This window comes from Bufo gargarizans, chromosome 1 (assembly GCF_014858855.1).
Source record: "Bufo gargarizans isolate SCDJY-AF-19 chromosome 1, ASM1485885v1, whole genome shotgun sequence".
NCBI lineage: Eukaryota > Metazoa > Chordata > Amphibia > Anura > Bufonidae > Bufo > Bufo gargarizans.
Genome location: NC_058080.1, coordinates 409,272,713 through 409,561,070, shown reverse-complemented (window position 1 = coordinate 409,561,070; position 288,358 = coordinate 409,272,713). Strand labels below are relative to the sequence as shown.

The following is a 288,358-nucleotide window of genomic DNA, read 5'->3' as shown; positions in this document are numbered from 1 at the left end:
CACTGATAATAACCCTCTGGCACATCTAAATACAGCTAAATTGGGGGCTTTGGAGCAAAGATGGGCCTCTCGCCTCGCCAACTATGATTTCTCTGTAAAATATCGTGCTGGACGTACTAATGACAATGCTGATGCTTTATCCAGACTTCCCACAGAGACAGCTCCTGATGATGTGCGAGATGCCTGGGAAGATGTAGAAATGCCGGCCTTCTACCATAAATTTGCTCAACAGGATCAGGCTAGGGCTACCAGTAACAGCGCTGCAGTTCCTTCACCCTCCAGTAGGCCGGAACTCAAAGAAGAAAGGTGGGTGAAACTACAGTCTGAAAGTAGAGTGCTGGGTGAATTGTTGGACTTCATTACCAGTGGCAGAACCCCTGAGAGGATTCGGCGTAAGAGTACAGATCCTGAGCTCATCAAACTGTGGAGACAGCGCCATCAACTCTTCATACAAAAGGGCCTGCTGCTACGGAGAAGCCTAGACCCAGTGTCCAACGAAAGAGTGCATCAAATTCTCATACCCCGACGAGATGCAGGTATGGTGTTGGAGATGTACCACAATCAATCCGGTCACTTTGGGGTCCAAAAGACTGAGGCAAATATCCGCCAGCGGTTTTACTGGGTGGGCATGAGAGAAGACATGGAGAAGTGGTGTCGGGAGTGTGTAGCCTGTGCCTTGAAACGAGGTGAACACCATGATCAGAGGGCACCACTGAGACCCATTGTAAGTACTCGTCCTCTTGAACTTGTCGCCATCGACCATGTGAAACTGGAGCCTAGTCGCTCAGGGTATGTGTACGCTATGACTATTATTGACCATTTCACTAAGTTTGTTGTAGCGGTGCCTGTGAGAGACCAGACGGCCAAGACTACAGCCGAACTGTTCTGGAAACACTTCCTCTTGCCCTACGGTTGTCCAGAGAAGATCCTCACCGATCAAGGTCCTGCTTTTGAGTCCCATCTGTTCCATGAACTGTGCCGCCTGCACAACTGTAAGAAGATCCGGACGACGGCCTACCATCCGCAAGGTAATGGATTATGTGAAAAAATGAATCAGACCTTGATAGAGATGCTGAGGACCGTGCCTCCTGAAACCAGGGGAGATTGGCCTAATCTGTTGCCACAGCTCATGTTCACATACAATCATACCATACACTGTTCCACCGGGTATACCCCCTTTTATTTGATGTTTGGGCGCCAAGGATTATTGCCTGCTGACCACTCCTTGGATGTACTCGTACCTGATTGCATCAACCCATTCCCTAATACCGACTGGGTTGCTGAACACCAAAGGCGATTGAATACGGCCCAAGCTATTGTTCAGGAACGTATGGACTATGCTAGAGACCGGCAGCAGAGAGACTATGACCAAGCAGCCCATGCAGAACCCTTGACAATAGGGGCTGTGGTATGGTTAAAAAATAACCGCCGTACCAGTAAACTGGACAGTAAATGGGAGCAAAGTCCTTATGTTGTCACTGCAATCCCAAATGTTGGAACTCACACTTATGAGATCACCCGGGAGGGCAGGGGATCCCAAATTGTACACCGAAACCGGTTAAAGCTCTGCCTGACACCAGGACCCAGTGCCGAGAGTTCTATATCTGAACCCCCTGTGTCAGAGTCATCGATACAGCCCGAGGATCCTATGCAGGCTGTCCGAAATCTAAGGTATGACGCCGATCCCATGCATTGGCTTCTGACACCATGGTTGAACTTGTTGGTGCCCGCTCCGGCACCTACTGTACCTTTACTTCCAGAAGAGCCGGTTCAAGATGCCCCGGATCCAGTTCCCCCTCCAGTGGATCCTGTTGTTCCTGTTGTTCCTGTTGTTCCCGTTGTTCCTGACCAAGGTCTCACGGATGGAGATCCTCCTGTTGCTACTCCCTCTTCTACCTCGGTGCTAAGGGAAGAGGAAACCCCTGTGTTGAGAAGGTCCACCCGGATGACCAGGGGACGTCCGCCAGTCCATTTAAGAGACTTTGACTATGCTGGTGGTGTCTCCTCCCGAACAGTTACTATCGGAAATAGCCTGCTTGATGTTTGTGCGCAAGAATGGACTCCTCCACGTGAGCCCTTGCCTGTTCTACACCCACGGGGAAACCCTGTGTAGTTCCTTATTATACCTCAGTCAAGAAAAATAGACTAACCTGGTTCACCTTAAGTCCGCTGTGCCAGGTCAGCGGCCGTGCCTAAGAAGAAAGAAGACGCCCCTTTTTCTTGCGTCATTTATTGCAAATGTTATATTTTTATGTGAAATAGTTGTTTATTATATTTATAATGTAATGTTTAAATTATGCATCAGCTTATGTTGGTTCAGGCATGTGTGTGAGTACGAGGCCTTACTCACGTTAAAGTCTGGGGGTGTGCAGCATACGGGTAGGCTACCCGACACTGCTAGATTTGAGTGTGTAGTTCCCTTTAAGCCAGTCAGGCCGGTTACCGGCAATCCTTATCACAGCCAGCAGAGGGAGCCCCCAGTTCAGTATAAATAGGCTAGGGCCTAGCTCAGGAAGTGAGAAGTTTCCAGACTCAGTGCAGAGAGGATTCCCTCCTGAGTCCATGCATAGAAGTCAGAAGGGCATAGCTAATCAGCCTGAAGACACAGAATACCACAGAGGCCGATCAGATAAAGCAAGAGGTACTCAAGATAACAGAGGAGGTACTAGATAAGGACAGCTTCAAGGGTACGCCGGATAAAGGGCATTAGACCTTGGAGAGAAAGTCACATGTAGCAGGACCAGTCAGGAATAGTGAGTAAGCCGCCTGTACTGCATCTCCTGTAATCAACACTCTGTATAATGCCTTGCTAAGACCGGCCATTCTGTACTTTCAAGAACCAGCTGTATTCACTGATATTCAGTAAATGTTCCAGTTTTTGTTGGCTACCCTATGCTTGCTTCATTCTTTTATAACATCATACACGGCGTGTCACCGTTTAATTGACACTGGCGTCACGAACTCATCAACTACCTGCCTGTTCCAGCATTCGCCCCGATTTGAAGACGACAGTGGATCCCAGGTTAGTGGTCAATCTGCACTACAAAGCCCAGCATACACTACTGACCCCCTGGGACACTGCATGGGCTCAGGAATACTTCCAGAAACCATTGCCAGTGAACACAATCCACCGTGCCATCCGCCGTTGCCAGCTGAAACTCTACAGTGCAAAGAAGCCATTTCTAAGCAAGATCCACAAGCTCAGGCGTTTTCACTGGGCCAGGGATCATTTAAAATGGAGTGTGGCAAAATGGAAGACTGTTCTGTGGTCAGACGAGTCATGATTCAAAGTTCTCTTTGGAAATCTGGGACGCCATGTCATCCGGACCAAAGAGGACAAGGACAACCCAAGTTGTTATCAACGCTCAGTTCAGAAGCCTGCATCTCTGATGGTATGGGGTTGCATGAGTGCGTGTGGCATGGGCAGCTTGCATGTCTGGAAAGGCACCATCAATGCAGAAAAATATATTCAGGTTCTAGAACAACATATGCTCCCATCCAGACATCATCTCTTTCAGGGAAGACCCTGCATTTTTCAACAAGATAATGCCAGACCACATTCTGCATCAATCACAACATCATGGCTGCGTAGGAGAAGGATCCGGGTACTGAAATGGCCAGTCTGCAGTCCAGATCTTTCACCTATAGAGAACATTTGGCGCATCATAAAGAGGAAGGTGCAACAAAGAAGGCCCAAAACAATTGAACAGTTAGAGGCCTGTATTAGACAAGAATGGGAGAGCATTCCTATTTCTAAACTTGAGAAACTGGTCTCCTCGGTCCCCAGACGTCTGTTGAGTGTTGTAAGAAGAAGGGGAGATGCCACACAGTAGTGAAAATGGCCTTGTCCCAACTTTTTGGGGATTTGTTGACACCATGAAATTCTGATTCAACATATTTTGGTACATTTTCTCAGTTTAAACTTTTGTTCCGTGATTTATGTTCTATTCTGAATAAAATATTAGAATTTGGCACCTCCACATCATTGCATTCAGTTTTTATTCACGATTTGTATAGTGTCCCAACTTTTTTGGAATCCGGTTTGTATATGCGAGGGCCTGCAGGTGAGATGACCCTGTAAAAGATTTTAGTTGCGGGCCTGCTGGTGAGCTGCCCCTGTAAAAATGTATATGTGAGGGCCTGCAGATGAGCTGACCCTATAAAACATTTTATGCGAGAGCCTGGAGGTGAGCTGGCTTTGTAAAATATATGCGAGGGCCTGCAGGTGAGCTGACCCTCTAAAAAATTATATACGAGGGCCTGCAGGTGAGCTGACCCTGTAAAAGATTTTTGATGAGGGCCTGCTGGTGAGCTGACCCTGTAACACATTATATGCAAGGGCCTGTAGGTGAGCTGACCCTGTAAAAGATTTCAGGTGTGGGTCTGCTCGTGAGCTGACCCTGTAATAGATTTTAGGTGCAGGCCTTCTGCTGAGCTGACCCTCTAAAAAATTATATGTGAGGGCCTGCAGGTGAGCTGACCCTGTAAAAGATTTTAGGTGAGGGCCGCTGGTGAACTGACCCTCTAAAAAATTATATGCAAGGGCCTGCAGGTGAGCTGACCCTGTAAAAGATTGTAGGTGAGGGCCTGCTGGTGAGCTGACCCTCTAAAAAATTATATGCGAGGGCCTGCAGGTGAGCTGACCCTGTAAAAGATTGTAGGTGAGGGCCTGCTGGTGAGCTGACCCTCTAAAAAATTATATGCGAGGGCCTGCAGGTGAGCTGACCCTGTAAAAGATTGTAGGTGAGGGCCTGCTGGTGAGCTGACCCTCTAAAAAATGATATGCGAGGGCCTGCAGGTGAACTCACCCTCTAAGAAATTATATGTGAGGGCCTGTAGGTGAGCTGACCCTGTAAAACATTATAAGCAAGGGCAAATATGCGAGGGCATTATATGCGACGAATAAGCATGTTGGTATTATGGAAGAGGAGGAGGATGAGAAATGGAAGATTCAACCATATACCCTTGTTTGTGGTGGAAGGGGTGCATAGGAATACAGTGTATTTAGTACATTATAACCAACACATTTAAAGTGCCTTTATGTTCATCAGCTTTCCTCTGGTGGAGTCGAGAAGTCATGGTCAATCCAGGCCTTGTTCATTTTTATAAGAGTCAACCTGTCAGCATTTTCCGTTCACAGGCGGATACGCATATCTGTTATAATGCCACCAGCAGCACTAAATACCTGCTCAGACAAAACGCTGGCGGCAGGGCAGGCCAGCACCTCCAAGGTGTAGAGCTCCAGTTCATGCCACATGTCCAGCTTGGACACCCAGTAGTTGTAAGACACTGAGGGATCATTGAGGATGCTGACACGGTCTGCTATGTACTCCTTCACCATCTTCCAAATTTTTTCTCTCCTTGTGACATTAGGCCGCGCATCAGGGTGAGGGTGCTGGCGGGGTGTCATGAAACTGTCCCAGGCTTTGGAGAGTGTTGCCCTGCCTCTGTTGGCACTGCTGTGTGTTCCCCTTGTCTCCCCTCCTCAGTTGCCCAAAGAACTACGGACTCTGCTGCCAGCGTTGTCAGATGGAAATTTTTTAGGCAATTTTTCAACAAGGACCTTCTGGTATTGCACCGTTTTCGTCCTCTCCACCAGAGGAATGAGAGTTCTCTTTGTAGTGGCGGTCGAGAAGGGTGAACAACCAGTAATTCGTATTGTCTAAAATGCGTATAACGTGCGGGTCGCTGGAAAGGCAGCCTAACATGAAGTCAGCCATGTGTGCCAGAGTACCAACAGGCAATACTTCGCTGTCGTCATCAGGACAATGACTCTCAATCTCCTCATCCTCTTCCTCCTCTTCTGCCCACCAATGCATAACAGATGGAATTAAACATCCATGGGTACTACCCTCTGCAACCGTCTCCTGCTCCTCCTCCTTCTTTTCACTGGCCAATTAACGCTGAGAAGACGAACTGAGGGAGGTCTGGCTATCACCCTGTGTAATAGCGTTATCGCCGCTCACCATCTGTGTTGATTACTCAAAGTTGCGTAAAACCTCACAGATGTCAATGCCCACTTGTCGCTTGTAAAAAGCGGAAGCTGACTGGAAAGGCGACGACCATGTTGCAGCTGGTATTCCACTACTGCCCTCTTCTGCTTACAATGCCTGGCCAACATGTGGAACGACGAGTTCCAGCATGTGCTCAGGTCGTACAACAGCCAGTGAGCTGCCAATTTCCAGCTCTGCTGCAGCGTTGACAGACCGGCTGAAGCTGTCGATGACTTGCGGAAATGTGCACATACGCGGCGCATCTTCACCAGTAGCTCAGGAAAATTGGGGTAGGTTTTGAGAAACCGCTGAGCCACTAAGATGTGGGCTAGGCATAGGATGTGTGTGAGCATGCCAAGCTCCAAAGCCGTCACCAAGTTACGGCCTGTAGCTGGCCAGCTAAGACCTGCCCTAGGTTACTAACATAGCTTATATGTTTATACAGCTAGACCTGCCAATAACCTTAATACAGTTCCTATGTTTGTGTGTTAAAGACAAAAGAAGAGGTATTTACAGTGACTTTGTTTGGATGCCATGTAACAGTTATATTGTGTGTGCACAGAAGCAGAAAAGATAATATGCCTTTAAGATTCACTATATAATGTAAGGTAAGCTCAATGACACAGCAGAAACAACTGAAAGCATAGAGTTAAACTGTTGGTCAAAACAGGAGTTTTGACCAATTATAGCCAGCCTCACACACAGCTTGTTGGGAAATTCCTATAGCAGGAGCTGCTGGAATCATTATTCACCCCAGAGAGAAGCAGAGCAGACATTCACTCCACTAAGTACTGTGTTTTATGGAAGCTGAGAGGCCAAAATAGGTATTTAAAACAATTATATACGTTCCTATTGTTAATATAGTGATTCGAACTGTATACTGAGCTGGTTATATGTATGTTTACTTACAGTTCCACCATACAAATTGCAAATTGCATACAAACGAACTATTGAGCCATACAATCATACAATCCAAACAAATTGCATACAAATGCGAACTGCTCATACCAGATCATAAGCAATTGTATAGAGTAAACTGCAAACCAAGTAGAGCAAGTGAACTATTTGTTAACCTCAGATATACCTCTCAGAGTGCTTAAATTTCTTAAAGTGAGAGTACAGATGCTCAAAAGAGAAATATATCCACCATTTTAGGTTGAATGACAAGATTGAACAGTTGAACCACCATCTTATGTATGCTGCCATTTTATGATACTTTATTCAACATGTGTTTTGTACATGGACTATCTGCTGCGGAGGTCGCAATGTTATATATGAAGAAAAGTTGAAGTTAATAAAGAAGTTATTTCAAGCATTTGGTGTGCTGTTTAAATCTACTGCTTCCATAGAATGGTGCTAGAGGAATTGCAGAGTAATAGACAATATGGTTAGACTAAAAAGTCAGAGATATCAAAATTCTTCTAATGCCACAGAGCAAAAGGCACTTCATAGTACTGCGCCTGCCACACGACCATTATCAGACACAACTATGCCTGGTTCTAGGTTGAGTGGCGAGAGCCACAGCTCTGCGGGGGGGGGGGGGGGGTGCTGTTTGTCCCCTAAGCATATCAGCTTCAGCTCGGCCTGTTGCCACTTCCTCACTGCAGTGCTACACTGCTTACCGACTGATGGCTGATTGGTGCTGCACGCTGATAATTCGGAAATGGAGGAGGAGGCGGAGCAGGAGAAGTGGGGGTTGGAGCCACTAACATAGGTGCTGGCGGAAACCCTAATCGACGTAGGGCCAACAATCCTTGGCACACCTTGAAGACTAGTGGCGGCTAAGGACTGCGTAACGGGGGATGGCCACTGACATCAGTGCTATGACCTGTGGGTGGGTGGCTGGGTATTTGCGCCTGCGTTCAAATGCCTGGGGTAAGGACATTTTTACACTGTGCTGGTATATGGAAGTGGATGTGTTCGCTGATAGTAATGGATGAACATTGTCTGGGATGATTCGCGAATGCTCGTTTGCGATGAAATGTTCGCGAACCAAACGTTCGCGGTGGGCCCCATTCACTTTATTGGCAGGCAAACCTGAAAAACCTTCAGGTCATATTTGCAGCCAGCAAGCACTTAATAGAAGTCCCACAACATGGACAGTGATATATCAGAGGGGGATCATTGGCAAAAATTCCCACAAAAGATATGTATTTTAATCAAGGGCTATGTTTATGCGTCTTAAAGGGAAATTCTCAAAAATGTGCCCTGCTGGAGCCTAGAAAAGTTTTATTTCCTATCTGTTTGATGTATACAAATGTGCAGCACTCAAAGTTTTTGTATCCTGCAGAGTCCATTAAAAAAATGCATACGTTAACGTAATTTTTTTTTATACCATGGAACTGTATGGTGAACGGACGCAACTGTACGGCATCATTCTGAGGCATCTGTTAACGCATATATTTTTGGTATGCATCAAATGGATGGCAAAAATTGGATGTGAACCCAGCCCTAGTGTCAGAATAAGCACCAGTACACAGCGGAGCAGCGTGGCGGAGAGGGGAGGCCGGCATGTACTGACAGAGCTCTACCTGGTCCTGGTGTTTATTGATGAGACTGTGTTTCCCAAGGATCATTTTCTACTGGGAAATACAGGGCACAGTATAATACACTAGAATTTATATAATATTAAGATATTCGCCCTACCCCCGAATAATAATACAATTAGGTGGTCATTTATTATATAGAAATACGTTTATGTTATGCGTATTTCTGACGCAGATTGTGGCGCAAGGGTCCTTAGCACCACAATCTGCATATTTTTCCCGCTCATGCCAGGTCTAAAAAAGGATGGCGTGGGCAGGGAAAGGGATACAGTTATGGCCTTCCAGTTATACATTGACCGGATAACACCGCCATACCGTGACTGGATAAAAGGGTATAAGAGGGCACAGTACAGGGAATGACTAGGGGCACTGCAAAGGGTGTGGTAAGAGGGAACAATGCAGGGTATAAGGGGGCACAGTACGGGGTGAGGGGCACAGTCACACTACCCTGTGACGTTAGAAGGTCCTTATGGTGAATGCGGTTCATACGCCACCATAATGAGAGGCAGAGGAGTGAGACAAGGCTGTGATTATGTGGCTAGAGATAAAAAATGTAACTGTAGGCCAGTACAGTTCCCAAAAATTAGGCCATAGGTGTTCATATGACAGCAAAGAACTTTGGGTTCTGTGGATGGAGGTACATTAGGTGGTCACAGGATAAAAATGTAACTGTCGGCCAGTACAGGCCCCAAAAATTAGCCAATAGGCATTCACCTGACAGCACAGAACATTGGATTATGTGGCTAGAGGTACATTACGCAGTCACAGGATAAAAATGTTACTGACGGCCAGTACAGGCCCCAAAAATTAGGCATTCACCTGACATAAAAGGCCTTTTATGCCGCTGTATATACATAAGGCAAGGTGTTGAATTTATCCGAGATCCATGCCTCCTTCATTTTTAAGAAATGTGAGGCAGTCCACACTGTCGTGAGCTAGACGAGCGCGCTTATCGGTCACGATCCCCCCTGCTGCGCTGAACGTCCTTTCAGACAGGACACTCGACGAGGGGCAAGCCAAGAGTTCCATGGCAAATTCTGCCAGCTCTGGCCACACGTCAAACCTGCACACCCAGTAGTCAAGGGGTTCCTCACTTCTCAGAGCGTCCACATCGGCAGTTAACCCGATGTAGTTGGACACCTGTCAGTCTAGGCGTTCCCTGAGGCTGGATCTGGAGGGCGGCTGTCGATGGGTTGGATGAAAGAATGATCTCATATCCGAAGTGACTAACACATCTTCAAACCACCCTCTTTTTGCAGGCGCAGTAGATTTGGTACCCGCACCTGTTTTGCCGTGGGTGGAAATTCCTCTGCCAGTGCCCGCAAAAGCAGAATGCGGCATCTCTCGCAGCGAGGCCTGGAAATGCTGCATTCTGACAGCCCTCTGTGATGCTGGAAACATATCCACCATTTTGTGATTGTACCAGGGGTCTAAGTACGTTGCCACACAGTACAGGTCCTTGACCTTTATGCCTTTTATACGGGGGTCCCTCTTCAAACACTGGGGCATGAAGGCCCCCATTTGCACTCATCGCCCAGGAGAATGTCGTCCTCGTTCTCCTCCCCCCAGCCACAGACAACACCAGGGATCCCGAAAAGTTTAAAGCCTACTCTTCTTGCTCCTCCTGCCCCCAGCCTCCATCCTACTCTGATTCCTCTTCAGACTCCTGCTGACTTGTCTCAGATGGAGTAGCCACCCCTGGGAATTCATTCAGCATTGCGACTTCCTCATCTTCCAGCTCCTGCTCCTCGACGGCTCGATCAATGACACAACACAATGCACACTCCAGAAAGAAGGCTTAAGGTGTGATGTCACTGATGGCGCCCTGGTTGCGACTGACCAGTTTGGTGATCTCATCAAATGACCGCAGAAGTCTGCCTGCCTGCCTGTCGCTCATGAGCAGCCACTGGCGCAGTGAAAAGAATCCAAGCTCCCCAGAACCTGTCCTGCCGCAGAGTTCGTACAGGTAGTCATTAACTGGACGTTTCTGCTGGAGCAGCTTATCAAGCATATACAAGGTGGAGTTCCAGTGCGTCGGGCAGTCACAAGTCAGATGTCTGACGGGCAAGTGGTGTCATGGCTGAACGTCAGCAAGGCGAGCCATGGCAGTGTAAGATCTTCTAAAATGGCCATAGATTTTCCTGGCCTGCCGCAAGATGTCCTGGACCCGGGGTTTTTGGCAACGAATCGCTGCATGACTAAGTTCAGTACTTGTGCCATGCACAGCACGTGTGTCATTTTGCTCTGTTTTGCGCGCTCAGCAGATTGGCACCGTTGTCGCACACCACTTTACCAACTGTTAAATTGAGCGGGTTTAGCCACTGATTGGCCTGTGACCGCAGAGCTGAAAGGAGTGCAGGACCTGTTTGGCTCTTGGCTTCCAGGCTCAACAGCCGCAGCACAGCATGGCAATGTCTCACCTTGCACGTCAAATAGGTTCTGGGGTGCTTGGGGGGTGCAGCGGAATAGACGGTAGCAGTGGAAAAGGAGGAGTCAGCCGAGGAGGAGATGGAGGATGGAGAAGGAGGAGAAGAAGAGGCAGGCCTGCATGCAATCCGTGGCGGTTACACCAAATCCACATGGGTGCCACGGGTTACATGCTTGATGGCCATCAGAAGGTTCACCCAGTGGCCAGTAAAATTGATGTACCTTCCCTGCCTGTGTTTGCTAGACCACGTGTCTGTAGTCAGATGTATCTTGGTCCCAACACTGTGTGCCAGAGATATATTCACTTGCCGCTGAACGTGGCCATATAGTTCAGGGATGCCCTTTTGGGAGAAATATTTCCTTCCGGGGACCTTGCATTGCGGTGTGCTAATGGCCACAAATTTTCTAAAGGCCTCCGAGTCCACCAATTTATATGGCAGTAGTTGGCGGACTAGCAGTTCCGACAAACTAGCGCTCAGCCGTTCAGCAAGAGGATTATCCGGCATCATCATTTTTTTACTCTCGAACATTTGGGCCACAGAAGCTTGCCCTGTGCCAGATGAACGCGACGACGACATGATGGAAGGTGGTCTGGGGGACAAATGGGAGGAGAGAGGAGAAGGAGAAGAGGCAGGACGTGGAACGCCGGGAGTGTGCCTTTGTGGGTTCTAACAGCGTTGCTCCCACTGGGCTCGGTGATGGGAGGCCAGGTACCTTCTTAACCACCTCCCGACCGCCTAACGCGCCGATGCGTCCGGGAGGTGGTTGATTTGTTCCTCCTGGACGCATCGGCGTGTCATCTCGCGATACCTGAGATTTCCTGTGAACGCGCGCACGCAGGCGTGCGCACTCACAGGAACAGAAGGTAAGCGAGTGGATCTCCAGCCTGCCAGCGGCGATCGCTAGCTGGCAGGCTGGAGATGTGATTTTTTTTAACCCCTAAAGGTATATTAGACGCTGTTTTGATAACAGCGTCTAATATACCTACTACCTGGTCCTCTGGTGGTCCCTTTTGTTAGGATCGACCACCAGAGGACACAGGTAGGTCAGTAAAGTCGCACCAAACACTACACTACACCCCCCGTCACTTATTAACCCCTTATAAACCCCTGATCACCCCATATAAACTCCCTGATCACCCCCCCTGTCATTGATCACCCCCCTGTCATTGATCACCCCCCTGTCAGGCTCCGTTCAGACGTCCGTATGATTTTTACGGATCCACAGATACATGGATCGGATCCGCAAAACACATACGGACGTCTGAATGAAGCCTTACAGGGGGGTGATCAATGACAGGCGGGTGATCACCCATATAGATTCTCTGATCACCCCCTGTCATTGATCACCCCCCTGTCATTGATCACCCCCCTGCAAGGCTCTATTCAGACGTCCGTATGATTTTTACGGATCCATGGATACATGGATCGGATCCGCAAAACACATGCGGACGTCTGAATGGAGCCTTACAGGGGGGTGATCAATGACAGGCGGGTGATCACCCATATAGATTCCCTGATCACCCCCTGTCATTGATCACCCCCCTGTCATTGATCACCCCCCTGCAAGGCTCCATTCAGACGTCCGTATGATTTTTACGGATCCATGGATACATGGATCGGATCCGCAAAACACATGCGGACGTCTGAATGGAGCCTTACAGGGGGGTGATCAATGACAGGCGGGTGATCACCCATATAGATTCCCTGATCACCCCCTGTCATTGATCACCCCCCTGTCATTGATCACCCCCCTGCAAGGCTCCATTCAGACGTCCGTATGATTTTTACGGATCCATGGATACATGGATCGGATCCGCAAAACACATGCGGACGTCTGAATGGAGCCTTACAGGGGGCTGATCAATAACAGGCGGGTGATCACCCATATAGATTCCCTGATCACCCCCTGTCATTGATCACCCCCCTGTCATTGATCACCCCCCTGCAAGGCTCCATTCAGACGTCCGTATGATTTTTACGGATCCATGGATACATGGATCGGATCCGCAAAACACATGCGGACGTCTGAATGGAGCCTTACAGGGGGGTGATCATCCCATATACACTCCCTGATCACCCCCTGTCATTGATCACCCCCCTGTAAGGCTCCATTCAGACGTCCGCATGTGTTTTGCGGATCCGATCCATGTATCCATGGATCCGTAAAAATCATACGGAAGTCTGAATGGAGCCTTGCAGAGGGGTGATCAATGACAGGGGGGTGATCACCCATATACACTCCCTGATCACCCCCTGTCATTGATCACCCCCCTGTAAGGCTCCATTCAGACGTCCGCATGTGTTTTGCGGATCCGATCCATGTATCCATGGATCCGTAAAAATCATACGGACGTCTGAATGGAGCCTTACAGGGGGGTGATCAATGACAGGAGGGTGATCACCCATATACACTCCCTGATCACCCCCTGTCATTGATCACCCCCCTGTAAGGCTCCATTCAGACGTCCGCATGTGTTTTGCGGATCCGATCCATGTATCCATGGATCCGTAAAAATCATACGGACGTCTGAATGGAGCCTTACAGGGGGGTGATCAATGACAGGAGGGTGATCACCCATATACACTCCCTGATCACCCCCTGTCATTGATCACCCCCCTGTAAGGCTCCATTCAGACGTCCGCATGTGTTTTGCGGATCCGATCCATGTATCCATGGATCCGTAAAAATCATACGGACGTCTGAATGGAGCCTTACCAGGGGGGTGATCAATGACAGGGGGTGATCACCCATATACACTCCCTGATCACCCCCTGTCATTGATCACCCCCCTGTAAGGCTCCATTCAGACGTCCGCATGTGTTTTGCGGATCCGATCCATGTATCCATGGATCCGTAAAAATCATACGGACGTCTGAATGGAGCCTTACCAGGGGGGTGATCAATGACAGGGGGTGATCACCCATATACACTCCCTGATCACCCCCTGTCATTGATCACCCCCCTGTAAGGCTCCATTCAGACGTCCGCATGTGTTTTGCGGATCCGATCCATGTATCCATGGATCCGTAAAAATCATACGGACGTCTGAATGGAGCCTTACCAGGGGGGTGATCAATGACAGGGGGTGATCACCCATATACACTCCCTGATCACCCCCTGTCATTGATCACCCCCCTGTAAGGCTCCATTCAGACGTCCGCATGTGTTTTGCGGATCCGATCCATGTATCCATAAAAATCATACGGACGTCTGAATGGAGCCTTACCAGGGGGGTGATAAATGACAGGGGGTGATCAGGGAGTGTATATGGGTGATCACCCCCCTGTCATTGATCACCCCTCCTGTAAGGCTCCATTCAGACATTTTTTTGGCCCAAGTAAGCGGAAATTTTTTGTTTGTTTTTTTTTTTTTTTTTCTTACTAAGTCTCATATTCCACTAACTTGTGTCAAAAAATAAAATTTCACATGAACTCACCATACCCCTCACGGAATCCAAATGCGTAAACATTTTTAGACATTTATATTCCAGACTTCTTCTCACGCTTTAGGGCCCCTAAAAAGCCAGGGCAGTATAAATACCCCACATGTGACCCCATTTCGGAAAGAAGACACCCCAAGGTATTCGCTGAGGGGCATATTGAGTCCATGAAAGATTGAAATTTTTGTCCTAAGTTAGCGGAAAGTGAGACTTTGTGAGAAAAAAACAAAAAAAAATCAATTTCCGCTAACTTATGCAAAAAAATAAAAATTCTATGAACTCGCCAGGCCCCTCATTGAATACCTCGGGGTGTCTTCTTTCCAAAGTGGGGTCACATGTGGGGTATTTATACTGCCCTGGCTTTTTAGGGGCCCTAAAGCGTGAGAAGAAGTCTGGGATCCAAATGTCTAAAAATGCCCTCCTAAAAGGAATTTGGGCACCTTTGCGCATCTAGGCTGCAAAAAAGTGTCACACATCTGGTATCGCCATACTCAGGAGAAGTTGGGGAATGTGTTTTGGGGTGTCATTTTACATATACCCATACTGGGTGAGAGAAATATCTTGGTCAAATGCCAACTTTGTATAAAAAAATGGGAAAAGTTGTCTTTTGCCAAGATATTTATCTCACCCAGCATGGGTATATGTAAAATGACACCCCAAAACACATTCCCCAACTTCTCCTGAGTACGGCGATACCACATGTGTGACACTTTTTTGCAGCCTAGGTGGGCAAAGGGGCACACATTCCAAACTGCACCTTTCGGATTTCGCAGGCCATTTTTTACACATTTTGATTGCAAAGTACTTCTCACACATTTGGGCCCCTAAATTGCCAGGGCAGTATAACTACGCCACAAGTGACCCCATTTTGGAAAGAAGACACCCCAAGGTATTCCGTGAGGGGCACGGCGAGTTCCTAGAATTTTTTTTTTTTTGTCACAAGTTAGCGGAAAATGATGATTTTTCTTTTTTTTCCTTTTTTCCTTACAAAGTCTCATATTCCACTAACTTGCGACAAAAAATAAAAAATTCTAGGAACTCGCCATGCCCCTCACGGAATACCTTGGGGTGTCTTCTTTCCAAAATGGGGTCACTTGTGGTGTAGTTATACTGCCCTGGCAATTTAGGGGCCCAAATGTGTGAGAAGAACTTTGCAATCAAAATGTGTAAAAAATGGCCTGCGAAATCCGAAAGGTGCAGTTTGGAATGTGTGCCCCTTTGCCCACCTAGGCTGCAAAAAAGTGTCACACATGTGGTATCGCCGTACTCAGGAGAAGTTGGGGAATGTGTTTTGGGGTGTCATTTTACATATACCCATGCTGGGTGAGAAAAATATCTTGGTCAAATGCCAACTTTGTATAAAAAAATGGGAAAAGTTGTCTTTTGCCAAGATATTTCTCTCACCCAGCATGGGTATATGTAAAATGACACCCCAAAACACATTCCCCAACTTCTCCTGAGTACGGCGATACCACATGTGTGACACTTTTTTGCAGCCTAGGTGGGCAAAGGGGCACACATTCCAAACTGCACCTTTCGGATTTCGCAGGCCATTTTTTACACATTTTGATTGCAAAGTACTTCTCACACATTTGGGCCCCTAAATTGCCAGGGCAGTATAACTACGCCACAAGTGACCCCATTTTGGAAAGAAGACACCCCAAGGTATTCCGTGAGGGGCATGGCGAGTTCCTAGAATTTTTTATTTTTTGTCGCAAGTTAGTGGAATATGAGACTTTGTAAGGAAAAAAGAGAAGAAAAAAAAAAAATCATCATTTTCCGCTAACTTGTGACAAAAATAAATAAATTCTAGGAACTCGCAGTGCCCCTCACGGAATACCTTGGGGTGTCTTCTTTCCAAAATGGGGTCACTTGTGGCATAGTTATACTGCCCTGGCAATTTAGGGGCCCAAATGTGTGAGAAGTACCTTGCAATCAAAATGTGTAAAAAATGACCGGCGAAACCCGAAAGGTGCACTTTGGAATATGTGCCCCTTTGCCCACCTTGGCAGCAAAAAAGTGTGACACATCTGGTATCGCCGTACTCAGGAGAAATTGGGGAATGTGTTTTGGTGTGTCATTTTACATATACCCATGCTGGGTGAGAAAAATATCTTGGTCAAATGCCAACTTTGTATAAAAAAATGGGAAAAGTTGTCTTTTGCCAAGATATTTCTCTCACCCAGCATGGGTATATGTAAAATGACACCCCAAAACACATTCCCCAACTTCTCCTGAGTACGGCGATACCAGATGTGTGACACTTTTTTGTCGCAAGTTAGTGGAATATGAGACTTTGTAAGAAAAAAAATAAAAAATAAAATCATCATCATTTTCCGCTAACTTGTGACAAAAAATAAAAAGTTCTATGAACTCACTATGCCCATCAGCGAATACCTTAGGGTGTCTACTTTCCGAAATGGGGTCATTTGTGGGGTTTTTCTACTTTTTGGGCATTGTAGAACCTCAGGAAACATGACAGGTGCTCAGAAAATCAGAGCTGTTTCAAAAAGCGGAAATTCACATTTTTGTACCATAGTTTGTAAACTTTTACCCAAACCATTTTTTTTTTTGCCCAAACATTTTTTTTTTTATCAAAGACATGTAGAACAATAAATTTGGCAAAAAATTTATATATGGATGTCGGTTTTTTTTGCAAAATTTTACAGCTGAAAGTGAAAAATGTCATTTTTTTGCAAAACAATCGTTACATTTTGATTAATAACAAAAAAAGTAAAAATGTCAGCAGCAATAAAATACCACCAAATGAAAGCTCCATTAGTGAGAAGAAAAGGAGGTAAAATTCATTTGGGTGGTAAGTTGCATGACCGAGCGATAAACGGTGAAAGGAGTGTAGTGCCGAAGTGTAAAAAGTGCTCTGGTCATGAAGGGTGTTTCAGCTAGCGGGGCTGAAGTGGTTAAGGGCGGTCGTCCCTAGGTGAGTGTTGGGTTTACTGCGACTTATTCGTTGACAGTACAGGCTGCAGATGGCAACACTATTGTCAGCAGCTGACACGATAAAAAAAGCCCACATTGTGGAGCCATGTGCCGGCGTCCTGGGAACGCAAGATGTGACCGTGCATTGTGGATGGCTCGCTCCAGATACATTTGCAGTCTGCTTTTTGCCTCCTGTGCACTGCGAGTTCTGCCTGCTTCTCCTCCTTCTCCTCCCTATCTGCTGCTCCGTCTCTCCCTCTGAACTCCCCTCCTCTTCCTCTCTTGTGGGCACCCACGTGACATCCATCGACACATCATCATTGTCACCTTCACCACCACTGACATTAGAGATCTCAGAGTAGGCAGTAACAGCGGGGACCACCCTCCTTGGGCTGATCTGGGTCGTCAGACCGCTGGGTGGTGGCCGTTGCTACCTCCTCTTCCTGATACGATGCCAAGAATGGCTGCGCATCGGTAAGGTCTGGGAAAGGATGGGAAAATAATTCCTCTGACTCGAGTGGAGGGGCGATGGTGGTGGTGGTGGTATCTTTGCGGGTGCACACAGCAGAGAGTGAGGAGGGTGCAGATACAGAGGATGAGGAGGGTGCAGAAGCGGAAGGCTGAGTGAGCCACTCAACCAACTCTGGTGCATCATTTGACATAATCGCACGCACCTTCTCCAACTTGCCACTTAGGCTCCGGCCTGGTGCACCTGCCCGACCTCTACCACCCCTGTGGAACAGCCTGCCTCTTCATCTGCCTGCCATTTTCAAAATTACCCTGTGCCAAAGTCCTTAGAGAAGAGAAGTATTTGTGGAAGCTGATATATGGCAGGCTTCAATCAGTTGTTAGTTGAAGCAGGTATATCAAAACCCGCAATCTGTATTTTGTGGACGCAGGTATATGGAAAACCTCTATCACTATTTTGTGGAAGCTGATATATGGAAGGCCTCAATAAGTTCTTAGTTGAAGCTGGTATATAACCCTCAAGCAGTAATTTTGTGGATGCAAGTATATGGAAAACCTCAATCACTATTTTGTGGAAGCTGATAGATCGCAGCCCTCAATCAGTATTTTCTGGAAGCATACAAATGCATTATAATATACTTTCTATGTTATAAAGTATATTATAAGTATATCACACCTATCAATACCACAACGTTACCAGCAATGATGGCCAGTTTGCAATGTTCGCCCACGAACACATGCGGGCTGCCATCTTCTCTCAAAAGTCCGGCAATGCACAGGTCCTTACCTGTGCCTGTGCGCGAGCCGGTCTGAAATCAAATACGGTCACCGGGAGCAGTCAGTTCTGAGAACAGCCCGATGAAGGCCCCTGGTGGCTGTTCTCGGAACTGCCTGCTCCCGGTGACAGCATTTGATTTCAGACCGGCTCGTGCACAGGCACAGGTAAGGGCTTACCTGTGCATCACCGGACTTGTGAGAAAAGATGGCAGCCCGCATGTGTTCGCGGGCGAACAATGCGAAGTGGCCATCACTGGTTACCAGTCCTTAAAAGGACTTTTGTGGCCCTATTAGCTAGCGTTTGGTTTCCCTAAGTTCCTAAAAGCCTGTCCCTGCTCCAAAATGCAACCTTTCCCTACCCTGGCAAAACACATAATGTAAAATGGCTGCCAGATCGGGTTCTGTTATAGGGATGGGGATGTATCCATGTGCTAAAATGTCTCAATTGGCTGTCCTGTCCCACCTGATGGATGTGTCATGGGTCAAAGTTCGACGCAATGCAAAAGAATATGGCGCGCTTGCGGACATGGCCATATGTTCGCATGTTCTGCAGATCGCGAACGCGCAAAGTTGGTGGACTTGGTGTAAGACAGGGTGGTGCTTAACCGACTGGAAGCATTTTCTGCTGCAATCCAACTGACCACCTGGTCGCACTGGTCTGACTTCAAGAGTGGTGTCCTGCACTGCCCTGCAAACTGGGACATAAAGCTAGGTATCGTGGATGTTTGTTTTTCTTGTGTTCTGTTCTGACAGCAGGCACAGTTTCACCGCGCCCAGGGCCTCGGACTCTGCGTGCACCATTAGCATCACGGCCATTGCCCCGTCCCTTACTGCTCACCTTCTTCATATTAAATGTTATATATGCTTGAAAGTCTGTTACACGTACAGTAGCGTAGGATTTGGAAGTGTATAAGCAAACAAATTTAAAAAGGTATTTGGGATGTGGAAACGTCACACAGGAGATATCCCGCAGATAATGTCAATGCTGTCACCAGCGGCTAATAAAAAATTACAGGGAATGTCACAGGCATTTAGGATGAGGAAACGTTATACAGGAGAGATACCACCGGTAATGTCACTTTCCGCAGCTTCTACGAAAAAAGTACACTGTATGTCACAGATACATTTTTTTAGCACACAAGTTACACTGCAGATGTGGCACTGGTTATGTCACTGTCAGAAGCGGACGCCGTCTAGAGAAGAAGTACACTGTGACAGATACATTTTTTCAGCGCACACTTTATTAGTGTTGAGCGTGAATATTCGAATTATGAAATTTTATCTCGAATATCGCTAATTCGAGAATTCGATAATATTTTGAATATAGTGCTATATTTGATTTATTGGCCCACAAGCAAGAAGCATGGAGGAATTATGTTTTTTCTGATGGGAAAAAAATTACTAATATTCTAAAAAACAAAAATGGCACTATATTAGCTATATAATTATATCACTCTATATTCGTTTTATTCAAATATTCGCTATATTGCTATATATTCGTTTTTTAGAATATTACGAATATAAAAAATGAATATATAGTGATATAGCGCCGGACACTGATCTATCCCTACTTTTAGCTTGTGGACGAATATGTAGAAGATACTATCTTCTACATATTCGCCCACAAGCTAAAACTCTTATAGGGCGAAAAATGTTTTCATGGGAAATATATATTTTTTAATAGTCAGGAATTAGATGAGTTAAAAATATAAATGTTACTCACCTCATAGTTCCCCCCTCCGCTGCCATACTGATATTCTTCTGCTCCATAATGCTCTGCAGTCATGGTCCTGGCTTGAAACACGGGAAAAGGCTGGAAATGCAGGTTTATCTAATCAGCATAGCATCATTGATGTGTACTATAAAAAAAAAAAAAATATATATATTGTAGTAGCCCAGAGGGAAGAATCGTGGATGGTCAGTACGTCTCACTGAGAATGTATGCCTCAGTGATATAATTCCCGGAAGTAAGTATACCAGTAACATTAGGTTGCTGGGAGGTTTTCATTAAAGTGGATTTTGGGTCCGGGTTTTAGGAGTGACCAGAGAGCTTGGGTGGGACAGGTCACTCCCGTACTCCATCCAGGGTTTTCCTACTGTGTGGTTAAAAAGGATGTGGGAATCCCAGCTGGGGAGATCACAAGTCTGCACAGGCTAACTGAAAGCTGACAAGCTGAGAGGGAGGATTTGGTCTCTGAAAGACACCAGAGAGTGGTGAGATCGTATTGTTGTTTCTGATTTGGACTGAACACAAAGTGTGGGACTTTATGTTATGTATTATTTGCGGGCTGAAGAAAGCCTAAAGCTAAAGTTTGGACATGTTTACTGCTGTTTTCTGAAATAAACACTGCCTGTGGTGAAGAGTGAACTGACACGCGTGTATGTGTGCATAGTGACGGAATTAAAACCCCCACAATTGGTGTCGGATGCGGGCACAACGCTCCTAGAAATCGCAGCCACCAGCAGTTGTAGGAAGTACATGTCCTGGGTAAAAACTGCAGCGAAATTACAGTCTGAACATCCAACCATGGAGGATTTAGTAAAGCAATTGGTGCAGGCTAACTTGCTACAGCAACAGGCTACTGCTCAACAGCAGAGAGCCCATATGGAGGCTATGCAAGCCCAGCAGGAGACAAATCAGCTACTGATACGACAGATGTCTGTATTGACTGAGGCCGTCAAATCTCAGGAGGGGGTGAGCCTTCCCAGTCAAAATGGCAGTGTTAAAGCCCGAAAGAATGTGAGGGAAACTTTGCAAAAAATGACACCTGAGGACGACGTTGAGGCGTACCTGTCCGTGTTTGAAAGGGTGGCAGAACGGGAAAGTCTCCCACCCGAGCAGTGGGCAGAAGTGTTGGCGCCATATTTAACAGGAGAACCTCAGAAAGAATATTATGATTTAACCTTGCAAGATGCGAAAGAATACAGCAAGCTAAAAGCAGAAATTCTTGCTCGGCAGGGGGTGACTGATGCAGTCCGAGCGCAGCGTGTTCACAGCTGGGAGTTTTGCCAAGATAGGCCTCCCAGGTCCCAAATGTTCGATCTGTTCCACCTGGTACAAAAATGGTTACAACCAGAATCATCCTCCCCAGCTCAAATGGTGGAAAAAGTGGTGATGGACCGGTTCCTTCATACGCTGCCAAAACCCATACAATGTTGGGTTGCCCAGGGAAACCCCCAGACTGCGGACGAATTGGTGGGCCTCGTAGAAAGGTATGTCAGCGTGGAGGACTCCCTGGAAAATAAGGGGGGATTGAGTCGGCCATATCGCTGCACCAAGAACGGGACTGGGTTCCCCAAGAAAGGACTACAATCCAGACCCAACTGGAAAACCCAGCTTAAGGAAAAGTTGGAGACTGGAACCCGAGTCCAGACCGGCCCCATTATCTGTTGGAGATGTCAGGCTCCTGGACATATAGCAGCGCACTGCCCTTTGTCTGCCGAGCCCATGGAGTGCGGTGTCGGCCAACCTTATTCTCTTTTTGCACATCCTGTGTGCAGTGCAGTTACCCAAGCCCAGGAAGGACCCCAGGTGTGCCAAGTGACCGTGAACAGTGTTATGGTGACTGCCCTCTTGGACTCCGGCAGTTTGGTCACTTTGATGACATCCATGGTGCCTCATGTATTAAATCCTGAAAGGCATGTGGGAGTGTTGTGCATCCATGGAGACACACGGGAGTATCCTGTCGCTCAGGTGTCCATAAACACTATGTGTGGTACGGTACTGCATGAGGTGGGAGTTGTGAAGGACTTACTGCACCCGATGATACTGGGAAGAGACTTCCCGCTGTTCTGGGACCTGTGGGCTAACGCTAAGGTCCCGACGAAACTGTCAAGTACTGAGCGTTCTAGTTGTGATGTGGTGGGAGAGGTGTTGGAGTATCCTGGGACTATATCAGGGTCTCCATTAGCGGTGATGTTAGGTGAGGAGGATGAGGAATTAACCCCTGAGACCGATGTCCTGGATCTTGAAGTGTCTCGGGACAATTTTGGAGAGGCACAGCTCAGAGATCTTACCTTGAAAGGAGCCCGGGAGAATGTATCAGTTCTGAATGGGGTTGCCCAAAGTCCAGGGGCTGATAATCAGTTTCCCCACTTCGCCATAAACAATGATATGTTGTATAGAGTGACCAAAAGGGGGGATGAAGTAGTGGAACAACTGCTAGTACCCAGTCCTTATCGACAAGTGGTATTAAGGATGGCCCACTCGCATGTTTTAGGGGGGCACTTGGGGGCAGCTAAAACCCAAGAACGCATTCTGCAGCGATTTTATTGGCCTGGGTGTTATAAGGAAATAGCTGACTATTGCCAGTCGTGTCCCACTTGCCAGGTATCAGCCCCTGCCCCTCATTTCAAAAGTCCTTTGGTCCCTCTGCCAATCATTGAAGTTCCGTTTGAACGGATTGCAATGGACCTCGTAGGACCCCTAGTAAAGTCAGCTAGAGGTCATCAGTATATTTTGGTCGTAGTAGATTATGCCACCAGATACCCGGAAGCAGTCCCTTTAAGAAATACCTCATCAAAAAACATTGCAAAAGAGTTGTTCCAGATGTTTGCCAGAACTGGTATACCAAAAGAGATATTAACTGATCAGGGAACACCGTTCATGTCTAAAGTCATGAAAGAGTTATGTCGGATGTTAAAAATTAAACAACTGCGAACATCAGTATATCATCCGCAGACAGACGGTCTAGTAGAACGTTTCAATAAAACACTTAAGAGTATGTTAAAAAAGGTGGTAGAGAAGGATGGTCGTGATTGGGACTGTCTGCTACCATACTTACTGTTCTCTATTAGAGAGGTTCCTCAAACCTCCACTGGGTTTTCACCTTTTGAATTGTTATATGCTCGGCACCCTCGGGGGTTACTAGATGTGGCAAAGGAAACCTGGGAAAATGAGACTACCCCATATAAAAGTGTAGTGGAACACATTTCACAAATGCAAGAGAGGATATCTAAGGTCATGCCCATAGTAAAAGAACATCTAGTGAGGGCTCAAGGTAACCAAGCTCGAGTGTATAACAGGGCAGCCAAGGTTAGGCAGTTCAGTCCAGGGGACCGAGTGTTAGTTTTGGTACCCACGGTGGAAAGCAAATTCCTAGCTAAGTGGCAGGGGCCTTATGAGGTGGTTGAGAAAGTTGGGGAAGTTAACTACAAAGTTCATCAGCCTGGGAAAAGAAAACCCATCCAGTTGTATCATGTGAACTTGTTAAAACCGTGGAAAGATCGAAACTCCCTGGAAATGACCTGTTTGGTGGTGGAGGCTAAAAGTAACAGTCAGGATGTCACAATTGCGGAGACCCTCTCCAAATCCCAAAAACAGCAATGTAAGGAACTGCTACAACAGAATAGAGATTTGTTCTCAGATTTGCCAGGTCTCACTAATTGTATTGAGCATGAGATTCGAACAAAACCACATGTTCGAGTAAACATAAAACCCTATAGAATCCCTGAGGCTCGTAAGGAAGTAATATCACAAGAGATCAAAAGGATGTTAGAGCTAGGAGTGATTGAGGAGTCCCGGAGTGGGTGGTCCAGTCCAATAGTTTTGGTACCAAAACCGACTGGGGAATGGCGGTTCTGTAATGATTACAGAAAACTCAATGAGGCTTCGGAGTTCGACGCCTACCCTATGCCAAGAGTAGACGAACTCATTGAGAGGTTAGGTCCAGCGCGGTATATTACTACGTTAGACCTAACAAAAGGGTATTGGCAGATCCCTCTATCAAAGGATGCTAAAGAAAAGACTGCCTTTTCCACACCTGAAGGGTGTTACCAATATGTAAGGATGCCATTCGGTTTACAAGGTGCCCCAGCTACGTTCCAAAGGGCTATGGACAGGATCTTAGGCCCTCACAAAAAGTATGCAGCTGCATACCTGGACGATATCGTCATCTTTAGCCCAGATTGGGAGAGTCACCTGGGTAAAGTTCAAGCCATACTAGATTCCCTAAGAACAGCCGGATTTACCATAAACCCCAAAAAATGTGCCATGGGCATGGAAGAGGCCAGATATCTCGGGTATGTAGTAGGGAGAGGTCTGATTAAACCCCAGATTAACAAGGTGGAAGCAATTCAAACCTGGCCACGTCCACTTACAAAAAAACAGATAAAAGCTTTCTTGGGAATAGTGGGCTATTACAGACGATTTGTACCGAATTTTGCTACAATAGCTGCCCCGCTAACGGAGCTTACAAAAGGGACAAAGTCAGTCATGGCTAGATGGACCCCGGAAGCAGAACAGGCATTTAACGAGCTTAAGCTACGGTTATGCCAGCAGCCAGTATTAGTAGCCCCAGATTTTAGTAAGGAGTTCATAGTGCAGACAGATGCCTCAGAGGTAGGTCTAGGCGCTGTGATGTCCCAAGAGGTTAGGGGGGAAGAACACCCGGTGTTATATCTGAGCCGAAAACTTACCCCCTGCGAAAAAAATTATTCTATTGTGGAAAAAGAATGTTTGGCGATAAAGTGGGCACTGGACTCCCTTAGATATTATCTACTGGGTAGGAGGTTCAGATTAGTTTCAGATCATGCACCACTAAAGTGGATGTCTGAGAAAAAGGGGAGTAATGCCAGAGTAACGAGATGGTTTCTGACGTTACAGGATTTCAATTTTTATATAGAACACAGGCCCGGGAAGTTGCATGGGAATGCCGATGCTTTATCAAGGGTACATTGTTTGATGGTAACAGGTGCCCAGCCCCTCGGCTTTAGGCAGAGGGGGAGGGTATGTAGTAGCCCAGAGGGAAGAATCGTGGATGGTCAGTACGTCTCACTGAGAATGTATGCCTCAGTGATATAATTCCCGGAAGTAAGTATACCAGTAACATTAGGTTGCTGGGAGGTTTTCATTAAAGTGGATTTTGGGTCCGGGTTTTAGGAGTGACCAGAGAGCTTGGGTGGGACAGGTCACTCCCGTACTCCATCCAGGGTTTTCCTACTGTGTGGTTAAAAAGGATATGGGAATCCCAGCTGGGGAGATCACAAGTCTGCACAGGCTAACTGAAAGCTGACAAGCTGAGAGGGAGGATTTGGTCTCTGAAAGACACCAGAGAGTGGTGAGATCGTATTGTTGTTTCTGATTTGGACTGAACACAAAGTGTGGGACTTTATGTTATGTATTATTTGCGGGCTGAAGAAAGCCTAAAGCTAAAGTTTGGACATGTTTACTGCTGTTTTCTGAAATAAACACTGCCTGTGGTGAAGAGTGAACTGACACGCGTGTATGTGTGCATAGTGACGGAATTAAAACCCCCACAATATATTCTTCATTATGAATATATAACTACATTCATTGAATATAGTGCCATATATTCGTAATGACAAATTTTTTTTTTTCTTTTTTTACACAGTACAAATCACAATAATGTGTAAAAATTTTAAGAAAAAAATTAATTCTATTTCAAGTCAACCAAAATGAAGCACAGCTGCAATCGTTATGTGGGTACATTTTACCGGCAGTTTTATGTAACTAGTACTACAGAAAACATGGTGCCTTCAGATCAGACTCTAAACTGCGCTCGGCTGAATGGCAGTGTAGGTGCTCCACTTTGCCTGTCAGCCCCTTCCTGGTGAAGTCTGCCCCGGGCTGTGTGACACTACCCCTCCTGGGTGTAGACAAGGCTCGCATCTGAAGGCTTATTCTGCACCATGACCTGCGATCCATGATCCGGGCTGCACACTGGGGTACCCACCAGCAGCCGGGGACTACGGCCGAATCTTCACCGATAGGAAGGTGAACTAATCCCGGTGGCTGAGCACAGGACAGATGGATCCTGGCGTTGGCCGTAGCAAAGAGTGTGTGCGGTGCTGATTGTGTATGGGTGGGGAGAGCAGCGGTACCCATTCCTCCTCACAGACAAAAGGAGTATGAGAAAGCCGCTGCAAAACACTGGCACTCCTACTGCCCTCTGGTTTGGAGGAATCAGCACATGGTGAGGTTGTCTGCCCTACCGTAGAGTTACGCCACAGACTCGATATGCCCGATATGGAAACTGATAGCTGACCGATGCAGGCGGCATGTCTAGTTGATTTAGTACTCATTTTTAGTGTGGTTTCAAGTAAAAATAATGTATAAAAAAATTGACAATGTAAAATATTGTTTTTTTTTGGCATGTTAACGCATTTCTGCTGCACACTTACAACATGCTGATGTTAGAGGTGTCTTAGTTTATTTTTGTTGTTGCCCTGGTCTGGTGGGAGCCCATTCCTGGGAACAGATTCCTGCTGCACAGTGCACACTTATAACCTGCTGCTGCTTGCCTGTTTTGCTTAGTTATGCTGAGCTATGTGTAGGCCTTATACTCCACCGTTACCATCTACCTGCTGCTGATGCTGCTGCTGTCTGTCCTGACTCCTGACCCTGATAAATTATGTGTGAGCTTTATACTTAACCGTTACAAATACCTGCTGCTGTATGTCATGACATTGCTGAGTTATGTGTGGGCCTTATATGACAGTGTTATCATGTACCTACTGCTGTCTATCCTGATCCAGATGAGTTTGACCCTGGACTAAAGGGGCCTTACAACTAAGTTATCAGTTAAAATTACACCATAACATAACAGTATAAAAATACAAAAGCACGCGTTATAACCATTCAAAAACTATTTATTAACATCATTTAAAAAAAAGGCCTCTAGGGCAACTTTTTAAGTTGAGAAATTAGCTCCCCCATTTCCTTCATCCCCTGAAGGTGCTGCTTATTCATGTTGTTAACCTTCTGGTTGACCCTCATGATCAGCTTGTCGATTTCTTTCATGTCTTTCCTTTGGTCACACTGCATCTTGGCCAGCCGTTTAATGCATTTCTTTATAACTGTTTATAAAAAAATAATTCATGCAATTCATGTTACAAGACAATTAGTGCTTTATGTGGAGTATGTGTTTAAACACTGCTGATTTACATCTAAATTCAGTAGTTATAGATCTTTATGTTAATTATAGTGTGGTTTACTTAGTGATAGTTCGGATAGAGTATAATGTTATTTGGTTAGTTAATAGTTTGTAGGTATTTTACAGAGTTAGGCCTCATGCACATGACCGTTGTTTTGGTCCACATCCAAGCTGCAGTTTTAGCGGCTTGGATGCGGACCCATTCACTTCAATGGGGCCGCAAAAGTTTCTCCGTCCCGTGGCCCCGCAAAAAAAATATAACCTGTCCTATTCTTGTCTGTGTTGTGGACAAGAATAGGCAGTTATATTAATGGCTGTCCGTGCCGTTCCGCTAATTGTGGAACACACACAGACCCTATCCGTATTTTGCAGATCCGCATTTTCGGGGACCGCAAAACACACAACGGTCGTGTGCATGCGGCCAAAGGGTGCAGTTTTGTTGTTTTCTAGTAATGTCGTTTCTGTTGACCCCTCATTGTTGGCACTTTTAAACAATTCACGACCGGCCCATAATAGTACGCCGCAGCGGGACATGACTTGACGCACAGGGACATACTATTATGGACCAACAAACACCCGGCCCCCAGTCATAATCGCTTGGGAACCAGGGTGCAAAGGCTGCTCAGCTAAACAGGCAGACATGTTAACTAAGGGCTGCTATTGTTAGGATTCCTTACATATGTGCATTGCAGCTGAGTCTGGAGATGCAGGGTGGTGGGGGTATCGTGTGATGTTTGTGAATATGTTATGTATACCAAATTATATTCATATGTGCACATATTTACCCTCCTGGTGGGGTGCGTAGACCTCCTCCTCCTCTTCTGGAGGTGGGGGAAGGCAATCCTGTGGCTGGGAGGGTCCTGGCTGTTCCGATGGTACCTCCATCATTTGGCCAACATCAGGTGGTGGAGGGGCAGCTACATTCTCTGATGTTCCGGGCTGCTCAGCCTCGATCTCCAATATTTTAGCAACATCAGCCTCGACCTCCAATATTTTAGCAACATCAGGTGGGGGGGGGGGCGCTCCATCATCGGAGGGTTCGGCCTGCTCTCCATCTCCATCAGCCTGCTCCACTGATTCTTCTGCATCTGTGGTGGAGACCTCCACCACATTCAGAAGAGATTTTTTTGTTCTACTGTGTTTGATCAATGGAACCGGAACCCTGTAATCACAAAATGCTAAGTATTTAGACAAAGGTAAAGATCCAGAAATTGCTATATGGAGGGATCTGCATGGAATTATGATAATCCACATGGTGTAATTGCCTCATTTTGGGGTTATATAACATGCCAAAACCAGTGTTATAGATGGGTAAAACTAGCCTAAGTTACAAGGTAGGATGAGGTAACATGGGATTTGTTAGGAAGGTGCCCTATAGGGTATTGTGGCTGGGTTATTGACGTTTAGGGAAAACAAGCAACAGTTTGTAAATTAGATAAGGGGTTATTGGATGGTGTTATGTTGGGTATATCATTTTTTGTGTCTGCCAGCATTATACTGTCTGCCAAGCAGCATTTTGAAGATCTGCTGCCAGCCTGCCCTCCCTCCCTGTTGATTTAGTTGTCACAGTCACTTTATTATTAGAAGGAGTGGTAACTGGTAAAGTCGCTTGCCGATAGGTGGCGAGTGGACTAGATTTTTATATGCTATTTAGGCAGAGTTTATCGTTGGTATATTCAGTGATTAAAGGGAGTCTGTCATGTAAAATCATCATTTTACACCACTAACATCAAAATCTCCCTTACCTTCCCCCACTACAATCTTAACTTTCATATTGCATTTCATTAGTGGTTGTAGCGGATTGCGTTTGGCTACAATGGATGTTTCAACTGTACTGTTGATTTGATTTACAATGTTATGTTTAATTCCCTATGGTTCATTACTTGTAAAACAAAAAGTAATCAGTAACTTGCTAAGCATTCGTCTGGTTGTGCGGTAGAAACACAATGTCTACAATGGATGTCTCAAATGGACTGTTGATTGGATTACTTCTCAGGCTGAGAGGAGGGGATGTGTGGGCTGTAACCAGTCTGTGATTGAAGAATGTATAATTTTCTGTGGGTGTCTCCCTTGCATGGGAGAGTGGCATAAAAGTAGGGTATGTGGCATTAAAAAGGGTCCTGCTCCTGATACTGTGTGTCGCCCAGTTATTGGGAAGAGGGATGGGATATTTGTGGATGGTTTTATTTACTACTGATGCTGTGCTTCCTGTGCTAACTACTTGATCCCAAAGTAACCCTTTGAATACCGGCGGACAAAACCTATGTCACACTATAGCTCTGCTACAGTGGTTTATGAGGTTAATTTGCTTGGGGGGGGGGGTGTATATATGTGTATATATACATATATAGATATATATATTTATAGCAGTATTTCAAGAGAGCGTGAACAGCACAGCAGTATTTTGTGATAACAGGTGCCAGCGGCTGATGAAGCAATCCAGACTTCCAATTACAATAATCCCAGAAAATCCATGGCACCTCCTCCAGTAAAACGTATAGTTTTATTCACCAATAGCAACGTTTCGGTTCGCACACTGGAACCTTTCTTAAGCTGTGATACAAAAAGGGAGTGCACACAGCATATATATAGCATATTCAGTGTCAATTAATCAATAACATAATTAAGTGAAAATTGTGATAATTTATAAAAGTGTATATCAAATAGCAATTGTACATGATTCTAGACCCATATAGAACAAAAAACAGTGACATGAATGAATGCATCTTATAAAAATACATATACATAAGAGACTGTAAGTCATATTTCATACTAATTAAACCACTAATTAAAATCCAAGTGATATAATAAAAAACATGATTAAAACAAGTAATTGAACATTTGCAACCTGATTCAGATCCAAGCGGCACATGGAGAGCTGGCGTGGTGTAGAGACAGTTGCGCTTGCGCGGCGCTACTTCCGCAATCATTATGGTGTACGCAGTCTTCTATAAGCGAGTGAGTCACATGATCCACAGGTCAGATGACCGGAAGATCAGGTTACCGGAATGTTAAAATCACATGGGGCATCTTTGTATACGTTACTGCAGCAACCATCACATGAGTCGGGTCCTGCACTTTCAGACAAACAATCTGCAGGATATATATTTCCTTTTTTTTTAGAAAAAGATAAAAATAGCCTCTCTCACCATAATATAATAAACTCTCTCCACATATGTAGCTCAAAGATCACAAATAAATACATCCCATGATAAGCAAACATGAATATTAAATAGCAGAGCAAGTGGCAGATTAATAATACTGCATATGTGGGGTCATCAACATCTGATGACATCTGTTAATGCCACCAGTTGCATCCAAAGGCAACACCAGCCACGCTGCATTTGTCCCCAAAACTAGCCGTGCCAGCCAACCCCCACCACAGAAAAGTAAGTCTGTATCGACAGAGAGGATCGGCCCCTCGGACCTCTCCAAATGATATTTAAAGTGAATCCAGGGTAGCCACATTCTTCACTGTCAAAAGAAAGGGATCAATCAGAAATATACAGGGCTCCCATTTCTAGGGCACCAGCATACTCCATCTATATCCCACTAACTAGCCCTAGTTGTCATCCACCACTCACCTATGCCTTTGGAAAAGTACAAAATGTACCAAACTAATTTTAAGAACTACCAATGAGGAGAAGGAACAAATAGAGAGAGGTGGCCCCATGTCCATATTGCATCTATTATCCATAATTCTCGATCTACATTTATTATCCATAGTTGTCCAGCGTCCTCATGTGTAGCAGGGATCTGAACCAATTTCTCTTATTGTTCAAATGTTCAAAAAATACATTATCTGCAAGTAAAAGAAGGGAGACCATTAAAAACAAATAAATAGCACCCCACATATAACTACCAGTTTGACATAGCAGGATTAAAGTCACACACAATGGAGACACCATCTAAGTACAAATCCAAGGTCTGAATTCAACATTCAATCCCATCGATTTTAAGGTATTCAGTTTCATAATCCAAAAGATTTCCCTTTTTTATAACATTAAGCCCCTGTTCCCACCTCTTCGTGACAGTGGGACATGGTCAATGAGCATCCATTTTATATCTCTCTCACTGTGACCCATTTCTGTACAGTGTTTCGACAATGGTAAATCCATCCGCTTTTTGCGGATGGTATAGTGGTGCTGGTTGAAGCGTGTTTTGAAGTCCAATGTTGTTTCTCCTACATATAGTAGTAAACAGGGACACCACAATACATATATCACAAACGTTGAATCACATGTTAGATAGAAATTAATTCTATATATGACATCAGTTTTAGGGTGTGTAAATGTTCCCCCTTTGTGGATCTGTTTGCAATTGATGCAATTCAAACATGGGAAACATCCCTTTTTAGGTGTTTTTAAAAAGGTTTGTCCCACTTTTTTAATAGGGCCCACATCCGCATGGACCAATCTATCCTTCAAGTTCCTAGGTCACCTATAAGGCATTAGAGGTACACTCGTAAAAGCATCAACCTCACCTAGGCCATATTTTAAAATTGGCCAGTGTTTATTGATGATATATCAGACTTGATAACTGTCCTCTGGGTAGGTGGTCACCAAAGGAATTCTATTGGTTCTATGGTTATCATTTCTGTTGGTTGTCAGCAACTGTTCTCTACTTACTCCTTCTGTCCTTTTAATCTGTATGTCAAGATTCCTTCCTGGATGGGGGGGCGGAGCTTGCGCCGGATGAAGATGGTCGCATAGCTCTCGGCTCTGTGAAGAGAATCGTCCCTAACGTCAGCTAACACAAGCTATCAGTGGCGAAAATGGTAAAGATCGGGAATGCCAGGCATGGAGACACCCCTGCTTCCTCCAGAAATCAAATTGCAAGCGGGGACATGGAGAAATTCCTGAAAAAAGCTGCCTCAACGGTGGCCGCAAAGGAACCTAAGATGGCGCCGTCACCACAGGCAAAGGCCCCGAAGGGCTCATCAGCACAAGCGGAGGAAGATAGCGACACAGAGGATCCGCAACCCAGAACAGAACTTCCGATTACAAGGAAATACCTTGATAATGCTCTGAACAGAGTAATGGAGCCGATCCTCGCAGAACTGTCAGCATGCAGACATGAGGTGAGACAGATAGGGGACCGGGTAGAGAGCCTGGAGCTGCATGAGACAGAGATTTTGAATCACCAGACTGCGGTGTCGGATTCCCTCCGTCGGTGCGCAGTATACCTGAATGACCTCCATAACTCACTAGAAGACCAGGAAAATAGGGGGCGCCGAAACAATCTGAGATTCAGAGGAGTGCCCGAATCAGTCCCCACTGGCGACATCGCAGCTACCATACTTGAAATTTGCGGGTTATTGCTGGGCCCCAACTTCCCACAAGAAGTAACCATAGAATGAGCGCACAGAGCCCTGAGGCCCAAGCCAGCTGAACCGCCCAGGGACATAATTTGTAAGTTCCTCAACTTTCAAGTTAAAGCAGCCATATTGGATGCCGCACGCAACCATCCTGACTTCTTGTTTGAAGAATCCAAGATTGACATATATCAGGACTTAGCCCCTTCAACTTTGAGGAAACGCAGGTCCCTCAAGCCCTTAACGGATTGGCTTCGGTCCAAAAAATTCTTGTATAGGTGGTTCTACCCATTTGGCCTATCCTTCACCTATGAGGGCAAAAGAGTCAACATCGCCTCATTTACAGATCTTGCAGTTGCCTATGATCATCTGAAAGTACCTCCTATGCCGATCGAGAATTGTGAACTTTTTCAAGATCTATGCACCCTGCCGGATATTCCCAAAGTGACCCCCTTTGAAGTGCCACGTACCCCGAAGTCCTCTCGCTCCAAGAAAAGAAATCTTCAGTTCACTTCAAGAAGCCTTTCTCAAGAACAATAGACGGTTCTATGTGTCTGTCTTCTTATAGTTTTAGGCTATGATAACAGTTGAATGACATGTTATAATGTTAACTTAGATCACGAGATCCCTTTGCTAACACGTTCCCACATATATAGCCTGCTTTACTATTTGTAGAGCTTTTTCCATTTTCGCCCTAGCATAATCTTGTCCTAGGCGTTATACGTTCTCCTTATCGGTCTACTGACCAAATAACCCCCCTCCTGATTAGGATCATAGAGTATCCTATGCTGTATGTTTTATCATTTACTGTTTGTTTAACCAGTTATGTTATGTCCCCCTTTTTTCCTTCTCCTTCTTTTAATCCAAGGTGTCTGCTTACTTCACTGATATGGAGTGAATGCCTCTCTCATTCAGCCTCTTTGACACACAGGACAGCTGACTTTCACAAACTTGACATTATCTCTCAGTTAAGGCTTCATTAGCCGCAAGGTAAATTAACACACACCACATCAAATGGCTGACTTGTCAGTGGCTTCTATAATGTCAAAGGTTTTCACTCCCCCTCAAAACGGAGCCAAATCTTTGCCATTCTAAGAAAAGCTGGGGCCGGAGTATTATTCCTACAAGAGACACACTTCCGCTTCAATCACTACCCTGACATGCGGTTCTCTCACTACTCCAATTGGTATCACTGTGGGAGCAGCTCATCTGCCTCTTGTGGAGTTAGTATAGGGCTACAGAGGAAAATCCCTTTTAAATTTATTAGTCAAACTCTAGACCCAGAGGGTAGATTTATTTTGCTCAAAGGCACTATAGGGCCACAAATATATACTTTTATTAACATATACGCCCCAAACTCTAACCATTCCCGTTGGTTTTCTGACATCTTCCCTGTAATAGAATCTTTTAAAGAGGGTATAGTGATTGCGGGGGGTGATCTAAACGTGGCACTTTTTCCGCGGTTAGACATCTCCTCACACAAATCAGTTCACTCTAAGAAATCTCTCAAAAATATCAGAAATGTCTTCTGGGATTTGCACCTAATAGATGTGTGGCGATCTCATAATCCTAATACCATAGATTTCACTTTCTATTCCCCAACCCACGGCACCTACCACAGATTGGATTATCTGTTCATATCCAAAGAGCACATTCACCTGTGCAGGGAGGCCTCTATTGGCTCAATTCATGTGTCAGACCATTCCCCAATATATGTTAAGGTTTTGGCCCCTAATGAAACACCTACGTGTTTTAACTGGCGATTAAATGAATCCCTCTTGGGTTACAAAGACTCAGTTGAGCAAATCTCTAAACACCTAACTGAATATTTCTCCCTAAATGAAAGCTCCGAAATATCAGTCAATACCATGTGGGACGCTCACAAACCTGTAATTAGGGGACATTTCATAAACATAGGCACGTATCACAAAAGAATGAGGGAAAAAGAAATAGACGACACACTAGAAAATATCCAGAGACTTGAATCTCAGCACAAAAATAATTCCTCTAGCACCAAACTTCAGGAGTTGTCGGAATATAGGGCCAAACTTAAAACCCTTCTAGCATCTAGAGCAGCCAAATATTATATGAGCGCCCAACACAATTTTTTTGCGCACGGCGACAGGGCTACCAGGTTTGTGATGAACAGGGTTAAAGGGAGGAGGTCAGCAAATTACGTCCACCAGCTCTCCTCAGAGGATGGGACCCCAATATTCTCAGTCAACCAGATTGCAGCCCAATTCCGCTCCTTTTACAGGGATCTTTACAACCTCCCCACAACAATGAACCCCGAAGTTCGAGAATCAACCACGTCATCATTTCTAGCAGCCGCCAAACTACCTAACATCTCCATAAACCAAAAATCGGGTTTGGAAGCCCCCTTTTCCCTAAAAGAGCTCAAAGAAGCAATACATCAAATGCCGACTGGGAAAAGTCCAGGCCCTGATGGACTTCCGTTGACGTATTATAAAACATTTCAGGAGCTCCTTCTCCCCCATCTCCTTAAAGTCTGTAATCAGTCCCTGAAAGGTATCCCTCTTTCAAGGGATATGACGGCAGCCCAAATCACCCTAATCCCTAAAGAAGGGAAAGACGCCAAATTATGCTCCAGCTATAGGCCCATCTCCCTCCTAAATGTGGATCTCAAGCTCTTGGCCAAAATGCTAGCTAACAGATTAGCTTTACTGCTTCCTCAACTTGTCCACGGGGACCAGGTGGGCTTTGTTCGAAACAGAGAAGGCAAAGACAATACCGCCAGAGTGATCAATACTCTCTGTCATGCTAAACAGGTATCCTCTCCTCTGCTTTTACTCAGCACGGATGCTGAGAAAGCATTCGATAGGGTGAACTGGTCATATCTAAAGCAAGTTTTGCCGAGCTTTGGTTTGCCTGATCCTTTCATCAAAGCAACATTCTCGATGTACGAACATGCAACTGCCTCAGTCCTAGTTAACGGAAGTCTGTCCGCTCCCTTTGCTATTGGGAATGGGACCCGTCAGGGTTGCCTACTTTCACCCCTCTTATTTATTTTGGCTCTTGAACCGCTGCTAGCAACTATAAGACTGGACAGGGAGGTCGTGGGTCTATGTGTTGGGGGTAAGGAACAAAAAGTTGCTGCTTTTGCAGACGATGTACTAATGATGATGATTAACCCGAAAATATCCCTTCCGCAAATCCAATTTCACCTTAACGCATACAGTGCCATATCCGATTTCAAATTTATGCCAGCAAAACACTAGCCCTTTGCTCTGGGATTCCACAGACAACTAAAAGTCAATTGATGTCCGACTCCCCATTCAATTGGTCTTCCCCTAACATCACGTTTTTGGGGGTCAAGATTAGTCCAGATATAAATGACCTTTTTTCTCTCAATTATACTCCCTTGAAAAAGTCGCTCATTGAATCAATTGATAATCTGGCCCGTACAAACCCTACGCTTTCTTGGTTTGGTCGCAAAAACCTTCTTTCCTCCTTAATACTCCCCAGGCTGACCTACTTACAGCAAGCCCTCCCCATCCCTGTCCCTAAACACTATTATGAAGAAATTACGAAAAAGTTCAGGGCATTCATTTGGAGTGGAAAGAAGGCGAGACTCTCGTTCGCCCTCCTTACCAAGCCTAGACATGCAGGGGGAATAGGCCTTCCAAACCCTGAGCTGTATGGGAAAGCTATTCTTCTCTCGCGCGCAATAGCTTGGTTGAGTCCTTCCCCTGCTTCCGCTGTGGTCCAGATGGAATTGGGCATTTTAAATAGTCCACCTAGAGCACTTATCTTGGGACATAAGACGGTCTTTCCTGGCCGCATGTCTCATTATCCAATTCTTAGGGCCACTCTGGAGGCATGGAAATGGTTATCATCCACGCACTGTTCGATCCCATTCCCTTCGCCCTTACTGTCCATAACAGATGTCATTAATACAGCTCCCCTTCCCTTAAGAGGCTCAACTTTTTTAGAGTTGATCTCCTCCTCAATCCCAATAATATCCCTAGCCCTACATGCTGGAGTATGGATGGATTTGAAGGACACCCAGGGCCGTCTTTACCAAGGGGCAAAAGGGGCAGCTGCCCTGGGCCCAGTTGCTCCTGGGGGGCCCAAGGCAGCTGCCTCTTGAGCCCTGCTAGCTACTGCCGGCTGTCGGCTACACAGGCATCATGATCGTACTGTGTTAATGATCTTAATTCTAGGACCTTAATGAGTTTTGCTCTAGGACCTTAATGACATCATTACCATGTGACCAGTAACCTACTAATTACTGGTCACATGGCTATGAGGTCATCACAGGTCCTACAGAAGTTAACTGTGGAGCTTTTTTGTGTAAAGATTACATCAGAAAAAGGTGACAGGGGCTGTTATGTTAATATACTGTAAACCACTGTATAGTGGGGTGCTGTATACTGTGGGGGGCTGTATACTGTGTGGTGGGCTGTATATTGTGTGGTGGGCTGTATATTGTGTGGTGGGCTATATATTGTGTAATGGGCTGTATATTGTGTGGTGGGCTGTATACTGTGGGGGGGGGGGGTGGCCTGTATACTGTGTGGGGGCCTGTATACTGTGTGGTGGGCTGTATAGTGTGGGGGCCTGTATAGTGGGGGGGGCTGTATAGTGGGGGGAGTGCTATACTGCTGTACTGTATAGTGTGGGGGGCTGTATCGTGTATAGTTTGGGGTGCTGTATACAGTGAGGTGTTGTATACCGTGAGGTGCTGTATACTGTGGGCTGCTATACTGCTCTACTAGATACTGTGGGGTACTGTATAGTGTGGGGTGCTAAACTGCATACTGTGTGGTGCTGTATACTATAGGGTGCTATACTGCATACTGTGGGGTGCTGGGGTGCACTGTAACACTAGGGTGAGCTGAGCCCTGGTCTCCTTCCTGCAGAGCGGTGCCCACTTCCAGCCCAGAGCACCGATCCTGAGCCGCTGGAGTCTTCAGAACTGGAAGTATTTACAGTCATTCACTGGACTCTACCAGATATGTGGATTTTTTGTGTGTGTGTTGTGGTGGAGAGCGTGATTGCCTGCTAAGGTGTGGGAAGGCGGGATCCAGGGGGCCCAAGTAAATTTTTGCCCAGGGTCCAATCAATATTAAAGACGGCCCTGAGGACACCAACGCTCTGCTAAACCCTCATCCAAGAGATTTTCTCTCTGTGGCTTATCTCAGAGCCCATCTTAAGCAACACATCACAGTAGGCGACCTTTTCCGCCCTCTAGTCTGGCTGGAGGCTTTGATTTCCTCACAAGCACTACCCAGAAAGCTCATCTCACAGATATACAGTAAGCTGCGCCTACCTCCCATGATAGCTAAGCCATCCTTTATTAGGCAATGGGAATCGGACTTAAACATCACAATTCCTTATGCGTCCCTGCCTAAATTACTAGAATCCCCACATAAAGTTTCCCGATGTGTTAGAATTCAGGAAAACGGATACAAAATTCTTACTAGGTGGTACAATACACCGGATAAGACAGCAAAATACACTGGGTCCACGTCGGATACCTGCTGGAGGTGTCAGGGGGAGAAGGGATCTTTCCTACACATTTGGTGGGCATGCCCGCCTATATATAAATGGTGGTGCTAGGTATTCTCAACTGCCAATAAGGTCTGTGGTTCCTCGATCCAACCTTCCCCTCAAATTGCACTTCTCTCCTTCTCCCAGGGAAAGGAGACCCTCAAACAGCCATTTGTATTCTCACAAATGATACTGGCGGCTCGTCTCCAACTCCCTAAGTACTGGCTTCAATCGACAACTCCCCCTATAGATCAGTGGATCCAAAAGATTGACCAGATTCACAGATTTGAGGAACTTTCTTCTTGGGAAACTCGCACGCACATAATATTCCTCAAAAAATGGAACAAATGGTCCAATTACAGAGCCCTTAAATCTCAGAGCACTACTGATGTCTAGATTTTTTGGTGGGCACAAGCAGCTTTTTTCAACATCCTCTCAATACACTCCATGTTCTGATTATCAGACCTCAACATAAGAGTAGACAAAAATATCCTGGTTTCTGATATTACTATCTTTCTGAATGCCTGACATCGCACTTATTATAAACTGCCTCTCATTTGTAGCTGGATTGTCTTAAGCCTCCAATGTAGGTCATGTACACTAACCCATGTGCTGTGTTATATTGACTTATTTGCTATAATGTCACTCTGTATTTATTTAATTATACTTTGATGTAGCCTGCGAGCATATACCTTGGTACTCCCTGTTACCTTCTGTTATACTTGAAAATTTTCAATAAAAATATAATAAAAAAAATAAATAAAAAAGATTCCTTCCTGGATAGCCACGCTTTTTGAAGGCGTCAGTCATGTTATTTAAGGTTTGTTTCAAATAGGTCGGATTACTGACTATTCTTTTGGCCCTTAAGAATTGACTCATCGGCAAAGACTTTACCATAGATCTTGCATGTGTACTTGTATAATGTAATAGTGTATTCCTATCCGTGGGCTTAATATGTATCATGCTTTCCACATCGCAGTCATGGACAGTGATCAGGGTATCAAAAAACACAATTTTTCATGAGATTGAGTAATAGTGAACTTGATATCCCGATCCACAGAGTTCAAATCCGAAAAAAATTCTGCCAACTTCACCTCCGGGCCCGTCCAAATGAAGAAGATGTCGTCTATGTATCTCCACCACCCCAGCACGGAGCTGAAGTGGTGAGACACATTGACGTACACCTCCTCCAAAAACGCCATGGAGTTGGCATAAGTGGGCGCCCATTGCCGTGCCCTTCATTTGCATGAAAAAATAATCTCCAAAGAGAAAGTAGTTATTCATTAATACAGCATGGAGTAATCCTAAAAGGAATTCCTGACATTCCGATGTAAATTCAGAGTTTTTTGATGCATTCCTAGTCGCTTCAAGACCCAATTCATGTTTAATACTGGTACAGAGACTGACTATATCCAAGGACACCAGCACAGCTCCACTTGGTATTATCACCTCTCTGATTTTCCAACAAAAGGTATCCCTGATATATGATTTAGCAGAGATTGCATATATCCGTAACACCTTGTCTAGAAAGATAGATATGTTGCTAAACAGGGAATCCCTGGCCGAGACAATTGGTCTACCAAGGGGATTAAATAGATCTTTGTGCATTTTCGGCAGCAGATACAATTAGAGTTGAGCGGACACCTGGATGTTCGGGTTCGACGGGTTCAGCTGAACTTCACAAAAAAGTTCGAGTTCGGGACCCGAACTTGACCCTGAACCCGAACCCCATTGAAGTCAATGGGGACCCAAACTTTTGAGCACTAAAATAGCCGTGAAAATGTCATAGAAAGGGCTAGAGGGCTGCAAATGGCATCAAAAGCATGAAAAGTGGATAGGGAAATGACTTTAAATAACATAAAATACATAAAAATAAATAATAATAATCTTGATCTAGGAGGACGAGGTCCATATGGAGTAGGAGGTTGAGGAGGCAGTGGATGTGGCGGTGTAGGTGGAAGCGGCGGTGGAGGAGGAAGAGGTAGCCTACACTGCTTTTTGATTTTAAATTTATTTATATTTTTTAAAATTAGGGTACACCCCAAAACATTGGGAAATATAACCTGCGATAACCCCCTGCAGTCGTGCTAAACACACGTTCAGACAATACACCGGCTGCAGGGCAGGCCAGCACCTCCAAGGCATAAAGGGCAAGCTCAGGCCATGTGCCCAATTTGGAGACGCAGAAGTTGAAGGGGGCAGACCCATCATTGAGTACGTGTAGGCGTGTGCACACATACTGCTCCACCATGTCGCACGTCCCCGTGATGTCCACAATCCAATTCTTCTCTGATGTTCTTTTATGCGCAGGGAATCAGGGTTCCAGGCCGAAGAGGGAGCCTGAGAAAGGGATACCACATCCAAGAGAGGTCAATGGATGATATTAAATGTAATCGAACGGAAATGTGGGACAAAGTATTGAAGCATAAGCTTCCAAGTTAAGGAGGGGGCACGCGGAAATTACCCACTCCCGACTAGGGGAGGTAGTGACGATAAACGAAAATACAGGACTCTTAAGATGCCCTGTTATTGGAATGATTATTAAAAAATTATAGGGAATGTCACTGGGGTATTTTGGATTTGGAAACATTAGCCAGGAGAGGCCCTGCTGCCGCTATAGATAACTTCTGCCTAATCGCACGTCCTCGTGACGTCCAAGATCCATTTGGATATCTTCTCTATCAACTTTCGATGTTCTTTTCTGATCCTACCATGTTGAATACGGTTATCGGCGAATCAGGGTTCCACGCCGGAGAGGGAGCGTGAGAAAGGGGGACCTCACCCAAGGGAGGTCAATGGCTGCAATGGGATGAAGCGGAAATGTGGGACAAGTTATTAACTAGAAGGATCGAATGAAAAAAACAATTAAAGATGAATTTTAGAAATTTAAGTCCCTGTCACCTATGCAGAGCAGGGGTTTTTCATCACCACAAATGGGTTAATGTCACCCACCAATGGAACAGATTATTTTTAAAAATTTCGGTCCCTGTCACCTATGCAGAGCAGGGGTTTATTCACGGCAAAAATTGTAAAATGTCAACCCAAGAATGTAACAGAAACATTAGTGAAATGTATTAACCTGTCAACTAGGTAGAGCAGGGGTATATCACAGCCAAAAATTGGTGAATTTCACTCGAAAATGTAACAGACAAATTAGTGATTTTTTTTTACCTGTCTACTAGGTAGAGCAGTGGTATATCACACCCAAAAATTTGTGAATTTCACCCAAAAATGTAACAGACAAATTAGTGAATATTTTTAACCTGTCTACTAGGTATAGCAGTGGTATATCACACCCAAAAATTGGTGAATTTCGCCCAAAAATGTAACAGACAAATTAGTGAATATTTTTAACCTGTCTACTAGGTAGAGCAGTGGTATATCACCCCCAAAAATTGGTGAATTTCACCTGAAAATTTAACAGACAAATTAGTGAAATTACATAAAGTAAAATAAAATAGGTACAAATGAAAAAAACCTTGATTTATGAGGTGGAGGTCCATATGGAGTAGGAGTTTGAGGAGGTGGTGGACGTAGCGGTGTAGGTGGAAGCAGCGGTGGAGGAGGACGAGGTAGCCAACACTGTTTTTTGGTTTTAATTTTATATACAGGTCCTTCTAAAAAAATTAGCATATTGTGATAAAGTTCATTATTTTCTGTAATGTACTGATAAACATTAGACTTTCATATATTTTAGATTCATTACACACCAACTGAAGTAGTTCAAGCCTTTTATTGTTTTAATATTGATGATTTTGGCATACAGCTCATGAAAACCCAAATTTCCTATCTCAAAAAATTTGCATATTTCATCCGACCAATAAAAGAAAAGTGTTTTTAATACAAAAAAAGTCAACCTTCAAATAATGATGTTCAGTTATGCACTCAATACTTGGTCGGGAATCCTTTTGCAGAAATGACTGCTTCAATGTGGCGTGGCATGGAGGCAATCAGCCTGTGGCACTGCTGAGGTGTTATGGAGGCCCAGGATGCTTCGATAGCGGCCTTAAGCTCATCCAGAGTGTTGGGTCTTGCGTCTCTCAACTTTCTCTTCCCAATATCCCACAGATTCTCTATGGGGTTCAGGTCAGGAGAGTTGGCAGGCCAATTGAGCACAGTTATACCATGGTCAGTAAACCATTTACCAGTGGTTTTGGCACTGTGAGCAGGTGCCAGGTCGTGCTGAAAAATGAAATCTTCATCTCCATAAAGCTTTTCAGCAGATGGAAGCATGAAGTGCTCCAAAATCTCCTGATAGCTAGCTGCATTGACCCTGCCCTTGATAAAACACAGTGGACCAACACCAGCAGCTGACATGGCACCCCAGACCATCACTGACTGTGGGTACTTGACACTGGACTTCAGGCATTTTGGCATTTCCCTCTCCCCAGTCTTCCTCCAGACTCTGGCACCTTGATTTCCGAATGACATGCAAAATTTGCTTTCATCCGAAAAAAGTACTTTGGACCACTGAGCAACAGTCCAGTGCTGCTTCTCTGTAGCCCAGGTCAGGCGCTTCTGCCGCTGTTTCTGGTTCAAAAGTGGCTTGACTTGGGGAATGCGGCACCTGTAGCCCATTTCCTGCACACGCCTGTACACGGTGGCTCTGGATGTTTCTACTCCAGACTCAGTCCACTGCTTCCGCAGGTCCCCCAAGGTCTGGAATCGGTCCTTCTCCACAATCTTCCTCAGGGTCCGGTCACCTCTTCTCGTTGTGCAGCGTTTTCTGCCACACTTTTTCCTTCCCACAGACTTCCCACTGAGGTGCCTTGATACAGCACTCTGGGAACAGCCTATTCGTTCAGAAATTTCTTTCTGTGTCTTACCCTCTTGCTTGAGGGTGTCAATGATGGCCTTCTGGACAGCAGTCAGGTCGGCAGTCTTACCCATGATTGCGGTTTTGAGTAATGAACCAGGCTGGGAGTTTTTAAAAGCCTCAGGAATCTTTTGCAGGTGTTTAGAGTTAATTAGTTGATTCAGATGATTAGGTTAATAGCTCGTTTAGAGAACCTTTTCATGATATGCTAATTTTTTTAGATAGGAATTTTGGGTTTTCATGAGCTGTATGCCAAAATCATCAATATTAAAACAATAAAAGGCTTGAACTACTTCAAGTGGTGTGTAATGAATCTAAAATATATGAAAGTCTAATGTTTATCAGTACATTACAGAAAATAATGAACTTTATCACAATATGCTAATTTTTTTAGAAGGACCTGTATATTTTTTTTTTGGTACACTCCAAAAGAGTGTGAATTATCCAAAATACAAGAATAAGCAATTGGGCTGTAGTATAACAATGGCTGGTTAAGGCCGGTATACATGTCAATTTTGCATAAGGTACGGACAAGTCCCGTGGGATCCATGCCTGGTTCATTTTAATGAATGTAAGCTTGTCCACATTGGCTGTGGACAGGCGGCTGCGCTTGTCTGTGATGACGCCCCCTACCGTGCTAAATACACGTTCAGATAATACACTGGCTGCAGGGCAGGCCAGCACCTCCAAGACGTAAAGGGCAAGCTCAGGCCATGTGCCCAATTTGGAAACCGAGAAGTTGAAGGGGGCAGATCAGTCATTCAGTACGTGTAGGCGTGTGCACACATACTCCTCCACCATGTTGCTGAAATGCTGCCTCCTGCTAAGACGTTCCATATCAGCTGGTGGTGCTGGTTGTTGTGGCGTGCTGACAAAGCTTTTCCACATTTCAGCCATGCTAACCCTGCCTTCTGAGGTGCTGGTGGTGGCCCAGCTGCGTTGGCGACCTCTTCCTCCTTCTCTGCCTTCGCCTTGTGCTTCCACTGTGCCCCCGCTGTCAGGTTGGCATGCCACTAGCAGTGCATCTACCAGCGTGTGCTTGTACTCGCACATCTTACGATCACGCTCCAGTGGGGGAATTAAGGACAGTACATTGTTCTTGTAATGGGGGTCCAGCAGCCTAGCCACCCAGTAATCAGCACAAGTTAGAATGTGGGCAACTCGGTGGTCGTTGCGGAGACACTGCAGCATGTAATCGCTCATGTGTGCCAGGCTGCCCAGAGGCAACGAAAAGCTGTCCTCTGTGGGAGGTGTATCGTCTGTGTCCCCTGTATCTTCCCAGCCATGCACCAGTGATGGCCATGAGCTGGTCTGTGTGCCACCCTTCTGTGAACATGGTTCCTCCTCCTCCATCTTCTCCTCCTCATCCTCCACCTTGTCATCTTCCAGAACTGTGCCCTGGATGGACAATTGTGTACCTGGTGTTTGTGGGTGCAGGAACCCACCCTCGGAGCCACTTGTGAATGACTGGCCTGAAACCCTATGAAATGATCCCTCTTCCTCCACCTCCTCCTGTGCCATTGCTGTTCCGCAAAGCGACTCACCCGTGCGTGCTGCAGCTGAAACTCAACTATCGCCTGCTGCTGCTCGCAGAGTCTGGCCAGCATGTGCAAGGTGGAGTTTCATCTTGTGGGCATGTTGCATATGAGGCGGTGAGCGGGAAGGCCGAAGTTATGCTGCAGCGCTGACAGGCGAGCAGAAGCAGGGTGAGAACGCAGAAAGCGCGCACAGACGGCCCACACTTTATGCAGCAGCTCTGACATATCGGGGTAATTTTTAATGAATCTCTGCACCACCAAATTCAGCACATGCGACAGGCAAGGGATGTGCGTCAAACCGGCTAGTCCCAGAGCTTCTACGAGATTTCGCCCATTATCGCACACCACCAGACCGGGCTTGAGGCTCACTGGCACCAACCACTCCTCAGTCTGTTGTTCAAGGCCGGTCCACAGCTCCTGTGCGGTGTGGGGTTTGTCCCCCAAACAGATAAGTTTTAAAACTGCCTGCTGTCGTTTACCCCTGGCTGTGCTGAAGTTGGTGAAGGTGTTACGCTGACCGGATGAGGAGCCAGTAGAGGATGAGGAAGCGGAGTAGAAGGAGGAAGCAACAGTAGGCAAACTGAAGAGCCCTGCAATTCTCGGTAGTCGTGGAAGGACATGCGTCAAACTGCTATCCGCCTCAGACCCAGCCGCCACTGCATTTACCCAGTGTGCTGTTATGGAGATATAACGTTCCTGACCGTGCTTACTAGTCCACGTATCGGTAGTGAGGTGCACCTTGCCATAGATGGCGTTGCGCAGTGCACACCTTATTTTGTCCCCACTTGGTTGTGCAGGGAAGGGATGGCACGCCTGGAAAAGTAGTGGCGGTTGGGCACGACGTACTGTGGGACAGCCACCGCCATAAGGCTTTTAAAACTCTGTCTCCACCAGACGGAATAACAGCATTTCAAAGGCCAGTAATTTTGAAATGCTGGCATTCAGGGACAGGGATCACGGGTGGGTAGGGGGGTACTTCCTCTTCCGCTCCAGTGTTTGGGAGATGGAGAGCTGAACGCTTCCGTGGGACATTGTGGAGATGCTTGGTGACCAGATGATGGTGTTGCTGGCAGATCCTCTGTTTGCGGTTTGGCAGGTGGCACTGTCACTCCAGAGGTGGATGAAGAGGCCGAGACTGCAGCAGAAGAGGAAGCAGGAGGAGCCAGATACCTTTCTTGGTTTTTGAGGTGTCTGCTCCACTGCAGCTCATGCTTTGCACTTAGATGCCTGGTCATGCAGGTTGTGCTAAGGTTTACAACGTTTATGCCTCGCTTCAGGCTCTGATTGCACAGCATGCAAACCACTTGTGTCTTGTCTTCAGCACATTGTCTGAGGATCTGCCATGCCAGGGAACTCCTTGGAGCTGGCTTTGGTGTGCTCGGTCCCTTGCTCTGCTTTTACACCCGGCTCCCTCTTCTGCTGTGCTGGTGGCTCTGTGCGACTGTAAGATTGTGGATAAGTGTCATGGTCTTACCTTCTTGCTGTTCTCCTTCGTTTGACATGTGCTGGCGGCCATCTTGGTTTCTGGGTTTCTTGTAGCCTCCCACCCTGCAGCTTCTCCTTCCCACTGGGAGGAGCTGGCTGCCTAGCTCATATATATAGGAGGTCTGTGGCTTCAGTTCCTTGCTTGGTCCTCCTGTGTTCACATGCTTCTAAGACTGCTGCTGCTTCTGGTTCCTGATCCTGGCTTCGTCTGACTACCCTGCTGGTTCCTGATCCAGGCTTCGTCTGACTACCCTGCTGGTTCCTGATCCAGGCTTCAGTCTGACTACCCTTCTGGTTCCTGACCTCTGGCTTCGCAAGACCCTGCTTCGGTTTAGCCATCCGTTTGGACTTTTGCCTTACAGCTTGATTTTCAATAAAGCCTTCTATTTCCACTTATCTCTTGTTGTACGTCTGGTTCATGGTTCCATGACATTAGGACCAAGCCATGAATTCTGACGGTACAGGGCCATCCTCGCTACCTACGCTGGTTGCCAGACTTGATCAGCAGGATCACCTGTTGGGTCGGTTCGCTGTGGCGTTGCAAACCCTGCTTGAACGCACGGCTCATTTAGCTTCCGTTGCCGATGGGTCGGTTGTCGCTCCTGGGCCCGCTCCTACTGCCGCTCCGGTTGTTGCGCCAGAGTCTACCCCGACACCTGTTGCTGCGCCTGCGGTGTTTCGGGGTATGACCGGTTCTGCCCCCCTTCCACAGCGCTTTGGGGGAGAGCCAACTCAGTGCCGAGGTTTCCTTAACCAGGTGGGCATTTATTTCGAGTTGCTGCCACATGCCTTTCCTACTGAGAGATCAAAGGTGGGCTTCTTGATCTCGCTGCTCTCGGACAAGGCCTTGGCCTGGGCCAGCCCTTTATGGGAGAACAACAATCCGGTGGTTGCCGAGTTTTCCGGTTTTGTTGCTTCTCTTCGGAAGGTATTCGATGTGCCGGCTCGTGCTGCCTCTGCTGCGAAGCTCCTTATGTCCATCAGACAGGGTTCACGATCCGTAGCTGAATACGCCATTGAGTTTCGTACCCTGGCAGCAGAGGTGGGCTGGAATAATGAGGCTCTGGTCGCTGCTTTCTCTCATGGTCTCTCGGATGCCTTGAAGGATGAGGTTGCAGCTAAGGACCTACCAGTGGAGCTCGAGTCTCTTATTTCCTTTCCTGATTTTGATTGACACCAGACTCAGGGAGAGACCTTCCTTTAAGGAGAGCCTGCGGAGGTCTCCTAACAGATTGGCGCCTACGTTTGCTGTCCCACCCGTGCCTCCCTCTCCTCCCACGCCTCCTGGGGATGACTTGTCTGGGGGTGAACCCATGCAGCTGGGGTTTGCTCGCCTGTCCGAGGGGGAGAGGGTACTCCGGAGACGCGAGGGCCGATGCATTGTACTGTGGTCTCGGTGGGCATTTTCGGTTGGCATGCCCGAACCGTCCGGGAAACGCTCGCACCTGAGATCCTGTCGGGGGCAGATCTTGGGTGGAGTCTCCTCGTCCCCGGTTTCCCGTGTTGACAAACCACTGATTACTGTTGTCCTCTCCTGGGTCGGGGGCTCGGTGACGACCCAGGCGTTGGTGGACTCTGGTGCTGGTGGTTTGTTCATTGATAGTGTGTTCGCTGCCGCCAATTCCATTCCTCTGCAGCCTCGAGGTTCCCCACTGGCTCTTGAGGCGATAGACGGCAGACCCCTTCTGCCGCCACACGTGACTCATGAGACCCTTCCAGTGGGGATGGCCATTGGTGCCGTTCACAGAGAGTCGGTCTGTCTCCAGGTTATTTCGTCTCCACACTACTCGGTGGTCTTGGGGTACCCCTGGCTCCAGAAGCATAATCCGACTTTCGATTGGAGATCGGCCGAGATCCTCTCGTGGTCACCGCAGTGTGGGGCTAGTTGCATCCATGGGTCCTGTCAAGTTGCTGTGTACTTCCTCGGACTCTCTGTTGCCTCCTGAATACGAGGAGTACCGGGATGTATTCGATAAGGTGCGTGCGGTTGCCCTACCTCCGCACCGCCCATACGATTGTGCCATAGAGTTACAATCTGGTGCCGTTCCTCCTCGTGGCAAAGTCTATCCACTGTCGGTAGCGGAGAATGAGGCCATGGAGGAGTACGTGAGGGAGGCGCTTTCACAGCGGACACATTCGCAAATCCTCGTCCCCGGCAGGGGCTGGATTTTTCTTTGTGAAAAAGAAGGGCGGTGAGTTGAGGCCTTGCATCGATTACAGGGGTCTCAATCGCATCACGATCAAGAACGCTTACCCGATACCCTTGATTTCCGAGCTGTTCGATCGCCTCAAAGGGGCCACGGTCTTTACCAAACTCGACCTGAGGGCGGCATATAACCTGGTAAGGATCAAGGCGGGCGATGAGTGGAAGACCGCGTTTAACACCAGGACCGGTCATTATGAATCCTTGGTTATGCCCTTTGGGTTGTGCAATGCGCCCGCAGTCTTCCAGGAATTCATCAACGATGTTTTCCGTGACCTGTTGCAGCAGTGTGTGGTGGTCTATTTGGATGACATCTTGGTATATTCTGAATCCATGGAGGCCCACATTCTGGATGTCAGACGAGTGTTGCAACGGTTACGAGAGAACAAGCTGTTCGGTAAGCTTGAGAAATGCGAATTTCACCGATCCCAGGTAACCTTCTTAGGTTACATCATTTCCGCTGAGGGGTTCTCCATGGATCCTGAGAAGGTTTCGGCTGTCTTACAGTGGCCCCAGCCCAGTGGTCTTCGTGCCCTGCAGCGCTTTTTGGGCTTCGCCAATTATTATCGGAAGTTCATCAGGGACTTTTCCATGCTAGCCAAGCCTCTCACGGATCTGACCAGGAAGGGCAGTAATCCCCAGGTCTGGCCGCTCGAGGCCATCCGAGCTTTTGAGGCTCTAAAGTCCGCCTTTGTGTCGGCTCCGATTCTGTCGCATCCCAACCCTGGGTTGCCTTTTGTCCTCGAGGTGGACACGTCTGAGACGGGAGTAGGCGCCCTTCTGTCTCAGCGTAGAACACCAGAGGGTCCTCTGCTTCCTTGTGGGTTTTACTCCCGGAAACTGTCTTCCGCGGAGAGCAACTATCAGATTGGTGACAGGGAGTTATTGGCCATCGTGCAGGCCCTTAAAGAATGGAGGCACTTGCTCGAGGGCTCGGTGGTTCCGGTTCTCATCCTGACGGACCACAAGAATCTGACCTACCTCTCTGAGGCCAAGAGATTGACACCACGTCAGGCCAGATGGGCTCTGTTCTTGTCACGTTTTAATTACTTGGTCTCCTACCTACCCGGTTCCAAGAACATCAGAGCGGATGCCTTATCACGGCAGTACTCCGAGCTGTCCGGGGAGGAGTCGATTCCGACTTCGGTCATACCTCCGAATCAGATCCTGGCCGCCATTCGCACCAGCCTGACCTCTCCCCTGGGTGAGCAGATTTTGGCGGCTCAATCTGGTGCTCCCTCTGGGAGACCCAACGGCAGATGTTTTGTGCCTGAGGAGTTGCGCACTCGGTTGTTGCGAACCTATCATAACTCCAAGGCCGCGGGGCATCCTGGAAAGAATCAGCTGTCCTGGGCTGTTTCACGTCTGTTCTGGTGGCCTTCTCTACGTTCCGACATCGCCGCATATGTAGCGGCATGCTCCGTTTGTGCCCAGAGTAAGTCCCCTCGGCACCGTCCGTTGGGTCCTTTTGCAACCCATAGCCACCGGGGAGCGTCCATGGTCACACCTGGGGATGGATTTCATTGTGGACCTCCCTGCATCCCGAGGCCATACGGTCATTCTCATGATTGTGGATCGGTTTTCCAAGATGTGCCACTGTGTTCCTCTCAAGAAGTTACCCTCTGCACAAGAGTTGGCCACGATTTTTGCCAGGGAGGTCTTCCGGTTGCACGGTTTGCCCAAGGAGATTGTGTCGGATCGGGGGAGTCAGTTTGTGTCCAGGTTCTGGCGCTCCTTTTGCTCCCAGTTGAGGATTCATCTCTCTTTCTCCTCGGCCTACCACCCTCATTCCAATGGGGCCGCAGAACGATCCAATCAGGCCTTGGAGCAATTCCTTTGTTGCTATGTCTCCGATCACCAAGACAATTGGGTTGACCTCCTGCCTTGGGCTGAGTTTGCCAGGAACACGGCGGTGAACTCTTCCTCTGGGACGTCTCCCTTCATGGCCAATTATGGGTTCCAACCTGCCGTGTTACCGGAGGTATTCTCTCCCCAGGATATTCCGGCTGTGGAGGATCACCTTTCCGTCCTACGTGCTTCTTGGGTACAGATCCAGAGGTCCCTTGAGGTCTCTGCGCAGCGCCAGAGACTCCAGGCTGATCGCAGACGAGCGCCCGCTCCTTCCTACCAGGTCGGAGACCGCGTATGGTTGTCCACCCGCAACCTCAACCTTCGAGTGCCCACTCCCAAGCTGGCGCCTCGCTTTGTTGGTCCCTTCCGAGTGCTTCGCAGGGTAAACCCGGTAGCCTATGCCCTTGCGCTTCCTCCTGGCATGCGGATCTCCAACGTGTTTCATGTCTCCCTGTTGAAGCCACTGGTGTGTAATCGTTTCACTTCCTCGGTTCCTCGGCCTCGTCCGGTCCAAGTGGGCAATCGTGAGGAGTATGAGGTGAGCAATATCCTGGACTCACGCCTGGTCCGCGGTCGGGTGCAGTTTTTGGTCCATTGGCGTGGTTATGGTCCAGAGGAGCGTTCCTGGGTTCCCTCCGCAGATGTCCATGCTCCTGCCTTGCTCCGAGCCTTCCACGCACGCTTCCCTCAGAAACCGTTCTTTACTCCGCGGAGGAAGGGGCCCTTGAGGGGGAGGTACTGTCATGGTCTTACCTTCTTGCTGCTCTCCTTCGTTTGACATGTGCTGGCGGCCATCTTGGTTTCTGGGTTTCTTGTAGCCTTCCACCCTGCGGCTCCTCCTTCCCACTGGGAGGAGCTGGATGCCTAGCTCATATATATAGGAGGTCTGTGGCTTCAGTTCCTTGCTTGGTCCTCCTGTGTTCACATGCTTCTAAGACTGCTGCTGCTTCTGGTTCCTGATCCTGGCTTCGTCTGACTACCCTGCTGGTTCCTGATCCAGGCTTCGTCTGACTACCCTGCTGGTTCCTGATCCAGGCTTCGTCTGACTACCCTTCTGGTTCCTGACCTCTGGCTTCGCAAGATCCTGCTTCGGTTTAGCCATCCGTTTGGACTTTTGCCTTACAGCTTGATTTTCAATAAAGCCTTCTATTTCCACTTATCTCTTGTTGTACGTCTGGTTCATGGTTCCATGACACCTGTCTTCCACAAAGTCCAGTCTCAGTAGCCAAAAGTCTGGTCAACAGATTCCTCACCCTGATCCTCCTCCCTCCCACCACGGAGAGTCTGGCCAAACAAGTGACCCCACACTCGGAAATTCTGAGGAGCTCTTTTCATCGCCATTACTTGATTTGGCCCTTTCGCCAAGCACGTGTGAGATTGTGAATAAGCTTTGCCTGTATAAGGTTTATGTTTAAAGTGTACTTAAACTGTCATTTGGCATTCCGGGCACTAGAGGCCACTGTTTTGCAGCTACAACCAGCACACTCTGGGATTTGAATATGTAAAGTAGGTGATGACTCATGCTGCTGCTAATGAGTGAACCAGGAAGTGTTGATCTGACATGGTGGAAGGGTTGTGCTGTGAGGGACTGAATCCAATTCCATCCTGGCTTGCAGATGTCCGGCAGTGAATGGACACTCAAAAGAAGGAGAGTAGCTGTCGTCTCCTTACTGAATCCAGCTCTTTGAAAGAGAGGCTGTCCCAGGAAGACCAGTTTCAGTGGGTGGACAGAAAGCCTCATCATCAAGCAAGGCCGCACGGTTGCTGAGAGCTTGGTGGCCATCCCAGGTAAGCGGCATCCTAGGGCCCAGAACGGACGAAGGTCAGTACACCCGTTTACTCCATGCTTTACACTAGTGGTGCCTGAAAAACAGTGACTAAGCCTAGGCCTGAAACTAGATAGCTAGTTAGGGTTGTGTTATTGCCAGGTTGTGCGGGACTGTTCTGCGGCGCAGTATTGACGTTACAGGCACAGCTGTGTCTGCCATCGGCTAGGTCAGTCCTCTGTAGCGGCACAGCACGACTTGCAGGCTCTGCTGTGTCCGCCATCGGCTAGGCCTGTCCAGTGGGCAGGGACATTGACTGTGGGTCCGTGATATAGCGTTTTCTATGCGGATTTGTATTGCTTTGGTTATGCCTGTGTTATTACTTTTTGCCTAAGTATAGTTTCTGTTCTTGCATATTAAGCTGGTGTTAGTGTCGCTTTCCTTGTCTGTGACTTCGCTGTATCCTGGGGAGCCCACCCCGGTACATGGCTTACAACTTGGCGTAGTCAGCAGTGACCGTTATGGACGGGAACGCGGCGGGAGATCGTCCCCCGGCGCCAGTGGTGCCAGATCAGGACCCAGCCCAGGGTGCATAGGCGCAAGTCCAGCTTGCCCTCAACAATATGGCTACCCCAGTAGGATACATCCCTGTAGGGGCGCTGCTGCATCATCTGCCAAAGTATGACGGTAACAACATGACATTGCAGGACTGGACTGAAAGGGTGCGAAGTGCGGTTAAAATGTGTAACCTGACCCCCGAACTGCGGGCTGAGGTTGCGTTGGGAGTCCTAGAGGGTGACGTCAGGCGGACAGTGATGGTAAGGCCTGACTCAGAGAGAGATAACCTAGAGAAGATACTCTCCCTGCTAGAGAGAGCCCAAGGGGGCGGGCCAAAGTGGTACAGTTACAGAGCCACTTCTTTAACCAACCCTAGCGAGAGGGTGAGACCCTGATGCAATATTCCAATGCTCTACAGGAGACACTGAATGAGATACAACGACGAGACCCTGAGGCTATGGGCGCCTTCTGGGAGGTGGACCGGCTCCTACGAGATCAGTTTAAAGTGGGGCTCTCCTATAAATTCTTACAAGATAAATTACAAGAGATGACCCGAACAATGGCCGATATAACATTCTACAGTGTCTACTTAGCCGCCGTAGAGAGAGAATGAGAGCCCATACCTGCAGCAGCAAGAGTGGTGAATAGCACGCATGTTACAAGGGACCGGCCGGAGTCTGAAGAATCGGAGTCCTTGAAGGATGTGGTCCAGCTTCGTCTGGAAGTGTCCCAGATGAAGGCAGAACCATCCCGGCGTCCGTAAATGGTCCCCGCACCTCGTGCCACTCCACCCAGAACAACCCCGGTGAGGGAGCCGGTCAGAAGAGGGCCCCTCTGTTGGGCTTGCCAAAAGTACGGCCATATGGCCAGAGAGTGCCCAGAACAGGTAGCATCTGAGCCGACGTTAAACTTCCGGCCGCTGCAATAGCTGGGCCTCCTGCGGCGGTGCACCAAAAGTTAAGCCCTCTGCGTGAAGAACGTGATTTGTATGCCAGCAAGCAGCCCCGTATTAAAAGCCGAGTTGGAAGGCCGAAAGGTCTGCTGCCTAGTTGATACAGGGTCAGAGTGTACCCTAATGCCTCTGGAGTTCTTCAAGAGGCACTTCGGGCATATGATGGAGCCCGAGGACGGGAGCGTCATCAGGCTGACGGCTGACGATAATAGAGAGATGGATGTCCGAGGGATAGTCTGGATGCGGGTCCGACTGTTTGGGCAAGACATCGGCAAGAAAGGGGTCGTGCTGGTGGACCATTCGTCCCGGAAAGGAATGGACGTGACCCTGGGCATGAATATACTGAGAGACCTAGACCATCAACTCTATGCCAAGGAAGGGCCGAAGTACTGGCCACGGGCTACCGCACACCGGCCTACCCAGAAGGTCTTACAACAGATGGTGAGGAGCTGTAGCCTGCAAATGAGAAACCTGTCCGGTCGGGCCATTGGAGATGTGTGGGTGCTCCGGAGGACCCCGCTGAAGATCCCACCTCGACAAGAGCGAATATTGATGCTGCCAGTGGGGGCTGGATGACAATTGAATGGACTGGAGGTCCTAATTGAACCCACTTATCAGAAGAAATGCAGATTCGCCCACTGGTAGCCTGGGCCCTCGCCATTGTGAAGGACGGATGTGTGCCAATACGCTGCTGTAATGTTGAGTACTGCGAGTTAACTGTCCCAGCAAACACCCTGCTGGCCAAAGTTTATGTGTCCGAAGGGTGTATCGCTCGATAAAGGGGCTTCACGCTGCAGCCGATAGGAGATCAGCCTGGACCTATGCTGTGGAGATCCATTCAAGGGAAACCCCGACAGTGGAGTGGAAGGGTCGAGTGATCATGGCCCATATGGGAGTGGACTGCAGAACCCTGACCCCGGGGGGACAAAAGCTGCTGGAAAACACCCTCTGGGAATTTCAGGAGGCCTTCTCAAAATGTGATGAGGACTTTGGGTGTGCTACTGCCATCAAACATGAAATCCCAACCGGCAATGCTGCGCCGATCAGGGAACGCTACCGGCAGATCCCACCTAAGATGTATCAGGAGGTGAAAGATATGGTGGCCAGTATGTTGGAGAACCGGGTGATCCAGGAGAGTCAAAATCCGTGGGCTGCTCCGGTAGTCTTGGTGCGGAAGAAAGACGGGAGTCTCCGGTTCTGCGTGGATTATCGGAAACTGAATGCTCAGACCGTCCGGGATGCCTACCCCCTTCCACGGATTGAGGAGTCATTATCAGCCCTAAGCCAAGCACAGTTATTCTTAACTTTTGACCTGGCGAGTGGGTACTGGCAGGTGCTGGTGGCCAAGAAGGACAAAGCCAAGACGGCATTCATTCTACCTGTGGGACTCTACGAGTTCAACCGGATGCCCTTCGGCCTCTCCAATGCTCCGGGGACATTCCAGCGATTGATGTAACACTGTCTAGGGGACCTCAACTTCGAATCAGTATTGATATACCTGGATGACATAGTAGTGTTCGGGGCTTCCTTTGAAGATCACCTCCAGAAGCTGCGACAAGTCTTGGGACGGCTACGAGACCATGAGCTCAAGATCAAGCCAAAAAAATGCCAGCTGTTCCGACAGCAGATAGAGTACTTAGGACATGTGGTCACTCAAGAGGGGGTAAAACCGACCCCCAGCAAGGTGGAGGCCGTTCAGAAGTGGCCCCAGCCAAGTACGCTACGGGAGGTACGGGCGTTCGTGGGACTGGCCGGCTACTACAGGAAGTTTATACCCAAATTCGCTTATCTGGTGGGCCTGTTAAACGAGTTGCTAAGAGGCACGGCTTGGGGCCCGAAGAAATGCCCCATCAACTGGGGGGACCGGCAACAAGAGGCCTTTGAAGCGGTGAAAGAGGCACTGACCAATGCCCCGATCCTGGCTTACGTGCGGTTTGAAACCCCATTCCTGCTGTATACTGATGGAAGCCTACATGGTCTGGGGGCCATATTGTCCCAAGTCCAGGATGGATGGGAGAGAGTCGTCGCCTATGAGAGCCGGTCCTTAAGAGAGTCAGAACGCAACCCTGATAACTATAGCTCCTTTAAACTGGAGCTGCGAGCACTGGTGTGGGCCATGACCGAAAGGTTTGCATAATACCTGACTGGTGCAGAAGTGACCGTGATGACGGACAACAACCCGTTGGCACACCTGGAGAATGCCAAGCTCGGTGCACTCAAGCAAAGATGGTTGGCCCGCCTTTCTAAGTACCAATACCGCATCAAGTTCCTGTCCGGTAGGGAGAATGGCAACGCCGATGCACTCTCTCGAGTTCCAGTAGGACACTCGACTCAGAGAGCCGATGAGGAGTTAGAGGATACTGAAACTCCTGACCTTGGTCGCTTACCTCTGTTCCCGGATGTGGCACATTCAAGTGGGGTGGCGTCTGGAATGATGCTGGTGCTCGGGAAAACGTTGACTGATTGGGAGAGAGTCCAGGATAGCTGCTGGGATTTGTGGAAAGTGAAAGAATGGGTTTGGAGCAAGATCTGGCCTCGGCCAGAAGACCGAGCCCTCCTGACCCCAGAGGGTCAGAAGTTGTTGAGGCAGTGGGATAAGCTGACAATTACCAGGGCCTCCTTGCCAGATCATATACTTACAGTTAGAGCTGCAGTACCGGCAACAGATTGTCATTCCCATGTCGTTTGGACAAAAGGCCGCCAGGGAAGCTCATGAAAACGGAGCTCATTTTGGGAACGACAAAACGTTCAAGTGGCTCTAACGGCTGGTATACTGTCCAGATCTGGCCGACATGGTGGCCGTGGCATGTCTTAAGTGTCGATCCTGTGGGTTAAGTAAGAGTACTGAGCAGCGGGCTCCTGTGCAGACCATCCGCACCTCAGCGCCCCTAGAATATCTGATGATCGATTATGTACAGATTGGATATTCTACCTCGGGACACTCGTACTGTCTAGTCATGACAGATCACTTTACTAAGTATGCGGTGGAGCCCCCACCGAGAAGTACCACCGCTTGGGTGCAGGAGCACCGCCGCCGGCTGAGAGCGGTCCACAAGGTTGTGGGGGAGCGTCTGGGACAGGTGGTACACCTTAACCCAAGACCAGTGCAGAAAGATGGGTATGTCCCTGGTGATCGGGTGATGGTCAAAGCCAAACGGCCATCAGGGAAGTTGGATGGACGGTGGGAGGGAATTGCATATTTAACAGACGTGATGACTCATGCTGCTTGGGAGTGAACCAGGAAGTGTTGATCTGACATGGTGGAAGGATTGTGCTGTGAGGGACTGAATCCGATTCCATCCTGGCTTGCAGATGTCCTGCAGTGAATGGACACTCAAAGGAAGGAGAGTAGCTGTTGTCTCCTTACTGAATCCAGCTCTTTGAAAGAGAGGTTGTCCCAGGAAGACCAGTTTCAGAGTGTGGACAGAAAGCCTCATCAACAAACAAGGCCGCATGGTTGCTGAGAGCTTGGTGGCCATCCCGGGAAAGCGACATCCTAGGGCCCAGAATGGACGAAGGTCAGTACACCTGTTTACTCCATGCTTTACACTAGTGGCGCCTGAAAAACAGAGACTAAGCCTAGGCCTGAAACTAGATAGCTAGTTAGGGTTGTGTTATTGCCAGGTTGTTTGGGACTGTTCTGCTGCGCAGTATTGACATTGCAGGCTCTGCTATGTCCGCCATCGGCTAGGTCAGTCCTCTGTAGCGGCACAAAACGACTTACAGGCTCTGCTGTGTCCGCCATCGGGTATTCCTGTCCAGTGGGCAGGGACATTGACTGTGAGTCCGGGATATAGCGTTTTCTATGCGTATTTGTATTGTTTTGGTTATGCCTGTGTTTGCCTAAGTAAAGTTTCTGTTCTTGCATATTAAGCTGGTGTCAGTGTCGCTTTCCTTGTCTGTGACTTCGCTGTATCCTGGGGAGTCCACCCCGGTACACGGCTTACACGACCACCGCCTCTTCCTCCGAACTACACAGGTCACTCGCATGACTTTGATTCCATGTGGGTAGAGTTGAGTGGACACCTGGATGTTCGGGTTCGAGAAGTTCGGCCGAACTTCCCGGAAATGTTCGGGTTCGGGATCCGAACCCGATCCAAACTTCGTCCCGAACCCGAACCCCATTGAAGTCAATGGGGACCCGAACTTTTCGGCACTAAAAAGGCTGTAAAACAGCCCAGGAAAGAGCTAGAAGGCTGCAAAAGGCAGCAACATGTAGGTAAATCCCCTGCAAACAAATGTGGATAGGGAAATGAATAAAAATAAAAATAAAATAAATATAAATTAACCAATATCAATTGGAGAGAGGTCCCATAGCAGAGAATCAGGCTTCACGCCAGCCACCACTGCAACAGTCCATTGTCAAATATTTAGGCCCAGTACCCAGGCAGAGGAGAGAGGTCCCGTAACAGAGAATCTGGCTTCATGTCAGCAGAGAATCAGTCTGCATGTCATAGCAGAGAATCAGGCTTCACGTCACCCAACATTGGAACAGTCCATTGGCATATATTTAGGCCCAGTACCCAGGCAGAGGAGAGAGGTCCTGTAACAGAGAATCTGGCTTCATGTCAGCAGAGAATCAGTCTGCATGTCATAGCAGAGAATCAGGCTTCACGTCACCCAACATTGGAACAGTCCATTGGCATATATTTAGGCCCAGGCACCCAGGCAGAGGAGAGAGGTCCCGTAACAGAGAATCTGGCTTCATGTCAGCAGAGAATCAGTCTGCATGTCATAGCAGAGAATCAGGCTTCACGTCAGCCACCACTGCAACAGTCCATTGTCATATATTTAGGCCCAGCACCCAGGCAGAGGAGAGAGGTCCCGTAACAGAGAATCTGGCTTCATGTCAGCAGAGAATCAGTCTGCATGTCATAGCAGAGAATCAGGCTTCACGTCAACCACCACTGCAACAGTCCATTAACATATATTTAGGCCCAGCACCCAGGCAGAGGAGAGAGGTCCCGTAACAGAGAATCTGGCTTCATGTCAGCAGAGAATCAGTCTGCATGTCATAGCAGAGAATCAGGCTTCACGTCAGCCACCACTGCAACAGTCCATTGTCATATATTTAGGCCCAGCACCCAGGCAGAGGAGAGAGGTCCCGTAACAGAGAATCTGGCTTCATGTCAGCAGAGAATCAGTCTGCATGTCATAGCAGAGAATCAGGCTTCACGTCAACCACCACTGCAACACTCCATTGACATATATTTAGGCCCAGCACCCAGGCAGAGGAGAGAGGTCCCGTAACAGAGAATCTGGCTTCATGTCAGCAGAGAATCAGTCTGCATGTCATAGCAGAGAATCAGGCTTCACGTCAGCCACCACTGCAACAGTCCATTGTCATATATTTAGGCCCAGCACCCAGGCAGAGGAGAGAGGTCCCGTAACAGAGAATCTGGCTTCATGTCAGCAGAGAATCAGTCTGCATGTCATAGCAGAGAATCAGGCTTCACGTCAACCACCACTGCAACACTCCATTGACATATATTTAGGCCCAGCACCCAGGCAGAGGAGAGAGGTCCCGTAACAGAGAATCTGGCTTCATGTCAGCAGAGAATCAGTCTGCATGTCATAGCAGAGAATCAGGCTTCACGTCAGCCACCACTGCAACAGTCCATTGTCATATATTTAGGCCCAGCACCCAGGCAGAGGAGAGAGGTCCCGTAACAGAGAATCTGTCTTCATGTCAGCAGAGAATTAGTCTGCATGTCATAGCAGAGAATCAGGCTTTACGTCACCCTGGAGTGCCCTGGAGTACAATAATATATGGTTAAGGGGAAGTAGTTAATGTCTAATCTGCACAAGGGATGGACAGGTCCTGTGGGATCCATGCCTGGTTCATTTTTATGAACGTCAGCTTGTCCACATTGGCTGTAGACAGGCGGCTGCGTTTGTCTGTAATGACGCCCCCTGCCGTGCTGAATACACGTTCAGACAAAACGCTGGCCGCCGGGCAGGCCAGCACCTCCAAGGCATAAAAGGCTAGCTCTGGCCACGTGGACAATTTAGAGACCCAAAAGTTGAATGGGGCCGAACCATCAGTCAGTACGTGGAGGGGTGTGCACACGTACTGTTCCACCATGTTAGTGAAATGTTGCCTCCTGCTAACACGTTGCGTATCAGGTGGTGGTGCAGTTAGCTGTGGCCTGTTGACAAAACTTTTCCACATCTCTGCCATGCTAACCCTGCCCTCAGAGGAGCTGGCCGTGACACAGCTGCCTTGGCGACCTCTTGCTCCTCCTCTGCCTTGGCCTTGGGCTTCCACTTGTTCCCCTGTGACATTTGGGAATGCTCTCAGTAGCGCGTCTACCAACGTGCGCTTGTACTCACGCATCTTCCTATCACGCTCCAGTGTAGGAAGTAAGGTGGGCACATTGTCTTTGTACCGTGGATCCAGCAGGGTGGCAACCCAGTAGTCCGCACACGTTAAAATGTGGGCAACTCTGCTGTCGTTGCGCAGGTACTGCAGCATGTAGTCGCTCATGTGTGTCAGGCTGCCCAGGGGTAAGGACAAGCTGTCCTCTGTGGGAGGCGTATCGTCATTGTCCTGCCTTTCCCCCAGCCACGCACCAGTGATGGGCCCGAGCTGCGTTGGGTGCCACCCCGCTGTGACCATGCTTCATCCTCATCCTCCTCCACCTCCTCCTCATCCTCGTCCTCCTCGTCCTCCAGTAGTGGGCCTTGGCTGGCCACATTTGTACCTGGCCTCTGCTGTTGCAAAAATCCTCCCTCTGAGTCACTTCGAAGAGACTGGCCTGAAAGTGCTAAAAATGACCCCTCTTCCTCCTCCTGGGCCACCTCCTCTTCCATCATCGCCCTAAGTGTTTTCTCAAGGAGACATAGAAGTGGTATTGTAACGCTGATAACGGCGTCATCGCCACTGGCCATGTTGGTGGAGTACTCGAAACAGCGAAACAGGGCACACAGGTCTCGCATGGAGGCCCAGTCTTTGGTGGTGAAGTGGTGCTGTTCCGCAGTGCGACTCACCCATGCGTGCTGCAGCTGAAACTCCACTATGGCCTGCTGCTGCTCGCACAGTCTGTCCAGCATGTGCAAGGTGGAGTTCCACCTGGTGGGCACGTCGCATATGAGGCGGTGAGCAGGAAGGGCGAAGTTACGCTGTAGCGCAGACAGGCGAGCAGCGGCAGGATGTGAACGCCGGAAGCGCAAACAGACGGCCCGCACTTTATGCAGCAGCTCTGACATGTCGGGGTAGTTGTGAATGAACTTCTGCACCGCCAAATTCAGCACATGCGCCAAGCAAGGGATGTGCGTCGAACCGGCTAGTCCCAGAGCTGCAACGAGATTTCGCCCATTATCGCACACCACCAGGCCGGGCTTGAGGCTCACCGGCAGCAACCACTCGTCGGTCTGTTGTTCTATACCCCGCCACAACTCCTGTGCGGTGTGGGGCCTGTCCCCCAAACATATGAGTTTCAGAATGGCCTGCTGACGTTTACCCCGAGCTGTGCTGAAGTTGGTGGTGAAGGTGTGTGGCTGACTGGATGAGCAGGTGGAAGAAGAGGAGGAGATAGCTGAGTAGGAGGAGGTGGCAACAGGAGGCAAAGTATGTTGCCCTGAGATCCTTGGCGGCGGAAGGACGTGCGCCAAACAGCTCTCCGCCTGGGCCCAGCTGCCACTACATTTACCCAGTGTGCAGTTAGGGAGATATATAGGGATGAGCGAACTCGAACTGTATAGTTCGGGTTCGTACCGAATTTTGGGGTGTCCGTGACACGGACCCGAACCCGGACATTTTCGTAAAAGTCCGGGTTCGGGTTCGGTGTTCGTCGCTTTCTTCGCGCTTTTGTGACGCTTTCTTGGCGCTTTTTGAAAGGCTGCAAAGCAGCCAATCAACAAGCGTCATACTACTTGCCCCAAGAGGCCATCACAGCCATGCCTACTATTGGCATGGCTGTGATTGGCCAGAGCACCATGTGACCCAGCCTCTATTTAAGCTGGAGTCACATAGCGCCGCCCGTCACTCTGCTCTGATTAGCGTAGGGAGAGGTTGCGGCTGCGACAGTAGGGCGAGATTAGGCAGATTAACTCCTCCACAGGACTTGATTAACTGATCGATCTGCAGCTGTGGATCATTGAGCTGCTGATCCTCAATTGCTCACTGTTTTTAGGCTGCCCAGACCGTTTGTCAGTCACATTTTTCTGGGGTGATCGGCGGCCATTTTGTGTCTTGTGGTGCGCCAGCACAAGCTGCGACCAAGTGCATTTAACCCTCAATGGTGTGGTTGTTTTTTGGCTAAAGCCTACATCAGGGTGAAGCTGTCACACCAAGTGCATTTAACCAGCAATAGTCTGTTCATTTTTTGGCCATATACAAAATCAGGGGCAAGCTGCGCCTGTCACCAAGTGCATTTAACCCTCAATGGTGCGTTTGTTTTTTGGCTAAAGCCTACATCAGGGTGAAGCTGTCACACCAAGTGCATTTAACCAGCAATAGTCTGTTTATTTTTTGGCCATATACTACATCAGGGGCAAGCTGCGCCCGTCACCAAGTGCATTTAACCCTCAGTAGTGTGGTTGTCAAGCTGTGACACCAAGTGCATTTAACCAGCAATAGTCTGTTCATTTTTTGGCCATATACTACATCAGGGGCAAGCTGCGCCCATCACCAAGTGCATTTAACCAGCAATAGTGTGGTTATTTTTTGGCCATATCCCAGTCTAATTCTGTCACTAAATCCATACCGGTCACCCAGCGCCTAAATACTAGGCCTCAAATTTATATCCCGCTAAATCTCTCGTTACCGCTGTCCTGTTGTGGCTGGGAAAGTTATTTAGTGTCCGTCAAAGCACATTTTTTGTTCTGGGTTGAAATACAATTCCCAATTTAGCAATTTAAAAATTTAGTGGTTTCTGCTGTATCAGAGCTATTTGAAATCTATCCCTAAAAGGGTATATAATATTCAAGGTGCACATAGGGTCATTCAGAATAACTTCACACACCCGCTACTGTGCATTTCCAAGTCTAATTCTGTCACTAAACCCATACCTGTCACCCAGCGCCTAAATACTAGGCCTCAAATTTATATCCAGCTAAATCTGTCCTTAGTGCTGTAGCTGGGCGAGTTATTTAGTGTCCGTTCAAGCACATTTCTTGTTCTGGGTTGAAATACAATTCCCAATTTAGCAATTTCATAATTTAGTGGTTTCTGCTATATCAGAGCTATTTGAAATCTATCCCTAAAAGGGTATATAATATTCAAGGTGCACATTGGGTCATTCAGAATAACTTCACACACACCCGCTACTGTGTATTTCCAAGTCTAATTCTGTCACTAAACCCATACCTGTCACCCAGCGCCTAAATACTAGGCCTCAAATTTATATCCCTGCTAAATCTCTCGTTACGCTGTCTGTAGCTGGGCGAAGTTATTTAGTGTCCGTCAAGCACATTTTTGTTCTGGGTTGAAATACAATTCCCAATTTAGCAATTTCATAATTTAGTGGTTTCTGCTATATCAGAGCTATTTGAAATCTATCCCTAAAAGGGTATATAATATTCAAGGTGCACATTGGGTCATTCAGAATAACTTCACACACACCCGCTACTGTGTATTTCCAAGTCTAATTCTGTCACTAAACCCATACCTGTCACCCAGCGCCTAAATACTAGGCCTCAAATTTATATCCCTGCTAAATCTCTCGTTACCGCTGTCCTGTAGCTGGGCGAAGTTATTTAGTGTCCGTTCAAAGCACATTTTTTGTTCTGGGTTGAAATACAATTCCCAATTTAGCAATTTCATAATTTAGTGGTTTCTGCTATATCAGAGCTATTTGAAATCTATCCCTAAAAGGGTATATAATATTCAAGGTGCACATTGGGTCATTCAGAATAACTTCACACACACCGCTTCTGTGCATTTCCAAGTCTAATTCTGTCACTAAATCCATACCGGTCACCCAGCGCCTAAATACTAGGCCTCAAATTTATATCCCGCTGAATTTGAATACAATACATTGGGCCAAATAATATATTTGTTGTTGTGGTGAACCATAACAATGAGAAAAACATCTAGTAAGGGACGCGGACGTGGACATGGTCGTGGTGGTGTTAGTGGACCCTCTGGTGCTGGGAGAGGACGTGGCCGTTCTGCCACATCCACACGTCCTAGTGTACCAACTACCTCAGGTCCCAGTAGCCGCCAGAATTTACAGCGATATATGGTGGGGCCCAATGCCGTTCTAAGGATGGTAAGGCCTGAGCAGGTACAGGCATTAGTCAATTGGGTGGCCGACAGTGGATCCAGCACGTTCACATTATCTCCCACCCAGTCTTCTGCAGAAAGCGCACAGATGGCGCCTGAAAACCAACCCCATCAGTCTGTCACATCACCCCCATGCATACCAGGGAAACTGTCTCAGCCTCAAGTTATGCAGCAGTCTCTTATGCTGTTTGAAGACTCCGCTGGCAGGGTTTCCCAAGGGCATCCACCTAGCCCTTCCCCAGCGGTGAAAGACATAGAATGCACTGACGCACAACCACTTATGTTTCCTGATGATGAGGACATGGGAATACCACCTCAGCATGTCTCTGATGATGACGAAACACAGGTGCCAACTGCTGCGTCTTTCTGCAGTGTGCAGACTGAACAGGAGGTCAGGGATCAAGACTGGGTGGAAGACGATGCAGGGGACGATGAGGTCCTAGACCCCACATGGAATGAAGGTCGTGCCACTGACTTTCACAGTTCGGAGGAAGAGGCAGTGGTGAGACCGAGCCAACAGCGTAGCAAAAGAGGGAGCAGTGGGCAAAAGCAGAACACCCGCCGCCAAGAGACTCCGCCTGCTACTGACCGCCGCCATCTGGGACCGAGCACCCCAAAGGCAGCTTCAAGGAGTTCCCTGGCATGGCACTTCTTCAAACAATGTGCTGACGACAAGACCCGAGTGGTTTGCACGCTGTGCCATCAGAGCCTGAAGCGAGGCATTAACGTTCTGAACCTGAGCACAACCTGCATGACCAGGCACCTGCATGCAAAGCATGAACTGCAGTGGAGTAAACACCTTAAAACCAAGGAAGTCACTCAGGCTCCCCCTGCTACCTCTTCTGCTGCTGCCGCCTCGGCCTATTCTGCTGCTGCCGCCTCGGCCTCTTCCTCCGCCTCTGGAGGAACGTTGGCACCTGCCGCCCAGCAAACAGGGGATGTACCACCAACACCACCACCACCACCTCCGTCACCAAGCGTCTCAACCATGTCACACGCCAGCGTTCAGCTCTCCATCTCACAAACATTTGATAGAAAGCGTAAATTCCCACCTAGCCACCCTCGATCCCTGGCCCTGAATGCCAGCATTTCTAAACTACTGGCCTATGAAATGCTGTCATTTAGGCTGGTGGACACAGACAGCTTCAAACAGCTCATGTCGCTTGCTGTCCCACAGTATGTTGTTCCCAGCCGGCACTACTTCTCCAAGAGAGCCGTGCCTTCCCTGCACAACCAAGTATCCGATAAAATCAAGTGTGCACTGCGCAACGCCATCTGTAGCAAGGTCCACCTAACCACAGATACGTGGACCAGTAAGCACGGCCAGGGACGCTATATCTCCCTAACTGCACACTGGGTAAATGTAGTGGCAGCTGGGCCCCAGGCGGAGAGCTGTTTGGCGCACGTCCTTCCGCCGCCAAGGATCGCAGGGCAACATTCTTTGCCTCCTGTTGCCACCTCCTCCTTCTCGGCTTCCTCCTCCTCTTCTTCCACCTGCTCATCCAGTCAGCCACACACCTTCACCACCAACTTCAGCACAGCCCGGGGTAAACGTCAGCAGGCCATTCTGAAACTCATATGTTTGGGGGACAGGCCCCACACCGCACAGGAGTTGTGGCGGGGTATAGAACAACAGACCGACGAGTGGTTGCTGCCGGTGAGCCTCAAGCCCGGCCTGGTGGTGTGTGATAATGGGCGAAATCTCGTTGCAGCTCTGGGACTAGCCAATTTGACGCACATCCCTTGCTTGGCGCATGTGCTGAATTTGGTGGTGCAGAAGTTCATTCACAACTACCCCGACATGTCAGAGCTGCTGCATAAAGTGCGGGCCGTCTGTTCGCGCTTCCGGCGTTCACATCCTGCTGCTGCTCGCCTGTCTGCGCTACAGCGTAACTTCGGCCTTCCCGCTCACCGCCTCATATGCGACGTGCCCACCAGGTGGAACTCCACCTTGCACATGCTGGACAGACTGTGCGAGCAGCAGCAGGCCATAGTGGAGTTTCAGCTGCAGCACGCACGGGTCAGTCGCACTACAGAACAGCACCACTTCACCACCAATGACTGGGCCTCCATGCGAGACCTGTGTGCCCTGTTGCGCTGTTTCGAGTACTCCACCAACATGGCCAGTGGCGATGACACCGTTATCAGCGTTACAATACCACTTCTATGTCTCCTTGAGAAAACACTTAGGGCGATGATGGAAGAGGAGGTGGCCCAGGAGGAGGAGGAGGAGGAGGAAGAGGGGTCATTTTTAGCACTTTCAGGCCAGTCTCTTCGAAGTGACTCAGAGGGAGGTTTTTGGCAACAGCAGAGGCCAGGTACAAATGTGGCCAGCCAGGGCCCACTACTGGAGGACGAGGAGGACGAGGATGAGGAGGAGGTGGAGGAGGATGAGGATGAAGCATGGTCACAGCGGGGTGGCACCCAACGCAGCTCGGGTCCATCACTGGTGCGTGGCTGGGGGGAAAGGCAGGACGATGACGATACGCCTCCCACAGAGGACAGCTTGTCCTTACCCCTGGGCAGCCTGGCACACATGAGCGACTACATGCTGCAGTGCCTGCGCAACGACAGCAGAGTTGCCCACATTTTAACCTGTGCGGACTACTGGGTTGCCACCCTGCTGGATCCACGCTACAAAGACAATGTGCCCACCTTACTTCCTGCACTGGAGCGTGATAGGAAGATGCGCGAGTACAAGCGCACGTTGGTAGACGCGCTACTGAGAGCATTCCCAAATGTCACAGGGGAACAAGTGGAAGCCCAAGGCCAAGGCAGAGGAGGAGCAAGAGGTCGCCAAGGCAGCTGTGTCACGGCCAGCTCCTCTGAGGGCAGGGTTAGCATGGCAGAGATGTGGAAAACTTTTGTCAACACGCCACAGCTAACTGCACCACCACCTGATACGCAACGTGTTAGCAGGAGGCAACATTTCACTAACATGGTGGAACAGTACGTGTGCACACCCCTCCACGTACTGACTGATGGTTCGGCCCCATTCAACTTCTGGGTCTCTAAATTGTCCACGTGGCCAGAGCTAGCCTTTTATGCCTTGGAGGTGCTGGCCTGCCCGGCAGCCAGCGTTTTGTCTGAACGTGTATTCAGCACGGCAGGGGGCGTCATTACAGACAAACGCAGCCGCCTGTCTACAGCCAATGTGGACAAGCTGACGTTCATAAAAATGAACCAGGCATGGATCCCACAGGACCTGTCCGTCCCTTGTCCAGATTAGACATTAACTACCTCCCCATAACCATATATTATTGGACTCCAGGGCACTTCCTCATTCAATCCTATTTTTATTTTCATTTTACCATTATATTGCGAGGCTACCCAAAGTTGAATGAACCTCTCCTCTGCCTGTGTGCTAGGCCTAAATATATGCCAATGGACTGTTGCAGTGGTGGGCTGACGTGAAGCCTGATTCTCTGCTATGACATGCAGACTAATTCTCTGCTGACATGAAGCCAGATTCTCTGTTACGGGACCTCTCTCCTCTGCCTGGGTGCTGGGCCTAAATATATGACAATGGACTGTTGCAGTGGTGGCTGACGTGAAGCCTCATTCTCTGCTATGACATGCAGACTAATTCTCTGCTGACATGAAGCCAGATTGTCTGTTACGGGACCTCTCTCCTCTGCCTGTGTGCTGGGCCTAAATATATGCCAATGGACTGTTGCAGTGGTGGCTGACGTGAAGCCTGATTCTCTGCTATGACATGCAGACTGATTCTCTGCTGACATGAAGCCAGATCTCTGTTACGGGACCTCTCTCCTCTGCCTGTGTGTGTGCTGGGCCTAAATATATGCCAATGGACTGTTGCAGTGGTGGCTGACGTGAAGCCTCATTCTCTGCTATGACATGCAGACTGATTCTCTGCTGACATGAAGCCAGATTCTCTGTTACGGGACCTCTCTCCTCTGCCTGTGGTGCTGGGCCTAAATATATGCCAATGGACTGTTGCAGTGGTGGCTGACGTGAAGCCTCATTCTCTGCTATGACATGCAGACTGATTCTCTGCTGACATGAAGCCAGATTCTCTGTTACGGGACCTCTCTCCTCTGCCTGTGTGTGCTGGGCCTAAATATATGCCAATGGACTGTTGCAGTGGTGGCTGACGTGAAGCCTCATTCTCTGCTATGACATGCAGACTAATTCTCTGCTGACATGAAGCCAGATTCTCTGTTACGGGACCTCTCTCCTCTGCCTGTGGTGCTGGGCCTAAATATATGCCAATGGACTGTTGCAGTGGTGGGTGACGTGAAGCCTCATTCTCTGCTATGACATGCAGACTGATTCTCTGCTGACATGAAGCCAGATTGCTCTGTTACGGGACCTCCCTCCTCTGCCTGGGTGCTGGGCCTAAATATATGCCAATGGACTGTTGCAGTGGTGGCTGACGTGAAGCCTCATTCTCTGCTATGACATGCAGACTAATTCTCTGCTGACATGAAGCCAGATTCTCTGTTACGGGACCTCTCTCCTCTGCCTGTGGTGCTGGGCCTAAATATATGCCAATGGACTGTTGCAGTGGTGGCTGACGTGAAGCCTCATTCTCTGCTATGACATGCAGACTAATTCTCTGCTGACATGAAGACAGATTCTCTGTTACGGGACCTCTCCTCCTCTGCCTGGGTGCTGGGCCTAAATATATGCCAATGGACTGTTGCAGTGGTGGCTGACGTGAAGCCTCATTCTCTGCTATGACATGCAGACTGATTCTCTGCTGACATGAAGCCAGATTGTCTGTTACGGGACCTCTCTCCTCTGCCTGTGTGCTAGGCCTAAATATATGCCAATGGACTGTTGCAGTGGTGGCTGACGTGAAGCCTCATTCTCTGCTATGACATGCAGACTGATTCTCTGCTGACATGAAGCCAGATTCGTCTGTTACGGGACCTCTCTGCCTCTGCCTGTGTGCTAGGCCTAAATATATGCCAATGGACTGTTGCAGTGGTGGCTGACGTGAAGCCTCATTCTCTGCTATGACATGCAGACTGATTCTCTGCTGACATGAAGCCAGATTGTCTGTTACGGGACCTCTCTGCTCTGCCTGTGTGCTAGGCCTAAATATATGCCAATGGACTGTTGCAGTGGTGGGTGACGTGAAGCCTCATTCTCTGCTATGACATGCAGACTGATTCTCTGCTGACATGAAGCCAGATTGTCTGTTACGGGACCTCTCTCCTCTGCCTGTGTGCTAGGCCTAAATATATGCCAATGGACTGTTGCAGTGGTGGCTGACGTGAAGCCTCATTCTCTGCTATGACATGCAGACTGATTCTCTGCTGACATGAAGACAGATTCTCTGTTACGGGACCTCTCTCCTCTGCCTGGTGTGCTGGGCCTAAATATATGCCAATGGACTGTTGCAGTGGTGGCTGACGTGAAGCCTCATTCTCTGCTATGACATGCAGACTGATTCTCTGCTGACATGAAGCCAGATTCTCTGTTACGGGACCTCTCTCCTCTGCCTGTGTGTGTGCTGGGCCTAAATATATGCCAATGGACTGTTGCAGTGGTGGCTGACGTGAAGCCTCATTCTCTGCTATGACATGCAGACTGATTCTCTGCTGACATGAAGCCAGATTCTCTGTTACGGGACCTCTCTCCTCTGCCTGTGTGTGTGCTGGGCCTAAATATATGCCAATGGACTGTTGCAGTGGTGGCTGACGTGAAGCCTCATTCTCTGCTATGACATGCAGACTAATTCTCTGCTGACATGAAGACAGATTCTCTGTTACGGGACCTCCCTCCTCTGCCTGGGTGCTGGGCCTAAATATATGCCAATGGACTGTTGCAGTGGTGGCTGACGTGAAGCCTCATTCTCTGCTATGACATGCAGACTAATTCTCTGCTGACATGAAGACAGATTCTCTGTTACGGGACCTCTCTCCTCTGCCTGGGTGCCGGGGCCTAAATATCTGAGAATGGACTGTTCCAGTGGTGGGTGACGGGAAGCCAGATTCTCTGCTATGGAACCTCTCTCCAATTGATTTTGGTTAATTTTTATTTATTTAATTTTTATTTTAATTCATTTCCCTATCCACATTTGTTTGCAGGGGATTTACCTACATGTTGCTGCCTTTTGCAGCCCTCTAGCTCTTTCCTGGGCTGTTTTACAGCCTTTTTAGTGCCGAAAAGTTCGGGTCCCCATTGACTTCAATGGGGTTCGGGTTCGGGACGAAGTTCGGATCGGGTTCGGATCCCGAACCCGAACATTTCCGGGATGTTCGGCCGAACTTCTCGAACCCGAACATCCAGGTGTTCGCTCAACTCTAGAGATATAGCTTCCCTGGCCGTGCTTACTGGTCCACGTATCTGTGGTTTGGTGGACCTTGCTACAGATGGCGTTGCGCAGTGCACACTTGATTTTATCGGATACTTGGTTGTGCAGGGAAGGCACGGCTCTCTTGGAATTAAATTTGACATTTCTGTTCCTTGTGAGTAGGAGTAACGCGCACACCAATTGACCCTTGTGTAGTGCCCACCCCTACCTAGTGGGACACTACAAGTAGTGCCGGCTAGGAACAACATACTGTGGAACAGCAAGCGACATGAGCTGTTTGAAGCTGTCTGTGTCGACCAGCCTAAATGACAGCATTTCATAGGCCAGTAGTTTAGAAATGCTGGCATTCAGGGCCAGGGATCGAGGGTGGCTAGGTGGGAATTTACACTTTCTCTCAAATGTTTGTAAGATGGAGAGCTGAACGCTGCCGTGTGACATGGTTGAGATGCTTGGTGACGGAGGTGGTGGTGTTGGTGGTACATCCCCTGTTTGCTGGGCGGCAGGTGCCAACGTTCCTCCAGAGGCGGAGGAAGAGGCCGAGGCGGCAGCAGCAGAAGAGGCCGAGGCGGCAGCAGCAGAAGAGGTAGCAGGGGGAGCCTGAGTGACTTCCTTGTTTTTAAGGTGTTTACTCCACTGCAGTTCATGCTTTGCATGCAGGTGCCTGGTCATGCAGGTCTTGCTAAGGTTCAGAATGTTAATGCCTCGCTTCAGGCTCTGATGGCACAGCGTGCAAACCACTCGGGTCTTGTCGTCAGCACATTGTTTGAAGAAGTGCCATGCCAGGGAACTCCTTGAAGCTGCCTTTGGGGTGCTCGGTCCCAGATTGCGGCGGTCAGTAGCAGGCGGAGTCTCTTGGCGGCAGATGTTCTGCTTTTGCCCACTGCTCCCTCTTTTGCTACGCTGTTGGCTCGGTCTCACCACTGCCTCTTCCTCCGAACTGTGAAAGTCAGTGGCACGACCTTCATTCCATGTAGGGTCTAGGACCTCATCGTCCCCTGCATCGTCTTCCACCCAGTCTTGATCCCTGACCTCCTGTTCAGTCTGCACACTGCAGAAAGACGCAGCAGTTGGCACCTGTGTTTCGTCATCATCAGAGACATGCTGAGGTGGTATTCCCATGTCCTCATCATCAGGAAACATAAGTGGTTGTGCGTCAGTGCATTCTATGTCTTCCACCGCTGGGGAAGGGCTAGGTGGATGCCCTTGGGAAACCCTGCCAGCGGAGTCTTCAAACAGCATAAGAGACTGCTGCATAACTTACGGCTCAGACAGTTTTCCTGGTATGCATGGGGGTGATGTGAAAGACTGATGGGCTTGGTTTTCAGGCGCCATCTGTGCGCTTTCTGCAGAAGACTGGGTGGGAGATAATGTGAACGTGCTGGATCCACTGTCGGCCACCCAATTGACTAATGCCTGTACCTGCTCAGGCCTTACCATCCTTAGAACGGCATTGGGCCCCACCAAATATCGCTGTAAATTATGGCGGCTACTGGGACCTGAGGTAGTTGGTACACTAGGACGTGTGGCTGTGGCAGAACGGCCACGTCCACTCCCAGCACCAGAGGGTCCACTAACACCACCACGACCATGTCCGCGTCTCTTACTAGATGTTTTCCTCATTGTTACCGTTCACCACAATAAGAAAAATATTATTTGGCCCAATGTATTGAATTCAAATTTAGGCCTTTTTTTACAGACACCTAACACTATCTGGCTATCTTTTTAGGTACCGTATTACACTAATACAGGCACAGCAGTAACCACAGATTTAGCTATATATAAATTTGAGGCCTATTATTTAGGCGCTGGGTGACAGGTATACGTTTACTGACAGAATTAGACTTGGAAATGCACATTAGCGTGTGTGTGTGAAGTTATTCAGAATGACCCTATGTGCACCTTGAATCTTATATACCCTTTTAGGGATAGATTTAAAATAGCTCTGATACAGCAGAAACCACTAAATTAGGAAATTGATAAATTGGGAATTGTATTTCAACCCAGAACAAAAAATCTGCTTTGACGGACACTAAATAACTTGACCAGCCACAGCAGTACTGCAGTAACGACAGATTTAGCTGGATATAAATTTGAGGTCTAGTATTTAGGCGCTGGGTGACAGGTATAGGTTTACTGACAGAATTAGACTTGGAAATGCACAGTAGCGTGTGTGTGAAGTTATTCAGAATGACCCTATGTGCACCTTGAATCTAATATACCCTTTTAGGGATAGATTTAAAATAGCTCTGATACAGCAGAAACCACTAAATTAGGAAATTGCTAAATTGGGAATTGTATTTCAACCCAGAACAAAAACTGTGCTTTGACGGACACTAAATAACTTGACCAGCCACAGCAGTACAGCAGTAACGACAGATTTAGCTGGATATAAATTTGAGGCCTAGTATTTAGGCGCTGGGTGACAGGTATAGGTTTACTGACAGAATTAGACTTGGAAATGCACAGTAGCGTGTGTGTGTGTGAAGTTATTCAGAATGACCCTATGTGCACCTTGAATCTTATATACCCTTTTAGGGATAGCTTTAAAATAGCTCTGATACAGCAGAAACCACTAAATTAGGAAATTGCTAAATTGGGAATTGTATTTCAACCCAGAACAAAAAATGTGCTTTGACGGACACTAAATAACTTGACCAGCCACAGCAGTACTGCAGTAACGACAGATTTAGCTGGATATAAATTTGAGGCCTAGTATTTAGGCGCTGGGTGACAGGTATAGGTTTACTGACAGAATTAGACTTGGAAATGCACAGTAGCGTGTGTGTGAAGTTATTCAGAATGACCCTATGTGCACCTTGAATCTTATATACCCTTTTAGGGATAGATTTAAAATAGCTCTGATACAGCAGAAACCACTAAATTAGGAAATTGCTAAATTGGGAATTGAATTTTAACCCAGAACAAAAAATGTGCTTTGACGGACACTAAATAACTTGACCAGCCACAGCAGTACTGCAGTAACGATAGATTTAGCTGGATATAAATTTGAGGCCTAGTATTTAGGCGCTGGGTGACAGGTATAGGTAATAGGTTTACTGACAGAATTAGACTGGGATATGGCCAAAAAATAACCACACTATTGATGGTTAAATGCACTTGGTGTGACAGCTTGACCAACCACACTATTGAGGGTTAAATGCACTTGGTGACAGGCTCAGCTTGCCCCTGATGTAGTATATGGCCAAAAAATAACCAGACTATTGATGGTTAAATGCACTTGGTGTGACAGCTTGACCCTGATGTAGGATTCAGCCAAAAAACAACCACACCATTGAGGGTTAAATGCACTTGGTGACAGGCTCAGCTTGCCCCTGATGTAGTATATGGCCAAAAAATAACCACACTATTGCTGGTTAAATGCACTTGGTGTGACAGCTTCACCCTGATGTAGGATTTAGCCAAAAAACTACCACACCATTGAGGGTTAAATGCACTTGGTGGCAGCTTGTGCTGGCACACCACAAGACACAAAAGGGCTGCCGATCACCCCAGAAAAAAGTGACTGAAAAACGCTCTGGGCAGCCTAAAAACAGTGAGCAATTCAATAGCAGCAGTTCAATCATCCACAGCTGCAGATCGATCTCTGAATGAAGTCTTTTGGAGGAGTTAATCACTGCCTAATCTCGCCCTAACGTCGCAGCTGCAACCTCTCCCTATGCTGATCAGAGCAGAGTGACGGGCGGCGCTATGTGACTCCAGCTTAAAGAGAGGCTGGGTCACATGGTGCTCTGGCCAATCACAGCCATGCCAATAGTAGGCATGGCTGTGACGGCCTCTTGGGGCAAGTAGTATGACGCTTGTTGATTGGCTGCTTTGCTTTCAAAAAGCGCCAAGAAAGCGACGAACACCGAACCCGAACCCGGACTTTTACGAAAATGTCCGGGTTCGGGTCCGTGTCACGGACACCCCAAAATTCGGTACGAACCCGAACTATACAGTTCGGGTTCGCTCATCCCTACATGTGGGGTCAAGGACCTCATCGTGTGCCACATCATCTTCCATCCAATCTTCACCCCTGCCCTCCTTATCGGTCTGCACACTTTCAAAAGCCACTGCAGTTGGCACCTGTGTTTCGTCATCATCTGAGACGTGCTGCGATGGTCCTCCCATGTACTCATCTTGAAACATAAGCGGTTGGGCCTCGGTGCACTCAAACTCTTCCACTTCTGGGGCTGGGCTAGGTGGATGGCCCTGGGAAACCCTGCTAACAGAGTCATCAAAAAGCAGAAGAGACTGCTGCATGACTTGGGGCTCAGACTGCTTGGCTGATTTGCAAGGGGGTGAGGTTAAAGACTGATGGACATCGGCTGCAGGTGCCAACTCTGGTCTTTCAGCAGGAGACTGGGTGGGAGACAATGTGAAGGAACTGGAGGCACTGTCAGCAACCCAATCTACTATCGCCTGTACTTGTTCTGGCCTCACCATTTGTTGAGGCCCGACCAAATACAGCTGAAGGTTCTGTCGCCTACTCGCACCTGAGGAAGGTGTTTCACTTGTGCGTGTAGCTGGCACAAATAGACCACGTCCTCTCCCTGCAACAGGAGCTCTACCAGCAGCACCACAACCGGGGCCACGTCCCTTATTTGACGCTCTCCTCATATTTCTCAAATTTAGGATCTTGCCCAAAATGGGTGTTTTTTTTAATAACAGAATAGAACAACAGTATCTAAAGGGTGTATCTCAAAATGACATATGCAGCAAAGGATGCAAAATTAAGATTTTTGCCTAAAATGGGTGTTTTTTTAATAGCAGAATAGAACAACAGTATCTAAAGGGTGTATCTCACACGTACAGATGCAGCAAAGGCTGCAATATTAAGTACTTTGCCCAAAATGGGTGTTTTTTTAATAACAGAATATGACAGCAGTATATAATGCTTGAATTTCACACGTACAGATGCAACAAGGGCTGTAAAATTGAGTATTTTGCCCAAAAAGGGTGTTTTTTAAAGCCCAGAAAATTATAGCTGTATTTCTAGCTTAAATTGCACACTGACTAAATGCGGCAGAGGCCAAAGATGGAGGTTATTGCCAAAAATTGGTGTTTTTTTAAACCCAGATTATTATTGCAGTATTTCAAGCTTGGATTTCAATGTCGCAAAAGCACATATGCAGTGCTGGTGCACTGAGATTGCATAAAATGGCCGCCGCCGCCCACCTAACTAACTAACTATGTCACGAGGCTCAGGGCAGGGTAAAAAGATTGCGCACTGCACCCACAAAACATAATCTATGTAGATCGCTGAGTTAACAAGCACTTCTGATTAAAGATTCTTTCATATTCTCTCCCTCACAGCAGCAGCATCCTCTCCCTACACTAGTAAAAGCAGAGAGATATGTGGCGCTACGTGAATCCAGCTTATATAGAGGCTGGGTCACATTCTGCACTGGCCGATCACAGCCATGCCATTAGTAGGCATGGCTGTGATGGCTTCTAAGAGTTAAACGCTTGTTGTTTGGCTTCTCTGCAGTCAAAAATCGCCAAGAAATCACCAAACACCGAACCCAAACTTCTACTGAAATGTTCGGGTTCAGGTCCGGGATCCAAAAATCCTAAAGTTCGGTATGAACCCTAGATACATTATTGGTGTCCTTGGATACATTACAGTCAGGAACCCCCTAAGTTTCTCATCTATTAGGCCCCCTTGTAAACCTTCATCAAGTAGTATCTTAATGTGTCTCTCAATTTCCTATTTCGAGTCATAAGACAATTTTTTGTAAACGGAAGGATTGTTTAATTGTCTCATGGCCTCCTCAACAGTGGCGTAGGGATCGCCATAGCAACCATAGCAGTGGCTATGGGGCCCTACGCCACTGGGGGCCCGTCCCGGACTGCATTCATTTTTTATTTTTATTTTTTTATTTTTTACACACCCGGGCAGCCAGGTGGGCGGGGCTTGGGCGGGCCGCGGCTGTAGTGGGCGGGGCTTGGGCGGTCCGCGGCTCGGGCCTGGCTGGGGGGAAGCCAAGGAAGCAGAGGAGTAGTCAGGTCAGGACTGGAGTAGGCGGGCCCGAGGCGCACTGCTGCACGAGCAGAAGATGAGGTAGGCCAGTGAAGGGGGGATCTGTGGAGGACACTGGGGGGGGATCTGTGGAGGACACTGGGGGGGGGAATCTGTGGAGGACACTGAAAGGGGGGGGGATCTGTGGAGGACACTGAAGGGGGGATCTGTGGAGGACACTGAAGGGGGGATCTGTGGAGGACACTGAAGGGGGGATCTGTGGAGGACACTGAAGGGGGGGGGGATCTGTGGAGGACACTGAAGGGGGGGGATCTGTGGAGGACACTGAAGGGGGATCTGTGGAGGACACTGAAGAGGGGATCTGTGGACGACACTAAAGGGGGGATCTGTGGACGACACTAAAGGGGGGATCTGTGGACGACACTAAAGGGGGGATCTGTGGACGACACTAAAGGGGGGATCTGTGGACGACACTAAAGGGGGATCTGTGGACGACACTAAAAGGGGGAATCTGTGGACGATACTAAAGGGGGGGATCTGTGGACGACACTAAAGGGGGGATCTGTGGACGACACTAAAGGGGGGATCTGTGGACGACACTAAAGGGGGGATCTGTGGACGACACTAAAGGGGGATCTGTGGACGACACTAAAGGGGGGATCTGTGGACGACACTAAAGGGGGGATCTGTGGACGACACTAAAGGGGGGATCTGTGGAGAACACTAAAGGGGGGATCTGTGGACGACACTGAAGGGGGGGGGATCTGTGGACGACACTGAAGGGGGGGGAATCTGTGGACGACACTTAAGGGGGGGATCTGTGGGCGACACTTGGGGGGGATGTTGGGGTGGGAGGTCCTGGAGGGGTGTTTGGGTGGGAGCTCTGGAAGGGGTGGGAGGTCCAGTAGGTATGTGGGGGTGGGAGATCCGGGAGGGGGGGCCCATAATTTTTTTTGCTATGGGGCCCAGTCATTTCTAGCTACGCCCCTGCTCCTCAATATATTTCTCTGTGTCCATGACCACGACAGCACCACCCTTGTCAGCCGACTTGATGGTAAAGTCGTGGTCATGGGCAAGGGCAACCAATGCATCTCTTTCAACTGCAGTTAAATTGGGCTATTGCAAATTCCCCATATCTGATTTTTTTAAAACCTCAATATCCTTCATAACTGTTTCCATAAAGACATCAATAGCACAAAAAGGAATAGGAGGAGAAAAATCACTTTTACAGAATAGACTAAAATCAGATAATTGTAATTCAGTCCTTACAGTACAATTCAAGTTTTTGTTATGTATAGCAAACCAGGTTTTCAGTTTCAGTCTCCTGAACTGGTGCAAATCAATTTCCAATTGCAACCAGTACGTCTTTTGACTGGGACAGAAACTAAGACCTTTGGACAGAATATTCAATTGATCTACCTCACAGGGTTTTTTTTTTGCCTTCCTCTGGATCAACTTGCAGGTTAACAGGCCAAACTGGATGGACAAATGTCTTTTTTCGGCCTTATGTACTATGTTACTATGATCATCTGATAAAACATGAGATGAGATATTTACCACTATCTGTTGTTCACATTCTTTTTCTTTGTTTGTCTCTTGCTTTTGGTTCTTCCGTTTTCTATGTCTCCTTCGTCCGCCTCTCCTGGTTGGTTTCCTGTATCCACAGCTGGGGGAACATCTAAAAAAGTAGATGGTGAAAATGTTTCATTCCTGTCTCTAACATGTGTTTTCTTCTGGGTTCTTCTGTCCAGGTTGTTATTGTATTGTGGTAGGTTCTTTGAGACAGTCCAGTTGTACACAGCTCCGGCACTATAATCTCTCTTGTCCCTTTGCCACTTGTTAGGTTTGGTATCTTGCGTTTCTTTATGCAACTTCTCTAAATATGGGGTAAATTTGGAAAGATAAGCCTCAAAATCTCCCCCAGACAATAGTGACTTCAAAAGGGTTTCTGCTGTATCCTTTTGTTTGATGGTATCCATCTGATCTCGCTGAAGAAATTCCATATTTAACAATATGAGGTCTGATAAGAATTTATTGGCAATTAGTTCATACTTAGAATGGAATTCATTATCCTGCATATACATAGTCGGTTGACAATGAGTGCGCAATCCTCTAGGAATGCGGTGAGCTTTAGGCCTCATGCACACGACAGTATTTTTTCACGGTCCGCAAAAACGGGTCCGTAGGTCCGTGATCCGTGACCGTTTTTTCGTCCGTGGGTCTTCCTTGATTTTTGGAGGATCCACGGACATGAAAAAAAAGTCGTTTTGGTGTCCGCTTGGCCGTGCGGAGCCAAACGGATCCGTCCTGAATTACAATGCAAGTCAATGGGGACGGATCCGTTTGACGTTGACACAATATGGTGCAATTGCAAACGGATCCGTCCCCATTGACTTTCAATGTAAAGTCAGGAGTCTCAGACGGATCCGCTCATATAATGCAGACGGTGGCTCCGTTCAGTATGGATCCGTCTGCATTATATTGTTAAAATATTTCTAAGTGTGAAAATAGCCTCAGACGGATCCGTCCAGACTTTCAATGTAAAGTCAATGGGGGACGGATCCGTTTGAAGATTGAGCCATAGTGTGTCATCTTCAAACGGATCCGTCCCCATTGACTTACATTGTAAGTCTGGACGGATCCGCACGCCTCCGCGCGGCCAGGCGGACACCCGAACGCTGCAAGCAGCGTTCAGGTGTCCGCCTGCTGAGCGGAGCGGAGGCTGAACGCTGCCAGACTGATGCATTCTGAGCGGATCCGCGTCCACTCAGAATGCATTAGGGCTGGACGGAAGCGTTCGGGTCCGCTTGTTAGCCCCTTCAAACGGAGCTCACAAGTGGACTCCCGAACATTTTAACTTGAAGCGTCCCCATCACCATGGGAAATCTTCTATGTTAGAACATACTGTCGGATATGAGCTAGATCGTGAAACTCAGATCCGACAGTATATTCTAACACAGAGGCATTCCCATGGTGATGGGGACCCTTCAGGTTAGAATATACTGAAAAACTGTGTACATGACTGCCCCCTGCTGCCTGGCAGGTGCTGCCAGGCAGCAGGGGGCAGACCCCCCCCCCCTGTTTTTAACTCATTGGTGGCCAGTGCGGCCGGCCCCCCTCCCTCCCCTGTAGTTAACTCATTGGTGGCCAGTGCGGCGGCCCCCCCTCCCTCCCCTGTAGTTAACTCATTGGTGTCCAGTGGGCCCCCCTCCCTCCCCTGTAGTTAACTCATTGGTGTCCAGTGGGCCCCCCCTCCCTCCGCTGTAGATAACTCATTTGTGGCCAGTGGGCCCTCTCCCCTCCCTCCCCCTCCTAATTAAAATCGCCCCCCCTTTCATTGGTGGCAGTGGAGATTACCGATCGGAGTCCCGGTGTAATCGCTGGGGCTCCGATCGGTAACCATGGCAACCGGGACGCTACTGCAGTCCCGGTTGCCATGGTTGCTTAGCAATTTGTAGAAGCTTCATACTTACCTGCGAGCTGCGATGTCTGTGACCGGCCGGGAGCTCCTCCTACTGGTAAGTTCAGCCTCCGCTCCGCTCAGCAGGCGGACACCTGAACGCTGCTTGCAGACCTGTCACTTACCAGTAGGAGGAGCTCCCGGCCGGTCACAGACATCGCTGCTCGCAGGTAAGTATGAAGCTTCTACAAATTGCTAAGTAACCATGGCAACCGGGACTGCAGTAGCGTCCCGGTTGCCATGGTTACCGATCGGAGCCCCAGCGATTACACTGGGACTCCGATCGGTAATCTCCACTGCCACCAATGAAAGGGGGGGCGATTTTAATTAGGAGGGGGAGGGAGGGGAGAGGGCCCACTGGCCACCAATGAGTTATCTACAGCGGAGGGAGGGGGGCCCACTGGACACTAATGAGTTAACTACAGGGGAGGGAGGGGGGCCCACTGGACACCAATGAGTTAACTACAGGGGAGGGAGGGGGGGCCCACTGGACACCAATGAGTTAACTACAGGGGAGGGAGGGGGGGGGGCGGCCGCACTGGCCACCAATGAGTTAATAACAGGGGGGGTGGCAGTCATGTACACAGTTTTTCAGTATATTCTAACTGGAAGCGTCCCCATCACCATGGGAACGCCTCTGTGTTAGAATATACTGTCGGATCTGAGTTTTCACGAAGTGAAAACTCACCTCTGAAAAAGCTTTTATGCAGATGGATCTTCGGATCCGTCTGTATGAAAGTAACCTACGGCCACGGATCACGGACACGGATGCCAATCTTGTGTGCATCCGTGTTCTTTCACGGACCCATTGACTTGAATGGGTCCGTGAACCGTTGTCCGTCAAAAAAATAGGACAGGTCCTATTTTTTTGACGGACAGGAAACACGGATCACGGTCTCGGCTGCAAAACGGTGCATTTTCCGATTTTTCCACGGACCCATTGAAAGTCAATGGGTCCGCGAAAAAAAAACGGAAAATGGCACAACGGCCACGGATGCACACAACGGTCGTGTGCATGAGGCCTTATAGTACTCACTTAATGTTTATTATCCATAGTTGTCCAGCATCCTCATGTGTAGCAGGGATCCAAACCAATTTCTCCGAATCAGGTTGCAAATGTTCAACTATTGGTTTTAATCATGTTTTTTATTATATCACCTGGGTTTTAATTAGTGGTTTAATTAGTATGAAATATGACTTACAGTCTCTTATGTATATGTATTTTTATAGGATGCATTCATTCATGTCAATGCTTTTGTTCTATATGGGTCTAGAATCATGTATTATTGCTTTTTGATATACACTTTTATGAATTTTATCAAAATTTTCACTTAATTATGTTATTGATTAATTGACACTGAATATGCTATATATATGCTGTGTGCACTCCCTTTTTGTATCACAGCTTAAGAAAGGTTCCAGTGTGCGAACCGAAACGTTGCTACTGGTGAATAAAACTATATGTTTTACTGGAGGAAGTCTACATTTTCTTGCAATATATTGAGGGTAGCTCCTCTTTTAGACTGAACACGCCCATCTACCTGGGACTTCTGAGTACTTTTGTAGCTGTTTCCTACACTGCCCTGAATATGTAGGTTTAAGTAAGTCCAAAGTGAGGCAGTATATTTAGTGTTAGGGACCCATCTGCGGAAGCCACCTTGACGCCTGGTAGATGGGCCCGACATGTATCTGTGCTAAGAGCTATCATTATTCATTTATAGTCGGTATTGTACCACTTTTATCTAGAATGACCCCCATTTCTTAGCTCTATTGTTTGTATATATAATAGTGTGCAGCCATCTTGTTTTTTGTTACTGGAGGAAGTGCCGTGGATTTTCTGGGATTAATATATATATATATATATTTGTGGTCGTGGCTAAAAGTTAGACCCGGGCAGGCGTGCCTGTCTTGACACCTAACCGGCTGAGTTGTGCCTGAGCCGGGTATGAGGGCAGCCTATAAGGGGGCTGCCCTGGGGGAGAAGATTAGAAAAAGGGGGAATGGGAGGGTGGGTCGATGACCAGAGCACCTGCCGGGTAGCAGTGAGTTGGGCTGATATAGGGTCAAGCCCCTCCCACAAATGCAGGCTGAGGCTTCAGACTTCCTAACTTGTGGTCGTGGCTAAAAGTTGGACCCGGGCAGGCGTGCCCGTCTCGACACCTAACCGGCTGAGTTGTGCCTGGAGCCGGGTACGAGGGCAGCCTATAAGGGGGCAAAAAGGAAACTAATGCAGTTAATGCAAGGTCTTTATTGAATCACAATACCAGAGAACGAAAGCTTGCAAAATCTGTGGGTTTGGTATGTACCTGGCAAAGCATGACGAGTGCCAGCGTCCCATTCTACCGATGACATGTACGGGGACCTTGTGCTTAGAGGCTGCGGATGCTGCTCCGATACGGAAGGAATGGCCAGAGAAATTGTGCTAGGGTCAAAGCCTAAACCTGATGCTAGTGTACGGATGTGGAATATGAATTGTGCAGAGGTGAGAGGGGCATTGAGATGAGGTAGCAGTGGGCTGTCAGGAGGAGCTTCATGGATAGCATTCATGAGCTGCCTGAGGACTTGCACCGGGCACCAATAATTGCTAGTTTCGAAGAATTTCACCTCGACTAGAGGACCAGACTGGCTTGTCTTAGTGGACTATAACCTGAGCGTATAGTGATCCTGGCACCACACTAGTTGTTCCTTTAACAGACCGCAGCGCCCGGCTGAGCTGCAAGTGAATTCATCTGGCCTAAGGAACCAGTAGAATCCAAGGTACATGGCAGCTTTGATGACCAAGCTGGAGAAGGGCCCAAAAGGGTTGCCATCAAGGGCTGATAAAAGCCAGGCCTCTTGCTGAGGAGACAAGAGCACTCAGACCATGGTCAGGGAACTGAATACTGGGGTAGTGCCTTGGTGAACTGATCGAACAACCAAGGGCTGCTTTTGGAGCCGAAAGTGAGCATGTTGGCGAAGTAATATCGGCCGGCCCACTTAATGCCATAGTACTGCCACAACTGAGGTTGGATGGGGAGGAGCTTGAATGCATCCGCGATGTCCGCTTTTGCCAACCAAGCGCCTCTGCCATACAACAGAATGGCTCGTATGGCCTCGTCTATGGAGGAATATTTCATGGAGAACTCCTCCGAAGGAATGAGTGAATTAAGGCTAGGAATTGCAGAAACATGAGGGGCAGACAGGTCGTAGATCAACCTTTATATTAGTGTTTTTCTTAGAGACCAGGCTGATAGGGTTGATGCGCCACGAATGAAAGGGTATGGATGGAAAGGGACCTATAAGAAAACCTTTATCTACTTCGGATTGTATTAACTCTACTGCTGCTGCTGGATCCCCGGTGGCTGACAGAAGATACCTGCCCTCCCAAGAGACCTGCGGTAGTGCGACGAGCCCGGTGTGGAATCCTTCCGAGAAGACTGCCAACAGGAACGCCACAAAGTTCTCGTCGTGGTGGCCCCAGAGGAAAGCCGCCAGGAGGTCCACGTTAATGTGGGCTAGTGAGGATTGTTTAGCCGCCCTCTTGGGACAGGAGGAACGAGGTTGGGCCCTAAAACACAAGGAGCATACGTTAAGGGCTCTGCAACTGCAATAGGAGCAACCACCTGTGGTGAAATTATTACAAGCTTGGCTCCTTCCCAGGTAGATGATGGGGCGACCGAGCTTTTCGGTTGAAGGGGTGGCCTGCTGGGTCCCGGAGGTCCCCGGGAGAGCCCGGTCCTGCGTGGCGTGGGCGGTGTTTGGACACCACTCGGAGGTATGAAAAATGGACTGACACACCGGGCCGGTGGGTGCCCTGAGCCCCGTAAAGTGACGTCAGAATAGTTCTGTATCAATGCTTGCCCATCTGGTGACATACTGAAATTGAGCCAAAGCTGCTGCCGCTTTTGCCGAGAAAGATCAATGGTAATCGTAGAAGGCTGAACCCCCATACTTGTGACCCAGGTCAGTGACCAGGTACAAATAGGTGTCCAGTTCTTCCCTTCTCTCCGGTTGTGCGGTGCAGACAATGTCCCTAAAAAGGCCCTAAGGACCACAGACACATCTCCACAATTGATCACCCTGTTTTCGGGGACATCTTGGGCGGCAATGAGAACTGACGCAAGATTAACGTCTTTCCCTGCCAGGATGTCTCGTTTGAGATTTTCAAGGGGGCCACTTGGGGAATAGGCCTGGGTGTACCTGGCGTCAGATAAACGGAAGTGGAGGGGGGGGGCGGTGGGGTGGGTGCCGGGGGCGCCACGGAGGCCAGTGACTCCAGTTCTGTTACTCTAGCTTGGATGTCAGCCACCGAGTCGACCAGTGTGTTCAAGGTGGACTGTAGCTGAACCAGCGAGAGCTGGATGAATGATGTGCCCGGCTTATCCCCGGAAGGTTTAGGGCTGGTCATGAGCAGCTTAAACAGTTCTGCCTTTCTGGCGGAGGCTGGGTGCGGGATGCCCCTCTTGTCAAGTCCCGCAATTAATTTTGGAACAATCCAATTCCTTAGGGACGAAGCACCTGCTTGGCCTGAAACGAACGTTTCAGGGACAGAAAGGCTGTCATCTATATCAGAGGCTCGAGACATGCTTTACCCGAATACAGAACACCGTAACACGGACCAGCAGGAGAAAATCGACCTGCCTGGATAGATGAAGAATCTGATTAACCGAGAAACATTGACCTGTTGGGGTCGCCGAGGATGTCAGTGAGCATTTACCTGGACAGGTCTGACTGGAACCTGGAAATAGGCTAGAACCTGAAAGGAAAACAAGTGCTGTACGAGGAATGACCCCAGGCCTGTTGAGCCAGGCGTACTGGCCAGGATGGGGCGCACCCCTGGAGCCAAATAAACGATCTGAGCATATCAGATTGGATATTGACGTAAGAAGGTAACCTGAGCGTACCAGGTGGTCGGAGAGAGAGATTGAGCGTTGCCATGTGACGAGACAGAGGCTGCGTGTAGCAGCGGCCCGCGGAGGGCTGGGCGACATTACATAACGGACCTGTGAGCCAGGCGGACAAAGAGCGTGGATGAACCTGAGGACCAGACGGGAAAGTGGCCCCGTGGGCTGTGCTAGACCAGAAAGCACGACTGCCAGCTGGCGGAAAGGTGGGGGAAGTGAGAGGAGATCCAAGTACCAATTGAAGGTGAGTAGGCATGGAGGACCTGGGCGTACCAGGAACGAAACTGTGCCCTGGGCGAACCAGGGGACAACAATGAGACAATGACAAGACAAGCGACCGTGCCTGGTGAACAATCCGGGGCCCAGGAAGTGGCTGAGGACACAAGGACAAGAGTGACCTGGGCATACCAGGCAGACGATGACAGGCCTGGGCGTGACCAGGAGGAGAAAAAAGACGGAGAAAAAAGACGGAGAAAAAAGACGGCCTGAGCGTATCAGGGATTTTTTAAGGCCGCATGGCTAGACCATGTATCATCCGGCAGGAATCAGCCCGACAAGCGGAATTACAGAGGTCAGGAGGCAGTGCTGCTGCCCCCCCTGAATCCCTCCTTAGTGAAGGTGGAGCGACGCGTGCGTTCCACAGTGGAACGCACTCAGAAGGCTGTGGCATTGGTGGTTCGGTGGTGCATTACCTGCGATAGCTGGGGTGCTTACCCTTGTGAAATGCGGAAGCTGCTGCGTGAAGAAGTGGACGGGATGGCAGAGGGGAGCAGAGACGCGACTCCTCCTACCCGGAAGCGATGACCGGAGCGCCTGCCGGGTAGCGGTGAGTTGGGCTGATATAGGCTCAAGCCCCTCCCACAAATGCAGGCTAAATATATTTAATTAGGACCTAACCTGGGTGAGGTTATTTCACTAATTTATTTACAAATGCCTGACCAGGCAATAGAACCTATCTTAACCCAGGTGTAGATTAATACTTCACTTTTATTGAAATAAATATAAAATATATACTACATATGTGCGACGTGCACTCTTTAATTGAACTTGGGCAGAACCAAAAAATAATGGGTGTTAAAAGCACAGTGCACCACTACACTGATGAGAGTGTTAACTGGACAATTAGAAGGGATAACGAGATGTGCACTATCTCTCACCCTGTGTGCCTACTGATATCACTAGGAGGGCAGATCACTACCGTAGCACCGTCCGTGGTGAAAGTGCCAGCTGAGAATGGTTGTCATACCAACCATAAGGAATATGGGAGAATAGAGATATCAACCCACTATGCACATGGCGCATTAAGCGTCTCAATCTCAGACTGGAATTTGTGGCAACTGAAACCGCAACAGGGACTCAGTGCACAGCAGCGAATGCCCAAACTAGCTTGATTATTGAACTGATCCAAGCACCGTCAGCCAAACTGACCTCTAGATGCTGGTTAACAGTGGAGTGGTGCGCAGCAATTTAAAAACTAACACTGCCCCCCGACATGTTTCGCCAGTATTCTGGCTTCTTCAGGGGTGAATGGGCAGCCATGAGTGACCCCCAGCCACCTAGAGGTTTAAGTAACAGATAAACCATCCTGTCAGACGCAATGTACATCACACTACCAACCAATCAGGGCCATGGGCACTCCCCCACAACAAACTGATTGGAGTTCCTGATACCGTCGCCCACTGTACGCGTCATTAGTGACGCGCTGCGCCCAAAGTAACTGCGCAAACACTTAGACTGTGTCCGCTGATACTACAGTACTACGCATGCGGTGCGCCGCATATGTCTGTGCACGGACTCTAACTATACCGAACACCGTCGCCCGCTAGACATGTCATTGAAAACGCGCTGCACCCAAAGTGCCTGCGCGAACACTTGGAATCCATCCACTAATTCTGTGAGACTGCGCATGCGCTGCACTGTGTGTGGATGCGCACGGACTCGGACCTAAAGAGGGAGAAGAGACCTGCCCGAATAGATGATGCGCCAAGACTTAGGGGCTGAAAACTAATGTTAGTAAAAACGGACACATACCTCACAATACAGTGCTATGCAAGTGAGTGCCATACTATGAGTAACTGCGCATGTGCCTACTGATAGGCAAAAGATGAAACAAGACATAGTTACTCGTCTGCTCAGCTAATTCCTTTAGTGTGCAGACTAAGGGGCAGGAAAGACCCTACAGCGCAGGCATAAGATACAGTATCAAGCATATCACTAGCTGGAAATTGGCCAACTACAGGTAGCATTACCTGGTAGTGATACGTCGTCTGAATAGACAGAACAAAGTGATTAGTGAGGTACATGTGTATTGGTGGCTGTGGATGTACATTTTTTCCAGGACAAGTGTCAGTGTTTATATTTTGCTGATAACCTGACACTAGGTGTTCCAGCATGGCCCTTTTGATCAGATCAATGGTTGAGGTACACAAAACTTCTTGGCTCGATGTCTTGAAAATTGACAAATAGGCAAACAAAAAAACACATAAGATAACAAGAAACTACAAAACCTCCTTAGTCATCAAAGAAAGGCAGTGAAGGCAAATCCTTCATTAAGCCCTTTAGGGCTGAGACTATCTAACCGATAGATCCACCTAGTTTCTTCTTGCAATAAGATGGCATCCAAATCTCCCCTTCTAGCACCCAGGGTTTTCCTACAGATTCCCCAAAATTTGAGTACCTTATACCTTATAGTCACCACCATGATGGGCTCTAACGTGCCTGGAGATCGAAGTGTCTGCCTTAGTATTGATACTGCTAATATGCTGACAGATCCTTCTCCTGAACTCTTGGGACGTCTTTCCAACATAGATTTTAAAACAGGGACATTGAATGGCATATACAATGCGTTTGGTCTTGCAGTTGATGTATTGCCTTATCTGATATTCTCTTTTGTCCACAGGATTAACGAAAGATCGACATTTCTTGACGAGAGGGCAGAAAACACAGTCCCCACAAGGGTAAGTACCCACTATGTTAGATTTAAGCCAAGTGGTTTTAGGCGGTTCTGGGCGAAAGAAACTGTGGGCCAAAAAGTCCTTCAAGTTCCTACCTCGACGGTAAGTTACACTGGGGTTCTGCGTGATAGCTGTCCTTAGATCGTTATCCGCCCACAAAACATGCCAGTGTTTCTTCAATATAAGAATCATAAGTGCCAATACATCTAACAGTATGTGTTTTAGGGTCCTTAGATTCAGCTCTTAGCAGTTCCATCCTATTGGTGTTCTTTGCCCTAGTGTAGGCCTGATGCAGAACCTTCTTAGGGTATCCCCTAGTACGAAATCGATCGTATAGGGTGTTACACTCTTTGACGAAACTTGCCTTGTCAGAGCAGTTCCTGCGGGCCCTAATGTATTGACCCACAGGAATTCCCTTCTTGAGGGGTCTTGGATGGTAACTTCCCCACTGCAATAGGTTATTCATTGCAGTGGGCTTGCGATGGATTTCAGACTGGATGTGGCCATCAGAGTCCAGGGTGAGTTTAAGATCCAGAAAAGTGATAGTGCTATCGTGTATCTCAGAAGTGAATACCATACCTATAGTGTTTTGATTAAGTGCTAAAACAAATTGGTGAAACTTGTCAGTGGGGCCTTCCCACAATATTAGTACATCATCAATGTACCTGCCCCAAAAAAGTATATACTGTGTAAATTAAAAAAAATCCGGTAAAAAACAATAGTGTCCTCCCACCACCCTAAAAATAAATTTGCATATTTTGGTGCACACTTGCTTCCCATCGCGGTCCCAACCGATTGTAAATAAAATTGGCCGTCGAAAAGAAAGTAATTGTGTGTGAGTAAAAAAACTGAGGAGAGTCAAAAGAAACTCATTATGTGCACGGAACTGGATGCTCTTAGTGGAAAGAAAGGAAGAAACTGCCTTAATCCCTAATTCGTGTCTAATATTAGTGTACAGTGCCTCAACATCAAGGCTAGCTAGTTTGGTGTCTGAAGTAACCTGAATGTCCTGGAGCCTGATGACCACATCCTTAGTGTCCTTAATATAAGAAGGTAAGCTGGGTACAAATGGTGCTATAAACACGTCGACATATTGACTGATGTTTTCAGTCAGACTATTATTGCCAGATATTATAGGTCTTCCTGGTACTGGTCATCTCTGTTTATGCACCCTGAGGATGGCGTAGATGGTGGCAATAGTGGGATGCATCTTAACGAGGTACTTGAATTCCTCTTTTGAAATTAAATTGTCCTCTTTTGCTGTGGAGAGTATTTCTTTTAGTTCTCCCAAAAACTTTTCTGTCTGATTATGATCCAGTCTCTGATAGGTGTCCGTTTGGGTAACCAGGTCATCAACCATTTTTTGTAATCAAGTTTGTCCATTAGGACATTTCCACCCTTATCCGAGGGTTTCACTACCAATTCATCATTAAGGCTGAGTTCATCTAATGCCCGTTGTTCGTCCAACTCAAGATTAAATTGTGTGGTAGGTATTCTAGTGCTCAAGGTTTTTAGATCTCCTGTCACTAGTTGGACAAAGGTGTCAATGTTTCCATACTGGGCAAATGAAGGTGTATACTTAGACTGTGGTTTCACAGTCGACAGCGGTGCCTCAACTAAATCCTGGGCACCCTCATCGAGAGTGTCCAGTGACTAGAGAATGGCCAGAGCTTCTTTTTCTTTGGCCTGCACCCGCTGGAATTCCACACAATTCCACACAATCTAATACTGAATGATGTTTGCAGTTTAGGTATATGTTATAGGCAAATGGATATTTGCCGCATTTGTGTAAAGGGAGGCGGGGCTATACTGCTTATAAGCCGCAGCCTCCTCGTCACCTTACCGGCTTGTTTCTGCGTCACTTCCGGGCGCCGGTATGCACGTTAGTATATGGTTTCTGCCTCTCATCGGCATCTGTGTCTATATCCCAGCATTCACGTCTTCCAGCGGTAAGATGGGGGCCTTGCGGCTTAATTCCTGGGCGGGGGGGAGGGATCGGCACCGACATGCCGCACGTTGTTACCTGTACTTCTCGGCGGGCGGCAGAGCTGACTTCCATGTGTTCAGAGCCGCGATCTGCTGCCTTAGGTTGTCCCAGCATGCAATCTGCTGGTCGGCGGTGTCATTACAGCTTACATTTGCCTGTCATGTCTTGATACATTCTGGTTATGGTTGTGTAGTATTACAGTGATAAAAAAAATTTAAAATTTAAAAAAATAAAATAAAATAAAAAGGGGGGGGGAGGCGTGTTACAGAAAAAAAGAAAATAATAAATTAAAGGGGTTAAAAATGATGAGGAGTGTTTTATATGTACAGTCGTGACCAAAAGTTTTGAGAATTACATAAATATTGAAAATTGGAAAGGTTGCTGCTCAAGTTTTTATAATAGCAATTTGCATATACTCCAGAATGTTATGAAGAGTGATCAGATGAATTGCATAGTCCTTCTTTGCCATGAAAATTAACTTAATCCACAAAAAAACTTTCCACTGCATTTTATTGCTGTCATTAAAGGACCTGCTGAGATAATTTCAGTAATCGTCTTGTTAACTCAGGTGAGAATGTTGACGAGCACAAGGCTGGAGATCATTATGTCAGGCTGATTGGGTTAAAATGGCAGACTTGACCTATTAAAAGGAGGGTGATGCTTGAAATCATTGTTCTTCCATTGTTAACCATGGTGACCTGCAAAGAAACGCGTGCAGCCATCATTGCGTTGTATAAAAATGGCTTCACAGGCAAGGATATTGTGGCTACTAAGATTGCACCTCAATCAACAATTTATAGGATCATCAAGAACTTCAAGGAAAGAGGTTCAATTCTTGTTAAGAAGGCTTCAGGGCGTCCAAGAAAGTCCAGCAAGCGCCAGGATCGTCTCCTAAAGAGGATTCAACTGCGGGATCGGAGTGCCACCAGTGCAGAGCTTGCTCAGGAATGGCAGCAGGCAGGTGTGAGCGCATCTGCACGCACAGTGAGGCGAAGACTTTTGGAAGATGGCCTGGTGTCAAGAAGGGCAGCAAAGAAGCCACTTCTCTCCAAAAAAAACACCAGGGACAGATTGATCTTCTGCAGAAAATATGGTGAATGGGCTGCTGAGGACTGGGGCAAAGTCATATTCTCTGATGAAGCCTCTTTCCGATTGTTTGGGGCATCAGGAAAAAGGCTTGTCCGGAGAAGAAAAGGTAAGCGCTACCATCAGTCCTGTTGTCATGCCAACAGTAAAGCATCCTGAGACCATTCATGTGTGGGGTTGCTTCTCATCCAAGGGAGTGGGCTCACTCACAATTTTGCCCCAAAACACAGCCATGAATAAAGAATGGTACCAATACACCCTCCAACAGCAACTTCTTCCAACAATCCAACAACAGTTTGGTGAAGAACAATGCATTTTCCAGCACGATGGAGCACCGTGCCATAAGGCAAAAGTGATAACTAAGTGGCTCGGGGACCAAAACGTTGACATTTTGGGTCCATGGCCTGGAAACTCCCCAGATCTTAATCCTATTGAGAACTTGTGGTCAATACTCAAGAGGTGGGTGGACAAACAAAAACCCACTAATTCTGACAAACTCCAAGAAGTGATTATGAAAGAATGGGTTGCTATCAGTCAGGAATTGGCCCAGAAGTTGATTGAGAGCATGCCCAGTCGAATTGCAGAGGTCCTGAAAAAGAAGGGCCAACACTGCAAATACTGACTCTTTGCATAAATGTCATGCAATTGTCGATAAAAGCCTTTGAAACGTATGAAGTGCATGTAATTATATTTCACTACATCACAGAAACAACTGAAACAAAGATCTAAAAGCAGTTTAGCAGCAAGCTTTGTGAAAACTAAACGGGGCAGTACATAGGCTATATTCAGTCCCATCAGGCTATGTCTGGCTGCACAGGGACCTTGGTTGCATTGCTTTTCCTGATTCATGAATGTAAGTGACTTACTGCGGTCTCTCGTCCTCTCAGTCTGGCCGGCGGTGTGTCAGCTCCTTTAGGTAAGGGAGCACCACCGCACCGGAACGTTTCTGCCTGGCAGCATCGGCTCCCCACGCGGCAGTCTCTCAGGTTGCAGTAGTCAGCGCGACTCCGCTCTCGCAGTTGTAATGTATTGCACGTGCCGCAGTGCTCGTAGTGAGTCAGGGGTGCATGCAAGGCTGTTTTGCTTCTAGTAGGCTCTTGATTCATCTGGTCTGCTGGAGCCTCCATGCAGATGGTGATAGTGGTTCAAAGGAAAAAAAAAAAAGTGGGAGTTTGGGTTGAAAAAAAAATAAAGTGGGAATTTGGTTTATGGAAAAAAAAAAAAAAAAAAATGCAAAGCTGTTTTGCTTCTGGTAGGCTCTTGATTCATCTGGTCTGCTGGAGCCTCCAAAAAAAAAAAAGTGGGAGTTTGGGTTGTGGAAAAAAACAAAAAAAAAAAAAAAAACAAAAGGGGCAGTTTGAAGAGAAAAATATATAAAAAAAATCAAATACAAGGGGACTCTTTAAGGTTCCGCAGCGTGTGTCGCAAGTTTCACATCATCTTCTCTAGTGGGGTCATCTCAAGCAGTGCATTACTTGTCAATTATTGGGTCAATTGTCTACAGGTTTTTCTTTCATATATGCGTCCATAGGTTCGTGGCTCCTTCTATCCACCTGATGCACGGCTTCGTACCCGCCGACGCAGCTATTCTTAGTAGCCACATTTAGCATCAGGGTCAAAGTAAGCTATTGTGCATCACGGGAGTAGATTTAAGACTAGGGGGTTGGTACAGTTGCTAACATTCCGTTTTTAACATGTTCAGCTACGTTCAGTCATTTCATCAGCAAGGTAGCAGTTGCCAGGTACAGTAGCATTGTGGGTGCGTACTCACATTCCACTTACAAATTTGTTTATGGCAAGTCTGTCTGTCGGACAGGTCTCTCACATATCTATTATATCCTCGGTTAGGCTCTAGCCTGTCACGGCCACAGACTCGATAAAAGTCCTGTCACGACTACAGGCATCAATTCGATACGTCTGTCACGTCTACAGACACATTTAAGTCCTGTCACGACTACAGGTATCAATTCGATCCGTCTGTCACGTCTACAGACTCGTTAAGTCCTATCACGACCACAGGATACGGTCCTACACTGTATGCCTCGTCCACTCAAGGCTACTTAGGTCACATTCTATTCCGCTATGTACACATCTTCCCATATTCAGTCACTTCGGGGAAGGGGTGCTCCGCATGCTGGACGGCATCTCATGTGCTGGCACGGTGGTTCTTGGCACATCGGTGGTCCGTGATACTGGTGAATGGCACAAACTGTTGGGTATTCATCTTCTGCATTAATCATGTTGTGTTTTAGTAGGATGTCTCAAGCATCATTGATGGGCGATACATCATCATCCCGTGGGAGCATGGTGTCACATTCCACAAGAGACTCCACACCCTCATTAAGGTCATGGACTGCGCTCAAGTTGATGGCAGAGTTATCCAAAGAGGCATTCCATCTCCAGCTTCTGCAAGGAAGGCGGAACTGTTCCATCTTCTGTCTTCAGTTCCGGAGGTCCAAAATCCGCAGGTGGTGTCCATGGACACCATTCAGACCTTGCTTAAGCAACTGCACGTGACCACCAACTCAATGGCGTCATCAATGTTGAACCTTCAGGCCAGGCTAGAGTCGGTTGAGGCAGGCGATACAGCTGCTCGTTTGGTGTGCCAAAGTCCGGCAAGTTCTTCTAGCCTCCAGGCTAGTGTTGCTGGTGGGTCAGGTTCTTGTACCCCCTATCGCTCCGTTCCACTACGTTCCATCCAACATTCGACAGGAAATTATTGACGGCAAGGACGTGAACTTAGCGTCCTTACTCATAACAGCTCATGAGGTGCCAGACAACAAGCCCATAGTCTGTGGAGAGGTCTCGGTGGTCCTTAAATCTAAGGACGTGAGGTTGAATAGAAATGTAGAATACCAGAGTTTGTCTTAGCCTTTAGTCTGTACAGGGATGTTGTCTTATCCTGTTGGGGTCCCATCCACATGCAGACTGGTCTTTCCACAGGTTTCCATACAGGGCTATTGGCTCTTCTCTTTTTGCAGGTCTCTCCACAAGCAGACCGCGCACCATCACCAGTGCCCAGGCTTGACCAGCTAGTGATGGACTAACGGTTCATCTCGCCACTGCCAGATCCCTAATGACTAAAGCCCTGTCCTGTAACACCCTGAGGATTTATAAGAAGGCATGGAACTCGTTCTGTAATTTTAAGAGAACCCATTCTTCGGCAGGAGTGGGCAACATCTCTTACCTACTGGCCTTTGCCGCATTTTTTGGCCACTCTCACCACAAGCTGTCATTTAGCACTATTAAGTTATACCCGGCTGGGATTCAACATCATTTGCATCTACGGCATCCTAATCAACCCTCCTTGTTTTCAGCCCATCCGATTAGAATGCTACTGAAGGGTATCCAGAAGGGGTCCGCTGTGGCCCGCCCTACGCGACAGCCATTTACAGGGTCAATGTTTAAATTGCTTTCAGATAAACTATGCAAAACCCCTTCAGTAAGCACACTAGTTTATTGATCAAGACAACCATGTACTTAGCGTTCTACGGCTTCCTCAGACCAGGCGAGTTCACCTGCGCCACAACATGCAAGAGCTATCTGAGGAAGGATCAGCTGTCATGGGATGGGTCATGCTAAGTTCTTACTTTAACGTCCACAAAGACGAGAGGTTAGATACTTCCCCACTGGTAATAAGTGGTGCCCAGTTATGGCAGTGCAGGATTGGACGCGCTTTACCAAAGCAACCCCAGGGGATGCTCTTCTGCTAAAGCTTGGTTCTGCGCCTTTGAGTTGTCAGAACTTTCTCAAATTCATCCGAATATTATTAAGGAATGTTGGGGTCAGTCCCAGTTCCATCACAGGGCATTCCTTTCGCACTGGTGCGGCTTCGCCGCCTCCAAGCACAACGTCTCAGTGCATGTTATTAAGAAGTTGGGCAGATGGCAGTCGGCTTGTTATGCACGATATATACCAAATCCGCAGTGTAATATGTTTAATGCTTTCAGGAATCTGGTATTGTAATTTTGTTAATAACACTATTGCCCTGAGCTATGTTTGTTATTTTTGGCCCCTTTAGCCTACCCTCCGTACAGCAGTCTCGGCACACCCCTACTGCTTAGCATAGTAGGTAGGTGGGTAGGTAGGCGTACTTATCTTGAGCCGACCCGAATACAAGTTATAGGCAAATGGCTATTTGCCGCATTTGTGTGAGGGGAGGCGGGGCTATACTGCTTATAAGCCGCAGCCTCCTCCTCACCTTACCGGCGGCTCGTTTCTGCCCCACCCTCCCAAGTCCCCTTTTATTCTAACTACTCAATGGGGTGGGCCCCTTTAGCCTACCCTCCGTACAGCAGTCCCGGCATACCCCTACTGCTTAGCATAGTAGGTAGGTAGGCGTACTTATTTTGAGCCAACCCGAATACAAATAAACAAAAAGAACTACAGTATATATATTTATGTGTGTGTGAAACGTATGAAATCATCCGGTGACATCATACATCTGTACCGCGCTGTGTGTATAACTATATATATATATACACTCACAGCGAGGTAGAGATGTATGATGTAACTGGATGATTTTGTACGTGTCACACCAGGTATTAAGTAATCATTTATAAAGGAATGAAATACGGATGTAGTAGAGTTAACACACATTCTTTAGGAGATGTGTTATGTAAACTAAATGCAATTAAATGCTTTAAGCTATTTTTTAAAAATAGCTTTTGTTTCAACATAACGCGATGAGTTAAGAAATTTGAGTTAAGAGGTTGTGTGTTAACCCTACTACATCTGTATGGATTAGCAGCATAATTGAATATATACATTACAGAGTGTTGTAGAGAGAGATACAAAAGTCATGTAAGCATTGTACCTGGGCATAATCGTTCACTCATCTCTTTGACCCGATTGTATTGAAATCTCTTAAAATCGCACCATTTCTTCTGTAAGGATTTTTAGTACAGTTCAGAATGGAGAGACCTGATTATGGCCCGCTTCTCCTCACTTTTATGAGTCCGGTCGTAGCCCCGCACCAGCAATCGCTGCAGGATAAAGATGCAAGCATAAAATCCCAATTTTTTTTAATCCAAGTTTTCAAAAATAAGTCCTCAACAAATCCGCAAAAACTAGTTACGTCTTTGAAGGGGAAATATTAGATTTAATGTTACCGTTATAAAATCTGATTGTATTGCGATTGTATGTGTGTGGGGTCTGAGCAATCAGATATTGTCCAGCTGAGCAGAGATGTACCTGTCTTGTTAAGTGACGGTACGGTATGGGGTGTACTGCTGGTTCGCCTCCCCGTGGTGCACCCTGGGTAACACTAAATGAACCAGCAAATACTTACGGTCAGACAAAAAAAGCTCATGGACATGGACATAAAATATAATCTATATACCGTACATATTGTGTGTGTGTATGATACATAGTGTATGATAGTGTGTGGTATATATTGAGTGGCAGGAAAATGGATGTGCTATGTACATGTAAGAGATATTTATCTGTTGTACATACATACATGCTACAGACATAGTGCTGTGAAGTAACAAGAATACTTAGTGCACCAATCAGTAATATCTACTCTTACCAGATAAACTGTGTTGTTTGTATTACGAAAAATAAAAATTTGTATCCATATAGCTAATATTCGTATGTACGAATATTTTGCAAGACTCGATCTACATATAACAATTGTTCTGCCATGAATGCAAAATGTAAAAGAAAAAGTACTGTAATATAATATTACTTACGGTTAACACGATTTCTTCCTCAGTTTTCTCAAAGTAGTTTCGAACCATTTTTTAGATCGTACAGGAAAGACTTTCATTCAATCAACAGTATTGGAGCAACGTAAATTATATCATGCGCTCGCGCACGCACTCTGTCATATTACATTCACGATTTTCCAGTTAAAGAGGACCTTTCACTAGAATAAAACTTCTAAACTAACTATACAGACATGTAGAGCGGCGCCCAGGGATCCCCCTGCACTTACTGTTATACCTGGGCGCCGCTCCGTTCTCCCGGTATAGCCTCCGGTATCTTCATAGTTAGGCTCCACCCAGGGGAACCTCCTGGCGTCTCATTCTCCCATGCTGTAGCGCTGGCCAATCGCAGCGCTCAGCTCATAGCCTGAGAGAGAAAAAAGCTTTAACTCATGAACAGCGCCCTCTATTGGTTGCATAGTCCTATTCGCTGTTGTGAGATCGTGAAAACTCAGATCCGATGGTATATTCTAACCCGAGGCGTTCCCATGGTGATGGGGACGCTCCATGCGCACGGCAACGGGCACTGACTGGAGCGGGCTGAAATCCTAGGGAGCCCGGACAGATAAGAACAGTTTTTTTGGTAACCAGACACCATAAGCAGGGAGGAATCAGTACTGTTCAAATCAGATGGATGATGAAAAATTACGAATATTCTAAAAACAAATATATAGAAATATATTCAATATATTGCTATATATTCGTTTTTTTCAAATATTCGTGAATATATAATGAATAGTCTACAGAATTTTAGTCAAATATCGCGAATTTGAATATAGCCCCTGCCGCTCATCATTATCCCTCACCACTAGGGATGAGCGAACTCGAACTGTATAGTTCGGGTTCGTACCGAATTTTGGGGTGTCCGTGACACGGACCCGAACCCGGACATTTTCGTAAAAGTCCGGGTTCGGGTTCGGTGTTCGTCGCTTTCTTGGCGCTTTTTGAAAGGCTGCAAAGCAGCCAATCAACAAGCGTCATACTACTTGCCCCAAGAGGCCATCACAGCCATGCCTACTATTGGCATGGCTGTGATTGGCCAGAGCACCATGTGACCCAGCCTCTATTTAAGCTGGAGTCACATAGCGCCGCCCGTCACTCTGCTCTGATTAGCGTAGGGAGAGGTTGCGGCTGCGACAGTAGGGCGAGATTAGGCTGATTAACTCCTCCAAAAGACTTGATTAATTGATCGATCTGCAGCTGTGGATCATTGAGCTGCTGATACTCAATTGCTCACTGTTTTTAGGCTGCCCAGAGCGTTTGTCAGTCACTTTTTTCTGGGGTGATCGGCGGCCATTTTGTGTCTTGTGGTGCGCCAGCACAAGCTGCCACCAAGTGCATTTAACCCTCAATGGTGTGGTTGTTTTTTGGCTTAAGCCTACATCAGGGTGAAGCTGTCACACCAAGTGCATTTAACCAGCAATAGTCTGTTTATTTTTTGGCCATATACTACATCAGGGGCAAGCTGCGCCTGTCACCAAGTGCATTTAACCCTCAGTAGTGTGGTTGGTCAAGCTGTTACACCAAGTGCATTTAACCATCAATAGTGTGGTTATTTTTTGGCCATATCCCAGTCTAATTCTGTCAGTAAACGTTTACCTGTCACCCAGCGCCTAAATACTAGGCCTCAAGTTTGTATCCAGCTAAATCTGTCGTTACTGGTGTGGCTGGTCAAGTTATTTAGTGTCCGTCAAAGCACCTTTTTTGTTCTGGGTTGCTATACAATTCCCAATTTAGCAATTTCATAATTTAGTGGTTTCTGCTGTATCAGAGCTATTTGAAATCTATCCCTAAAAGGGTATATCATATTCAAGGTGCACATAGGGTCATTCAGAATAACTTCACACACCCGCTACTGTGCATTTACAAGTCTAATTCTGTCAGTAAACCTATACCTGTCACCCAGCACCTAAATACTAGGCCTCAAATTTATATCCTGCTAAATCTGTCGTTACTGCTGTACTGTTGTGGCTGGGCAAGTTATTTAGTGTCTGTCAAAGCACAGTTTTTGTTCTGGGTTGAAATACAATTCCCAATTTAGCAATTTCCTAATTTAGTGGTTTCTGCTGTATCAGAGCTATTTGAAATCTGTCCCTAAAAGGGTATATCAGAATCAAGGTGCTGATAGGTTCATTCTGAATAACGTCACACACACGCTACTGTGCATTTCCAAGTCTAATTCTGTCAGTAAATCTATACCTGTCACCCAGCGCCTAAATACTAGGCCTCAAATTTATATCCAGCTAAATCTGTCGTTACTGCTGTACTGTTGTGGCTGGTCAAGTTATTTAGTGTCCGTCAAAGCACATTTTTTGTTCTGGGTTGAAATACAATTCCCAATTTAGCAATTTCAAAATTTAGTGGTTTCTGCTGTATCAGAGCTATTTGAAATCTATCCCTAAAAGGGTATATAATATTCAAGGTGCACATAGGGTCATTCTGAATAACTTCACACACACGCTACTGTGCATTTCCAAGTCTAATTCTGTCAGTAAACCTATACCTGTCACCCAGCGCCTAAATACTAGGCCTCAAATTTATATCCTGCTAAATTGCTGTGGCTGGGCAAGTTATTTAGTGTCCGTCCAAGCACAGTTTTTGTTCTGGGTTGAAATACAATTCCCAATTCAGCAATTTCATAATTTAGTGGTTTCTGCTGTATCAGAGCTATTTGAAATCTATACCTAAAAGGGTATATCATATTGAAGGTGCACATAGGGTCATTCAGAATAACTTCACACACCCGCTACTGTGCATTTCCAAGTCTAATTCTGTCAGTAAACCCATACCTGTCACCCAGCGCCTAAATACTAGGCCTCAAATTTATATTCAGCTGAATTTGAATACAATACATTGGGCCAAATAATATTTTTGTTGTTGTGGTGAACGATAACAATGAGGAAAACATCTAGTAAGGGACGCGGACGTGGACATGGTCGTGGTGGTGTTAGTGGACCCTCTGGTGCTGGGAGAGGACGTGGCCGTTCTGCCACATCCACACGTCCTAGTGTACCAACTACCTCAGGTCCCATTAGCCGCCAGAATTTACAGCGATATATGGTGGGGCCCAATGCCGATCTAAGGATGGTAAGGCCTGAGCAGGTACAGGCATTAGTCAATTGGGTGGCCGACAGTGGATCCAGCACGTTCACATTATCTCCCACCCAGTCTTCTGCAGAAAGCGCACAGATGGCGCCTGAAAACCAACCCCATCAGTCTGTCACATCACCCCCATGCATACCAGGGAAACTGTCTCAGCCTCAAGTTATGCAGCAGTCTCTTATGCTGTTTGAAGACTCCGCTGGCAGGGTTTCCCAAGGGCATCCACCTAGCCCTTCCCCAGTGGTGAAAGACATAGAATGCACTGACGCACAACCACTTATGTTTTTTGATGATGAGGACATGGGAATACCACCTCAGCATGTCTCTGATGATGACGAAACACAGGTGCCAACTGCTGCGTTTTTCTGCAGTGTGCAGACTGAACAGGAGGTCAGGGATCAAGACTGGGTGGAAGACGATGCAGGGGACGATGAGGTCCTAGACCCCACATGGAATGAAGGTCGTGCCACTGACTTTCACAGTTCGGAGGAAGAGGCAGTGGTGAGACCGAGCCAACAGCGTAGCAAAAGAGGGAGCAGTGGGCAAAAGCAGAACACCCGCCGCTAAGAGACTCCGCCTGCTACTGACCGCCGCCATCTTGGACCGAGCACCCCAAAGGAGGCTTCAAGGAGTTCCCTGGCATGGCACTTCTTCAAACAATGTGCTGACAACAAGTCCCGAGTGGTTTGCACGCTGTGCCATCAGAGCCTGAAGTGAGGCATTAACGTTCTGAACCTTAGCACAACCTGCATGACCAGGCACCTGCATGCAAAGCATGAACTGCAGTGGAGTAAACACCTTAAAAACAAGGAAGTCGCTCAGGCTCCCCCTGCTACCTCTTCTGCTGCTGCCGCCTCAGCCTCTTCTGCTGCTGCCGCCTCGGCCTCTTCTGCTGCTGCCGCCTCGGCCTCTTCCTCCGCCTCTGGAGGAACGTTGGCACCTGCCGCCCAGCAAACAGGGGATGTACCACCAACACCACCACCACCTCCGTCACCAAGCGTCTCAACCATGTCACACGGCAGCGTTCAGCTCTCCATCTCACAAACATTTGAGAGAAAGCGTAAATTCCCACCTAGCCACCCTCGATCCCTGGCCCTGAATGCCAGCATTTCTAAACTACTGGCCTATGAAATGCTGTCATTTAGGCTGGTGGACACAGACAGCTTCAAACAGCTCATGTCGCTTGCTGTTCCACAGTATGTTGTTCCCAGCCGCCACTACTTCTCCAAGAGAGCCGTGCCTTCCCTGCACAACCAAGTATCCCATAAAATCAAGTGTGCACTGCGCAACGTCATCTGTAGCAAGGTCCACCTAACCACAGATACGTGGACCAGTAAGCAATGCCAGGGACGCTATATCTCCCTAACTGCACACTGGGTAAATGTAGTGGCAGCTGGGCCTCAGGAGGAGAGCTGTTTGGCGCACGTCCTTCCGCCGCCAAGGATCGCAGGGCAACATTCTTTGCCTCCTGTTGCCACCTCCTCCTTCTCGGCTTCCTCCTCCTCTTCTTCCACCTGCTCATCCAGTCAGCCACACACCTTCACCACCAACTTCAGCACAGCCCGGGGTAAACGTCAGCAGGCCATTCTGAAACTCCGCACAGGAGATGTGGCATGGTATAGAACAACAGACCGACGAGTGGTTGCTGCCAGTGAGCCTCAAGCCCGGCCTGGTGGTGTGCGATAATGGGCGAAATCTCGTTGCAGCTCTGGGACTAGCCGGTTTGACGCACATCCCTTGCCTGGCGCATGTGCTGAATTTGGTGGTGCAGAAGTTCATTCACAACTACCCCGACATGTCAGAGCTGCTGCATAAAGTGCGGGCCGTCTGTTCGCGCTTCCGGCGTTCACATCCTGCGCTGCTCGCCTGTCTGCGCTACAGCGTAACTCGCCTTCCCGCTCACCGCCTCATATGCGACGTGCCCACCAGGTGGAACTCCACCTTGCACATGCTGGAAAGACTGTGCGAGCAGCAGCAGGCCATAGTGGAGTTTCAGCTGCAGCACGCACGGGTCAGTCGCACTGCGGAACAGCACCACTTCACCACCAATGACTGGGCCTCCATGCGAGACCTGTGTGCCCTGTTGCGCTGTTTCGAGTACTCCACCAACATGGCCAGTGGCTGATGACGCCGTTATCAGCGTTACAATACCACTTCTATGTCTCCTTGAGAAAACACTTAGGGCGATGATGGAAGAGGAGGTGGCCCAGGAGGAGGAGGAGGAGGAGGAGGAAGAGGGGTCATTTTTAGCACTTTCAGGCCAGTCTCTTCGAAGTGACTCAGAGGGAGGTTTTTGCATACAGCAGAAGCCAGGTACAAATGTGGCCAGCCAGGGCCCACTACTGGAGGACGAGGAGGACGAGGATGAGGAGGAGGTGGAGGAGGATGAGGATGAAGCATGGTCACAGCGGGGTGGCACCCAACGCAGCTCGGGCCCATCACTGGTGCGTGGCTGGGGGGAAAGGCAGGACGATGACGATACGCCTCCCACAGAGGACAGCTTGTCCTTACCCCTGGGCAGTCTGGCACACATGAGCGACTACATGCTGCAGTGCCTGCGCAACGACAGCAGAGTTGCCCACATTTTAACGTGTGCGGACTACTGGGTTGCCACCCTGCTGGATCCACGGTACAAAGACAATGTGCCCACCTTACTTCCTGCACTGGAGCGTGATAGGAAGATGCGCGAGTACAAGCGCACGTTGGTAGACGCGCTACTGAGAGCATTCCCAAATGTCACAGGGGAACAAGTGGAAGCCCAAGGCCAAGGCAGAGGAGGAGCAAGAGGTCGCCAAGGCAGCTGTGTCACGGCCAGCTCCTCTGAGGGCAGGGTTAGCATGGCAGAGATGTGGAAAAGTTTTGTCAACACGCCACAGCTAACTGCACCACCACCTGATACGCAACGTGTTAGCAGGAGGCAACATTTCACTAACATGGTGGAACAGTACGTGTGCACACCCCTCCACGTACTGACTGATGGTTCGGCCCATTCAACTTCTGGGTCTCTAAATCGTCCACGTGGACAGAGCTAGCCTTTTATGCCTTGGAGGTGCTGGCCTGCCCGGCGGCCAGCGTTTTGTCTGAACGTGTATTCAGCACGGCAGGGGGCGTCATTACAGACAAACGCAGCCGCCTGTCTACAGCCAATGTGGACAAGCTGACGTTCATAAAAATGAACCAGGCATGGATCCCACAGGACCTGTCCATCCCTTGTGCAGATTAGACATTAACTACCTCCCCTTAACCATATATTATTGTACTCCAGGGCACTTCCTCATTCAATCCTATTTTTATTTTCATTTTACCATTATATTGCGGGGCAACCCAAAGTTGAATGAACCTCTCCTCTGCCTGGGTGCCGGGGCCTAAATATCTGACAATGGACTGTTCCAGTTTTGGCTGACGTGAAGCCTGATTCTCTGCTATGACATGAAGACTGATTCTCTGCTGACATGAAGCCTGAATCTCTGCTATGGGGGACCTCTCTCCTCTGTCTGGGTGCCGGGGCCTAAATATCTGACAATGGACTGTTCCTGTTTTGGGTGACGTGAAGCCTGATTCTCTGCTATTACATGAAGCCTGAATCTCTGCTATGGGACCTCTCTCCTCTGTCTCGGTGCCGGGGACTAAAAATATCTGACAGTGGCCTGTTCCAGTGTTGGGTGACATGAAGCCTGATTCTCTGCTATGACATGAAGCCTGATTCTCTGCTATGGGACCTCTCTCCAATTGATATTGGTTAATTTTTATTTATTTTATTTTTATTCATTTCCCTATCCACATTTGTTTGCAGGGGATTTAACTACATTTTGCAGCCCTCTATCCCTTTCCTGGGCATTTTTACAGCCTTTTTAGTGCCGAAAAGTTCGGGTCCCCATTGACTTCAATGGGGTTCGGGTTCGGGACGAAGTTCGGGTCGGGTTCAGATCCCGAACCCGAACATTTCCGGGAAGTTCGGCCGAACTTCTCGAACTCGAACATCCAGGTGTTCGCTCACCTCTACTCATAAATATATATACCTATCCTGACCCACTGCATCATTGGCCATCACACCAGTGTCCTGCTCACTGCACATTTATTGTGGCACACCAGCAAAAGCGGAAGAACAAAACAAACACTCACCCGTTCAGGCTCTAACTAAAACATTAACGTCCCTGACTCATCTATTAGGTACAGTTCACACCCTGTGAACCGATGCGGCTTTCCCAGCCAATGTCCCACAGCCTCCTGGCTGTATAGAGCACCATTCACACACGATCTCAAGTCCAATGTCTCTTGTGGGGGATTAAGGCTCAGTAGTCCATCTGACTATGGCCCTGCGACCCTCCCAGGCGTTGCTGCATCCCCCAATTCCAGGCTACCATCCAGCCTCGTGGCCACTCAGCTTTGCCCGGCTGAGACCACACTCACAGAGCCTCCAGGCCTCTGTCACAGTCTCTGTCCCAAGACAACACTTCCCCCAGCCTGAGTACCTCCAGCTGGTCTCACCTGTGGTGGAATAGGGGTGTGGACCGTAATATCCACCCCTTCCTTGCCTCTAACCTGTGTGAGGTCTGTCTCTGCTTCACAATATACACACACATACGCATATAGATTTATGTGTGTGTGAAATGTACAAAATCAGACAGTTATATCTGTACCTCCATGTGTGTATAAATATATACACTCACAGCAAGGTCAAGATGTATGATGTAACTGGCTGATTTGGTACAAGTCTTTGAAGGGGAAATATTAGATTTAATGTTACCGTTATAAGCTCTGATTGTATTGCAATTGTATGTGTGTGGTGTCTGAGCAATCGGATATTGGCCAGCAAAGCAGAAATGTACCTGTCTAGTGAAGTGACGGTACTGTATGGCGTGTACAGCTGGTTCGCCTTACCGTGGTGCACCCTGAGTAACACTAAATGAACCAGCAAATACTGGTGGTCAGACAAAGAAAGCTTCTCCGAAGTCCTGACCAACAGGACACAAACTCAAATCTATACACTCTGTGTGTGTGTTAGGGTGGCCACTTGCAGAGCCCCAAAAAGGAGGACAGCGTACCGGGGACAGTGGCGCACAATAGTTAAATACTACATAGTAGATGCCATACCAGCATGGTCCATCTCTTATTTATATAAAAATGAGTGTCTGTCTGTCTAGACGTTCTTTATGCGTCACCAAATGGCTGGACCGATTTTCACCAAATTTGGCACACAGGTACATCAGGTGTCCAGGAAGGTTTTAGACTGGGTCTCAGCTCTGTAGGACGTACCGTTCCTGAGATATTCCCAAAAAAATTACCTGCATTAGCCAATACAAAACAACCCAGCCATTTTTCTTCACAGCTATAAGTCAGCTTTAGACTAGGGGTATACGACGACATGCACTGCTCAGCAGACAGTATCACACAATAGACTTAGATACAAAGCAGACAGTATCACACATGATAGGATTAGATACACAGCTCAACAGACAGTATCACACAGGATAGGATTAGATACACAGCTCCATAGAAAGTATCACATAGGATAGAATTATATACACAGCTCTGCAGACAGTATTACATAGGATAGAATTAGATACATAGCTCAGCAGACAGTATCACACAGGATAGGATTAGATGCACAGCTCAGCAGACAGTATCACACAGGATAGGATTAGATACACAGCTCAGCAGACAGTATCACACAGGATAGAATTAGATACATAGCTCAGCAGACAGTATCACACAGGATAGAATTAGATACATAGCTCAGCAGACAGTATCACACAGGATAAGATTAGATACATAGTTTAGCAGATAGTATCACACAGGATAGGATTAGATACACAGCTCAGCAGACAGTGGGGCAAGGTGCTGTAGAGGTCACTGTTATGGGGGAAACTGTCAATATCTTTTAACGACACAGAAACTTTAAATGAAATAGATGAAATATACCCGTGCAAAGCTGGGTCCTTCTGCTAGTCTAATCTCTTATATATATAAAAATGAATTTCTGTCTGTCTGTCTGGATGTTCTTATGCACGACCAAACGACTGGAGCGATCTTCACCAAATTTGGCACACAGGTACATCAGGTGTCCGGGAAGGTTTTAGACCGGGTATCAGCTCTGTAGGACGTACCGTTCCTGAGATATTCCCAAAAAAATTACCTGCATTAGCCAATACAAAACAACCCAGCCATTTTTCTTCACTGCTATAAGTCAGCTTTAGACTAGGGCTACACGACGACATGCACTGCTCAGCAGACAGTATCACACAATAGACTTAGATACACAGCAGACAGTATCACACATGATAGGATTTGATACACAGCTCAACAGACAGTATTATACATGATCGGATTAGATACACAGCTCAGCAGGCAGTATCACACAGGATAGGATTAGATACAACCTTTCCTGAGATATTCCCAAAAAATGACCTACATTAGCCAATACAAACTTGCAAGTCTTTCTCTTCAAATCCCAACTGCCATAAACATAGTTTTACTCCAGGTTTCCATAACAACCCAGCCATTTTTCTTTACTGCTTAAAGGGGCGGGCACTGTGGAGGTCACTGTTTTTAAAGGGGCGGGCACAGTGAAGGTCACTGTTATTAAAGGGGCGGGACTATAAAGGTCACTGTTTTTAAAGGGGCGGGCACAGTGAAGGTCACTGTTATAAAAGGGGCGGGCACTGTGGATGTCACTGTTATAAAATGAGCGGTCACTGTGGAGGTCATTGTTATTAAAGGGGCAGGGACTATAAAGGTCCCTGTTAAAGGGGCTGTCTCTGTGAAAGTCACTGTTAAAGGGGCAGTCACTGTGAAAGTCTCTGTTAAAGGGGCGGTCACTATTAAAGTGGGACAAAAAATAAAGTGAACAAAAGTCAAAAAAATAGTTTTCCCCCCCAAAAATTAAAAGTTTCAAGTAAAAAAAAAAACAAACGTCATTTCCCCCAAATAAAGTAAAAAAAAGGTAAAAAATAGGAAAAAAAAAGTAGACATATTGGATATCGACCAGCTCTATAAACATATCACATGTCCTTACCCCTCAGATGAATACCGTAAAAAATAAAGAATAAAAATGATTTTTTTGTCACCTTACATCACTAAAAGTACACCACCAAGCGATCAAAAAGGCGTATGCCCGCCAAAATAGTACAAATCTAACCGTCACCTCATCCCGCAAAAAATGAGCCCCTACCTAAGACAATCGCCCAAAAAATAAAAAAAATATGGCTCAGAATATGGAGACACTAAAACATTGGTTTTTTTGTTTTAAAAATGCTGTTATTGTGTAAAACATCTGTAAATATAAAAAAGTATACATATTAGGTATCGTCGCGTCCGTAAGAATCTTCTCTATTAAAATATCAATGACCTAACCCCTCAGGTGAATACCGTAAAAAAAATTAAATAAAAACGGTGTAAAAAAAGCCTGTGTCACCTTGCATCACAAAAAGTGTAATACCAAGCGATCAAAAAGTCATATGCACCCCAAAATAGTGTCATTAAAACAGTCATCTCATCCCTTAAATAATGGTACCCTAACTAAGATATTCACCCAAAAACTTAAAAAAACTATGGTTCTCAGAATATGAAGACACTAAAACATGAATATTTTTGTTTCAAAAATGATATTATTGTGTAAATCTTAAATAAATAAAAAAAAAGGATACATATTAGGTTTTTGCCACATCCATAATGACTGGCTCTATAAAAATACCACATGACATAACCCCTTAGGTGAACACAGTAAACAAATTAAAATAAAAACTGTGTAAAAAAAAAAAAGAAAAAATTGTCACCTTACATAAAAAAAAGTGCAATAGCAAGCGATCAAAAAGTCATACGCATTCCAAAATAGTGCCAATCAAACCATCATCTCATCCCTCAAAAATCATACCCTACCTAAGATAATCACCCAAAAACTGAAAAAAATATGGGTCTCAGACTATGGAGACACTAAAACATGATTTTTTTTTTTTCAAAAATGTAATCATTGTGTAAAACTTACATAAATAAAAAATGAGTAGACATATTAGGTATCACCGTATCCTTAATAACCTGCTCTATAAACAATACCACATGATCTAACCTGTCAGATGAATGTTGTAAATAACAAAAAATAACGGTGCCAAAACAGCTATTTTTTGTTACCATGCCTCACAAAAAGTGGTCCAGCAAAATCTGCCTTCCAAAAACCGTATGGCTTTCCTTTCCTTCTGCGCAATGCCGTTTGCCCATACAGCAGTTTACGACCATATATGGGGTGTTTCTGTAAACTACAGAATCAGAGCCATAAATATTGAGTTTTGTTTGGCTGTTAACTCTTGCTTTGTAACTGGAAAAAATTGATTAAAATGGACAATCTGCCAAAAAAGTGAAATTCGGAAATTTCATCTTTATTTTCCGTTAGTTCTTGTGGAACACCTAAAGGGTTAACAAAGTTTGTAAAATGAATTTTGTATACCTTGAGGGGTGTAGTTTCTAAAATGGGGTCACTTTTTTGGAGTTTCTACTCTAGGGGTGCATCAGGGGGGCTTCAAATGTAACATTGCAGCTTAAAATTATCCCAGTGAAATCTGCTTTCCAAAAACCATAAGGCATTCCTTTCCTTCTGCGCAATGCTGTGTGCCCGTTCAGCAGGTTACGACCACATATGGGGTGTTTCTATAATCTACAGAATCAGGGCCATAAATATTGAGTTTTGTTTGGCTGTTAACCCTTGCTTTGTAACTGGAAAAAATGGTTTCAAATGGAAAAATCTACCAAAAAAAGTGAAATTCTGAAATTGTATCTCTATTTTCTATTAATTCTTGTGGAACACCTAAAGGGTTAACAAAGTTTGTAAAATCAGTTTTGTATACCTTGAGGTGTGTAGTTTGTAAAATGGGGTCATTGTTGGGTGGTTTCTATTATGTAAGCCTCACAAAGTGACTTCAGACCTGAACTGGCCCTGAAAAAGTGGGTTTTAGAAATTTTCGGAAAAGTTTTAAGATTTGCCTTTAAACTTCTAAGCCTTGTAACATCCCCAAAAAATAAAATAAAATTCCCCAAATGATCCAAACATGAAGTAGACATATGGGAAATGTAAAGTAATAACTATTTTTTGAGGTATTACTATCTATTACAAAAGTAGAAAAAAAAAATTGGAAATGTGCTAATTTTTCTACATTTTTGGTAAATTTGGAATTTTTTTATAAATACAAATTATATTTTTTTACTCAATTTTACCACTGTCATTAAAGGGAGTCTGTCACCACATTTCAGCATATTAGACCCATCAAATAGAGTTATATGATCCACCCAGAACTTAAAAACGGTACCTTTGTTGTAGAAAACTGACTTTTCTTTTAGCCGAAAATGAACTTATAAGATTATGTTAATGAGCCCTCTCAAATGCCCAGGGCGGTGTCTCAATCCTCGGAGCCCCAGGCAGCACCTCCTAAACGGCTCATAACCCCGCCCTCCGTGCGCCTCTGCCCGCCCGTTTACTCCCTGTCACGGCTGGCGGTGGGGAAAACCCCCAGCCGTGCGGTGCCAGGAGAAGGTAGGGTTACCACTTGGCCGGGACCACAGAGTTAGGGAGCAGGTCACCTCCTATAGCGTCCCTTACGCTGACCCTGTCTCCTGTCTGTATGAGCCGACCTTGGTGGTAGGAGGGCTCATACGCCGGAACCTAAGAGTCCCTACAAGCCCTCAAGTCGGCCCTGAACTAGGGGACAGAGTAAGACGACCTGCTCCTCCTAGACACGGAGGAGCAGGAGTCTCAACGGCCAAGCAACACAGGGGGAACATCAACAGACATATGGAAATGACAGGTAAGTGAGACTAGTCCTGCACTTACCTGCCACAGACACACAAACCTGGAACCCATGAACCAGTGCTGATGTCCACAGCAACATAAAGGACACAGCACACACCAGACATACAAGGGAAACCAGGATACCATAAGCTGCACTAACAGGATAACCCCACACACACCTAGATAACACCAAGAAACATAGAAATTCCCAACACAGGTTTTATGACCAGAAGGATGGTCCTCACCAGGCAGATGGAGGAGACAGGAGGCTGCTCCAGCCAGCATGGCTGAGAGCAACCTACTGAGCCCAGCCAGGGACTGAGGCTTTATAGGCCAAGAGGCCCCACCCAACGATCAGCACACACCCAGTGAAGTCACACACACTGGGAAGGGAGTTAACCCTTCCAGCAACACAGAAGGGAAACTCACATAAAGGGGAAAGCACACAACCTCACTCACCTGTCTCCGACGGCAACGGCATGCGTGGCAACCGTGTCCTCCAGAACAGCCAACAGGCCGAGACACTTCCACAGCATGCAAACATCGCCAGACGTTGCCGCGGACAACCGCAGGTGAAGGGAGGAGTCCAGGTGCATATAAAACATCACCTCGTGCACAACAAACAACACAAAGTGCACACAGACATACAAACGGGCATTCACACAAAACCCGTTGCCAAGGGCAACCGCACGCACACTTGTTGTCCGCGGCAACCGCACCTGAGGCAAACAACTAAGTGCCCCAGCTGCGGTTGACGAACTCCCAAACCACGGGCAACAGCATGCGGCACCCAAGGAGTCACGACCATGACCAAGGGTCGTGACACTCCCCTCCCCTGTCCGTTTCCACTGCGGCTGTGCGGTCCAAATCGTAGCGGGCGCATGCGCAATGCGATGCCCGCTCCTGGCAGGGCATCGCAATACCTACTGCGCATGCGCCGGCTACGATTTGGACCGCACAGCAGCAGTGGAAAAGGACAGGGGAGGGGAGTAAACGGGCGGGCAGAGGCGCACGGAGGGCGGGGTTATGAGCCGTTTAGGAGGTGCTGCCTGGGGCTCCGAGGATTGAGACACCGTTCTGGGCACTTGAGAGGGCTCATTAACATAATCGTATAAGTTCATTTTCGGCTAAAAGAAAAGTCAGTTTTCTACAACAAAGGTACCGTTTTTAAGTTCTGGGTGGATCATATAACCCTATTTGATCGGTCTAATATGCTGAAATGTGGTGACAGGCTCCCTTTAAGTACTATACATGACGAGAAAACGATTTCAGAATGGCCTGGATAAGTAAAAGCGTTTTAAGATTATCACCAGATAAAGTGACACATGTCAGATTTGCAAAAATGGCCTGGTCCTTAAGGTGAAAAATGGCAGGGTCCTGAAGGCGTTAATCCAATAGAAAACTTGTGGATGACATAAAAAATTCAGTTTCTGAGGCAAAACCAAGAAATGGAGAAGAACTGTGGAATGTAGTCCAATCATCCTGGGCTGGAATACCTATTCACAGGTGCCAGAAGTTGGTTGATTCCATGCAACACAGACATACAGCAGTTCTCAGAAACAGTGGTTATACAACTAAATATTAGTTAAGTGATTCAAAGGAAAGCTAAATCTTCAACCATTTTTCAGTTTATTTAGTGAAAGTTTGAGTTTGTAAAGAAGAATACAAACACAGCAATTTTTTTGAACAGTCTAATATTCACTTTTCTTAATTTTTTCTAGAGGAACAACACAAATTTGATAGATTTTTCTTCATGTTTTGGAATATAATGTGTAGTGTTCCCAATGCTTTTGTGTGTATGGAAATAAAAGCTATTAGAAGGATTTTGAGCTTTATTCACTTTTTTAAACACACTGCTATTATTTTTAACACAACTGTAGTTACATAAAATTGAATACCTCGCTTGTACATTACCCCTCCCCAATTGTTCTTGGCAGTTTTCATTGCTTTTTGGATTATGTTGGCTTAATCTAACTTCATATGGGAAAATTCCAATGTATACATTTCTTAGGGTCCATCCACACATCCGTAGAATGGGTCCGGATCAGTTCCCCAACGTTGCGGAACAAATCTGGATCCATTCATTCTCTATAGGGCCGGAAGAGATGCGGACAGCACACAGTGTGCTGTCCGCATCCGCATTTCCAGAGCGCGGCTCCTGAAAAAAATAAAACATGTTTTATTCTTGTCCACAATTGCGGACAAGAATAGCCAGTTCTATGGGGGTGCCAGCTGGTGTATTGCGGATCCGCAATACACTATAGATGTGTGAATGGACCCCTATATACTTAAATTGTTTGTTATACAATGGAGAGGACTTCTCTAACACCTGTTTAACTCATAGTATTGCGATGTATGTTATGTACTTTCTTATATTTATTTTAAATAAAAAAAGTGTTTCTGACTTTTTTATACTGATAACCTATCCTGAGAATCATCAGTATCTGATCAGTGGGGATTGAAAGGGATTTTCATAATCTTACTTTTGATACATTACAGATTAGACACATATATTATACAAGCCTCATCTCTTATGGAAATACAGTACCTCGCATTAACATATATCACACCCTGCCAGTCCGGGACACAATAGCAGCCTTCCTGACCAAAAGGCTATTTAACATCTCACCTCGCATACATTGACAGGAAACCTGTGATTTCCTATTTAACTTGTTAGCATGGAGAGAGAAACCTGTTCAATGTAAAATAACCCTTTCATGTATTGTATATAGCAGATGTCAGCATTGTTTAGCAAAGTTTCAACTGTATATTGACAAACACATATTTCCCAATGCCTGCTGAGTTCTGAGGATTGGTCCAATTGAATCTGGAAGGACACTATGTTCCCACCCCCAACAAACCCTATAAACTATGTGCTGGGAGAATAAAGATTTCAGATATTGACAACCTATGTTGAGTCAGGGCTGTCTTATCTCTCTGATCAGAAGCAAATGGGATATTCGTTGCACAGGGAAATATTCATGGGTTTGGAGGTCTGAAGCCTCATAATATAACCATCATAACCTGCCGGAGAAAAACCGCTAACAGGGATCCAACACCCAGGACGCTTGCCAATCAGCTGTTTTAAGAGACTGCAGCACACAGTTGAGCACCGTTGCCTCCTCACAGCACCTCACATTATAAACTGTCTGTGCTTGGCATCGCAGCTCAGCCCTATTCACTTAACTGGGACTGAGCTGAGCCTAGGCCATATGACCAATGTTGCCTAGTGTAAGAGAGGTCATCAGGATAAAAAAGTCGGAAGCCCCCTTTTAATAAATCTGCCCCTGTATATACACTTCATGTGTGGTTCTTGCAATCAGTTCCAAAGTGAAACCATTCTGATAATAATTCTAAGAATGCTTTGCCTGTTTTTATACCAGTCAAAACTTAGCTGACAAGTACATACAATCCTACGAGTTCATATTTTTAGCCCTGCGTAGAATAAGTGCTTTATATTAGTAGTGTTAGTGACTTTATAATCGTAATGGAGAAGGTAAGTTAAACAGGCAGTTTTAGCTATCTTTCATAGCAAAGTCGGCATTGGAATACCAGGCAAGGTGTCCCAGGTAGTGGTAGAATAAAATGCTTGCATTCCATTGTTAATTATTCTGCATTTCACTGTTTTAGCATTTAGCTATTATTTACATTTAGCAGTCATTTCCCTTTTTTTCTGACTATAAGACATACTTTCCCCCCCAAAAGTGAGGAAAAAGTGGCAGTGCGTCTTCTAGTCCGAATGCTAATTATGGAAGTGATCATCAGCATGCAGGAGGCACGGGGAGCCGTGAGGCTGTGCAGCTACTCACCCACCCTGGTCTTCCTCTGGGCCCTGCTCTGCATTGTGTCCTGACGGCGTACGGGTCATAGTGTGTTCCTACGTGCACTGTGAGCTGATGCGGTGCAATGTTAGGTCACAGTGCAGAGAGGGCCAGAAGAAAAACAGGGAGCGGTGAGTGAGTGACAGCGCCCACCGGACCAAGTGAGATGTTTATTTTTAAATTATTTTTTTTTTACCATCCAATCTGAGGCCTGTTGAAAAATATTTTTTCTTATTTTTCTCCTCCAAATCCTAGGTGCATTTTATAGTCCGAAAAAATATGGTACACTGGCCAATTCTTCTACACCAATTCTATGTTATAATAATAAAAATAAAGTACATTGAAAGCTAAATAAGCAGACTGTTATGGCAAGGGAGAATGCCAGTAGGGGAGAGAATGCCCCATATTTTTTGCAGATTAAAAGACCATTTTCCACAATTCCATTCTCTCTTGTGTTATTTTTGGTCACTTCATACCAAGAGTATGCTCCATTAGTAAAATAATTGCCATGGATAAAATAAAAATAAAACAACAATATGCATGATACCTCCTGCATAAAATGAAATCAAAACACAACACATTGAGTCAGCATAAGTAAGGTAAAAAAAAGTTGTATTTGTTTAGTGTACAACTTTCTTCATGATCACGTAAATAACATTCAGAAAATCATGGTATCCTCCAAATGTACATATATTTGCTGAGTTTTTATTGTCATAATATAACGTGTAATGTAGGTATAAAGTTCTACAAGCAGTATTCAGCTTAACAGATGGCAGGACATAGTAATGTAAACTGTATACAGATATACACTCACCTAAAGAATTATTAGGAACACCTGTTCTATTTCTCATTAATGCGATTATCTAGTCAACCAATCACATGGCAGTTGCTTCAATGCATGTAGGGTTGTGGTCCTGGTCAAGACAATCTCCTGAACTCCAAACTGAATATCAGAATGGGAAAGAAAGGTGATTTAAGCAATTTTGAGCATGGCATGGTTGTTGGTGCCAGACGGGCCGGTCTGAGTATTTCACAATCTGCTCAGTTACTGGGATTTTCACGCACAACCATTTCTAGGGTTTACAAAGAATGGTGTGAAAAGGGAAAAACATCCAGTATGCGGCAGTCCTGTGGGCGAAAATGCCTTCTTGATGCTAGAGGTCAGAGGAGAATGGGCCGACTGATTCAAGCTGATAGAAGAGCAACGTTGACTGAAATAACCACTCGTTACAACCGAGGTATGCAGCAAAGCATTTGTGAAGCCACAACACGCACAACCTTGAGGCGGATGGGCCACAACAGCAGAAGACCCCACCGGGTACCACTCATCTCCACTACAAATAGGAAAAAGAGGCTACAATTTGCACGAGCTCACCAAAATTGGACTGTTGAAGACTGGAAAAATGTTGCCTGGTCTGATGAGTCTCGATTTCTGTTGAGACATTCAAATGGTAGAGTCCGAATTTGGCGTAAACAGAATGAGAACATGTATCCATCATGCCTTGTTACCACTGTGCAGGCTGGTGGTGGTGGTGTAATGGTGTGGGGGATGTTTTCTGGGCACACTTTAGGCCCCTTAGTGCCAATTGGCCATGGTTTAAATGCCACGGGCTACCTGAGCATTGTTTCTGACCATGTCCATCCCTTCATGACCACCATGTACCCATCCTCTGATGGCTACTTCCAGCAGGATAATGCACCATGTCACAAAGCTCGAATAATTTCAAATTGGTTTCTTAAACATGACAATGAGTTCACTGTACTAAAATGGCCCCCACAGTCACCAGATCTCAACCCAATAGAGCATCTTTGGGATGTGGTGGAACGGGAGCTTCGTGCCCTGGATGTACATCCCTCAAATCTCCATCAACAAGATGCTATCCTATCAACATGGGCCAACATTTCTAAAGAATGCTATCAGCACCTTGTTGAATCAATGCCACGTATAATTAAGGCAGTTCTGAAGGCAAAAGGGGGTCCAACACTGTATTAGTATGGTGTTCCTAATAATTCTTTAGGTGAGTGTATTTAAACTTGTATAATTGCTTTGCCGGTATTCTCTCCACTGAGCATTCCTATGAATCCAGCCGGCATGTTCTCAAAACCTTTGGTGATGTGTTCATGATATTTCACCTTACCCTAAAAGAAAATAATGAATGTTACTGTATCTTATAATAGTGTACATCTATATTAAACCACCAGATTCGGTGATGTCCAACCCACCTATATGTAATACATTTTGTAGTTTTATGTGGAAATTTCAGATCCTAAAATTCACATTGATAAAACCCATATAGAATATCACGGGTAGGGATGAGCAAAGCGGGCTTTGGATCCTAGATCCATAGTCGCTTCGCTCAAAACTTCCTTTTAATGCTGTACGGAGATCCGTCTCTGTACAGCATTAAAATGTATGGGCTCATGAGACTTCCGTGAATAACTTAGGCATTTGATTATTAAACTTGAAAACCATTTTAAAACAGGTATTCAAAGTCGGCTTCAGTACCGACACCAACTTTGGAATCAAGTTTTAAAATGGTTTTCAAGTTGAAAAATCAAATCCCAAAGTTATTCACCATATTCTATCATATTAATTAAAGCTGGCCATTTCTGGTACTGCAAGCCCAGTGCTATTGAAGCTAGTATTACATGCTCGCTATTTAAAGGGAACCTGTCACCTGGATTTTGGGTATAAAGCTGAGGACAATGGCTGCTAGATGGCCGCTAGCACATCCGCAATACCTAGTCCTCATAGCTCTGTGTGCTTTTATTGTGTAAAAAAAACAATTTGATACATATGCAAATTAACCTTAGATGAGTCCTGTACGTGAGATGAGTCAGGGACAGGACTCATCTCAGGTTAATTTGCATATGTATCAAATCATTTTTTTTTTACATAATAAAAGCACACAGAGCTATGGGGAAAGGATATTGTGTATGTGCTAGCGGCGATCTAGCAACCTATGTCCTCAGCTCTATACACAAAATCCCGGTGACAGGTTCCCTTTAAAGGGAAGCTGTCACCACAAAATGCAGTGTAATCTGCAGGCAGCATGATATTGAGCAGGTGGAGCAGAGCGGAGTGATATATAGTTTTGAAGGAAAAGATTCAGTATAACTTGTAATTTATACATCTAAGGCCTCATGCACACGACCGTTTTTTTTTTAAGGTCCACAAAAACGGGGTCCGTAGGTCCGTGATCCGTGACCGTTTTTTCGTCCGTGGGTCTTCCTTGATTTTTGGAGGATCCACGGACATGAAAAATGAAAAAAAAATCTAAGTCAAGTTTGCCATTGAAATGATAAAAAAAAACAGACACGGATCACAGACACGGATCACGGACGCGGATGATAATCTTGTGTGCATCCGTGATTTTTCACGGACCCATTGACTTGAATGGGTCCGTGAACCGTTGGCCGTGAAAAAAATAGGACAGGTCTTATTTTTTTCACGGCCAGGAAACACGGATCATGGATGCGGCTGCCAAACGGTGCAGTTTCCGATTTTTCCACGGACCCATTGAAAGTCAATGGGTCCGCGAAAATAAACGGAAAACGGCACAACAGTCACGGATGCACACAACGGTCGTGTGCATGAGGCCTTAACCTCTGCATTTTCTGACTTCAGTTGCATACAGAGGAGATGTTATCAGTGATAGCATTCTCTGTGTAAGTGTGTATACAGAGATAGCTGTCAGTCGCTGATAGATGTACACAGAGGAGGTATTATCAGTGATTGATAGCATTCTCTGTGTAAGTGTGTATATATAGATAGCTGTCAGTCACTGATAGCTGTACACGGGGGAGGTATTATCAGTGATTGATAGCATTCTCTGTGTAAGTGTGTATACAAATATAGCTGTCAGTCACTGATAGTTGTACACAGGTGAGGTGTTATCAGTAATTGATAGCATTCTCTGTGTAAGTGTGTATACATAGATAGCTGTCAGTCACTGATAGTTATACACGGGGGAGGTATTATCAGTGATTGATAGCATTCTATGTGCAAGTGTGTACATATAGATAGCTGTCAGTCACTGATAGCTGTACACGGCGCATTTTCTCTAGTGCATATGCACACTTTCTACCAGAGCGCACTACTCCTTGTTTTCAATCTACATCTCTAAGCGGCAACAGTTTGAAAAAGGCCTGATGGTTGAAAAGTCATAATTTGTACAGCCGCCTTCCAATAAGGGCTTGCTTCCGTAGTGTTCCGTTCTTCTGTTCCGCATCTCCCGATTTGCGGACCCATTGAAGTGAATGGGTCCACATCCGTGATGCGGAATGCACACATAACGGCGCCCGTGTATTGCGGATCCTCAAATGCGGTCCGCAATACGGCAACGGGCCGCACACGTTCGTGTGAATGAGCTCTAAATATCACTTTGATTTGCACATGTTCTATTTCATGCTGGAGTTCTTCTTATTGCATAGCTGTACACAGAAGCATTCTTAAAGGGGTATTCCTATCACATACAATAGGGGCATAACGCTAGGATATTCCCCCATTGTCTGATAGGTGCGGGTCCCACCTCTGGGACCCGCACCTTCAATGAGAATGGAGCGGGGAGAGCTGTGGCTGGAGGACCCTAGATTTCCTGGGGTCCGTCCACCACCAAGCGCTGCTCTCATAGAAGTGCATGAGAGCGCAACACACACGCTCGGCCCCTGCTCCCATTAATTTCTATGGGGCAGACGGAAATTTTCGGCGGCCGCATAGAAATGAATGGAGGGCGGCTGCGCATGCGCAGTGCGCCTTCAGTTCAATTAACCGCTCAATTCTCAATGAAGGTGCGGGTCCCAGAGGTGGGACCCGCACATATCAGACAATTGGGAAGTATCCAACGATAAGAATGAGCCGGGCTGAGGGCGCAGCTTAGGGGGAGGCGAACATGACAGGGGGTGGTTTAAGGAGACCCCTCCCTGTGGATAGTTAGGGATTGGAGGGTTTGATTTACGTGGGGGGAGCCAGAGGGGTTAAAAGGGGGAGCGAGGCAAGATAGAGGGGCCATTTTGTGCGTACTGACCGCCATCCAGACGCATCATGGAGCAGATTATCTCCCAGCTCAGAGCAGCGGCGGCCGAGAAGGGTGAAGACTGGCTGCAAGGTCGGCTCCAGGAGCTGCTGCAGGGGGTGACAGAGGCTCCCGCTGTGTCTCTGCCTCGGGTGTCCCGGCCGCGGCTGTCCTTACCGCCGGCGCTCCTCAGTCCTGAGATGACGCCCCCTAGGGCTCAGTGCCAAAGAAGGAGTCCCTCTCGGTACCTGTGCCTCCCCGGACGCCCAGGCGTGGGAGGAATCCTGCTCAGCGGCGGAGCTCTGCTGCAGGCTGTGCCAGGCCTGCCCGGCGTGACGGTTGGCGTGTGGAGACGGGACCCGGTACGGCAGGCCCAGTCCATGGAGCAGGGACTGGGGCCTCTCAGCGTGGGAGCGGTGGAGAACATGGCAGAGCTGCTGCAGGCCATGAGGGAGGAGGCAGCAGGCTCCCGGCGGTGACTTCCAGGAGAGCCGAGGGGGAGGGGCCGGCCCTCCTTGAAGAAATTGACAGCAGCAGTGGATCCACGGCCAATGGAGGGGTGCGACGCATGGAGGAAGATGCCCCTGGAGGATCAGCACAGAGATCAGCTCATCTGGATGCAGGACCTGCGGCTGGTGGGGTCACAGCACCTACGCAGCCAGGTGAGACGCCTTGGGGACCATTAGTAGAGTTGGGGGCTAGTTTAGCAGGGGCTTAATTTTGCATGCCGGGTTATGCCTATGGGGAGGATTTTCTGTAGGAGGCTGGCGGGGGCCACGGTGGGGGTTCGGGCGCCTCATCATTTTGTTAGGTTGGGAGTTGAAGGCTGACCTGAAGGTTTGGGGTATGTTTTTGGAACAGTATAATGGGCGATCCTTGTTCATGGATGATGTTAGCTCGTTTGATTTCGAGGCAGGCGGGTGGTGTTATTTAGTGTCCCGGATTGTGAGATGTGTCCTGTGCGTTGCTTGCAGGATTACGGTGGTGAATGGGGCGGGGTGGTAACTCCTTTGTTGGTGCATGCCGACGGTTCTTTTCTGTCGAGGTTCCAGTTCACGGCAGTGTTCAGACGGTACTTGGTTCGGTTGGGATTGGGGGATGCGGGGTATGCTAGACATTCCTTTCGGATAGGTGCGGCAACAGAGGCCGCCAGATGGGGTTTAGGGGAGGAGGTCATCAGGAAGATCGGGAGATGGGAATCAGTGCGGTTTAGGTCTTATGTGCGCCTGGATCGGCTTGGGGGGTGGTGACATTGTGGTGGGGTAATTTTTGTGTTGGATTTGGATGGTTGGTTAATCGATGGTGGTTCTGTTATGTTTTTTGTTTTTCGTTATAGGTTCTGGTCCGGTGTTGGTTTGGGTGCTAGGGCACTCCTACGTTTTCTGGGGAGCACTCCGGGCGGCAGTTCGGCCGGATGGTCAGCAGCTCGGTTTAGCGCGAGAAGAGGCGGTGGTAAGGTGGATTGGCAGGCGGGGCATGATGTGGAAAGGAATGTTGTCGGAATTCCACCGGTTTGTGAAGCAGGATAGGGCTCCTGACGTGCTTGTCTTGCACGTGGGGGGCAACGATCTTTGTGCGCGTCCTTCACGGGAGTTGGTGAGGGATGTTAAATTTGATTTGCTCAGATTGTGGTCCCTCTACCCGGGCATGGTGACGGTCTGGTCGGACATGGTGCCGCGGATGGCTTGGAGGGGGGCGCGCTCGGTTGAGGGTGTGAATAAGGCGCGGGTGAAGGCGAATAGGTCCATAGGTAGGTTTATGGCTCGGAATGGGGCGTTGGCGGTCAGGCACCGGGAGCTGGAGAAGGGTGTTGGCGGTTATTGGCGCAGTGATGGTGTTCACTTAAATGCGCTGGGTATAGACATGTGGTGTTTGGCCTTACAGGAGGGCATGGAGGTTGCGGTGTGGGTGTGGAGGGACGCCAAGGCTTAAGAGGTCAAGCCTAGGCTTTGGTGGTGGTGGGAGGTCCTTGGAGTCGGTGGGTTTATCAGAGGACGAGGATGGGATGGCCCCATGGTGGGGGCTGGACTCCCATGGTTGGTTGGCGGCTGTGGCGAGATTGTTGGGGTGAGTCAACTGTGGTGCTTCCGAGCTAAGGTGCAACGGCTGGAGGTAAGGTCGGCCCACCCCGGCATGGTTTCCAAGGTTTCGGGCTTCAAGGACCTCTCCCTGGGTTAGGTTAATGTTGGGTTAATTTATATGTATGTTTGTTTAATAAAAGGCTGCTGTGGCCAATTTATTCCATCCATGTGTCGGTGTCTTATTTGAAAGGAAGAAGGTTGGAGGGGGAGTAAGAGGCAGGATGGTGCGTGGGAGGCAGCCTGAGGAGAAAGGGGGGGTCGAGTGGGAATAACCAGTACCCTGTCAAGAATGAGCCGGACTGAGGGCACAGCTTAGGGGGAGGCGAACATGACAGAGGGTGGTTTAAGCAGACCCCTCCCTGTGGATAGTTTGGGATTGGAGGGTTTGATTTATGGGGGGGAGCCAGAGGGGTTAAAAGGGGGAGCGAGGCAAGATAGAGGGGCCATTTTGTGCGTACTGACCCCTGCCCACCCACCCTGGTGTTTTGGGATGGGGGGGGCTGGGGGCCCATGGGGAGTAGTCGTCAGTACGGGATTTTGGGGTTGGTGTGTTGGTCCAAAAATGATAAGGGAATTATTTAAAAAGGGGAGGCTCTTGTCACGGCGGCTTAGGGTGGCAGTGGGAGGTCCTTGGAGTCGGTGGGTTTATCAGAGGACGAGGATGGGATGGCCCCATGGTGGGGGCTGGACTCCCATGGTTGGTTGGCGGCTGTGGCGAGATTGTTGGGGTGAGTCAACTGTGGTGCTTCCGAGCTAAGGTGCAACGGCTGGAGGTAAGGTCGGCCCACCCCGGCATGGTTTCCAAGGTTTCGGGCTTCAAGGACCTCTCCCTGGGTTAGGTTAATGTTGGGTTAATTTATATGTATGTTTGTTTAATAAAAGGCTGCTGTGGCCAATTTATTCCATCCATGTGTCGGTGTCTTATTTGAAGGGAAGAAGGTTGGAGGGGGAGTAAGAGGCAGGATGGTGCGTGGGAGGCAGCCTGAGGAGAAAGGGGGGGTCGAGTGGGAATAACCAGTACCCTGTCATGCCCCCATTGTCTGAGATGGTAAAAACCCTTTAAGTAAGAAAAAGCAGAGATAAAGATATTAAATTACAAGTTTTACTGAATCTTTTCCCATAAAGTTATATATCAATCTGATCCGTTTATCCTGTTATTTAACATGTTGTCTGCAAATTGCACTGCATTTAGTGGTTACAAATTCTCTTTAAAGGGGTTGTCCGATGAAAAATATTCTGCAGTTTTAAAACCAGCACCTGGATCTGAATATCATTATATGCAATTACAAAAGTAATTTAGTGCAGCCACTGAGTTATTCAATAAAATGTACCTGTAATAGTACCACCTGCTGTTTGCTTTTTTATTTCTCTCTCCACTTCGCTTAGGTGGACGCACATGCTTGGTTTCACCCTACAACTGCCTCTTAAACTGTGATAGGGAGAGAGTTGCAACAGAAGGTACATGCTCCCTGAGCTGCCAGCTTGATATAAATCCTGCAGAGTGACTGGAACAATGAATGGGGAGAGCTCGGGATCCATGGGAGGTACAGGGCTGGTTCTAGCTTTGTTAGAAAGAAATTATCATGTACTATATGATGTCTGGTATTTATTTTTTACATTAACCAGTACAGGACCGCCGCACGCAGGATTGCGTCTTTGCGGCGGCCCTGTTATTCCTCCTGGACACGCCGGTGCGTCATCTCGCGAGACGCGAGATTTCGTGTGAACGCACGCACACAGGCGCGCGCGTTCAGAGGAAGTGCAGGTAAACTAGCTGATCTACAGCCTGCCAGCGGCGATCGTTTACTGGCAGGCTGTAGATGCAATTTTTTTTAACCCCTAAAAGGTATATTAGACGCTGTTTTGATAACAGCGTCTAATATACCTGCTACCTGGTCCTCTGGTGGTCCCTTTTGCTTGGATCGACCACCAGAGGACACAGGCAGTTCTGTAAAGTAGCACCAAACACCACTACACTACACCCCCCCCGTCACTTATTAACCCCTTATTAACCCCCTGATCACCCCATATAGACTCCCTGATCACCCCCCTGTCATTGATCACCCCCTTGTCATTGATTACCCCCCTGGAAGGCTCCATTCAGATGTCCGTATGTGTTTTGCGGATCTGCGGTGTCCGTGTTTTGCGGATCCACGGATCCGCAAAACACATACGGACGTCTGAATGGAGCCTTACAGGGGGGTGATCAATGACAGGGGGGTGATCACCCCATATAGACTCCCTGATCACCCCCCTGTCATTGATCACCGCCCTGTCATTGATTACCCCCCTGTAAGGCTCCATTCAGACGTTCCTTATGTGTTTTGCGGATCCGATCCATGGATCCGTGGATCAGTATAACACATACGGACGTCTGAATGGAGCCTTACAGGGGGGTAATCATCCCATATAGACTCCCTGATCACCCCCCTGTAAGGCTCCATTCAGACGTCCGTATGTGTTTTACTGATCTATGGATCGGATCCGCAAAACACATACGGATGTCTGAATGGAGCCTTACAGGGGGGTGATCAGGGAGTGTATATGGGGTGATCACCCCTCTGTCATTGATCACCCTCCTGTAAGGCTCCATTCAGACATCTGTATGTGTTTTGCGGATCCGATCCATGGATCCGTGGATCCGTAAAACACATACGGACGTCTGAATGGAGCCTTACAGGGGGGTGATCAATGACAGGGGGGTGATCAGGGAGTCTATATGGGGTGATCACCCCCCTGTCATTGATCTACCCCCTGTAAGGCTCCATTCAGATGTCCGTATGTGTTTTGCAGATCCGTGGATCCGCAAAACACGGACACCGCGGATCCACAAAACACATACGGACGTCTGAATGGAGCCTTACCAGGGAGGTGATCAATGACAGGGGGGTGATCACCCCATATAGACTCCCTGATCACCCCCCTGTCATTGATCACCCCCCTGTAAGGCTCCATTCAGACGTCCGTATGTGTTTTATGGATCCGTGGATCCGCAAAACACGGACACCGCGGATCCACAAAACACATACGGACGTCTGAATGGAGCCTTACAGGGGGGTGATCAATGACAGGGTGGTGATCACCCCATATAAACTCCCTGATCACCCCCCTGTCATTGATCACCCCCTGTAAGGCTCCATTCAGACATTTTTTTGGCACAAGTTAACGGAAATTGATATATATTTTTTTTCTTACAAAGTCCCATATCCCACTAACTTGTGACAAAAAATAAAATCTCACATGAACTCACCATACCCCTCACGGAATCCAAATGCGTAAATTTTTTTAGACATTTATATTCCAGACTTCTTCTCACGCTTTAGGGCCCCTAAAATGCCAGGGCAGTATAAATACCCCACATGTGACCCCATTTCGGAAAGAAGACACCCCAAGGTATTCGCTGAGGGGCATATTGAGACCATGAAAGATTGAACTTTTTGTCCCAAGTTAGCGGAAAGGGAGACTTTGTGAGAAAAAAAAATAATAATCAATTTCCGCTAACTTGTGCCAAAAAAAAATCTTCTATGAACTCGCCATGCCCCTCATTGAATACCTTGGGGTGTCTTCTTTCCAAAATTGGGTAATATGTGGGGTATTTATACTGCCCTGGCATTTTAGGGGACCTAAAGCTTTAGAAGAAGTCTGGGATCTAAATGTCTAAAAATGCCCTCCTAAAAGGAATTTGGGCCCTTTTGCGCAACTAGGCTGCAAAACAGTGTCACACACGTGGTATCGCCATACTCAGGAGAAGTTGGGCAATGTGTTTTGGGGTGTCTTTTTACACATGCCTATGCTGGGTGAGAGAAATATCTCTCTATAATGACAACTTTGTATAAAACAATGGGAAAAGTTGACTTTTAGAGAGATATTTCACTCACCCAGCATGGGTATATGTAAAAATAGACCCCAAAACACATTGTCCTACTTCTTACGAGTACGGCGATACCACATGTGTGACACTTTTTTGCAGCCTAGGTGGGCAAAGGGGTCCACATTCCAAAGAGCGCCTTTAGGATTTCACAGGGCATTTTTTACACATTTTGATTTCAAACTACTTCTCACGCATTAGGGCCCCTAAAATGCCAGGGCAGTATAACTACCCCACAAGTGACCCCATTTTGGAAAGAAAACACCCCAAGGTATTCCGTGAGGGGCATGGCGAGTTCCTAGAATTTTTTATTTTTTGTCACAAGTTAGCGGAAAATGATGATTTTATTTATTTTTTTTCCTTACAAAGTTTCATATTCCACTAACTTGTGACAAAAAATAAAAACTTATATGAACTCACTATGCCCATCACTAAATACCTTGGGGTGTCTTCTTTTCAAAATGTGGTCACTTGTGGGGTATTTATACTGCCCTGGAATTTTAGGGGCCCTAATGCGTGAGAAGTAGTTTGAAATCAAAATGTGTAAAAAATGCCCTGTGAAATCCTAAAGGCGCTCTTTGGAATGTGGACCCCTTTGCCCACCTAGGCTGCAAAAAAGTGTCACACATGTGGTATCGCCGTACTCCGGAGAAGTTGGGCAATGTGTTTTGGGGTGTCTTTTTACATATACCAATGCTGGGTGAGAGAAATATCTCTCTAAAAGACAACTTATCCCATTTTTTTTTATACAAAGTTGTCATTTGACAGAGATATTTATCTCACCCAGCATGGGCATGTGTAAAAAGACACCCCAAAACACATTGCCCGACTTCTCCTGAGTACTGCGATACCACATGTGTGATACATTTTTGCAACCTAGGTGGGCAAAGCGGCCCACATTCCAAAGAGCACCTTTAGGATTTCACAGGGCATTTTTTACACATTTTGATTTCAAACTACTTCTCACGCATTAGGGCCCCTAAAATGCCAGGGCAGTATAACTACCCCACAAGTGACCCCATTTTGGAAAGAAGACACCCCAAGGTATTTCGTGATGGGCATAGTGAGTTCATGGAAGTTTTTATTTTTTGTCACAAGTTAGTGGAATATGAGACTTTGTAAGGAAAAAAAATAAAAATCATCAATTTACGCTAACTTGTGACAAAAAATAAAAAGTTCTATGAACTTACTATGCCCATCAGCGAATACCTTAGGGTGTCTACTTTCTGAAATGGGGTCATTTGTGGGGTTTTTCTACTGTCTGGGCATTGTAGAACCTCAGGAAACATGACAGGTGCTCAGAAAGTCAGAGCTGCTTCAAAAAGCGGAAATTCACATTTTTGTACCACAGTTTGTAAACGCTATAACTTTTACCCAAACCATTTTATTTTTTTACCCAAACATTTTTTTTTATCAAAGACATGTAGAACAATAAATTTAGAGAAAAATTTATATAGAAATGTAGTTTTTTTTTAAATTTTACAACTGAAAGTGAAAAATTTCATTTTTTTGCAAAAATTTTGGTAAATTTCGATTAATAACAAAAAAAAGTAAAATTGTCATCAGCAATGAAATACCACCAAATGAAAGCTCTATTAGTGAGAAGAAAAGGAGGTAAAATTCATTTGGGTGGTAGGTTGCATGACCGAGCAATAAACCGTGAAAGTAGTGTAGTGCAGAATTGTTAAAAGTGGTCTGGTCATTACGGGGGTTTAAGCTAGGGGAGCTGAGGTGGTTAACCATGGGATAACTCCTTAAAAGAAGTTATCCGGCTATGGTAACTGATAATGTGAATAGGTTATCAGCATCTGATCAATAGGTATCTGACACCCAGCACACCCTCAGATTAGCTGCTTACCCTAGGCAAGTGACATCATGACCATCGGTCACATCGCCTGGTCTCAGCTCAGCACCAATCAGATGCTGATGACCTATCCAGAGGTCATCAGTTACAGATAGCTGGATAAACCCTTTAAGTGACTGGCCACAAGCAGTGCCATTCTTTATTAGCATAACTTAACTCTAGATCATATTGTCATAGTTTATGTTACCATGGAATAACATTATTTTAAATTACCGTATATAACATTACCATATACCGTACGTATAACATTACCTCTAAAACCCATTGCAGGAGCTGTTTTTGTCCTTCTTGATATTTGTCTGACCAGCGCGGCACAAGGAAACCTTCCATTCTGAGTTGTTTGAAGAGAATGGTGGGTTGTATATAAGGTCCTATAAAAGACATGCAAAACAAATTGAAACTAAAAACTAAAAGTAAAATGTCATCTGCAGAGAAATTATACATTTATATAAGAATATATATCATGGTGACTGCCATATAGCGGATGGACACTGCTACGCTTGACATACTATTCGCTGTGTTCCCTTTGGGAACTGCTATGTGCTGTTAATATGACCTTAAATTATTTTAACCCCTTCGCCCATATCCATTAGGCACCTTAGTGACTAAGCAGTTATTTCATTTTTTGACCGTCGCATTCCAAGAGCTATAACTTTTTTATTTTTATGTCTATGTAGCCGCATGGGAGCTTTTTTTTTTTTTTTTCCGAACAAATTGTAGTTTTTAATGGTACATTTTGGGATATATATATATATATATATATATATATATATATACATATATATATGTAATAATCACTGATTACTTGTAACTCTTTCAGGGGAGGAATGGAAGAAAAACAGCAATACTGCCTTTGCCTTTTTACATTGTAAATTTTCAAAAATTCTTTTGCGTCATATACTGTAGGTCTTTTTTTAAGTTTTATTACTTTTGCACAATAAAACCCCTTTAACCTCTATGGCGGGCACTCACAGGAGCGCGCGTTCAAAGGATCCGGAGGCAAACGAGTGCATCTACAGCCTGCCAGCGTCTGATATACCTGCTACCTGGTCCTCTGGTGGTCCCTTTTGCTTGGATCGACCACCAGAGGAGCAGGTAGCTCTGTAATAATTAGCACCAAGCACCACACTACACTACACCCCCCCCTGTCACTTATTAACCCCTTATTAACCCCTGATCACCCCCCTGTCATTGATCACCCCCCTGTAAGGCTCCATTCAGACATCCGTATGTGTTTTGCGGATCCGTGGATCCGTGGATCCTCGGATCCGCAAAACACTGACACCGTGGATCTGCAAAACACGGACACCGGCAATGTGCTTTCCGCATTTTGCGGATCCGCACATTGCCAGAACTATATAGAAAATGCCTTTTCTTGTCCGCAACTGCGGACAAGAATAGGACATGTTCTATAGGCTCTACAAAAAATGCAGTGTTCGGCGATCAGATCTGATCTTGTGTGCACACTTGCGTTCAGTCCGCCCCACCGCAGTGACAGAATATATATTTTTTCCCGATCACTGCAAAAACACCGTAAAATCGCTGCGGCGCTATAAAGATCACTTTTGAGGGGCATGGCGAGTTCATGGAACATATTTTTTTTTTTTTGGCACAAGTTAGCGGAAATTATTATATTATATTATATATTCTGCAAAGGTGTGTGGATAGCTCACCACCCTCCTCAGTAAGGTAGGGGTGCTCTAGCCGAAAGACTGCTCACTCTAACAGTCCAAGAGAATAAGAAAAATAGAAAAAAGCGGCTGGCACTCACTATGTGGTTTCACATCAAACAACAATTTATTTTAATCAATATACCGCTATTATACCAGTAAAATACATATAATATAAAAATGGTACTTAAAAAATCCCCTAAAAAATAAATAATATCTATAATATATATATATATATATATATATTATTTATTTTTTAGGGGATTTTTTAAGTACCATTTTTATATTATATGTATTTTACTGGTATAATAGCGGTATATTGATTAAAATAAGTTGTTGTTTGATGTGAAACCACATAGTGAGTGCCAGCCGCTTTTTTCAAAGTCTCATATTCCACTAACGTGTGACAAAAAATTAAATCTCACATGAACTCACCATACCCCTCACGGAAACCAAATGCGTAAATTTTTTTAGACATTTATATTCCAGATTTCTCACGCTTTAGGGCCCCTAAAATGCCAGGGCAGTATAAATACCCCATAAGTGACCCAATTTTGGAAAGAAGACACCCCAATGTATTCCGTGAGGGGTATGGTGAGTTCCTAGAATATATATTTTTTTTGGCACAAGTTAGCGGAGAATGTTATTTTTTTTTTTTCTCTCTTACAAAATCATTTTCCGCTAACTTTTGCCCAAAAAAAATTCTAGGAACTCGCCGTGCCCCTCACGGAATACCTTGGGGTGTCTTCTTCCCAAAATGGGGTCATATGTGGGGTATTTATACTGCCCTGGCATTTTAGGTACCCTAATGTGTGAGAAGAAGTCTGGAATCCAAATGCCTAAAAATGCCCTCCTAAAAGGTACTTATTGGAATTTGGGCCCCTTTGCGCACCTAGGCTGCAAATAAGTGTCACACATGTGGTATCGGAGAAGTAGGGCAATGTGTTTTGGGGTGTATTTTTACATATACCCATACTGTGTGTGAGAAATTTCTCTGTAAATGACAACTTTTTAATTTTTTTTATACAAAGTTGTCAATTTACAGAGAAATTTCTCTCACCCAGCATGGGTATATGTAACAATACACCCCAAAACACATTGCCCTTCTTCTCCTGAGTACGGTGATACCACATGTGTGACACTTTTTTGCAGCCTAGGTGCGTAAAGGGGCCGAAAGTCCAACGAGTACCTTTAGGCTTTACAGGGTTGCTCACAATTTAGCCCCGCCCAAAATGCCAGAACAGTAAACACACCCCACAAATGACCCCATTTCGGAAAGTTGACACCACAAGGTATTCGCTGAGGGGCATATTGAGTCCATGAAAGATTGAACTTTTTGTCACAAGCTAGCGGAAAGGGAGACTTTGTGAGAAAAAAATTAAATAAATCAATTTCCGCTAACTTGTACCAAAAAAAAAAAAAAAAACTTCTATGAACTCGCCATGCCCCTCACAGAATACCTTGGGGTGTCTTCTTTCCAAAATGGGGTCACATGTGGGGTATTTGTACTGCCCTGGCATTTTCGGGGCCCTAAAGCGTGAGAAGAAGTCTGGAATCCAAATGCCTATAAATGCCCTCCTAAAAGATACTCATTGGAATTTGGGCCCTTTTTGCGCACCTAGGCTGCAAAAAAGTGTCACACATGTGGTATCGCCGTACTCAGGAGAAGTAGGGCAATGTGTTTTGGGGTGTATTTTTACATATAGCCATGCTGGGTGAGATAAATATCTCTGTAAAATGACAACTTTATATACAAAAATGGGAAAAGTCTTTTAGAGAGATATTTATCTCACCCAGCATGGGTATATGTAAAAATACACCCCAAAACACATTGCCCTACTTCTTCTGAGTACGGCAATACCACATGTGTGACACTTTTTTTGCAGCCTAGGTGCGTAAAGGGGCCCAAATTATAAAGAGCACCTTTAGGATTTCACAGGGCATTTTTTACGCATTTGGATTCCAAACTACTTCTCACGCTTTAGGTCCCCTAAAATGCCAGAGCAGTATAACTACCCCACAAGTGACCCCATTTTGGAAAGAAGACACTCCAAGGTATTCCGTGAGGGGTATGGTGAGTTAATGTAAAAAAAAATTGTCACAAGTGGAATATGAGACTTTGTAAGAAAAAAAATATATATATCATTGTCTGCTAACTTGTGACAACTTGTGACTTGTTCCATGAACTCACTATTCCCATTAGTGAATACCTTAGGGTGTCTACTTTCCGAAATGGGGTCATTTGTGGGGTGTTTCTACTGTCTGGGCATTGTAGAACCTCAGGAAACATGACAGGTGCTCAGAAAGTCAAAGTGCGTAAATTCACATTTTTGCACCATAGTTTGTAAACGCTATAACTTTTATCCAAACCAATAAATATACACTTATTGCATTTTTTTTTAATCAAAGACATATAGAACAATACATTTTGAGAAAAATTTATATAGAAATGTAGTTTTAATTGAAAAATTTTACAACAGAAAGTGAAAAATGTAATTTTTTTGCAAAAATTTCAGTCAATTTTGATTAATATCAAAAAAAGTAAAAATGTCAGCAGCAAAGAAATGCCACTAAATGAAAGCTCTATTAGTGAGAAGAAAAGGAGGTAAAATTCATTTGGGTGGTAAGTTGTATGACTGAGCAATAAACCGTGAAACTAGTGTAGTGCAGAATTGTAAAAAGTGGTCTGGTCATTAAGGGGGTTTAATCTAGGGGAGCTGAGCTGGTTAAAAATTGTTTTGCATCTCTACATCCCAAGACCAAGATCCTTTTTTTTTTCTTTATAAAGGAACTGTGTGAGGGCTTGATTTTTGTGACTTGTAATTTTCACTGGTATCATTTTGGTGTACATAAGAGTTATTGATAGCTTGTAATTGATCGCTTTTTTTGGTGGTGGATATGCTAAAAATTCTGCCTTTTCTTTTAATTTAATTTTCCTAAAGATAGCATAAATGTAGGCAGACTGTCTAGACCTGCACCAGGTTTATCACAATGGCACAGGCTGGATGATAAATCTGGTGCATGGATAGACACTTTTTTCTGACTCTATACCAACTATTGGTTGGTATACTTTGAGGTAGATTTTTACGCCAGATGCGGGCTCAATTTTGGTGCCAAAATGGCGCATATTAGGCCCTTCACCCTTTCCCATGAATCTCCGTCCCTATCCACTAAGCCCTGCCCCCTTGTCATATATTTGGAAAAAAGTGTAGAAACATAGATGCACCAATCTTTGCAGACAGATTTCTCTTACAGACATTAATAAATCTAGGCCATTGTGCCTCTTAAAGTGGTGGTAACAAATACATATTTTTTCAGTTGATTTTACTAAAGTTGAAAAGCTTGACATTCATTAGGTCTGCAGATTTATTTTGTTAAATTGAAGGAAATATGCTACATATGTAAATATGCCTTTCATTTTCAGTAACCACTACCACGGTAGAGCCATGGATAGCTTGACCCTAACCAACTTTATTAAGTGACTTAAATGTTAGCTGAATATACCGCACAAGTTTTAATTTAAAGGTGATCTCTGACATTTGGGTTTTTTCAACAAGTAGAGAGAATGAATTTCATGAATGTTAGTATGGGACTCTCTATAGGACCTTTGCTATGCAGCTGGAATGCTTTCAGGATCATTAAAGATGAATTTAGCATGCACCTGAAATTGGATGATATAACTTCCGAATGCCGAAGTTCAGTTCATTCAAGTAATTATGAAAAAAATATACACAGCAGTATCTTGGGTAATAAATAGCGCAACTCAGCTTCTGCCACACAACTGGTGAAGCCTCAAATTCAGCAGTGTAGCCTAATCCTTAAATGGGTTGTGCAAGAATTGTTTTTTCAGTCAACCCCTCCACTTGGCTGGACCTGTAAAAGTTGTGCCACTGGGCTCCCTCTCTGTAAACATCCGGTATGACAATGCCTGCAGCCCATCACTGGCCATGGCAATGTCAAAGTAAATGTTTTCAGCAAGGGAGCCTAGCAGAGCTGGAAGAGAAGGAGTGGGGAGCCAGCACCGGGGAGCAGGTAAGTAAGCTTCTCTTTATAGGTCCGGCCAAGAGGTTGCCAAAACCCTCCCCATTTTTGCACAACCCATTGAATATATTAATTAAAATTATTAATAGCCATAGAAATTTACCTGATGGAGGCACTGCATCATTGTACATGGATATCGCACCACAGACAGCAATTCTTCCAAAATCCTTCATCTGTTGTAGTACAGCATCGGAAAATTTCCCACCAACCTACAGAGCAAAGAACAAAATGTGTTTAATATATTGTATATTGTACCCTCGGACATAGGAGATGATAGCTACAGATTATATTATTACATAGAACTCACAGAACAGTACAGACATGATTCAGCAGCTAACAGTAATGGTTATTAGTGATGAGCGGCATACGCAATATTCAAATTTGCAATATTTAGCAAATTTTTGGCTGAATATTTGCTATAATTCCGCAAATTTGAGAATTTGTGATTGCAAAAATCGGCAATGTAGTATGCACGTATTGCACGCACAATTTCATTACCTATAACATATAACAAACAAACAATGACACAAAAGCCAAAAGCCGGGTATGTGCAAGCCAACAACCTATCCATGAGATAGGTACAGTCAGCATACCTTACAATGGCAGCTTTTTTGATTAAAAATAGCAATCAATACAAAACACATTATACTGCGAAGCAGCGCAGGATAAAACACAGTACAATAAACACTTACACAGAAAACAATTTGTGCATTGGTGTAGAGCACAGTGCAGGCACAGATCCTGTGCTGTACACCACACACAGCACCACACTAACATTTTAACATCACACATCAATCAATAAGCATTGGACGAGAGGTAGGGGAGGGGAGTCACAGGCCCAAAGCTTTATTGAAAGACAGACACAATGGGGGGAGAGGAGGAAATGAGAGGAGTTTTAATCCTCTTCTTCGTCGATGTCCGGCCTGTCCATGATGGAGTAGTCTCTGAGCAGGCTGAGGACCAGCATGCGGCAGTCCTGAACGGAAATCCTCTCCCAGTTCATCACTAGGCATCTCCTGACAAGCCACACAGCGTCCTTAAAACAGTACATAAGGCTCCAGCCTGGATAGCCTCAACAGAATGGGTCCCATGGAATAGTTCATAAAGCACGGCGGTGTGCTTCAGGATGCTTCTGGGAATAATTTCTACGAGTTCATTTTCCAGGGCCTCCAACAGGGTCTGTGCAAATGGGTGTAAGGGTCAGCCCTTGGAATACTGTTCTTTGCACAGATATCTACAATATGGTGCTACATAGACTGTAATGACTTATTTGAGCCACTAGAGGCCACTGTGGCTCTGAGAAAGAGAAAGCTGAACTTTTTTTGAGATACACAAGAGGTAGGAGGAGCCAGAAGTTCCCGGAGTTTGATTCCTGGCTAGAGGTGGCAGTGCCCTGAGAGCTGTGAGAGGATGGCTGCCATGTTAGGAGACAAGTAAAGGCTAGTGATGGAACATGGAGCCTGACTGATGGAGTCCTGAGAAGCTGGCTGAGCTGGAGACAGTCCAAGTTAGAGTCTGAACTGAAGTGCTGCAGCTGTGACCCAGAGAAAGAGACGGCACAGTATGTTACAGAGGAGTGGACCGTGTGTCAAAGACCAGTACAAGCCGGATCCTTCCTGCCAGAGTTGAAGAAGATCTGCATCTGCTGTAACCAGAGAGAGAAAGAGAGACAAGCAAGCGACCGGACCTGGAGCCAGACTGCATCTTATGGGATCAAGGAGAATCTGCAGAACTGTAAGTGGCACCGGTGCTTATCTGTGATAGGTTATAGAGTCAGGGACTTAGTCAGTATGCTGCAGAAGCGTCCCCTGGGTAGCAGGGCTAGATAGGAGTATATTAGCTGAGTGTAGCCTGGACTCTGATGTGTATACTGTGGAACGCATTTATTCCAACTCGTGTTGATGTTTATACTGTTAATCCGATTTTCCGGCGGTTACATCTGGTTCTTTAATAAAGCTGGTTTTTGCTTCAGTCTCCTTGTCCGCTGTACTGTACTTGAATCCTGCTTTGCGGTCGCTCCCTCCTCTGACCGCTACATGGGCACTGCCAAAAGAGGTGCAAAGGTGTTTTTTCCTGGAAAAGGCACCTGGGGAAGTACCTGGTGTTGCATAGTCCACGGGCATGCATGAAAGTTCTCAGGGACAGTCCTCCCTGAATGACCATCCATGCCAGGTCTTTGTGCCTGTTGGTTAATCTGCTAGAAGCCACGTTCTTCCAAACAGTCTCAACAGTGGCAGCAGGGAGCCCTGGAATAGACTCCATTAAGTCCTTGTCTTGGATCAGCTTGTGGATAGTCTTTGGTTACCACAATTCGGGCTTCAGTCCCTCCAGCTGGTGTTCCCTTACAAACTTGAGAAGGTCCTGGTAATACCAGGGGATATCCCAGTTGTAAGGGTAGGAGCTGTCCCACTTGTCCCAACACAGCCTCCTCCAGAGAGGCAGGAGAAAGAACCGGGACACGGACCGGCCCGCCAAGCCATCGTCTTTCGCTGTCAAAGTCCTGCGGATGCTGTCGCACACACAGGCCGCCAGTAGCAGAGTCGGGATGTCTGGAACTCCTTTCCCACCCTTGCGGGGCTCTTTGTACATGACTGTCCATTTTGCTCTGTCCATTTTGGAGCGCCAGATAAAGCGGAAGACAGTCCTCGTAATGGCCTGCCGCACGGTAATTTGAGAAGGCCAGGCTTGCGCCATGTACTGAAGAACCGGCAGGATCTCGTTCCGCAGCACAAGAAGATGCCCTTCAATGGTGAGTTGCCTGAGGCCCCACAGTCCGATATTTTGATTGACCTTCGCCAAATGATCTTGCCAGGACTTCAGGGCTGCTCCTTCCTTCCCAAACCAGACTCCCAGGATCTTGATGAAGTCCGGCTGGATGTAGAAGGGGCAGAGGAAATCAGGGCCTGCTCCTCGAACAGCATGGCTTCCAACCTACCGCAGTTGACCTTTTCTCCCGAAGCCCAGTCAAATTCCTCACAGGTCTGGACAACCGCCGTCACCGAATGCCTGTCAGCGCAGAAGACGGTCATGTCGTCCATGTACAGTGAGCACTTGATCATTCGTCGGTCCGGTCCTGGTGCGATGATTCCTCTGACTTCTGGATTTTGCCAGATAGACTCTGTGAACAGCTCTATAACACAAACAAAAAGAAGAGGTGAAAGAGGGCAGCCTTGTCTGACCCCAGAGAGGACCGGAAAGGGGTCTGGTCTTCCAGCCCATGAAAATGTCAAGGTACATCATGTTAACATAGAAGCAGAAAATTTCCTCCAGCCCGAACCTTCGCAGGACCTTGCCCATAAAGACATGTGAAACACGATCAAATGCCTTTTCCTGGTTGAGGCTGACCAGTGCCATGGACATGTGGCGGGCTTTGACGTATTGCGCGGTGTCTCTAATGAGGGTGAGACTATTTGCAATCCTGCGGCCAGGAATGCCGCAGGTCTGGTCCGGGTGGATGATCCATCCGATGACAGCCTTAAGCCGGTTGGCTAGTACCTTGGAAAGCATCTTGTAGTCCACGTCTCTCCCCCTTCCGCTTATACAAGATCGTGATCATTCCCTCCCTCAACGACAGAGGCATTCTGCCCTTTACCACCATCTCCTCGTACAGCTCCAACAGATCTGGGCCAATCAGAGACTGTCACTGCCCAGGGTCCTGCCGGGCCTGAAGGATGTAGCGGCAGAGCTCAGCTTCTCCACCGTCAAGGGAGCGTCCATCGCCGCCGCGCCTGCAGGATCAAGGGTGTTAGCAATACCTGACAGGAAATTATCTGTGGCATCCGGTGGTCTTCGGGGAGTAGAGGTTGCTGTAGTAGTCGCGGACGACTCCCATCACTCCCTCCTTCCCCGTGGTGATGTTTCCGGTCTCGTTTCGCAGCTCGGTCAGGGGTGTGGAGCTGCGGTGGAGCTTCCTGAAAGAGAAAGAGTTACATTTCTCACCATTCTGCAGGTGCTCTGCTTTGGAATGGAAGATGATGCGCCTGGATTCCTCGTCAAAGTGTCTTTTCAGGCCCTCCTTGGTCTCTTCCAGCTCATTCCTGATGTCCCAGCCGCACTGGTGGAGGTCCTGCAAGGATCGCAGCTGTCTCTGCAGATTCCTGAAGTCCCTCTTCCGCTCACACGTTTGTTGATGGCCTTTCACCTGAAAGAAACTGCAAAACTTGCCTTTAACATACTCCCACCATTCAGTAGCATCCTCAAACAGGCATTTGTTGTTCCTCCACCCAATGTATGCATTCCTCAGTTCCTCCATCACCTCCTCTCTTTGTAGCAGGACACAGTTAAGCTTCCAGGTGCTGGGGCCAGGAGGGAAACCATTGCCCAAAGTAACCTGCAGACTAATGGCCCTGTGGTCAGAGAAGAAGCAGGGGACCATGGAATGCCCAAGGTGTTTCACAGCCTGAGACGAGAACACAAAGTTGAAACCTCTGTGAGCCATCGGGGTGGCTCCAACTGTAGTTAACAGAGCCAGCCCCTATGGAGCCCCACAGCGTCCCACAAGGATGCCTGAGTCACCATCTCGATGAGCAGTTTTGAGGAAGAGTCCAAGTCGGTTCTTGCCGAGGTGCACCCGTCTTCTTCGATGGGGCAGAAGTCTCTGCCCAGCACTACTGCCCTAGTGGTGACAAGCTGGGTCCACAGGAGCAGGAAAAGCTCCAAGCGCTTGCTCCCGACCAGGGGGGCGTACACGCTGATGAGCCTAACTGGCTCCCCCGCCCATGAGCCATCTGCGACCAAAAGCTTGCCGCAGACGAGCTCATGGATGGAATCAAGCGTGAAAGCGCTCCCCCTGATAAGGATAGTGACTCCTGTGGCACCCGTGCTGCCCCCACCAGACAAGTAGGAGGGTCCGTGAGACCACTGCCTGGCCAGATGGTTGTAGGACCTGAAAGAAGGCAAGGCACATTCCTGCAGCATGTAAATGTCACATCCCTGTGAAGGCAAAAAGGTTAGCACAGTCTGCAGTCTAGACCTATCCCTGATACTTCTCACATTGATGCTAAAGATGTTGTGATTAGACATACTGTAAGAGAAAAGGGGGTTAGCGAAAACCATACACCTAAGTTACCACTCCCGGCGGGCGGATCCTCATCTTTGAGGATCTCTGGCTTCGGGAGCTGTAGCATGCCCTCATCCTGTGGTCAGTCAAGTAGGGAAGGCTCTCGGGAGTCCAGGAGTTCTTCGGATTCTGGTTCAGAGACCAGGTCCACCACCAGCTGCTTCTTCTGGGAGCAGGTCCTTGGTGACCTCCACCACCTTCTTCTTGGAAGACTCAGCACTCGGGCTGTCCCTCCCTTTCCTCTTCCTCTGCTGGGTACCTGCAGAGACAATAGGGGTAAAATCCTCCAGGGAGAGGGCCACAGCAGTGTTCGGAGGGGAGTTAGCACTGCTGCGGGGGAGTGGGTGGGGCAGGGGGCCAGAGACAGGACCGCTAAGGCAGGTCTAGGGAAGGTGAAGAAAGTTGCCTCAGTGGAGGTGGCGGGGAGACTCCGGACCTGGGAAAGAGGGAAAGAGAAACAGGGAGGGCTGGGGCACATGCCAGGAAAGGGGTTGATGTCCTCTTACCCTCCTTCTTGTTGGCCGCTGGGTCTGGACCCTGTGCTTGCTTCACTGGACCCTTGGCTGCCACCAATGCGTAGGTCCTGGCCCTCTTGGGACAGTCTTTGTACAGCTGGGCTGCCTATTTGCAAACGTTGCAGGCGGTCCTCTTCGGACAGTCCTTGGATTCGTGCCCTGCAACACAACAAATGCTGCAGGCGGCCTCTTTACAGTTCTTCATACTGTGGCCCTTCTATCCGGTAAAATCCAGAGGTAAGAGGGATCACTGCACCAGGACCAGACCGACGAATGATCAAGTGCTCGCTGTACATGGATGACGTGACCGTTCTCTGCGCTAATAGGTGTTCGGTGATGGTGCACGTCAAGACCTGCAAGGATTTCGGCCGGGCTTTGGGAGCAACGGTCAACTGCGGGAAGTAAGAAGCCATGCTGTTCGAGGAGCAGGCCATGACTTCCTCTGCCCCCTTCCCCTTCTCCATCCAGCCGGACTTCATCAAGATCCTGGGAGTCTGGTTCGGGAAGGAATGAGCAGCCCTGAAGTCCTGGCAAGATTGTTTGGCAAAGGTCAATTAAAAGATCGGACTGTGGGGCCTCAGGCCACTCACCATTGAAAGGAAGACTCTTGTGCTGCGGAATGAGATCCTGACGGTTCTTCAGTACATGGCGCAAGCCTGGCCTCCTCACATCACCATGCGGCAGGCCAATACGAGGACTGTTTTCCGTAAAACAGACGGTCATGTACAAAAAGAGCCCCACAAGGGTGGGAAAGGAGTTCCAGAAATCCCGACTCTGCTGTGTGCGGAATTTGTGTGCGACAGCATCCGCAGGACTTTGATAGCGAAAGACGATGACTCGTCGGGCCGGTCCGTGTCCCGGTTCTTTCTCCTGCCTCTCTGGAGGAGGCTGTGTTGGGACAAGTGGGACAGCTCCTACCCCTACAACTGGGATATCCCCTGGTATTACCAGGACCTTCTCAAGTTTGTAATGGAACACCAGCTGGAGGGACTGAAGCCTGACTTGTGGTAACCAAAGACTATCCACAAGCTGATCCAAGCAAATTACTTAATGGAGTCTATTTCAGGGCTCCCTGCTGCCACTGTTGCCACTGTTAGGAAGAACTTGGCTTCTAGCAGGTTAAACAATGGGCACAAAGACCTGGCATGGATGGCCATTCAGGGAGGCCTGTCCCTGAGAACTTTCATGCATGCCATGGACTATGCAACACCAGGTACTGCCCCAGGTGCCCCTTCCAGGAAGAAACACCTTTGCACCTCTTTTGGCAGTACCTGTTTGCGCAGGCCCTGTTGGAAAATAAACTCATAGACATTATTCCTAGGAACAGCCTGAAGCCACTGCCATGCTTTACAGACTATTCCATGGGACCCATTCGGTTGAGGCTATCCAGGAGGCCTGGCGCCTTATGAACTGGTTTAAGGACACTGTGTGGCTTGCCAGGAAATGCCTAGTGATGAACTGGGAGAGGATGTCCAGCCTGCTCAAAGACTACTCCATCATGGACGGTCCGGACGTTGATGAAGAAGAGGATTAAAACTCCTCTCCTTCCCCCCTCTTCCCCCCTCTCCCCCCCATGGTGCGTCTGTCTTTCAATAAAGCTTCAGGCCTGTGACTCCCCTCCTATTGAGAAAAGATTATAGGTTTATCTAGTGATAAAAAAAAATCTAGAATATTCGCAAATACGAAGATATAGCACTATATTCTAGATCTTCGCGAATTCTCGAAGTGCCGATATTTGCAATAAAAATTTGTGATTGCTTTTGCGTGATTCTGAGTGAAACAGAATTATGGAGCCAAATTTGTTAGGGGTATTATATGGGGAGCAGCTAGCGTAACGCCCCAGAGGTGCATTACCACTTCTGCATCCCGCTACTATCTGTAATGGGCTAGTATAATTTAATTTTATGTCTTAATTTCCAGATCCTGCAAAAATGTGTATTCATAATAATGTTATGTAACTGTTAAAGTGTAATATGCCTGGTTCCCCAGCAGATGGCAGCATATATGGCAGAGCTACCTTGCCTAGAATGGAACCTTCTTTACATTCTATTCTATCCCTCTAGGGAGGAGTATAGCTAGTTAGAGGTGAGAATAGAGTACCCCCTACTAGGGGAAGGCTGTGTCCAAGGCAGCCAGAGCACCTTCAGCTCTGCTGGATACAGAGGCCAAAGCTGCAAGCCTCAAAAGCCAGGAAGAAAGTTCCCTGGACAAAGATTAAGCTACAGACCAGATTACAGAAAGTTAAGTACAGCAGAAAGGAAAGTAAAAGATTCCTATTTAAGCCTGTTAGCACAGCAGAGCCAGAGAGCAACAGAAGTAACAGATCCGAGTGTGTTTGCCTGCCAGAATTAATGCCAAATCCTGCTGGTAACCAAGGCCAAGCATGTGAATTGTTTGGAGAAAAGTTTATTCAACTTCTTCACAAAGTCTGAACTCAATTTATTTCATCATCCCCTTTACCAACTACCCCTTTGCTCTGCTTCGGACGACAACACCTGGGGTTCCAGCATATCCAGGCATGAGCACAGTGACATGTGCAACACCATTAAGGGACATTTAGGCCACCCTACACCACTTTAGCATTTCTACACGGGGCACCACCACCTACAATATAACTAAAAGGTGCACTGTGCCCGTGTTGCTTTAATGCAACTGGCGTCACAACAAAACTATAGACTTTTTCCTACTTAAAGGGACCCCTGGCGGCGTCCCTTGCTCTGCACTAGTTTACACCCACCAGCTTAGATACAACTGAGAATTAGAGATACAGCCTGCAAAAGAGAAAGCTGCTAAAATATGCCAGATAAAAGTCATACTATGGTCAGATATAGCGTTATCAATAGAGTTGAGCGGACACCTGGATGTTCGGGTTCGGCAGGTTCGGCCGAACTTGAAATAAATATTCGGGTTCGGGACCCGAACTTGACCCCGGACCCGAACCCCATTGAAGTCAATGGGGACCCAAACTTTTGAGCACTAAAATGGCTGTAAAAATGCCATGGAAAGAGCTAGAGGGCTGCAAAAGGGAGCAAAATGTGCTTAAGAGCATGGCAAATGCTCTGCAAACAAATGTGGATAGGGAAATGAATAAAAAAAAACATAAAAGACCTTAAAAAAAAAAAATTAGGAATGATCTAGGAGGAGGAGGTTGAGGAGGCGGTGAATGGTTGGATGTGGCCGTGTAGGCTCACATGGCGGTCTAGGTGGAAGCCTCGGCGAAGGAGGAATAGGTAGCCAACACAGATGTGTGTTATTTTGCATTTTTACCTAGGGGTATCCCCCAAAATATTGGGACATATATAAAAAAAAAATATATGGAATAAGTGCACTTGAGTACAAGGATGGATGGTTGAGGCTGTTAGAACTGTCTATTCTGCACAAGGTACAGACAAGTCCTGAGGGATCCAAGCCTGGTTCATTTTAATGAACGTGAGCTTGTCCACGTGGGCTGTGGACAGGCGGCTCCGTCTGTCTGTAATGATGCCTCCTGCCGTGCTAAATACACTTTCAGAGAGTACACTGGCTGCAGGGCAGGCCAGCACCTCCAAGGCATACAGGGCAAGCTCTGGCCATGTGGACAATTTGGAGACCAAGAAGTTGTATGGGGCAGAACCATCAGTCAGTACGTGTAGTCGTGTGCACAGGTACAGTGTAGGCCGGAATCAGGGCTGCAAGGCTGGATGGAGGCCTGGCATGACTGGGGCTTGGAGGGAGAGGATTCGGGGTTACGAAGGGTTAAGGATGAAGGATAGTGACGGAAGGGATTGAGGTGTAGCTAAGGGCATAAAAGGGATAGCAAGGGTGGGAAAAGGGGCCATTTTGTGAGGACAGCAGTGTGGCAGCAGCCCCTGCCCACCAACCCCTTTGTTTTTATTTTGGCTGCTGTTTGCCTGGGTTAGGTGGGGGTTCTCGAGTGTTTCTTAGTGTTGGTGTTAGGCCATGGGTTGTGAGTGGATTACGGGTGGTCCGGCAGGGATTGGAGGGAAAGCTTTGTCATAGCGGCCTGGGGCGGTGGTGGGTCCTTGGAGTTGGTGGTTATGGTGGCTCTGGCGTGGTGGGGAGGGAGCCAAAGGAGGCTCTGGACTACCCAGGTACTGGTTTAAGGTGTGATATGGCGGGTAGCGGCCCAAGTTGGTTGCCCGTGGTTACCGGTTCCTGCTTCTGAGCTGGCGTTTATCGGCTAGAGGTAATTTAACTGAGGGCGAGGCCAGTTATCCGTCATTTATGGGGCTCCAAGGACCCTCCCCGTGTTGGCATTCATGGATTCTTGGTAAGGTTTTAGGGCGGGGCCTTCAGATGGGAAGGCCAAGGGTTAAGTTATGTATTTATGATATTTATTTGCATTTATGTTATTAATAAAAGGCTGCTGTGGCCATATAATCCACTTGCTGAGTCTGTCATTATTGGGGGGGGGAGTGGAGTTTAAGAGGTAAGCGACTCGACAATACGCCGGTCATGTTCCACCATGTTGTTCAAATGCTGCCTCCTGCTAACACGCACCATATCAGCAGTTGGGGTCTGTTGCTGCAGCGAGGTGACAAAGCTTTTCCACATGTCGGCCATGCTAACCCTGCCTTCTGAGGTGCCGGGGCTGCGTTGGCGACCTCTTCCTCCTCCCCTGCCTTCGCCTTGTGCTTCCACTTGTCCCCCGTCGTCAGTCGGGAATGCTCTCAGGAGCTCGTCTACCAGCGTGCGCCTGTAGTCACGCATCTTCCGATCACGCTCTTGTGAGGGAATTAAGGACGGCACATTGTCTTTGTAACGGGGATCCAGTAGGGTGGCCACCCAGTAGTCAGCACACGTTAAAATATGGGCAACTCTGCTGTCGTTGCGCAGGCACTGCAGCATGTAGTCGCTCATGTGTGCCAGGCTGCCCAGAGGTAAGGACAAGCTGTCCTCTATGGGAGGCGTATCATCTGCGTCCTCCATATCCCCCAAGCCATGCATCAGTGATGGGCCCGAGCTGTGTTGGATGCCACCCCACTGTGAACATGCTTCATCCCCATCCTCCTCCTCCTCCTCCTCCTCCTCATCCTCCAGTAGTGGGCCCTGGCTGGTCAAATTTGTACCTGGCCTCTGCTGTTGCAAAAATCCTCTTTCTGAGCCACTTCTAAAAGACTGGCCTGAAAGTGTTAGAGATGACCCCTCTTCCTCCTCCTCGTCCTGGGCCACATCCTTTTCCATCATCGCCCTAAGTGTTTTCTCAAGGAGACATAGAAGTGGTATTGTAACGCTGATAACGGCGTCATCGCCACTGCCCATGTTGGTGGAGTACTTGAAACAGCGCAACAGGGCACATAGGTCTCGCATGGAGGCCCAGTCATTGGTGGTGAAGTGGTGCTGTTCCGCAGTGCGACTCACCCATGCGTGCTGCAGCTGAAACTCCACTATGGCCTGCTGCTGCTCGCACAGTCTCTCCAGCATGTGCAAGGTGGAGTTCCACCTGGTGGACACGTCGCATATGAGGCGGTGAGCGGGAAGGCCGAAGTTACGCTGTAGAGCAGACAGCTGAGCGGCAGCAGGATGAGAACGCCGGAAGCGCGCACAGACGGCCCACTTTATGCAGCAGCTCAGACATATCGGAGTAGTTGTGAATGAATTTCTGCACCACCAAATTCGGCACATGCGCCAGGCAAGGGATGTGCGTCAAACCGGCTAGTCCCAGAGCTGCAACGAGATTTCACCCATTATCGCACACTACCAGGCCGGGCTTGAGGCTCACTGGCAGCAACCAATCATCGGTCTGTTGTTCTATACCCCGCCACAACTCCTGCACGGTGTGGGGCCTGTTCCCCAAACACATTAGTTTCAGAATGGCCTGCTGACGTTTATCCCTGGCTGTGCTGAAGTTGGTGGTGAAGGTCTGTCGCTGACCGGATGAGGAGATGGTAGAAGAGGAGGAGGAAGCCGAGTAGGAAGAGAAGGCAACAGGAGGCAAAGAATGATGCCCTGCAATCCTTGGCGGCGGAAGGATGTGCGCCAAACAGATCTCAGCCTGGGGCCCAGCTGCCACTACATTTACCCAGTGTGCAGTAAGGGAGATATAGCGTCCCTGGCCGTGCTTACTGATCCACGTATCTGTGGTTAGGTGGACCTTGCCACATATGGCATTGCGCAGTGCACACTTGATTTTATCTGATACTTGGTTGTGCAGGGAGGGCACGGCTCTCCTGGAGAAGTAGTGGCGGCTGGGAACGACGTACTGTGGGACAGCAAGCGACATGAGCTGTTTGAAGCTGTCCGTCTCCACCAGCCTGAATGACAGCATTTCAAAGGCCAGCAGTTTAGAAATGCTGGCATTCAGGGCCAAGGATCGAGGGTGGCTAGGTGAGAATTTATGCTTTCTTTCAAAGGTTTGTGAGATGGAGAGCTGAACGCTTCAGTGTGACATGGTGGAGATGCTTGGTGATGGAGGTGGTGTTGTTGGTGGCACATCCTCTGTTTGCTGGGCGGCAGGTGCCAACGTTCCTCCAGAGGCGGAGGAAGAGGCCGAGGCAGCAGCAGAAGAGGGAGCAGGAGGGGCCTGAGCCCTTTCTTGGTTTTGAAGGTGCTTACTCCACTGCAGCCCGTGTCTCGCATGTAGATGCCTGGTCATGCAGGTTGTGCTAAGGTTCAGAACATGAATGCCTCGCTTCAGGCTCTGATGGCACAGCGTGCAAACCACTCGGGTCTTGTCGTCAGCACATTGTGTGAAGAAGTGCCATGCCAGGGAACTCCTTGAAGCTGCCTTTGGTGTGCTCAGTCCCTGGTGACGGTGGCCAGTAGCAGGTGAACTGTTTTGGCGACGGCTGGTCTGCTTTTGCACCCTACTCCCGCTTTTGCTATGCTGTTGGCTCGGTCTCACCACTGCCTCTTCCTCCGAACTCTGAAAGTCAGTGGCATGACCTTCATTCCATGTGGGGTCTAGGACCTCATCGTCCCCTGCATTGTCTTCCACCCAGTCTTCCTCCCTGACCTCCTTTTCGGTCTGCACATTGCAGAAAGATGAAGCAGTTGGCACCTGTGTTTCGTCATCATCAGAGACGTGCTGAGGTAATATTCCCATGTCCTCATCAGGAAACATAAGTGGTTGTGCGTCAGTGCATTCTATGTCTTCCACCTCTGGGGAAGGGCTAGGTGGATGCCCTTGGGAAACCCTGCCAGCAGAGTCTTCAAACAGCATAAGAGACTGCTGCATGACTTGAGGCTCAGACAGGTTCCCCGATATGCAGAGGGGTGATGTGACAGACTGATGGGCATGGGTTTCAGGCACCACCTGTGCGCTTTCTGCAGAAGACTGGGTGGGAGATAATGTAAACGTGCTGGATCCACTGTCGGCCACCCAATTGACTAGCGCCTGTACTTGCTCAGGCCTTACCATCCTTAGAACGGCATTAGGCCCTACCAAATATCGCTGTAGATTCTGGCGGCTACTGGGACCTGAGGTAGTAGGTTCAGTAGGACGTGTAGCTGTGGCAGAATGGCCACGTCCTCTCCCTGCACCAGAGGCTAAACCAACACCACCAGCACGACCATGACTGCGTCCCTTATTAGATGTTTGCCTCATAGTTAGCGTTTACAAAGCAAAGTAAAAAGTGGTTAAGTCTGTTAAAAATAATTAACCACCAATAAAAACCCTGATGTAGGGTATTGCACTCAATTTTATTTTATTTTTTAACTCCATATGACAGTGGTATTTGTGGCCTAAATGTGACACTCACTTATGCATGTCTTATCCCAGATGTGCAGTATATCAGAGGGTTTTTACACCCCAGTAACAAACAAGCCGTATTTCTGGCATAAATGTGACAGTCACTTATGCACGACTAATCCCAGATGTGCAGTATATTAGAGGTTTTTTTCACCCCAGTAACCCAAAAGATGTATTTCTGGCCTAAATGTGACAGTCACTTATGCATGTCTTATCCCAGATGTGCAGTATATTAGAGGGTTTTTTCACCCCAGTAAGCAAAAAGCCGTATTTCTGGCCTAAATGTGACACTCACTTATGCACATCTTATTCCAGATTTGCAGTATATTAGAGGGTTTTTTCACCCAAGTAACCAAAAAGCTGTATTTCTGGCCTAAAAGTGACAGTCACTTATGCATGTGTAATCCCAGATGTGCAATATATTAGAGGCTTTTTTCACCACAGTATGCCAAAGCCGTATTTCTGGCCTAAATGTGACAATCAATTATGCACGTGTAATCCCAGATGTGCAGTATTTCAGAGGCTTTTTTCACCACAATATGCCAAAGCTGTATTTCTGGCCTAAATGTGACAATCACTCATGCATGTGTAATCCCAGATGTGTACTATATTTAACATGTATTTTTTTAACCCCAGTAAGCAAAAAGCTGTATTTCTGGACTTGCAGATAGCCTGTGCTGGTGCACTATCGTTGCATAAAATGGCTGACGATTATGTATTGATATTGACTAACTAAAGAAAAAAAGTTCATTTTCAGTAGTAGTTGGCTCAGGGCAGGCTTAAAAAAATTGTGCACTGCACCCACAAAGCACATTTGCTGTAGATCGCTCAGTACAAAAAACATTTCTTGTTAAGATTTCTCCCTGATCTCTCCCTCACAGCAGCTGCAGCCTATCCCTACACTAATCCAAGCAGAGTGATGGGCGCCGCTACGTGACTCCAGTTTAAATAGAGGCTGGATCACATGCTGCAGTTGGCCAATCACAGCCATGCCAGTAGTAGGCATGGCTGTGATGGCCTTTTGGGGCAAGTAGTATGACGCTTGTTGATTGGCTGCTTTGCAGCCTTTCAAAATGCGCCATAAAGATTACCGAACACCTAACCCGAACCCGAACTTTTACGTAAATGTTCGGGTTCGGGTGCCAAAAACCCTAAAGTTCGATACGAACCAGAACTTTACAGTTCGGGTTTGCTCAACTCTAGTTATCACTTATATACACATATATACATTTTATTCTAAATTTGAGTGGCTTTGTTTTCCCCCTGCCTCCCCAATACAAGAGAGCGCAAAACTTACATTCTCAAAATAGCAATCATAACCTTCTGGAGATGCCTTCTTCAGGGCTTCTTCCAAAGAACTCACTGTCTTATAGTTAAAAGCTTCATCAAAGCCAATTTCTTTTAAATATTGGATTTTGTCATCTGAACCAGCAGATCCCACTACCTTACAGCCCTAAGGAGAAATACAAAAATTATATATGACATTTTGATATTGGATGGGCCCACACTCCACTTTTAGACAACCTTTAGACTAAAGTAACAAAATACTTTGGAGAAGATTTATCAAACTGGTGTAAAGTACAACAGGTTTAGTTGACCATAGCAACCAGTCAGATTCCACCTTTCAATTTCCAAATAAGCTGTGAAAACTGAAAGGTGGAATCTGATTGGTTGGTATGGGCAACTAAGCCAGTTCTACTTTACACCAGTTTGATAAATCTCCCCCTTTCTTCTGGTCTAAAACATTCACACAAATTTGTCTAAAAAGTGGCACAAGTTGCTGCATATTGGAGCATGTATGGCTTCAAATTTTTTATTTTTTTTCCACACTCATGACAAGGAGATGAGACTTAGTGGAAAGGGGTGGATCTTTGTGGGAAAGGGCAGGGCTTAACCTCTTGGGGACATATGACGTACCGGTACGGCATGATGTCACGGTACTTAAGGACACATGACATACCGGTACGTCATGTGTAGTTCCGATCACCACAGCGCTGCGGGCGGTGATCGAAACTGGGTGCCTGCTGAAATCGATCAGCAGGCACCCTGGGACAATGCGCAGGGGGGGTCCCGTAACCCCCCGTATCGGCGATCGCCGCAAACCGCAGGTCAATTAAGACCTGCTGTTTGCGGCGTTTATGGGTGGTTGTGGCGGTAATGGGGACCCGATGGCATGAAAGGCAGCACAATGCCTTCCTTAGGCATCTGCGCTGCCTTCTGGTGAAGAGCCTGTGAGATCCAGCCCCCTGGACCTCACAGGCAGGAAGCTGTATGAGTAATACACACAGTATTACTCATACAGCCAATGCATTCCAATACAGAAGTATTGGAATGCATTGTAAAAAGGATTAGACCCCCAAAAGTTGAAGTCACAAAGTGGGACAAAAAATGAAGTGAAAAAATGTTGAAAATAAAGAATCCCCCAAAAAATTTAAAAAGTTTCAAGTTAAAAAAAACGTAATTTCCCCCAAATAAAGTAAAAAAAGAAATTGGTAAAAAATAGGGGGAAAAAATATAAGTTGATATATTAGGTATCGCCGCGTCCGTATCGACCGCCTCTATAAACATATCACATGGCCTAACCCCTCAAAAAAAAAAAAAAAAACTGTGCTAAATAAACCAATTTTTGGTCACCTAACATCTCTAAAAGTACAACAGCAAGTGATAATAAAAGGCGTATGACCACCAAAATAGTACCAATCTAACAGTCACATCATCCCGCAAAAAATGAGCCTCTACCTAAGAAAATCGCTCAAAAAATAAAAAAAAATATGGCTCAGAATATGAAGACACTAAAACATGATTTTTATGTTTGTTTCAAAAATGATATTATTGTGTAAAACTTACATAAATTTAAAAAAAGGATACATATTAGGTATCGCCGTGTCCGTAATAAGCTGCTCTATAAAAATATCACATGACCTAACCCCTCAGACGAACCCCGTAAAAAATAAAAAAATAAAAACGTTGTAAAAAAAGCAATTTTTTGTCACCTTACATCACAAAAAGTGTAATAGCAAGCGATCAAAAAGTCATACGCACCCCAAAAGTCATACGCAAGCTCTGGCCATGTGCTTGAGACCCAGAAGTTGAATGGGGCAGTACCATCAGTCAGTACGTGTAGGCGTGTGCACAGGTACTGTTCCACCATGTTGTTCAAATGCTGCCTCCTGCTAACACGCTCCATATCAGCAGTTGGGGCCGGTTGTTGCGTCGAGGTGACAAAGCTTTTCCACATGTCGGCCATGCTAACCCTGCCTTCTGAGGTGCTGGCGCTGACACAGCTGCGTTGGCGACCTCTTTCTCCTCCCCTGCCTTCGCCTTGTGCTTCCACTTGTCCCCCATGGTCAGTCGGGAATGCTCTCAGGAGCGCGTCTACCAGCGTGCGCCTGTAGTCGCGCATCTTCCGATCACGCTCCAGTGAGGGAATTAAGGATGGCACATTGTCTTTGTAACAAGGATCCAGCAGGGTGGCCACCCAGTAGTCAGCACACTTTAAAATGTGGGCAACTCTGCTGTCGTTGCGCAGGCACTGCAGCATGTAGTCGCTCATGTGTGCCAGGCTGCCTAGAGGTAAGGACAAGCTGTCCTCTGTGGGAGGCGTATCGTCTGCGTCCTCCGTATCCCCCCAGCCACGCACCAGTGATGGCCCGAGCTGCGTTGGGTGCCACCCCGTTGTGAACATGCCTCATCCCAATCCTCCTCCTCATCCTCCTCGTCCTCCAGTAGTGGGCCCTGGCTGGCCAAATTTGTACCTGGCCTCTGCTGTTGCAAAAAACCTCCCTCTGTGCCACTTCTAAAAGACTGGTCTGAAAGTGTTAGAGATGACCCCTCTTCCTCCTCCTCGTCCTGGGCCACATCCTCTTCCATCATCGCCCTAAGTGTTTTCTCAAGGAGACATAGAAGTGGTATTGTAATGCTGATAACGGCATCATTGCCACTGGCCATATTGGTGGAGTACCCGAAACAGCGCAACAGGGTACACAGGTCTTGCATGGAGGCCCAGTCATTGGTGGTGAAGTGGTTCTGTTCCGCAGGTCGACTCACTCATGCGTGCTGCAGCTGAAACTCCTCTATGACCTGCTGCTGCTCGCACAGTCTCTCCAGCATGTGCAAGGTGGAGTTCCACCTGGTGGGCACGTTGCATATGAGGCGGTGAGCGGGAAGGCCTAAGTTACGCTGTAGAGCAGACAGCTGAGCGGCAGCAGGATGAGAACGCCGGAAGCGCGCACAGACGGCCCGCACTTTATGCAGCAGCTCTGACATGTCAGGGTAGTTGTGAATGAATTTCTGCACCACCAAATTCAGCACATGCACCAGGCAAGGGATGTGCATCAAACCGGCTAGTCCCAGAGCTGCAATGAGATTTCGCCCATTATTGCACACTACCAGGCCGGGCTTGAGGCTCACTGGCAGCAACCACTCGTCGGTCTGTTGTTCTATACCCCCGCCACAACTCCTGCGTGGTGTGGGGCCTGTCCCCCAAACACATCAGTTTCAGAACGGCCTGCTGACGTTTATCCCTGGCTGTGCTGAAGTTGGTGGTGAAGGTCTGTAGCTGACCGGATGAGGAGGTGGTAGAAGAGGAGGAGGAAGCCGAGTAGGAAGAGGAGGCAACAGGAGGCAAAGAATGATGCCCTGCAATCTTTGGCAGCGGAAGGACGTGCGCCAAACTGCTCTCCGCCTGGGGCCCAGCCGCCACTACATTTACCCAGTGTGCAGTTAGGGAGATATAGCGTCCCTGGCCGTGCTTACTGGTCCACGTATCTGTGGTTAGGTGGACCTTGCCACAGATGGTGTTGCGCAGTGCACACTTGATTTAATCCGATACTTGGTTGTGCAGGAAGGGCACGGCTCTCCTGGAGAAGTAGTGGCGGCTAAAGCTGTATTCGTGGCCTAAATTTCACAGTCACTTATGCACGTCTAATCCCAGATGTGCAGTATATCAGAGGGTTTTTTAACCCCAGTAAACAAAAAGCCATATTTGTGGCCTAAATGTGACACTCCCTTATGCAAGTCTAATCCCAGATGTGCACTATATCACAGGGTTTTTTAACCCCAGTAAGCAAAAAGCTGTATTTGTGGCTTAAGTTTCACAGTCACTTATGCACGTCTAATCCCAGATGTGCAGTATATCAGAGGGTTTTTAACCCCAGTAAGCAAAAAGCCATATTTGTGGCCTAAATGTGACACTCACTTATGCACATCTAATCCCAGATGTGCAGTATATCAGAGGGTTTTTTAACCCCAGTAAGCAAAAAGCTGTATTTCTGGCCTAAATGTGACACTCACTTATGCACCTATAAACCTAGATGTGCACTATATGAAACAGATGTTTTATTTTCACCCCAGTATGCCCCAGTAAGCATAAAGCTGTATTTGTGGCCTAAATTTCACTGTTACTTATGCATGTCGAGTAGGAAGAGTAGGCAACAGGAGGCAAAGAATGATGCCCTGCAATCTTTGGCAGCGGAAGGACGTGCGCCAAACTGCTCTCCGCCTGGGGCCCAGCCGCCACTACATTTACCCAGTGTGCAGTTAGGGAGATATAGCGTCCCTGGCCGTGCTTACTGGTCCACGTATCTGTGGTTAGGTGGACCTTGCCACAGATGGTGTTGCGCAGTGCACACTTGATTTAATCCGATACTTGGTTGTGCAGGAAGGGCACGGCTCTCCTGGACAAGTAGTGGCGGCTGGGAATGACATACTGTGGGACAGCAAGTGACATGAGCTGTTTGAAGCTGTCCGTCTCCACCAGCCTGAATGACAGCATTTCAAAGGCCAGTAGTTTAGAAATGCTGGCATTCAGGGCCAGGGATCGAAGGTGGCTAGGTGGGAATTTACGCTTTCTCTCAAAGGTTTGTGAGATGGAGAGCTGAACGCTTCCGTGTGACATGGTGGAGATGCTTGGTGATGGAGGTGGTGTTTTTGGTGGCACATCCTCTGTTTTACTGGGCGGCAGGTGCCAACGTTCCTCCAGAGGCGGAAAATGAGGCCGAGGCAGCAGCAGAAGAGGGAGCAGGAGGGGCCTGAGCCCTTTCTTGGTTTTGAAGGTGCTTATTCCACTGCAGCCCGTGTCTCGCATGTAGATGCCTGGTCATGCAGGCTGTGGTAAGGTTCAGAACGTTAATGCCTCGCTTCAGGCTCTGATGGCACAGCGTGCAAACCACTCGGGTCTTGTCGTCAGCACATTGTGTGAAGAAGTGCCATGCCAGGGAACTCCTTGAAGCTGCCTTTGGTGTGCTCTGTCCCTGGTGACGATGGCCAGTAGCAGGCAAACTGTTTTGGCAATGGCTGCTCTGCTTTTGCACCCTGCTCCCGCTTTTGCTACGCTGTTGGCTCGGTCTCACCACTGCCTCTTCCTCCGAACTCTGAAAGTCAGTGGCACAATCTTCATTCCATGTGGGGTCTAGGACCTCATCGTCCCCTGCATCGTCTTCCACCCAGTCTTCCTCCCTGACCTACTTTTCGGTCTGCACACTGCAGAAAGACGCAGCAGTTGGCACCTGTGTTTCGTCATCATCAGAGACGTGCTGAGGTGGTATTCCCATGTCCTCATCAGGAAACATAAGTGGTTGTGCGTCAGTGCATTCTATGTCTTCCACCGCTGGGGAAGGGCTAGGTGGATGCCCTTGGGAAACCCTGCCAGCAGAGTCTTCAAACAGCATAAGAGACTGCTGCATGACTTGAGGTTCAGACAGATATGCACGGCGGTGATGTGACAGACTGATGGGCATGGGTTTCAGTCACCACCTGTGCGCTTTCTGTAGAAGACTGGGTGGGAGATGATGTGAACCTGCTGGATCCACTGTTGGCCACCCAATTGACTAGCGCCTGTACTTGCTCAGGCCTTACCATCCTTAGAACGGCATTAGGCCCGACCAAATATCGCTGTAGATTCTGGCGGCTACTGGGACCTGAGGTAGTAGGTTCAGTAGGACGTGTAGCTGTGGCAGAACGACCACATCCTCTCCCTGCACCAGAGGCTTCACCAACACCACCACCACGACCATGTCCCTTATTAGATGTTTGCCTCATAGTTAGCGTTCACCAAGCAAAGTAAAAAGTGGTTAAGTCTGTTAAAAATAATTAACCGCCAATAAAAACCCTGATGTAGGGTATTGCAGTCAATGTATTTTTTTAACTCTATATGACAGTGGTATTTGTGGCCTAAATTTCACAGTAACTTATGCACGTCTAATCCCAGATGTGCAGTATATCAGAGGGTTTTTTAACCCCAGTAAGCAAAAAGCTGTATTCGTGGCCTAAATTTCACAGTCACTTATGCATGTCTAATCCCAGATGTGCAGTATATCAGAGGGTTTTTTAACCCCAGTAAACAAAAAGCCATATTTGTGGCCTAAATGTGACACTCCCTTATGCAAGTCTAATCCCAGATGTGCACTATATCAGAGGGTTTTTTAACCCCAGTAAGCAAAAAGCTGTATTTGTGGCTTAAGTTTCACAGTCACTTATGCACATCTAATCCCAGATGTGCAGTATATCAGAGGGTTTTTTAACCCCAGTAAGCAAAAAGCTGTATTTCTGGCCTAAATGTGACACTCACTTATGCACCTATAATCCTAGATGTGCACTATATGAAACAGATGTTTTATTTTCACCCCAGTATGCCCCAGTAAGCATAAAGCTGTATTTGTGGCCTAAATTTCACTGTCACTTATGCATGTCTAATCCCAGATGTGCAGTATATCAGAGGGTTTTTTAACCCCAGTAAGAAAAAAGACATATTTGTGGGCTAAATTTCACAGTCACTTATACATGTCTAATCCCAGATGTGCAGTATATCAGAGAGTTTTTTAACCCCAGTAAGCAAAAAGCAGTATTTGTGGCCTAAATATGACACTCACTTATGCAAGTCTAATCTCAGATGTGCAGTAGATCAGAGTTTGTTTGTAACCCCAGTAAGCAAAAAGCCGTATTTGTGGCCTAATAATCCTAGATGTGCACTATATGAAACAGATGTTTTTTTCTCACCCAGTATGCCCCAGTAAGCAAAAAGCCGTATTTGTGGCCTAAATTTCACAGTCACTTATGCACGTCTAATCCCAGATGTGCAGTATATCAGAGGGTTTTTTAACCCCAGTAAGCAAAAAGCCGTATTTGTGGCCTAAATTTCACAGTCACTTATGCACGTCTAATCCCAGATGTGCAGTATATCAGAGGGTTTTTTAAACCCAGTAAGCAAAAAGCTGTATTTCCTGCCTAAATGTGACAATCACTTAGGCACCTATAATCCTAGATGTGCACTATATGAAACCGATGTTTTTTTTTCGCCCCAGTATGCCCCAGTATGAGAAAGCCGTATATCTGGCCTAAATTTCACGGTCACTTATGCAGCGATACTCCTAGATGTGCACTATATGAAAAAAAGGTTTTTTATTTAACCCCAGTGTCTCAAAGCTGTATTTCTGAACTTGCAGACATGCAGATATCCTGTGCTGGTGCACTATCGTTGCATAAAATGGCTGCCGATTATGTATTGATATTGACTAACTGAAGGAAAAAAAGTTTGTTTTCAGTAGTAGTTGGCTCAGGGCAGGCGTAAAACAATTGTGCACTGCACCCACAAAACACATTTGCTGAAGATCGCTGAGTAAAGAAGCAGTTCTTCATAAGATTTCTCCCTGATCTCTCCCTCACAGCAGCTGAAGCCTATCCCTACACTAATCCGAGCAGAGTGACAGGCGGCGCTACGTGACTCCAGCTTAAATAGAGGCTGGGTCACATGCTGCAGTTGGCCAATCACAGCCATGTCAATAGTAGGCATGGCTGTGATGGCCTTTTGGGGCAAGTAGTATGACGCTTGTTGATTGGCTGCTTTGCAGCCTTTCAAAAAGCGCCATAAAAATCGCCAAAAACCAAACCCAAACTTTTACGTAAATGTTCGGGTTTGGGTCCGGGTGCCGAAAAACCTAAAGTTCGGTACGAACCCGAACTTTATAGTTCGGGTTCGCTCAACTCTACTAAAAACAGGTGATAACACAGATCCAGAGTCAATTTTGAAAAAAACACACAAGAACAAAGGTGATACATCCCTCTCTAATTGCATAAACTTAATTTCTTACAATTAAAGAAGAGTTTTTAGGGCGTTATTATAACACTAAACATATAAGGATTTTCTGACAAATGGCCTTTCCAGAATTCATAAACTATTTGGGACAAAAAGTTTGCCATCAATAGTGACATTACATGATTGTGGCAACTTATTGCTGCCAGTTATGGTGACTTTCATCAAAAGAGGTCAAGCAACAGTGTTTGGTCACAACAATGTAACAGTAAGTTGTCTGTGATACTTGCAATGTGAAACAGAATAGCATTAAAGGGGCTGGTCCCTCTCGCTCTTTGGTGGCATATCACTAGGATATGCCACCAATGTCCAATAGATGTGTGTCCTACCTTTGGGACCAGCACCTATCTCTAGAATGGGGCCTGCAAAGTGAAGGAGAGTGCACTACACATGAGACATGCTCTCCATTCACTTTTATGGAAGTTTTAAAAAGAACCGAGTATTCTTGGCTATTTCTTGAACTCCCATAGAAGCGAATGGAGAGTGTACAGTGCAGACACGGCCACCTCTCCATTCACCTCTACAGGAGTTCCGGAAATAACCGAGCCGGCGATTGGCTATTTTTGGTACTCCCATAGAAGTGAATGGTGGCCGCGCTTGTGCAATGCACCCTCCTTCTCGTTGGCGGCGCTGTTCTAGAGATAGATGCAGGTCCCAGAGGTGGGACCCGCACCATTCGGACATTGGTGACATATCCTACTGATATGCCATCAAAATGTGAGATGGCCCAACGCCTTTGACTATTAACTACAGGACAGTAAAACAAAATGCTATCTTAATTTTACCAGGTTTGGAAGAAAGTCATCTAAAATGCACTATGAAATAAATTAAGTTTTAATGAAAAACAGTGGGTTAGCTTTCACATTTACTTACTTTTAACTTGGCGATCTGTCCTACAACTGATCCGACTGCTCCAGCAGCACTATTGACAAGAACTACTTCTCCTTCCTTAGGATTGCAGATTTCCAAAAGGCCAAAATATGCAGTTAAACTAATAAAATACAGAATAGTGTTGATAAATCACAAAGTATAAAACACACCAGTGGCACAGTCAGGGGCGGACTGAGAACTTAAAGTGGCCCTGGAAAAAATACTAAAAGTGGCACCGTTTTGGAGTCGGGTCCAAATTGATGGAAGGCAAAGCCAGCAATACCATATTATACCACCCCAACAGAGCTAAATACCATTGTCCATCACAAAATACTGCTACAGCACAAAACACATCCCCAAAAACTTCCACTGGCTGGCCATGAGGAGGGCTCAGGCAACCCCCTAAGCATTAGCCCACCAGGAAATTTCCCTGTAAAGTCTATGGCCAATCCACCTCTGTCACAGTACAAGCAGCGTGGGTGGGGAGTGTTATATGTGAAGAGTTGGAAGCAAAGTGCTGCCTTCCCTGGCATATTACACTAACTAGCTATAAACTTGACATATACGGTACAGTACATATTCTTTTATCACATGCCCCATTGATATTTAATTTAATATGACCTATGCCCTCTACACTGTTACAGATAAAATCTGTAAGTCTCAAATAGTATTATATAAGAGCTGCTGCTGGCACATGCTGAATGGATAATGGGGAAAATCTGTCAATAAGCAGTCGGCAGGGGATTTCCTGCATATCATGATCATTGTTGGACTCCTTGCAGGCCATAAAAAAAGTTTAAAGTATCAAGTTTTAAAAGTTTGCTAACACATGAGTGACTGACCACTGATGTCATCTAGTGATGATCGAGAATGCTCGGCTGAAACCCAGTTCGGCTCGAGCATTTCGATGACTGCCGAATACCGCATGTGCTCGAGCGCAATGCTCGAGTCTCCGCCCCGCACGTTTCTTGGCTGCTACACAGCTAATAAACGTGCAGGTAAGTACTGCCCTCACTATAATGCCATGTTGGCTGCTGGCATTACAGTGATTCGCTGGCCGGAACGCGTCATCGGGTCCTACATAGCACCCGATGATGCATGTTCGGCTCATTCTTAGTCAGGGAGAGCTGTGCTGTGGAACGGACAGAGAATGTAGGGAGTGATATAAAAATATTTTTACCACCAAAACTTTTCAGAGACCCAAAAGTCCTTTCAAGCATTATTGTGTGTGGCGGCAATATCTTTTTTAGAGAAAACTGTGCTAAATAGTGTACAATAGTTAGGCAGCTGCAGACAGCGACATTATTTGCGCCACATCTCCAGTGTAAAGGGTGCGCATCCAAAAAATATCTGTGACATCCAGTGTACTTTTTCCATAGACGGTGTCTGCTGCGGACAGTGACATTAGCTGCGCCACATCTCCAGTGTAAAGTGTGCGCATCCAAAAAATATCTGTGACATCCAGTGTACTTTTTCATTAGACTGTGTCCGCTTCTGACAGTGACATTACCAGCGCCACATCTGCAGTATAATGTGTGAGCTGAAATAAATTCATCTGTGACATCCAGTGTACTTTTTCAATAGACGGTGACTGCTGCGACATTAGCTGCGCCACACCTCCAGTGTAACGTGTGCGCTGAAAAAATGTATCTGTGACATCCAGTGTATTTTTTACGTAGACACTTAGGACAGTGACATTACCGGTGGTAACTCTCCTGTATAACGTCTCCTCATCCCAAATACCTGTGACATTCCCTGTAATTTTTTATTAGCCACTGGTGACAGCATTGAAATTGTCTGCGGGTTATCTCCTGTGTGATGTTTCCACATCCTAAATACCTTTTTACATATTTTTTTGCGCATACACTTCCAAATCCTACGCTACTGTACGTGTGACATACTTTCAAGCATATATAACATTTTATATGAAGAAGGCAAGCAGTAAGGGACTGGGAAGTGGCTGTGATGCTGATGGTGCACGTAGAGGCCGTGACCCTGGGCTCGTTGAAACTGTGCCTGCTGCCAGAGCACAAGAAAAAAAATCATCCATGATACCTAGCTTCATATCCCAGTTTGCAGGGCGGCGCAGGACACCACTCTTGAAGTCAGACAAGTGCAACCAGGTGGTCTGTTGGATTGCAGCAGATAATGCTTCCAGTCAGTTAGGCACCACCCTGTCTTCCACCAAGTCCAGTCTTGATACTCCTTCCACCATGGAGAGTCTGGCCAAACAAGTGATCCCACACTCAGATATTCCGAGGACCTCTTTTCATCGCCATTCCTTGATTTGGCCCTCTCGCCAAGCACGCTTGAAGAGGGACAGATCTTGTGCCCTGATTCCCAAACTCTTGAGCAACCACAGTCACAAGAAGAAGACGTTGTGAACGGCAATTACTGTTTAATGAGGTGGATGATGATGAGACACCGCTGCCAATAAGTCCATGGCAATTAGTGTCTCAAGAGGTTGATGAAGAGGAAGAGACACAGTTGTCATTCACTGAGGTTGTGGTTAGGTCAACAAGTCAGGAGGATGAGCAGAGTGAGGAAGTGGAAGATGAGGTGGTGGACAATGAAGTCACTGACCCAACCTGGGTAGGTGGAAAGCCGAGCGAGGACAGCAGTACAGAGGGGGAGGGATCTGCAGCACCGCAACAGGCTGGAAGAGGCAGTGGGGTGGCAAAAGGAAGAAGGCGTACCACACCAAACAGGCCTGCAACTGTTCCACGGAGCACCCCCTTGCGAAAATCTCCCTTACCAAGGGGTAGGTGTTCCACAGTATAGCGCTTTTTTGAGGAAAGTGTGGACGACAAAAGAATAGTAGTTTGTAACCTGTGCAGTACCAATGAGCCGGGGCATGAACACTAGCAACCTCACCACCACTAGCATGATCCGCCACATGGCATCCATACACCGTAATAAGTGGGCCGAACGCCTGGGTCCACAATCTGTATCTGCGGATCACACCACTGCCTCCTCTTCCCTTATGTTACGTGCTGGCCAATCCCCTGTCGAAGGCACAGGCCCGGATGCCTCTCACTCTGCACCTGGATCTTTGAAAGCACCATCAGCGACCACATTCCCTTCCGTGTCCCAGTGCAGCATCCAAATGTCCTTACCCCAGGCTTTTGAAAGCAAGCGAAAATACCTAGTCACCTACCCACAGGCCATAGCACTAAATGCGCAGCTTTCCTTTACTGGCCTTGGAAATGTTGCCATTTAGGCTTGTGGACACTGAGGCATTCCACAGCCTGATTTCGGTGGCCGCCCTGCATTACACAGTCCCCAGCCGCCACTATTTTTAAGGCGTGCCTTGCCCGCCTTACACCAACATGTGTCCCGTAATATCACACGTGCCCTGACCAACGCAGTTACTGGGAAGGTCTACTTAACCACGGACAGATGGACAAGTGCATTCGGCCAGGGATGCTACATTTACCTGACGGCACACTGGGTTAATGTGGTGGAGGCCGGGAGTGAGTAGTACCCTGAGATGGCACAGGTGCTACCGACGCCAAGGATTGCAGGCCCTACATTGATTAGGGTTTTCGCCAGCACCTACGTAAGTGTCTCCAACCCCGACTTCTCCTCCACCTCCTCCTCCACTTACACCTCTGAATTATCTGCCTGCAATACCAGTCAGCCATCAGTCAGTAGCTGGAAGCAGTGTAGCTCTGCAGTGGGGAAGCAGCAACAGGCCCCGCTGAAGCTGATATGCTTACGGGACAAACAGCACACCGCCACAGAGCTGTAGCAGGGGATAAGAAACCAGACTGAGCTGTTGCTCTCGCCACTCAACCTACAACCAGGCATGGATGTGTCTGATAATGGCCATAACTTGGTGGCCGCTTTGGAGCTCGGCAAGCTGACACACATCCCATGCCTAGCCCATGTCTTAAACTTAGTGGTTTAGCGGTTTCTCAAAACCTACCCCAATTTGACTGAGCTACTGGTAAAGGTGCACTGCATGTGTGCACATTTCTGCAAGTCATCAACATCTTCAGCCGGTCTGTCAACTCTGCATCAGCGCTTGAAATTGCCAGCTCACCAGCTGTTGTGCGATGTGAGCACGCGCTGGAACTCGACGTTCCACATGTTGGCCAGGCTTTGTGAGCAGCAGAGGGCAGTAGTGGAATACCAGCTGCAACATGGGCGTCGCCTTTCCAGTCAGCTTCTGCTATTCACAAGCGAGGAGTGGGCATGGATGTCTGAGGTTTTAAGAAACTTTGAAGAATGAACACAGATGAACACAATTAAGGATGACGCTTTGCATGTGGAAGAGGTGGAAATGGCGGAAGACATTACACAGGGTGATAGCCAGACCACCCTCAGTTCGTCTTCTCAGCGTGAATTGGATGATGAAGAGGAGGAGGAGGAGGAGCAGGAGACTGTTGCCTCCGCCACAGAGGGTAGTACCCATGGAAGTTTAATTCCATCTGTTCTGCGTGGGTGGGCAGAAGAGGAGGAAGAGGATGAGGAGATTGAGAGTGATCCTCCTGATGACAACAGCGAAGTCTTGCCTGTTGGGACTCTGGCACACATGTCTGACTTTACATTAGGCTGCCTTTTCCGCAACCAGCGCGTTATACGCATTTTAAACAACACAGATTAGTGGTTGTTCACCCTTCTCGACCCCATCTCTCATTCGTCTGGTGGAGAGGACAAGCAAAACGGTGCAATACTAGAAGGTCCTTGTAAAAAAATTGCTCAAAAAATTTCCATCTGACAATGCTGGCGGCAGAGTCTGTAGTTCCTTGGGCAACCGAGGAGGGGAGACAAGGGGAACACACAGCAGTTCCAACAGAGGCAGGGCAACACTCTCCAAAGCCTGGGACAGTTTCATGACACCCCACCAGCACCCTCACCCTGATGTGCGGCCTACTGTCACAAGGAGGGAAACATTTTGGAAGATGGTGGAGTACATAGCAGACCGTGTCAGAGTCCTCAATGATCTCTCAATGCCTTACAACTACTGGATGTCCAAGCTGGACACGTGGCATGAACTGGCGCTCTACGCCTTGGAGGTACTGGCCTGCCCTGCCACCAGCATTTTTGTCTGAGTGGGTATTTAGTGCTACTGGTGGCATTATAACAGATAAGCGTATCCGCCTGTCAAATGAAAATGCTGACAGGTTGACACTTATAAAAATGAACAAGGCCTGGATTGCCCCTGACTTCTCTACTCCACCAGAGGAAAGTGGCAGAACATAAAAGCTCTTTAAATATGTTTTTTATAATGTACTGAATACACTGTATTCCCATGCACCCCTTTCACCACAAATAAAGGTAATATGGTTGAATCTTCCTTTCCTCATCCACCTCCTTCTCTTCCATCATATGAACATGCTTATTCGTCACATATAATTCCCTCAAATCTAATGTTTTACAGGGTCAGCTCACCGGCAGGCCCTCGCATATAATGTTTTACAGGGTCAGCTCACCTACAGGCCCTCGCATATAATGTTTTACAGGATCAGCTCACCTACAGGCCCACGCATATAATTTTTTAGAGGGTCAGCTCGCCAGCAGGCCCTCACCTATAATCTTTTACGGGGTCCGCTCGCCAGCAGGCCCTCACCTATAATCTGTTACAGGGTCAGCTCACCTGCAGGCCCATGCATATAATGTTTCACAAGGTCAGCTCACCTGCAGGTCCTGGCATATAATTTTTTAGAGGGTCAGCTCACCTGCAGGCCCTCAACTACAATCTTTTACAGTCAGCTCACCTGCAGGCCCACTCATATAATGTTTTACAGGGTCAGCTCTCCTGCAGGCCCTGGCATATAATTTTTTTAGAGGGTCAGCTCACCAGCAGGCCCTCACCAACAAGTCCAGTCTCACTATCCAAGAGTCTGGTCAACACAATCCTCACCGCCTGGGATCGCGTAAATAGTTATCACGGAGGAGTCTCGTTCATTATCAGAATTAACCAGACAAATCGCTCCACCAACTAAGAACGTCTATGCACCACCACCCACAGAATCGAGAAAGTGCTATCAATCTGTCAATCCTTTTTCGTGTTCGGGCTGGGTGAGGTTTCCCGTGTTGAGTCAAATAAAGCCGCAGGTTCCACTCGTGGTGGTGCCCTTCTGTCAATTCCTTTAAGTTTCAGCTTTGCAACCATACCACCCCCCCCCCCTTCCGGAATCCAAAGACGGGTCATGGGAATAACACTGCCGGATAGCCGATTGGCATCGTTTATGGTCGGAACTACGACGGTATCTGATCGTCTTAGAACCTCTGACTTTGGTTTTTTGATTAATAAAAACATTCTTGGCAAATGCTTTCAGTTTGGTTAGTCTTGCGCCAGTCCAATAATTTCACCTCTAGCGGCGCAATACAGATGTCCCAGGCCGTCCCTGCTAATCATGGTCCCAGTTCCGAAAACCAACAAAATAGAACCGGAGACTTATTCCATTTTTCATAGCTGAAGTATTCAGGTGACCCAGCCTGCTTTGAACACTACATTTTTCAATGGTCAGCTAAGCAAAAGGCACTCTACCATCGTTTTTAAATGGTCAGCTTAGCAGCAGGCCCTCAAACATAATGTTTGAGAGGGTCAGCTCAGCAGCAGGCCCTCAACCATAATTTTTTCGATGGTCAGCTCAGCAGCAGGCCCTCGACCCTAATGTTTTAGATAGTCAGATCAGCAGTCCCTTGCTCTAAATGTTTAATAGGGTCACCAGCAGGCCATCAATTATAATTTTTCAAGGGTGTGTGTGATGCCCTTCTTTGTGTGTAACAAAGGGTGTATTGGAGTGCCGGTTCTTTGTAATTTTTTGCATCCCTTTCACTTAGTGCATAGGCTTTATGAGTGTAGGAGTTCCACTACCTGAACAATTGTACCACAATGTTAACGAGGCCCTCCTTTATGTGATATACAGGTTGTATCGGAGTGCCTCTTGCTTGTAATTTTTGGCAGAACTTGCACTTTATATACAAGTAAATATACAGGAAAGAATGTTTCCTAACAATTTCCTCTAAACTCGATTTTATCTTTGGCTTTGTGCGTATTATTGTGTACTAGTATAAGTGGTGTATAAGTGGTGTACTACTCGGACAACATCATTTCCAGCAGCGACCTAGGAGTCCAAGATGCATCCAAACATCCTCCCAATGCTGTTCCAGAACCATTTTGGTGGTGTTTCCATCAATTTCTGACCTTTTCCTATGAACCAGGGGGTGCCTGGTTTAATGCTCGGGTTCTCCCATTGACTCCCATTATTCTCAGGTGCTCGTTAGAACACCCGAGCATCCCGATGTTTTCGGCCAGAGCACCCAAGCACTTTGGTGCTCGATCAACACTAAAGTCAGCATGTCTGTCACTACTTTATTCCGCCTTTAGAAAGGCTAGCACAAATAACCTGTCAGGTTCCCTTTAAAATTCCCTCAAAATCAAAACAGCCCTGTGTAATTTAGATTGAATTAACATTAAATAAAAGCTTACCCAGGCAGGCCTACTGTTCCAAGAGCCAGTGATCTGGGCAGAGATCCAGGCCATTCAGAAGGCAGTGGACGCAGATCTTTGCCGTTAGATATAAAGTGTGTTGTCCAACCAGAGTTTCCAACATAATATCCACCCACTGCGAATGCTGAATTTTTGCTTTCTATTATCCTAAATGACAAAAAGTTTAAAGTTTTCAAAACAAGCGTCCATTAACATAATTTAGGATACCAGGACCACATTTTTTTATTTTTATTTTTTTACAATTTTATTAATGACTGCTACTGTATAAAACAGTTTCTAAATATGTTGGGTAGAAAAGATGAGGTAGACAAAATACATTTATGATTACTCTAATGTTACAGGTCTTTAAACATGAACAACCATGTCTAGAAAGATGCATATGTCGTATAATTCATAATTAGCCAGTTTCAATACTACTACTACTAATAATAATAATAATTCAGCTTATGGATAGTAAAAGTATAATCTATTGTACGGTATATTCAGATTAGTTATCTTCCAAGAAAGCTGTCTCTGTGGTTCCACCTAGTGCAGACAGATGCCCTAGTCAATGTCCAAAATTTAGCAGGCCTTGCATGACAACAAAATATTACACCTGGAGCCTTCTTCAAAAGGAAAAAAGGACCAATCAGTAAATAACTGTTTCAGTGTTGTTGCCTCTTGTCAGTTCAGAGTAATAGAACCGGGTGCTTGATTAGCCTGCTTTGAGGTCTTTGACATAAGGTAGGTCTTAAGAGTACTAGTTCTCCTTGTGAAGAATACCAGAAGTAGGATTGGAAGTTTTATAGGCCATGCATTGTAAGCGCACAAATTAGTTCTCCTCCTAAGAAATTAAACATTCTGACTAACCTGTGGGTAACTACCCTGTAAGTCAACATCTGACCTATTAAAGAGCCTTGAAATGTGACTTTGGATATCAGGCAAACCACTAATCTCCTGCAAAATAACACTGTTTCAGAATTCCTGTTCCCCTTCAGTATAAAGCAAGCTACTGATTGGCCAGGTGATAGGCCTCTTTGATGTAGCTCTGCTCTGTTGATGAGGACAAGAACTCTAAAACAGCTGATTCCAACCAAAAACTCATTAGTCCATTTAAAAAAAAAAAAATTATTAGTCCCAATTTGGCAAAAATAAATAAAAAATGACTGAGAAGGTCCTGCAGCAGTGAAATTATTTAAAATGACCCTCTGGTTCATTACAGGAGTTATCCATGTAAAGATAATGATAACCTATTCCCAGGGTTATTATACGTGCAGATCGCGAGATGTGATATACATGATTCAGAGCCCTTGTAGTTTAATCTATATTGGGGAGACTACTATGGAAATTAGATAGAGGCTTAATAAACATAAAAGTACCATCAGAAAAAAAGATGATGGATAAACCAGTTGCAAAACACTTTGTAGATTGTGGGCATTCTATCAATCAGTTGAGCACCCGAGCACAATACAAGTCAAAAGGAAAACCCCTGGCACCCCTTGCTCGGAAGAGAAGAGGGTGTCTGGTTCACAAAAAAAAGTTAAAAATTTATGAAAACCCTACCAAAATAATTTGGAAACAACATTGGGAGGATGTCTGGATCTATCTTGGACTCCCATTACCTATGACATACAATAGACAACCATACAAAGGCTATATGCCAAAAGCCAGGTATGTGCAGGCCAACAATCTATCCATGAGACAGATACAGTCAGTATACCTTACAATGGCAGCCTTGTGCACTATGAGACATTCCAAACCAGCTCTCATCTGACTGAGAGCCAGTAAGCCTCAAAGTTGCTTCATATCTGTTGGATGTCACCGTCAGATCTCTGAGAAGCTCTGACAGACGTTCTTCAGTACCTCTTGCTTGAGGTTCTTTTGTTTTGGTTTTGTTTTGTCATCCCGTTTCCCTCTCTCAGCTGTCATCTAGTTGCACTGATTGCATCCCTTTATATCCTCTCCCATACTGCATCACTTTGCGGTTTATACAACTTCCTGGATTATGTCCACTGCTAGATGCTGCAAATGCTGGTTCCTTTGATAAGTCTGTTCCTTTATTTGTGTTTTCCTGTTGGCATGATCCTAGGTGATCCTGACTCCCTCCGTATTAAGTGTAGGGAGCCGGTGGTCGTGTCCCCTCACTATTATAGGGTTTTCAGGTGTCACACGGTCTAGGTACGAGGGCATGCAATTATCTATCATAAAGATCTTTTCATGGGCTGAGTAGTCAGGGAGAGCTCTAAGAATTTTATAGGGCTCACCCTTATGTTCCTTAGTTTGGGATCAAGTCAGTCGGAACTTAATTTGTATCTTCTAGTTTTCTGCAACACCATCCGTGACATTGGATGGCTTGGGTGGACCTGCACACCTAGATCAATATCATTAGGGTGACAAAAAGTGTTCTGATTGTTCTAACATAATATCCAATAACCTTTCTTTACAGTTTTGTCATGTAAACTCATTTGCATAAATTTGGGCATATAGGAAAGACATGCAAATGAGCAGAATCTGCCTTGTTTTTCAGCTGAAAAACCATTTGCATGGAAAATTCGTGATTAGAATATTCACGATCTACACTATTCATGAACAGCGCCATCTATTAGATTCATAGTCTTGTCATGAGTCATGAACAGCGACATCTATTGGTTTCATAGTCTTATGACAAGACTATTAGACTATGAGTCTTATGACAAGAAACCAATAGATGGCGCTGTTCATCTTGTTGGGGCGCTATAAGTGGGGCACCCTGCTCAACAGAGTCCACACACTGTCTAGCACTCAGCCTTTTACATGGAAAATTTGCAATAATAATTTGCGAATAGAATATTCAAGATCTACACTACTCATGAACAGCGCCATCTATTGGTTTCATAGTGTAACAGATCTCCTAGCACCCCGACTGGATACCTCCGTTGATGGATGCTCCTAGTGCTTCCCAAGGGCTTCAAGCACTCTGCTCGACACCGTAACCACCACAGACCCCACGAACCGCCGCAGCTTGGTTGGGGTCTCGCTGTCCTCCACCCATGCTGGACCCAAGCCCGGGCTTCAGCTTCCAGTGGGTGAACATCTCCTAAATCCAGAGAGCAGGACAAGGAGCTTATACTCAGGGGAGTATTGCGATATAGCAATCCCCAAGAGTAAAGTTATCCCATCCCCCAAACATGAGCCAAGACTTCATAAAGCAGGTCTCTTTAATTAGCACAAAGGCATTTCTTATATACAGTTTTCCTCACAAGGTTACCACCCACGTGGCCCTTGTGTAGCACAGGAGGACACAAAGTCACAACAGCCAATCAACACAGTATTGTACAGTTAGACACTCCCAGCTAATGTACACAACCACCCCCTCTGCCTGTGATACAATTAACAAAATACAATTGGTATTGTCTGTGACGCAATCAACAAAATACAATGGGAATTTCCTGGGACACAATTACCAAACACAATTAACTTAATCACTCACAGGCAGAAAACACACATTTTTCCCAAAACACAGAAAACATCTCAAAACCCCACATATCGACATTATACGTCCATGGACAGCTCTGATGTGGGCGAACAACATATCCAAAAATCACCCAGATCCGAGCAGGGGTTTACGAATTCCATGGAAGTCACATTTGACTGACCGCAAGCATGGCTTTCCTGCCCAAAACAGTTCCACTGATTTAGGCTGTCTATCTTCTCCTTCAAAGTTAGTATATGGGCCATAATCCTGAGGCAAAAGGCTGGCAAACAGGCCCCTCCAAAACCCAGTGGCGAGGTTATTTTTGCCACACATAGTCTTATGACAAGACTATGAATCCAATAGATGGCGTTGTTCATGAGTAGTGTAGATCGTGAATATTCTAATCACAAATTTTCCATGCAAATTGTTTTTCAGCTGAAAAACAAGACAGATTCTGCTCATTTGCATGTCTTTCCCATATGCCCAAGTGTATGCAAATTAGTTTACATGACAAAACTGTATAGAAAGTTTATTGAATATTATGTTAGGACAATCAGAAAACTTTTTGCCACCCTAATGATATTGATCTAGGTGCTCAGGTCCACCCAAGCCATCCAACAGATGTGAAGCAACTTTGAGGCTTACTGGCTCTCAGTCAGATGAGAGCTGGTTTGGAATGTCTCATAGTGCACAAGGCTGCCATTTTAAGGTATGCTGACTGTTATCTGTCTCATGGATAGATTGTTGGCCTGCACATACCTGGCTTTTGGCATATAGCCTTTGTGTGGTTGTCTATTGTATGTCATAGGTAATGGAAGTCCAAGATGCATCCAGCTATCCTCCTGATGCTGTTTACAAACCATTTTGATGGGGTTTCCATCAACTTCTAACCTTTTTTGTGAACCAGACACCCTCTCCTTCAGAGCAGGGGGTGCCTGGTTTGATGCTTGGGTCTCCCATTGACTTTCATTGTATTAAATTGTACTCGAGCACATGCAGTATTCAGCCGAACACTGTGATGTGCCGAGCATGCTCGCTCAACACTACTGAGATGGATATTTACCTTGAGGTAATTACAACCCTATGGATTAAACATAGAATAAGTGGTATTGAATAGGTCTATATGTATGCTACTTCGGTATTGTTATTGGTTTTAAATTTAGTTTTTTAATTTCACTTATTTGTATTTTTTATAGGTGGCGTATGGTGGATACGGGATTCACACCATGCATGTGGGTGGAAAGTCGGCTGCTAACCACGGCGTGATTGAGATACAGTCTAAATATGATTGTTATAGGCATTGATAGCATATGGATTAACATAATACATTGACCGATCAGCGGGATGCGCCTCTGATGATTAAGATGTTTTGGTACATTGTATTATATCACATGACAGAGTGGGTCTCCATGGATATGGAGACTCTTTCCTGTGTATGCGGGCCTGATTGAGTCATGTGACTGGTCACATGAGGTGAGGATGGTTACATGATATTGTGACGTCCGTTACCCGTGATTGGCTGAGAAGTAATGACGTGTTGCGTATAGAGAAGGAATGAACGCCAATGTATGCATGGAGTGAATAGGTGAGTGAATGGGTGCATGGAGTGAATATCCCAGTAATCACCTATCACCATGAGGTAACGTACATGTCACTAATTTTGGCAGGCATATTATTGTTAGGAGATATAGCCCATTGGATAATAGCAAATTAGTGGGTGTTGCATCAATATAAAATTGAATTTTATTGGTCCTCTTTGATTAGGGGTGGTATTATTTGCACTATATGTCTGGAACCAATGTTTGATATTATGCTTGATAAAGGCTACTACGGTATGTAGCCGAAACGTCACACTTTTTTGTACATTGTTTCATGGATGTTCGGTGAATACAGGACATTTGGATATGCTGCTGTCATCTTCTATTTCTTCACCGATCTGTTGACCATTGAGGAGCTGTGGTCTGGACAAGCTGTTGCATTCCGAGGGACACACAAAGGGGTCAGCACATCCCAATACGCAGGTGCACGTTGCCAGTGGCTGCAAATATACATCTAACAAACACATGGTGCAACAGCACTCTACAAACCAAAAGTAGAGTACAAAAGTATATTAAATTGCAAATGCTATGCTAATAACTTAGAGATGCTTAGCAAATACATTTTGTACAAAATCATTTCAGCCCGTCTGCCGAACGTCAAGGCGACCTCTATAAGACGGGTCCTAACACTAAAGCTCACCTGTTGGGTGCCATAACAGCGACCATGAATCCAGGAAGTGCAGGTCCCACATGCATGCTGGGCCCCTTTGATTTATGTCTATGTGGAGCCAAAATGGCCTTCATTGAATACAGGGGCTACAAGTACCAGCATGCATGCTAAGCAAACTATATACTCAATCTAATTAAAATCAGCTTGCGAGGCAGGGGAGGGGCAGGAGGGAGTGCACGACCCAGCATATAGGAGTCAGCCACTACTCCTATATATATTATACTAGAAACACACAAAGGGGGTCAGCACATCCCAATACGCAGGTGCACGTTGCCAGTGGGTGCAAATATACTTGTAGCCCCTGTATTCAATGAAGTTCCTACAGCCAATCGGCTGTTACAATCATGTTTTGACGCACGCGGTCATGTGACGCGACCACTAGCGTCATAAAGATGCGCAACTGCGCATCCGATGACCACAGCACATGATCGGCGCTCATGCACGGCGTCACTGAAGTACAGCATCCACAGTGTCATGGTAACGGGACACATCCTGAATAGAATCATTCAAAAAGAATCTTTGACTCAGCTATATCAGGATCGATCCATTTGGATCATCAAACCTGTAAATCGCATGGAGCAACTCCGATTATCGCAAATGTGCGAACCGCCTAGTCAACATCATAATATAATGATCATATAGCATTTAATGCACACGACAACATGTTTCAATCATTATAGGGGCCAGCCATACTTTGTATACATCCCCTATTCGCGGAGTATGACACACCAGATCAATTAAATGGGCCTATGATCACCTCAGGGAGCAGGGGATGAACCACCCAAATCAATGGAGGTGACGTTAAATTCTATATTAAGGCCAAATAGTTTCAGAGACCTAAGGGTGTGAATCCATTTTAGTTCCTTTCTTCTCAAGATCTTCTTTCTGTCCCCACCCCGTCTCAAATATCCTACACTATCAATTGCACGAAATCTTAATTGATTTATGGAATGATTATGTTCAATGAAATGTTTTGCAACCAGTTTATCCAATGCACCCTTTCTTATTGTACTTTTGTGTTTGTTAATTCTTTCTCTCAATTCCATCGTGGTCTCACCCACGTAGATCAAGCTGCAAGGGCACTGTATCATGTATACCACATCGGTGGATCTACATGTATAGTGTCCTCTGATTTTAAACAATTTACCACTATATGGGTGTGCAAAACCGTCGCCTTTCATGATGCCACTGCAGTTGGAACATGAAAGGCAAAGGAAATTGCCACCTCTCAATGGTGCCAACCTCTTTTGTCTTTCTACATCTTTACCACCTACATCTGCTTTAACAATTCTATCGCGTAGGTTAGGACTTCTCTTGTAAGCCATCATTGGGGGAGCCGTAAATTCAATGACATTAGGTAATCCTTTATGTAGAATTTGCCATTCTTGTCTAAGAATGGCGGCAATATTGCCACTGTCTCCTCCATAGATGGACACAAAGGGAATCCGAGACCCCTCTTTGTTTTGGGACCTCCTTGTAAAGGTAGAACTGCGATCAGTAGTCACAATTTTCTGTCTATTGCGTTGGATCAATTTTTTAGGGTACCCTCTATTGCTGAACTTTCTACACATTTCCTCCACTCTATATTCAAACTGATCTTCATCAGATACAATACTTCGTACCCTAAGCAGCTGACTCCATGGTAAAGAGTTCACCATACTATGTGGATGGCTACTATCATACATCAACAAAGTATTTTTATCTGTGGGTTTTTGGAACAGATTCGAACATCAAGGAATTGCAGCTCACTGACAGATTGTGTCACCGTGAACTGCAGACCCCGGACCCCAGAATTCAGATGTACATGAAATTCATCAAGTTCCGATGTGGTACCCGTCCAGATTAAAAATATGTCGTCGATGTAGCGCCACCAGCACAGAACTCTCTCAGCAAATCTGGAGCGATATACCAGCCGATCCTCGACCTCCGCCATAAAGATGTTGGTGTAGGTGGGGGCCACATTCGACCCCATGGCCACACCCTGCTTTTGCTGGTAGAAGGTGTCCCCAAAGAGGAAGTAATTCCTCCTCTTGACCACCTCCAGGAGGGCGAGGATCAGTCGGCGAGCCCCCAGAGAGAGATCTGTGCTGGCCAGGGCCACATCGACGACATTAAGACCATATATGTGGTCAATGAACGTATAGAGTGATACAACATCGAAACTGACCAACATATAACTGTCTGGTAATCTAAGCGAACTTAGTTTGGTCAGAAAATGACCAGTATCCCTGATGTAGGAGGGGGCCGCGGTGGCATGGACACGTATGATTTTATCCAGAAAGATAGAGACAGTGTTAAAAATGGAACCCCTGCCCGACACAATTGGACAGCCAGGGGGATCCACTAGACTCTTGTGGATCTTCGGTAATACGTATATCACAGGGGTGACTGGATGGCTTACACGTAAATAACAATTCAAATCATCCTCAATGATTCCTTTACCAAGAGCCTCATCCAATATCTCCCCTATGATATCCGCTATATCCCATTTGGGATCCTTGGTTAACACCTCATATACTTCACCGTCTCCTACCTGTCTGGAAATTTAATCAACATATTTACAAGTATCCATCACGACCACGGCACCCCCCTTGTGAGCTGGTTTGACTGTCAACTTGTGTCATGCTCCAACTCCCAAATAGCCTGTCTCCCAGCTTTAGACAAATTATGTCTATACACATGGGCTTCCTCGGCCCTCAGTTGGTCAATACGTTTCCTAACCAATTCAATGTATGTTTCTACAACATGATTGTTTTGTGGCGGAACAAAATGACTTTTGTTCCTCAATTCCAATTTTTTACATGATAATGCATTAATGGACACATTAGATTGTATATCAGATACATCATTATCTTTAGTTGAGAAAAAAGCCTTCAATCTTAGACGTCTATAAAACCTCTGGAGATCTAACTCCAATTCAAACCTGTCCCGTGCTATTGTTGGACAAAAGGTCAAACCCCGGCTCAACACATTAATTTGTGCATCATTCAGCTGTACAGATGAAATGTTCACCACAAGATTTACTGTTTCTGCTGACCGCGTCTCGTGGTTTTCCCTTGCTTGTACATGAGTACTTCTGCTGGTGTCGGGGGAGGGTTTTTGATGGATCGGCTGTGTTTCCTACCACCCCTTTGATATCCCCCTCTCCTCTTCTCCTGCTTTGGCCTAAAAAAAATTGATGCACCAGACTCATCAGTTGAATCCGATTCACCTGCAGTAAAGCCGAATTTACCCTATTCAAAATGTTTTCCCCTTCTACGTCTATTAAACCTTTGGGGCTGAGACGATTGTCAATTATATATTTTTCCAAACTGGTAATTGTCTAAGTCTCTATGCCATTTATCTCTTTTAATGCGTTCCACTTCCATTTTATGTCGCTGAATGTGTTGTGTTGTTTTTTCTTTGTATACCGTATAGTCCTCCACACACATGAGGTCTTGGATCTGGGCATCCAGGTCAGCTGATGCCTTCTTTAGATTATCAACCTCTTTCTGCAAAAAGTCTATATTCAATAGCATTAATTCAAAAGAGTATTTGTTATTTATCGCTTCAAAGGCTTTGCAAAAGTCTCCATTGTTCGGAAACAAATTTGGACACAAGTTTGACCCCTTGGTATCCTTTGATTTTTGTAATATTCTCTCAAAGTGATTAAGTGCAATTCCATAGTGTTCAGTCTTTTCATGTCTTGTTCCACCTTCCGTTTCAAAATATCCACGGAAGGGGAACTTAAAAAGGCCACATCACATCCAAGAGAGAAGTCCTAACCTACGCGATATAATTGTTAAAGCAGATGTAGGTGGTAAAGATGTAGAAAGACAAAAGAGGTTGGCACCATTGAGAGGTGGCAATTTCCCCTGCCTTTCATGTTCCAACTGCAGTGGCATCATGAAAGGCGACGGTTTTGCACACCCATATAGTGGTAAATTGTTTAAAATCAGAGGACACTATACATGTAGATCCACCGATGTGGTATACATGATACAGTGCCCTTGCAGCTTGATCTACGTGGGTGAGACCACGATGGAATTGAGAGAAAGAATTAACAAACACAAAAGTATAATAAGAAAGGGTGCATTGGATAAACCGATTGCAAAACATTTCATTGAACATAATCATTCCATAAATCAATTAAGATTTCGTGCAATTGATAGTGTAGGATATTTGAAACAGGGTGGGGACAGAAAGAAGATCTTGAGAAGAAAGGAACTAAAATGGATTCACACCCTTAGGTCTCTGCAACCATTTGGCCTTAATATAGAATTTAACGTCACCTCCATTGATTCAGATGTGTCTGCAGTAAGTCCCTTTGATATTGGGACATTTTGTTTTTATAATATTATATGTAAACTTTTGGTGGTTCATCCCCTGCTCCCTGAGGTGATCATAGGCCCATTTAATTGATCTGGTGTGTCATACTCCGCAAATAGGGGATGTATACAAAGTATGGATGGCCCCTATAATGCGGTTGATTGAAACATGTTGTCGTGTGTATTAAATGCTATATGAACATTATATTATGATGTTGACTAGGCGGTTCGCACATTTGCGATAATCGGAGTTGCTCCATGCGATTTACAGGTTTGATGATCCAAATGGATCTGTCACGGCTGGCGGTGGGGGAAACCCCCAGCCGTGCGGTGCCAGGAGATGGTAGGGTTACCCCTTGGCCGGGACCACAGAGTTAGGGAGCAGGTCACCTCCTATTGCGTCCCTAACGCTGACCCTGTCTCCTATCTGTATGAGCCGACCTTGGTGGTAGGAGGGCTCATACGCCGGAACCTTAAAGTCCCTACGAGCCCTCAAGTCGGCCCTGTACTAGGGGACAGAGTGAGACCACCTGCTCCTCCTAGGCACGGGGGAGCAGGAGTCTCAACGGCCAAGCAACACAGGGGAATACAACAACAGACTTATGGCAGTGACAGGCAAATGGGACCAACACATCACTCACCTGCCACAGACAACAAACCCTGGATCCCATGTGCAGGTGCTGCAGTTCAGACACCAACAAACACAGCACACACCAGACATCCCACAGGAACCCAGGACCACAAGCTGCACTAACATAAAACCCCACACACACCTAAATAACACAGTGAAACATAGAAATTCCCGACAGAGGTTTTATGACCAGAAGGATGGTCCCCACCAGGCAGATGGAGGAGACAGGAGGCTGCTCCAGCCAGCATGGCTGAGAGCAACCTACTGAACCCAGCCAGGGACTGAGGCTTTATAGGCCAAGAGGCCACACCCAATGGTCAGAACACACCCAGTGACATCACACACACACTGGGAAGGGAATTAACCCTTCCAGCACCACAGAAGGGAAACTCACATAAAGGGGAAAGCACACAACCTCACTCACCTGTCTCCGACGGCAACGGCATGCGTGGCAACCGTGTCCTCCAGAACAGCCAACAGGCCGAGACACTTCCACAGCATGCAAACATCACCAGACGTTGCCGCGGACAACCGCAGGTGAAGGGAGGAGTCTGGGTGCATACTAAACATCACCTCGTGCACAACAAACAAACAAGGAAGTGCACAATATCACACGTTGCCAAGGGCAACCGCACACATGCCTATTGTCCGCGGCAACCGCACCTGAGGCAAACAACTAAGTGCCCCCAGCTGTGGTTGACAACACCAAGCCGCGGGCAACCGCATGCGGCTCCCAAGGAGTCACGACCATGACCAGGGGTCGTGACAGGATCGATCCTGATATAGCTGAGTCAAAGATTCTTTTTGAATGATTCTATTCAGGATGTGTCCCGTTACCATGACACTGTGGATGCTGTACTTCAGTGACGCCGTGCATGAGCGCCGATCACGTGCTGTGGTCATCGGATGCCCAGTTGCGCATCTTGATGACACTAGCGGGCGCGTCACATGACCGCGTGCGCCAGGACATGATTGTAACAGCCGATTGGCTGTAGGAACTAGCGTCATCAGTGTACATGGAGACTGGGATATACCCTATTACGTAAGTTCAGCTGTGCGCATATGCGCACATCGCATGCAGCAACGCCGACATGGTGGATACCGCCACATCATGCTCGTGGTCAGGTGAAAGGTAATAACTTATTAGGCTAATACACAGGAGATAGGGATTGGTAAATAACATGACCAGCGATTATTATTGGTGATTTTGAGGGGGTGTGTTTTTATATGTGGGGTATATATATATGTAATTGTGATGATGTCATTAGGCTTGACAAAGGCTGTGCATCAGCCGAAACATTGCTGTACTTTTGTTCTATGTCTTGAGGTCGCAATAAAATTTGTATGATGGGAGATGCTGCCGGTGCCAATTTGTTTTTCGCCTATCCTGAGGATAGGTCATCAATATAAAATTACCAGACAACCCCTTTTGGATGACAGAGGAGGAGCTTGAGAACTAGCAGGATCTGCAACTAAAAAGATGAAATGGAGAGCACCACGTAAGTATTCTTTTTGTTACCCAGTTCATGTGATTTTTTTTACTTGAAATGGAGGGTTTCTTTAATTACTTTTTTACTGTACAGTATCAAACATATTAAACGTATATTCTTCTTAGTTAACAGAAGTGAAAAATTAATAGGAATCTGGTAACCTGCTGTCTGACAACCCAAGACCCATCTGTCCTGAAAGCCATGGATTATATATATTACCTGGCAACTTGGTATCCTATCATTACATCCCCTTCTTTCATAATCCAGCTACTATACGGCCTGTAAGATATGAAGGAATTAGGTTAGTGCTGCTTGCATGTTATCATGAGTATTCACTAAATATTGTTTAACACTTCAAAAATGCCCATTTCTGTGGTATTTAACAAAAATCTGACAAAAAGAGAATATGCATTACCAGTTTATTCAGACTCAGAAATTAATTTTCACTGCCAATCAAATGTACCCAATAAATGGCACTCTGTGGCCTTCTGCTGCAAGTATTGAAAAGTGGGTGTGAATCTGAGACTGGGATTTCTAAGCTTTGATTGTCACCATATTTACAGTAATGTTTTCAGGACTCAGGGCAGCTTCTTAAAGGGAACCCGTCACTAGAGTTTTTGAGGATCTTCATTGTGGGTTGTATTGCAAAGGGTAAATTCCAGGGCAAATCTGTAACTAACACATGCAGATTTTGCTGCGGATTCATTATGGAATGGCAGTGAAATCCATTCTGCTTGGAAAATATGTATCAAAATTAATCATATAGGTTAAATAATCAGTTTTTGTGACAGTTTTGACCCAAAGCCAGAAATAGATCCAGCATGAAGTATAAGTCTGTCCTTTATCTTTCTCATTCATTTGGAATCTATTCCTGGCTTTAGCTAAAAAAAACTGCACCAAAAACTGCTGTGTCTTAAACAACCCTTAACCCCTTCAATCCAGGTAATCCCCTATATTACCATATTCTAATCCCCGCAACTTTACTTTTAAGTCTATGGAGCTGTTTGAGGGCTCATTTTCTGCTGAATGATCCTTACTTTTCAATTATGTCATTGGGTTGTGTATGACTTTTTGATCACTTTGTATTCAATTATTTGGGGAGGTGAAGCAATGAAAACAACGAATTGGCCATTTTGATTTTTGTTTTTGGAAGACAGCAGCTATGTTTTTCTAATCATGGACAACCCCTTTAATCTCAGGGATCCTTCCACACCAAAGATGAAGAGGCAGAGCACAGAAACAGCTCATGTATGTCCATCTCTGAACATGTAGAAAATAGGGTGTACTATGGGGCTGAACTGCTAGGTGGCGCTATTATAGGTCTTAAATGTAATCTCTCAATATACATCACCACAAAAGATGCTCAGAATTATGGGGGATATTTATCAAAAGTGTTGTAAAGGAAATCTGGCTTAGTTGCCCATAGCAACAAATCAGATTCCACCTTTCATTTTCCAAAGGTGAAATTTGGTAAAGTTATACTTTACACCAGTTTTTTAAATCTCCCACATTGTGTTTTATTTTGCTAAACATAAAATTATTGAGCTAACCCCTTTAAAATGTAGCAACAATTCACATATAGTGGGTAGCTTATATAAAACTTAACGTTTAATGTTTGCATTTAAAATAATAGGCCCAACAAAATTTTTAAAAAGTTGCACTGAATACAACTAAAAGCTGCATGAGTGTGTTAAATTGCAGTGTAGTTATAGGTGAGGAAGGGACCCGATGGAGGGATAGCAAATATAGATAGAGTGAGAGGAAAAACAGACGGAAGGACACAATGCTGGGTCTCAAGCCCTAGGTGTCCCTAAATTTGTCTCTGTCCCCACTCTAGCTTACAAGCCCTAGAGTTACCCTTCCTGTTTTTAGACTGCCCAGCAGCTGCCATACGCAGGACGCGGGTGAGGACATCCGCATCACTTCTGTACACCATGAGTATCCAACGTGGAACAGATAAGTTGAAATTATTGGTGACTCAGTGCTTCTGACTTGTCGCTGCTAAGCGCTGGGGGCACACCTCCTTGAACAGTAGGAATCATTCTTTGACATAATCTGACCAGAGTATCTGTCTCAATGTTGGGGAGTATACCAATTGATGTTTTGTGCATTGAACAAAAGGTGCATTCGGGCTAAGTAGATAGTACTGGCTCGGACTGTAACTATACTCTGCTTTTCTTGACACATTATATTCGCAATTAGATATCTTGTGGTCATAAGGAAAGTGGTTCTGGGCTGATCCTATAATTTCACCCTGGATGGCAATATATATGTGTCGATTGGAGACACTTGTTTTTTTTTTGACCGGTTATTTGGAGGTCATATTTGTATAACATAGTTTAGTCCCCTGAGGAGTTGGCAGAGGCCAAGGAAACGCGTTGGGACTTCTTTACTCACCATCAAAAGGGATATAACCAGGTCCCTTGTTTAATGGGCGATATTAGTGTTATATCATAAAGCCTCGAATCCAGGCAGGGACACTATATAGCCTAACTTTACTATACTTTTGCTAGTTGTCTTTGGACCACCAGTGATACCAGGAGTGATCGGACCTGTTCACACCTGCTAGACGAAGCTGGGCAGTCTAAAAACAGGAAGGGTAACTCTAGGGCTTGTAAGCTAGAGTGGGGACAGAGACAGACTTAGGGACACCTAGGGCTTGAGACCCAGCATTGTGTCCTTCCGTCTGTTTTTCCTCTCACTCTATCTTTATTTGCTATCCCTCCATCGGGTCCCTTCCTCACCTATAACTACACTGCAATTTAACACACTCATGCAGCTTTTAGTTGTATTAAGTGCAACTTTTTAAAAATGTTGTTGGGCCTATTATTTTATATGCAAACATTAAACGTTAAGTTTTATTATAAGCTACCCACTATATTGTTACTGGATTAAAGGGTTCAGCTCATAACTGATACCAATAGTCTGACCATCTGTACGTGGTTGTGTTCAACCCCTTTAAAATGTAGCTTAGCATATTAATCATGGGTCTGCCTCTTCCACTACTGACTTTGATGGGAAAAACATTATTTAACAACCACATGATCATGGTTTTACAAGAGGTATCGCAACATGGTTTTCCATAAAAGCAGTACTAGGAATATTTTCCTTGGACTGCCCACGTAGAAAAACCGCAGTAGCAAAACCGTAAAGAATAAGATATATGGGCCCCTTATCTCATGGGACACCAATGATTTCTTATTGGCCTTAAAGGAACTACATTGGCAGGAAGGGTACCAGTTGGTATCCCTCGATGTGGAAAGCCTCTACACCCGCATCCCTCATGGTGCGGGTGTAGAGGTGGGCCTTGACATCATAACTAATCTTGGAAAGAGTTTGATTTTTTTGTGATTTCATTGGTAAGGCACTTGAATTTATTTTAACCAACAATGTGTTTCAGTTTGGAAACAAGTGGATTAGGCAAAGGCTGGGTACAGCTATGGGGACCCCCCGTTTCCTGCACATTCGCATATATGTACCTCGCCAGATTAGAGGATAGGTATATCTATTCTTCTATGAACCCATTTTTACCCAAATTAAAAACGTATTTACGTTTTGTGGATGACGTGTTCATAGTATGGGAGGGTACAGAAAATTAGTGTAGCGAATTTGTTGAGTTTCTCAATATGAATGACATGGGAATGACCTTCACCCTCAATTTTGGAGGTACCAGACTGGAATTCCTGGATGTGGCTGTCCTGGTGGAGGGCGATGAGTTGGTCACGGAGAGCTTTCGTAAGCCCACGGCGACCAACTCCTTGCTCCACCATGACAGCTTCCATCCACGAAATGTGAAAAAAGCTGTACCCTACGGACAGTTCATCAGATTGAGATGCATTAACAGTAGGGATAGTGGATACCGCACACAGGCAGATGATCTAAAACAGCGATTATTGAAGAGAGAGTACTCAACAAAGATATGAAGAGAGTAGAAGAGGGTTTCTTCCAGAATGATCTATTGAAGAGTGGTAGTTGTAGAAATGAACAGACGAAGATGAATATTAGGGGCCCTAGGTTTGCATTCTCCTTTAAATACAGTCTCATGGCAGAGCGGATTCGCTCAGTAATATTTAAAAATTGGGACATTTTAAGGAGAGATGCAACCTTGAATGAACTTACAGAACAGAAGCCACTTATTTCTTTTAGAAGTAGCCACACTATCAAAGATAGACTTGTCAGAAGTAGGTTTCAGCCTACTAAAGGTAATAATTGGCTGAGGAGTAACATACCGAAAGGTAATTTTAGATGCGGCAGCTGCTCATTATGCCCCCATAATTCCCAAAAGAAATATATTAAGTTTGCAGGGACCCAGCATAGAATCAACAGCTTTATCAACTGCAGCAGCAGTGTATGTTCGAAAGAGTAAGGGAGCATTTCAATTCCATTAAAACAGGAAAGGGCTGCCCGAGATTTATAGATCATATAAGAAATGCCCATGGAGGTAACGTTGACTGTATTTCCTTCACCGGGCTGGAGACTGTGTCCGCCCCTCTGCAGGGAGGGGATAGACATCGCCTCCTCCTGCAAAGGGAAGCAGGGTGTATTCTGCGGACTCAAGCTGTGGGTGAGCTTGGACTGAATGATAGGAATGATCTAAGCCCCTTTTTGTAGGCATATATTTATTGTCATGCATAAGTATGTTGCTTAGTGTTTATGATTGTCTTGTTACATGTATACAATTTTGTATTTCATTTTACCCTTTGAGACGGACATTGTCTTGTTGTCTATCACCATGATAGCAGGCGGCGCCGATATTTAAAAAGGGTGATGCGAAAGTACGCAGTGACGCACAGCCCGGGGAAGCGCGTTCAGCACGAAATGGCCGTCGCTGTTTGATGCGTGCATTAGAATTGTCCGCCCCCTGCTATACCTTATCTATGGAATAAACCACAATTATTTCAACACACTGGTGAGTGCCGCTGCTTACTTCTCCTTCTATGTTGTTTCCATAAGATATATGGGGGCAGCACGGTGGCTCAGTGGTTAGCACTGGTGCCTTGCAGCGCTGGGGTCCTAGGTTTGAATCCGATCAAGGACAACATCTGCATGGAGTTTGTTTGTTTCCTCCCACACTCCAAAGACATACTGATAGGGACCTTAGATTGTGAGCCCCATTGGGTACCGTTGGATGCTAATGTCTGTAGCGCTGTGGAATATAGTAGAGCTATATAAGTGCATAAAATAAATAAATATTAATATGTGGTACTGGCCATTGTTCCTTTAGTGCTTTCTGCCATAGTTAGTGCTGTTTTTCAGTTTTTTGCACCTTTTTTATTTTTTTTTGTTCTAGCTTCTTTCTTTTAATCTCTGGTGTTTTCATCCCATTCTCTATAGGGAAAAAATGCTAGTGGTAAGACACATTGGATAGACATTTTTTAAGACCAACATTTTAGACGCCAGTCTTAATAAAGCCCTAAACTGGCGGAGGATCTGGCAAAGTTAAGAAGAGGCGCTGACATATTCATGTATGTAGAGAAGCTAATATCTATATTTACATTTATAATATTTGTTCTGGGCCATTGTGCCATTTTAGTGGCTTCTCACCTAGTACTCTACTTAGCATTTACTGGTACACCAACAACCCAACAATCAAATTGACCAACAAAGTATAAGTTAGGGCTCATGCACACAAACGTATTTTATTTCCGTGTCCGTTCAGTTTTTTTGCGGACCGTATACAGAACCATTCATTTCAATTGGTCCGCAAAAAAAATGGAAGTTACTCCGTATGCATTACATTTCCGGATGTCTGTATTTCCGTTACGCAAATAAATAGAACATGTCCTATTATTGTCCGTATTCCGAACAAGTATAGTACTGTTCTATTAGGGGCCAGCTGTTCCGTTCCGCAAAATACGTAATGCACACAAACGTCATCTGTGTTTTTTGTGGACCGCAAAATACATACGGTCATGTGCATGAGGCCTTACTATGATTATAATTAAACTAATTTACCTCATATATGGGTCCACACTTAAAAAGACCGATTCCAGCAAAATTTCTGAAAATATATACATGTAAATAAAAATGTTATTATGAATTCAGGTGGAAAATATATCCAGTAAAAAAAATAATTATTAAAATAGGTACCTCACCTCTCCAACCCCATCGTGGCCATTCTGATGGTGCCTAAGTCTCCACTGTCATCAATTCCCTTCCAAGATCCTCACACAGCAGGAAATGGCTGGGAATGTCGCTCAGCCAATCACTGGGTGAGGCACATGGTGGCCCAAGTCACATAGTCATTAACCAACCTTAATAAATAAACACACAGACACCCTCTAAGTGGAAATATATGGCTGCAATGTTTATTAAGAATAAATAAGCATAATAAATTACCATAATAAATAATAATTAGCATACATTAATTAAAATTCATTCCAAATAAATCAACCATTAAACTCCAGAAAAACTATAACCACCAGTCCACCCAGCGTTAGCTGGGCGACAAACTCAAACTAATAAACATTGCAACAGACAAAAGACCCCAGCGGAGCACTCCAATATAAAAGGAGTCATTTTCTGCCATTTTCCTCTTGGACCAATCAAAATCACAGAATTTTCATGTAAGAATAAAACGCCCCCAACCCTTGGCCTAGTTCCCAACCAACGAATAATGTTCTCAACTGGACAAATAGATGAACCAGGACAACTAAACAGTCTCAACGAACAGCCTCTACCAAGTTGGTCTGTTTTTGACCTCCTTATTCTCACCACCACAGAACCATCATCAACTTTCACATCCTCAATTAATAAACCTGACGGAGAGAAACGACTACTAGAGACCAGCTCACTTATACGTAGGGCCCCAAAAAATACAAATCTCAAAATGATTGAAACAAATCTTATCCAAAACAACCCACATACATTACAATATGTCAATGGAAATAGGTCTTCTCACATCTCCACTAACAAAATTCTTACTATAACCTTTCAATATTTGCTTGACAACAAATTGATTAGTCACCGATTGTTTAAAAAAGAAAGAGATACCGGCTAACTTTTTGTGTATAGAAGAGACTGCCAAACCTTTCTGAATCAGATCACATACAAAAAGTAGGATTAAGCTAAAATCATCATCTTGCAGGAACTGAATTCCTAAAATTATTAATTATTAGTCCCAAACAGTGATGGCTAGTTCGCCGTGTTCGCCCCCGAACACATGCGGGCTGCTATCTTAAATCACAAGTCCGGCGATGCACAGGTAAGTCCTTACCTGAGCCTGTGCGCAAGCCGGTCTGAAACAAATCCGAGAATAGCCGCCAGGGGCCTTTATCAGGCTTTTCTCGGAACTGCCTGCTCCCGGTAACCGCATTTGTTTCAGACTGGCTCGCAGCGCAGGCACAGGTAAGGACTTACCTGTGCATCGCCGGACTTGTGATTTAAGATGGCAGCCCACATGTGTTCGCAGGCGAACACGGCGAACTGGCCATCACTGGTCCCAAATTACATAGATGTCCCAGACATGGCGTCCCTTCCGACTCTGCGTTGGGTGCCATAATCCAAAATCTCTCCTACTGCAAACGTGATAAAGAATCGGCAATGTCATTTGATTTCCCAGGTACATATCTTACCTTAACCCAAACGTTTAATTTGAGACAGCACAAAACTATATGTCTAAGCACTTTTACCAATAAATCACCTTTTGAAGACAGGGAGTTGACAGCAAATACCACACCATTATTATCTGACAATAACATAATTCTATTGTTCATAAAGCTCAAAAGCACAAATAATTCTAAGAGTACAATGTTTTTGGTGACACCATTCTGTACCCAATTTATAGGCCACTTTTCAGCTGACCATTTATTACTGTAAAATGCCCCATACCCAAAACCACCTGCAGCATCCGTAAATAATAGGCTATCACTTTCACAAAATTCCTACTGCCAACACGTATGACCATTGTACATACTCAAAAAAATTCAAGCCACACACCTAAATCTTCCCTCAATTCCTTTGTCAAACGAATGTGAGAAAAAGGCAATTTTAGACCCCTTGTAGCAAAATAGTCTTTTAGAAAAGACCCTGCCAACTGAAATCTACAAGCAAAATTCAACTGCCCAAGTAGTGACTGCATCTCCCTCAAAGTTGATTTCTTCCTAGCCAACATAACAACTAACAATGCACGTAACTTATTCAATTCATCCTCCAGCAGTCTAAATTCCATCTTACCAGAATCAATCACTATACCTAAAAATTCCAAACAATCACAAGGTAAAACTGTCTTTTCTAACGCTATTAAAATACCAAACAAACTGGAAAACTCTTCAAACTTAGCTAATAATTGAAAAACACATATCTGACCCAGAACTACCTACAAACAAAAAATCATCCAAATAATGTAAAATCCCTCCTTCTGACAACTCAAAATCAATAACCCAATGCAAGAAACTAGCAAATGATTCAAAATAACAGCAAGATTTTGAGAAACCCAAAGGTAAGCAGAGGTCAAAATAAAACTTACCTTCAAATTGAAAACCTAAAGAGTTAAAACCATTAGGATTAACTGGCAACAATCTGAAAGCTGATTTAATATCAGCCTTGGCCAATAATGCACCCTGACTGAACTGACATAAATAAAAAAACAATGCCTGATCAAAAGATGCGTATTCAACCGAAGCTTCAGATTTGTCTACCACGTCATTAAAGAGATTGCCCGGTCCCAAAATCAAAATTCCTTTTATGTGCTCCTAACACCCCTCATCATGCCTACATATGCCCCCAATACCTGTTTTTTATGTCCGAGCTTTCCTTCCCCCCTGGAAGACATCACAATATCCTGGCAGATCTGTTTACTTTCTCCCCTTCTTGTTTTGTTGCCATCCACACTGCCCCCATAAAAGTGCCATCCATACTGCCCCCATAACAGTCCCATCCACACTGCCCCATAACAGTGCCATCCACACTGCCCCCATAACAGTGCCATCCAGTGCCCCGTTTGCCATCCAGTGCCCCCTGTACGATACAGACGACAATCCCACGCATGCGCACTAGCATTCAGCATAGTGCGCTTGCGTGGTGAGTGAGGACGGTTGGGCGGAGCTTTCTTTTGCTGGAGGCGGTGACGTAATTCATGACGTTCCGTCTCCTGCTCAAGGCAGGAAGAGAAGACCGGAAGACAAAGAGACGGACTTCCCCCTGAAGAACAGACTACATGACCAGGAGGCAGATCTCAGGAACGGCTACACTGTGGAAGGTAAGTATGTCACCAATAATCTTTACTCCACAGGTTAGAAGTTATGAGCCAAAAAAAGGTTTAGGCCGGAGAACCCCTTTAAGGGAACTCTTATCTGGGTATGACCTATGATGTGTCAACCTGGAATCACCAGAATCCTTTTTGGGAACAATGCCCAGTGGAGACAAATGAAAATTAACAAAAAGATGGCAATCAAAAGGACTAGCAATCCTACACGGCATCTAACTCTTTTTTTTATTTTCTGCCTAACTACCTCCTTAAAATGCTAAACCGACTTCAGTCCGCCCACTGACAGCCTGTCCCTTTAACAGCTGGTACGTCAAAACTGAATTTAAAACCCTTAAAAATGTATTCAGCTATCTCCCTGTTTGGATATAGCTCTAACTGTGGGAGCATTCTTTCCAGTTTCACTGGACTCAAGGCTTTTTGAAAGCTGCTCCCGCACACTGAGCTGCTGCTGTGGGTTTTGGCTATTTCTTTTGAAACAGCAGGACATTGAATGTGATCCACCGCAAAAGGAGCACTCATGCTTATACCTACAGCTTGCCTGCCACTTGCAGACCGATTCATTAAAAGCAAAGCAAACTCCTTTTCTTAACTGACCTTGAGAATTAGCTGGTTTAGCAAGAGTGATCCTCTGCGGAATCATTAAATGTATCCACAGACCAACGTCCTTAACACCAAATGATGGAGGAACTGCTAACTTTTGGCGAAACATTTCATCATAGTTGTACCACGCCATACCGCCAAAGTATTGAAATAAACGACTACATTTCTCAGGGAGCCTTTCACCTAAAACTGATGCATAAATTCAATAACCCTGTAACCAATTATTAATGGACCTAGAGACACTGCGCTTCCTCTCTTCATCCTTATCGTCCTTTTTATCCACCTTTAAACACTCTTTGGCGGATGGTAATAACGACAAAATGTCGATAAATTCCAAACGGCAAATGCGTTCTTTAATAACAGAAGCCAAGTGATAACCTAACGGAGAAACCTCACAAGTAAATTGCTTCCCTAACACATGTCTCAACTACACCTAAACCTTTGTCAAATCTAGGTAACCCACCAACTGACTGTTGTCCAAAACTAGCCCCAGCGCCGGGCATAGACGTGTCACTCCCGCCAGGACCCTCAGCAGCCGAAGGGTTAACAGATTTTAACAAACTCAGAGAACATTTTCATAAAATAAAAAACTGAATGAGGAACAGACTGTACATTCATGTTCTCACCACTAGGGGTCGCCTCTTGGCTTCTTCCAGAGGAACAGTGTGCAGGCTCTTCACCTACCACAGCAGCAGGACTGGGGGTCGCAGAAGAAGAGGACTTCTGGCTGAAAGAGGTAGGTAAATCTTCACCCAGTCCTCTGGGCAGCTACAGGGGGAAGGGGGGGGGGGTGGCGCACATCCCTGAAGAAGATGGGGGTGGACACCAGCTGCCACAGACACTCCCTCAGCTTAGGATCCATTTGTCTGCTACAGCTGCTCCTCCTTGTCACCTCACCTCTTGAAAAAGGATGCCGCTCCACACTGCCAGCAGCACTGTGCTCCCCAGCAGGTACAGGAAGGGGAATCGCCTCCCGGGAACAGCCTCTGGCTCCAGACGACGGGGTACGTCCACCGCTGCTCTTCCTCCTGCTGCCCGCATCTGAAGGGGGGGCATAAACTTCTCTGGCCCTCCTGGAGCACTTCACTGGCGTCACGCTGTGTTCCTCTTCAGCTGACATCTCCTGAGCTCCGCTGACAGGACCGGACTTCTGCACTGGATCCTCTTCTCCTTACTCTACCAATGCCAAATTAGGGCGCTGCAGACATGTCCGCAGCCACTGCTTACCACCCTTGGATTCCTCTCTCAGTATCAGCTCCCTCAGCAAGTCTTCCATGGTAAAGCACTCCAGCGCTGATACAGGTCTTCTTTCTTCTTACAAGCACAGACCCCAGTGGAGCACTCCAATATAAAGTAGAATTTTCCCGCCGTTTACCTCTTGAACCAATCAAAATCACTGAATTTACCCGCTTCAGAACTGGACAGGACCAGAAATGATGACTCGTGCCAAGCACAGTTGACCTCAAGATGACCCGGCCGGTAAGTACCACTGGAACACAAGAGGGGGAAACACACAAAAAGGGGGGAGACACACCAGCCATATAGAACACATAGCCATATAGACCAAACCATTATAATCTTAATTAAAATGACAGGTACTAGGCCACCATGTGTCCCCCAAGCAATTTGCTATGGGGGGCCCTTGGCATTATTGCTGCAGCCAGTGATTGGGTGAGCAACATTCCCTCTATGTCAGCAAAAAGCTGCACACATTGTGGACCCGGGCACCATCTGAATGGCAGAAGTGGGGTATGCATCTTTTTTAAACCATTAGCATCCTACAGAATTTTTATTTTTTCTATGGCTTGAAAAACCTTTTAAAAAGGTACAAATCTGTCCACATACAGCCACCAGAAGCTTTGGAGCTGACTGTACACTGTGTATATATTGGCCCAGATTTATTAAGGTGTGTACACCTAAAACCTGTCTAAAATGTGGTGCAAGTTGGTGCAACCAGGGTTTTAACACTTTTTCTGACTTACTCGTCAAGGGATTAGGGCTTAGTACAAAGAAGTCCTGTATCAATGTAAGCCAACCAATAGTAATTATAGAGAGTCAGTGAAAATGGTCTATCACTGCACCAGATTTATCATCCTGCCTGAGCCTCTGCGATACGTCTAGAAAGGCTTTCCAAGATTACACCATCTACAGGATTTGGCCTCTTGCACACGAGCATGTGCTGCCTGTGCTGCGAGCCGCAAATTGCAGTCCGCAACCGTGGGGCTGCTGCATGCGAATCGTGACCCCATTCACTTAAATGGACAAGTTCTATATTTTTGCGGACCAGAATCCCACGAAAGCACTCCGTAATTCTTCCGTAGGGTTCCGTTCCCTGCTTCCGTTCCGCATCTCACGTCTTGAAATTAGTTTCATGTCCAATTCAGCAATTTTTTTTAAAAAATTGATTCGGACCCAAATCAATTCTTGTGTGCTAGTATGAGCAATGGAAGGGGCAGTAGGGGGATTAGCAGCAGGGAGTAGTAGCTGTGGCAGTAGCAGCAGCCATACCAAACATAACATGATAGTAGGCAGGCAGACAGAGGCAGTGACATGATGGCAGTAGTCATACAGTATGGAACATGATGGTAAGCAGGCAGACCACGGTAGTGGCAAGATGAGCGAAACGAAGCTGACGAAGAGGAACTTGATCCGTATTTCAGGAAAAATTTGATTCGCACTGAAGCTGAATTTCCTCACGCTTCATGGTAACGAATCGCATTTTTTCTTAAAATGGCTGCTGCACGTGTGAGGACATGAAGCAAAGAACTCTGGGAAGGCGGGATCACCCAAAATTCCATGCATGCAGCCAATCAGCAGCCAGCCAACCTTGTGATGTCACAGCCCTATAAATAGCCTCAGTCATCTTGGATTCTGCCATTTTCCAGTGTACTTAGTACAGGGAGAGACGTCATCAGGCGCTAGGGACAGTGCTAGAAAAAACATCATTGTGAAAAATATGTACAAGTGCAGGGAAAGATTATTCAAGGAGTAGGGAAAGGATAGGGAGGAATGATTCCACAGCATTTATGTTGAACAGGGTTCAGTAGGGGAGGTTACAGCCTGGGTAAGAGGAACAATCCTATTACACCTTGCTGCACTGACTGGGCACCCAAATTGCCATTATACAGCTCTGTAATTCCAGCAAACCGTTCTTGTTATTAGGGTGCAAGTGCTGTTTGATATCGCCATTAAGGCTACTTTCACACTAGCGTTCGGGCGGATCTGTTCTGAACGGATCCGCTCATAATAATGCAGACGGAGGCTCCGTTCAGAACGGATCCGTCTGCATTAAAATGGCAAAAAAAAAGCTAAGTGTGAAAATAGCCTTGGACGGATCCGTCCAGACTTTCAATGTAAAGTCAATGGGGGACGGATCCGCTTGAAGATTGAGCCACATTGTGGCATCTTCAAACGGATCCGTCCCCATTGACTTACATTGTAAGTCTGGACGGATCCGCACGGATCCGCATGCCTCCGCACGGCCAGGCGGACACCCGAACGCTGCAAGCAGCGTTCAGCTGTCCGCCTGTCCGTGCGGAGGCGAGCGGAGCGGAGGCTGAACGCCGCCAGACTGATGCAGTCTGAGCGGATCCGCTCCATTCAGACTGCATCAGGGCTGGACGGCTGCGTTCGGGTCCGCTCGTGAGCCCCTTCAAACGGAGCTCACGAGCGGACACCCGAACGCTAGTGTGAAAGTAGCCTAACAGGGTTTATTACAAGGAAATATTTATATGTCTTATTTGCCCTTATGCGATGCAGTTTTATGTTCTAAAGCATTTTTTGGCTTGTATTAGTGGGAAAAAAAGGGCTTATTAGCCATTGTGTAGTGAAGTGCGAAAATTACAACCCTTTGTCGTGTATTAGTGGCAAAAGAAAAATATATTTGTTGTTCAGCAGTGCAGTTATATGTTCTAAAGCCCTCTTTGGCATGTAATAGTGGCAAAATAAAAATATATTTGCCTTTCAGCGGTGCAGTTATATGTTCTATAGCCTTCTGTGGCGTGTATAAGTGGAAAAAAAATAAGGGCCTGTTTGCTATTCAGCGGTGCTGTTATATGTTCTAAAGCCCTTTTTGGCATATAAAAGTGGCAAAAGTAAAATGTATTTGACATTCAGCGGTGCAGTTATATGTTCTAAAGCCCTTTTTGCCATGTATTAGTGGCTAAAGTAAAATATATTTGCCATTTAGCGGTGCTGTTATGTGTTCTAAAGCCCTTTTTGCCGTGTAAAAGTGGCAATAGTAAAATGTATTTGCCGTTCAGCGGTGCAGTTATATGTTCGAAAGCCCTTTTTGCCATGTATTAGTGGCAAAAGTAAAATATATTTGCCGTTCAGCAGTGCAGTTATGTTCTAAAGCCCTTTTTTTGTGTGTATTAGTGGGAAAAAAGGGCTTATTAGCCGTTGTGTGGTGAAGTGAGAAAATTATAGACTTTTTTGGGGGTATTTTAATTTCCTTTTTTTAAATGTATTTGATCTAACAGTATGTCAGACAGAGAAGTGCCAGGCCCTGCACAGGAGAGTGGTAGAGGCCTAAATGTTTCTGGCGCAGGCAAAGGTCGTAGCAGAGTAAGGGGCCGTGGCAGCAGTGTTCACTTTGAGAGGACTGAGCTCCCAGTGTCAGCTAGCGGTCGTGTCGCGACCAGCAACCAAGCGGTTCTTAACCGCCTCCGGACCGCCTAACGCAGATGTGCGGTCCGGAGGCGGCAGCGCTGCGCACAACGACGCATATACGCGTCATCTCGCGAGACGCGAGATGACGCGCTATGCGGCCCGCGCATGCGCAGTTCGGGCCGGCATTTCGAAGAGGACCATTTCGTCATCAGCTTGCCAGCCAATGATCGCGGCTGGCAAGCTGATGATTTTCAAAAAAACCAATCACAGCGCCAGATAACAGATCATATTTGTAAATATGATCTGTTATATGGCTGCCTGCTCCTCTGCTGGTTCTTTTCGTCGGTTGGATCCAGCAGAGGAGCAGGCTTCACAGTGAGTACACCAACACTACACACTTAGCCCCAGATCACCCCCCTGAACCCCAATTAACCCTTTGATCACCCCTTTGTCAATCACTAGTGAAAGGAAAAAAGTGATCAGTGTAAACTGTCACTTTTTTTTTTCACTGGTATTGACCGTTAGGTTTTAGGTATAGTTTAGGCCCCTTGGTTAGGTAGTTAGCGATCAGTTAACGCCCAGCCCACCGCACCGCAGTCTGTTATTCGCTGATTAGCGTATCGCTAATCAGCATTTGTACTTTTATAGTATCTGGAAGTGATCAAAACTGATCACGGTCAGATCTATAATAGTACTAGTGTCACTTTAGTTCGCCCTCCACCCAAAACGCAGTGTTTGCCCGATCAGGCCTGATCGGTCGCCCACACGTGCGTTCACCCACGCCCGCCCCACCGCAGTGACAGAAAAAAATTTTTTTTTGATCACTGCACAATCACTTTACACGCACTGCGGCGATAAAAAAATCAGTTTTGATATTTTTTATCAACCGCAGCGGCCTCCGGTACTTCGCTAGTCTCCCCTTTGTAAGACAGGCTTGCTTTTTTTTTCTTGGGTAGTCTCAGGGAATACCCCTAAATTTAGTTGCCCAAAATGTCAAACAGGGGGTATTCCTCTGAAGAGGCCTACAGGCTTCTGACCCAGTCGGATGAGGAGTGGGAACCCTCATCTGATGAATCCAGCGGGTCAGAATACGAACATGTAGAAAGCAGTGGCTCTCTGACCCAAAGTTCGGACGAGGAGGCTGAGGTCCCTGATACCACCAGGCGTACCCGGCCCCGTGTCGCTAGACCACAGGTTGCGCAGGATCCGCTTCAAGAGCAGCAGAGTGGGGCTGGTGCTGTCGGATTACGTGGTGAGGCATACACCAGTAGCCCAGCCCTCCCTGGACCTAGTACCAGCACTGCCGTACAACCTGGTGAAGTAGCGAGCACCAGAAGGGCAGTTGAAGCTGGTACGGTGGCACGTGCAGTAGTGACCCCGTCGCAGCCACCGCAAAGACGTGCCCGTAGAGCCCCTAGAATCCCAGAGGTGCTGGCAAACCCTGATTGGCAGTCCCCAACTTCAGCCGCACCTGTAGTTTTCCCTTTCACTGCCCAGTCTGGAGTTCGGGTTGAGACAGCTCAGATCGGTTCGGCCCTGGGATTTTTTGAGCTGTTCTTGACTGCGGAGCTCTTAAACATAGTTGTGGCCGAAACAAACAGGTATGCCACACAATTTATCACCGCTAACCCGGGAAGCTTTTATGCCCAGCCTTTCCGGTGGAAACCAGTCCAAGTTTCCGAAATTAAAACTTTTCTGGGCCTCCTCCTCAACATGGGCCTGACAAAAAAGCATGAATTGCGGTCATATTGGTCCACGAACCCGATTCATCACATGCCCATGTTCTCTGCTGCTATGTCCAGGGCACGTTTTGAGGCCATCCTGCGTTTCCTGCACTTTAGTGACAACACCGCCTCCCGTCCCAGAGGCCACCCTGCTTTTGACCGGCTCCACAAAATTCGGCCCCTCATAGACCATTTCAACCAGAAATTTGCAGATTTGTATACCCCAGAGCAAAACATCTGCGTAGACGAGTCCCTGATACATTTTACCGGGCGCCTTGGCTTCAAACAATACATCCCAAGCAAGCGCGCCCGGTATGGGGTCAAATTGTATAAGCTCTGTGAAAGGGCCACAGGCTATACCCACAAATTTCGGATCTATGAGGGAAAAGATCAGACCCTGGAGCCGGTCGGTTGCCCTGACTACCTGGGGAGCAGTGGGAAGACAGTTTGGGACTTGGTGTCACCCTTATTCGGCAAGGGGTACCATCTTTATGTGGACAATTTTTACACAAGTGTGGCCCTCTTTAGGCATTTGTTTCTAGAACGGATTGGCGCCTGTGGTACCGCGCGAACTAGTCGCGCGGGCTTCCCCCAACGGCTCGTTACCACCCGTCTTGCAAGGGGGCAGAGGGCCGCACTGTGTAACGAAGAACTGCTCGCGGTGAAATGGAGAGACAAGCGTGACGTTTACATGCTCTCCTCCATTCACGCAGACACGACAATACAAATTGAGCGAGCAACCCGTGTCATTGAAAAGCCCCTCTCAGTCCACGACTATAACCTTCACATGGGAGGGGTGGACTTCAATGACCAGATGTTGTCTCCGTATTTAGTTTCCCGCAGAACCAGACGCTGGTATAAGAAGGTGTCTGTATATTTAATTCAATTGGCTCTGTACAATAGTTTTGTTCTCTACAGTAAGGCTGGGAGAACTGGATCCTTCCTCAAATTTCAGGAAGAGATCATCGAGAACCTCCTGTACCCAGGAGGTTCCGTGGCCCCATCCACCAGTGTAGTTAGCCGTCTACACGAGCGACATTTCCCCAATGTCGTTCCTGGTACCTCAACCCAACCGTCACCCCGAAAAAGATGTCGTGTCTGTAGCAGGAGTGGAATAAGGCGTGACTCCCGCTATTTCTGTCCTGACTGTCCTGACCAACCCGCCCTATGCTTTGGAGAGTGTTTCCGGAAGTACCACTCATAGGTACACTATTAGCATAGGGATCATCTCACCAGGAAAGGCACACAGGGCTATTAGGGCCCATTCACTCACTGCTGCTGCAAACGTCTCCTTTCACATGGGACAAAGTGCATAACGCACTTCGCCACATCTTTGGGCGATTTGCGCTTTGCACATTGACCCATGGGGAAGGAGAGGTTTGTTCTATAAAGGTAAAAAAACAAAAAAAAAAACACCAGTAAGCAAAAAGGTGGGGTCACATGTGGGGTATTTATACTGCCCTGGCTTTTTAGGGGCCCTAAAGCGTGAGAAGAAGTCTGGGATCCAAATGTCTAAAAATGCCCTCCTAAAAGGAATTTGGGCACCTTTGCGCATCTAGGCTGCAAAAAAGTGTCACACATCTGGTATCGCCCTACTCAGGAGAAGTTGGGGAATGTGTTTTGGGGTGTCATTTTACATATACCCATGCTGGGTGAGAGAGATATCTTGGCAAAAGACAACTTTTCCCATTTTTTTATACAAAGTTGGCATTTGACCAAGATATTTTTTTCACCCAGCATGGGTATATGTAAAATGACACCCCAAAACACATTCCCCAACTTCTCCTGAGTACGGCGATACCAGATGTGTGACACTCTTTTGATGCCAAGGTGGGCAAAGGGGCACATATTCCAAAGTGTACCTTTCGGATTTCACCGGTCATTTTTTACAGATTTTGATGTGTGACACTTTTTTGCTGCCAAGGTGGGCAAAGGGGCACATATTCCAAAGTGCACCTTTCGGATTTCACCGGTCATTTTTTACACATTTTGATTGCAAAGTTCTTCTCACACATTTGGGCCCCTAAATTGCCAGGGCAGTATAACTACCCCACAAGTGACCCCATTTTGGAAAGAAGACACCCCAAGGTATTCTGTGAGGGGCATGGTGAGTTCCTAGAATTTTTTATTTTTTGTCGCAAGTTAGTTGAATATGAGACTTTGTAAGAAAAAATAAAAAATAAAAAATCATCATCATTTTCCGCTAACTTGTGACAAAAAATAAAAAGTTCTATGAACTCACTATGCCCATCAGCGAATACCTTAGGGTGTCTACTTTCCGAAATGGGGTCATTTGTGGGGTTTTTCTACTGTTTGGGCATTGTAGAACCTCAGGAATCATGACAGGTGCTCAGAAAATCAGAGCTGTTTCAAAAAGCGGAAATTCACATTTTTGTACCATAGTGTGTAAACGCTATAACTTTTACCCAAACCATTTTTTTTTTTGCCCAAACATTTTTTTTTTTTATCAAAGACATTTAGAACAATAAATTTAGCGAAAAATTTATATATGGATGTCGTTTTTTTTGCAAAATTTTACAGCTGAAAGTGAAAAATGTCATTTTTTTGCAAAAAAATCGTTACATTTTGATTAATAACAAAAAAAGTAAAAATGTCAGCAGCAATAAAATACCACCAAATGAAAGCTCTATTAGTGAGAAGAAAAGGAGGTAAAATTCATTTGGGTGGTAAGTTGCATGACCGAGCGATAAACGGTGAAAGGAGTGTAGTGCCGAAGTGTAAAAAGTGCTCTGGTCATGAAGGGGGTTTCAGCTAGCGGGGCTGAAGTGGTTAAATGGTTTACTCGATCTTCTACTTCTTCGGAAGTGACATCAGACACCATCAGCTAAGAGTCAGTGGGTTTGTCATACACAACCCTTAGTTGGCATGGCCCGGAAGCAGGCCCTGTGCCCTCACCTGTCCTCAACCTGCCTCTATCCTTTTCTGTTCCCTCAGCCAGAGAAGTATTGTATGCTGTAGGCTCAGCTCCACTATACAGTGAGGACGAGCTACTAGAATACAGTCAGCAGCTACTGGCAAGCCAAGATGTGGAAAAGACATCCGCCGCTTCCTCCACTAGGCGGGCAAGTAGTGATGAGGAGAGTGGCGTGGGAGCTGGTGTTGCAAGCGGTCAGGCTCCTGACCCAGAGACGGTAGAGGAGGACATCAGTGACATGAAGATAGTACTGGATGATGATGATGTAGCTGATTGCACTTGGGAGCCGGGTGACAAAGGAGCTTTATCATCATTGGGAGAAGAGGGTGGCAACTTGTCTGTGAGGCAGCGGCAGAGCCAGCAAGTCGCTAGTGTGGCCGGGAGTCAGCAGGGTGGCAGCAGTGGGATGTTGGGAGCCAAACGTGCCCGGGGTGGACCACTCACTTCGCAGGAGCCTACCTGCCCGGGAAGTAGCGGTGCACAGGTTCACGGAGGCAGCGGCGGTAGTAGTCAGTCAGTGCGAAGTGTTTAAAAATCACCTAGTCGGCGGTGTGGCAGTTTTTTGTTAAGCCTCCGGAGGAGGTGAACATGGCCATATGTAGAATCTGTGGGCAGAAAGTGAAGTGTGGCCAGGGTGCCAATGTTGGCACCACGGCCCTGCGTCAACATATGCGGTGTCACCATAAAGTGGCTTGGGAGAAGCATGGCTCCAATGTGGTGCTCTAGACTACTGCAGCAACCGCTGCATCACCCAGTAGCACGCACCCGATTTAAGGCAGTCAAGGCTCCACCACCTCAGCCGAAGGGAGCTGTCTGTGCTTCCCATCATCTGCTGGTCCTGATGCTTCTGCTCCTCGCTCTCCTACTACTCATCAGTCAATATGTCAGCAATCGATCACTGAAGAGATTGCCAAGAGACAACAGTATGCGTGCAATCATCCAACGGCGCAGAAGCTGTACGTGCTTGTCATGCCCTGCTAGGACGGTGTACGGAGGTCTGTCAGATTGGCAGCACATGTCTAACCTTTTGTTTGTTTTGGAATCATGCTGGATCCGCCTTCATTGGCTTAAATTGCCTTCAATCCCAGAGGGCAGTGCGGGTTATAGATTTCTGTCTGGCCTTGGATTCAAGGAAGGAAGGATTGTCTGTTCCAGCTCAGATAAGTTTTATTTCTGTTTGTGTGGTTTGCGGTATAGGCCATTTGTGTGTCTTCTGCCCCTTCTCCCCTTTCACCATCTCAGGGATTCTAGGGTGTTTGCAGTCCAGGCACGAGGACACTTCATACCTACCATCAAGGTCTGAATGTGGGCTTAGCAGCATAGGGAGAGAAGTCAGGGATGTGCTAGGAGGTGACCTGTCCCCAGCATCTAGCCTAGACACTTGTGTATTTGGTTGTCTGTGTATCTGAGATCCTGTCCGCCGTGACATTATAACCCGCCATACTGTGACTGCCATTACTCAGCGGTTTTGTGATGGCGTCAATTGATGCACTGGTTGACCGCATGCAGGGATTATCCCTAGAGGTTGCGGATCTGCGTAGTTCGGTCACACAGTGTCAGAGTGTTCTGGCATCAGGTGCAGGTCAAATTGGTGGGGAGTCTAAGGTCGCTCTTCCCGAGAAATTTACAGGCGGTACGGATGATTTTATCCGCTTTAAAGAGTCATGCAAATTGTATTTTCGACTGCGTCCATTTTCGCCAGGTGATGAAAGTCAGAGGGTTGGTATCATCATGTCTCTGCTTAAAGGGGACGCGCAATCCTGGGCTTTTTCTCTGCCGCCCGGTTCTCTGGCCCTCCGGTCGGTGGAGGAATTTTTCAAAGCCCTGGGATTGATTTACGATGACCCAGATAGGGTCTCGATGGCACAATCTAAATTGCGTAACTTATTACAGTGTGAACATACTGCAGAGGTTTACTGCGTAGAGTTTAGGAGATGGGCTACTGAGTCAGGTTGGAACGACCCTGCCTTACGTAGTCAGTTTTGTCAGGGGTTATCTGAGAGGTTGAAAGATGCCCTGGCTTTTCATGAGTACCCAGATACTCTAGAGAATGCCATGTCTTTGGCTATACGGTTGGATAGACGTATCAGAGAGAGGTGTAAGGGTCCCTCCGCGCAAGGGATCCCTTCTGCGTATGGTTTTGTCTCACCTGCTGCCCAGGGTGATATTACTCATAACTCTGGGGTAGGGGAGGAACCCATGCAGTTGGGTCAGATATCTTTTCGTTCTGGTAGGAAAAACTTTACTAGATTACATAAACTATGTTACTACTGTGGAAAAAGTGACCATTTTGTTTATGCTTGTCCTTTTGTTAAACCGCATGATGATATGAAAGAAAAAAAAAACGTCCTGACTCTTAGTAGCGTGAATGGAGTAGTGGAACAAGCAGGTATGCAAGCTCCCTGTAATTCTCGTTTTCTCCTTCCAGCTATGGTGGCGCTAGACTCAAGAAAATTTTCTGTTGAGGTATTCATTGACTGTGGTGCTGGGTTAAACCTTATTGACTTTCTTTTTCTTCAAAATCTGGGTCTAAGTACGTGCACTTTAGAAAGGGAGATTCCGGTGTTTGCAATAGATTCTTTACCTCTTTCTCAAAGGAGTCTCACTCATATTGCACATGGTATTCAGTTTAGGGTGGGTGATTCACATGTAGAGTTTATATCTTGTTTTGTCATGAGGGATTTGCCTGCTCCTATAGTCCTAGGTTTACCGTGGTTGACAAAACATAATCCAATTATTGATTGGCAAGCAAGACAAATTATTGGTTGGGGAGAATTTTGTTCGGAGAATTGTCTTGGCACATCTATCTCTGGGGTGTCCACTGCGGTTCTACCTCAATATCTCTCAGACTTTGCGGATGTCTTTTCGGAGGGTGGGACCCAGGAATTGCCCCCTCATCATGACTATGATTGTCCAGTTAATCTCATCCCAGGAGCTAAATTGCCAAAGTCTCGCCTTTATAATCTTTCCCAACCTTTGTCAAGAAAAAGGATGGATCACTGAGACCGTGTTTGGATTTTCGGAAATTGAACCGTATTACGGTCCGGGATCCGTATCCCCTTCCTTTTTGATCAGATTGTTGGTGCCAGGGTGTTCTCCAAGTTGGATTTGAGAGGGGCCTACAATCTGATCAGAATCAAGGAGGGGGATGAGTGGAAAACAGCCTTCAATACGCACAAGGGTCATTTTGAGAATCTGGTTTGACGAACGCGCCAGCGGTATTTCAGCGATTCGTCAATGACATTTTTCAACACTTGGTGGGGAGGTTCGTGATAGTTTACTTAGATGACATTTTTATTTACTCTCCTGATCTGAAGACCCATCAGGATCATGTGAGACAGGTTTAGACGATCCTTCAGGAGAATAAGTTATATGCCAAATTGGAAAAATGTGTGTTTTCTGTGCAGGAGCTTTCGTTTTTGGGATATCTGCTTTCCGACTTTGGTTTTCGTATGGACCCCGAAAAAGTACGGGCGGTTCTGGAATGGGACCGACCAGAGAATCAGAAAGCTTTGATGCGGTTTTTGGGGTTTACTAACTATTATAGAAAATTTATTCTAAACTATTCCACCATTGTTAAACTTCTGACTGATATGACAAAGTAGGGCACTGACGTCTCTGTTTGGTCGGAGGAGGCATTGTAGGCCTTTTTTCGACTATTAAGGAGTGTTTTGCGTCTGCTCCCATTCTGGTGCAGCCCGATGTGTCTCAACCATTCGTGGTGGAGGTGGATGCATCAGAGGTGGGGGTGGGAGCGGTGCTGTCGCAGGGTTCTTCTCCTGGCAAATGGGTCCCGTGTGCTTTCTTTTCCAAGAAGCTCTCGGTCGCCGAGAGGAACTATGATGTGGGAGATAGAGAGTTGCTGGCTATCAAGTTGGCCTTTGAGGAATGGCGTCACTGGTTGGAGGGGGCTTCTCACCCTGTTACTGTTTATACGGATCATAAGAATTTGGCTTACCTGCAATCTGCCAAGCGTCTGAACCCTAGACAGGCCAGATGGTCACTGTTTTTTACCAGGTTCAATTTTGTTGTTACTTTTCGTCCGGGGGTCAAAAACATCAAGGCAGATGCGTTGTTTCGCAGTTTTCTTGGGGGAGGCGATTCAGAGGATCCTGCTTCGATTTTGGCTGACGGGGTTGTGGTTTCCGCTCTGTATCCCGAATTGGAGATGGAGGTGTTGGGAGCCCAGGAGGGAGCTCCTGGTTCCTGTCCCCCAGGGAGGTTGTTTGTTCCCGAATAACTGCGATACAAGGTTTTCAAGGAACATCACGACACTATCCTTGCCGGACATCCTGGTGGTAAGTCCACCTGTGACCTTGTATCTCGAAGGTTCTGGTGGCCCGAGTTACGTAGGAGCATTGAGGATTACGTGGCAGCTTGTGAGACCTGTGCACGATCTTAGGTTGCTCATACTCGACCGGCTGGTTCACTCCTTCCTTTATCTATTCCGTCTCGTCTTTGGACGCACTTGTCCATGGACTTTATTACGGATCTGCCGAGTTCCTCGGGGAAAACAGTTATTTTGGTGGTAGTTGATCGTTTTAGCAAGATGACTCATTTTATATCGTTAACTAGTCTGCCTAATGCCAAGACTCTTGCGCAAATTTTTGTTGACAATATCATGAGATTGCATGGTATTCCTTCGGATGTGGTTTCTGATAGGGGCACGCAGTTTGTCTCCAGGTTCTGGAGGGCGTTCTGCTCTCGGCTTGGCATTCAACTTTCGTTATCTTCGGCTTTCCATCCGCAGTCGAATGGACAGACGGAGCGTACTAATCAGAACCTGGAGACCTACTTGAGGTGCTTTGTGGCGGAGAATCAGGAGGACTGGTCCTCATTCCTGCCCTTAGCGGAGTTTGCTTTGATTAACCGTAGACAGAAATCCACGGGTAAGTCGCAATTTTTTGGCGCATATGGTTTTTATCCCCAGTTTGGTACCTTTTCTGGGACTAGTTCCTCTGGGATGCCAGAGGAGGAAAGGTTTTCTTCTACCTTATCCTCTATCTGGCAGAGGATACAAGTGAATTTGGAGACGATGGGTGAGAGATATAAGCGAATGGCTGACAGGAGAGGTGTGACTGGTCCGGACCTGTGTGTGGGTGATCTGGTGTGGTTGTCCACTAAAAACATTAAATTGAGAGTGCCATCTTGGAAACTAGGTCCAAGATTTATCGGCCCGTACAAAATATCTGCGCTGATCAATCCAGTAGCCTTTCGACTGGATCTTCCGCAGACTTGGAGGATCCATGATGTGTTCCATAGATCTTTATTGAACAAATATGTGAGACCAGTGGAACCATCGCCATTGCCCCCTCCTCCTGTTCTGGTCGATGGGAATTTAGAGTTCGAGATCTCCAGGATTCTTGATTCTAGAGTTCTTTGGGGTTCCCTTCAGTACCTGGTACACTGGAGGGGATACGGCCCCGAGGAGAGGATGTGGGTTCCGGCACTGGAGTTCAACGCCAGCCGACTGGTTAGGGCTTTTCACAGAGCCTACCCGGATAAGGTTGGTCCAGGGTGCCCGGAGGTCACCCGTAGAAGGGGGGTACTGTCATGCCCTGCTCGGACGGTGTGCGGAGGTCTGTCAGATTGGCAGCACTTGTCTAATCTTTTGTTTGTTTTGGAATCATGCTGGATCCGTCTTCCTTCAGGTGCTCTGGATGGGGTCTTAGGCTTAAATTGCCTTCAATCCCAGAGGACAGTGCGGGTTATAGATTTCTGTCTGGACTTGGATTCAAGGAAGGAAGGATTGTCTGTTCCAGCTCAGATAAGTTTGATTTCTGTTTGTGTGGTTTGCGGTCTAGGCTATTTGTGTGTCTTCTGCCCCTTCTCCCCTTTCACCATCTCAGGGATTCTAGGGTGTTTGCAGTCCAGGTACGAGGACACTTCATACCTACCATCAAGGTCTGAATGTGGGCTTAGCAGCATAGGGAGAGTAGTCAGGAATGTGCTAGGAGGTGACCTGTCCCCAGCATCTAGCCTAGACACTTGTGTATTTGGTTGTCTGTGTATCTGAGATCCTGTCCGCCGTGACAGTGCTCCTGTCTAAGTTGCTGGTGCTGCAGTCCCTCCCTTTACAATTGGTGGACTCTGCACCTTTCAGAGAACTGATGGCTTGTGCTGAGCAGAGGTGGAGAGTCTCAAGCCAACATTTCTTTGCCAAAAAGGCAGTACCAGTCCTGCACACACATGTAGAACAGAAGGTGGGCCAGTCCTTGAGCCTGTCGGTGTCTGCCAAAGTGCACGGCAGCGCCGACATGTGGAGCTGTAACACAGGTCAGGGACAATACATGTCCTTTACGGCCAATGGGTGAATGTGGTTCCTGCACAGCCACACCAGCAACTTGGCCAGGTGATGTCGCTTCCACCTCCACGTTCTCATGCCGTTGGTCCTGCGACAATGTCCGCCTCTGCCTCCTCATGCTCCACAGTGTCCTCAGCCTCCACTGCAGGGACAATTCACAGTGCCACTCCAGCATACCACATGTGCAGGGCACGGTGCTGTCACACTGTTCTGCACCTCATTTGCCTGGGCGAACGGAGTCACACAGGGGAGGAACTGCTCCGTGTCCCTCATCAAGAAATCAAATCCTGGCTTTCTCCACGACAGCTCAAAATCAGAACCATGGTGACTGACAATAGGAAGAACATGGTGTCGGCGCTGCGTCAAGGAGGGCTGAGTCATCCGCCCTGCATGGCACACGTGTTCAATCTGGTTGTCAATCGGTTCCTGAAGTCTTCCAACCATCTGCAAGACATCCTAAAAATGGCCAGGAAACTTTGCATGTACTTCAGCCACTCATACACCGCAAAGCACACCCTCCTTGAGCTGCAGCAGCAGAATGGCATCTCCCAATATAGGCTGATATGCAACATTTCCACCTGTTGGAATTCCACCCTCTATATGATGAACCGACTATACGAACAGAGAAAGGCAATAAACGATTTCTTGATAATCCAAGAGGACAGGAGTACTCCCCTGTGTAACTTCGATGTCAGTCATTGGCAGCTCATGTGTGACACCTGCCATTTTCTCAGGCCCCTTGAGGGGGCCACGTAATTTGTCATTCGCCAGGACTACGGGAGGAACGCAGTCATTCCACTGCTTCATGTCCTGGAAGAGATGCTGGTGAATATGGCTTGTCAGGGGACTGGATACGTGGCGCCTAGATCTCATGGCCACATGAGCCCTGTGGGGGCTGAACTGGAGGAGGAGGACATTGGAGCACAAGCAATGTGTAGGGAAATAGGTGTTTTTTTTACACAGGTGACAGGAGAGGAGGAGTAGGAAGCCCACTGGTTCCTGGTATTGCCCATATGGCACAGGTAGGTGAGTGTTAGGTCCCGAGCTACTTGAGAAACCATGACACGGTACTCGGGCTCAGACATGTCCTCCACAGTAGGATAGGTTGGCTAATCTCTCAATTTTAACATCAGTATGCTGGTTTAGTAAGACCGCAAAGTGCACCTGCCTTTGCAAATGTTATTATATTATTATATTGGTTATCACATCCACATAATTGCTATCTTGTGTAGGATGTCTATTGTGGTACTTGTGGTCCGCTGCGAGCATCCTCCACTGTATGCATTTTTGCTGGGGATCGCCATTAGCAATGGGCTAAAGTGCAGGATTTGCTCCCCTTTATACAGGGAGTGCAGAATTATTAGGCAAGTTGTATTTTTGAGGATTCATTTTATTATTGAACAACAACCATGTTCTCAATGAACCCAAAAAACTCATTAATATCAAAGCTGAATATTTTTGGAAGTAGTTTTTAGTTTGTTTTTAGTTTTAGCTATTTTAGGGGGATATCTGTGTGTGCAGGTGACTATTACTGTGCATAATTATTAGGTAACTTAACAAAAAACAAATATATACCCATTTCAATTATTTATTTTTACCAGTGAAACCAATATAACATCTCAACATTCACAAATATACATTTCTGACATTCAAAAACAAAACAAAAACAAATCAGTGACCAATATAGCCACCTTTCTTTGCAAGGACACTCAAAAGTCTGCCATCCATGGATTCTGTCAGTGTTTTGATCTGTTCACCATCAACATTGCGTGCAGCAGCAACCACAGCCTCCCAGACACTGTTCAGAGAGGTGTACTGTTTTCCCTCCTTGTAAATCTCACATTTGATGATGGACCACAGGTTCTCAATGGGGTTCAGATCAGGTGAACAAGGAGGCCATGTCATTAGATTTTCTTCTTTTATACCCTTTCTTGCCAGCCACGTTGTGGAGTACTTGGACGCGTGTGATGGAGCATTGTCCTGCATGAAAATCATGTTTTTCTTACCTTGCAGACTTCTTCCTGTACCACTGCTTGAAGAAGGTGTCTTCCAGAAACTGGCAGTAGGACTGGGAGTTGAGCTTGACTCCATCCTCAACCCGAAAAGGCCCCACAAGCTCATCTTTGATGATACCAGCCCAAACCAGTACTCCACCTCCACCTTGCTGGCGTGTGAGTCGGACTGGAGCTCTCTGCCCTTTACCAATCCAGCCATCTGGCCCATCAAGACTCACTCTCATTTCATCAGTCCATAAAACCTTAGAAAAATCAGTCTTGAGATATTTCTTGGCCCAGTCTTGACGTTTCAGCTTGTGTGTCTTGTTCAGTGGTGGTCGTCTTTCAGCCTTTCTTACCTTGGCCATGTCTCTGAGTATTGCACACCTTGTGCTTTTGGGCACTCCAGTGATGTTGCAGCTCTGAAATATGGCCAAACTGGTGGTAAGTGGCATCTTGGCAGCTGCACGCTTGACTTTTCTCAGTTCATGGGCAGTTATTTTGCGCCTTGGTTTTTCCACACGCTTCTTGCGACCCTGTTGACTATTTTGAATGAAACGCTTGATTATTCGATGATCACGCTTCAGAAGCTTTGCAATTTTAAGAGTGCTGCATCCCTCTGCAAGATATCTCACTATTTTTGACTTTTCTGAGCCTGTCAAGTCCTTCTTTTGACCCATTTTGCCAAAGGAAAGGAAGTTGCCTAATAATTATGCACACCTGATATAGGGTGTTGATGTCATTAGACCACACCCCTTCTCATTACAGAGATGCACATCACCTAATATGCTTAATTGGTAGTAGGCTTTCGAGCCTATACAGCTTGGAGTAAGACAACATGCATAAAGAGGATGATGTGGTCAAAATACTCATTTGCCTAATAATTCTGCACGTAGTGTACACATGCACAACTGCATATGGGTTTGAGCACTTCCTGCCTGTTTAACACCAAGCAATTTTTTCAGTTGGCAGGAGGAGCAGGACCAGCCAGAGGAGCTACAGGGCGATGAAGAAGATGAGGCAGACGACTCGGACACACCGTGGCAGTATGCAGTGGAGATGGAGGCAGGTAGTCCTTCCAAGTCACTTGCACAAATAGCCCAATGCATGCTCACTTGCTTGCTTAGTGACAGCTGAATTGTCACCATTCGGCAGAGGGATGACATGATACACCTTGTTGGACCCTCACTACCGGTCCAAAATGGGGGCCTTTTTTTGCACCTGCTGAGGGGGAGGACAAACTGAACTACTATAGAGACATCCTATGTAGTGAGTTGGTCGCTGCCTATCTGCACCATTGTCCATCCTCTCGCAGGTCTGACCGGGGGGCCCTCTGCACTTACGTTCCTCTGCCATTGCTGCTGTGGCAGGGTGGGGGGGGTAAGAGCAGTTCCAGCTCCTTCGCAGCCTAAGTCTAGAGTGGCTGATGAGCAGCTTTCTTCACCCGCCTAGTGAAGAAACTACTTACCAGCAGCAGCGGCAGCTAGACCTGGAGAAGGACCTAAACCAGCAAGTGGTGGGATACTTGGACAGCACCCTGCCAACCCACAATGAAGATCCGCTAGACACTGGGCAGCCAAAACTGGATTTGTGGCCGCAATTGGCAGAGTTTGCCCTGGAAAAGTTGTCCTGCCAGTCCAGTAGAGTGGCATTAGAGCGGGTGTTTAGTGCAGCGGGGGCCATAGTTACCCCAAGAAGAACTCGCCTATCCACCTAAAATGTAGAGAGACTTACCTTTGTCAAGATGAATCAGGCGTGTATCAGGCAGGAATCCCACCCACCAATGCCTGATGCATCAGACTAGATCATCCATGGTGCCACACCAACTCTGACAAAAGAGACAAGTTTCTTCTGGCTACCTGCCTCAGCTACTATTCAGATGCTGCCACCAGCCTGATGCCACACATCTGATGCCAAGTGCCCCTTCTTACACCCACCATCGACAGCGGGTACTGGTATTGCCACCCACCTCCCCACTCTGTCACCGGGTCACTCTGTGGTCTCCTGATGCTGCTGCCACCTCCACACTGTCACCTTACCACTCTGTGGCCTCCTGATGCTGCTGCCACCTCTGCATTAAAAAATACCTATGAAGAACTACCAGACCACATGAAAAGATATATATTGCATTTTATTAACAAAATTCACAAGAAAGTGACAATAAAACAAGTGAAGGGATAAGGCAACATCAAGCAGAGAGAGGCACACTGATACCAATTCATACTGCTCCAGAATAATAAAACAATATAAAGTGCAAGTGCAAACAATGCATAAGTTACAAAAGGCAGAATAAATTACCCATAATGTGCTATCCCGGAGAGGGCACATTATGGATAAGTTATTCTGCCTTTTGTAAAGAATTCTGCCTTTTTGAAAAATTCACTCATCTCTAAGGCCCCATGCACACGGCCGTGTTTCACGGCCGTGTGCGGGCCGTGGAACCGCGGCCTGGATCCCTCCTGAGAGCAGGAGCGCACGGCGTCACTGGTTGCTATGACGCCGTGCGCTCCCTGCTGCCGGCACAGTACATAGTATAGATCATACCAGTGTATTACTGTATTGCGGCGGCAGCAGGGAGCGCACGGCGTCATAGCAACCAGTGACGCCGTGCGCTCCTGCTCTCAGGAGGGATCCAGGCCGCGGTTCCACGGCCCGCACACGGACGTGAAACACGGCCGTGTGCATGGGGCCTAATGCTGATAGACAGGCAGATAGCAGCAGGGGCATGATAGGGCACCTTCAGATCTATTCATTGGTCTCAGCCAGAGGAATGTGAAAATCTTCATGGATCTATTCCCTGTTCATTTTGAAAAAAGTGATGTTTTGTACCCTGGAGGAGGTTTAGGTATGACAGCACCACATGCCGCACTGAAAACTCTCTGAGATGACACTGGAGGCTGGATAAGACCGTACAGAGAGAGCATACTGGGCCAGTTCAGGCCACTGCTGCAATCTTTCTGCCCAGAAGTCCATGGGGTCAGTTAACATTGTACATGGATGCACAGAAAGACCAGAGTCCAGGTAGGGCTGAACCCGTGTGTTGAGGCAGTACATCTTCATTTGCTGATTTGAGTCAGCCTGACACAGTACATGAAAAAATTGCTCCACTGTACTAGCTACTGCAACTTCTGCTGCTTGTGGTAGCGAAGATGGGAGAAGGTGGGTGGTTCATCAGGAGACAGAGAGGGGCCTCAGCCAAAAGCTGCATACACAGTGTTTCCTTGTAATAAAATAATTTGACCTCTCTATCAACATGAGGAAAATATTCCCCCATTTTGCTTTGATAGCGAGGGTCTAAAAGCATGGCTATCCAGTAATCATCAAATTGCTTGATGGCAAGTATGCAGCTGTCTTTACCTAGGCAAACAAGCATACAGCTTGCCATTCTGGCTTCCACTGAGATAATAGGTCATGGCCAGTGTCATCATCTACAGCCTCTGGCTCTACCCCTACCACAACACCCCCACCTCCTCCTCCAGTGGTAACTACTCATCCTTCATGGCACTCTCTCTGTGTGGGTCCCCAACAGCTACAGGACAGCCAGCAAAATGTGTAAGCTTTTTTTCTTCTGCCCTCCCTTGGTGCATGAGCATCTGCTTCAAGATAAATATCAGGGGGATGACATCATTGATGCTGCAGTTGTCCCTAGTGACAAATCTGGTGGTCTCTTCGAAGGGACCAAGTATGCGAAAGGAGTCTCTGATAAGCTGACACTGCCTGACCTCGAAACAGATGCTCCCTGCTGAGGTGGTATGGTGCATAATGGAAACATTCACCAGTCTAGGCTGGTCGTACAGAAGCTCTAGCATATGCAAGGTGGATTTCCAGCAAGTTGGAATGTCGCAAATCAAGTGGTGCAATGGCAAACCGTTCTATTGGGAGGGCATTCCTTTCCCCATAAGAATGGCTGAAATGCAAGAACAGAGTGTGGAGGGTGGCAGTAACAGGGACAGTATAAGCCCCATAACATAGTGGGGGCAGAAAGTGGCAGTAAGGCACTGTTCAAATCACGGTTTATTTTTCTGTTCTTTTTAAGCATTAGAAGAACAGAAAACTAAAACAAGAAAAATAATCTTGTATTTTGAGAATCTATAAAGCCTCTTTCAGATGGTCAGTATTTAATCAGTCATTGTAAGCTTTTGGATTACAAATTCTAATCAAATACTGATGCTAAATAATGATCTTGAGAGACCTCATGCTCAATTTACATCCATTTTGGCCACTTATGTCGGAATCATTTTTTTTTAACAAGGAAAAAAAAGCCATGATGCAGGACTTTAATGTCCTTTTATACATGGTCAGTATTTTGCATCAGTATTTGATCTGTATTTGTAAGCCAAAAATAGAATTGGGTCCAAAACAGGAGACAAAAAGTAATGAAAATATTTGCATGTCATCTGTGTTTTGAACCCACTCCTGCTTACACTTACAAATCCTAATAAAATACTGACCAAATAATGGGAGTGTGAAAGAGGCTTTAGGTTACTTTCACACTAGCGTTAACATTTTCCGATATTGAGATCAGTCATAGGGTCTCAATACCGGAATAAAATGCTTCCGTTTTGTCCCCATTCATTGTCAACGGGGACAAAACGTAAGTGAACAGAACGGAATGCAACAAAAAGCATTCTGTTCCGTTCTCATACCGGAGAGGAAACCGCAGCATGCTGTGTTTTGCTTTCCGTCCTGGGACACAATCTGACGCAGTAGAAAACAGATCCGCCCCCCATTGACTTTCAATGGAGTTCCTGACGGATCAGTCTTGGCTATGTTATAGATAATACGACCGGATCCGTTCATAACGGATGCAGATGATTGTATTATCAGGTTCGGATGCGTTTTTGCTGAACCCTGCGGAGCCAGCAAAACTGCTAGTGTGAAAGTAGCCTAAAAGATGCTTAAAGGGTTTCTACCACCAGAAATACTGTTATGTAGCTGACTGACATTAGCGATGCGCCCATGTCAGCACTACATAACAGTATGTTTCTAACAGTAGTTCCTGCAGCCGTTTTTTTGTTAAAAACGTACTTTTATAGATATGCTAATGAGCCTCTAGGTGCTATGTGGGCGTCATTAGCACCTAGAGGGCTCCGTTCACTAACCATTTCAGCCGCCCATCGCGTCCCTCCAGCCCGCCCCGCTCCTGTTGATTGACGTGAAACTTCTCAGTATCGAGTATCAATTCCCACGCCTGCGCCGTGCGCTTCTGTATTCTGCATTCCACCTTGCTAACGTCCCCCAGCGAGGTTTGTGAAAAATTCCCACTCTGACATTTTCCCTCCACCACTGCGTGATACCTGCCTGCTGCTTTCATGAACCCATGCACTGCTAGTGTGTTCCTAACTGGTAGTCCCCTGAATAGCAGACGGTGTACTCCTCCTGCATTTGGCAGCAGAGTTAACCCTTTTAGAATCTGGGAGAACTGTGGCCTACTACTATTGGATGGATGGTTGACATTGCTAATACTGCTACTACCTACATTCTGACTCTGGGAGGCCGAGGCCTAGGTCTTTCGTTTTGCACTCTTCCATTTACTTTAGTATGAGGCCTATACATGAAAGGTTACAAGTTCCCTATTAATGAAAAATCATAGGTTTGGTACAAGCAGATTATTAAATGGTAGTAGAAAAATTGCAAGTGGGTTTTCTGTCATTGAAACAGAGGCAAATTTCCCTTCTACTGTTAAATGTATTTGAGCTATGCTAAAATGTCCAAACTAAAATGTCCATGAAACACATGGTCTGATGCAGTAATGAGTCCATTAACAAAGAAATAACAATGCAGTATTTGCAGTGAAATGTCTTTCAAATATGCATTCAATAACAATGCATTATGCAAAAATGCTTTAGCTATAATGTAATGCATTTAATAGCATGGATATAACGCACGGGCACTGAACAATGTACAATTACTACATACTAGCTTTTGCAGTAGAATGATATTGGGGTGTTGTCCTGGTAACATAGAAAATTGAGGTTCTGAAAAAAAAAAAAAGTTGTCTCCCTTCATTTACAGAATTTTATTTTTTTATTTTGCAGGCCAGGGGGTTTTGTAATGCAGAACTGACAGCCTAAACTGTTGCAACAGCACGCTGCTGTATTATTCCAGTGTGACCAGCCCTTTACTCCCTCAAAGCTTTCCCTAAAATCTGCATAAATTCTCTCTCTCTCTCTCTCCTTATAGTATTTCTATCACATTACATTAGTGGCTTGTGTTTATAACCATTTTTACAGACACACACTCCTTCTAGGTCACAGAATGATTCTTCTATCTCAGGCATAAGAATCTGCCTGCCTGCTGCCCCCTGATTGGCTGATTAGACTGTCTTTCCACCTCTAAGTCAATCAGGGCAAGCCTCCCCCCCATCCCACCCACACACTTCCTTCCAGTGTCATGGGATCCTCAGTCTACTTCCTCCCTTGTGGTTCTAACTGCCCATATTAACAGTACAATGGCACAGTTTTATACAATTCGTCCAAAGAGAATCCCAAAAGCTTCGGATTAGTTTGGTGGATGACTTTTTGTGAAATTCGTAACAAATGTGATTTGTTTAGTATTGATTCACTCATCTCTACATTAGTTGACAGATGGTAGACTTTAGCCCATGTTCTGGAAAATGTATGAGAAGCATAAGTTATATTATAAGTGTGTTTTATCCTAGTAGCAATATTAATGAATATGGTGTTTGAAGGTTCTGAGAAGTGAAACAGGTCTTTGATAACAGGGTTCCATTACCTCCCTCTTGCAGTGGTGGCAGCTCTTTTTCTATCAGTTTGAAGTCCTCAGGTTTTGGTGCACCAACAAAGTGCTTCACCATTGTCCATGACTTAGAAACAACCATTTTTGTTAACCTGTAAAACAAGGGAAAAAAAATATTAAATAGAAATGTTTGTGGGTATACTTCAGGATCACATCTCCCTGTACTGTATGCTGAGATAGCCAAATTCCTTCTCAACCACACTGGAATGGGCATAGCCATTACCAAGGACACCTCTTAGTGGAGCTTTCACAGTGGACACAAAGGAGTTAATACAGATCAGGTTATTTAATTTGTAATGCTGTACATATGAGTTCTAGATATTGTATTTTCCAGCATTTTTATATGAAAAAAGGAAGTACTAAATGGGTTGCCCAAGTTATAAAAAAAATTAGTGCCCTGACTTGACATAAAATAGAACATACTGTGTATATACTCACCTATTTCACATGCCCCAGCACCACTTTCTGATGCTTGTTGTCTTACAGCCATGACATCATCTTCTTAGCTGAATCAATGACATGCCCCAGTGCAGAGGATAAAATAAGTGAGTGTAGTACCCCAGACCTTGGGGTACTACAATATTGTATATAGTTATTGTGTTGTTATAGTGTTATGCATTTTTGTTATATGGTAGTTACTACAAGTAAGTATATGGTTGGCAAGAAGTGATGGATGAACATCGGCCGGGACAGTTCGCGAATGCGTTCGCGATCAAATGTTCGTGAACCGCGCGTTTGTGGCGGGCCCCATTGACTTTAATGGCAGGCGAACCTGAAAAACATTCAGATCATATTTGCAGCTACGAAATACTTACTAGAAGTGCACAAATAGTCCCACAACATGGACAGGGATCATTGGCAAAAATTCCCACAAAAAATATGTATTTAAATCAGGGGCCATTTTTATGCATCTTAAAGGGAAACTCTCAAAAAATGTGCCCTGCTAGAGCCTAGAAATTTTTTATTTTAGGCCACGAGAGTACAGGCCCCAAAAATTAGGCATTCACCTGACAGAAAATAACTTGCGATTATGTGGCTGGAGGTACATTAGGCAGTCACTGGCTAAAAATTTTACTGTAGGCCAGTACAGGCCCTAAAAATTAGGCATTCACCTGACAAAAAAGAACTTGTGATGATGTGGCTGGAGGTACATTAGGTGGTTACCGGATTAAATTTTCACTGTAGGCCACTGGAGTAAAGGCTGCAAAAATTAGGCATTCACCTGACAGAAAAGGCCTTTTATGCCTCTGTGTATACATAAGACAAGGACCATTCTTGGTGGATATGTGTGGGCTGGCATGAGGAAATTCAGTTACACGGGGTCGTCACAGGTGTTGAATTCCTCAGAGATCCATGCCTCATTCATTTTTAGAAATGTGAGGTAGTCCACACTGTCGTGAGTTAGGTGACCCAGGGAGGCGTCTGCTAAACCATGAGTAACCGATGAACTGTTTGTACACTTCGGCCCACCGTGAACCTCACGTGTTCTACCGTGAACCTCACGTGTTCTACCAGTCACGGTTCCCCCTGCTATGCTGAAAGTCAAAAGTTCCATGGCAAATTGTGTCAGCTCTGGCCACAGGTCAAGCCTGCATACCCAGTAGTCCAGGGGTTTCTCGCTTATCAGAGTGTCCACATCGGCTGTTAAGCAGATGTAGTCGGACACCTGTCGGTCTAGGCGTCCCCTGAGGCTGGATCCGGAGGGCGGCTGCCGATGGGTTGGCTGCAAGAATGATCTCATATCCAAAGTGACCAACACATCTGCAACGTGCCAGTCCGCAGAGGTAGAACACGTGAGGTTCACGGTGGGCCGAAGTGTACAAACAGTTCATCGGTTACTCATGGTTTAGCAGACGCCTCCCTGGGCCAGCAGTGCAGTGAAGGGGAGAACAGCACTGGATTCTCCGGGGCACACTCTATTACAGTGGACACCGGCCAGGTGGTGATTGAGATGCCCTTGATGGTGATTGGGTTTCTGCCTGCTTGTGCGGCTGGGCCCCTGACTTAGGTGGTGTCATGAGGCCAGCTCCTTGATGGTGCAAAATGTTGAGAGTGGTAGTAGTATGAAGTTAGAAGAATGAGGCAGGTTTAAATCCAACTGAGAGCTTTACTATAGCCAGGTTCTTGATAACAGTTTACATGCAGTAATAAAGCAGTATCTGATAAACATGCAAGATGGATGTGAGGAATCCCAGTAACAGGTTGTACTTGTAGTTATTTCTCCGGCTAGGGTAGTTAGTTATATACTCACTGATATTCAGCTCTTAATCTGGTTCTGTATCTCCAGCTTATTAATGGTGAGGCTGCTGGAAGCTAATAGATCCTTCACCTTGAATCCAAAGGTCATTAAAGCCTGGTAAAATGGCTGTTGTCCTTTGTGTCATTATCCACTCTTTCTCACTTGAACTGTCTTTCACTAAACACAGTTAGCAGCTGCACTCTCACTCCTTCAACTCCTACCCCTTCTCTCAACTGACTAACTAGGCCTGAACTGAGGTATAAATATCCTAGTGCTATCCCCATCTAGTGGTGGAATGTATGTAGTGCACCTGACAGCCTGGTAACAGGGATTATACGTAGAAATAAATATAGCATGATGTAACATGTGACACAATAAGCTTTTGCAGTGCCCACTCACACTAGTGGGACGCTGCACATCTTCAAACCGGCCTCTTCTTGCAGGCGCGGTAGAATTGGTACCCGAACCCGTTTCGCTGTGGGTGGAAATTCCTCTGCCAGCGCCCGCAAAAGCAGAATGTAGCATTTCTCGAAGCAAGGAATGGAAGTGCTGCATTCTGACAGTCCTCTATGATGCTGGTAACATGTCCGCCATTTTGTGTTTGTACCGGGGGTCTAAGTACGTTGTCACCCAGTACTGGTCCTTGCCCTTTATGCTTTTTATACAGGGGTCCCTCTTCAAACACTGGAGCATGAAGGTCCCCATTAGCACTAAATTGGAAGCGGTGGAGTGCCCTGGCTCCTGCTCATTGCCCAGGAGAATGTCGTCCTCGGTCTCCTCCCCCCAGCCACGGACAACAAAAAGTTTAAAGTCTGCTGTTTTTGCTTCTCCTCCAACTCCTCCCGCCCAGCCACCATCCTCCTATGACTCCTCTTCAGACTCCTGCTGACTTGTCTCAGATGGAGTAGCGCCCCCCCCCCCCCCCCGGGAATTCATTCAGCATTGCGACTTCCTCATCTTCCAGCTACTGCTACTTGACGGCTTGATCAATGACACGACGCAATGCATGCTCCATAAAGAAGGCGTAAGGTAAGATGTCACTGATGGCCGTAGTAGTCGCACATGAGCAGCAACTGGCGCTGTGAAAAGAAACCAAGCTCCCCAGAACCTGTCCTGCTGCAGAGTTCGTACAGGTAGTAGTTAACTGCATGTTGCTGCTGGAGCAGCCTAGCAAGCATATACAAGGTGGAGTTCTAGCTTGTCAGGCTGTCACAAATCAGACGTCTGAGGGGCAGGTTGTGTCCCCGCTGAACGTCAGCAAGGAAAGCCATGGCCATGTATGATCTTCTAAAATGGCCAGAGATTTTCCTGATTTGCCGCAAGACGTCCTACACCCTGGGGTATTTGGCAACGAATCGCTGCACGACTAAGTTCAGGACGTGTGCCATGCACGGCATGTGTGTCATTTTGCCCTGTTTCAGCGTGCTCAGCAGATTGGCACCATTGTCACACACCACTTTACCAACTGTCAAATTAAGCGTGGTTAGCCACTGATTGGCCTCTGACCGCATTTCTGAAAACAGTGCAGGACCGGTGTGGCTCTTGGCTTCCAGGCACAACAGCCGCAGCACAGCATGGCAACGTCTCACCTGGCATGTCGAATAGGCTCTGGGGAGCTTGGGGGCGCAGCGAAAGAGACGGTAGCAGTGGAAAAGAAGGAGTCATCAGAGGAGGATACGGCAGATGGAGTAAGAGGAGGAGAAGAAGAGAGGCTGGCCTGCATGCAATCCGTGGCGGTAACACCAAATCCACAGGGGATCCACGGGATACATGCTTGAGAGCCGTCAGAAGGTTCACCCAGTGGGCAGTAAAAGTTATGTACCTTCCCTGCCTGTGTTTGCTAGACAAAGTGTCTGTGGTCAGATGCATCTTGGCACCGACACTGTGTGCCAGAGATATATTCACTTGCCGCTGAACGTGGCCATATAGCTCAAAGATGACCTCCTGGAGAAATATTTCCTTCCGGGGACCTTACATTGCGGTGTGCCAATGGCCACAAACTTTCTAAAGGCCACCGAGTCCAACAGTTGAAGCTACTTTCACATTTGCTTTTAGAGCGGATCCGTCTGAGACGGATCCGCTCATGTAATGCAAACGATGGATCCATTCAGAACAGATCCGTCTGCATTATATTGTAAAAAAAAATAGCCGCAGACAGATCCGTCCAGACTTTACATTGAAAGTCAATAGGGGACGGATCTGCTTGAAAATTGAGCCATATTGTGTCAAATTCAAACGGATCCGCCCCCATTGACTTACATTGTAAGTCTGGACGGATCCGTTTGCCTCCGCACGGCCAGGCGGACACCCGAACGCTGCAAGCAGCGTTCAGGTGTCCGCCTGCTGAGCGGAGCGGAGCCCAAACGCTGCCAGACTGATGCATTCTGAGCGGATCCACATCCACTCAGAATGCATTAGGGCTGGAAGGATGCGTTCGGGGCCGCTTGTGAGAGCCTTCAAACGGAAATCGCAAGCGGAGCCCCGAACGCAAATGTGAAAGTAGGCTTATATGGCAGTAGTTGGCGGGCTAGCAGTTCCGACAAGCCAGCGGTAAGCCGTTGAGCAAGAGGGTTATCCGGCATCATCATCTTTTTACGCTCGAACATTTAGGCCATGGAAGCCTGCCTTCTGCCAGATGAACGCGACCACTGCACAGTGGAAGGTGGAGCAGCGGACAAATGGGAGGAGAAGGAGAAGAGGCAGAACTTGGAGCGCCGGGAGTGTGGCTTTGTGGGTTCTGACAGCTTTGCTCCCACTGGGCTCGGTGATGGGAGGCCAGGTGCCTTTCTAAGGCTGTCGTCCCTAGGTGAGTGTTGGGCTAACCGAGACTTATGCGTTGACAGCACAGGCTGCAGATGGCAACACTATTCTCAGCAGCTGACACGTTAAAAAAAAGCCCACACTGCGGAGCCATGTGCCGGCGTTCTGGGAGCGCCAGATGTGGCTCTCTCCAGATACATTTGCAGTTTACTTTTTGCCTCCTGTGCCCTGCAAGCTTTGCCTGCTTCTCCTCCCTCTCTGCTGCTCCATCTCTCCCTCTGAACTCCCCTCCTCTTCCTGTCTTGTGGGCACCTACGTGACGTCCATCGACACGTCATCATAGTCACCTTCACCACCACTGATATTTGAGATCTCTGAGTAGGCAGCAACAGCGGGGACCTCCCTCCTTAGGCTGATCTGGGTACTGTCGTCAGACTGCTGGGTGGCAGCTGTTGCTACATCTTCTTCCTCATCCGATGTTGGCTGCAGGATTCACCATAGAGATCAGCAATACAAATCCTCAAGTAAAACCTTGAGAAGTCAGACTTCTAATACCTCCATCAAAATACTCTGCTGTGCGGTAAGGGACTATGGCTAAGACACCCATCACCCTGAATAATAATAGGCCAGTACAATACTAGTGCTAAATTGCAACCATCCAACCTGCCTCTGTATTCCTTACTAGCTCTTGGAATTCACTGCTATTGAATGTACCTGAAGATCTATGTTGCACTTAGTATAAAAGACTGTACGTTTACTTCTGGCCTCATTTTTCAAAACTAGTCTACATTTCCACTGCACCATTCCCCGTGGAGCAACGGTCTGAGGGAGTACACTGTGACAACACTTCAACTGGGGCCACTACCACTCCCATCCTCTGCACCAGCTCCTCCAGGGCGCGCTGCATGAGCATATATTCTTCCTGAGGTGTTATACATTTGTTAACATGTTTACTACCGTCTGCATTTGTATGTGTCTCAATAAGTAGCGGGAGATTTATCAAAACTAGTGTAAAGGAGAACTGGCTTAGGTACCCATAGCAGCTAATCAGATTCCACCTCTCATTTTTCAAAGGAGCGCTGAAAAATTTAAGGTGGAATCTGATTGGTTGCTATGGCCAACTAAGCCAACTTTCCTTTACACTAGTTTTGATAAATATCACTAGAGATGAGCGAATCAAAGCTGACAAAGTGGAATTTGATCTGAACTACAGGAAAAATTAGATTTGCGACAAATGAGAATTTCCTTGCCAATCAGCAGTCAGCCAACCCTGTGATGTTACAGCCCTATAAATACGGCAGCCATCTTGGATTCAGACATTTTACAGTGTTCGGAGTGCAGGGACAGACCTGAGAAGGCACTAGGGACAGCAGAAGGAAAAACTTATTTGTGATAAAAAACACAAATACGATTTATAAGTCCAGGGAAAGGATAGGGACAAATCATTTTACAGCATCTTAGTGCCGGGAGAGACGTCAGAAGGCGCTAGGGACAGTAATAGGAAAAACCTCATTGTGAAAAAAAGCGATTTACAAGTGCAGGGAAAGATTATTTGGGGATCCAAATAGCCATTATACAGCATTGTCATTCCAGCAATTTGTTTTTGGGGAGCAAGTGCTATATAGTGGCTGATATCTGTGGAAAAAGAAAAATATACGCAGTTCATTTCTGCAGCTATATGTGGTAAGAGCGTTTAGTGGACTATTTTAGTACAAAAAGAAAAATATATTTGTCGCTTTTAGAGGTGTTTTAATTTGCTTTTAATTTGTTTAGTTCAGCTAAAAGTATGTCAGATAGAGAAGTGCCAGGCCCTGCACAGAGGAGTGGCAGAGGCCTAAATGTTTCTGGCGCAGGCAGAGGTCGCAGCAGAGTAAAGGGGCGTGGCAGCAGGATTTGCAGCAAGGCCCCCAACTAAATATATTTTCGTGGGCCCCGTCCCACTTGGCGGCAAGTGGGGGCGGCGGCGGCAGGGCACAGGGAGATGAGCGCTTCCATTGTGGAAGTGCTCATCTCCATAGTCATCTGTATCGCTGTCCTCAGAGACCATTGAGGAGGACATCAGTGATGTGCAGACACTACTCGATGATGATGAAGCCGATCGTACTTGGGAGCCGGGTGCAGAAGGGGCTTCATTATCATCATCATCAGGAGAAGATGGTGGCAGCTTGCCCGAGAGGCAGCAGCTGAGCCAGCAAGGTGGTAGCATGTTTCACAGCAGTCTACCTGCCCGGGAAGTAGTGGTGCAGGGATTCACAGAGGCAGTAGCAGTTAGTCAGTGCGTAGTGTTGGGCTTAAAATCACCTACTCGGCCATGTGGCAGGTTTTTTTTAAGCCGCCAGGGTAGGTGAACGTGGCCATATGTAAAATCTGTGGGCAGAAGGTGAAGCATGGCCAGGGTGCCAATGTTGGCACTACGGCCCTGCGTCAACATATGCAGTGTCACCATACAGTGTCCTGAGAGAACCGTGGCCCCTATGTGGTGGTACAGCCTGCAGCAGCAACTGCTGCATCACCCAGAGGCACTCACTCGGTTTCAGCCAGTCAAGGCTCCACCACCTCAGCCAAAGGAAACTGATGGCTTGTGCCGAGCCGAGGGTCCCAAGTCATTATTTCTTAGCGAAAAAGGTAGTACCAGCCCTGCACAAATATGTAGAACAGAAGGTGGGCCAGTCCTTGAGCCTGTCAGTGTCTGCCAAAGTGCACGGCAGCGCCGACGTGTGGAGCTGTAACTACGGTCAGGGACAATACATCTCATTTACGGCCCACTGGGTGAATGTGGTTCCTGCACAGCCACACCAGCAACTTGGCCACTTCACACCACTTCTGCCTCCACGTTGTCACACCGTTGGTCCTGCGACAATTTCCGCCTCTGCCTCCTCATCCTCCACCATGTCCTCAGCCTCTACAGCAAGTCACAGTGCCCCTCCAGCATACCACATGTGCAGGGCACGGCGGTGTCATGCTGTTCTGCAACTGGTTTGCCTTGGCGAATGGAGTCACACAGGGGAGGAACTGCTGCGTGTGATTCATCAAGAAATCAAATCCTGGCTTTCTCCGCAACAACTGAAAATCGGAACCATGGGGACTAACAACGGGAAGAACATGGTGTCGGTGCTGCGTCAAGGAAGGCTGAGCCATGCGCCTTGCATGGCACACGTGTTCAATCTGGTTGTCAAGCGGTTCCTGAAGTCTTCCTCCCATCTGCAAAACATCCTAAAAATGGCCAGGAAACTTTGTATGCACATCAGCCACTCGTACACCGCAAAGCACACCATCCTTGAGCAGCAGAGGCAGAACGGCTTCCTGCAACACAGGCTGATATGCAATGTTTCCATCCATTGGAATTCCACTCTCCATATGTTGGACCGACTATACGAACAGAGAAAGGCCATCAACGATTTCTTGATGAGCCAAGCGGATAGGAGTACTCCCCTGTGTAACTTCAATGTCAACCAGTGGCAGCTCATGCATGACATTTGCTGTTTGCTTAGGACCTTTGAGGACACCACGTTATTTGTCAGTCAGGCCACATGAGCCCTGTGGGGGCTGAACTGGAAGAGGCGGAGGAGGAGGACATTGAAGCACAGGCAATGAGTAGCGAAATGGGTGGTTTTTCTACTCAGCTGACAGGACAGGAGGAGCAGGAGCAGCCAGAGGAGCTACAGGGCAATGATGAAGACTAGACAGAGGGCCCAGACACACCGTGGCAGTATGCAGTGGAGATGGAGGCAGGGAGTCCCTCCGAATCACTTGCACAAATGGCCCAATGCATGCTCACTTGCTTGCGTAGTGACAGCCGAATTGTCATCATTCGGCAGAGGGATGACTTCTGGCTCTCCACCTTGTTGGACCCTCGCTACCGGTCCTAAATGGGGACCTTTTTTACACCCACTGAGAGGGAGGACAAACTGAACTACTACAGAGACATCCTATGTAGTCAGTTGTCTGCTGCCTATCTGCGCCATCGTCCATCCTCTCGCAGGTCTGACCAGGGGGGCCCTCTGTGCTTACGTTCCACTGCCATGGCTGCTGGAGAGAGGTGGGGTGGCAGAAGCAGTACCAGCTCCATCAGCAGCAGCCTGAGTTCACTGTCGCTGATGAGTAGCTTTCTTCACCAGCATAGTGAAGAAACTACTCACCAGCAGCAGCAGGTATACCTGGAGCAGGACCTGAACCAGAAGGTGGTGGCATACTTGGACAGCACCCTGCAAACCCACAATGAAAATCCGCTAGACTACTAGGCAGCCAAACTGGATTTGTGGCCGCAAATAGCAGAGTTTGCACGGGAAAAGCTGTGATGCCGGCCAGTATTATGGCATCAGAGCGGGTGTTTAGTGCGGCGGGGGCCATAGTTACCCCAAGGAGAACTCGCCTGTCCACCCAAAATGTGGAGAGACTGACCTTTGTCAAGATGAATCAGGCGTGTATCAGGCTGGATTTCCACTCACCAATGCCTGATGCATCTGATTAAATCATCCATGCCACCTCACCCAAACCTTGAAAAAAAAAAAAAAAAAAAAAAAAGAGACCGGTTTCTTCTGGCTACCTTCCTCAGCTACTACTCTGATGCTGCCACCTGCCTGATGCCACACATCTGATGCCAAGTGCTCCTTCTTTCACCCACCTTTGTCAGCGGGCACTGGTATTGCCACCCACCGCCTGTCACCGGGTCATTTTGTGGTCTCCTGATGCTGCTGCTGCCATCTTCACACTATGTCACCTTCACACTCTGTGGTCTCCTGATGCTGCCATCTCCACACTATGTCACCTTGCCACTCTGTGGTATCCTCCTGCTGCTGCCATCTCCACACTATGTCACCTTGCCACTCTGTGGTATCCTGATGCTGCTGCCATATGCTGCCATATCCACACTATGTCACTTTCACACTCTGTGGCATCCTGATGCTGCTGCTGCCATCTCCACACTATGTCCCCTTGCCACTTTGTGTTCTCCTCCTGATGCTGCTGCTGCCGCCACCTCCAGACTTGCTCATTGTGCCACTCGGTGGCCTCTTCATATATCCGCCACCTCCAGACTGTGTCATTGTGCCACTTGGTGGCCTCCTCATACTGCTGCCACCTCACCACTATGTTATAGGTCCACTCTATGCTGTTCCTACCCTCCCCACGTCATGACTGGTCCACCATTTTGGCTTTTGGCCTCGCTGACATCATCATTTATTTGACCTTTCTTCTGATCTGTCAGAGGGAAGGAAAAATGAGACGCACAACGAATCCTGTCTGTGTAGCAGCTGTAAGGCCTGTATGGTCCCATCAGAATTGGCTTATGATTTGGTAGCCAAAAGCAGGAGTGGGTACAAAACACGGAAGACATGTAAATATTCCATTCACATGTCATCTATGTTTTACATCCACTCCTGTTTTTTTTGGCATTAGCAATACTAAATGGATTATTGAGCAAATGCTGACCGAGTGAAGGCGTATGCTCCACAGACAGGATACGTTTTTTGTGGGTTATTGTTCTGACGGATCAGAGGAAGGGCAAATTAATCAGTGACATCAACACTTACTGCTGACACCCTCTCCACTCTGTCAGGGGGGATCTACTTGTATAAGCGTTTAATAGAACAGGTTCTGTTAGACATCTAAGTCTCCTGTAGCAATGGACGAGCATCGGCCGGGACGATTCACTCCACGTTTTTGTATCCTGCAGAGTCCATTCAAAAAATGCATAAGTTAACGTACATTTTTTTTGCTACCATTGAACTGTATGGTGAACGGACGCCACTGTACGGCATCAGCCTGAGGCCTCTGTTAATGCATACATTTTTGGTATGCATTAAATGGATGGCAAAAATAGGATGTGAACCCAGCCCCAGTTTCAGAATAAGCACCAGTACAGAGCGGAGCAGGTTGGCGGAGAGGGGAGACCGCCATGTACTGACAGAGCGCTACCTGGTCCTGGTGGTCAGGGATGAAACTGTGTTTCCCAAGGATCATTTTCTACTGGGAAATACAGGGCACAGTATATATACTAGAATCTATATAATATAAAGAAATTAGCCCTACCCCCGAATACTAATACAATTAGGTGTCATTTATTATATAGAAATACGTCTATGTTAGGCGTATTTCTGACACAGATTTTGGCGCAAAGGTCCTTAGCACCGCAATTTGCATATTTTTCCCGCTCATGCCAGGTCTAAAAAAGGGTGGCGTGGGCAGGGAAAGGGATACAGTTATGGCCATCCAGTTATTGGATAACACCGCCATACACTGGCCGGATAACACCGCCATAAAGTGACCGGATAAAATGGTATAAGAGGGCACAGTACAGGGAATGACTAGGGGCACTGCACAGGGTGTGGTAAGAGGGCACAATGCAGGGTATAAGGGGGCACAGTACGGGGTGAGGGGCACCCTGTGACATTAAAAGGTCCTTATGGTGAATGCGGTTCATACGCCACCATAATGAGAGGCAGAGGAGTGAGACAGGGGTGTGATTATGTGGCTAGAGATAACAAATGTAACTGTGGGCCAGTACAGGCCCTAAAAAATAGGCAATAAGCATTCACCTGACAGCAAAGAACTTTGAATTCTGTGGCTGGAGGAACATTAGGCGGTCACAGGATAAATATGTAACTGTCGGCCAGTACAGGCCAAAAAATTAGGCATTCACCTGACATAAAAGGCCTTTTATGCCGCTGTATATACATAAGGCAAGGATCATTCTTTGTTCCGTGTGGTGGCGGTTATGTGTGGACTGGCATGATGAAAATTCAATTACATGTGGTCATCACAGGTGCTGAATTCCTCCGAGATCCATGCCTTATTCATTTTTAAAAATGTGAGGTACTCCACACTGTCGTGAGCTAGGTGAGTGCGCTTATCAGTCACCATCCCCCCTGCTGCGCTGAACGTCCTTTCGGACAGGACACTTGATTAGGGGCAAGCCAAGAGTTCCATGGCAAATTGTGCCAGCTCTGACCACAGGTCAAACCTGCACACCCAGTAGTCAAGGGGTTCCTCGCTTCTCAGAGCGTCCACATCGGCCGTTAACTCAATGTAGTCAGACACCTGTCAGTCTAGGCGTTCCCTGAGGCTGTATACGGAGGGTAGCTGTCGATGGGTTGGCTGCAAGAATGATCTCATATCTGAAGTGACCAACACATCTTCAAACCGCCCTCTTTTTGCAGGCGCGGTAGGATTGGTACCCGTACCTGTTTTGCTGTGGGTGGAAATTCCTCTGCCAGTGCCCGCAACAGCAGAATGAAGCATCTCTCACAGCAAGGCCTGAAAATGCTGCATTCTGACAGCCCTCTGTGATACTAGTAACATGTCCGCCATTTTATGTTTGTACCAAGGGTCTAAGTACGTTGCCAACCAGTACAGGTCCTTGACCTTTATGCTTTTTATACGGGGGTCCTTCTTCAAACACTGGAGCATGAAGGCCCTCATTTGAACTAAATTGGAAGCGGTGGAGCACCGTGGCTCCTGCTCATCGCCCAGGAGAATTTGATCCTCGATTTCCACCCCCCAGCCACGGACAACACCAGGGATCCCCGAAAAGTTTAAAGCCTGCTCTTCTTGCTCCTCCTGCTCCTCCTCCTCCTCATCCCCCCAGCCACCATCCTCCTCTGACTCCTCTTCAGACTCCTGCTGACTCGTCTCAGATGGACAAGCCCCCCCTGGGAATTCATTCAGCATTGCGACTTCCTCATCTTCCAGCTCCTGCTCCTCGACGGCTTGATCAATGACACGATGCAATGCACGCTCCAGAAACAAGGCGTAAGGTACGATGTCACAGGCTGCGACTGACCAATTTGGTGATCTCATCAAATGGCCGCAGAAGTCTGCATACATTGCGCATCAGCAGCCACTGGCGTGTTAAAAAAAATGAAAACTCCCAGAACCTGTCCTGCTGCAGAGTTTGTACAGGTAGTCAATAACGGCACGCTGCTGCTGGAGCAGCCTATCAAGCATATACAAGATGGAGTTACAGCGTATCCTGGAGCCCGGGGGTATTTGGCAACGAATCACTGTATGATATTGCCCTGTTTCAGCTCGCTCAGCAGATTGGCACCGTTGTCGCACACCACTTTACCAACTGTCAAATTTAACAGGGTTAGCCACTAATCGGCCTGTGACCGCAGAGCTGAAAGGAGTGCAGGATCGGTGTGGCTCTTGGCTTCCAGGCACAACAGCCGCAGCACAGCATGGCAACGTCTCACCTGGCATGTCAAAAAGGTTCTGGGGAGCTTGGGGGGTGCAGCGGAGGAGGCGGTAGCAGTGGAAAAGGAGGAGTCAGCTGAGGAGGAGACAGAGGATGGAGTAGGAGAAGAAGAAGAGGCCGGCCTGCATGCAATCCATGGCAGTAAGACAAAATCCACGCATGGCCATTAGAAGGTTCAGCCAGTGGGCAGAAAAAGTTATGTACCTTCGCTGACCATGTTTGCTAGACCACGTGTCTGTGGTCAGATGTATCTTGGTACTGACATTGTGTGCAAGAGATATATTAACTTGCTGCTGAACGTGGCCATATAGCTCAGAGATGCCCTTCTGGGAGAAATATTTCCTTCTGGGGACCTTTCATTGCGGTGTGCCAATGGCCACAAATTTTTTAAATGCCTCCGAGTCCACCAATTTATATGGAAGTAGTTGGCGGGCTAGCAGTTCCGACAAGTTAGCGGTCAGCAGTTGGGTAAGAGGATAATCCAGGGTCATCATATTTTTACGCTCAAACATTTGGGCCACGGAAACCTGCCTTCTGCCAGATGAACGTGACAACGGCACGGTGGAAGGTGGAGTGGAGGAAAAATGGGAGGAGATAGGAGAAGGAGAAGAGGCAGGACGTGGAGCCCCGGGAGTGTGGCTTTGTGGGTTCTGACAGATTTGCCCACTGGGCTCAGTGATGGGAGGCCAGATGCCTTCTTAAGGCGGTCATCCCTAGGTGAGTTTTGGGCTTACCGCGACTTATGCGTTGACAGCACAGGCTGCAGATGGCAACACTATTCTCAGCAGCTGACACGTTAAAATTGCGGAGCCATGTGCTGGAGTCCTGGGAGCGCAAGATACGACCGTGCATGGTGGATTGCTCACTCCAGATACATTTGTAGTCTGCTTTTTGCCTCCTGTGCACTGTGAGTTCTGCCTGCTTCTCCTAATTCTCCTCCCTATCTGCTGCTCCGTCTCTCCCTCGGAACTCTCCTCCTCTTCTGCTCTTGTGGGTACCCACGTGACGTCCATCAACACGTCATCATCGTCACCTTCACCACCACTGACATTAGAGATCTCGGAGTAGGCAGCAACAGTGGGACCACCCTCCTTTGGCTGATCTGGGTACTGTCATCAGACCGCTTGGTTGTGGCCGTTGCTCCCTCCTCTTCCTCATCTGATGCCAAGAATGGCTGCTCATTGGTAAGGTCTGGAAATGGATGGGAAAATAATTCCTCTGACTCGACTGTAGGGGCTATGGTGGTGGTTGGTGGTGGTGTCTTTGGTGTTCACACAGCAGAGAGTGAGGAGGGTGTAGATACAGAGGATAAGGAGGGTGCAGAAGTGGAAGGCTGAGGGAGCCACTTAACCAACTCTGGTGCGCCCTTTGAAGTTATCGCACACGCCTTCTCCAACTTCCCACTTAGGCTCCGGCCTGGTGCACCTGCCCAACCCCTACCATCCCTGCGTAACGGAATGCCTCTTATTTTGCCTGTCATTTTCTAAATGACTCTCTGCCTAGGTCCGTAGATAAGAGCAGTATTTGTGGAAGAAGGTATATAGCAGCCCTCAATCAAGATTTGGTGGAAAAAGGTATATAGCAATAGCACCCCTCAATCAGTATTTTGTGGAAGAAGGTATATTGCACCCCTCAATCAGTATTTGACGGAAACAGGTATATGGCACCCCTCAATTAGTATTTTGTGGAAGCAGGTGTATCTCAGGCCTCAATCAGTATTTGGTGGAAGAAGGTATATGGCACCCCTCAATCAGGATTTTGTGGAAGAAGGTATATCACAGCCCTCAAGCAGTTTTTTTTCTGGCAACAGGTATATCACAGCTGTTGCAATTAGTTACCACAATAGCGTTTGTCCCACTATCTAGCTGCGGTATTGCAGCTGAACCGCACACAATTGCTGCACAATACAAATACACTATAATATAATTTCTATGTTAGAAAGTATATTATAAGTATATCACACCCCTCTATATCACACCTATACCAGTCCTTAAAAGTACTTTTGTGGCCCTATTAGCTAGCGTTTGGTGTCCCTAACTGTCCCTGCTCCAAAATGCAACCTCTCCCTACACTGGCAAAACACATTATGTAAAATGGCTGCCAGATCGGGTTCTGTTATAGGGTTGGGGGTGTGTCCATGTGCTGAAATGTCTCAATTGGCTGTCCTGTCCCACCTGATGGACGTGTCATGGGTCAAAGTTCTTCACAATGTAAAAGAATATGGCGGATTCGAATATCACCATATGTCCGCATGTTCGGCAAATCGTGAATGTGCAAAGTTTGCAGCGAAATGACCTCCGGGTGAACTGCAAGGCCATCTTTACGATACACCTGCTTCCACAAAATACTGATTAAGGGGTTTGATATACCTGCTTAAACAAAATATAGATTGAGGGGTGCAATATACCTGCTTCCACCAAATACTGATTAAGCGGTTCTATATACCTGCTTCAAAAAAATACTGATTAAGGGGATTGATATATCTGCTTCCACAAAATACTGATTAAAGAGATTGATATATCTGCTTCCACATAATACTGATTAAGGGGATTGATATAGCTGCTTCCACGAAATACTGATTGAGGCCTAAAATACACCTGCTTCTGCAAAATACTGATTAAGGGGTTTGATATACCTGCTTTTATCAAATTTTGATTAAGGGGTTCTATATACCTGCTTCCACAAAATATTAGCTAGCGTTTGGTGTCCCTAACTGTCCCTGCTCCAAAATGCAACTTCTCCCTACACATTATGTAAAATGGTTCTGTTATAGGGTTGGGGGTGTGTCCATGTGCTGAAATGTGTTAATTGGCTGTCCTATCCCACCTGATGGACGTCTCCCTACACATTATGTAAAATGGTTCTGTTATAGGGTTGGGGGTGTGTCCATGTGCTGAAATGTCTTAATTGGCTGTCCTGTCCCACCTGATGGATGTGTCATGGGTCAAAGTTCGGCACTATGCAAAAAAATATGTTCGCATGTTCGGCGAATGGCAAACGAGCCAAGTTTGCGGTGAAAAGAACCGCAAGGCCATCTCTAGTCTTCTGGCATCAGATGTAGATACTGTGGAAGCTAACCACCCCTGGGGCAAACACCACTGTACTGAATATGGAGAAACCTGTTATAAGTGCAAAAAAACAAAGCCATTTTTCTAGAGTATGCAGACAGAAATCACACTAGAACTCAGCATTGGCAAAAAAGTAGGAAAAAGTTACTTTATAAAGAGATCCCTCTTAAAGGAATTCGCCAGGAATTAATAAAATTACTGAAAATACTTAAATATTACTTTATTATAAACATATTCCTAAATACCTTTCATTGGCTATAATGGCTTGTTTCTGGAAAACTGGCTTGGTTACCCAATCAGATTCTACTTTAAATTTTTCAGAGCTCCTTTGGAAAATGAAAGGATCAATCTGATTGGTTGCTATGGGTATTCCTTTGCACTAGTTCTAATAAAACTTCCCCTCAGTGTGCTAGAAGCTATAACTTGGTGACAACAGTGCCGTAAATACTTCATAAACTCATAAACGCCTCTCGCTCTGTCAGTTTGACTGTGGGGTTACCTGCAACCTTATGACATATAAAGACTTAAAGGGGTTGGCCACTATATAAGTACTTTCCACTATACAGTGGGAGGTGGGGTAAAAAAAAGAGTTTCCTAATATACTTTATAAAAACAAATCTTAGGGCCCTTTCACACTTGCGTTGTCCGGATCCGGCGTGTACTCCACTTGCCGGAATTACACGCCGGATCCGGAAAAACGCAAGTGTACTGAAAGCATTTGAAGACGGAGCCGTCTTCAAAATGCGTTCAGTGTTACTATGGCACCCAGGACGCTATTAATGTCCTGGTTGCCATAGTAGGAGCGGGGGAGCGGTATACTTACAGTCCGTGTGGCTCCCGGGGCGCTCCAGAATGACGTCAGAGCGCCCCGTGCGCATGGATGACGTGTTCCATGTGATCACGTGATCCATGCGCTTGGGGCGCCCTGACGTCACTCTGGAGCGCCCGGGGAGCCGCACGGACGGTAAGTATGCTGCTCCCCACTACACTTTACCATGGCTGCCAGGACTTTAGCGTCCCGGCAGCCATGGTAACCACTCTAATAAAGCTAAACGTCGGATCCGGCAATGCGCCGAAACGACGTTTAGCTTAAGGCCGGATCCGGATCAATGCCTTTCAATGGGCATTAATTCCGGATCCGGCCTTGCGGCAAGTCTTCAGGATTTTTGGCTGGAGCAAAAAGTGCAGCATGCTGCGGTATTTTCTCCCGCCAAAAAACGTTCCGTTCCGGAACTGAAGACATCCTGATGCATCCTGAATGGATTTCTCTCCATTCAGAATGCATTAGGATAATCCTGATCAGGATTCTTCCGGCATAGAGCCCCGACGACGGAACTCTATGCCGGATCCGGACAACGCAAGTGTGAAAGGGCCCTTAATGGTAATGTTTTTATAATGAGCCCCGCTCTGCATGCAGCCAGTTCATCCATGGCTGCACGCGACATGTAGGAGCTTTAGAGAAAGGTCATCCATGGCTTTATTATAACTGCACATGCGCTGCTTTTCCTAATAAGAGCAGCACATGCCCAGTCTGCCCCTGCCCCTGCTCCTACTCCGACTCTGTCTCTACAACCGGCTTATTATTCCTGCCAGAGTTCGGAGCGGGAAGAAAATTAAGAGCGCGTTGGGGATCAGACGCGCCATGCGCGTGAGTTAGAGATTGTACAAGCGGTTGATTGATAAAAGAGGATTGCTGATTGGCAAAACAGGATTGCTTTGTAAAACTACATGAATGCAAATAGCAAGTATAAGTATAAAGTATAGATAGCAAGTACTATAACATTTGCATTAACACTGAAGCACATGGTAAAATGGCTGCCTGTACATAAGATTACATGTCTAGCTAATAGTTATAACTCCCTGAATAACAATTACAACTAGCTGAACAGCTCTGCATAACATCATGTCCCAGAAACAAAGGTAGATCTCTCACCAGATATGTTTTTACAAGGATGATGGAGTTTAATAAGGAGATATGCAGAAGGACAGCTATGCTGATGTGTCCTGGTGACTAGCGGCTTCTCTTTCCCAGAGTGCTTTGCACCACCCACAATGAAGCAGTCTTTATAACAAGAAAAACAAAGTGTACTACAACTTAATACAGCTAATTGGTGCAATAACCACATTAACCCCTTCAGGACCCTGCCATTTTCACCTTAAAGACCAGGCCATGTTTTGCAAATCTGACATGTGTCACTTTATGTGGTGATAACTTTAAAACGCTTTTACTTATCCAAGCCATTCTGAAACTGTTATCTCGTCACATATTGTACTTCATGAAAGTGGTAAATGTGTCAAAATATTTTATTTTTATTTATAAAAAAAAATAAAAAATTTACCAAAAATTGGGAAAAATATGCAATTTTCAAAATTTCAATTTCTATGCTTTTAAAACAGATAGCGATACCTCCTAAAATACTGTCTTATGTAGGGGCTAATTTATTTATTTTTATCAGATGACAGTTTGATTGGTATGATTTTAGGGTGCATATGACTTTTGATCGCTTGGTATTACACTTTTTGTGATGTAAGGTGACAAGAAAATGGCTTTTTTTGGACCGTGTTTCTTAAAAAAAAATTACGGCGTTCACCTGGGGGGTTAGGTCATTACGAACGTGGCAATACCTAATATGAATACTTTGTTTTTACATTTATTTAAGTTTTACACAATAATATCATTTTTGAAACAAAAAAAAATAATCATGTTTTAGCGTCTCCATAGTCTGAGAGCCATATTTTTTTTTATTTTTTGAGCAGTTGTCTTAGGTAGGGTATGATTTTTGCCTGGGAGTCCCAGTCTATGAGCTGTGCGCTGCGATTGCCCAGCGCTGCAGCAAGGGACACGCCTAATACAAAAACTCCGCCCAGTACAACAGAGGGAGCTGCAGACACCGGAGCCTATACCGGGCGAACAGAGCGGCGCCCAGACATACTAGTAAGTGCAGGGGGACCCCTGGGCACTGCTCCACCCACAGATATAGTTAGTTTTTAGTTTTTAAACTAGTGAAAGGTCCTCTTTAAAGCCTGCTTCCTGTGAGATCCAGGGGGCTGGATCTCACAGGCTGTCTCGGAAGGCAGCCACAATGCCTAAGGAAGGCATCGGGCTGCCTTCCCTGCCATCGGGTCCCCGTCAAAGCAGCGCAGGAACCCGATGGCCTCCCCGCACCCTGCATGATCCCGCACGTGCCACTGTCAGCGCTGACCGTGGCAGTGCAAGGGTTAATGCGCCAACATCAGTGTTTTCAACTATGCCGGCGCACACAGCAGGGGTCCGGCTATCAGTGACTGCCGGACCCCTGCCACTGATCGGGTGGGCGGGCGCAGCTCCTGCCCAATCAGTCTGCCATACATGTACGGCGCTGGTCCTTAAGGGATAAACACTTGAGAAATACCAAAACCCTGGCAGAAAGAAATAGAATCATTTTCTAACCCTGCTGGGCAGAACAATAATACATATATGATACCTCTGGGTCAATGTAATCTAAATTGGACATACAATGATAAAGCTTATCTACTGCAATTCCAAGTGAAAGGTAAACACAATCCACTTCTCTCAGCAGATACATGTCAGAAAATGGGTCTGCTTACTCTGAATGGTGAACATATTAATACATGATCAGCAAAAAACTACAATCCCACACTTATGACACAATCAAAAGTGAATATAGAGACATTTACAAAGACTGGTGTGTCTACCTGAGAGTGCAACCTAGGAATAGATAAAGCAATACTTCATGTACAACACAACCATCTAGAGTGCAAGCTCCACTCATAGCAGAGTTAAGCCTCATTTACAAGTCCGTGACTGTGCTCATATCTGTGAGCAGGTGGCCAGTGATGCATCCATGAAGCTGTCCGTGAGGGATCCGTATTGGGTCAGTGTGTCTGTTTTTCGCTGTCCGTGTTGCATCCGTGTTTCACTGACACTGAGCAGCTGAAAATTAATTTCAAAGCATCTATTCTTAATGATCCGTGAAACATGGATGCAACACGGTTTTCACAGACCCATAGACTATAATGCACGTGAAGGATCCGTGAATACAGACAAAATAGAGCATGCATCCATGCTATAAACATTGACCCACAGACTGTGCTAAAACACTGATGTCTGAATACACATATTAAAATGAATGGGGACGTTTGCTGTCCATGGAGAACACATAAAGCACATGTCCGTGAAACACTGACGTGTGATTGAGGCTTTAAAGGTGAAAATAGAAAGATTAGATAAGCTGGGAGTAATAAAAAGGTCATAGAACCTTTAGCTTGGATAAGTAGCATGGTTGCTGTTAAGAAACCAGGCAAGCTATGATTATGCATCAAACCCAGACTTAAAGGGCTTCTGTCACCCCACTAAAGTGATTTTTTTTTTTTGGGCTAGTGAAATTAGTTATATTGCGATATATGACAATATAATTGTGTTACTTACTTTGATCCAGCAGTTTCTTCAAAAAACGAAGTTTTATCATATGTAAATTCGGTCTCTAACAGCAAGTAGGGCGGCTACTTGCTGCTAGCTGCTGCAGAAATCCGCCCCCTCGTCGTGTTGATTGACAGGGCCAGCCGGGATCTCCTCCTCCGGCCAGCCCTGTCGGCATTTCAAAAATCGCGCGCCTCTGTTGATTCGGCGCAGGCGCTCTGAGATGAGGAGGCTCGTCTCCTCAGCACTCCCTCAGTGCGCCTGCGCCGATGACGTCTTCTATTTCGGTGATGTCATCGGCGCAGGCGCACTGACGGAGTGCTGAGGAGACGAGCCTCCTCATCTCAGAGCGCCTGCGCCGAATCAACAGAGGCGCGCGATTTTTGAACTGCTGGTCTTTGTTTCCCCCGATGCGCTTGCAGAGAAAAGAGCCTAATTTATGGTATGGCTATAGTCCATGCACCTGAAGTAAAAACTACTTCATCCTCTGGCTGAAGTCGTTTTTACTCCTCTTTCCGCCTGCTTTCAGGTGTCATGGATAGTAAATATTGTCACACAGAAATAAAAAAATAAAATATGAGGTCTTGCGACAATTTTTTATGCCACAAGCTGCAGTAAACACATTCAGAAATGACCTCCATTGTTCCTAAACATCCAGTGTCAATGAAGAACTAAGGCTACCTGCACACTTTGCGGATTATGCTTAGTTTTTCCTCCTGGATTTTCGTGCAGAAAACTAAATTTAATGCGATTTAACATCTGATGTACACTTTGCTTTTCTTTCTGTACAGAATTTACCTGCCATGCGGATTTAGAAATCCTCAGCATGTCATTTGTTTGTGTGATTTTATTGTGTGGATTTCAACTTTTGCAATGCAAAGTTTGAGATCTGCTTAAAATCTGCAACAAAAACCAAAGTAATGCAGTGTCCCACTAGCTTAAGTGGGAACTGCAAAAGCTTTTTGTTGTCATCTGTAATATCATGCTGCATTGTATTATTATGTGAAATTAGGTGCACTACATGCATTTCACCACTAGATGGGGGTAGCAACACAGTACCGTATATATAGTGCAGTTTAGGCCTAGTTAGGGTGGTTAAGAGTTGGGAGTTGTGAAGGAGATGGAGTGAGGAGCTAAGGGGGCAGGAGAGGTCCCCTCTCGACTCAGCTCTCTCTGGGGCTCCACGGCCCAGAGAAGCCATTGTACACCTCAGTATCAAAGCCAGGAAGACAGGCAGAGGAAAGTCTACATTCTAATATTCACTCTTCAGGAGTAACAAGTGAATTTTTGGTCAAGTTTATTATTGGATAAAGACAAAGAAAGGACAAAGCCATTATTCCAGGCTCTAGGCGCCTTTGTATGTCGATGAAGGACTTATTAGCTTCCGGCAGCCGCACCGTTATTCTAAGCACAGATAAGGGTTCTGTTGTATCACTTGTGTAGAAGATCAAGACTGGAACTACCTCAATTGAGACTTAAGCAGAGCAAGGAGCTGAGTATCAGTGAGTACCTAATAACTACCTAGCCTGACACATTACTACCAGCACAGCCTGGTAATGGGATTCATCACATCCAACTTGCATGTATACCAGGAACTCTTTTATTACTGGATGTAAACTGTTATCAAGAACCTGGTTATAGTGAAAGTCCTAGTTGGATTTAAACCTGCCTCATTCTTCTAACTTCATACCACTACCACTCTCAACATTTTGCACCACCAAGGTGCTGGAGTCATGACATTACTTAAGTCAGAGGCCCAGCCGCACAAGCACTCAGAAACCCAAGCACCATCAAGGGCACCTCAATCACCACCTGGCCAGTGTCCCCTGTAATAGAGTGTGCCCTGGAGAATCCAGTGCTGTTCACCCCTTTACTGCACTGCTGGCCTAGGGAGGTGTCTGCTAAACCGCGAGTAACCGAATAACTGTCTTGTACACTTCGGCCCACGGTGAACCACACGTGTTCTACTGTTCTACCCCTGTGGACTGGCACGTTGCAGTAACACAAGCAGATTTTGGTGTGGAAACGTGCAGAGATACACACAAAAATCTATGCAGAATTTCTGATTTGAAATCTGCACTTGTCAGCAGGTGCCCTAAGGCTACCTGCACACGGATGTGGGCTGTCTTGCAGAAATTCCGCACTTCACTGCATCACGGACGTGTGTTGTCCATGTTCTCCATGATGTACCCATTGATTTTTAATGCGTTTGTTTACACATCAGTGGTTCCATCAAGTGAGCATGCGCCACTTTGGTCCCTGACGTGAACCTAACACTCCCATTGAAGTCTATAGGTTTGAGAAAAAAAACACTGACAATACAGATGGCAATCTTCTGTAGGACCCTCTGCATTAGTGGCAAATCGCGGATCTGTAAAAGACGGATACCGGCCATGTGCCTGCCGCATTTTGCAGAATGGAACATCTGGCCCTCAGTACACCAGTCCTATCCTTGTCCGTGATATAGACAAAAATAGGACATGTTCTATTTTTTTTGCGGGGCTTCGGAACGGAAGTACGGATGCAGATATCACACGGAGTGCTGTCCGCATCTTTTGCTGCCCCGTTGAAGTGAATGGGCCCAAGCAACGTTCGTGTGCATGAGGCCTTATAGTCATTTTCTATCCTGTTGATAGGGGTTAATGTCTAAAAACTGGAATACCCCTTTAAAGGGGTTGACCGGGCCTGTTTGAAAAACATCTCTTTTAGCTAACCTGTGAGGGGAAGACACATTGATCATTACATACCCTTCTGTCGCTCCACCTTCTGCAATCCCAACTGAGATCATGTGACCACGAGACTGTCTGTGGGCTCCTCCTCTGATGTCTGATGACCCCTCTTTCTCCCTGTTCAGCTACATCTACATTATGCAGCTGAATAGGCACACAGTCAGTTGCAATGTCAAAGGAAGAGCCCTCAGCCAGTTACATGATCCTAGCCGTGATCAAAGAATCAGCATGGTGTCATATAACCCAAATATGACCAAATATGACCTATCCCTGTTTGTCAGTAAATTATAAATTAGACACTTGAATAAATATTGAAGTTTACTTATTAGTGGAATATAATTGGTCACGGTGCCTAATGTTACCTGTATTTATTACATAAAACGCTATAGTTAAAACCAACCAATTAATATATATGAATAACCTACAACAATTACCCCGCCCCCGAAGGCGACTTTACCCCATAATAACCAACAACAATTAGTCCGCGCAAGAGCGACCTTACCTCATATTTAGCACGTGAAATTTTTTAAGGGATAAAATAAAGGGTTGGGAGTGGGTTTCTTCACTGCCACTTACTTGAGTGAGCAGTAAAGGTCTTTTCTACTCTTTTATAGGTACCGTCATGTGATCAACAGTTGCTCTCTCCTCCAATCAAGATTCTCCATCGCTGACTTCTGCTTGTACCATCTGCATTGTATCCAGGTGAGCAATAAAACAACTGTTCATGACACCATGTCCCCCCTATTTGCATCCGCAAATATGGATTAGCCAGAGCGACTGAAGGGCAAGTAGTGCTCAATTGGGGTCAATTACAAACGGTGCTACTCCATTGTGTGGCAGAATTAAAAAAAAAAAAAGTTGCACTGTGTTTGACACTTGGAAATGTCCGAGACCGGATATAGACCCCAATAGATTTACCAACATTTAGGCCTAGATACAGGAGTAAATATTGTTAAAAAATGGGTCAAGGAAGTAACTAGAAATGACTGGGCCCTGCAGCAAATTGTTTAACGGCCCCCGCAACCCCCCCCCCCCCCCCCCCAAGCAACTTCTTCGCAACCCCCCTCCTCCAGTGCAACCCCCACTCCTGTGGCTAGTCAAGATCAATCTTTCAGATGAGGCCCGGCAGCTACTCCGTCTGTTTTCCACAGTGTCACTGCATAATAATATTGAGGGGGCCCTCACAATAAAATCTTTTAGTCCTCCTCCTGGATGGGCTGCTTCCCATATAGCTACACCCCTGCTGTTTGAATCTAAACAAGGACAACATCTGCATGGAGTTTGTATGTTCTCCCTGTGTTTGTGTGGGTTTCCTCCGGGTACTCCGGTTTCCTCCCACACTCCACTCCATACTGATAGGAAACTTAGATTGTGAGCTCCATTGGGGACAGTGTAATGCTAATGTCTGTAAAGCTCTGCCGAATATAATAGCGCTATATAAGTGCATAAAATAAATTAATTAATCCAGTCAGGAACTGTAGTAGTTTTAACTCCTGGTGCATGGACTGCCGGAGATGCATCTAATTTATGATGGAGTGAATGCCTTGTCAAGTTGTCATAAATTAGACGCAGCGCGAAAGGGGCACAAAGTCTGGCATAAAAAGCCTGTCTCTGTAAATGACCCCCAATGTGTCTTCTCTCCACAGGTTATCTAAGGCCACATTCACATCTGCACTGTGATCCCTGTTCACTATAAGGGGATCCGGCAGTTTCTGGCATATATGCCTGCTTTTGGCTGGACGAAAGATGCTGCATGTATAATTTTTTGCCTGGCCGAAGTCCGTCAGTGACCGGTACAGAGTGGCGGAGTTTACAACGCAGATGTGAACCCAGCCTAAAAGAGGGCCCAGAGAACCCCTTTAATAACTTTTGGGTGGGTAGACCAGATGTGTGCAGACATATTGGCCACTTTTGTGAATAAGGAGAAGAAGGTGGAGACATGCAGAATCTGCTAGATCCCGACGATGTTATGTTATCCCACAAAAAGCATTGCTATGCAATTAATTAGGCATTCCAAATGAAATATTGCAATACACATGAAATAAAAAATACTGTAAGGTTGTTTACGTACATACCATTTTCTTCTCTGGTAGCTCTGCTGTTTATCCTTCTGGTCCACCTTCTCCTGCATTTAGTGGTGGAGTAACATGCTTAGTAGCTTCCCTGCTCCCCTTCTCTCACTGCTAGCATAGTGATCTCATATAAAGCAAGTGTTGTGGCCTAGACACCATTCATTTATCTATCCCTACTGCTAAATTCAGAGAAATCCCTCTCTCTCTAAACAGAGGAGGAGGAAATTATGGGGGCATTACATTAAATACCCTATGTATCTCTGGGGCTATATGAGGGACTATTTTCTATGCAGGGGAGGACGGGGTTAACAAGAGCTAACTGTAATTAATCCTGGGAGGTGCAGGAAGGGGAGTCCTATATAGAAATATGTGTGTAAAAAAACCTGTTGTAAATGTGTGTCAGACTGGTAACCCCTTTAACTCTGCATTGGGCCATGACACACACAAGCATTATGGACACAATATACGTCTGGAATGCCATTGTGTGAATAGCCTTCAGGATAAGTTTACACACGGCCGCTTTGTGAATATCTTACATCCATATGAACGGGGTTGTTTTTGCAGCATGCGTATGGATTTCTGCAAGGTCCACCTCAAATAAACAGAACAATCACAGAAAGTTCACGTACAAATTTGTTACATGTGAAAATGTCCTAAAGTTGAAATCTCTGAAACGTCACCACCTAAATTCATACTGAAACGTTACCTTTACAAGTGAAGATGCACATGTCCTGTACAGATTCAACAGACCCCATGGTTGCTATTGATTACAGCACCCCCTATAATATGATCAGTGGTCTCCAAGTATCTGTAGATTTACCTGCAGGATGTGAAGGCCACGTGCTCAAATCCTTCTGTAAGCCTTGTGCTGCTGAAGTGTCACCACAGACTGTTTAATATCCAAGAAGAAAGCGCTTTTTACAACCTCCCCTCCCGGTGTGCTGCCCCTCCTTGAATATGTAATCAGTTTATCAGGGGCAGCCCTCTCCCATACTGAAGGCAGCAGGCTCCAGTCATGAGTAATGTTCACACCATGAATTGAGCAGTTCTTCTGTATCATAAAGAAGTTACATACAATTTTAATTCAAAATGCAGCATTTATTTTCAGGCTGAGGTTACATGACAACGTCACATGTGAAGGTCTTTTTGCAATAAAACCCATGAAAGGCTGGGGCTACACCAGGTCCAATTCTAGCCATTAAATCAAAGGTTAGAAAACAAGTAGCCAACTGAATGTAACCCACACATAAGGGTACATCTACACGGCAACATTGGTTGCGGCCAGGATCGCAGAGTGGCAGTGATGTCATAGAAATGTATATGATAGCAGCGCGAATCACAAAAAAATCCAACACACACATTTTTTTGTGATTCGCTCATTTTGATGGGATCACCAACACTCTACGATCCTGGCTGTGACAGCTGTCGTACGACCAGTATCGCCGTGTAGCCGTAGCCTAAGGCTTATTGCACACAAACGTGTGCGCACTGTGGCCGTATTGCGGACCGCATTCACTTCAGTGGGTCTGCAAATCCAGAGATGTGGAATGCTTCCGTTACGCAAAAAGATAGAACATGTCCTATCTTTTTGCTGACTTCAAGGATGGAAGATTTCTCCTCAGGCTATATTCACCAAGCCCCTTCCTTACCAATAAGCACTCTGACACCTTCTTGCTTGGTAAAATGACCATTACAGCCAACTTTATTGTATACACAAATAACATAATAATAACAATAATCACTTTAATACATCCATCAACATTATGAACCACTGTACCGTAACAAGGATCCTGGAGGGCAACACAACCAAGCGGTATCTTCCGTAACCATCTCTCCTTATACTTCAAGATTACCCTTGGCCGCACTCACCGACCCAAGGGCACCAAATCCTTGAAGTATCCAAGTATCTCCTCCTGTAGACCTTCTAGCCCAAACAGGAGCCCCATCCTCGGCATTCACCAACCACATGAGATACAGGCTCCAACATGTCCTGCATCTCTTAAACCATTGTATTGCTCCCCCAGGATCTCATATAAATCAGCCACCAGAAGACCACCGGTGACACCTCACCTGTGGGCGCCCTGCCACACCCTAAGGGCCGTCTCTAACCCCTCCTGGATACCCAAGGCCCACATATCAATATCCACATCATTAAGATGCACGCCATCAGATCTCAAGAATTGAGGTGACGCCGCCTCCAATTCCCGATGACGAACCAACACACCACCTTGCCTGCGCACAAAACGCCCCACCTCCTTGTTTAACTTCGCCCGAGCTTTGTTAATTCGGTCCACCGACCGTGCAAAACGCCAACTACTCCTCGCCACCACCTCCGACCACACCAACAGCAAGTCCGTAAAATCCGACACCAAACGCAACACGTCCAACTTGATGTCCCGTATCACACCCCGCGACTGACGGACCCCCAAATCATTGCCACCCGCATGCAAAACCAAAATATCAGGCGCGCGGTCCAACTAGACGTTCGTACGGATTTCAGGCAAAACCCGCCCCCAAAGAAGCCCCCTTACACCAATCCACCGGACTTGCAGTTCCTCCGTCGAAAAACCCAATTGACGGCCGTTCCGCCGAACATCAGCTCGCAAAGCCCCCCAGTAGACATACGAATGCCCAAAAATCCACGCAAGACAAGGAGCCGCCCCTGCAACAAAACAAACAAAGTCAAAATTAAACAACCGTCACTGCCAAGTCCGCTCCCCACAAATTGATCCCACAAACAACACATCCCCACCCACTACAAGAGATGAGGCCTAACATATGAACGAAAACAATCAGACTCCCATCGCCCTATACGCTTGATGACCTCCTTTCCAAGCCCCCACCTAGCCGCCTCTGTCGTGGCCCCAATCCTGAATGAGTGTGACGCAAATTCATTTGCAGGAAAACCAGCAGCCAACAAACATCTCCTAAAAACAGCCACAAACTGAAACCGAGACAAACACGATCTGTCCACATGCACCAGCAAAGCACCCGTGCCGCCCGGCCGCAACGCCAAAAATTCCCTGACACAACGCACTGGGCAAACAACCGAATCCGCAAGCGGCCTAAGCCATACAACCACGCCCTTACCCACCTGATCAGTTTTTGACTTGCGAATCCGACATCTCAAAGCACCATCCACCAGCTCAACATCCTCCCACAACAAACCGCCCCCACCCGTGCGACTTGCTGCCACCAACTCAGAAATCCGAAAAGCCCCAAAAAAGGTCAACACAAACGCCGCCCTAAAGAGACACACCTCATAAGCCGACCGACAAACCCACCCCGCTTCCTTCCACAGCGTCTGCAACACCGCAAAAGAAACCGGCCTCCTAGTATCCTTCCTCACCACACTACGACGATAACCCTTCAAGGCCTGCCGCACCATAAAACACCTAGACACATCAGCCAAGCCCCTCAGGCGCAACCAGAATGCGACAGCTGCCACCCTTTTTGACGCAACCGAAAACGACAAACCATCCGCATAAAACTGACCCACCCAAAAAATTAACAACGTCCTAAAGTCCGCAAAAGACCCGCAACCACCCATCCGTTCAATCAAGTCCTCCCACAACACCCACACTGCCGAATATGCCGACCACGTACCTCCACTCAGAGACTGTCTAATAAGGCCCGCCGACACCCCAAGGCCACGCTTCAGAGCCACTGGGGGCAGGGCAACCCCGTGACCTCGGCACCAGGCCGCGAAAACGATCCCACTAAAAGCGAGAAAGGGAATCAGCAAGTGAGTTATCCACGCCAGGCACATGCACTGCAACAAAACATGCATTCAACTGCAAACCCCGTAACACCAGATGTCGCAGCAAATTCAAAACCGGGGGCGAGCTCGCCGTCTGGCTGTTAATCGCCTGAACCACACCCATATTGTCACAGTAAAAGTGAACCCGCCGATTCCTAAGCAAATCCCCCCACAACTCCGTAGCCAAGACAATAGGAAAAAGCTCCAACAATACCAAGTTAGTAAGGAAACCGGCCTGCCTCCATTTTACCGGCCACGCACCCGCACTCCACTGACCCTTACAAAAAACCCTGTAACCAAACGAACCCGACGCGTCAGAGAACAAGTCTAAATCAACACTACCAACCACCGCTTCCATCCACACAGACCGGCCATTGTATTCCGACAAAAAAGTCTCCCACACCACCAAATCCTCCTTCACCGCAGCAGGCAAACGCAAATAATGAAAAGGGGCAGCAACGCCCGCCGTAGCCAGGGCCAAACGACGACAAAACACCCGCCCTATTGGCAAGATACGACAGGCGAAATTCAATTTCCCTAAAACCGACTGAACCCGCTTGAGCTGGACCTTCTTCGCCCTCCGCAAGAACAACACCTCATCCAACAGATCAGACACCTTATCAACCGGCAAACGACACTCCATGGCCACACTGTCAATCTCGATCCCCAGAAACTTTATAACCGTGGAAGGGCCCTCCGTCTTATCAGCCACCAACGGAATACCAAAACGCGCCGCAACCCTCTCCATGGTGCGCAACAAAACAGAACAAATCCTAGATCCAGACGGACCCAAAAACAGAAAATCATCAAAGTAGTGCAAGTCCGAACTCCAACCCGCCTCCTTCTTTATCACCCATTCCAAAAAGGAGCTAAACGCCTCAAACAATGAGCACGAAATTGCACAAACCATCGGTAAACAACAATCAACGTAATAACAGCCGTCCCACTGGAAACCCAGTAAATGCAAGCTATCAGGGTGAATAGGCAACAACCGAAAGGCGGCCTCAATGTCAGTCTTCGCGAGCAGAGCGCCCTGCCCAAAACGTCGCACCCACCACACCGCCGCATCAAAAGACGTGTTTACGACACCGAGCACATCTCATCCGCAATACCATGATTCACCGACCCGCCAAGCGGATAAGACAAATGATGAATAAGCCTAAACTTATTGGGCTCCTTCTTAGAAACCAAACCGAAAGGAGAAACCCACAAATCCGGCAAAGGACACTCGAAAAAGGGGCCCACAACCCTACCAGCAGCAACCTTATCCCTCACCACAGCCGGATGGCACAATGCCGAAGACAGATTCCGCAGCGCCCGACTGACACCCACCGAACCACATGGAATAACAAAACCCTCGGTAAACCCCGCCAACAACAACTGCGCCGCCTCCCTATTTGGATACATCCTTAAATACGGCTCCATCTCGTCCACCCTCACCGGCGTCACCCCTCTTCTGCACAACCTCGGATCCCTTACCCTTACCTCGCTTGAAGCACCGGGACAAGCTATGAGAACCGCCACACCCGGAACACTCATGTTTGGACGGCAATCGGACAAGAACCTACAATGCCCCTCATTGTACTGCCAACAACAACCCCTCCTGCCACTCCCAGAAGCCTCCGAGGCCGAGACACCCCCGGCCCCACCACGAAAGGGCTGAGGACCCCCCCCAGGTGCCGCCATCAGTCGCATCCACAGACCAATATCCTTGTGGTCCCAACGAATGCTAGGCCTGACCGCCTTCCGCTGCAGGAACTGCTCATCATACCTAAGCCACGCCACACCCCCATAAGTCCGATGCGCCTCACCGATAGCATCCATATAACAGAAGAGAGCCGAGCAGTGCTCAGGAGCCTTCTCCCCAACCACACTAGCCAAAATGGCAAAAGCTTGCAGCCAATTCTGAAAGGTACGCGGAATCAGCCGATACCGCCTCCTCTCCTCCTCCTCCTTCTTACTCTCGTCCGGCCTACCCCTATCCAAATTAAATTTCTCCAAGGGAAGCAACGCTAAAATCTCCACAAACTCATCCCGCCATATCTTTTCCTTAACCTCCTGCTTTAAGTGAGCCCCCAGCGGCCCCTCAAAACACACATAAATCTCCCCTTTAGCCGCGTCCGCCAACCGAACACCATCCCCCACTTCCCCCACAGCCGTCGCTACCACTCCAGACACTGAAGCCTGGGTACCCCCACTAATGCCGTCCTCACCCGTCCCAACAGGACCCAATGCCGGACCCCACAGCCGGTACCGGAGCCCAGACTGACACCGGCGCCGCCGCAGGCCCGGAACCCAATCGCGACAATAAAGACAACATACCTGACAATACCTCCCGCACCAAAGCATCAGAACCCCCCACATTAATACCCACAGTGCCCCCACCCCCCCCAACAGAACTCTGACTCGCCGGTCTCTCACCTGGCCGTTCCGGATAACATCACCGGCAGCCGCGGAACTCCTCACAGACGTCCTCAGTGGCGCAGTCGAACAGCACGGCACTTCTTCATCCCCTGGAGGGACGTCCATCCCGCCTGCCGCTGAATCTTCACCCGGTTCCACCTCACCCTCCTCCAACGGCGACAGCTCAGCATCACCCCGCTCCTGCAGGAGACCGCCATCCAGGAAGTCAGGCGCCGCACCAGCCTCAACACAGGGCCGCTCACTGTCCTCCACCATCCCCTCCATCAAGACATGCTCTCCAGCCAGGCCGCCAGAAGTCGCATCCTGCAGTCCCAGATCAGGGGACAAGGCAACCCCCCTGTCCCCATCCACGCTGCCATGTCGCCTGCCCACCGCCAGGGGCCGCAACGCACTCACATTCCACCCTCCTCCTCTGCGCACCTCCGTCCTCAAGCGCTCCAGCCGCCGACCGGAAGCCGCCAGCCGCGGCGCAGACGACCTCGCCGCCCTGATCTCAGGAAGGCCCAGGCTGCAGGACCGCCCGACCGCACTGCCCCTCCGAGCCTCAGGTAAGGCCGCACGCGTCCGCTCACCACTCCGCAGCACACCAGGGGAGACCTGCGCCGGCCCCCGCTCCCTGCCTCTCGTCGCCTGGGGGACGGAACCGGGAGTATCTCGGCCCTCTCCCGCCGCTCCACCACGCACCGAAGAATTCCTCCCGCTGCGCCTGGGCGCACCACCGGGCACAGGCACCACAGGCTGCAGCGGAGGGTTCACTAGGGGACTCCGGAGATGCCGGCGCACACGCGGAGTAGACTCCGGACTCAAACGCTCCGGTAGGACCGACCTCCTGGCCCTATAGGGACGCTCAGCCGCTACTGCCATGGGGGATGGGACAAGAGCCGCCTGTATGGTCTCATGCAGACGCTCCGCGCCATGCTCACGAACTGCAGCCCTGACCGCAGCCAACAGATCCTCCAGAGACGACATCTTGCTGCTGAAACACTCTTCCTTGCACTGACGCCTGCATGCCAAACCACTCCCCTATTCCTATATACTGCCCGCGAAACCTCACTCCTGCCTCCAACCAACTTCCAAACCTTAACCCCTTCCTAGCCTGAGTACTTCCACCCAAGTCAAAGCACACTCCACTATATCTGCGCCTCGCTCCATTGCTGTTAGGAACGGCTGGATCGCAGACCTATTAAAGTGAATGGGTCTGCAATTTGTGGCCTGCAGCACGGCCGCGGGGCGCACACATTCATGTGCAATAGGCCTAAATATATACAAGCAGTGAAAATACTGAACACACCTATATACTATATATCAGCAGTGAATATACTGCACACATAAATGTATATCAGCAGTGAAAATATTGCACACATACCTTAAATATATACCAGCATTACAAATATCACACACATAAATATATACCAGCAGTGAAAATATTGCACACATAAATATATACCAGCAGTGAAAATATATTGCACACATAAATATATACCAGCACTGAAAATATTGCACACATAAATATATACCAGCATTGAACATATCGCACATACAAATATACTGTATACTAGCAGTGAATATATTGCACACATAAACATATACCAGCATTGAACATATCGCACATACAAATATACTGTAAACTAGCAATGAATATATTGCACACATGAATATATACAAGCAGTGAACATATCACACACACACCAACACACTGTTTACCAGCAGTGACTATTCTGCACACATAAATACAGTATATACTAGCAGTGAACATATCGCACACATAAATATATAACAGCACTGAAAATATTGCAAACATAAACATATTCCAGCAGTGAAAATATATTGCACACATAAATATATACCAGCACTGAAAATATTGCACACATAAATATATACTAGCATCACAAATATCGCACACATAAATATATACCAGCAGTGAAAATATATTGCACACATAAATATATACCAGCACTGAAAATATTGCACACATAAATATATACCAGCATTGAACATATCGCACATACAAATATACTGTAAACTAGCAATGAATATATTGCACACATGAATATATACAAGCAGTGAACATATCACACACACACACCAACACAGTTTACCAGCAGTGACTATTCTGCACACATAAATACAGTATATACTAGCAGTGAACATATCGCACACATAAATATATAACAGCACTGAAAATATTGCAAACATAAACATATTCCAGCAGTGAAAATATATTGCACACATAAATATATACCAGCACTGAAAATATTGCACACATAAATATATACCAGCATTGAAGATATCGCACATTCAAATATACTGTATACTAGCAGTAAATATATATTGCGCACATAAATATATGTAAATTATAGAGTGGTTGTGCACACCTCATTTGGAGGGATTCATCTGTTATTGCTAACTACTGAGGAAGGAGACTGAGATCTCTGAAACGCGTATGGTGAGGACCCCCAGCCAGACGTCATTTATTAATACTGGAATTCCTTAACCCCTTAAGGACACAGGGCGTACAGGTACGCCCTTGTGCCCTGGTACTTAAGGACACAGGGCGTACATGTACGCCCTGTGCATTTTCGATCACTGCCGTGCGGCTGGCAGTGATCGGAACCCGGCGCCTGCTCAAATCATTGAGCAGGCACCTAGGCTAAATGCGCGGGGGGGTCCCGTGACCCCCCCCATGTCGGCGATCGCGGCAAACCCCAGGTCTGAATTGACCTGCGGTTTGCTGCGATTTCTGCAGTTTCTGATCCCCGCGGTCCCTGACCGCGGGGATCAGAAACTTTAGGATTAAAAATTGTTTCCTGTATCCCTCCCCCCTGCACCCCTGAGTTGTTCGAGCACGGTGGGAGATGCAGGGGGAGGGTTGCGGGCGGTGCGGGCGGTGCGGGAGGCGGGCGGTGCGGTAGGCGGGATCGCGATCCCCCGCCCGCCTCCCATTGCGTAATCGTTGGCGTCTAGTGGGTATACCAGGGTGCCAGCACATTGCTGGCACCCTGGTATAAACGGCTGACATCGGTGATGCGATGTCAGCCGTTTAACCCTTTCCATACAGCGGTCCGTACGGACCGCTGTATGGAAAAGGTTAACAGTAAGAGGGAGCTCCCTCCCTCTCCGATCGGGGGGCTGCTGTGCCTTTGCAGTCCCCCGAATGGAGAGGGAGAGAGCTTCCAGGCAGCCCCCCAAGCCCCGTCCTTACCCTTCCCCGTCTGCGCAGTTCTGGCCACTACTGAGCAGACGGGGAAGGTTCCCATGGCAACAGGACGCCTTCTCAGGCGTCCTGCTGTCCATGGTTCTGAACAGATCTGTGCTGAAAGCATAGATCTGTTCAGACAAAGTGTAAGTAAAATACAGTACAGTACAATATATATTGTACTGTACTGTATTATGCAGACATCAGACCCACTGGATCTTCAAGAACCAAGTGGGTCTGGGTCAAAAAAAAAGTGAAAAAAGTGAAAAATAAAGTAAAAATCAAAAAACACATTTATCACTGATTAAAAATGAAAAAAATAAAATTCCCTACACATGTTTGGTATCGCCGCGTCCGTAACGACCTGATCTATAAAACGGTAATGTTACTTTACCCGAACGGTGAACGCCATAAAAATTAAAAATTAAAAACTATGATGAAATTGGAATTTTGCCCACCTTACTTCCCAAAAAAGGTAATAAAAGTGATCAAAAAAGTCGCATCTACGCCAAAATTGTAACAATCAAACCGTTATCTCATCCCGCAAAAATCATACCCTACCCATGATAATCGCCCAAAAACTGAAAAAGTTATGGCTCTTAGACTATGGAAACACTAAAACATGATTTCTTTTGTTTCAAAAATGAAATCATTGTGTAAAACTTACATAAATAAAAAAAAGTATACATATTAGGTATCGCCGCGTCTGTATTGACCGGCTCTATAAAAATATCACATGACCTAACCCCTCAGATGACCACCGTAAAAAAATAAAAATAAAAACGGTGTAAAAAAAGCAATTTTTTGTCATCTTCCGTCACAAAAAGTGTAATAGCAAGCAATCAAAAAGTCATGTGCACCTATCACGATCGGCGTAACTGTCACATACGTGACACGGAGGGAGGAACAGAGGGAGGCCCTGCCCTAGTGAGAGGGAAGGTGGTGACCCCTGACTCACCTTGCGTCTGGCACCTGGCTGCCCTGTCGTCCCTAGACGGGTTCCTCACCCGTACGCCGATCACGTGCCTAAAACCCTGGCTTTCCCTAGGATGAGCCCTTGATAGTGAACAGGGCGGTGGGAACACTAGTCCGCACCACTAGCTCTAGAGGAAAACACCAAGGGGAGGACAGACAATACAAACTAAACATATAATCCCAGGTGGGCAACAACAGGAGACAACAAAAGCCCAACAGGGATCCGGAGGGTAGCACTCTGGAACAACAACCAGATTCTCAGCTCCAGTGGGTCAGTATAGATGTCCAGGCAGGAAGCTCTATAACTGGCAACAAGAGAAGTGTGAGAGGAGAATATAAGGAGTTTGGGAGTGGCAGACAAGAAACAGCTGAGGAGGAGAAGCTACGGATCCCTGAGTGAGACAAAAAGGATAGCAAGGCAAACACAGAAAACAAACACTAAGAAACACCGTGATCTTTAGACATAGAGCGCGCAGCCACCCGCTGCGACTTCCTGACCCCGGGTATAACAGAGTCAGACGTGGCTCTTGACACCCTCGTGACAGTACCCCCCCTTTCACGAGGGGCCTCCGGACACTCAGGACCAGGTCTCTCCGGATGAGAGACATGGAAAGCCTGAATCAACCTGTTGGCGTTTACCTCTGACTCTGGAACCCACATTCTTTCCTCGGGACCGTAACCCCTCCAATGCACCAGATACTGAAGAGAGCGGCGGACCCGACGAGAATCAACAATTCTGGATATTTGAAACTCCAGATTACCATCCACAACAACAGGAGGAGGTGGCAGCGGTGATGGTTCTAGAGGTGGAACATACTTCTTGAGCAACGACTTATGGAAGACGTTATGGATCTTAAAAGTCTGAGGTAGCTCCAGGCGAAAAGCCACAGGGTTAATGACGGCTACAATTTTATAAGGACCAATGAACCTAGGACCCAGTTTCCAAGAGGGAACCTTCAACTTAATATTCCTAGTAGACAACCACACATAGTCATTCACTCCTAGGTCCGGACCTGGCGACCGTTTCTTATCGGCCATGCATTTGTATTTACCACTCATATTTTTCAAGTTAGCTTGCACCTTCTGCCATACCGATGAAAGAGATGAAGAAAACCGTTCCTCTTCGGGAACCCCAGAAGACCCCCCCTCTTTGAAAGTACAAAATTGGGGATGAAAACCGTATGCACCAAGAAATGGTGACTTGCCAGTGGATTCCTGACGGCGATTATTTATGGCAAACTCGGCTAACGGTAAATATGATGACCACACCTCTTGGTTTTCAGACGCAAAACACCTTAAATATGTTTCTAGGTTTTGGTTGGTACGCTCAGTCTGTCCATTCGACTGAGGATGGAAAGCTGAGGAAAAGGATAAGTGTACCCCTAAACGGGTACAAAAAGCTTTCCAAAACTTAGAAATAAACTGGGTTCCCCGATCCGAAACCACATCGGAAGGGACCCCGTGAAGCTTCACGATTTCACTGATAAACACCTGAGCAAGAGTCTTAGCATTAGGAAGTGCGGGTAGCGCAATAAAGTGTACCATTTTGCTAAACCTGTCTACTACTACCAAGATAACTGTTTTACCCGCAGACAAAGGTAAGTCAGTGATGAAATCCATTGATAGATGTGTCCATGGTCTATTGGGGATGAAAAGTGGCAATAAAGACCCTGCTGGACGTGTATGAGAGACTTTCGCGCGTGCACAAGTAGAACAAGTAGACACGAAATCTATTACATCCTGACGCAACCTTGGCCACCAAAAACGACGAGACAATAGCTCCAAGGTTGCTTTACTACCTGGGTGCCCAGCAAGTGCCGAATTATGATGTTCCTTCAATAACTCAAGACGCAGGTTTAACGGTACAAACAATTTCTCTGAGGGGCAAGAGGCCGGGGCGTCCCCCTGGGCCTCTAACACCTTTCCCTCTAGAACAGAGTGTACAGCCGAGACAACCACTCCTCTTTGTAAAATAGGTACCGGATCACTAACATTACCCCCTCCAGGGAAACTACGAGACAATGCGTCTGCCTTGGTATTTTTTGCCCCAGGACGATAGGTGATTACAAAGTTAAATCTGGTAAAGAATAGCGACCACCTAGCTTGTCTAGGGGTGAGACGCTTAGCCGATTCTAGGTACAGAAGGTTTTTGTGATCCGTAATTACCGTGACGGGGTGGATTGCTCCCTCTAAGAAGTGACGCCACTCTTCAAACGCCAGTTTAATCGCCAACAGTTCCCTATTTCCAATATCATAGTTCTTTTCTGCTGCAGATAATTTTTTGGAAAAGAAAGCGCAAGGACGCCATTTGCCAGGAGACGGACCCTGAGACAATACAGCCCCCACTCCCACCTCCGACGCATCAACTTCAACAATAAAAGGCTGGGAGACATCAGGTTGAATTAGGACAGGTGCCGAGGTAAATCTCTCTTTTAGAGAGGAAAATGCAATTTTAGCGGCGTCAGACCATTTAGAAAAATCAGTCCCCTTCCTAGTCATGTCAGTAAGGGGTTTAACGATCACTGAATAATTTTTAATAAACTTTCTGTAGAAATTTGCGAAACCCAAAAACCGTTGTAGAGCTTTAAGGTTCTCAGGAAGATCCCAATCTAAAATTGCCTGGACCTTCCCAGGATCCATACGGAAACCTGAAGCAGATAATAGATATCCCAGGAATTGTATTTCCTGAACGGCGAAGACACATTTTTCAATTTTCGCATATAATTTATTCGTCCGTAGGACCTGCAGTACTTGCCTGACATGTACTTCATGTGTTTTCAGATCAGCCGAATAAATTAAGATATCATCTAGGTATATGACTACAAACCTGCCGATGAGATGACTAAAAATATCATTAACGAAATGTTGGAAGACAGCAGGGGCATTGGTCAGACCGAAAGGCATGACTAAATTTTCGTAATGCCCCTCAGGGGTGTTAAAAGCTGTCTTCCACTCATCCCCTTCCTTGATACGAATCAGATTGTAGGCCCCCCTAAGATCAAGTTTGGAGAACCACCTAGCACCCGCAATCTGATTAAAAAGGTCAGGAATGAGAGGAAGAGGGTATGGGTCTCGGACGGTTATCCGGTTTAGCTCACGGAAATCTAGGCAAGGACGCAGGCCCCCATCTTTCTTTTTAACAAAGAAAAACCCTGCAGCCACGGGTGAAGAAGAGGGTCTGATGTGTCCCTTGGCCAGACTCTCGGAGATATAATCTTTCATGGCTTGTCTCTCTGGACCCGAAAGATTATACAACCTGGACTTGGGTAATTTTGCACCGGGAATCAGGTTAACCGGGCAATCATAAGGACGATGAGGTGGTAGCTTCTGACAACCCTTTTCAGAAAAAACGTCCTCAAAGTCCGAAATAAATGTAGGTAGGGAAGCTATGGAGGCGATTAAGCAATTGTTATTTAAGCAATTCTCTCTGCAATGCTCACTCCACTCCAATATCTCCCTGGCCTGCCAATCCACCACTGGATTGTGCGCTACCAACCAGGGAAGACCCAATACCACAGGAGAGGGAAGGCCCTCCAGAACGTAACATGAAAGACGCTCCTTATGGTGGTCCCCTACCCGAAGATGTAAGTTATGGACAACGTGAGTGAGGTTTCTCTGAGACAGAGGAGCAGAGTCAATAGCGAATATGGGAATGGGTCTCTGCAGCGTACAGAGAGACAAACCCATAGTGCGGGCAAAATGGGCATCTATCAAATTTACCCCTGCACCACTGTCTAGAAAAAAAGAAATAGACTCCGTCTTAACACCAAAAACAATAACCGCTGGCAACACAAATTGAGATGTTCGTATGGAGGAAACGTATACCCCCCGGCTGACATCCTCCGCACAGCCTGGGGTTAGTAGTTTTCCGACGGTCTTTTGTTTTTGGGAAAGGAGGGACAGACATTAATGAAATGACCCTTCCCCCCACAGAAAAAACAAGCCCCCCACCTACGGCGAACCTCAGGAGGACGGACCTGACGAGAAGTTCCTCCTAGCTGCATAGGCTCATCCAAGTCCGTACAGACTAACTGCTGCTTGGGAGAGGTTACCGATTGCTCAGGAATTTTCGATCTCTCCCTAAGACGTCTATCTATCCTGATAGAGAGGGACATAACAGCATCAAGGGAAAGGGGGGTCTCATACAGCGCCAGCGCATCCTTAACCCTTTCAGATAACCCAGAGCAGAACTGACTCCTGAGAGCCGGGTCGTTCCACTGAGTATCCGTAGCCCACCTGCGGAACTCTGAGCAATATTCCTCTGCTGGCCGATCTCCCTGTAGGAGTCTCCGTAACTTCGACTCAGCCAGGGCGACACGGTCAGGGTCATCATATATGAGACCCAAAGCCCCAAAAAATCCCTCCACTGACCGGAGAGCCTGGGAACCAGGGGGTAACGAGAACGCCCAGGATTGCGGGTCCCCCTGAAGCAGGGAAATAACAATCCCCACCCGCTGTTCTTCATTACCTGAGGAGTAAGGGCGCAGCTTAAAATATAATTTGCAGGCCTCACGGAACAACACAAATTTGTCCCTTCCCCCAGAGAATCTGTCAGGAAGAACAACCTTGGGTTCTGTAACAACCTGGTTACCCATAGCAACCGCTGGGCTTACGGTCTGCTGCATTTGCTGCTGCTGTTGGAGGACAGACGCCTTCAATCCTGCCACCTCCAAAGACAGGCCTTGAAGCTGTTTTGCCAAAGCAGCAATAGGATCCATATTGGATTCTAAGTAGAGAAAAAAAAATGTAAATAATTTTTTTTTTTTTTTTTTTTTTCTCAAAAAATAAGGGCCAGTTATAATATCACGATCGGCGTAACTGTCACATACGTGACACGGAGGGAGGAACAGAGGGAGGCCCTGCCCTAGTGAGAGGGAAGGTGGTGACCCCTGACTCACCTTGCGTCTGGCACCTGGCTGCCCTGTCGTCCCTAGACGGGTTCCTCACCCGTACGCCGATCACGTGCCTAAAACCCTGGCTTTCCCTAGGATGAGCCCTTGATAGTGAACAGGGCGGTGGGAACACTAGTCCGCACCACTAGCTCTAGAGGAAAACACCAAGGGGAGGACAGACAATACAAACTAAACATATAATCCCAGGTGGGCAACAACAGGAGACAACAAAAGCCCAACAGGGATCCGGAGGGTAGCACTCTGGAACAACAACCAGATTCTCAGCTCCAGTGGGTCAGTATAGATGTCCAGGCAGGAAGCTCTATAACTGGCAACAAGAGAAGTGTGAGAGGAGAATATAAGGAGTTTGGGAGTGGCAGACAAGAAACAGCTGAGGAGGAGAAGCTACGGATCCCTGAGTGAGACAAAAAGGATAGCAAGGCAAACACAGAAAACAAACACTAAGAAACACCGTGATCTTTAGACATAGAGCGCGCAGCCACCCGCTGCGACTTCCTGACCCCGGGTATAACAGAGTCAGACGTGGCTCTTGACACCCTCGTGACAGCACCCCAAAATAGTGCCAATCAAACCGTCATCTCATCCTACAAAAAATGAGACCCTACATAAGATAATCGCCCAAAAATTTAAAAAACTATGGCTCTTAGACTATGGAGACACTAAAACATTTTTTTTGTTTTAAAAATGAAATTATTGTGTAAAACGTACATAAATAAAAAAAATTGTATACATATTGGGTATCACCGCGTCCGTGACAACCTGCTCTATAAAATTACCACATGATCTAACCTGTCAGATGAATGGTGTAAATAACAAAAAAAAAACGGTACCAAAAAAGCAATTTCTTGTTACCTCACAAAAAGTGTAATATAGAGCAACCAAAAATCATATGTACCCTAAACTTGTACCAACAAAACTGCCACCCTATCCCGTAGTTTCTAAAATGAGGTCACTTTTTTGGAGTTTCTACTCTAGGGGTGCATCAGGGGGCTTCAAATGGGACATGGTGTCAAAAAAACCAGTCCAGCAAAATCTGCCTTCCAAAAACCGTATGGCATTCCTTTCCTTCTGCGCCCTGCCGTGTGACCGTACAGCGGTTTACGACCACATATGGGGTGTTTCTGTAAACTACAGAATTAGGGCCATGAATAATGAGTTTTGTTTGGCTGTTAACCCTTGCTTTGTAACTGGAAAAAAAATATTAAAATGGAAAATCTGCCAAAAAAGTGAAATTTTGAAATTGTATCTCTATTTTCCATTAAATCTTGTGCAACACCAAAAGGGTTAACAAAGTTGGTAAAATCAGTTTTGTATACCTTGAGGGGTGTAGTTTCTTAGATGGGGTCACTTTTTTGGAGTTTCTACTCTAGGGGTGCATCAGGGGGGCTTCAAATGGGACATGGTGTCAAAAAAAACTGTCCAGCAAAACATGCCTTCCAAAAACCAAACGGCGCACCTTTCACTCTACGCCCCGCTGTGTGGACGTACAGTAGTTTACGGCCACATATGGCGTGTTTCTGTAAACGGCAGAGTCAGGGCAATAAAGATACAGTCTTGCTTGGCTGTTAACCCTTGCTTTGTTAGTGGAAAAAATGGGTTAAAATGGAAAATTAGGCAAAAAAATGAAATTCTCAAATTTCATCCCCATTTGCCAATAACTCTTGTGCAACACCTAAAGGGTTAACAAAGTTTGTAAAATCAGTTTTGAATACCTTGAGGGGTGTAGTTTCTTAGATGGGGTCAATTTTATGGAGTTTCTACTCTAGGGGTGCATCAGGGGGCTTCAAATGGGACATGGTGTCAAAAAACCAGTCCAGCAAAACCTGCCTTCCAAAAACCAAACGGCGCACCTTTCACTCTACGCCCCGCTGTGTGGCCGTACAGTAGTTTACGGCCACATATGGCGTGTTTCTGTAAACAGCAGAGTCAGGGCAATAAAGATACAGTCTTGTTTGGCTGTTAACCCTTGCTTTGTTAGTGGAAAAAATTTGTTAAAATGGAAAATTAGGCAATAAAATGAAATTCTCAAATTTCATCCCCATTTGCCAATAACTCTTGTGCAACACCTAAAAGGTTAACAAAGTTTGTAAAATCAGTTTTGAATACCTTGAGGGGTGTAGTTTATAGAATGGGGTCATTTTTGGGTGGTTTCTATTATGTAAGCCTCGCAAAGTGACTTCAGAGCTGTAGTGGTCCCTAAAAATTGGGGTTTTGTAAATTTCTGAAAAATTTCAAGATTTGCTTCTAAACTTCTAAGCCTTGTAACATCCCCAAAAAATAAAATATCATTCCCAAAATAATTCAAACATGAAGTAGACATATGGGTAATGTAAAGTCATCACAATTTTTAAGGGTATTACTATGTATTACAGAAGTAGAGAAACTGAAACTTTGAAATTTGCTAATTTTTCCAAATTTTTGGTAAATTTGACATTTTTTTATGCAAAAAAAAATATTTTTTTTTACTTTATTTTACCAGTGTCATGAAGTACAATATGTGACGAAAAAACAATCTCAGAATGGCCTGGATAAGTCAAAGCGTTTTAAAGTTATCATCACTTAAAGTGACACTGGTCAGATTTTCAAAAAATGGCCTGGTCCTAAGGTGTAAAAAGGCTGTGTCCCTAAGGGGTTAAGAGTCCTCTTTTTTTTTTTTCCTTTCACGTGGTACCTGATACTAACCACAATTAACATTAAGCAAACCAGCACTTGGACCCTGCAACCTCTGCAATCTCTCCAGACCACAAGGAGACGCCGGAAGACTCAAGCACCGCTAGCGCTGTAAACACGTAGGACACCATGGCCACAGACACAAATATTACCAGCGTGTTGCTCCAAACACAGTGATGTCAACAGTATAATCTGCGGAATACACGTAAGACATCGAAGGAAATTTTGCGATCTTCCGTCCATCAAGATACCGCCGGGCTGTTCCCCAGCTGGGACAATTAAACGTAAGTAAGGGTTCTATTATCAAGCCCTATCATCTACGTGAGTAAAATATTTATCAAGTCGGTCTATGTGAATTGCAGGAGTCTATGAAAATTGCAGGAATAGACAAGGAATCTACATTGAACAACATATTGATTCTTATAAACTTAATCTGGAGCATTGAAATTATACATTGTTATACGATCGGGAGCACTCACATCTATTTATTCTAATAGACATTACGGTTAGAGTTGAGCGGACAACTGGATGTTCGGGTTCGACGGGTTCGGCCAAACTTCGGGAAAAAGTTTGAGTTGGGGACCCGAACTTGACACAAACTTGACCCCGAACCCCATTGAAGTCAATGGGGACCCAAACTTTTGAGCACTAAAATGGCTGTAAAAATGTCATGAAAAGGGCTAGGAGGGCTGCAAATGGCGTCAAAATGCGGTTAAGAGCATGGCAAGTGCTCTGCAAACAAATGTGGATAGGGAAATGACTTTAAATAAAATACGTAAAAATAAAAAATAATATTCTTGATCTAGGAGGACCAGGTCCATATGGAGTAGCAGGTTGAGGAGGCGGTGGATGTGGCGGTGTAGGCGGAAGCGGCGGTGGAGGAGGAGGTAGCCTACACAGTTTTTTTGTTTTAAATTTTGTTAAAATTAGGGTAAACCCCAAAACATTGGGAAATATAACCTGTGATAACCCCCTCCAGTCATGCTAAACACACGTTCAGACAATACAATGTCTGCAGGGCAGGCCAGCACCTCCAAGGAATAAAGGGCAAGCTCAGGCCATGTGCCCAATTTGGAGACCCAGAAGTTTCAGGGGCAGACCCCTGTCAGTCATTTCGTGTAGGCGTGTGCACACTTGCTGCCTCACCATGTCGCACGTCCCCGTGATGTTCACGATCCAATTTGATATCTGCTCTATCAACTTTCGATGTTCTTTTATGTGCCTACCATGGTGATCATGGATGGCGGGGAATCAGGGTTCCAGGCCAGAGAGAGAGCATGAGAAAGAGAGACCATATCCAAGGGAAGATTCATTTTCTCAAATTTAAAATTAGAGTTGAAATATGGGAGAAATTATTAAAGCATAAAAGTGTGATAACTTTTCAAAGTTTAAGCATTGAATGAAAGGATGTGGCGCGCATTAATTACTGAACAATTTATTACATTTTATTCCCTGTCACCTATGCATAGCAGGTGTTTATTAACGTCTAAAATTATATAATGTCAACCTAAGAATGTAACAGGAAAATTATTGACATTTATTAAGCTGACAACTAGGTAGAGGAGGGGTATATTACACCCCAAAATTTGTTAATTTCACCATAAAATGTAACTGGCAATTTTTATTTTTATCGGTTCAATAGGTATAGCAATGGTACTATACACCCCAAAATTGGTCAATTTCACCCTAAAATGTAAATTACAATTTATTAATTTTTTTAACCGGCCTACTAGGTATAGCAGTGGTACTATACACCCAAAATTTGGATAATTTCACCCGAAAAAGTAAATTACATTTTTTTATTTTTGTTCAACCTGTCTACTAGGTATAGCAGTGGTACTATACACCCAAAAATTGGTGAATATGATATAAAATAAAACACATACAAAAGAAAATATGGATTTATGAAGTAGGAGTTTGAGGAGGCGGTAGACGTTGCGGAGTAGGTGGAAGCGGTGGTGGAGAAGGACGAGATAGCCAACACAGGTTTTTGGTTTTAATTTAATTTTGTAGAATTAAGGTGCACTCCAAAAGAGTGTGAAATATCCAAAATACAAACATGAGCAATTGCGCTGCAGTATAACAGTGGCTGCTTAGTGCCGGTATACATGTCTATTCTCCACAAGGTACGGATAAGTCCTGAGGGATCCATGCCTGGTTCATTTTAATGAACGTGAGCTTGTCCACATTGGCTGTGGACAGGCGGCTGCGCTTGTCTGTAATGACGCCCCCTACCGTTCTAAACACACGTTCAGATAAAACACTGGCTGCAGGGCAGGCCAGCACCTCCAAGGCGTAAAGGGCAAGCTCAGGCCATGTGCCCAATTTGGAGACCCAGAAGTTGAAGGGGGCAGACCCGTCATTCAGAACGTGTAGGCGTGTGCACACATACTGCTTCACCATGTTGGTGAAATGCTGCCTCCTGCTAAGACGTTCCATATCAGCTGGTGGTGCTGGTTGTTGTGGCGTGCTGACAAAGCTTTTTCACATTTTGGCCATGCTAACCCTGCCTTCTGAGGTGCTGGCGGTGCCCCATCTGCGTTTGACGACCTCTTCCTCATCCTCTGCCTTCGCCTTCCTCATCCTCTGCCACTGTGCCCCCGCTGTCAGGTGGGAATGCCACCAGCAGCGCATCTACTAGCGTGCACTTGTACTCGCGCATCTTACGATCACGCTCCAGTGACGGAATTAAGGACGGTACGTTGTCCTTGTAACGGGGATCCAGCAGCGTGGCCACCCAGTAATCAGCACAAGTTAGAATGTGGGCAACTCGGCCGTCGTTGTGGAGACACTGCAGCATGTAATCGCTCATGTGTGCCAGGCTGTCCAGAGGCAACGAAAAGCTGTCCTCTGTGGGAGGTGTATCGTCTATGTCCTCTGTATCCCCCCAGCCACACACCAGTGATTGCCATGAGCTGGTCTGGGTGCCACCCTGCTGTGAACATGGTTCCTCCTCCTCCATCTCCTCCTCCTCATCCTCCACCTAGTCATCCTCCTGAACTGTGCCCTGGCTGGACAATTGTGTACCTTGGGTTTGTGGGTGCAGGAATCCACCCTCGGAGCCACTTCGGAATGACTGGCCGGAAACCCTACAAAATAAGCCCCCTTCCTCCTCCTCCTCCTGTGCCACATCCTCTTCCATCATCGCCAGGAGCATTTTTTCAAGGAGGCATAGAATTGGCATAGTAACTCTGAGAACGGCGTTATCGGCACTGGTCAAGTTGGTGGAGTACTCGATACAGCACAACAAAGAACACAGGTCTCGCATGGAGGTACTTCATACATAAATATATGCAGTTAGTACCCCAGAGTGCTAACAATAATGTCATCTGTGTATTTGTTCCAGGTCCTACACTGTGCATTCAAAATATTGCTATGTAACTGTTATGTTCATGTAGTTTGCCTGGTTCACCAGCAGTTGGCAGGGTATCTGGTATAGAAAGATCTTTAGATAGAATGGAACTTACCTTTCTATTCTCCCCCTTTTGGGCATTAGTGGGAATTTAGATTCGATAGTGGAGCTAAGAAGACATGAAAGATGGAGCGGTGAGGGGAAGGGCCGCCCGCCTGCAGCAGCAGTCAAAGGCAAATGACACACACAGAAACTATTAAGGCCGCACCAAACCACTCGGCAATTCCTATAAACCTGGGACACGATCGGCCCTGGGGAATGGTACGTTGCATATATACCAGCGGTGAATACCACACATTCAATATACTGCATACAGTACTAGCAGTTAATATACTGCATACATAAATATATACCAGCAGTGAACATAATATACACTGTGGCAGGCGCAGCACTATGAAGTGACTTTTGCGCTGTGGCATTAGAAGAATTTTGATATCTCTGACTTTTTAGTCTAACCAGACTGTCTATTACTCTGTAATTCCTCTAGCGCCGTTCTATGGAAACAGTAGGTTAAAAGAGCACACCAAATGGTTAAAATAACTTCTTTATTAACTTCAACTATTCTTCATCTATAACACTGCTGCCTCCGTAGCAGATAGTCCATGTACAAAATACGTGTTGAATAAAGTATCTTAAAATGGCGGTATGCAAAAGATGGTGGTTCAACTGTTCAATCTTGTAATTTAACAAAATATTTGGTGGATATATTTCTCTCTTCAGTATCTGTACTCTCACTGTAAGTTATTTAAGCACTTTATGATCTCTCTGAGAGGTATATCTGAGGTTAACCAATAGTTCACTTGCTCTACTTGGTTTGCAGATTGCTCTATACAATTGCTTATGATCTGGTATGAGCAGTTAGCATTTGTATGCATTTTTTGGGGATTGTATGGCTCAGTAGTTCGTTTGAATGGTGGAACTGTATGTAAACATACTATCAAATAGAACAACTAACTTCTGTATAGGACGTTTCAACTTGAGTGGAGTAGTGAGACGTTTTCCATTTTTGTCAAGTTTTGAGTCTATTTGTAACAACACTCTTCTTACTAGCCTCTCTTCATCCTTTTGAACTTCTAGAACTTTGGCCAATTTCTATTGACTTCTAGGTAAATCTTCTTCTTTTACTAACACTATCTCAACAACTTGGACATTTCTTCTGGGTGCTTGCCATTTACTTCTTAGCATAGGATTGGCCAAGTACCCTTTCCTCCATCTTTTCCAAAACTGATCTGATGGATATTGAACTCTTCGACATCTCCTTTTAGCATATAAATCCTCTTTGGTGAGCTTGCCAGGTGGTGGCTGTATGTAATCAGACTTACAACGAAGTAGATGGTTGGGAGTTAAAGGGTCCAAACTTGTTTGATCGTTGATGTTATCAATTGTAAGTGGACGACTGTTAACAATAGACATTACTTCATAGTGATGAATCATCTATTCTTCCAGCGTTCTTTTTCAAGACTGAACTTAACACATTTCTTACAGTTCTGATTTGCCTTTCCCAAACTCCTCCTGTATGGGTTCCATGTGGAGCATTCATATGAAAATCACACTGTTTCTCTAGCAAATACTCAGTTACCTTTTCTTTATCGCTTTCTTTTAGAGCTTTCTTCAGTTAATTCTTTGCTCTGACAAAATTAGATCTTTGGTCAGATCTAAGCTCTCTGACAGTACCTCTAATGGCTATGAAACATCTGAAGGCATTGATAATAGCGTCAGTTGATATATCTTGGTGAATTGCTCTGGAGCTTAGACATGTAAATATTAGTCCATATTTCTTGTACTCCTTGCAGTTCTGTTTGGTGTTGAATGGGCCAAAACAATCCATTCCGCTATAAAGAAATGGTGGTGATGGGTTTACACGATCTGCCATTAAATCTGCCATTCTTTGCTTTTCAGTAGTTCTACGTGCCTTTCTGCAAACTACACATTTACTTATATACTTAGCTATAACTTTTCTTCCTTTCACTATCCAGTAACCACCTTCTCTCAAACAGCTTTGGGTAAAGATTCTTCCTTGAGGCAAGGATTTGTTGTGGTAGTGATCAATAATCAAATTTTGTGAAGGTAGAGTTTTTGGGTAGAATTGCTGGATGCTTCACTCTGCTAGGTAACGTCACATTTTCCAGTCTCTCTCCCACCTTCAGTATACCATCTTGTAGAACAAGATTAAGCTTGTACAATGGGTGGTTGTTTGGAAACCTTTTAGGTTCTTGACTAAGTCTCTTCAACTCTTCACTATAGAATCTCTGTTGAATGAGTCTTATGACTATTTCTCCAGCTTTCATTCTTTCCTCTACATTCAACAATTCCTTCTTTCTGATTCCCTTTGCAAAAACGTTGAATTTGAGCTACTACATTTATGACCGTATTCAATTTTGAACATCTGGCTAGTCTTTCAAGTATGTCATCTTGACACTTGGCAGCAGTGCTCAATGTTTGTACACTTTTTACTTCTGGATCACCCATAGACCATTCTGTGTAACCTTTACTGGGCATGATTTCATTTTCCCAAAGGAACTCTGGACCAGTTAACCAGTTTACATTTTTCAATTCTGTTACATTAAGGCCTCTTGAAGCTCCCCTGAGGTGGACAGCTCCCCTTGAAGCTCCCCTGAAGTGGTTGTTGCCTGCATATGCTATATTTGGTACACTTGGACATTCGCTATATGTTAGGGAAATCACTCTTTGTATTTACTTGTTGAGATATCTTCTTCATAGATTTTGTGTTCACTAACAGTGGGCACGGCCATTTAAGTGACCGATCTATATACATATATACATCTTTACTTACGGCCCTAGGGTATCGATAGTCATTCCCTGTGCACTTATAGAGATATGCACTTGCACTTTGAAATGATCTGGATACTCATGATACTTGTGTAATTTTTGTATAGATCACTGTACTTAGTGTATATTCCAGCCAATTTTGGCTGCTTTATTGACCTCTACCTATTGGTTTATTGTGTTATGTACCCTCAGGTGCAGTCCACTTTTTTATCCGATGTATTACATCATATACATTTTTTATGAGAATTATTGAACAAAGTATATTTACATTTTGCTACTAAACCCGTTTATTCTCAGTTTATACTTTGTTTGTGCACGTTCTGAACTGGAAGATGATAATAATTGAGATCTACATTCTTCATTGTTGATGCATGTTCAGAGTCACTGATGGATCCAGTACCTCTCTGTTGTTTGAGATTAATTTATGAAGGCGCAGGTTTCCTCTTGCGCATAAATCTTGGCTTTCTTTCACTAGTTCGATTGCAGATTCTGTGGACTCTAGACTTATGAGACCATCATCTACATAAACGTTTTTCTTCAGAAAATTTGCTGCTGTTAGGCAATTTTTTTCATTCTGATTGTCCAGGTACTTCATACCATAATTGTTGCAACCTGGAGACGATGCTGCTTCAAACAAGTGTACTTTCATTCTGTATTCTGCTGGCTCTGTATCTGTATCTCCGTCCTCCCACCATAGGAACCTCAGGACGTCTCTATCTTCATTCTTCACATGAAACTAGTGGAACATCTTTTCAACGTCACACATGACCTCTACGGGATACTTGAATCTACAGACTACTCCAGGCAGAGTGTTTGTAAGATCTGGTCCTTTTAGTAGATGATCATTCAATGCAACATATCATACTTTGCTGAGCAATCAAATACTACTCTAATCTTATCTGGTTTCTTTGAGTGGTAAACACTTTGATGTGGGATGTACCACACTTCTCCTTCTTTAGGTTGGTTATTAACTTTCTCGGCATGCACTTCTTCAAGGATGTCTTCCATGAATTTCCAATTCTTGAGTTTGGGATCTCTTCCCATCCTTTTCTTCAAACATTTCAATCTTACTAGGGCAAGATTTCTGTTATTTGGCAGACGTGGCCGTTCTCTAAAAGGTAAGGGCATTTCAAGATGACCTTGTTGATTCTGCTGAATACTTTCTTCTAGAGTGTGTACGAACTTTATGTCTTCTTTGGATACACTCTTTTCTTTAGAACTTATGTCTGCAAAGTCAGATTCAAGGATCTTGATTACTTTTGCTGGACTTACTGTTGGTAACTCTTGGACAGATATTTGATGACTCAATCCTGTCACCTGTCTTAAATTTGCGATCTGCTGTTTAACTCCAACAACACCCCTTCCTAGATCAGTTTGAACAGTGTAGGGTTCACCCTTTTCTCCTGTGATTACCTTTCCTGGTACCAAGGCTTTGGGACAATCGTGACCTATCAACAGTCCAACACCAAACTCCTTCAGCGGGGACATTTCATGTGATATGACAGATAGGTGCTCCCATTTATTGGCTGTTTCACAGGTAGGTATGCAATGTCGATCTAGATATATATTGTCTTTTGTATAAGCTGGAGGTAGATCTAATGTGCAGCTTGAATGAAGTCCTCTAACACTCAGTCCTTTGACTGTTCACTCACTAATGTGTCTCTCCCCGTCATTGTGGTGAGTTTGAGATTCACTGGTTCTGTAGCCACTTGTAATTTCTTGCAGATTTCTTGATTAATGAAGGTGACATCACTCTGGGCATCCAGTAGCGCACAGGCATATACCTTCTTGTTCTTCCTTTTAGGATTTGAAATGCATACTGGTACAACCATTGATGTGCCGTTGCTTTCTCCTCCCCTCACTCTGCAAGAGAATACTCATACATTTTTCCTTCCTCAGTATCTTTAAGTACTGAGGATTTATCTTTATTTGGATGTTCTTCATATAGTGGTGTGGGATGGCATCCTTTGCAAACGCTGCATGTCGCCTTTTTCTTACACTCCTTAGTAACATGGCAGTTTCTTAGACATCTGAAACATAGTTGGTTATCAAGTTCTTGCGCATCTTATCTCTCTTGCAGGCCTTTCTTCTAAGGATTTTAAGACGCAAGATGATGTTACTGGATTACATGCTATCCATGCTTCCTCATTGACGAACTCTTTAAAACTTGGGAAGTTATTACCTACCCGTAGATCTAAATGTTTAGTCACATAACGATTCCATTTAGAAGCTACTTCTTCAGATAGCTTAGTTAGCATCCTGTGGTTTTCTAGATAGTCGTTTAGTACTTCTAGTCCTTGAACATCTGGGATGGAATTGCTGCATGCTTGCAGGAGGTCACCATACTTTTGGAGTCTAAAGTGTTCTTTAGAACCTATTTTAGGCCAGTTATTCAGTTTTTCTCTAAAGGCTTTTTGTATTAAGTAAGGATGACCATATCTTGCATTACATTTTTCCCAAGCTTGTTTGTAGGCTTCTTCGTATTTTCTATAGAAGTTACCTTCAAGAACTTTCTTGGCTTCTCCACCAACATATCTCTGAAGGTAGAATAACTTGTCAACTGGACTGAAGCAATGATGCTTAATGATCATCTCAAAACTTGCCTTCCACTCTATGAACTTCAGTATGTCTCCTGAAAATACAGTAGGTTCCGGAACAGAAAGTCTAGCTAGGACTGTTCTCTGTTGTCTTGCTGGGACAAGGGTTGTAACATTCTCCTGAGCATTGCAGTGACATCTAGGAATAGAATCATCCGGTTCTATTTTCTCACTTAGTTTTGAATTAGGTGAGTCCCCTTCTATATCTTTTCTGGTAGAAATAGAGGGTAAATTCACACACCTTTTTCCTGACACTGGACTAGGCCTCTCTCTGTTTTTCTGAGCAGGGATGGAAGGAGATTGACTTATTTCCTGTCATGGAACCATGAACCAGATGTACAACAAGAGATAAGTGGAAATAAGAAGGCTTTATTGAAATTCAAGCTGTAAGCAAAAGTCCAAACGGATGGCTAAACCGAAGCAGGGTCTTGCGTAGACAGAGGTCATGAACCAGAAGGGTAGTCAGACGAAGCCTGGATCAGGAACCAGCAGGGTAGTCAGACGAAGCCGGGATCAGGAACCAACGGGGTAGTCAGACGAGGCCAGGATCAGGAACCAGAAGCAGCAGCAGTCTTAGAAGCATGTGAACACAGGAGGACCAAGCAAGGAACTGAAGCCACAGACCTCCTATATATATGAGCTAGGCATCCAGCTCCTCCCAGTGGGAAGGAGAAGCCGCAGGGTGGGAGGCTACAAGAAACCCAGAAACCAAGATGGCCGCCAGCACATGTCAAACGAAGGAGAACAGTAAGAAGGTAAGACCATGACAGTACCTCCCCCTCAAGGGCCCCTCCTCCGCGGAGTAAGGAACGGTTTCTGAGGGAAGCGTGCGTGGAAGGCTCGGAGCAAAGCAGGAGCATGGACATCTGCGGAGGGAACCCAGGAACGCTCCTCTGGACCATAACCACGCCAATGGACCAAAAACTGCAACCGACCGCGGACCAAGCGTGAGTCCAGGATATTGCTCACCTCATATTCCTCACGATTGCCCACTTGGACCGGACGGGGCCGAGGAACCGAGGAAGTGAAACGATTACACACCAATGGCTTCAACAGGGAGACATGAAACACGTTGGAGATCCGCATGCCAGGGGGAAGCGCAAGGGCATAGGCTACCGGGTTTACCCTGCGAAGCACTCGGAAGGGACCAACAAAGCGAGGCGCCAGCTTGGGAGTGGGCACTCGAAGGTTGAGGTTGCGGGTGGACAACCATACACGGTCTCCGACCTGGTAGGAAGGGGCGGGCGCTCGTCTGCGATCAGCCTGGAGTCTCTGGCGCTGCGCAGAGACCTCAAGGGACCTCTGGATCTGTACCCAAGAAGCACGTAGGACGGAAAGGTGATCCTCCACAGCCGGAATATCCTGGGGAGAGAATACCTCCGGTAACACGGCAGGTTGGAACCCATAATTGGCCATGAAGGGAGACGTCCCAGAGGAAGAGTTCACCGCCGTGTTCCTGGCAAACTCAGCCCAAGGCAGGAGGTCAACCCAAATGTCTTGGTGATCGGAGACATAGCAACGAAGGAATTGCTCCAAGGCCTGATTGGATCGTTCTGCGGCCCCATTGGACTGAGGGTGGTAGGCCGAGGAGAAAGAGAGATGAATCCCCAACTGGGAGCAAAAGGCGCGCCAGAACCTGGACACAAACTGACTCCCCCGATCCGACACAATCTCCTTGGGCAAACCGTGCAACCGGAAGACCTCCCTGGCGAAAATCGTGGCCAACTCTTGTGCAGAGGGTAACTTCTTGAGAGGAACACAGTGGCACATTTTGGAAAACCGATCCACAATCATGAGAATGACCGTATGGCCTCGGGATGCAGGGAGGTCCACAATGAAATCCATCCCCAGGTGTGACCATGGGCGCTCCCCGGTGGCTATGGGTTGCAAAAGGCCCAACGGAAGGTGCCGAGGGGACTTACTCTGGGCACAAACAGAGCATGCCGCTACATATGCGGCGATGTCGGAACGTAGAGAAGGCCACCAGAACAGACGTGAAACAGCCCAGGACAGCTGATTCTTTCCAGGATGCCCCGCGGCCTTGGAGTTATGGTAGGTTCGCAACAACCGAGTGCGCAACTCCTCAGGCACAAAACACCTGCCGTTGGGTCTCCCAGAGGGAGCACCAGATTGAGCCGCCAAAATCTGCTCACCCAGGGGAGAGGTCAGGCTGGTGCGAATGGCGGCCAGGATCTGATTCGGAGGTATGACCGAAGTCGGAATCGACTCCTCCCCGGACAGCTCGGAGTACTGCCGTGATAAGGCATCCGCTCTGATGTTCTTGGAACCGGGTAGGTAGGAGACCACGTAATTAAAACGTGACAAGAACAGAGCCCATCTGGCCTGACGTGGTGTCAATCTCTTGGCCTCAGAAAGGTAGGTCAGATTCTTGTGGTCCGTCAGGATGAGAACCGGAACCACTGAACCCTCGAGCAGGTGCCTCCATTCTTTAAGGGCCTGCACGATGGCCAATAACTCCCTGTCACCAATCTGATAGTTGCACTCCGCGGAAGACAGTTTCCAGGAGTAAAACCCACAAGGAAGCAGAGGACCCTCTGGTGTTCTACGCTGAGACAGAAGGGCGCCTACTCCCGTCTCAGACGCGTCCACCTCGAGGACAAAGGGCAACCCAGGGTTGGGATGCAACAGAATCGGAGCTGACACAAAGGCGGACTTTAGAGCCTCAAAAGCTCGGATGGCCTCGAGCGGCCAGACCTGGAAATTACTGCCCTTCCTGGTCAGATCCGTGAGAGGCTTGGCTAGCATAGAAAAGTCCCTGATGAACTTCCGATAATAATTGGCGAAGCCCAAAAAGCGCTGCAGGGCACGGAGACCACTGGGCTGGGGCCACTGTAAGACAGCCGAAACCTTCTCAGGATCCATGGAGAACCCCTCAGCGGAAATGATGTAACCTAAGAAGGTTACCTGGGATCGGTGAAATTCGCATTTCTCAAGCTTACCGAACAGCCTGTTCTCTCGTAACCGTTGCAACACTCGTCTGACATCCATAATGTGGGCCTCCATGGATTCAGAATATACCAAGATGTCATCCAAATAGACCACCACACACTGCTGCAACAGGTCACGGAAAACATCGTTGATGAATTCCTGGAAGACTGCGGGCGCATTGCACAACCCAAAGGGCATAACCAAGGATTCATAATGACCGGTCCTGGTGTTAAACGCGGTCTTCCACTCATCGCCCGCCTTGATCCTTACCAGGTTATATGCCGCCCTCAGGTCGAGTTTGGTAAAGACCGTGGCCCCTTTGAGGCGATCGAACAGCTCGGAAATCAAGGGTATCGGGTAAGCGTTCTTGATCGTGATGCGATTGAGACCCCTGTAATCGATGCAAGGCCTCAACTCACCGCCCTTCTTTTTCACAAAGAAAAATCCAGCCCCTGCCGGGGACGAGGATTTGCGAATGTGTCCGCGTGAAAGCGCCTCCCTCACGTACTCCTCCATGGCCTCATTCTCCGCTACCGACAGTGGATAGACTTTGCCACGAGGAGGAACGGCACCAGATTGTAACTCTATGGCACAATCGTATGGGCGGTGCGGAGGTAGGGCAACCGCGCGCACCTTATCGAATACATCCCGGTACTCTTCGTATTCAGGAGGCAACAGAGAGTCCGAGGAAGTACACAGCAACTTGACAGGCCCATGGATGCAACTAGCCCCACACTGCGGTGACCACGAGAGGATCTCGGCCGATGTCCAATCGAAAGTCGGATTATGCTTCTGGAGCCAGGGGTACCCCAAGACCACCGAGTAGTGTGGAGACGAAATCACCTGGAGACAGACCGACTCTCTGTGAACGGCACCAATGGCTATCCCCACTGGAAGGGTCTCATGAGTCACGTGTGGCGGCAGAAGGGGTCTGCCGTCTATCGCCTCAAGAGCCAGTGGGGAACCTCGAGGCTGCAGAGGAATGGAATTGGCGGCAGCGAACACACTATCAATGAACAAACCACCAGCACCAGAGTCCACCAACGCCTGGGTCGTCACCGAGCCCCCGACCCAGGAGAGGACAACAGTGATCAGTGGTTTGTCAACACGGGAAACCGGGGACGAGGAGACTCCACCCAAGATCTGCCCCCGACAGGATCTCAGGTGCGAGCGTTTCCCTGACGGTTCGGACATGCCAACCGAAAATGACCACCGAGACCACAGTACATGCATCGGCCCTCGCGTCTCCGGAGTACCCTCTCCCCCTCGGACAGGCGAGCAAACCCCAGCTGCATGGGTTCACCCCCAGACGAGTCATCCCCAGGAGGCGTGGGAGGAGAGGGAGGCACGGGTGGGACAGCAAACGTAGGCGCCAATCTGTTAGAAGACCTCCGCAGGCTCTCCTTAAAGGAAGGTCTCTCCCTGAGTCTGGTGTCAATCAAAATCAGGAAAGAAATAAGAGACTCGAGCTCCACTGGTAGGTCCTTAGCTGCAACCTCATCCTTCAAGGCATCCGAGAGACCATGAGAGAAAGCAGCGACCAGAGCCTCATTATTCCAGCCCACCTCTGCTGCCAGGGTACGAAACTCAATGGCATATTCAGCTACGGATCGTGAACCCTGTCTGATGGACATAAGGAGCTTCGCAGCAGAGGCAGCACGAGCCGGCACATCGAATACCTTCCGAAGAGAAGCAACAAAACCGGAAAACTCGGCAACCACCGGATTGTTGTTCTCCCATAAAGGGCTGGCCCAGGCCAAGGCCTTGTCCGAGAGCAGCGAGATCAAGAAGCCCACCTTTGATCTCTCAGTAGGAAAGGCATGTGGCAGCAACTCGAAATAAATGCCCACCTGGTTAAGGAAACCTCAGCATTGAGTTGGCTCTCCCCCAAAGCGCTGTGGAAGGGGGGCAGAACCGGTCATACCCCGAGACACCGCAGGCGCAGCAACAGGTGTCGGGGTAGACTCTGGCGCAACAACCGGAGCGGCAGTAGGAGCGGGCCCAGGAGCGACAACCGACCCATCGGCAACGGAAGCGAAATGAGCCGTGCGTTCAAGCAGGGTTTGCAACGCCACAGCGAACCGACCCAACAGGTGATCCTGCTGATCAAGTCTGGCAACCAGCGTAGGTAGCGAGGATGGCCCTGTACCGTCAAAATTCATGGCTTGGTCCTAATGTCATGGAACCATGAACCAGATGTACAACAAATGATAAGTGGAAATAAGAAGGCTTTATTGAAAATCAAGCTGTAAGCAAAAGTCCAAACGGATGGCTAAACCGAAGCAGGGTCTTGCGTAGACAGAGGTCAGGAACCAGAAGGGTAGTCAGACGAAGCCTGGATCAGGAACCAGCAGGGTAGTCAGACGAAGCCGGGATCAGGAACCAACGGGGTAGTCAGACGAGGCCAGGATCAGGAACCAGAAGCAGCAGCAGTCTTAGAAGCATGTGAACACAGGAGGACCAAGCAAGGAACTGAAGCCACAGACCTCCTATATATATGAGCTAGGCATCCAGCTCCTCCCAGTGGGAAGGAGAAGCCGCAGGGTGGGAGGCTACAAGAAACCCAGAAACCAAGATGGCCGCCAGCACATGTCAAACGAACACCTGGATGTTCGGGTTCGAGAAGTTCGGCCGAACATCCCGGAAATGTTCGGGTTCGGGATCCGAACCCGATCCGAACTTCGTCCCGAACCCGAACCCCATTGAAGTCAATGGGGACCCGAACTTTTCGGCACTAAAACGGCTGTAAAACAGCCCAGGAAAGGGCTAGAGGGCTGCAAAAGGCAGCAACATGTAGGTAAATCCCCTGCAAACAAATGTGGATAGGGAAATGAATTAAAATAAAAATTAAATAAATAAAAATTAACCAAAATCAATTGGAGAGAGGTTCCATAGCAGAGAATCTGGCTTCCCGTCACCCACCACTGGAACAGTCCATTCTCAGATATTTAGGCCCCGGCACCCAGGCAGAGGAGAGAGGTCCCGTAACAGACAATCTGGCTTCATGTCAGCAGAGAATCAGTCTTCATGTCATAGCAGAGAATCAGGCTTCACGTCAGCCACCACTGCAACAGTCCATTGTCATAAATTTAGGCCCAGCACCCAGGCAGAGGAGAGAGGTCCCGTAACAGAGGATCTGGCTTCATGTCAGCAGAGAATCAGTCTGCATGTCATAGCAGAGAATCAGGCTTCACGTCACCCACCACTGCAACAGTCCATTGGCATATATTTAGGCCTAGCACCCAGGCAGAGGAGAGAGGTCCCGTAACAGACAATCTGGCTTCATGTCAGCAGAGAATCAGTCTGCATGTCATAGCAGAGAATCAGGCTTCACGTCAGCCACCACTGCAACAATCCATTGGCATATATTTAGGCCTAGCACACAGGCAGAGGAGAGAGGTCCCGTAACAGACAATCTGGCTTCATGTCAGCAGAGAATTAGTCTGCATGTCATAGCAGAGAATGAGGCTTCACGTCAGCCACCACTGCAACAGTCCATTGGCATATATTTAGGCCTAGCACACAGGCAGAGGAGAGAGGTCCCGTAACAGACAATCTGGCTTCATGTCAGCAGAGAATCAGTCTGCATGTCATAGCAGAGAATCAGGCTTCACGTCAGCCACCACTGCAACAGTCCATTGTCATAAATTTAGGCCCAGCACCCAGGCAGAGGAGAGAGGTCCCGTAACAGACAATCTGGCTTCATGTCAGCAGAGAATTAGTCTGCATGTCATAGCAGAGAATGAGGCTTCACGTCAGCCACCACTGCAACAGTCCATTGGCATATATTTAGGCCTAGCACACAGGCAGAGGAGAGAGGTCCCGTAACAGACAATCTGGCTTCATGTCAGCAGAGAATCAGTCTGCATGTCATAGCAGAGAATGAGGCTTCACGTCACCCACCACTGCAACAGTCCATTGGCATATATTTAGGCCTAGCACACAGGCAGAGCAGAGAGGTCCCGTAACAGACAATCTGGCTTCATGTCAGCAGAGAATCAGTCTGCATGTCATAGCAGAGAATGAGGCTTCACGTCACCCACCACTGCAACAGTCCATTGGCATATATTTAGGCCTAGCACACAGGCAGAGCAGAGAGGTCCCGTAACAGACAATCTGGCTTCATGTCAGCAGAGAATCAGTCTGCATGTCATAGCAGAGAATGAGGCTTCACGTCACCCACCACTGCAACAGTCCATTGGCATATATTTAGGCCTAGCACACAGGCAGAGCAGAGAGGTCCCGTAACAGACAATCTGGCTTCATGTCAGCAGAGAATCAGTCTGCATGTCATAGCAGAGAATGAGGCTTCACGTCACCCACCACTGCAACAGTCCATTTTCATAAATTTAGGCCCAGCACCCAGGCAGAGGAGAGAGGTCCCGTAACAGAGGATCTGGCTTCATGTCAGCAGAGAATCAGTCTGCATGTCATAGCAGAGAATCAGGCTTCACGTCAGCCACCACTGCAACAGTCCATTGTCATAAATTTAGGCCCAGCACCCAGGCAGAGGAGAGAGGTCCCGTAACAGACAATCTGGCTTCATGTCAGCAGAGAATTAGTCTGCATGTCATAGCAGAGAATGAGGCTTCACGTCAGCCACCACTGCAACAGTCCATTGGCATATATTTAGGCCTAGCACACAGGCAGAGGAGAGGTTCATTCAACTTTGGGTAGCCTCGCAATATAATGGTAAAATGAAAATAAAAATAGGATTGAATGAGGAAGTGCCCTGGAGTCCAATAATATATGGTTATGGGGAGGTAGTTAATGTCTAATCTGGACAAGGGACGGACAGGTCCTGTGGGATCCATGCCTGGTTCATTTTTATGAACGTCAGCTTGTCCACATTGGCTGTAGACAGGCGGCTGCGTTTGTCTGTAATGACGCCCCCTGCCGTGCTGAATACACGTTCAGACAAAACGCTGGCTGCCGGGCAGGCCAGCACCTCCAAGGCATAAAAGGCTAGCTCTGGCCACGTGGACAATTTAGAGACCCAGAAGTTGAATGGGGCCGAACCATCAGTCAGTACGTGGAGGGGTGTGCACACGTACTGTTCCACCATGTTAGTGAAATGTTGCCTCCTGCTAACACGTTGCGTATCAGGTGGTGGTGCAGTTAGCTGTGGCGTGTTGACAAAAGTTTTCCACATCTCTGCCATGCTAACCCTGCCCTCAGAGGAGCTGGCCGTGACACAGCTGCCTTGGCGACCTCTTGCTCCTCCTCTGCCTTGGCCTTGGGCTTCCACTTGTTCCCCTGTGACATTTGGGAATGCTCTCAGTAGCGCGTCTACCAACGTGCGCTTGTACTTGCGCATCTTCCTATCACGCTCCAGTGCAGGAAGTAAGGTGGGCACATTGTCTTTGTAGCGTGGATCCAGCAGGGTGGCAACCCAGTAGTCCGCACAGGTTAAAATGTGGGCAACTCTGCTGTCGTTGCGCAGGCACTGCAGCATGTAGTCGCTCATGTGTGCCAGGCTGCCCAGGGGTAAGGACAAGCTGTCCTCTGTGGGAGGCGTATCGTCATCGTCCTGCCTTTCCCCCCAGCCACGCACCAGTGATGGACCCGAGCTGCGTTGGGTGCCACCCCGCTGTGACCATGCTTCATCCTCATCCTCCTCCACCTCCTCCTCATCCTCGTCCTCCTCGTCCTCCAGTAGTGGGCCCTGGCTGGCCACATTTGTACCTGGCCTCTGCTGTTGCCAAAAACCTCCCTCTGAGTCACTTCGAAGAGACTGGCCTGAAAGTGCTAAAAATGACCCCTCTTCCTCCTCCTCCTCCTCCTCCTGGGCCACCTCCTCTTCCATCATCGCCCTAAGTGTTTTCTCAAGGAGACATAGAAGTGGTATTGTAACGCTGATAACGGTGTCATCGCCACTGGCCATGTTGGTGGAGTACTCGAAACAGCGCAACAGGGCACACAGGTCTCGCATGGAGGCCCAGTCATTGGTGGTGAAGTGGTGCTGTTCTGTAGTGCGACTGACCCGTGCGTGCTGCAGCTGAAACTCCACTATGGCCTGCTGCTGCTCGCACAGTCTGTCCAGCATGTGCAAGGTGGAGTTCCACCTGGTGGGCACGTCGCATATGAGGCGGTGAGCGGGAAGGCCGAAGTTACGCTGTAGCGCAGACAGGCGAGCAGCAGCAGGATGTGAACGCCGGAAGCGCGAACAGACGGCCTGCACTTTATGCAGCAGTTCTGACATGTCGGGGTAGTTGTGAATGAACTTCTGCACCACCAAATTCAGCACATGCGCCAAGCAAGGGATGTGCGTCAAATTGGCTAGTCCCAGAGCTGCAACGAGATTTCGCCCATTATCACACACCACCAGGCCGGGCTTGAGGCTCACCGGCAGCAACCACTCGTCGGTCTGTTGTTCAATACCCCGCCACAACTCCTGTGCGGTGTGGGGCCTGTCCCCCAAACATATGAGTTTCAGAATGGCCTGCTGACGTTTACCCCGGGCTGTGCTGAAGTTGGTGGTGAAGGTGTGTGGCTGACTGGATGAGCAGGTGGAAGAAGAGGAGGAAGAAGCCGAGAAGGAGGAGGTGGCAACAGGAGGCAAAGAATGTTGCCCTGCGATCCTTGGCGGCGGAAGGACGTGCGCCAAACAGCTCTCCGCCTGGGGCCCAGCTGCCACTACATTTACCCAGTGTGCAGTTAGGGAGATATAGCGTCCCTGGCCGTGCTTACTGGTCCACGTATCTGTGGTTAGGTGGACCTTGCTACAGATGGCGTTGCGCAGTGCACACTTGATTTTATCGGATACTTGGTTGTGCAGGGAAGGCACGGCTCTCTTGGAGAAGTAGTGCCGGCTGGGAACAACATACTGTGGGACAGCAAGCGACATGAGCTGTTTGAAGCTGTCTGTGTCCACCAGCCTAAATGACAGCATTTCATAGGCCAGTAGTTTAGAAATGCTGGCATTCAGGGCCAGGGATCGAGGGTGGCTAGGTGGGAATTTACGCTTTCTATCAAATGTTTGTGAGATGGAGAGCTGAACGCTGGCGTGTGACATGGTTGAGACGCTTGGAGACGGAGGTGGTGGTGGTGGTGTTGGTGGTACATCCCCTGTTTGCTGGGCGGCAGGTGCCAACGTTCCTCCAGAGGCGGAGGAAGAGGCCGAGGCGGCAGCAGCAGAATAGGCCGAGGCGGCAGCAGCAGAAGAGGTAGCAGGGGGAGCCTGAGTGACTTCCTTGGTTTTAAGGTGTTTACTCCACTGCAGTTCATGCTTTGCATGCAGGTGCCTGGTCATGCAGGTTGTGCTCAGGTTCAGAACGTTAATGCCTCGCTTCAGGCTCTGATGGCACAGCGTGCAAACCACTCGGGTCTTGTCGTCAGCACATTGTTTGAAGAAGTGCCATGCCAGGGAACTCCTTGAAGCTGCCTTTGGGGTGCTCGGTCCCAGATGGCGGCGGTCAGTAGCAGGCGGAGTCTCTTGGCGGCGGGTGTTCTGCTTTTGCCCACTGCTCCCTCTTTTGCTACGCTGTTGGCTCGGTCTCACCACTGCCTCTTCCTCCGAACTGTGAAAGTCAGTGGCACGACCTTCATTCCATGTGGGGTCTAGGACCTCATCGTCCCCTGCATCGTCTTCCACCCAGTCTTGATCCCTGACCTCCTGTTCAGTCTGCACACTGCAGAAAGACGCAGCAGTTGGCACCTGTGTTTCGTCATCATCAGAGACATGCTGAGGTGGTATTCCCATGTCCTCATCATCAGGAAACATAAGTGGTTGTGCGTCAGTGCATTCTATGTCTTTCACCGCTGGGGAAGGGCTAGGTGGATGCCCTTGGGAAACCCTGCCAGCGGAGTCTTCAAACAGCATAAGAGACTGCTGCATAACTTGAGGCTGAGACAGTTTCCCTGGTATGCATGGGGGTGATGTGACAGACTGATGGGGTTGGTTTTCAGGCGCCATCTGTGCGCTTTCTGCAGAAGACTGGGTGGGAGATAATGTGAACGTGCTGGATCCACTGTCGGCCACCCAATTGACTAATGCCTGTACCTGCTCAGGCCTTACCATCCTTAGAACGGCATTGGGCCCCACCATATATCGCTGTAAATTCTGGCGGCTACTGGGACCTGAGGTAGTTGGTACACTAGGACGTGTGGATGTGGCAGAACGGCCACGTCCTCTCCCAGCACCAGAGGGTCCACTAACACCACCACGACCATGTCCACGTCCGCGTCCCTTACTAGATGTTTTTCTCATTGTTATGGTTCACCACAACAACAAATATATTATTTGGCCCAATGTATTGTATTCAAATTCAGCGGAATATAAATTTGAGGCCTAGTATTTAGGCGCTGGGTGACCGGTATGGATTTAGTGACAGAATTAGACTTGGAAATGCACAGAAGCGTGTGTGTGAAGTTATTCTGAATGACCCTATGTGCACCTTGAATATTATATACCCTTTTAGGGATAGATTTCAAATAGCTCTGATATAGCAGGAACCACTAAATTATGAAATTGCTAAATTGGGAATTGTACTTCAACCCAGAACAAAAAATGTGCTTTGACGGACACTAAATAACTTTCCCAGCCACAACAGGACAGCGGTAACGAGAGATTTAGCGGGATATAAATTTGAGGCCTAGTATTTAGGCGCTGGGTGACCGGTATGGATTTAGTGACAGAATTAGACTTGGAAATGCACAGAAGCGTGTGTGTGAAGTTATTCTGAATGACCCTATGTGCACCTTGAATATTATATACCCTTTTAGGGATAGATTTCAAATAGCTCTGATATAGCAGGAACCACTAAATTATGAAATTGCTAAACTGGGAATTGTACTTCAACCCAGAACAAAAAATGTGCTTTGACGGACACTAAATAACTTTCCCAGCTACAACAGGACAGCGGTAACGAGAGATTTAGCGGGATATAAATTTGAGGCCTAGTATTTAGGCGCTGGGTGACCGGTATGGATTTAGTGACAGAATTAGACTTGGAAATGCACAGAAGCGTGTGTGTGAAGTTATTCTGAATGACCCTATGTGCACCTTGAATATTATATACCCTTTTAGGGATAGATTTCAAATAGCTCTGATATAGCAGGAACCACTAAATTATGAAATTGCTAAATTGGGAATTGTACTTCAACCCAGAACAAAAAATGTGCTTTGACGGACACTAAATAACTTTCCCAGCTACAACAGGACAGCGGTAACGAGAGATTTAGCGGGATATAAATTTGAGGCCTAGTATTTAGGCGCTGGGTGACCGGTATGGATTTAGTGACAGAATTAGACTTGGAAATGCACAGAAGCGTGTGTGTGAAGTTATTCTGAATGACCCTATGTGCACCTTGAATATTATATACCCTTTTAGGGATAGATTTCAAATAGCTCTGATATAGCAGGAACCACTAAATTATGAAATTGCTAAATTGGGAATTGTACTTCAACCCAGAACAAAAAATGTGCTTTGACGGACACTAAATAACTTTCCCAGCTACAACAGGACAGCGGTAACGAGAGATTTAGCGGGATATAAATTTGAGGCCTAGTATTTAGGCGCTGGGTGACCGGTATGGATTTAGTGACAGAATTAGACTTGGAAATGCACAGAAGCGTGTGTGTGAAGTTATTCTGAATGACCCTATGTGCACCTTGAATATTATATACCCTTTTAGGGATAGATTTCAAATAGCTCTGATATAGCAGGAACCACTAAATTATGAAATTGCTAAATTGGGAATTGTACTTCAACCCAGAACAAAAAATGTGCTTTGACGGACACTAAATAACTTTCCCAGCTACAACAGGACAGCGGTAACGAGAGATTTAGCGGGATATAAATTTGAGGCCTAGTATTTAGGCGCTGGGTGACCGGTATGGATTTAGTGACAGAATTAGACTTGGAAATGCACAGTAGCGTGTGTGTGAAGTTATTCTGAATGACCCTATGTGCACCTTGAATATTATATACCCTTTTAGGGATAGATTTCAAATAGCTCTGATATAGCAGGAACCACTAAATTATGAAATTGCTAAATTGGGAATTGTACTTCAACCCAGAACAAAAAATGTGCTTTGACGGACACTAAATAACTTTCCCAGCTACAACAGGACAGCGGTAACGAGAGATTTAGCGGGATATAAATTTGAGGCCTAGTATTTAGGCGCTGGGTGACCGGTATGGATTTAGTGACAGAATTAGACTTGGAAATGCACAGAAGCGTGTGTGTGAAGTTATTCTGAATGACCCTATGTGCACCTTGAATATTATATACCCTTTTAGGGATAGATTTCAAATAGCTCTGATATAGCAGGAACCACTAAATTATGAAATTGCTAAATTGGGAATTGTACTTCAACCCAGAACAAAAAATGTGCTTTGACGGACACTAAATAACTTTCCCAGCCACAACAGGACAGCGGTAACGAGAGATTTAGCGGGATATAAATTTGAGGCCTAGTATTTAGGCGCTGGGTGACCGGTATGGATTTAGTGACAGAATTAGACTGGGATATGGCCAAAAAATAACCACACTATTGCTGGTTAAATGCACTTGGTGACGGGCGCAGCTTGCCCCTGATGTAGTATATGGCCAAAAAATGAACAGACTATTGCTGGTTAAATGCACTTGGTGTCACAGCTTGACCAACCACACTACTGAGGGTTAAATGCACTTGGTGACGGGCGCAGCTTGCCCCTGATGTAGTATATGGCCAAAAAATGAACAGACTATTGCTGGTTAAATGCACTTGGTGTGACAGCTTCACCCTGATGTAGGCTTTAGCCAAAAAACAACCACACCATTGAGGGTTAAATGCACTTGGTGACAGGCGCAGCTTGCCCCTGATTTAGTATATGGCCAAAAAATGAACAGACTATTGCTGGTTAAATGCACTTGGTGTGACAGCTTCACCCTGATGTAGGCTTTAGCCAAAAAACAACCACACCATTGAGGGTTAAATGCACTTGGTGACAGGCGCAGCTTGCCCCTGATTTAGTATATGGCCAAAAAATGAACAGACTATTGCTGGTTAAATGCACTTGGTGTGACAGCTTCACCCTGATGTAGGCTTTAGCCAAAAAACAACCACACCATTGAGGGTTAAATGCACTTGGTCGCAGCTTGGATGCACTTGGTCGCAGCACCGCACAAGACACAAAATGGCCGCCGATCACCCCATAAAAAAGTGACTGACAAACGGTCTGGGCAGCCTAAAAACAGTGAGTGAGCATTTGAGTATCAGCAGCTCAATGATGCACAGCTGCAGATCGATCGATTAATCAAGTGAAGTCCTTTGGAGGAGTTAATCTGCCTAATCTCGCCCTACTGTCGCATCCGCAACCTCTCCCTACGCTAATCAGAGCAGAGTGACGGGCGGCGCTATGTGACTCCAGCTTAAATAGAGGCTGGGTCACATGGTGCTCTGGCCAATCACAGCCATGCCAATAGTAGGCATGGCTGTGACGGCCTCTTGGGGCAAGTAGTATGACGCTTGTTGATTGGCTGCTTTGCAGCCTTTCAAAAAGCGCCAAGAAAGCGTCACAAAAGCGCCAAGAAAGCGACGAACACCGAACCCGAACCCGGACTTTTACGAAAATGTCCGGGTTCGGGGCCGTGTCACGGACACCCCAAAATTCGGTACGAACCCGAACTATACAGTTCGAGTTCGCTCATCCCTAACCATGACATTTCCTCAGTAAGTACTGGAGATTTCCTTTCATTCTCTTGAGCGTATAAAAGGAAAATAGGAGTCTTTTTCTTCACTTAGTACAGATTTGAACCCATGACTATTCTGACTCATATCCTCCTCTTGTACTCCGAGTCTGGCTTCTATAATCTTAACTTCTTTCTGCCTTTCCAGACTTTTCATCTGTTGGCGCTGTGCTTCCATTTCAGCTTCCATTTGATGGTGTTGTGCTTCCTTTTCAGCTTCCTTTTCAGCCATCAGTTGGCGCGGTGCCTCGATGGCAGCTTCCATTTCAATTTCTGCTTTCTTGACAACAAGTTGTTCAGCTAATTCCTTTCTTTTGGCTGACGTAGTTGAGGACACTGATATGTGGGTGGCACTTCTGCTAGTGAAAGAAGTCACACTTGAGATTGTGGTACCACCTAAGTACATAGCATAGTCTATCATAAAAAGCTCATTCATTCTACTTCTTGCTTTAACTTCATCATAGTTTTCTGCAGATGATAGTTCTCTCATGAGCTTTACCAAATCTTTAGTGACCGCAGTACATGTGTCCATGTTCCTTACAATATCCTGGGAATGTGTCGTAAACGACCGCAGGTTGACATATGCTGTCATAAGCTCTGATTCAGATTCTTCTACCATCTCTATCATATCACTCAAGTGCCTTTTTATACGCATATGCATTTGCTTTAGCTTTCTACGAATGTCTTTAATATATGATTTCCACCCATCATACATCCGGGCAAACTTTTTCTCTTTTAATACTGCTTCTTGCTCCAAATTTTCCAGCATCTTTGAGGTCGGTTTTCTGGTACGTGATGAACGTCTTAGTTCATCTGCTTGGGCTATGTTTGTGGCAAGACTAATGCTACATCAGACTCTTCTACCTTAGACAGGTTCCCTTGCTCTTCAACTTCTTCTTTGTATCCTCTAACAGTGGCATGGTAATACTAGGCTCAGACATTTTACTTTTAATGCTATCACAATCAATACAAATAATAAGATGCCTTTCACTTTAAATGCAATATTGACAAATGCAGAAATAAATTACTTTCACTTTAAATGTAATAGAGCCCATGTATTACAAACTGTCCTTTGTCTTTTATTCCTGAACACAGAAAAGTGTCTCTTTATACCAAAACCTATGTGCAATGATAAGTAATAAGGAAAGCTCTGACCTTATTCTGAGGAGCAGGAACAAATTTCAGTCTTAAAGGAGGCATGTCTTTACTTGCTGATGCGATGCTCTGCGATGACTTGCGATGCTCTGCGGTGACTTCCGATGCTCTGTGCAGACTTGCAATGCTCTATGCAGACTTGCAATGTGCTGGCTTGGATACGCTTTTGCAGGCTTTGAGCCTAGTGGCGGAAAACTAGCTGGCTGCATTATGTGGCCTCTCCATGGATAGCAGTGCGGACACTCTAGCTCTGGACTTTGGCCTCTCACCATGCGTCTCTTTCTCTCTCTAGGGATCGCAGAAGGCTCTTTCTCTGACTATTTTGCCTTTGCCATTCTGCCATTTTAAGAGTCAGCTGCAGTTTGACTAATGCGCACATTCTATGGCCTTTATGGTAGCTCCGCTGAGGTGTCTTTGCTTGCTCACTCACAGTTGCTGCGCGGCGGTATATGCTGGCGCTCTGCTGCTCTAATGCGCTCTTTACTGTGCAAGTTGAGGAGCGCTATCACTTCGCACTCTGAGGGTAATAGTTCCACTGTGGCAGGCACAGCACTATAAAGTGCCTTTTGCGCTGTGGCATTAGACCAGATTGTCTATTACTCTGTAATTCCTCTAGCGCCGTTCTATGGAAGCAGTAGGTTTAAAGAGCACACCAAATGCTTGAAATAACTTCTTTATTAACTTCAACTTCTCTTCATAGACAGATTAGATAACACAACTCAGAAATCAGGAGTGCTAACTCTACTACATCCGTATAACACTGCTACCTCAACAGCAGATAGTCCATGTACAAAACACGTGTTGAATAAAGTATCATAAAATGGAGGTATGCATAAGATGGTGGTTCAACTGTTCAATCTTGTCATTCAACATAAAATGGATATATTTCTCTCTTCAGTATCTGTACTCTCACTTTAAGTTATTTAAGCACTTTATGATCTCTTTGAGAGGTATATCTGAGGTTAACCAATAGTTCACTTTCTCTACTTGGTTTGTAGTTTGCTCTATACAATTGCTTATGATCTGGTATGAGCAGTTTGCATTTGTATACAATTTGTTTGGATTGTATGATTGCATGGCTCAATAGTTCGTTTGCTGAAGTTAGTTGCAGTTTGCACTGTGACGTTAGCAGTAACTATTCGCAGATTGGTTGAGCATGATCTGGTATGGTTGTATGCAATTTGGATTGCAATATGGAATTTGAATATGGATTGTGAACTTTGTAGTTTGAAATTGTATGCAAGTGGTGGAACTGTAAGTAAACATACATATAACCAGTTCAGGATACAGTTCTAATCACTAGATTAACGGTAGGAACATTATATAACTGTTTCTAAATACCTACAGTTGCAAGAAAAAGTATGTGAACCCTTTGGAATGATATGGATTTCTGCACAAATTGGTCATAAAATGTGATCTGATCTTCACCTAAGTCACAACAATAGACAATCACAGTCTGCTTAAACTAATAACACACAAATAATTAAATGTTACCATGTTTTTATTGAACACACCATATAAACATTCGCAGTGCAGGTGGAAAAAGTATGTGAACCCCTAGACTAATGACATCTCCAAGAGCTAATTGGAGTGAGGTGTCAGCCAACTGGAGTCCAATCAATGAGATGAGATTGGAGGTGTTGGTTACAGCTGCCCTGCCCGATAAAAAACACACACCAGTTCTGGGTTTGCTTTTCCCAAGAAGCATTGCTTGATGTGAATGATGCCTCGCACAAAAGTGCTCTCAGAAGACCTATGATTAAGAATTGTTCACTTGCATAAAGCTGGAAAGGGTTATAAAAGTATCTCCAAAAGCCTTGCTGTTCATCAGTCCGCGGTAAGACAAATTGTCTATAAATGGAGAAAGTTCAGCACTGCTGCTACTCTCCCTAGGAGTGGCCGTCCTGTAAAGATGACTGCAAGAGCACAGCGCAGACTGCTCAATGAGGTGAAGAAGAATCCTAGAGTGTCAGCTAAAGACTTACAAAAGTCTCTTGCATATGCTAACATCCCTGTTAGCGAATCTACGATATGTAAAACACTAAGCAAGAATGGATTTCATGGGAGGATACCACAGAGGAAGCCACTGCTGTCCAAAAAAAACATTGCTGCACGTTTACAGTTTGCACAAGAGCACCTGGATGTTCTACAGCAGTATTGGCAAAATATTCTGTGGACAGGTGAAACCAAAGTTGAATTGTTTTTGAAGAAACACACAACACTATGTGTGGAGAAAAAAAGGCACAGCACACCAACATCAAAACCTCATCTCAACTGTAAATTATGGTGGTGGGGGCATCATGGTTTGGGGCTTCTTTGCTGCGTCAGGGCCTGGACGGATTGCTAGGAAAAATGTATTCCCAAGTTTATCAAGACATTTTGCAGGAGAACTTAAGGCCATCTGTCCACCAGCTGAAGCTTAACAGAAGATGAGTGTTGCAACAGGACAACGACCCAAAGCATAGAAGTAAATCAACAACAGAATGGCTTAAACAGAAGAAAATACGCCTTCTGGAGTGGCCAAGTCAGAGTCCTGACCTCAACCCGATTGAGATGCTGTGGCATGACCTCAAGACCTCAAGACCTCAAGAAAGCGATTCACACCAGACATCAGAATAATATTGCTGAACTGAAACAGTTCTGTAAAGAGGAATGGTCAAGAATTACTCCTGACCGTTTTGCACGTCTGATCTGCAACTACAGGAAACGTTTGGTTGAAATTATTGCTGCCAAAGGAGGTTAAACCAGTTATTAAATCCAAGGGTTCGCATACTTTTTCCACCTGCACTGTGGATGTTTACATGGTGTGTTCAATAAAAACATGGTAACATTTAATTCTTTGTGTGTTATCAGTTTAAGCAGACTGTGATTGTCTATGGTTGTGACTTAGATGAAGACCAGATCGCATTTTATGATCAATTTGTGCAGAAATCCATATCATTCCAAAGGGTTCACATACTTTTTCTTGCAACTGTATTTTGGCCTATTGCTTCTATAAAACATAGCTCTTAGTGGAGTGTGTGTCTTTTCAGCTCCTTTTTCTGTTGAATAATGATTCCAGCAGCTCCTGCTAGGGGGATTTCCCACACAGGCTGTGGATGAGGCTGGCTGTGATTGGTCTAGACTCCTGCCCAGCAACAACAATTTAACTCTATGCTTTCTGTTGTTTCTGAGGTGTCATTGAGCTTACCTTACATCCATATAATGAATCTTAAAGTCATATTAGCTTTTCTGCTTCTGTGAACACAATATATAACAGTTATGTGACATCCAAACATGAAGCCACTGTAAATAATTCTGCTTTTGTCTTTAACACACAAACATAGGAACTGTACTAAGGTTATCAGCAGGTCTAGCTGTATAAATACACAAGCTATATTAGCAACCTAGGACAGGTCGTAGCTGGCCAGCTACATACACACCAATGTACTGTATATCAGCAGTGACTATACTGCACACATATATACCAGCTGTGAACATATTGCACATACCAATATACTGCATGCCAGCAGTGAATATATTGCACACATAAATATATTAACCACTTCAACCCCCCTAGCTGAAACACCCTTAATGACCAGGCCACTTTTTACAATTCTGCACTACACTACTTTCACCGTTTATTGCTCGGTCATGCAACTTACCACCCAAATGAATTTTACCTCCTTTTCTTCTCACTAATAGAGCTTTCATTTGGTGGTATTTCATTGCTGCTGACATTTTTACTTTTTTTGTTATTAATCGAAATTTAACGATTTTTTTGCAAAAAAATGACAATTTTCACTTTCAGTTGTAAAATTTTGCGAAAAAAACGACATCCATATATCAATTTTTCGCTAAATTTATTGTTCTACATGTCTTTGATAAAAAAAAAAAATGTTTGGGTAAAAAAAAAAAATGGTTTGGGTAAAAGTTATAGCGTTTACAAACTATGGTACAAAAATGTGAATTTCCGCTTTTTGAAGCAGCTCTGACTTTCTGAGCACCTGTCATGTTTCCTGAGGTTCTACAATGCCCAGACAGTACAAACACCCCACAAATGACCCCATTTAAGAAAGTAGACACCCTAAGGTATTCACTGATGGGCATAGTGAGTTCATATAACTTTTTATTTTTTGTCTCAAGTTAGCGGAAAATGATGATTTTTTTTTTTTTTCTTACAAAGTCTCATATTCCACTAACTTGTGACAAAAAATAAAAACTTCCATGAACTCACTATGCCCATCACGAAATACCTTAGGGTGTCTTCTTTCCAAAATGGGGTCACTTGTGGGGTAGTTATACTGCCCTGGCATTTTAGGGGCCCAAATGCGTGAGAAGTAGTTTGAAATCAAAATCTGTAAAAAATGACCAGTGAAATCCGAAAGGTGCTCTTTGTAATGTGTGCCCCTTTGCCCACCTAGGCTTCAAAAAAGTGTCACACATTTGGTATCGCCGTACTCAGGAGAAGTTGGGGAATGTGTTTTGGGGTGTCATTTTACATATACCCATGCTGGGTGAGAGAAATATCTTGGCAAAAGACAACTTTTCCCATTTTTTTATACAAAGTTGGCATTTGACCAAGATAGTTATCTCACCCAGCATGGGTATATGTAAAATGATACCCCTAAACACATTCCCCAACTTTTCCTGAGTACGGCGATACCACATGTGTGACACTTTTTTGCAGCCTAGATGCGCAAAGCGGCCCAAATTCCTTTTAGGAGGGCATTTTTAGACATTTGGATCCCAGCCTTCTTGTCACGCTTCCGGGCCCCTAAAATGCCTGGGCAGTATAAATACCCCACATGTGACCCTATTTTAGAAAGAAGACACCCCAAGGTATTCAATGAGGGGCATGGCGAGTTCATCGAAATTATATTTTTTGGGCACAAGTTAGCGGAAATTGTTTTTTTTTTGTATTTTCTCACAAAGTCTCTCTTTCCGCTAACTTGGGACAAAAATTTCAATCTTTCATGGACTCAATATGCCCCTCACGGAATACCTTGGGGTGTCTTCTTTCCGAAATGGGGTCACATGTGGGGTATTTATACTGCCCTGGCATTTTAGGGGCCCTAAAGCGTGAGAAGAAGTCTGGACTATAAATGTCTAAAAAATTTTACGCATTTGGATTCCGTGAGGGGTATGGTGAGTTCATGTGAGATTTTATTTTTTGACACAAGTTAGTGGAATATGAGACTTTGTAAGAAAAAATAAAAATAAAAAATTTCCGCTAACTTGGGCCAAAAAAATGTCTGAATGGAGCCTTACAGGGGGGTGATCAATGACAGGGGGGTGATCACCCATATAGACTCCCTGATCACTCCCCTGTCATTGATCACCCCCCTGTAAGGCTCCATTCAGACGTCCGTATGTGTTTTGCGGATCTGATCCATGTATCCGTGGATCCGTAAAAATCATACGGACGTCTGAATGGAGCCTTACAGGGGGGTGATCAATGACAGGGGGGTGATCAGGGAGTCTATATGGGTGATTACCCCCCTGTCATTGATCACCCCCCTGTAAGGCTCCATTCAGACGTCCGTATGTGTTTTGCGGATCCGATCCATGTTACCGTGGATCCGTAAAAATCATACGGACGTCTGAATGGAGCCTTACAGGGGGGTGATCAATGACAGGGGGGTGATCAGGGAGTCTATATGGGGTGATCAGGGGTTCATAAGGGGTTAATAAGTGACGGGGGGTGTAGTGTAGTGGTGTTTGGTGCCACTTTACTGAGCTACCTGTGTCCTCTGGTGGTCGATCCAAGCAAAAGGGACCACCAGAGGACCAGGTAGCAGGTATATTAGACGCTGTTATCAAAACAGCGTCTAATATACCTGTTAGGGGTTAAAAAAATCGCATCTCCAGCCTGCCAGCGAACGATCACCGCTGGCAGGCTGGAGATCCACTCGCTTACCTTCCGTTCCTGTGAACGCGCGCGCCTGTGTGCGCGCGTTCACAGGAAATCTCGCCTCTCGCGAGATGACGCACGGATGCGTCCAGGAGGAAAGAATCGACCGCCTCCAGGACGCATCCGTGCGTTAGGCGGTCCTGAAGCGGTTAAATATATACCAGCATTAAACATATCACACACCAATATACTGTATACCAGCAGTAAATATACCACATACATAAATATATACAAGCAGTGAACATATTACACACATCAATATACTGTATATCAGCAGTGACTATACTGCACACATATATACCAGCAGTGAACATATCACACACACCAATATACTGTATATCAGCAGTGACTATACTGCACACATATATACCAGCAGTGAACATATCACACACACCAATATACTGTATATCAGCAGTGACTATACTGCACACATATATACCAGCAGTGAACATATCACACACACCAATATACTGTATATCAGCAGTGACTATACTGCACACATATATACCAGCAGTGAACATGTGACAGCAGTACAGAGCACCAGATCGTGATTCAGCCAGCAATCAGTTCCGCACTCTCATTGTAATTTTAACAACCAGATCAAGAGAATTGGGAAGAATTGGCTGAATCCTTGAATATTGTCTTTTGCCCAAACCGTCAATATGCTATAGATCTCAGAGAGACTATCCCGTTCCTTAGCTTACTTCACCCAAGGCAGTTTCTTGGACTGGGCGGGCCGGGTGGCCGACCGGGGCGCTGTCAGAAGGGGGGCGCTGGCAGGGCACAGCAGGAGATGAGCGCTGCGCTTCCATTGTGGAAGTGCTCACTCATCTCCATAGTCATCTGTATCGCTGTCCTCAGGACCGCGATACAAATGTCTGTGCTGCAGCAGGGGAGGGAGAGGTGTGTCCCCTCCCTGTTCCTCTGAATTATTTCTACTGGGGGGGGGGGGGGGCCATTAAGGTGGGCTTTATTACTCCCCCATGGTATGACCCCCTAGTAGCAGCACCAGCCTCTCAATGCTTTGCTATCCCTCTGTCCTTTCTCCAAATCCTTATTATGAAATTTTCCTCATTAGGATAAAGCACAACATTAGCTCCACCGAGCCCCCCGGCTAAAGTGTTGAAGTGGCGTCCGAGATCCCCAAGGGCCAAGCCAAGTAATTGTAAGTTTTCATGTGAAATATGTTTATGTTATACACATATAGCATACACTGTGCCCCACAATATACAGTATACCGCTACACTGTGCCACACAATATACAGTATACCTCTACACTGTGCCACACAATATACAGTATACCTCTACACTGTGTAGGGGTTATACTGTTTATTGTACAGCATGGCACAGAGGTTATATTGTCCGGCATGGTGTAACCTCCATAAATTTTATGTACAGTATACAGTATTCCGCCTTGGCATCTATGCTTTGAATCTGGTTTTATATGTTACTTGGTTTTTGTACATTTACTTGCGTGTTCTAGTTGAGACCTGCTGTGATTGGGCTTTAGTTAGTTATTTAATGCTAACATGACAGTTTTTGCACATTATTGATGATTGTATTTCATGACTACTCTTCTAAGGGTATTGCCTTCCTTTATACTGCAGTTCTCCTGTACCACTCTCGACTTTTAGCAGTAATTTATGATTTTCTTTTGCTCTCAATAAATCTTGTGTTAAGCATAAAAAAAAAATAAAAAAAAATATGGTGAGACAGTTGCAAGTACTCTTCTGATATGTATGATTTCATTGAGCAGTTTTGATGGGGGGGGGAGTTTTTTTTACACTCGCCCTGAGAGAAATTTTACCTAGAAACTGCACTAAATTCACCTAGACATTTCTCACAAAATTGCACCAATCAGTTGAATGCCTAGTACCGTATTTTTCGCCCTATAAGACGCACTGGCCCATAAGACGCACCTAGGTTTTTGGGGAGGAAAATAAGAAAAAAAATATTTTTAACCAAAAGGTGTGCTGTGTGTTTGGTGGGTTTGGAACGAATGGTGGTCTCTGGATGGCACTATTACTGGGGATCTGTGGATGACTGACACTTATGTGAGGGATCTGTGGATGACGGACACTGTTATGGGGATCTGTGGATGACGGACACTGTTATGGGGGGATCTGTGGATGACGGACACTGTTATGGGGGGGATCTGTGGATGACGGACACTGTTATGGGGGGGATCTGTGGATGACGGACACTGTTATGGGGGGGATCTGTGGATGACTGACACTGTTATGGGGGGGATCTGTGGATGACTGACACTGTTATGGGGGGGATCTGTGGATGACACACTGTTATGGAGGGGGATCTGTGGATGACACACTGTTATGGAGGGGGATCTGTGGATGACGGACACTGTTATGGGGGGGATCTGTGGATGACGGACACTGTTATGGGGGGATCTGTGGATGACGGACACTGTTATGGGGGGCATCTGTGGCTTGCACTATTACAGGGGGATCTGTGGATGGCATTGTTACGGGGGGGGGGGGGAATCTGTGGATGGCACTGTTATGGGCTGGGAGGGATCTGTGGGTGGCACTGTTATATATGTGCCATCCACAGACCCCCCAGCCCATAACAGTGCCATCCACAGACCCCCCCAGCCCATAACTGTGCCATCCACAGACCCCCCCCAGCCCATAACTGTGCCATCCACAGATCGCCCCCCCCCCCCCCCCCGCCGCCAGTATACTAAAATAAGATGTAATATTCAATTAATACTTATTAAACATGCCCCCTCAGTCCTATTACTACCTTACATCCTAATCGCTAGTGTAGAATTCAGGCAGGCAGGGCGGGCGGCCGGCGCGTCTCTTACTGACGTCACTTGCCTGCGCCGCCTGCTTCATTCATAAAGTAGGCGGCGCAGGCACGTGACAAGAGTTACGCTGCCGCCCGCCTGCCCGGCCTGAATTCTACTGCCGCAATTTGGATGTAAGTTAGTAATAGGACTAAGGGAGCAAGTTTAATAAGTATTACTTGAAAATGACATCTTATTTTAGTATGCTGGAGCGGCGGGGCGGTGCTATACTACACTGACTGCACCGCCCTGCCGCTATTGCCAGCCCCCAGATCCTCCTCCCAGTCCCTCCCCGAGTCCCCGCTCGCTCTACATCACAGCTTGCGATGTAAAACTGCAAGCATTCGCCCCATAAGACGCAGGGGCATTTCTCCCCCATTTTGGGGGAAGAAAAAGTGCGTCTTATGGGGCAAAAAATACGGTATTTCTATGGATCCTTGTCCTTTAAGTTGAGACACTATCTCTTGAAGAAAACAGCTCACACTAACTGGAACAGCAGCTTTATAGTGACTCAGTTTAGCTTGAACTTGAATTTGGGCATGTCTCCAGAATTCACACATGACATTATTTGGAAATACAGTACTTGTACCTTCTGGGCCTGCATGAGTAGGCTTTTCTAGAAAATATTTACTTATGTTTTGGTTCAGACAATAACAGACTCATCCCTGATCAGCCTTTTCTTAGTGACACCTCCGAGGCTTTAGGGTCCACTGAATATTTTCTGACCAAAATATGCAGTGTCAAAATATGCGCCAAATTTTGGTGCATAAATGTTTCAGATTGCCTGTCCTGCGTGATGATGTCACAAGTCAGCGTGTGTGAGAATTGGCGCATTATATTCAATCAAGGTGGCTCTTTGTGCTCAAAATCGGGGTATGTTTTGTTTTTTAGTTTTTATCACCATTTCCTGAAATTCGGATAAAAGTCAATTCCTTTATTTTCATTTTGCTGAACACTATTGAACTTGCACAAATGTGATAATTAGAGATGAGCGAATCGAAGTTGACGAAGTGGAATTCGATCCAAATTTGATTTGCACCGGAGCCAAATTTCCTCACGCTTCGTGGTAACGAATCGTATTTTTTCCTAAAATGGCTGCTGCACGTGTTAGGACATGGAGCAAGGAACTCTAGGAACGAAGGATCGCCCACAATGCCATGCATGCAGCCAATCAGCAGCCAGCTAGCTCTGCAATGTCACAGCCCTAAAAATAGCCTCAGCCATCTTGGATTCAGCCATTTTCCAGTGTATTTAGTGCAGGGAGAGACATTAGCAGGCTCTAGGGACAGTGCTAGGAAAGACTTGAAAACTTACATTTTGCTCAATAGAAGTTCAGGATAAGAGCATTAGAAGTATAGGGAAAGGATAGGGAGGAATTATTACACAGTATTGAAGCAGAACAGGGTTCAGTAGGGGAGTTTACAGCCTGGGTAATAGGAACAATCCTATTATACCTTGCTGCACTGCGGATCCAAATTGTCATTATACAGCTCTGTAATTCCAACAAACCATTCTTGTTATTGGGGTGCAAGTGCTGTTTGATACAGCCATTAACAGTGTTTATTAGAAGGAAATACAAACCGGATTCCAAAAAAGTTGGGACACTATACAAATCGTGAATAAAAACTGAATGCAATGATGTGGAGGTGCCAACTTCTAATATTTTATTCAGAATAGAATATAAATCACAGAACAAAAGTTTAAACTGAGAAAATGTACCATTTTAAGGGAAAAATATGTTGAATCAGAATTTCATGGTGTCAACAAATCCCCAAAAAGTTGGGACAAGGCCATTTTCACCACTGTGTGGCATCTCCCCTTCTTCTTACAACACTCAACAGACGTCTGGGGACCGAGGAGACCAGTTTCTCAAGTTTAGAAATAGGAATGCTCTCCCATTCTTGTCTAATACAGGCCTCTAAATGTTCAATCGTCTTGGGCCTTCTTTGTTGCACCTTCCTCTTTATGGTGCGCCAAATGTTCTCTATAGGTGAAAGATCTGGACTGCAGACTGGCCATTTCAGTACCCGGATCCTTCTCCTACGCAGCCATGATGTTGTGATTGATGCAGAATGTGGTCTGGCATTATCTTGTTGAAAAATGCAGGGTCTTCCCTGAAAGAGATGATGTCTGGATGGGAGCATATGTTGTTCTAGAACCTGAATATATTTTTCTGCATTGATGGTGCCTTTCCAGACATGCAAGCTGCCCATGCCACACGCACTCATGCAACCCCATACCATCAGAGATGCAGGCTTCTGAACTGAGCGTTGATAACAACTTGGGTTGTCCTTGTCCTCTTTGGTCCGGATGACGTGGCGTCCCAGATTTCCAAAAAGAACTTCGAATCGTGACTCGTCTGACCACAGAATAGTCTTCCATTTTGCCACACTCCATTTTAAATGATCCCTGGCCCAGTGAAAACGCCTGAGCTTGTGGATCTTGCTTAGAAATGGCTTCTTCTTTGCACTGTAGAGTTTCAGCTGGCAACGGCGGATGGCACGGTGGATTGTGTTCACTGACAATGGTTTCTGGAAGTATTCCTGAGCCCATTCTGTGATTTCCTTTACAGTAGCATTCCTGTTTGTGGTGCAGTGTCGTTTAAGGGCCACGGGCATCCAGTATGGTTTTACTGCCTTGACCCTTACGCACAGAGATTGTTCCAGATTCTCTGAATCTTCGGATGATGTTATGCACAGTTGATGATGATAGATGCAAAGTCTTTGCAATTTTTCGCTGGGTAACACCTTTCTGATATTGCTCCACTATCTTTCTGCGCAACATTGTGGGAATTGGTGATTCTCTACCCATCTTGGCTTCTGAGAGACACTGCCACTCTGAGAAGCTCTTTTTATAGCCAATCATGTTGCCAATTGACCTAATTAGTTTTAATTGGTCTTCCAGCTCTTCGTTATGCTCAAATCTACTTTTTCCAGCCTCTTATTGCTACTTGTCCCAACTTTTTGGGGATTTGTTGACACCGTGAAAATTTGAATCAACTTATTTTTCCTTTAAAATGATACATTTACTCGGATTAAATGTTTGATCTGTCATCTATGTTCTATTACAAATAAAATATTGACATTTGCCATCTCCACATCATTGCATTCAGTTTTTATTCACAATTTGTTTAGTGTCCCAACTTTTTTGGAATCCGGTTTGTATTTCTATGTCTTATTTGTCTTTGTGCAGTGCAGTTTTATGTTCAAAAGCATTTTAATTTTTTGGCTTGTATTAGTGGGAAAAAAGGGCTTATTAGCTGTTGTGTGGTGAAAAAAATTACAGCCCTTTTTGGCGTGTATTAGTGGCAAAAAAATATTTATTATTTGCCGTTCAGCTATGCAGTTATATGTTCTAAAGCCTTTTGTGGCATGTATAAGTGGAAAAAAGTAAGAGCCTATTTGCCGTTCAGC

At 46.6% G+C, this 288,358-nt stretch overlaps 1 protein-coding gene across 3 annotated transcripts; it reads right to left on the bottom strand.

Moving 5' to 3' along the window:
• Positions 1-114,661: 114,661 nt before the first annotated feature.
• On the bottom strand, positions 114,662-234,621 carry LOC122921374 (prostaglandin reductase 1-like). 3 transcript variants are annotated; one of them, XM_044271354.1, is made up of 10 exons: positions 234,547-234,621; positions 208,221-208,336; positions 180,065-180,110; positions 174,329-174,388; positions 161,960-162,127; positions 154,519-154,636; positions 145,855-146,010; positions 131,397-131,502; positions 125,835-125,953; positions 114,662-114,893 (listed from the first exon to the last, which is right to left on the bottom strand). In XM_044271354.1, exons 2-10 carry the CDS (start codon positions 208,324-208,326, stop codon positions 114,783-114,785), a joined length of 990 nt encoding a protein of 329 aa, XP_044127289.1. In that variant the 5' UTR covers positions 208,327-208,336; positions 234,547-234,621; the 3' UTR covers positions 114,662-114,782. The 3 variants fall into 3 exon arrangements, with proteins under 3 accessions (XP_044127289.1, XP_044127297.1, XP_044127304.1); XM_044271362.1 differs by lacking the exons at positions 208,221-208,336; positions 234,547-234,621 and adding an exon at positions 180,205-180,403; XM_044271369.1 differs by lacking the exons at positions 180,065-180,110; positions 234,547-234,621 and having other exon boundaries at positions 208,221-208,305.
• Between the last annotated feature and the right edge of the window lie 53,737 nt (positions 234,622-288,358).

Bases quoted from the DNA above. Each gene is read 5' to 3' on its own strand.
- LOC122921374 (XM_044271354.1), bottom strand. From the start codon at position 208,326: ATGGTTGTTTCTAAGTCATGGACAATGGTGAAGCACTTTGTTGGTGCA. The intron at 174,389-180,064 runs GTAAATTAGTTT...CATATCTTACAG, and splicing joins AGTGTGGACCCATATATGAG to GCCGTATAGTAGCTGGATTA. The intron at 125,954-131,396 runs GTAAATTTCTAT...TGTCTTTTATAG, and splicing joins TGATGCAGTGCCTCCATCAG to GACCTTATATACAACCCACC.